Source organism: Myotis yumanensis, unplaced genomic scaffold (genome assembly GCF_028538775.1).
Source record: "Myotis yumanensis isolate MYYU_CA2020_CCGP unplaced genomic scaffold, mMyoYum1.0.hap1 SCAF_1, whole genome shotgun sequence".
NCBI lineage: Eukaryota > Metazoa > Chordata > Mammalia > Chiroptera > Vespertilionidae > Myotis > Myotis yumanensis.
This window is the reverse complement of record NW_027223752.1, coordinates 145303107-145591464: the sequence shown is the minus strand read 5'-3', so window position 1 is coordinate 145591464 and position 288358 is coordinate 145303107. Positions and strand designations below refer to the sequence as shown.

The 288358-nt window shown below is 41.3% G+C and overlaps 1 protein-coding gene, 2 non-coding genes and 1 pseudogene across 3 annotated transcripts; 3 read left to right on the top strand and 1 right to left on the bottom strand.

Moving 5' to 3' along the window:
- Positions 1-32515: 32515 nt before the first annotated feature.
- Positions 32516-32620, bottom strand: LOC139000354 (U6 spliceosomal RNA). Its single transcript, XR_011469562.1, has one exon. It is a non-coding gene; the product is annotated as a U6 spliceosomal RNA (small nuclear RNA).
- Positions 32621-97953: 65333 nt separating this feature from the next.
- LOC139001436 (small nucleolar RNA SNORA48) lies at positions 97954-98098 on the top strand (annotated as a pseudogene).
- A 6713-nt stretch (positions 98099-104811) lies between these two features.
- On the top strand, positions 104812-262916 carry PIP4K2A (phosphatidylinositol-5-phosphate 4-kinase type 2 alpha). Its single transcript, XM_070432798.1, has 10 exons — positions 104812-105129; positions 198803-198900; positions 201128-201224; positions 218167-218319; positions 229107-229253; positions 233116-233154; positions 247870-247983; positions 256356-256599; positions 258305-258408; positions 260600-262916. The coding sequence occupies exons 1-10, from the start codon at positions 104986-104988 to the stop codon at positions 260678-260680; spliced, it is 1221 nt and encodes a 406-aa protein (XP_070288899.1). The 5' UTR covers positions 104812-104985; the 3' UTR covers positions 260681-262916.
- A 24180-nt stretch (positions 262917-287096) lies between these two features.
- Positions 287097-287227, top strand: LOC139001481 (U6atac minor spliceosomal RNA). The gene has a single exon (XR_011470048.1). It is a non-coding gene; the product is annotated as a U6atac minor spliceosomal RNA (small nuclear RNA).
- The last annotated feature ends 1131 nt before the right edge of the window (positions 287228-288358 follow it).

The window sequence follows — 288358 nt, the reverse complement described above, 5'->3', positions numbered from 1 at the left end:
ACACTTCCCATTGTTTCCACAGTCAAGGGGATTCATCTAATAGTAATAGCCACAGGCAAAGCTGGCGGCTACCACAGTGTAAACACATCCTTTATAGCTTCTCATGGGGGAAATGCAAGAAATAGATAACATAAGCACATTGTCACAAATTATTATGGGTGCTTGAGATGTAGGTAGTACTTTCCAGAAAACTAGAATCAAATAAAATAGGTCCTTCTCCTCAAGAGCCTAAAATTTATGCTGCTAAAGCATGTATTTATTTAGTCTCGTTCTACACTGCCCGTTCATAGTGTGTTTCGACACACCCAGGAACGCCAAGCTTCCTCAGTCCCCGAGGAGAGACAAAAGCCTATTCTAAAACCCTTCGTGGCTTGAGAGCAGCTCCAACACCACTTTCCTTCACGCTGCTTTCTAATTCTCCCCGTCCTATCTCCTACTAGTACTCCTTCATCAAGGGGTTGGAAGTGGGATGTAACTTCTTTTCTCCTTCAGTTAATCACTTGATTAGACTGGTGGGACTGGGGGGATGCTCTGGGAGAAATCATACACAGAGTCCCTGCCTGTCCAGAGTCATAGGCACTGAATCAACCAAATCTGACTTGACTAACTGAAAAGAAATGACCTCTTCAGTGTTCATGAGAGCACAAAATCAATGCAGTCAATTGTTGAAATCATTACCATTCGGTAGGCCCAATCATAATTAGGCTTCAATTCTCTATACCCATTCCCCAAAGAAAAACAAGAAAAAGAGGCCCAGGTTGAATTTTGGCATCGCATTCTTTACCTGCCAGGTTCTAAACTGTTCTTTCACCTGCCTGCTGCTGTTCGCCCACAGAGCTTGGCCAGCACAACTTAACTCAATGGGAGGACAGACTCAGACTTAAGCAACGATGGTGTGCCTAAGAAAGGGACAATTGTGTTCAGTTTTGTTTGTTTTTTTGTTTGTTTTCTACAGTTATTTTTTTTCCTCCAGATTGTCAGAGCAATATATGCTCAGTTTAGAAAATCCAAAAAGTATAGATAATTATAAAGAAACAAAATAATGGAGACAAACAACTGGTTTACCTATTAGAATGGTTTTTCCTGGTTCAGAAGTTTACCAACAAAGAGAATGGCCAGTAAATCCTCACAAAGCCACTGTTATTTACCTGTTTTCACTCTAGCAGCACTGGAATTTAGTGGTATTTCTTACACTATATTATTGTAGCTGCCTATTTACTTGTTTGTCATGCCTTGTCCTTAAGGGAGTGTCTATCACAGAGTAGTTGCTCAATAAACATGTCTTACCTGAAGTAGATTAAATCAACCTAATTAGCCAGCAGTGGACCTCTAGGCAGAATTGGATGGCCAGAATCAAATGTTTAGTTTTGATTCACAGCTGTAGCCAAGAACAAGTCAAGTTTTATCTGCTGAGAGTATATAGTTTTCTTTTAAAATAAAACGTCTACCATGTTACTTTAATTAGTTTGATGGAATTTTCTGATGATTCTGATATTTCATAAATATCCAGAGAGAGGAAGAGAAAAAACAAGTCACAGAATGGTCAGTATTTAACAATTTTTAATTAGAGTATTTTTCATAGTTAGCACACATATTTTCACACCTTGTTCATAACTCTGGGGAAAAAATCAAAAAGCAGCATGGTATATGATCAAGAGATCAGGTCTGCAGGCAGAGGATGTGGGTTTAAAATTTAGTTCTGACATTTTTTCCCCCATGACTTTACTCAAGATACTAAACCATCCAAAATTAAGAAATCACCCTTGGTTTTCTCTTTCTTTCTTTCTTTCTTTCTTGCTTGCTTTCTTTCTTTCTTTCTTTTTTCAGATTTCAACACTTTCTCTGCTAACATTTTATTTCATTTTATTGTTCCAATCCATGACCCCAAATCACATTTGGTCTTTAACTCTGAAATCATCCTTGGTCAGATCTAGATAACAGGATCCTCCCAGAGTATCTCTCCAGTCCATCTGAGGTCATGAGGACTAGACTGGGACCTAGAAAGTGCTTGTTTGAGGCCTGGCTCTTCCTTAATGAAACCCTAGGCCTGTCAAGAGGATGGTTGTGGGGAGCAAACACCCTAAAAATTATAAAGCACTACCCTGCAGCAAGATCATTTATTCATCCATCAAGCATTCAGAAAAACTTCCAGAGAGCCTGCCATATCTTAGGCACCGTGTTAGGCACAGGGCCACAGGGCATGTGGCTCCTGTTCATCGCTTGCTGACATTTCTGGTCTTATAAGTCTGATCATTAAGTATTTAAATTTTTTAAATTTCTTGTTGTTGACACTCTTAGAGATGTCCCCATCTCCCTCCCCTTTGCCCACCTCCACCCAACTCCCACCCTCCTTTCTCTCTGGCCATCACCTCACTGTTATCTGTGTCTATGGGTTATGCATATACGCTCTTTGGCTGATCTCTTCACCTTCTTTCATCTTGTCCGTCCCACCCCCTCCCCTCTGACAGATGTCAGTTTGTTCCATGCTTCCATGTCTAGTTTTATTTTGTTCATCAGTTAACTTTGTTCATTAGATTCCACACATAAGTGAGATCATATGGTGCTTATCTTTCTCTGACTGGCTTATTTCATTTAGCATGATCTTCAGGTCCATCCATGCTGTCTCAAAGGGTAAGATTTTCTTCTTTTTTACAGCTGCATAATATTCCATTGTGTAGATGTACCACAGCTTTTTTATTCACTCATCTACTGATGGGCACTTGGGCTGGCTCCAAATCATAGCGCTGCTATGAACATAGGCTGTATCTATTCTTTCTGATTGGTGTTTCTGGATTCTTAGGATATATTCCCAGAAGTGGGATTGCTAGATCAAATGGCAGTTCCATTTTTAATTTTTTTACTCTTTTCCACAGTGGCTGCACCAGTCTGCATTCCCACCAACAGTGTACAAGGGTTCCCTTTCTCCACATCCTCACCGGGACTTGTAATGTTCCAATTATCTATAGAAACGTATTCACAGGTGACCCAGAGCGCCTCATTTGGATATACCAATACAGACGTCAAAGGGTACTTACTATCAATTAATATGGCCGAGCTTAACCAAAAGCTAAGAAGAGAGAAGACACAGGAGATAAACAATGCAAGAAATCACACAGGTTTATTTACCAGAGAGCTGATGGGTTTCAGTCCTTGGCAGGCCACCCAGAGACACTCGCTGACAGAGACACACGGAGGTCGTCAAAATACGCCGCGGCAAAGAGCTCGGTCTCTTGACTCGAAGAGAGGCCTCTAACAGTTTGGGCTCAGGCAGAGCAGGAACAGCAGTTTCCAGGGGGGAGGAGAGCGTCTTGTCTGTAGGTCAGACAGACGTCTGTCTGCTGCTGTGAGAGTCCTTCTTTTATGCCTGATGTGACGGGCTTCTTCAGTGTCTCATACCAGTGTGCTCTGGTGGCCTTCTGGGCTTATCAGGATATACAAGCAGGGGGTTACAAGGTACTTATCAGGAGCGCACACGCAGGGAGTTGTTGGTCAGGAGTTACAAGTTATTTGTCAGGAGTTAACATGCAGGGTGTTACAAGTTACTTATCAGGGTCTCACACACACACACACACAAATTAAGTCCCTCTTCTAAGTAAAGTTTAAAATTCACTCTAATAAAAAATATGAAATTTGATTATACTATCTTATACTAACTAAACTTACTACTATAACATGTTATTTGTTGATTTTTTAATGATAGCCATTCTGACAATTGGGAGGTGATATCTCATTGTGCTTTTAATTTTCATCTATCTGATGATTAGTGACATTGAGCATCTTTGCATATGTCTATTGGCCTTCTGTATGTCCTCTTCAGAGAAGTGTCTATTCAGGTCCTTTGCCCATTTTTTCATTGAATTGTTTGTTTTCCTGGCATTGAGTTGTATGAGTTATTTATATATTTTGGAAATTAACCCCTTATCAGATGCATTATTGGCAAATATGTTCTCCCACACAGTGGGTTCCCTTTTCATTTTGTTGATGGTTTCCTTTGCTGAGCAGAGGCATCCTTAGTTTCTTCATTGACTGTGGGGAAGCACGGGACTTGGTTGGAAAGTCTGTAAGGAGGATTCTCCGAAAGGTCGGAGGCCTCTGGGGGCACCTTGCTGAAGGCGGCAGCCCCTACCCTGACTTTTCCAAATAAGTCTGATCCCCCAGGGTGTTTTGCTAAAATCTGTTTAGTCTTTTAGACCCGAACTTGTAGAAGCATGTGCTTTCTCAAGGACACTGACCCTACTGATTATATTTAATAGTTAATTTTAGTCAAGCTGTTGTTCGAATAAAAGCCAAAGGAGGCAGGCGAACAGGGCTACTTGGCGACGATAGTCAAGTAGTGCCTTAGCCCTCTCTTTCACAGACGTGTGTTAGAGTAATCATTCATCCATGTTCAGGGTCTGCCGGTCAGCCCCAGCAATTGAGGAAGTGTAGATAATGTCCACTTCACACTGTTTTTTTAGGACTAAGTGAAATAACAGGCAAATATACCTGGCAGACACCTGAATACATGTAGGTGCTCAAAAAGTGTTTGTTAAGTCCAGGAAATCATTTTCTTTTACCTTGTTCTCAGGTGGTACTTCTCTTCCTGAGATTATTCACAACATGGCACAAAATAACTTACATATAATGAGTTGTTTAGGTAATTATTACCCCCTTCATGTTATAAATGGAACAATATTCAGGGTTGTGTCTACTTGAGACAATTATGCTAATCGTGTAGCATAACTTGGGTAGAAACGTCTTTTTTTTTTTAATACACTTTACAGGGAATTTATGTGAGGGATGATTGTCGTCTTACTTAAACAGCTGATTGGGTCACATATCCTTGCTGAGATGCATCAGTGAAGACACGCAACTGCCATTCTGAGATCTAAGATGTTGAAATGAAAGTTTTAAACAGAAGTGAGCAGTCACATGTGGGTGTCTCCTGAGGGAAGGACAGCTGACTGACCACCCACATGACACTTGTTGCAATTCACCATTGTCCAGGACACAACCCACCGCCCTGCACCTCACCAACCCATTCCTGTCACAGCGGGTATTGACTGGGCTCCAGGGCTGGCTCACTCTGACAGCATCCCAAGGGGTGAAGTTAATAAACCATCTGGCCAGTTGGTTCATTTATAATGAAAGCTACAGTGGGTGGGTAAAGCAGGCACTGCCTTTTCCCCACCCACCCCAGATGACCCCACATCCCAGACAACCCCACACCCTAGATGACCCCACACCCCAGACAACCCCACACCCCATATGTGAGCTACATGGAAAACAATCTGTAAGAACTTGGTTTTGTAAGTCTAGAATCAGAACAGGAGAAGTTAGTTGTACAATTCAAATGTTCACATGGCTTTGATCTTTGGATTCTGTCCATTTTAATTAATTCTTTTGTTGCCTTCCAACGTCCCAGGTTAAAGGAAACCCTTTCAGGCATTGTTACCGATAGCGATCTGGCTGGGTGAAACGTGATGTTTCAGTCAGGATTTTAGTGCCTGAAGTGGTCAGACCAGTTAACAAGACTTCTCAGAAATATTCAGCTTCTGGGCTACATTCCTTGAGGGTTTTTTTGGTTTGTTTTTTTTTAATGTTGTTTAATTAAAATAGAGGGGAGGAGGGGCGGAAAGTATAGTGATCCAAATAATGCCACTAATTGTCGTGGTCCTTAAATACACACAATCTAGCTGCCTGCAGCCAGGTAGGGTGAGGTACTAGCAGTTGCCCACCTTCAGTCTCTTGTCCACACCTGTGGCTAGAGAGACGGGCCTGATGAAGGAGGTGGAGGAGGGAAAGAGAAAAGGCAAGTGGCACAAACACGACCAGGTGGGCCTGGGAACACTGTGAGTAAAGATGGCCCCTTTGTATTACTTGGTAAGGAAGCCAAATGTTGCCGATTGTTCAGTTTCACTTAGTTTTTTTAGTTTCCATTCTCTCTTGTTTACTTCTTACTTTCTAACAAAATCTTTAGTAGGAGCACCTTAAAGAGCCATTTTTAAATAATATGCAAAATCTGCCAGCATGGGCCTTCTAGATGACAGGGTTCATCTTTTGAAGGATGGTGACATTTCCTTACTCTATAGACATTTTATAATAGAGCCCTCAACTGAGTTTGTTGTCAGTTTTTAACTACATCATTTAACAGTTTCTTTCTTCCTCCCTCCCTTCCTCCTTCCCTCCTTTCTTCCTTCCCTCCCTCTTTTCTTTCTTTCTCTCTTCCTCACTATTTCTTTCTTTCTTTTTCTTTCTTTCTTTCTTTCTTTCTTTCTTTCTTTCTTTCTTTCTTTCTTTCTTTCTTTCTTCCTTCCTTCCTTCCTTCCTTCCTTCCTTCCTTCCTTCCTTCCTTCCTTTCTTTCTTTCTTCTCCATTTCTGAAATCCTCACTTACCATTCTGTTGTGTTTATGGTGTTTGGGGCTGCAAGGTGAGTCCCAATGTTAGCTCCCTCCCGTGCAGCCTGCTGGGGCACAGAGGCTCTATCCCCGTGTGAATCCTGAAAAGCAACAACATGGCACTTATTAATGCATTTTGTTCACTGATAAAAGGAAGTCGTTCTCAAACTATGTTCTCAAAGAATATTGATATTTTTTTTGCACAGAACTAACTACCCTGCTCCCTAAAAATTAAACAGTGATGCCTTTTTCACAACTTGAAGAGAAACTTAAGTTAATAGTGTTTTCTCTATTTTATACAGTTCCTTTCTTAAATTTTTTGACCCGTGCTATAAATTGTATAGTCATTATTTGTCTATAAGAGATAGTATTTGATTTAGCACGAAAGTCTACATTTAGTTCCAGCATATTTGCCCTATCAATATTTCATAAATATTCTATAAAAAGGCTTATGACTCCCAGATGCTCTGCCAAATGAAAATATTTGAGAATTACTGGTATTAATTAACAAAAAAGCAATTGATTGGGCTCTGATTTCTATTTATAAGAAAATAATATATATTTTAGAGCAAAGCACAAACTAATATACATCAATACATGTCTGCAGGTTTCCTTAATCTATATTACTGTTATCTAACAAGCCCTTTCTTTTTTGTTTGTTTGTTTATTATTTTTAATTACTACTGACTATGTAGTTTCTTTCCTATTGAGGTTGATGAACGTCTGTTACAATTTAGATTTCAATTGCTCCCTGAAGAACATATTTGTCATTTCTCCCAGAAAAAGCCACATTTTGCCTTTCCGGTAACATCTTGTCTCCCAGCATGCTTGAATGACTTGTTCAGTGTCTGGCCTTCCCTCTGAGCAGGCAGTGATCTGCATAGGAGAGAGATCTGGCTCCATCTCCATGATTCTCAAACTTGGCTGACATTAGAATCACCTGGGAAGCTCTTAAAAATCCAGGTTTCCAGGCAACGCCTTTGACCAATTAAATCAGAATTTCAGAATGAGATCCAGGTAGAATTGTTTTTAAAAGCTCTGCAGGTGATTCTGGAGGGCAGCCACAATTATAAACCACTGCTTTAGACAGGGATCTTACCTACATAAGATAACCTGCCTTCCATGGATTTCTCTGGTGTACCATGAGTCAAGGATATAAGTTTTCTTCACTCAGCCTTCTAAACAAAAATCTAAGTAAATAGCACAAAGCAGCTATTCAGACAGAGTTCATGTGATTTCTTAGTGCTCATTCCCCACATTTTTCTTTTAAGAGTCAGATCTTAAGTCAGTTAAAAAAAAAAAATGCAGTGAATGATCCCTACTATTTTATCTCATGGCCTTTCCCATTATTTCCTAATGTTAGTTTTGCATATTTTGTGACCAAGGGTATCGTAAAAGTCCCTTTTTTATGAGAATTAGTGCTATGCAGTTGTGGTTCTTCATTCAACTTCCTTTGACCTGAACCAAAAGTTCTATGTATTACCTGAAATCTAAATTAAAACTTTTATTGTTTATCCATCCAAGGCAGTGTAGACTGTAAAGTTCTCATAAACAGTGATTACCCTTATTCATTCGTGTATCTCCGTGCCAAGTAGAATACCTAACTCAGATCCATGGCCGTTAAATGAATCAATTAATAAATAATTAATAAACAAATGGACACATGCTGGGATGTGAAGAGCTAAGCACTTATTGAAATCAAATCAGAGAGAAGTTCACAGATAAAGGCAGGTGGTGCATACGTCCTGCGTGAGCACAGTTATCAGGGAAGAAATCAAAATAAGTGCAGGCAAAATGTCCAAAATTCTTAGTCAATTGTCAGTGGAGGTGATTATGAAGAGATAGACATGAAAATAGTTAACTAACCATAACAGGCTTAGAGTAATAAAAAGTCAAAGTGAGTGACATGCATAATAAATTGAATTATATAATTTCCTAGAAGATGGAGATAACTAACTTAAAGCCACTGAGAAAAGCTCCCAAGGACTCAGGATAGACCTTTAAACACAGGCAGGATTTAGAAATGGTCAGAGAAGAAAGCATTCAAGACAGGAGAATGGCAGAGGCTGAGGAATGGAGATGGGAATGAAGGGCAGCAACTACTAACTGGGTCAGAAGCTTGACCAGCCAAGCTGGACCAGAAGCTTCCTTGTGGAAAAAATGATATTTAGATTTTATAATCTTTAGAAGGTGTGTGGGGGGGTGGGCCAGGGGGGTGTTTAATAGTATGCTAATATTTGAGTTTCAGAATAATTTATCTGGTTGAAAGTATGTAAGCAAAGAACCAGAAATAAGAGCTAATTTATTACTACAATAGCCTAAGTAATGAGGATGTGGTAATGAGTGTATGTAATAAGAATTAAAAAGAAAATGTATGACAGCAAGAAGCCTTTAAGGCAAAGAACCTATAGGATTTCAGGACTAGTGTTCTCTAGGAGACAAACGAAAGGGGGAAGCAAAGATGATTCCAAGGTTTACAATCTAAGTGACACTCACCAAATTAGTAAGGAGACTGAGGGAAAACACAGATCTCTCAACATTACCAGACAGCACCTAAAATCCTCTTGTTAGGATTGTAATGGCAATCTTAGGTACACAAACAGGAAATAAGGGTCTGTTCCTTTCAATGATCAAGTCTTAAGAGGATATGTCAATTACTAAGATATATTTAAGCAGACGGTTGATATAATTTACTTTCAGAAGCATGAATCTATATTATTTTCAATACAATTTGCTTCTAACTGAAAATACCTATTCTGATGGCTGGTAAGCATTCTAATTTTATTGAGAGAAAGCATTTCAGTCAGGCAGTCATGTATACAACACATTCTGACAATTTATATCATCCTCGAATTTAGAGGCCAAAGTCCATTTTTAAGTGATCCAAATAAAACACAATCAGAAGGTGAGAGATAAGTAATACATGTCTGTATCAAAAGCACATTCTGAATAAATTGCATTTAACTCTTTCAGATAATAAAATTGATAGAACCATCAGTATTCTTTGGTGGTGCAATCCGAGAGAAGATATTCTTTTTAAACACGCCTAACAATGTTTCCAATTTAATATCACAGCCATCATGAATGACAACTACTTGCATCACCAGTAATTTTGGTAGGCACTGCCAACACCCTCTGAATAAAAAAAAAATGAGCTGAAGTCACTAGAGTGGAGTCATATTTTCCCTTATCCGGACCTTTATTCATTGTGGCATTTCACCAGAATGCTTCTCTATGTGGTTAACTATCCACAGCTACCCACACTCAAGGTTCTGCTCAAATCACACTTCCCAGGTGCTGAAATTCTATCACATGTGCTGTCTTTAGCAATAGAATTTCCATTGCTGAAGTCCATTCGGACTGCTAAAACAAAGCCACAAACTGACTGTCTTATAAGCAACAGAAATAGAGTTCTCAGTTCTGGAGGCTGGAAGTCTAAGAAGATCAGGGTACCAGCATACTTGGGTGAGGGCCCCCTTCCGGGTTGCAGACTTATGGTTGTGTCCTCATGTGGTGGGAGAGGGCAGGGGAGCTCTCTTGGGTTTCTTTTATATGGGCATTAATCCCATGACAGAGACCTGAACACACCCCACAGGCCTCACAGCCTAATAACATCACCTTCGGGTTAGGGTTCAATATATGAAATTTGTGTGGACACATTCATACCTTAGCACACTTCATTTAGACTTGTCATTTTCTATGCTTATTTTACTAGTGAGTATGGAAAAATCCTCCCTGCAGAATGGAGGAACAAGCTAACTGGTAGCTCTTCTTGGAAGTAGCAGATAGATCCAGGAGTTGGGACATTCTGCGGTTCAACTAGCCTTGTCTCTTTAATAAGACAGTGCCATGAAAAAAGAGGTGAATGGAATAGTATCTATGATACGTAACAATCAGGTGCATTTTATGGGTTTGAGTTAGAAGCTGGTGTGGGCACACTAGTTATAAAGGACATTTTGAGGAAAATTGGGGAAATTGTAATACAAATAGGATGTTAGATGAGAAAAAAAAACTGATGGATATGAAAAGTTGGAGATTGTTAACTGAAAAAGAAAAAAAGCAACTAACAAGCCAACACTAATAGTATCATCTCCTAGAAGAAGATTTGGAAGAATATATACAAAGAATTTAATAGCGGGCAATGGAATTGAATCTTTTTCCTATCTTATTTTTGGCTTCTCTGTATTTTCTAATTTTCTGCAATGTACATATACTGCTGTTTAATAGTAAGATCTTTACTTTTGAGAGAGAGGAAAATCTCCCTGTATTCCCAACTAATCAGTCCCTGCCTCATATTTGCCTCTGCTCCCTTATTACAATTAATTGCATTAAGATCCCTCCCAGGAGCCCAGCCGAGACCTGGGAGAAATGCCAGGCATCTCACTTTCCCTCACCCATCTAAGCATTCTGCAGCCTGTCCATCTCTCTCCTCTTCTGCCATTGACTTTGATCCAAGCCTGATCTCCTTTTACCAATCTCCTTGTCTCTGGTCAGGTTCTCTTCTCCATCAGCCCCCAGAGTGAGCTCTCTGAAATGCAGTATCCTTCTCTTGCTTAAAGTCCTCCAGTGCTTCTGTGTCCACTGTAGGATATAGTCCAAGCTCTTAGTATGGAGTGGAGATCACTTCAGGATCTGGCCCTCGGGGATGTCCCTCCTCATCCCTTGCCTCACATTGACCTAAGTTCCAGCATTAACAGGCCGCACGTAGTTCCCTGCAACATTCTGCCCTTTCGTGCCTCGCTCCTTTTCCTCAGGCTTTTCCTCTCTGTTCTGAACGTCCTTCTCTTCATGTCTTTACCCCCACACATGGTGAATTCCTTCAAATATTGAATAATCCTTCAAATATTCTTCCTCCATAAACCCTTCCCTGCGAGGCCCTGGACTCAGTGCCCCTTTTTCTACATCCAGGGCACTGTGCGTACTGTTACACTCACCACTTGCACCCACCACCTACCCCTCTGTGCTGACATTATCTGTCTATGTGTCTGCATCTCCCACTAAACTAGAGGCTGTTCCTGAGGAGGCACTGGGAAGCATCTTATTCATAGACGTGACAGGTGTGCAGTCCGTATTTGAAAAGCTGATGTGAATGGTGCATGGTCAGTCCGCTGCTTCAGTGGCAGGTTTCCTCATTGTCTCTCTAGCTGCCTCCTCTCCCCACAGCAGGCCCGAGGAGCAGCCCCAGAACTGCAGCCTGGAAGCCTGCCCTCAGAAAGAATAACGCCAGCAAGGGCAGATAGTGGCCACCTCTATGCTTGACTTGGTTGGGAAGTTATTGGAAAGCCATCAGCCTCCCAGGTTCCAAAAGCCCTCCTAAGCCAACTCTGGGATGTGGTTCTTTCCATCTGCCTTCCTGCCTTCTAGACTTTAGTTTTGTTCTGGCCACAGATAGACACAGTCTCAATGGCCTTTCAAAAGTAGCTTTTCCAAAACTTAACTGCCTTTATTCACCCTTCCTACTTTAGTCCCTGAGATGGGCTCCTGGGCAGCACAGACCCTGCTGACCAGTTGCTCCCTGGTCATCGCCTAAGCCTCACTGAGACAGTAGCCTTGTCTTTCCAGCTACATCATAAGCTCCCCAAGAACAGGGCCAATACGTCTATATGTCCTTGTGTCCTAATCACGCCTAGCTCAGTGCGACGTGTAATAAGTTTCAGCCCATCTTTGTGGATTCACTTATTTCTTGAATATTGTCTTTCAAGCCACTCATCATTTTGTGCTCTATTTGCTAACACTATTTTTTAACATTTCACGAACAGCCCTTAATCTAAACATTGGTTTTATCTTTAACCATATCTCTATCTTCAAGTGATCTTAAAGTCTACTACTCTCTGTCCTTTCCATCTACACATTCCCCATTAGTTCTTTTCTTCTCTGATTTGCCTCTTAAAAATTTTGAGTACATTTTAAAGCACCTTTTGCTAAAATCACACTGGAATCATCAATATTCTGGAAACATGCCCATTTGAATTTTTCAATTGCCTTCAATTGGTTTATTAAATTCTTTTTTTTTCCTTTCCAAGTTCTGTAGATGCTACTCCATTATCCCCTATATTCCACTGCTGGAGAGAAGTCTTGGGCTAAACTGGCTTTAGTTCTTGGGAAGTAGCATCTTTCCAAGCCTTCCTTTCTCCCACCCCATGGAATGATGGGCTATCAGGATGTCAGCCACACAGCCAGGCTGGGGCCAGGACTTCCCTGGCTAGAGTCCTCTGAGGTCCAGTAGACCATTCAGCTGCTGAGAAGAGATGATGTGAGAGCCTGACGGACAATGCGGAGACCAAGGCAGGGCTTTGGGCGCCAGATACCTTGGGGTTGAGACTAGGAGAGCAAGTGAAAGCAGGACAGAATCTGAACAGATCATGGAAGATTCCAGTTTCTCATTTTGAAGCCAGAGGTATGTGATGTAAGAGATTAGTCAGCCTAGGCTCAAGGGCTAGGGCTGGAATGATAAGATATTTTCTGGATTTAAACATTTACCTACAGCCGAAACTGGTTTGGCTCCAGTGGATAGAGCGTCGGCTTGCGGACTGAAGGGTCCCGGGTTCGATTCCGGTCGAGGGCACGTACCTGGGTTGCGGGCACATCCCCAGTGGGGGGTGTGCGGGAGGCAGCTGATTGATGTTTCTCTCTCATCGATGTTTCTAACTCTCTATCCCTCTGTCCCTTCCTCTCTGTAAAAAATCAATAAAATATATTTTAAAAAAAACAAAACATTTAACTACAATATGTACTTTGTTTTCTCATTGTCTTTGAAACATGGGTGGTATACCTTCTCTCTTTCTGTTCCCTACTTCTACCTTGTCCATGATCACCCATCTCAAGTCTTATTCTTAGATTTGTTTTCTAAGATATTAAATACTAAATATTTCTAAATTTATAAAAGATTTTTCTATTCATTCTTTACTATTTCTGATTCCTTTTGCTCTACTTATTTTTTTCAAAACAAAGTGTATAGATTGGCAGCTTGCTCTACCTGACTCTTTATTCAAATTATTTACTTCCGAAGAAGAAACCTTGGAGTTAGGCAAATTCCTTAGATGGGGCATAAAAGGCATAAATTACAAAAGAAGTTGATAAATTGAACTCCTTCAAAATCAATAATGTATGCATCTTATAAAACACTATTAAAAATAAAGAGGTGAGCTACAGACAGAAAATATTTATAAAACGTATTTCTGACTAAGGACTTCTATCCAGAATATGAAAAGAAATCTTAAAACTCAATAATAATTGAGCATAGCGGTTGGAGTCAATTTCTGGGTTCTCTATTCTATTCCATTGATCTGTATGTCTGTTCTTGTGCCAGTACCAGGCAGTTTTGAGAACAGTGGCTTTGTGATACAGCTTGATATCTGATATTGAGATCCCTCCTACTATGTTCTTCTTTCTCAGGATTGCTGCAGCTATTTGGGATCTTTTTTTATTCCAGATGAATTTTTGGAGAGTTCATTCTAGGTCTGTGAAATATACCTCGTGCACTGCTGATGGGAATGCAGACTGGTGCAGCCACTGTGGAGAACAGTATAGAGCAGTGATGGCGAACCTTTTGAGCTCGGCATGTCAGCATTTTGAAAAACCCTAACTTAACTCTGGTGCTATGTCACATATAGAAATTTTTTTATATTTTCAACCATAGTAAAACAAAGATTTATATTTTTGATATTTATTTTATATATTTAAATGCCATGTAACAAAGAAAAATCAACCAAAAAAATGAGTTCGCGTGTCACCTCTGACACACGTGTCATAGGTTCGCCATCACTGGTATAGAGTTTCCTCAAAAAAACTAAAAATGGAACACCCATTTGACCCAGTGATCCCACTTCTAGGAATATATCCCAAGAAACTAGAAACACCAATCAGAAAAGATATATGCACCCCTATGTTCATAGCAGCACAATTTACCATAGCTAAGATTTGGAAGCAGCCTAAGTGCCCATCAGCAGATGAGTGGATTAAAAAACTGTGGTATATCTACACAATGGAATACTATGTTGCGGTAAAAAAGAAGGTATTCTTACCATTTGCAACAACATGGATGGAACTGGAGAGCATTATGCTAAACGAAATAAGCCAGTCAGAGAAAGATAAATATCACATGATCTCATTCATTTGTGGAATGTAATGAACAACATAAACTGTTGAACAAAAACAGATCCAGAGACAGAAAAGCATCAATCAGACCATCAAACCTCAGAGGGAAAGGAGGGGAGAGTGGGGGTAAGGGGGAGAGATCAACCAAAGGATTTGTATACATGCATATAAGCCTAACCAATGGACACAGACACCAGTGGGGTGAGAGCATGAGTGGGGGGAGGGGCAATGGGGGGATAAGGACACATATGTAATACCTTAATCAATAAAGAAAAAAATTTAAAAAAATTAAATAAAAATTTAAAAACTCAATAATAAGACAAATGATCCAATGGGAAAAAGGACACTAAAGTTAGACTAGACATTTACAAAAGAAAAATATGTTAATGGCCAACAGACAGATGGAAAGATGCTTAACACCATTGGTCAGTAAGGAAATACAAATTCACCTCGTAATGAGATGCCACTCCACATTCTCTAGAATGGCTAAAATTAAATGACCTATAATACTGAGAATGTGGTGCAACTGGGACCTCATATATGGTTAATAAAATGTAAAATAGTACAACCTCTTTGAAAACAGTTTGACAGTTTCTTTAAAAGTTAAGCATACATTTACCATATGTGTGTATCAGCCTACCAACATATATACCAACATTTTCATTCCTAGGTACCTACCTAAGAAAAATGAAAACATATGTCCATAGGAATATTTCTACATGAATGGTCATAGTAGCATTATTCATAATAAATCCCCAAAATGAAAACCACTCAAATGTTTATCTCTGGATAGATAAAAGGTGATATGCCCATAAAATGGACCCATTCAATGAACTATTAAAATGAACAACAACATGAATGAACCTCAAAAACATCATGCTAAGTGAAAGAGCCAAACACAAGAGCATCTACTACATGATTCCACTGATAACATTTCTATAGAACATGAAACTGGAATAACAGAAAGTTGACCAGTGGTTTCCTTGGACTAGGGGCTGAGTACTGGGGGGAGGGGGGGGGTCTTGAGTGGAAAGGGGCACAAGGAAGGTCTTGGGGTGATGAAAGTGCTCTAAAACTTGATTATGGTTGTTCACTGTGCACATTTATCAGAACCCAGCCAACTGCACACCTACAGTGGACAAATATTGTGTGTAAATTATACCTCAATGATGCTGTAAAAAAGTTTTCTTCACATTCTGAATCATTTTCTTAAGCTAGTCATCCACAAGATTCCATTTTCCACTGTTAGGTGGAATAGTACTTTTCATTGCTTTCAATTAAAGTTTTGCTTTGGTTCGTGTGTGTGTGTGTGTGTGTGTGTGTGTGTTCCTAAGACCCTCTTTTATTGACAACTAAAGAAATATTAACTATGTTTTTCTTCTGTCTCATGAGTAAATCTATTTCACCAGGGGCGGGGGGGGGGGGGGGGGGGGGGGGGGGGGGGGGGGGGGGCGGGGTGAATTTTTCTTTAAGCGTTTACAAATTTTCTGGTGAATTTGTTCACCATTCCATTTGTTTTCTACTTCCTCATTTTACAGTGTGATTTGTTGCACTTTGATGAATATGTTGGGAAGCCTGAAAGGCTGAATTGGAGGCTCAGGGTACATGAAGGAGAGTGTCTGTGGAGTGGGGTGGGGGCTTTGCACTTTGAACAGCACCACCACCACCGCCACCGCCTGCCCCCAAAGGTGGACAGCAGGAATTTGAATTGTGGCCCAAAAACAGGCAAGGAGGGCAGTACTGCCCAAGCCCCGATCTCCGGACTTAGAGAGTGGGCACTGGTGCTGGCTAAAGGACTCAGGCCGGGGGGGGGGGGGGGGGGGGGCGGGGGGAGGCTAGCAATGTGCCAGGTCTGTGGGAGCTGCCACTGATCTTCCCAGGAGGGCAGAGACTTGGAGAAATGCCTACAGAATCCGGGACGGTTTCAGCGCTTCCGATTCTCACAGTGGCTCCTGGAAGTTCTCTCCTTTCCGAATGGGCATCCGGGAGGCTGGGAGGAGAGGCTCAGTGCGCTCATGGCCTCACTATGCTCCGCCAGGTCCTCCCTGGGCAGCATTCCTTCATGAGCCCTCAAAACGCAAATGCGCTTAAGGAACTTTATTTTCAAACAGAAAGACAATGGGGAAGTCTCTTTAGGTTTCTAAAGAAAACATGCCTTTGGTTCTCTTTGGGTGGACAATATATTCCTAACAGATAGATAATGAAATAATTTTCCAGATTGTACCTTAAGAGTAACTGCTATTAGGAAAGGCTCATGAAAACCCAATTCTTCTCTTCTAAATCCGGTCCTCACCCTGCCTCCTGCCTCGTTTCTCATTCCTTACACCAAATAATTGCTCAGAGCACCCCAGTCCCGACCTGTCCGGGGAGGCGTTCCCTCTCTGCAGCTCTGAGCCTGCTACGGCCTCTAGGACTGCCTGGCGCCCGGGAACTGGGCGATTGTTCAGTGACACTTAATTGAGCTGGAATAACCATTTGGGAGAGGCAGCAGGATGATGAGAATGCAGAAGGCTCTCAAAGGACCTTCAAAGTGTAGGTGGCAAAGGAGAGATATGAATGTATTGGAGGATAATTCCAAAAAGTAGGAGGGAACAAAGGACTTGAAGAACAAATAGGCTCTGCGAGAGTCTTGTGAAAGAAGCAGCATCTGCTGATGACTGCAGAAAGGAAAGACTGTGATTATCTGAAGACTCAACAAGACTGGCGTATTGGTCTGGCCTGGTGCCAGGTGCACGAGCTATCAGGCGAGGATTATCAGAGCTCCTCTGTGAAAGCATGGGTCACATGTGTGCTGAAAATGTGCTCTTTATCCCGGATCGAGGTGACAGACGGCCCCATCACATGCCACCCCTCTTCCCACCCGCTTTCAGCCCGCCAATGCACCCAGTCCTCACCCAGCCTGTCTCCACCGTGTGCTTTCCCCAGCCAGCCGAACAAAATATTTTCAGAATGTGGCATGTAAACAAGGTTCCTGCTGTTAGCAATTCTGTGTCATTTACTGGTGGTTTATTTTCTTTTACTTTAAGTCACATTTAAATTCAAAAGGTTGCCAGCCTGCATGATGCATGTACACAAATCAGACATATAGATTAGAGTTGCAACTGATTAGTTAGCTGTGAAAGCGCCTGTATAAATGGAAGAAGGGGGAAAAATCTATTATGCTCCTGGGATATCGCTTCTCCACGGGAAATTCAATTGTGAAAAAAGGCTTTAAAAGCAATGACTATAGTCGTCTGTGTTTCCTACACACTGGTTTCAGGAAATGCTAATAGAATACCTGGGCAGAGCCTCTGCAGTGCTCACGTGGCACCCACCGCCCCACAGCGAGAACAGGGAGCGCTTCCGAGAGGAGAAAAAAGCCCTACAAATATGAGTTAGTACACGGTGATCACAATATGTGTGCCTCTCACGTTCTTGAAGATGTTTCTCAAGAAAACACCATTTTCCAGGCCCATTATTTCTGGTCGTTTGAAAGTTCATGTGTGCCGCCGTGCATAAAGGTTGTGCAGACCTCTGGTTCTCACTAAGAATCGAAATCAAGACTTGGTCTTCGTTTGTAAATTTCCTCTGAAACATATTCTGTCTTCTGAATCAATAGGGAGCTAAATGAGGCATAACAATTTCATTATTTATCCACCGGCCTATATGATCAATGTTCTCCTGGCTCAGTGTCATGAGCTATATATACAGTTGCTAAAATTTTGTTGACACTTTAGAATTGCCTTACCCACATTTTTAAATATTATTTGAAAGCTGGTACGCTAACATGAAAATTAGCTAAGTTATGTATTTCTTTGAATTTGTCATGGTTATCTTCTGAATTTCAATCAAGGTGCAATCCTGGGGTCACAGATGGGTCAGGCAGCAGGGGCAGTCCCCCTGGGGGCCCCCACATTCCATTTTCTGTGGTTTCTTCCTCTTTCGCTGGAAAGTAATTGGTTTCCAGCTCACCCAATTATTCTCATCACACTTTCTCAAGTGATACCAGCTGTATCATGACTCACACCAGAGTCGTCCTCAGAACAAAGCCTCGTGGACTAAACATTGTGTGCCCTACAAGATTAAGCACCTGGAGGATTTCAGGAACAATCACCTTAAGCCACAAATTATTTTGGATCATTTGGCAAAAGGAAAAGCCACTTCCTCTAACAGGTGAAATTTGAAAAAAGTTTTCATCTGAGAAGGAGAAATGGATAGCTCAGGAATAAGGATTTAAAATAAGCTGGGAGATATGGAAAAGGATAATCCATGTTTTGAGTCAAATGACTGAAAGGATAGATTTTTGCTCCCACAGCTGAGCATACTGACAAACAAGTGAAACTTTGTTGTTATCAAGAAAAGCCCTGAAACCAAGTAGAATTCCTCCGGTGTGACAGGGGGAAGTTTAATCTTCCTGTACATTCTAGGTTCTTTTATAAACATAAATTTCAACTCTATCTCTCATTCATTTATTCTGAAAATAAACCATTCCTGATCAACTATGGAATAATTATTGTCAGTCTTGTAGGATTACTGTGCTATATACTTTTCTATATTTTCTATATCCAGGATGTCTTCTTTTTCCATTACGTTTGCCTTTTAATTCCATACAGTACATGCATGAACAATATGGGAATCTGACTTTAATTAGGCATCCACTTGAAAGCCACATCTTGAGCATTTCAGTGAGAACTGTTTTCATTGTGAATAATTCTTACCAAGAGAAGTCTCTCTTGATCTAAGTTGAATCTCCTTGATCTGAATTAAAACCATGCTTGCCCATTTTATTATGAGGAGAAATATTTATTTCTCCTACTCATAATTCCAATTATCTCATGAAGAAGGGGCCATCTATCTACACCCCATCAAGAGGCATTGGGGGAAGACATGAGCTTGACATCCATTAAGCCCATTTCACCCATACGAAGAGTCACTATGTTCTGTCCGGCCCAAACCCTCCCCTCCTAGACAGATGAGAAGAACCAATGCTCTTCTCTGCTTCCTGTCGTGGATGACCCTGTGTGCACTAAAACCACCCCCTCTCCCCAAGAGTATTCTAGAGCCTGGAAATCTTCAAAGAGAGGAGCCAGGAGTCCTACTTTAGCCCAAGACAGGAATCACATTCTCTCGCACAATTTCCTGCATTGGGGGTGGGAAAGTAGGGGAGGAGAGTGGCTGATCTGATAGTTTTAGAAAGTGTGTCTATTGGTTCCCATTAGGTAGGTCTTCATTGAGTGCATCTGCCCAAAGCTAGAGGAGATAGAGGTCTTAGGCTCTGCTATGGTCTGAATTTATATGTTGAAATTCTAATGTTTGATATGATGATATCCTACTGAGGTCTTTGGAAGAAGTTAGGCAATGAGGGTGGAGCTCTTGTGAAATGGCATTAGTGCTCTTATAAAAGAAACCCCACAGAGCTCCTTAGCCCCTTCCATCAAGTGAGGATACGTGAGGAGTTTGTGACCTGGAAGAGGCCCTTGCCGACATTGTTGGCGCCCTAATCTGGAACTTTCACTCTCCAGAACTCTGAGAAATAAATTCCTATTGATTATAAGCCACCTAATATGTGGTATTTTTGTTTTAGCATCCTCAATGAACTAAGACTCCAACAACTACTAGTAAGGGCTATATATTGTCCGGAGAGATTATTGTTCTTCTATATAACTGTTTGACATGCAAAATAAGGCTGTTGACAGTTCTGAACAAGGCATTCGGAGGGTCCAAAACAGAACAAGCCCTACCCGTCTCTAATCCTCAAGAAGTTTCCAGTTTTATCTCTGTTGATTAAACAATTCAAGGGACCTTCCCATTTCCCTTAGGCCTTGTTTTCTAAGGTACTAATAATTGTATAGCTTTCCTTCTGGACATTTCTAGTTTCTAACCTGTGATTCTGAGAGCGCACAGAGTATTCTCCTAAGGTCCCATTAATGTGAAATACTACTTCCTGATCTCGCAGAGTCAAAGCTTTGCGTTTGTGTTAAGCTTTAAAAATAGCATCTTTGTCTAAACAATGGGCACCACGTTGGCTGTTCATGCAGCATCTGCGGAGTGAGCTGAGTGTGACGTGTTCTCTGCCATTCTCACACTTCTGCTGTAATCCAGCTGGGAGCAGCGCTCCCTGACTCAAACACATATGTGTCATGCATGTCAGCACTCAGCCATCCATTCTTGCTATTTAGTTAAAGAATAGCACACAGGTCAGGGAGGCAAATTACTCAAGAACTTAAATGTCCTTGGCTGGTTTAAACCTTAGAGCCATACAGAATTTAGCCTATTATAATATCTCCAGATTTCCCCCCAGTTTTTGGTAAAAATGGCTTGAAGTTATGTTGACAGCACATTGTGATACTACCCTGTTCCAGGTTCCTGAAGCCTTTTTAAAATTTTTGATTTATTTTTTTAGTTTATCCTTGGGTAGTGTTTGTTCAGGCTGAACTAATAGTGTTTAGGATGGCTGTAAGAAAATTATTTTTCTCTGTCAAAGGCAATTGGCATTCCTCAAAAATCCACTAAGGGACTCATAAATAAAATTCAAGATATTTTTTGTTTGAAAGGAAACACATACTGTTCACATAATATTTAAATTGAAAACATAACATTCTATTCAATAAAAACAACAAGTAATAAAAATGTATACATTGGTTCTATATTATGGGCCAATTAGAAGACCCAGAGAAAAAAAGAAGAAATGTAAATAGGAAAAGAAAAAATTAAGAGGTGAGACCAGATGGAGACAAAGATTCAGGAAAAACCACACAAACACGGAAAAGTGAGGGAGAAAAGCTCAGACAAGTAGAGAGGATAAGCTTTAAAGAGTCACCACAAACCATGTGTTTTAACCTGTTGCCATTAAACAATTAGAGCAGTGATGGCGAACTTATGACACGCGTGTCAGAGGTGACAAAAAATTGCATAATTCAAATATTTGTCTCTCGCAACGGCCAGAGTTGGGCATCACTCGAGTAATATTATTACTCACGTTACTCATGATCAATAATGCAATTCTAAAACCGGATGTAAACATGTACATCGTGTTGGGGTCCAGCCCCAGCAGGTCCAGGGGTTCCCAAAGGTGTGGATGGAGTCGGCGAAGAAGGATTGAAGGACACAGAGGCAGCGTTCAGTTGATCAGCATAGGGAGGTTCTCTAGCCAGGTTCTCCAGCTAAGTTCTGTGTTTTATTGTCTTGTTACATCTGTATTGATACCAGTTGATTTTAATCCTATCAATTTCTATTCCAAAGGTTAGGGCGTTTCTTATCTCCATTCCAGGGAGTAAAGATTATGTAGCTTAAGCGTGATTGTTTGTAGTTAAAGTGATTAATTACCTGCCTGGCACTTAGTTAAGGGGTTTTATTCCCTCCCTAACTTCAGGGAAAAATCCCCACCTGGGGAAACAACCTTTCTCAGAGAGGTGACCTTGGTTAAAACACATAGCTCCAAGAAGGGGAGCAAACATATTAAGAACAGTATGCCATATACGCCAGGTCCCTTGAAACATATGCTGTGCAGATGTTTCTTCCCTGCAGTGACTGTGTCAAGCAGCAAGGATGGACCGGCTTCCGGCAACATCGGTGTTGCGTAGCAAAGATACATAGTGAAAACATCCAAGATACATTGTTCCAATATTGACATTAATATAAAAAGGTTAAGAATTGCACTATAAAGAGATTAATCTTTACTCATGACATTTTATTTTTACTCGAGTGACAAAATGCCCAATTCTGGAAACGGCCTCATTATTGTCAACATGTGCCTCGGGTAAGCTTCCCGTGCGTTCGGGTGCATTCGGCAGATGGACATACTTGATTGCCATGTTCATTAGGAGACAGGAATGGGAGGGTTAGAAGAAAAAGATAAACAGTGCAACAGTGCTCGACAAGACATTCTGCGTGTCGGATAATTGATTACAGCACCATATATTTGTTGGTTATACATACTATCTTTGAATTGTTTTGCACCAGGAGTCAGTGCAACAACACTGCAAAAAGTTAATAGGTAAGAAACCTATCAACCTTTTATAAAAAATGCCGTGATTTATATTTATTTATTTTTGTAGCCTTGTGATGGAGAATCAAAAAAATAAAAAAGCAAGATTGAATGATAAAGGAAGTGGAAGTAGCAGTAGCCGACCCTTTCAAGACATATGAACCGAGATGTACGGGATTGTCGACAAAAACAACAGATCATTGTGCATACTGTGTAATGAAGTGGTAGTAAGCAGAACATGGAGTGTAAAGAGACATTTTGAGCCCCAACCGGTTTGGCTCAGTGGATAGAGCGACGGCCTGCGGACTGAAGGGTCCCAGGTTCGATTCCAGTCAAGGGCATGTACCTTGGTTTCGGGCACATCCCCAGTACAGGGTGTGCAGGAGGCAGCTGATCGATGTTTCTAACTCTCTGTTCCTCTCCCTTCCTCTCTGTAAAATATCAATAAAATATATATATTTTTAAAAAGAGACATTTTGAAACTAATCATTGTCAGCTCTTGAAAAAAAGTATCGATGAAAGGAAGGAATACATTTCTAGGCAGCTACACCTCTATAAAAGTCAATCAAATTCCAACATTAAATTTGTAAGATGCTCTACAAATTTAACATCAGCAGATTACTGTATTGCTCACTCCATAGCTCAGCATGGGAAAGCCCTCAGTGACGGAGAATTTATTAAGGAAACATTTCTAAGATGTGCACCAGCTCTATTTCACGATATGAAAAATAAAGATATTATTAAAAGAATTTCTGAGTTACCACTCAGTAGAAATACTATCAAAGACAGAATAATAGATCTTAACAAAAACGTACAACATCAATTAAAAAAAGACGTAAATAGTTGTAAATATTTTTTTATTTCTCTTGGTGAAACTACTGATGTCACATCAAATGCTCGGTTGGCCATTATTGCTAGATATTCTGATGGTCTCACAATGAGAGAAGAGTTGATAAAGTTAGAATCAGCGCCAATAAGCACATCAGGAAATGAAATATGTAAGGTTGTTATAAAAACATTCAGTGACCTAAACATTGTTGTCTCTAAAATTGTGTCAGTCACGACAGATGGGGCACCAAATACGGTGCTGAAAAATGTGGGATTCCTGAAATTGTTTATGGAAGCTATTAGACATCCACTTGTACCTTTTCATTGCATTATCCATTAGGAGGTGTTGTGTGCCAAATTGGGATTCTCAGAATTGAATGATTTAATGTCAGTTGTAACAAAAATTGTGAATTGTATAGCTTCTCGACCCCTTCACAAGCGAGAATTTTCTGCACTTTTATAGGAAGTTGATTCAACCTACAGTGGACTAGTGATGTTCAATAATGTGGGATGGCTGAGTCAAGGTAAAGTACTTGAGCGATTTGTGGAGTGCTTTGAAGAAATTACAGTATTTATTGAGAATAAGGATCTGGCAAACTTTCCTCGGAACAATGATCATAAGTGGATCAGCAATTTGATGTTTTTTACAGATCTCTCTGTTCATATGAATGAACTGAACTTAAAATTACAAGGTTTTGGCAAAAGTATTGATGTTATGTTTGGATACATCAAATCTTTTGAAAGTAAACTTAAAATTTGCAAGCGAGATATTGAAACTAAAACTTATAAGTATTTTCCTTGGATAAAAAAGTATTTTCAGAAGGCCACTACAACGAGTGTAAAGGAGTCCATACTTATGTACCAGAATATAGTAAACTCGTTATTTGAACAGTTCAGCGAAAGATTCGACCAATTTAGAAGCCTAGAACAGACCATTAAAATAATTAAGTATCCGGATGTAGCTGTTTACAGTACTTTGGAATTAAGGGATTTCCAATAGATGCAAATTGACGATTTAGAGATGCAACTTGCAGATTTTCAAGGTAGCATTTGGACTCATGTGTTTGTCGACTTAAGGTCGAAACTTGAAAATCTGGAACGAAATCGTTTGAATAATGAAGAAGAGTGCAACTACAAACAAGAAATTTTGAGTGCTTGGAACAGAGTACCTGATACTTTTAGCGACATAAAAAATCTAGCGATGGCTTTGCTAACAATTTTTTCATCAACATATTTTTGTGAAACTTTGTTCTCAGCATTAAATAATATTAAAACAAACAAAAGAAACCAGCTAACAGATGAAGTTAGTGGGGCTTGCTTGGCCTTGAAGTGCACCAAGTATGAACCTGCAATCGAAGAATTAGCAGACAAACTTCAGCACCAAAAAAGTCACTAATTTCTAGTTTTCGTACCATTTGATTATCATTGTTTTTATTATTATTTTTTCCTAAATGTACATTGTTTTTCTGTTTTTGTTCATTTTATACATATTTTTTGGTTGATTTTTCTTTGTTAAATGGCATTTAAATATATAAAATAAATATCAAAAATATAAATCTTTTTTTTACTATGGTTGCAAATACCAAAAAAAAAAATATATATATATATATGAATATTTCTATATGTGACAGGGCACCAGAGTTAAGTTAGGGTTTTTCAAAATTTTGACACACCCAGCTCAAAAGGTTCACCATCACTGCAGTAGAGCGTACATGGGCTCATTTCAAATAGGAGTTTGAAAGGGAAAAAGAGTGTGTCTTTAAGGTGGGTTTCTACACAGCATATAACAGCACTTCCCATAAACCATAGATCATGGGAAAGTGAGAGGAAACCCTCAATGGAACACAGTGATTCTGGCTGAGCCAGGCCCTCCCCGTCCAGCAGCCCCTCCCACTTCTCCCAGCTTCTGGGGGGAGGGTGTTCCAGGAGCCCAGTCCCTCCCCTCTGCAGATGTCAGTGCAGCTGTGGGAGGTAAGGCAGCTCATACTGACTTGCTGGAACCAATTAAATTTGCAGAAATTCTGCAAACCAGTTGCTAAACACAACCATTATTTAAATTTAACTGACATCAATGCACAATTAAATAAATTATATTAAAGTCCCTGGTAATAGAGACTCGAAATGCAACATTTCCTAGTTATTTTCCTACCTTTCATTTGACCTATGCTCTTATGTGTATTCACATTTTTTGTGCCTGTACGCTGGGAGTATTACAACGGTGCTCACGTCTCTTTCTTGCATGAAGGGATCGTGTTGGGAGGTTGAAATCAGCCATGTGGGAGTACTCATGACATGAAACCACCAAATGCTGCAAATCGGGGCTTGTTGTTTCTCAGAGGACTTGATGTTGAACATTTACCAGCACTCCCCTGGAGCGAGGGGAGAGTCAAATGCTATTGTCAGACTTCTCAGATAAAAATGAAGTCCCGTAATCACTGGAATGCAATGGAATGGTCAAATGTATATTTGAACAACTACTGAGTTATGGGCATAAATGTTTTACTCTGTCACAAATGTAAATGTTGCTATTTGTATAAAGATAAAACTAAAGAGTAAAAGGAAAAGACCGGAGTTATCTGTCCCAGGTGTGCATTGATGGCTTTTCCACGGCCGGTTGCATCATGTTGGCTGCTGTCTCTTTGGTCAGAATAAGCCACGTTGCCAACCAACCCCAGAGTGAGCACAGGTTAGATGGGAACACGTTGGGACTATTTTGAAAATAAACCCACCACCAAATCAAACCAGAAGTACTAACATCTTGGTGTTTCTTCTATAGCATTTCTCCAGTACCCTCCATCTGTGGAATGATAAAGCTGTAAACTTTAAAAAGATCTCAGAAGTGGGTGGGGGCAGAAAAAGGTTAACCAAAAAAATTATATGGTATACATGCATTTCCCAAGGACACAGACAATAGTGAGGTGAAGGCCTGGAGTGGGGTGGAGCCTGGTGGAGGGGGGCAAAGCGGAGGGGAAAATAGGGGAAATCTGTAATACTCTCAATGATAAAAAGTAATTTTTTAAAAAAAGCAAACCAACAGTAGAAATCAATGTGGGGCTCTTGTGTGTGTTAGAGAGATGATTTCTGAAAATAAGAAAACTACAAAGAATGTCAATTAAAAACAGGCACTACAAGTGCGCCAGCTGGTGGCTCAGTTGGTTGGAGTATTCTCCTGTGCACCAAAGGGTTGCTGGTTTAATCCCCGATACAGGCATGTACAGGAGGCAACCAATCGATGTCTCTCTCTCTCTCTCTCTCTCTCTCCCTCTCTCTCTCTCTCTCTCTCTCTCAACTTTGGATGAAGATATTTTTTTAAAGGCACTACAAGATAATTAGGCACATTTTGTCAGCTACATACAGAGTGTCCCCCAAAAATGTATGCACACCTTAACAGCTGAGAACTCAACTTTGCAAATGAAATGTATTGTGATGAGCCTTGCCTTTATAATTATTCAAAGTGTATGTATATATTTGCGTGGGGGGACACCTTATATAGTAGCCATTCTACTTTTTAGGCACATACTATCTTACCATTCAATTTTTCTCCTTTCTTACTTACTACCTAAGTATATCTCTGTAAAATTACCATTGACTAGATAGACAAAGGGATAATTGGTTGTTTTCCTGACATATAAAATATTGTTACTCACTTTATTTTTATAGGATCTAAACAAACTCTCAAAGAGTATTTTTCTTTCTTAAAAACTAAACACTTAAAAACACTTAACCCATTAGTTTTGTACAAATGTACCTCATAAGACTTGGGCCTATGAGAAAGCAACCACCAGCCTTTATGATGTAATTTAAGGGGTAGCAGGAAAAGCCCTTTGCTGCCCCAATACTCCCACACTTCCCTGAAGCACGGGGTACATGTTTAACCATTTTAAGTGTACCTTTTATGAATGAGGATTTTGCTGCTTAATATCTATCTTAGCTAAATTCAAACCCAACAAAATGTACAAGCTATGCACTTGGAATGGGGCAAAAAGATAAGTAGCAGAAGCAGAGAGAAAAACTTTGAAAAGGGATATAAAGAAATTTTTTTTGTAAAGCAACCTTTGATTATTTTAAAATTTAGCTGAAGTTAAGTTAATAATTATCTGCCTAGTCTGTTGAGTGATGAGAATTTTCCTGGGTGTAGCTTGAAGCCTGTGTTACCTCCGTGTGCCCTGTGGATGACTCCCCCAGGGGGGCTGCCAGAAAGCATGCTTTGGTTCTCAAGCGGCTGCAGTTTGGTCTCGTTGTGTTTTAAGGCACTGCAAGGGCATGGTGGGGGTTTTCCCTTTATGCTTTGGGCGTTGCAAGAAGAGCCGGTATTTATTGCATTCTCAGTGGAGGGGCTGAAGGGAGTAGCCGCAGCTCCTACTTCCAGGATTGCCTCTGTGCCACCAACCCCTCTAGCCCCACCCCAGCACTCCTTTCAAAATAAATATTACAAGTTGGGGACTATATTTCGTTTTCTCTACATTCCTGAATTCTCTTCTGATTTCTCAAAATCTAAATATAATGATCCTACCCTACCTTTAGTCAATTTCCCAAAGGTCGATCATTTAAAAGAACTACTTTAAATGCAGTTAGAGAGCCTGCCACGCAGCTAAATTGTGGGTGGATTACCGGTCAAGGGCACGTTTGTGGGTTGCAGGTTGACCTCCCACCCCTTAGTTCGGGTGCATGTGGGAGGCAACCAATAGATGTTTTCATTGTTGTTGTTTTGTTAATCTTCACCTAAGGATATTTTTTCCATTGATTTTTAAAGAGAGTGGAAGGGAGGGGGCAGAGGGAGAGAGAGACACACACACATGATGTGAGAGCACATGGCCTTGACAGGTCCACTGAGACCCTTCAGTGTGCGGGTGGGCAGTCTAAATGCTGAGCCACGCCAGCCAGGGCCCAACTGATGTGTTTCACCTCTATCTATCTATCTATCTATCTATCTATCTCTCACTTTCTCTCTCTCTCTCCATCTCTCCCACCCCCCTCTCTCCTTCTCCTGCTCCTTCCCTTCCACTCTCTAAAAATCAATGATAAAAATATCCTCTGGGGCCGAAACCGGTTTGGCTCAGTGGATAGAGCGTCGGCCTGCGGACTGAAAGGTCCCAGGTTCGATTCCGGTCAAGGGCATGTACCTGGGTTGCGGGCACATCCCCAGTGGGAGATGTGCAGGAGGCAGCTGGTCGATGTTTCTCTCCCATCGATGTTTCTAACTCTCTATCTCTCTCCCTTCCTCTCTGTAAAAAATCAATAAAATATATATATAAAAAAAAATATATCCTCTGGTGAGGATTAATAAATAAATAAATATAAGAAAATAAAAGAACTACTTTATTCCACAAACTAATTGCATTTTCTGCTTTCCCATCAGAAAGAATGAAATCTTAGGTTTCTGATGCAACTGATCTTTATTTTTAAAGACTAAGGCTAAAAAGTCCTTTCCTTAATAATGTCATCTATGTCATTTCACTCCCTAGTAAGACAGGAAACAATTTTCTGGGTCATTATAATTAAACAAGGAATAATCTGACTTATCCTTTAACTACTTGTGAGGAAGGGCTGCTCATAAGTAAAAAATGAGCAAGAATTACAAAGACAATAACTGGCCTACCTAAGATAAGAACTTTCAGGAACTTTATGAGCAAACATTTGGTTATAATTAATATAAAAATATAAATACATCACTGATGGGAATGGAAAATGATACAAGTGCTTTGGCAAACAGTTTGGCAGTTTCATAAAAACTTAAACATACACTCACCATATAACCCAGCCATTTCCCTCCTAGGTGTCCACCCAACAGAAATGAAAACATATGTCTGTTCAGAGACTTGCACACTAATACCCATAGCCGTATTATTCATGGAAAGCAAAAAGCTGGAAACACTCCAAAAGTCCATCAGCTAGAGAATGGACAAATTGTGGTACATCCATACAATATACCAATAAAAAGGGGAGAACTGCTGATTCATTCCATAGCACCAGTGAACCTCAAAAGCATTTGTGCTTAGTGACAGAAACCAGACACATAAGACTACATAGTATGTAATTCCATTAATGTGAAATTTATAGAAGGACTAAAACGATAGAGACAGAACACAGATCAGAGGCTGCCGGGGGCCAAGATGGGAGTGGGGATGGGTAATCTGCAGACGGGCATGAAAGAAGCTTTAGGGGTGATGGCCGTGTCCTAAAACTGGATTACGGTGATGTTTGCACAACTGTACAAATTTACTAAAACTCACCTAGCTTCCACTTAAAATATGTGAATTTATACGACATAAAATACCCGTGAATAATGCTGTTTTTTAAAAGAACATATGGAATAGCAGGAAAGAAATCTCTGATGATGTATTTATCTTTACAAAAAGAGACACGGGAAGAATCAACCAGAAACCTTAACGGTGATTACCTGTGAGAGGAATGTGGCAGTAAGGTTTGGGAGGGAGGGGCAACTGTGTGAATATAAAATGGAGAACAAAGTGAAACAAATCAGTCCAAATGAACTGTAGAACAACATAAACGGACAATAGAATAAGAAAGACCTAATCTGAACACTGTGTGAGTACAGTGTTTGACATTATAAGCCCCCAATCTGTGGTGCAGTGACGGGACACGGAGGAGATTACAAACAAATCCTGAACGCATCTCGACAGGTTTGTTTGGTGTGGAGGCAATCATGAAGCAATTCTGAAACCATTGTAGATGTGTTATGCCATTGAACAAATAAATAAATGTATTGTTTGAGGATCTAAGTTTTTCACTGATAAACACACACACACACACACACACACGCACGCAGGCAAAAAGAAACACACATGAAATATGGAATAGGAGAAGGCAAGAAAAAAATCCCTGTGGGGGTGGATGGAAATTGAAATGATTGCTGTGAATTCATGATGTCTAAAATATGTTCACATGTATATGTATTTATCTATGTCTATGCTTATATGTCTATGCATATTTGTATGTATATGTATAAATAGCCATTGATTCTCTAGTTCACACAACTGAAAGGTACGAGAAGTAAAGATGCCCCAGGAGCAATGAACATACCTCATACCCAGATCCTGATTTTAATACCTTTCCCCATTATAACGGCTGAACTTAGGTCTGGCGTTGGTAGGTACGAGAAAAGCCTGGAAAACCTTTTGATGCCAGATGTTAAGGAAGTGCTCAGTGTGACAGACAGGGAGAGTCACATATCACAGGGACACCGGAGCCAGCTTGTAGGGGCTCCACTGGCCAAATCTGGGACAAGTTGAACACCAAAATAATTAAACACAGTAGTGAATTTTAAATAACTGAAAAAAAATAGATATTCATGTGTCCATAGCTAATGGACAAATATATTAGCAAATGGGAGGAATAGGAAGAGTTCCGGTTTAAAATAAAATACTAAGTGCCAAATGGTGAGTGTGAGGGGGTCCTAGCGTGGGAAAATAACCATTTGCAACCATCATAGTAAAGATCAGTTCAGCAGAAATCACCAAAGGACGCTGAATCCGGCTGGAAATTTTGATCAGGAGCAAGATATTTGCATGGACTTAAACTGTCTCCCCACAGATTGTATATCGGTTTGTACAGCAAGTATATTGAAGTTATGTAATATATATCATAACAAGAGATTAAGCAATTGGGTAAAATGTTTACAGTAGGTGAATCTGGGTAAACAGTTTAGAGATATTCTTAGTTACACTCTTATTTATGTGGGTTTTCTATGTTTGGAATAATTTCCAAATAAAAAAGTTTAAAAATTGAAAAACCATAAGACGGGAAACCATAAAAATCCTACAAGACTCCGTAGGAAGCAAAATAGCAGACATATGTTGTAGCCATATTTTTACTGACACAGCCCCCAGGGCAATGGAGACTAAGGAGAAAATAAGCAAATGGGACTACATCAAAATAAAAAGCTGCACAGCAAAAGAAACCATCAACAACACAACAAGAAAACCCACTGCATGGGAGAACATATTTGCCATGCTATTCCAGATAAGGGTTTAATCTCCAACATTTACAGAGAACTCATACAACTTAACAAAAGGAAGATAAACGATCCAATCAAAAAATGGGCAAAGGACCTAAGTAGACACTTTTCGAAAGAGGACATACAGAAGGCCGAGAGACATATGAAAATATGCTCAAAGTCACTAATTATCCAAGAGATGAGGTAACATCTCACACCTGGCTATCAGAATGGCTATCATCAACAAATCAACAAATGACAAGTGCTGATGAGGATGTGGAGAAAAAGGAACCCTCGTGCACTGCTGGTGGGAATGCAGACTGGTGAAGCCACTGTGGAAAACAGTATGGAGTTAGAAACACCAATCAGAAAGGATATATGCACCCCTATGTTCATAGCAGCACAATTCACCATAGCTAAGATTTGGAAACAACCTAAGTGCCCATCAGCAGATTAGTGGATTAAAAAACTGCGGTATATCTACACAGTGGAATACTATGCTACTATGAAAAAGAAGGAACTTTTACCATTTGCAACAGCATGGATGGAACTGGAGAGCATTATGCTAAGCGAAATAAGCCAGTCAGAGAAAGATAAATATCACATGATCTCACTCATATGTGGGATATAATGATCAACATAATTTAGTGAACAAAAATAGATCCAGAGATAAATGGCAGGGGAGGTAGGGGCAGTTAGAGAGCAAGCAAAGGACTTGTATGCATGCATATTAGCATAACCAATGGACACAGACACTGGGGCATGGGGGCTTGCCTGGGGTGGGAATGGCTGTGGGTGGGGGGTCAATCGGGGAAAAAGGAGACATATGTAAAACTCTAGACAATAAAAAAATTATGAGAAAAAAAATTGAAGAAACAGCCGGGCCAGTGTGGCTCAGTGGTTGAACATCAACCTATGAACCAGGAGGGTGCAGTTCAATTTCCGGTCAGGGCACATGCCTGGGTTTCTGGCCCCATCCCCAGTGCAGGGAGTGCAGGAGTCAGCAGATCAATGATTCTCTCTCATCATTGATGTTTCTATCTCTCTCTCCCTCTCCCTTCCTTTCTGAAATCAATACGAATATTTTTAAAAATAAAAATTGAAGAAACAATAACTTGAAAGCAGCCCTTCACCCTTAACTCCTCTTCTCAGGAATAGGTCAATGTTAACAGTTTTGTGTGTATATTTCTGGATGATTTCTATGCATTTTTTATTGTGGTCAAATATATATAACATAAAATTTACTATTTCAACCATTTTTAAGTGTCCAGTTCAGTGCATTAAGTACATAAAAAGTGGGATGCTTCTGCGTTTCATGTTGTCCTTGTGCAGGGACCATGCCAATCTTTTCTGCATCATTCCAATTGCAGTAGATGTGCTGCCACAGCAGGCACTCAATAAATTTTTAAAAGTACATATTCCAATAATATAAATATAATCATACAGTATCAAAAAAGGAAAAGAAAAAAATGAAGGTGAAAGATGGACTTCCCTCGTCAAACAAAGACAAAAGGATCTGTGTGACCAATAGAACTGCAGGCATGTTTAAGAAAGCTCTTCGAGCCAAAGGAAAATAATAACAGATGGAAATTTTAATCTACACAAAGAAATAGAAAACACCAGAAAGGGTAATTTCTTTAGAAGACATTTGATTATTTAAAGTGAACATAATAAATTATGTGGGGTTTATAACATATGTAGAAGTAAAATATATGACAATAATTACACAAAGGAAAAGAGGAGAAAAATGAAAGTGCACTGTTGTAAGGTTCTTACATGTCACATGAAATTATATGAAATTATTTAAAAGCAAACTATGATCAGTTATGATTAGTTAAATATTGTAAATATTTTACAAAGTATAGTTAGTAAGCTAATAGTGGAGATAAAATGGAATCATAAAAAGATTAGATTACTAATCTTGAATAAATGAACAAACAGAAAATAGAACAAAGAATAGATTGGGGCCAATGAAAAACAAATGCCAAAATGGTAAACTTAAACCCAACTAGATCAGTAATTAACATTGAACATAAATAATCTAAATACTCCATTATTCCAAGAAAATTTTCTTGATCTGATAGAAGAAATCCACCAAAAACCTACTGCTAACACCATATTTAATCATTTAAAACTATAGGTATTTCTCCCTAAGATTGGGAAAGAAGCAAGAAGTTCCCTCTTGCCAATTCCAACAGGAGTTCCTAGTCAATTTTATAAGACAAGAAACCAAAATAAAAGCCATGTAGTTGGGAAAGGAAGAAATAAAACTGTCATTATTCACTGGCTATGTGGTTGTATGTATAGAAAATCCTAAGGAATCTACCTAAAAGCAATTACAAGTAAGAAGTAAATTTCACAAGGTCACAGGATACAAGGTCAACATACAAAAGGAATCATTTCTATATGCTAGCAACAAACAATTGGAGATTGAAAAATTTTAAATATATCTTTTTCTAAAATATGTTTTTATTGATTTCCGAGAGGAAGAGAGAGGGAGAGAGAGATAGAAACATCAATGATAAGAGATAATCATTAATCAATTGCCTCCTGCACACCCCACACTGGGATCAACCCCACAACCTGGGCATGTGTCCTGACCGGGAATTGAACTGTGACTTCCTAGTTCATAGGTTGACGCTCAACCACTGAATTACACCAGCCAGGCTTCAATATACCTTTACAATAGCATCACAAAGCATAAATATTTAGGGATAAATTTAACAAAATATGTGATGATATGTACATTGAACCTCTAAAATTTTTCTGAGATAAATTTTAAAAGATCTAAATAAATAGTGAGACATAACATGCTTATAGTTCAAGTGACTCAATATTGTTAGGATGACAATTGCTCTTAAATTGATCTATTGGTTCAGTACAATTTTATCAAAATTCCAGCAGGATTTTTTGTAAAAATTTATATAGAAATGCAAAAACCTAGAATAGCCAAAACAACTTTGGAAAAGAAGAACACTCACTATTTGATTTCAATTCTTACTATAAAGCTAAAATGATCAAGACAATGCTATATTATCATAAGGATAGAAAGATAGAGCCATGAAACTAAACTGAAAGTTCAGAAATAGGCCCACACATAAATGGCCAATTGATTTTCAATAAAGGTGCCAAGAAGATATCAACAAGGAAAAGATGGACTTTTTAACAATTATTTGAAATCAATTTGGAAAAGTCTCGTTAGCAAGTGATTCTAGAAAAAGTTAACTTTTCATATTAAAAAAAAACAACAGCTCTAACCTTTATCTCATTCCACATAAGAAAATTAGTTTTAAAGTGTGCTAGGCCTAAATGGAAAACCTAAAATCATTAAACTTTCTAAAACAAAACAGGAGAAATACCTTCGTGATTTGGGGCTAGACAAAAATACCTTAGGACACACAGGCACAAACCATGAATAAAAATTAATAAAGTGAAGATGCCATCAAAATGTAAAACTTTTGCTTATCAAAATATACTGTTCAGAAAGTGAAAAGGCAAGTCACAGATTGGAAGAAAATATTGGCAAAATGTATGTCTATTGATAAAGAGACTTGTGTACCGAATTTTGTAAAGCATTCACAAAACTCAACAATAGGACAACCAGATATTTTTTAATGGTCAAATGATTAGAACAGACACTTCACCAAGAAGATATACCAATGACAAATAAACATGTGAAAAAAATCAGCATTATTAATTACTTGGAAAATGTGAATAAAACCCCCCTACACCTTCCATAATGACTAAAATTTTAAAACGGGCAATATCAAATATTGACAAGGATTAAAGCAACTGATACCCTCATACACAGCTGCTAGGAATGCAAAATGGTCCAGCCACTTGGGAAAAGTTTGTCAGTTTCTCATGAAATTAAATATCACTTACCATATGACCCCACAATTCCATTTCTGGAGATGAACCCAAGAGAAATGAAAATGTATGTTCACACAAAGACAGAAATATTTATAACAGCTTTGTCATAATAGTCCAAAACTGGAAACACAACAAATCTCATCAACAAGTGAATGAAAAAACAACTACAGAACAGTACCTGGCAATATAAAGGAACAAACTTCCGAGATATCGAGATCTGCAACACACCACACTGACATTATTGTGCTTGTTCTTGTTCTTTTGCTCCTTCAACTGCCCGCAATCAACACACACACACACACACACACACACACACACACACAACCACACACACCTCTGTCACTATAAATTCCTTGAGATCAGGAGCTGTTTCCTCTTTTTCATCATATTCCCAGTGCCTAGCACAGTGCCTGACATACAGTGAGTGACCAGTAATTATTTGTTGAATAAAAGACTGTTAATGCTTTTCAATGTTCATATGGTCCTTACTCTGCCACATCAGCTTGTATAATCTGAGGCCCTGGGCTTTGGTCTCATGCACTGTTGTGGTGAAGAGCAGGTTTCATTTTGAATTCTGGGTGACTGGTGGGCAGTTTACAAGGATGTAATGAAAGCTCCTGCACTCCTGCTCTATTCTTCTCTTGATCCTTGAGAGGTTTGAGCTGAAGTTTCTTCCATCCCTACTTGGGGCTCAGGCACAGCCCCAGCCCCAGCCCCAGCCCCAGTGTTTGAATTATATGCTCCTCCGGCCAAGCTTTAGGGGTCAACTTGCAATTTGGCTGTTGCAATGCGTTCTGGCTCCTTCCAGTGTGGTTTGGCTCATTGATATTCATGAGCTTGCAAAGAGGAGGCTGACTCCCCTGGGAGCCTGGGCAGTGGCAGAAGGGCCCTTTCCTGGTCTCACTGTGGCCAGGCTGCTGTCTCCCCTGAGAACCGCCTGGAGGCTTCTTGAGCAATTCACTGGGTTCCCTTCCAGATGGAACAGACTTTTCAACCTTGAGCTCTGGGTGTTTCGGCCTCCATAGGTGAGTCCAAGAAAGCCCAGGCCACCATGAAAGACACTGAGGAAATTTTCACCCCTTGGGGGCCGTGATGTGTTTTTCATTCAGTTAAAAATGTGTTCCCGGGCCCAGCATCCCACAGCAGCCAAGAAGGAACGCCGGAGCAGAGGGCAATGTCCGCAGTGGCAGAGGCTGCTGCAGTTCGTGGGCCAGCAGCCAAGGAGACTGCTTTTTCTTGGAATAGATTACTATTTCTGCTTATTCTTCCTTCTGGTTGGGTCATGGAGTCATAATAGAAGCATGCCTTTGCTTTGCTTAATTCAATTAATTCCTTTTCCAGGATAAACACTCTTAGCTCCTTGTTTGATTTCATTAACTGGTTGGGGGGTGGGGTGAACAATATAGGGGTTTAACCTATATGTGCCTCACCTTCAGGGAGTGCCAGCATGTACCGGCCTCCTTCTAGCTATAGTAAAATGGTTATGCTGTCTGCCGGGCACTGCGCAAAATACCTTCAAGGTTTATCTCCTCAGTCCTTACGATGATTGTGTGAGGTGGGCCAGTATTAGCTCCACTGCACAGACAAGGGAGCTGAGGCTTATCAAGGCCAAGTAATGTTCCCAGAGGCACACCTCTAGGGGCTGCGGAGCTGGCTTTCAACCTCAGCAATGTGACTTCAGAGCTATGCTTTTTGTCTTCACATATTGTGATTGATGAGTTAACCCTTAGAATAAAATAATCAAATAGAGTACAATGTTCACCTCTAATTTCATATTGTTGTTGGTGAATGGGCCACATACTCCTCAAAGGTGAAGGTCCGCCGGTCTGGACTCTGACTTACAGCAGGAGTGACTCTTGGTGTTTCTCAAACATGCTCTAATAACCTAGACCAGTGGTTCTCAACCTTCCTAATGCCTCGACCCTTTCATACAGTTCCTCATGTTGTGGTGACCCCCAATTTCATTGTTACAAATTGAACATAATTAAAGCATAGTGATTAATCACAAAAACAATATGTAATTATATATGTGTTTTCCAATGATCTTAGGCGACCCCTGTGAAAGGGTCGTTCGACCCCCAAAGGTGTTGCGACCCACAGGTTGAGAACCGCTTACCTAGACCCACAGGAACTTGACTGAGGTTCCTTCGTGATGGAAAGAGTGGTAGTGAGTTTCTAGGAGCCTGTATAGAACTGAAACTTGGTGGGAAAAGGGTCCTCCCCCACTCCTGAGAGAGCACTGGTGGGAGCTATTTCTTCATTTGTTCATCAAATATTTTAAGCACTTTTGCGGGGCGGGGCGGGGGGGGGGGGCAGAAAGGTAGCAACAAAGAGCTCACAGTCTGGCAGAAAAGAGGACAATTAAGTGAGCAATTACAGTAAGGTGCCATGAGAGAAATTCGAGAGGAGGTGCTGGGTGTGATGGAAGCGTGGGGCCCTGGGAGGATGCTCTCCCCTGGAAAAGATGGGGAGGCACAGAGGCAAACACGGGTCAGCCCAACAGGAGCAGCAGACAGATTAAGACCTCAGCAGGGGGAGGGGGGCTGACGAGACTCTCACATGCTCCTCTATAGCTGCCCCACCGCATTTTTAATGTCCGTCAAAGAAACAGTGTGAGCTCTCTGAGGCCCTCAGAGCAAAAGACGTGAGGTTTCGGTTTTCTGGTCTCTGCTCAGGCACGCAGAGCCAAAACATTTCTTATTCTCATTGCTAATGTCAACCACACTGCTAACTGGCTTTGATCTGTAGAAGGTTGATTACATCCAGCCATTACTAGAAGAAGTTTCTTCCCCCCCCCCCCCCCCCCCAAATATATATATTTTTTTCATTTATTGGAGCTTCCATCCTCCCAGGGAGAGTCATTTATTTTCCAAAGTTGATTATTCTAAGAAGTAAATTCCTCTTGACTTTGAGACTACCACAAGGTGACATGGCAACGTCTGGGGACAAAGGCAATAATTAAAGAGAAAACTTCCAGGCTCCTCCAACACTCCAGCAAGCGCCCCCACAACAGAAGAGAGGGAAACCCGGCCGCCACGAGCGCTCCTAAATATCTTTGAAGTTTTTTCATTTATTTTATAAGGTGATATGAATATTAATGAATTTTGCATTAACTCTGTAATATATCAGAGGTTACTTTCATATGAAAACAGTGTATTGCTTCCAAATCTTTGCATAGTTGATGCTCTGTGTAATGAGCAGACTGCACACCCCAGAGTTAGAAAACCCTTTTCATTTTATTTTGCCTTTTTGAACCGTAAAAACCACCAGGAAGTACATAAAATTTATAGTAAGATTTAAAACTATTCCACAACACTTAGCAATGGTTTCCTCCCTCCTTTGGGGTAGTGATCCCAAATCTAAGCCAGGAAGCTAGGGTTTACACTAGATCTCTTTGAATCTCTGTTTTTGTTTATAATTTGTAAAATGGGGACAGTAGTATTTATCGCATAGGGATGTTATAAAGACTCAGAGGGAGTTAATATGTGTAAAGTTTTAGGCAATAATGGATACTCCATAAACGTTTCTTTCCAATAGATGAATTCAGTTCAATTTAGACAGACTGCAAAGAAAAAAAATCAGCATTCTAAATCAAGACAGAATTCTTCATAAAATTATCTGAAAGTCAAAATAGTTAAAGTTTAAAAAAAATCATTAAGGTTCTGGAACTTTAACTTCTATTTTCACCTTTCTGCTGATTCACTAATTCTTTCTAGTATCTAAAGGTTGCCTCAGTAATACTGACTTCTTGTGGCAATAAATGTGAGGAAAGAAAGACACTGTAAACATGCATCAGTGACTGCTCTATGTACCATCCTTGACTGTGGTTTTCTAAGTATATTTCAGAAGTTTGATGAGCACCATTCTGATAGAATAAAAATCTCTCTTCTCCTAAGAACAGATGAGAAATTTGAGAGAAAAGAGATGAGCAGACCTGCCCATGGTGATGTGAATGTTAATGTCCATTTATACAATGGAATACTACTCAGCCATTAAAGAAAAAGAGATGAAATACTTCCGTTTGCAGCAGTATCATGCTAAGTGAAACCAGTCAGACGGAAAAGGATAAGAACTATATGATCTCACTAATATGTGTGATATAGAACAGAAAGCAACAAACAAGTACAGACAGCAGTACGGTGGCCCCCAGAGGCGACGGTGGAGGGAGAATGAAGAGGGTAAATATGTGGTGACAGAAGGACACTAGGCTTTGGGTGGTGAGCACACAGTGCAACATACAGATGATGCATTATAGAGTGCACACTTGAAACTTATATAATATTATTCATCAATGTCACCCCAACAAACTTTATTTTTTAAAAAGAGGGGATAAAAGAATGTTAATGTTTCTCACTTCCACACATTACAGAGACCAGCACATCTATGACATTATTTGGCTACCCAATGCTAGGCTGATAATTTGGAACATGCCATCACAGACTCCCTGATTGCTTTGTTTTGTTTTTAACTATTGCACAAGAATATTGAAGAACAGAAAGGAAAATGTACCATTGGCCCTCAAATCTGTAATGTTTTTAAAGTCACAATAAGGGATTCTGTATCCTCAAATGAAAAGTAAATGGAGAATCATTGGTCATACACTTAAAATAAATAAATATATATTCTATTTTTTTTAAAAGCACAGTGGAAACTAAAGTGAGAATACAAATAAATGAATTAATTAGAAATATGAATGAGATAAATCTTCAAATTAAAATTTTGCTTATAAATTGCAATGTGTCATTATTTTCTTATGAACAACAAAAGAATTGTTAAATGTTTAGGTATAAGTCACTAAGAATTATTTTACAGCCATATTTCTTTAAAAGGAAATTTGCTAACTTTAACCACTTTAAATAAAGGAACGTTGCTAATGATGTGTTAGTCTGCACTAAAGAAAATGAAGCCCTACTACTAATTCAAAATTCTCCTCCTCGCCTTGATAAAGAAAGCAAAATAATGCATCCCCTAAAGCAGCGGTTCTCAACCTGTGGGTCGCGACCCTTTTGGGGGTCGAACGACCCTTTCACAGGGGTCGCCTAAGACCATTGGAAAACACATATATAATTACATATTGTTTTTGTGATTAATCACTATGCTTTAATTATGTTCAATTTATAACAATGAAAATACATCCTGCATATCAGATATTTACATTACGATTCATAACAGTAGCAAAATTACAGTTATGAAGTAGCAACGAAAATTTTATGGTTGGGGGTCACCACAACATGGGGAACTGTATTAAAGGGTCGTGGTATTAGGAAGGTTGAGAACCACTGCCCTAAAGTTATTACACGTCTGTGATAAACATGGGCAGAAGGAACTGGGAGAGGCAATGATAAGCTAAATATACAGGGTAACATTTTATTGTGCACATAGGATTCTCATTAGCTATGTGTAAGATGTGTTTATATCATACAACTGTCATTGCATTTTCCTTAATCTACTTTGCTCATTTACTCCTTCATAATAACCATAGTGCCCTGCAAGTACCGTCTCACAAATGTCATCTTTCCCGATTAGATTGCATCTTCATATTTATGGGGCTATTTAGGGGGGAAAGAAAAAACAGGGGAAAACCTTGATGCCAGATTGTCATATGAAATTAAATCCAGGTCCTTAAAAATGAAAGTGCAGTCAGCACACGGCTGTGCTCTTGGGGCATTAGATCTGGTACGTTGTCTCTGGTTTTACACGTTGCTAAGAACTATTTCTCGCTGAATGGAAAATTTCTTTTTTGAAATCATCTGTGCAACATTTCATTTAAATTGCAAGATAGGGTAATCTGCATTTTGCTAACACTTCCAGAACACTGTGTAAATAGACACATCAGCCTAAAGACAGAACCCTATGTAATAGAGACACAAATAGAAAAAGCACTATATTTCTGTATTGCGTTCTATGGCTGGTGCTAATTATGAGTATAATATTTTGCTTTGATGTGAGTTTTAACACTTGAAATTTTTTTTCCTGAAATTGGCTTCTTGTTATGAATATCAGGGGATATGAATTTTAAATAGACATGGAGGAAACACAATCATTTTAATTTCTTTAGAGTTATAGTTAGCGTTTCCTCCTCTCTGTATATATTATGTTTGTTGATATTAACACGAAATAATGTTAGTAAGAACAATAATGACATGAATTCGTTGTGTGGCCTCTCCATGCCAGGTATTGTGCTCAGTACTTTATGCAGCTTACCTCCTTTAATCCTCAAAAAACTCTGTGAAGAAAAAATTCTTGGCGGGAAGATGGCGGCGATATAGGCAGACGCGTCCCAGGTCTTGTCCCGGAGCAAACGGAGTAAGCAGCTGAAACTAATAACACCCACCCCGAATTGGCAAATTTACTCAGCTGGTGAGACGGCTTGCAGCCTGGAAGGGCAGACCTCCCCTGGAAAGGTTAAAAACCAGGGATCTGGGCAGGAAAGTTTGCCAGACCTGAGCCCAGAGGGTCGGAGGGAGACCGCATGGCAGACAGCCGCGTCTCTTGGGACAGACACAGACCCTGACCAGGGTAAGGAGTTCCGCGGGTTTGCTGGCGCCAGGAGATTTGAGATTTGGATTTTGTGATTGCGGAGAACTGAGACTAAAGGGGGCATCCTGAGGAACTGATCAGACCATGCAGTGCCCATAAGAGAGGAGCGTTTCCCAGACCGCAGATCCAAGCAACAGCAGCCCCCTGAGCACCGCAGCCTCCTGATCACCACAGCCTCCTGATCACCACACCCTCTGTCTGTGGAACAGCAACTGTACTTGAAGCCTCCCCCTACCAGCCAGAAGAGCCAACACAGCTGTGAACAACACCCACCAGAGGAGCTGCTGCCAACTGGAAAGCAGCTGCTACCGCAACCATCTGAGCAGCAACCACAACCCAAGGAGCCCCTGCCACCCAGGGAGCAGCCACTGAACATCTCAACATCTACATATGTCAGCGAGATCAAACATGGGTAGGCAAAGAAACCCCCAAAGGAAAGAAAAGGAGGACTCCCCAGAAAAGCAGCTAAGTGAGACAGAGATATGCAACATGACGGAAAAAGAATTCAGAATAAGGTTCCTAGAGTACATGCACCACATGTTCAAGAAGCAAGAAGAAACAGATGAAAAACTCAACTACTTATGCAAGAAGCTAGAAGAAACAGATGAAAAAATCAACAACTTAAGTAAGTCCCAAGAAGAAATGAAGAGTGACATAGCTTCAATAAAAAACTCCATTGAAAGTATCAACAGTAGACTGGGAGAAGCGGAGGACCGAATTAGTGAATTAGAAGACAAGGAAGCAAAACACACTCAAACTGTACGGCAAATGGAGAAAAAAATTAAAAGACAGGAGGAGAGCCTAAGGGAGCTTTGGGACAACATGAAACGAAACAACATACGAATAATAGGGGTGCCAGAACAACAGAAAGACGAACATGGATTAGAAAACCTATTCGAAGAAATAATATCAGAAAACTTCCCTGAGGTGGGGAAGAAAAAAGTCACACAAGCCCAGAGAGTTCCAAACAAGGTGAACCCGAAAAGACCCACACCAAGACACATCATAATTACCATGGCAAATGTTCAGGATAAAGAGAGAATCTTACAGGCTGCAAGAGAGAGACGGAAAGTAACATACAAGGGATCTCCCATTAGATTATCAAATGATTTCTCAACAGAAACACATCAGGCCAGAAAAGAATGGACGGAAATCTACAAAGTGATGCAAAGCAAAGGACTGAATCCAAGAATACTCTATCCAGCAAGGCTATCATTCAAAATTGAAGGGGAAATAAGAAGCTTCACAGACAAAAAAGGGCTAAGGGAGTTTATCACCACCAAGCCAGCCATGCAAGAAATGCTAAAGGGACTGGTGTAAAAAGAAGAAATATCAAGCTCAGAAAGAAAACAGCCACATACACACACACAAAAAAGAAATGGCTACAAACAAATACCTTTCAATAATAACTTTAAATGTAAATGGACTAAATGCTCCAACCAAAAGACATCGAGTGGCTGAATGGATAAAAAAACATGACCCATACATCTGCTGTCTACAAGAGACCCACCTCATTAGAAGGGACTCACACAGACTGAAAGTGAAGGGATGGAAAAATATCTTTCACGCAAATGGAAAGGAAAAGAAAGCTGGGGTAGCAATACTTATATCTGACAAAATACATCTCAAAGTGAAGGCCATAACCAGAGATAAGGAAGGCCACTTCATAATACTAAAGGGATCAATACAACAAGAAGATATAACCCTGGTAAACATATATGCACCCAATGCAGGAGCACCCACATACATAAGAAAACTTATGGAAGATATCAGGGGAGAGATCGACAACAATACAATCATAGTAGGGGACTTTAATACACCACTGACATCACTGGATAAATCCACTAGACAAAAACTCAGCAAAGAAACAGCAATCCTAAATGACTCACTAGATCAGATGGACTTAATTGACATCTTCAGAACACTTCACCCCACAGCTGCGGAATATACATTCCTCTCAGGTGCTCATGGGACATATTCAAAAATAGACCACATATTGGGTCACAAGCAAAGTCTCCACAAATTCAAGAAGATTGAAATCATAAAAAGCTTCTTCTCAGACCACGATGGCATAATGTTAGAAATAAACTACAATAAAACCAACCCAAAATACTCAAACACTTGGAAGCTGAATAGCATGTTATTAAATATTGATTGGGTTACCGATGACATCAAAGAAGAAATTAAAAACATCCTGGACACTAATGACAATGAAAACACAACAATCCAAAACCTCTGGGACACAATGAAAGCAGTCCTGAGAGGAAAGTTTATAGCTCTACAGGCCTATCTCAAAAAACAAGAAAAAATGGTAGTCAATCATCTAACTCTACAACTCAAAGAATTAGAAAGAGAGCAACAAGAAAACCCCAGAGTGAGCAGAAGGAAGGAGATAATAAAGATTAGAGCAGAAATCAATGAAATAGAGACCAAAAAAACAATACAGAAAATCAATGAAACCAAGAGCTGGTTCTTTGAAAGGATAAACAAGATTGACAAACCCCTAGCCAGGCTCACCAAGAAGCAAAGAGAGAGGTCCCAAATAAACCAAATCAGAAATGATAGAGGCGAAATAACAACAGACCCCACAGAAATACAAATGATTGTTAAACAATACTACGAGCAACTCTACTCCAACAAACTGGACAACCTGGAGGAAATGGACAAATTCCTAGAAAAATACAACATTCCAAAACTCAATCAGGAAGAATCTAAAAACCTCAATAGGCCAATAACTATGGAAGAAATTGAAGCAGTCATCAGAAAGCTTCCAGCAAACAAAAGCCCAGGGCCAGACGGCTTCACAGGGGAGTTCTACCAAACATTCAAGGAAGAACTAAAACCTACCCTCCTCAGACTACTACAAAAAATTCAAGAGGAAGGAACGCTTCCAAGCTCATTCTATGAAGCCAGCATCACCCTAATACCAAAACCAGGTAAAGACATCACAATGAAAGAGAATTACAGGCCAATATCCCTCATGAACATAGATGCCAAAATCCTCAACAAAATCTTAGCAAATCGGATCCAGCAGTACATCAGAAGGATCATACACCATGACCAAGTAGGATTCATCCCAGAGATGCAAGGATGGTACAACATCCGTAAATCAATAAATGTGATACATCACATAAACAAATTGAAAGAAAAAAACCACATGGTCATATCAATTGATGCAGAAAAAGCATTCGACAAAATCCAACACCCATTTTTGATAAAAACTCTCAGAAAGGTGGGAATAGAAGGATCATACCTCAACATAATAAAAGCCATATATGACAGGCCCACAGCCAACATCATACTCAATGGACAAAAACTAACACCATTTCCCCTAAGAACAGGAACAAGACAGGGATGCCCACTCTCACCACTCCTGTTCAACATAGTACTGGAAGTATTAGCCATTGCAATTCGGCAAGAAGAAGGAATAAAAGGCATCCAAATTGGAAAAGAGGAAGTAAAACTGTCCTTATTTGCAGATGACATGATATTATACATACAAAACCCTAGAGACTCCATCAAAAAGCTACTAGACTTAATACATGAATTTGGCAATGTAGCAGGATACAAAATTAACCCCAAGAAATCTGAGGCATTTCTATACACCAATAGTGAACTTTCAGAAAGGGAGATCAGAAAAACAATCCCATTTACCATCGCACCAAAAAAATTAAGATACCTAGGAATAAACTTAACTAAAGAGGTTAAAAACCTCTACTCAGAAAACTACAGGACGTTGAAAAAAGAGATAGAGGAAGACATAAACAGATGGAAGAACATACCATGTTCTTGGATTGGTAGAATCAACATCATTAAAATGTCCATACTACCCAAAGCAATCTATACATTCAACGCACTTCCCATTAAAATACCAATGGCCTTCTTCACAGATCTAGAACGAACTCTCCAAAAATTCATCTGGAATAAAAAAAGACCCAGAATAGCTGCAACGATCCTGAGAAAGAACAAAGTAGGTGGGATCTCAATGCCAGATATCAAGCTGTATTACAAAGCCACTGTTCTCAAAACTGCCTGGTACTGGCACAAGAACAGGCATATAGATCAGTGGAATAGAATAGAGAGTCCAGAAATTAGCCCGAACCAATATGCTCAATTAATTTTTGACAAAGGAGGCATGAACATACAATGGAGCCAAGATAGTCTCTTCAATAAATGGTGTTGGGAAAATTGGACAGACATATGCAAGAAAATGAAACTAGACCACCAACTTACACCATACACAAGAATAAACTCAAAATGGATAAAGGACTTAAATGTACGACAGGAAACCATAAAAATTCTAGAAGAATACAAAGGCAACAAAATCTCAGACATATGCCAAAACAATTTCTTCACTGATACAGCTCCTAGGGCAGTTGAAACTAAAGAGAAACTGAACAAATGGGACTACATCAAAATAAAAAGCTTCTGCACAGCAAAAGAAACCATCAACAAAACAACAAGAAAACCCACCTCGTGGGAAAACATATTTGCCAACGTCATATCTGATAAGGGCTTAATCTCCAAAATTTATAGGGAACTCATACAACTTAACAAAAAGAAGATAAACAATCCAATCAAAAAATGGGCAAAGGATCTAAATAGACACCTTTCAAAAGAGGACATTCAGAAAGCCAAGAGACATATGAAAACATGCTCAAAGTCACTAATCATCCGAGAGATGCAAATCAAAACAACAATGAGGTACCATCTCACACCTGTCAGAATGGCCATCATCAACAAATCAACAAACGACAAGTGCTGGAGAGGATGTGGAGAAAAAGGAACACTTGTGCACTGCTGGTGGGAATGCAGACTGGTGCAGCCACTATGGAAGGCAGTATGGAGGTTCCTCAAAAAATTGGAAATGGAACTCCCATTTGACCCTGTGATCCCACTCCTAGGAATATATCCCAAGAAACCAGAAACACCAATCAGAAAGGATATATGCACCCAGATGTTCATAGCAGCACAATTCACCATAGCTAAGATCTGGAAACAGCCTAAGTGCCCATCAGTAGATGAATGGATTAGAAAACTGTGGTACATCTACACGATGGAATACTATGCTGCTGTTAAAAAGAAGGAACTCCTACCATTTGCAACATCATGGATGGAACTGGAGAGCATTATGCTAAGTGAAACAAGCCAGTCAATGAAGGAAAAATACCACATGATCTCACTCATTCATGGATAATAAAGACCATTACAAACTTTTGAACAATAATAGATACAGAGGCAGAGCTGCCTCAAACTGATTGTCAAACTGCAGTGGGAAGGCCAGAGAGAGTTGGGGGACAGGAGGGAGGGGAGTAAGAGATCAACCGAAGGACTTGTATGCATGCATATAAGCATAACTAATGGACATAAGACACTGGGGGGTAAGGGAGGGTAGGGGTTTGTCAAGGGGGGGGGGAAAGGATACTGATGTAATACCCTTTGTAATACTTTAAGCGAAAAAAAAAATAAAAAAAAATAAAAAAAAAATAAATAAATAAAAAAAAAAAAAAAAAAGAAAAAATTCTTATTCAATAACTTTCCCAATGTTGTACAGTCAGTTAAATGGTAAAAACAGAGACTTGAAATGAAACATTTTGACTCTAGATCTCATATTCAACCTACAATTCTACCTCAAAAAGAATTTAAGGTAATTTTAAAAGACACATATCAAAAGGACATAAATTAGGAGCATGTGAGAGAAAGAGAATATGAATGGAAATGGGACCAGGAATGGGGACAGGACATGAAATATAGGGTATTTGCTTAGGTTGAAGCACAGAGTCACTCTAAGCTTTCCAGCAGTCTTAGCGAAGACCAAACACAAGACGTGTCCACACCATAAAACTGAACCACTTGGTCCAGAGAAGCAGAACTGTTCTTTATATGAAGACTATACACACAGTCCCCTAAGGATTCACATAAACAGAACAAAATGCAGTGCAATGAAGTTCATTCAGCAATCTCTTTTCAGTAAATATGATGATGAATTTCACAGGGCTGTTTCTTGCTAACTCACCAACAAACCACACAATTTGGGGACAGCGATTCTCCAGGAGACCACAGCAACGTGGTGCTATGCTCCTTGCCTAGACATGGGCCATAAGCAAGACTGAAGGCATTCATGAAGCCGAGCAATTTGCTTTTGAAACCGATAGCTGAACAAAACACAAATAATAAATATGCTACATAATTTCCCCTCACTTCTGTCTGTAGTGGTGATATACGTATAATATTTTTCAAGAGGTAAAAGTAATACAACATAGAAGTTTACCTCAAGAGTTTATATCTTGCCCTAGCCGGTTTGGCTCAGTGGATAGAGCTCCGGCCTGTGGACTGAAGGGTCCCAGGTTCGATTCCGGTTAGGGGCACATGCCTGGGTTGCAGGCTCTCTCCTCAGGAGAGGGCATGCAAGAGGCAGCCGATCAGTGATTCTCACTCATCATTGATGTTTCTATCTCTCTCTCCCTCTCCCTTCCTCCCTGAAATAAAAATATTTAAAAAAAAAAAAGAGTTTATATCTTAAGCAAGAAGGAATTAAAATAACTTGACTACCTTTACAGGTATCAGTGACTTAGAAACACCCGATTTTCATATCTACTGCTACACACTTTCCTTCCCCTTTTTCATCTCTTCCATGCTCTCATGACAAGGAACATTATGGGGAAAACATGTGTAGCCTGTACAATACCCGAAGGTACAGAATTAGACACATACACCAAAAGGAGTTTTAAAAATCAGTACTAAGAGACCATATCATAAGGTCAGATTTCAAGACAACATTGGCCTTTTTTATAACCTTTGCCCCCAAATTATCCTGCCACCCACTTTCTGAAGCAGCTCACTTCACTTTGTTAGACTGCATGGCTCAGTGGTTGAGCCTCAAACTACAAACCAGGAGGTCATGTTTCGATTCCTGGTCGGGGCACATGCCCGGGTTGCAGGCTCGATCCTCAGTGGGGGGCATACAAGAGGTAGCTGGTCAATGATTCTTTCTCATCATTGATGTTTCTATCTCTCTTTCCCTCTCCCTGCCTCTCTGAAATCAATAAAAATATCTATAATAATAAAAGCATAATATGCTAATTAGGCCAGACGACCTTCCGGATGAAGCCGGGGCTGCAAGGGAAGCTCGGGTCCCAGGTGCCAGAGGGAAGCCGGTGCTGGCAGCCAGGGGAAGGAAGGCCTACTCTTGCACAAATTTCGTGCATTGGGCCTCTAGTGTTTAATAAAAAATAAATAAAAAATAAAACACCCATAAGAAACAGTTTGGTGCTAGTAAGCATCTTCTTTTTAAAACTGCAGCAGCTTCTGGCAGAGTTAAAGATCTTTCAATCATTCATACCTAAGTACGAATTAGCTTAATCAACCCCAGTGTGTACTTAAGTTTTCCAGGGAGATAAGTTTACATTACATAAGTCAGATGATAGAATGAGAAAGCACATGAATATTCACATTGGAGGATATATTTGGATTCATTTTATTGGAAAAATTGTTTCCTTTATGAGTTTCCTTTATTTATACATATATATACTAGTATATAAATGTAACCATTTTAAAAATGGCATGCTTTTATGTCTAAGTTCCTTCAGTGCTTGTAAGAATTCTTGGAATGTTACTTGATATTAAAAAATACATAGATGGAGTTGATTATTCATGATTTTGTGTGTGTGACTGTTAATTTTTGTTTGTTTACTTCATAGAGGGAAGAGATTACTTTGATCAAAACCGCTACTTCCTTTCTTGACGAGACTGCTGGGGACAGAGGTATTTTCTATATGTGTCCTATCTCAGGAGCCTGCAGAGTAGAAAGAAATTGAAAGGACTTTGTAGAACTAAAGAAAGAGAAATGAAGATAAGTACTTCGACAGAAAATTCTGAAAATAATATATAGAAACAAATTAGAGATAAGGAGAAATACTCCGTTTGTGAGTTGAAAAAGGTAAAGCCTTAACATGAGAGGGGGGAAGTCAAGGATAGGGAAGAATAGGTGAGACTAGAAGGAGGCCTTGTATTGCAAGGCTGGGTGTGGCTGGAGGGAGGAGGGAGGAGGAAGGAGGGAGGAGGGAGGGACATGATCACTTTCCCTGAGCTCTTCCTCAGAAGCACAACGCCTTCTCCACAAATCAGAAGGCAGTCAGTGGCTTGACTGTTAAAAGTTTGATGAGAAGGTGCCAGAGGAAGAGGTGTGACCATAAGCTGACCATGAGAAGAGAGTCCAAGAGGGTACTCTGCTTGCTCGTCTCTCCAGTGACCAGCAGCTGGACCTGCTCAGCCCCAACCTCACTCCCACAGGGATACAGATACAGGGGGACACACACAGGCCGCCAGATTACAGCAGAGAAGCTAAACAGAAAAATTCAGCACTCTCCTAGCTGTAATTTGTGTTTTTTATACGTCCTGGAAGACCAACTGGGAAAATTAAGAGAGCATTGTCTAAGAACGAGCACATGAGAGAAAAAACAATTGTATCCTAAAAGAGTGAAATTGGAGTGCCTACTAGGATTTTGTCCTTTTTAAGTGATGTCCTCATCTTTAAAAAAAAAAATTGTTGTTTAATGTCCCAGAAAGTTTTTTGAAACAATCAGTTTGTTCCCTTTTTCTAAGCACAAGGCCAAAAATAGGAGTTATTTGGCTTTCTCCTCCGAGGCAGATCTGTGTAAACGTAGCCTCAGAAAACCCTCCTTGCCTATCATGAGGGAGCCGCCGTAAAGGAACTCTGGTTTTCTGACATGCATTATACACAGATCATCTAAATGGGAAACACAGCTTGACCTGGTTCTCTTCAGAACCAGACCATGCTTCCTTTCTGCTGCTCTCTTGAAAGGTGAGGGGAGAAAACAGCTTCGAACCAACATTGCCATCCTCTCCTAAAGGCTCTGTCAACAGAGTCACCAAAAGGAAGCTGTTCAGCTGTTATAGTAATCTCATTTTATAGGTATTTTGCCTCTAGCTAGAGTAAAAACACAAAGCTTATCAACACTTTCTGCTACGAACTAACCTTTGCTCCTGGTTTCCATGCGAAGCACTTGACATGCTATCTCATTTAACCTTCACATCCCTATGATGAAGTGCTATACCCCATTTTACTAGTACAAGTGGCTAAACGAGGCCAAGAGAAGTTGAATAATGTGGTTACACAGTTAGTGGCAAACCCAATATTAAACTCAGGAAATAGGACTGGAGCCATCATTCTTGACCATCTGGCTCTAAACATACAATTCGGTTATGGAGACAGAAGGGGAGCTTACCAATATTTAATAACCACAGTTAGCATATGCTTTATGCCAAAGACATGAAATAAACCATAAGCACAGAGTAAGAACGCTCTCCGTGCACAGGAGGCAGGATGGGAGGGAAGACTGGCTGATGCTTCCATGGCCTCCACAGAGCAGCAGGACATCGTTAAAACCATCGTCAGCAGCTGAGAAAAAAGTCATTTCAGTTCTTATCTACTTGTGAAGCCAGCTCTATAAACCCAGGAGAAGTACGCAGAGGAGCCCCTCAGTTTGCAGTTAAAATCTCTTTAATCCTCTCCCTTCTCACCTTCCAGCAGGGTGGGTGTGTAGATTTGTGGGTTTCAAACCCCTTTCACCAAGGACACAAGTGTCCCTTGCTGTCAGTTTCTAGAGAAGGAAAGCCCAGAATAAATTTGATTGATTATAAGCCCTCATCTTAAACAGAAAGAGGAAAATCTCTTTTCTTTTTTAATCCCCTTAAAATTGTAAAGTCCTCTTTGCAGTTTTTGGCAGCTGTTTCAGGAAGTATTAAGTTAAACTGAAAATTCAGAGATCCCAGCTACTTTAAATCAGCTAAAATATTGCCTTTGACCTGGTGGCTTTGTCGGTTGGAGCATCGTCTGGTACATCAAAAGGTTGTGAGCTTGATCCCAGGTCAGTGCATGTACTGGAGGGCAACAGATCAATGTTTCTTTCTCTCCCTCTCTCCCCTCTTCTCTCTCTAAAATCAATAAAAACAGCCCTAACCAGTTTGGCTCAGTGGGGAGAGCGTCGGCCTGCGGCTTGAAAGGTCCCAGGTTCGATTCCGGTCAAGGGCATGTACCTTGGTTGTGGGCACATCCCCAGTAGGAGGTGTGCAGGAGGCAGCTGATCGATGTTCCTCTCTCATCGATGTTTCTAACTCTCTATCCCTCTCCCTTCCTCTCTGTGAAAAATCAATAAAATATATATTTTTTAAATCAATAAAAACATATCCTCGGATGAGAATTGTTTATTTGTTTTTTAAAAGCGGTCTTTGAAAACCAGCTAGCATATTATGAATACAGTCAAAATTACTGAAACATCGATTCTACTTATTTTAGCAAAGACAGCAGCTGCCCAGAATCAGGATTGAGAATAATCATCAACTGAGAAAAAAAAGCTAACTTTTTATGAAGAATAAAATGTCTTATGTGATAGATATATTTCAAGAGCTGTGAAACACTTCACTTCTCACTAACATTGACTTAAAAGGAGAATTACAACGTTAAAATGTAATGTTCTTCCTCCTTGGCATCCTACACAGAATATAGGCCTTAACTCCATTACTGTGGCACACACACACACACACACACACACACACACACACACACAGCAACGTTTACCATTTAACACAGTGACTGGCTGAGCAACAAATACATGCTTCCTCTTGGGGTGCACAGTTAGTTAGCCTGTCTTCGGAAGACAGATTTGGAACAAAAGAAAAGGAAGTGGAGAAGAATTTCTTCTTCAGATGTAGCAACCAACAGTGTGTGACCAAAATGGGAATTTCAGGGGTCTTGTATTTTACACAATATGTTGCCCTTTGCTTTTTTGGTCCTCTGTTACCTTCATGCAAATATAGCAAGATGTCAAAACTGCAGACACTTTATGTGCCAGGAAAATTCTCTCTTACCTAAATTCATGCCTATGCAAATTGTACGCGTCTCATTAATCTCGCCATTGACTCGAACCTTTGCAAGCCACTAAACTGTGACAAAATGTGTACTTTACAGAAATAACATGTAAATCTTTCATAAATGAATCTCAAATATTCCTGAACTATTTTTATACATAGTATTTATGAAACTATTAAAAACTCATTGCTCTTGCCGTCTCTTCCAGGAGTTGAAAAGTAAGCACAGGTTATTTATATCATCGCCCTAGAGACACTGGTAATTTTGGTCTGGAAGACATTTGCATTGAAGATACATCATGCAACTGGCCTCAGTTTATTTTTTTAATGTTATGTTTATACACTCACCTACTGGTAGCAATTCTAGTTAGTTCTTTTAAAGAGCTGTGCAGAGGAAATAAGTCATGTCTTTTTTTCCCCTTTTTCATTAATATGTGAAGAATCTTATGCCTGGAAGTGAAAACAGAGCAGACCCTGGGGAAATCTGAGTGGGCATTTATTTTTCTCCATTAACCGGAACCAGAAGGAAAACAGGACCCTAAGACAAAAATTATCCTGAATTATTTCCCTTCTAGAGTCTTCCCATTCCATGTGGAATAGACAGAGATCATGTTAGAACTGACATATATGCACATTAGAGAGAAACATTCTTCTGCATCAAAAGACCCCTTGAGTGTGAGAATATCAACACCTACTACTAAGTGTTTGTGCTGGTTAACTCCAAATGACACACCTTCTGTGTGTGTGTGTGTGTGTGTGTGTGTGTGTGTGAGATGTACTCCACTTGTCAGGCTTGTTCTTTAGTGGGGTTGAATGAGGCTAGTTTCAGGCATAGGTCAACTCTTTCATTTTTCAGAAGCAGTTGCCGAGGTAAAGTTTGGGCAGAGCCCTGAAGATGCGAAGGGCTGGCACACTGACAAGTGGACACCCGTTTTGAAGCAGTCCAGGGCAAGTCAGACAGGGCTCGGCAGAGTTGGTCAGACCCCCTGCCTTGTAAGCCTGTGTCCCTGTTTCTGGTGTCCTCCCTGTTTTTCTTGATTCCTGATCCTCAAAACCCAACTCCGGCCTGTCCTGGGTCATTGACTGAAGCCATTGTCTTGGACTTCCTTAGGCGTATTTGTCTGTGATACTGTTCTGATTTCCTAAGTAGCTCAAAACTGGCAATCACAGAGCAAATCCTAAATTACCAAAACTTAATTATACAAATGACCCAAGACCCCTTCCTTTCCTTGCCTGTCACATCCTCTCATTCTACTTCCTAACCTGCCCTGTGGGCTCTATTCTCACCATGAGCTCACCTTAGGACCTAATGACTCCTCTTCTGGATAACTGCAGAGGGCCCTCTGGCCTTCTCCAGGTGTGCGCCCTCCCCCTCTGGCCCCTCCTCCCCCTCCGGCCCCTCCTCCCCCGAATGCCGAGGAAAAGACTCTCACATAAAAATGAAGCTATAGCCCCGCCAGCTTGGCTCAGCGGTTGAGCGTCCACCAATGAACCAGGATGTCACGGTTTGATTCCCAGTCAGGGGACATACCTGGGTTGCAGGCTTGATCCCTAATAGGGGGCATGCAGGAGGCAGTGGATCAATAATTCTCTCTCATCATTGATGTTTCTATCTCTATCTCCCTCTCCTTTCCTCTCTGAAATACATATATGCCTAAGCGACCATTACTACTGAACGACTAGGACGACCGGTGACACTCACTGACCACCAGGGGGCAGATGCTCAACACAGGATCAGCCCCCTGGTGGTCGGTGCACTACCACAGTGGGAGCACCACTCGGCTGTCCGGGATGAGCAGCTGCTCCCTTGCGAACCCAGGGCTGACAGGCAGGAACCCGGCTGCAATCGTCGCCTCCTCGCCCCAGGCTCCTCCTCCTCACTCCCTGCTGCCTCCTCCAGATGCCCACAGGCCACGCAGCCCCGCTACCAGGCTCACATATATTTATACTAGAGGCCTGGTGCACGGGATTTGTGCACTGGTTGTGGGTGTGGCCTGTGGGGATTGGCCCGCTTTGGGAGCGTTGTTCATCCGGGTCTGTTGAGCAGCTGTGGACCCGCCCCCTGAGCAGCTGCTCCCTGGTCTGGCATCTTCTGTGGAGCCGGAGCACTCGCCTTTCCAGGGGACTCAGTCGGGGCTGGGCCCAGGGACATGAGAGGTGGCAGAGTAGGCCTCAGTCCCGCAACAGCAATGAACCCGCCTCCCAGCCTCCAGGGTCAGCTCTGCAAGCCCCGCTACCCCCTGGATAGGATGCAGAACCCTTCCTTGGTCACCATGGCATTGAGAAGAAAACTAAAGCAGCTTGCTGTGCACAACAGGCCCGTCCCCAACATCCTCTTTCCAGTATCTCAGGCCCCTTTTTGCCATGTCACCCCAGAGTCACCACCACAACCACACAGAGCACTTCATGCCCCTGCCCACACACCTCTGAACTTAGTTGCTGTTGTCCTTTGGGCACTTATTCTCCTGTACTTGGCACCCCCTGTGCCTCGGGACCTTTGTCCCCTTCTCCCAGCCAGCCGCTTCTGCCTCTTGGGCCTCGCCTGTCAGGCAGCCCCCAGAGCACGCATTGCACTGTGGAAAATCAAGAAATGGAAAAACTGGGGGTATATGCATCGCTGATATAACCGTCAGAAATTCTGAGGATAAGAAACACACCACCAAAATCTAATTGGACAAAAGTGCTGTTATTGTTTAAAGCAAGTAAAAGAGTAAAAGGAACTTTTCAAAGAACAGGAATTCTAAGCCTCAAAAATATTTTTTCTACTCAAACAAATGATTCTTATATTATATTTCTGGCTACTTCTCTCTCCCCAAAGCCTCTCTATAAGCCCCTAATGACCACGAGTTAACAATTTTTTAAAATTTTTTTACCCTGTCCTCAATCAGCCTGGGTTTTATGCATACAGCTAGGGCACCATCACAGCTTTCATATGGACAAAGCGAATTCAAAATGGATAGGCGTTCTCCCCAGATATACAAAGAACTGATGTTCATACGACTAATTAGATTAAAGGGCAAAAGAAAAGCAAGTGTGAAGTTAAGAAGCATTTTGAGGAAATGTCTACTTGACAAGTAGGGAAGACAGATACCAGTAGATGCCCTGGCATTTTCATCTCTCCCTCTCTAAGGCAGTGGTTCTCAACCTTCCTAATGCCGCGTCCCTTTAATACAGTTCCTCGTGTTGTGGTAACCCCCAACCATAAAATTATTTTCGTTGCTATTTCATAACTGTAATTTTGATACCGTTATGAATCGTAATGTAAATATCTGATATGCAGGATGTATTTCATTGTTACAAATTGAACATAGTTAAAGCATAGTGATTAATCACAAAAACAATGTGTAATTAAATATGTGTTTTCCGATGGTCTTAGGCGACCCCTGTGAAAGGGTCATTCGACCCCCAAAGGGGTCGCGACCCACAGGTTGAGAACCGCTGCTCTAAGGTTTTGATTGCAATTCCTCCTCTGCCCTCATCCCAGTCTCTCAATTGAGACAGAAACAATGAAGATATGGAAAGATCAAACAAATGGAGCTTTGTGAAATCACAAAGAGGGAACAAAGAGGTACAGTGGGGTCCGGAGGGAGGAGTGGGACGGAGACTGCCTCTGGCTTGCATTCCTCGCTCAGGGGATTGGGGGAGAAGAGGGTGGCCCCTCACAGGTGCTGGAGGGGGGCTGCCTGCCTCCTCCCATCATCCCCTAATCCCAGCCTCTGGTGATGGGCTGCTCATTAGGTACAAGAAAGTTCAATTTAGAGAAACTTCTGCTGACATTGCAGAATCATTCTGAAGCCAGTATGGACCCTGGCACCTCCACCTACCTGCTACTAGACCCTGGGCAAGTTTGTTAACCTCCCCATGCCTCACTCTCCTTGTCTTTAAAATGGAGACAAAGTCATGCCAACTTCCCAGGATTCCTCTGAAGATCATGTGAATTAAGATAAATATGAAGGATGCAGAAGATGGTCTCAGTAAACGTTAGTTATTATTATGTTAAGCAAGTAACTTAATTATTTCATGCCTTGGTGTGTTTTTTACCAGTAAAACTGAATTTATTTTTACCAATTAGTCATTAAAAAATTAAGAGGACATCATGAACTAGCATATTAACTTGGGAGACTTTTAAAAAGCCTTCCTAGTCACCACAGCGTTTAAGAAACAAGAAAAAAAATAACTCTGTCCACACTTAATCTTACTTCTTTCAAACACATCCTCCTAGAGACAGCATTAACCCTGGCGGCCGTCCACAGCAGCAGGCGGCGAGAAAACAACCATCTGCCTGGAGGAGATAAAACATGGCGTTTCCTCACTGACCCTCCCGTGAACACAGTCCAGAGGAGAGGCTGGGTGTACGTTCATTTGGGCAGGCTGCCTGACAGTTTAGAAGTCAATAATTAGCTGGAACTTTTTAAATACATACTACCTGCCAGATCGTGCATTAGATAGGTTATGTGCCTACTGACAAGAGCCTTGTGGGTAGAACTATTGCTATCCCATCCTACAGAAGAGAAGGCTGAGTCTGTCTGACTCTAGACCCTGTTGGCTCAACCACTCTCATACACTGCCTCTAACATGTGACATTACTAATGTTGACATATTTTTCAGTTGTCAAATCTATATTCTAAGATACGTGTTCAGACTTCATAAATGTCCTTCCCTGGAAAGACCTGTCGTTCTGAGATGACATCTTTCCCACATTTGTAATTAAAATGCCCTTCTTAAAATAAAATAATGATCTGCCTTAATTTGGGCTGTGCAATAATCTGAGTGATTACACCCCCCTCACCCAAATTCATGTTGAAATATTAATGCCCAAGGTGATAATATTAGGAGGTAAGGACTTTGGGATGATTAGGTCATGTGGGTGAGGTCCTCATATATAGGATTAGTGCCCTTATCAAAGAGGCCACCCATCACCTTGCAGGTTAGGTTTCAACATGAATGTTCAGAGGACACAAACATTTAGTCCCTAACATTGTTAGGAGATGGTAAATTTTCCTTCTGTTTATACAGCAAAACAAAACTCCAAAAAAAACCTTTTATGGACCTTGCCGATTATTTCTTTTAGTTGCTGGACTAAGAAATTCCAACTAAGAACGGTGCAGCACACCTTGTAGAGTCCTCACTAGTTATCTAAACAGAAAACCTCATCTCCATCGCTGCTCTATTTTCTGGAATAATAAGGACTTGCCTAATCAGCCATCTTGTTAAAATGCAGGCTCACAATTTGATTTGAGCGAATCAAATGAAGAAATATTTTTAAGGCACTTAGGGAATTTAATTATGGACTGACTCATACTATCAAGGAATTATTGTGACTTTAGAAGGTCTGATAGTGACATCATTGTTATTTTTTCAAGTCCATGTTTTTTAAAGACAGACACTGACATCTGTGGGGTAAAATGACAGGTCTGGGGTGCTGCTTCAAAATTCTTCAGCAACTCGAAAAAGAAAAAGGAGAGATGAAACAAATATGTCAGTCTTGATAATTTTTTTAATCTGGGTGATGCAGACATGGATGTACTACATTTATAATTATTTTCAAATTTTTATAATAAAGATACATAATCATATGTAATATTCACATCCTGTCATCAAGTGTGGCTACGTTTTCCCAATACTGATTATGTGGACTAACTATAAAAATGAGGTGAGGCTATCTAATTTGCAGATTTCTTTTGGGCAGGGGGGAATGAGATGTTCAGTCCCCAAGATATATTCAATCAATGTTACTTCTCTTCCCTCTACCTTTTCTCTCCCTCTTCTCACTATATACAAATTTAGAATCATAGAATGATATTTAGGTAGCAGCCCAAGGAGATACCATGGAGTCTCAAAAATTACAAATTTCTCTAGTGTAATTGTCTGATTCAATTTACAAAAACTAATCATAAGAACAACTCTTCAGAAACATAAATTGTGCAAGTGAGATATAGTTGGAGCAGGAAATAATGGTCATTTGATATGGTGGTTATACAAATGTTACAAATTGATGAATTCTGGATCCTTTCAAAGTTCTTTGAAGTTTTTAAACTATATTATTCATGAATGTTTATGAATCTAAAGTATAGCTTATTATATAGCACTGGCAAAATCCTTTAGCCTACATAACAATTAAGTTGTTCAAATTTCCTCTTAATTTAATACAATTTGATGGAACTCTTTTGAAATTTGGCTATTCTTCTGCAGAAAAAAAAAACACATAGGTTCCTCTATTACTATACCTAATTATTAATAATTTTCTTAGGCATATTCATTCATTTTATTAGTATAGTATGTTAAGGTTCTTAATGAAATACAAAAGAATTATGTCTAAATTAGAGGAAAATTTTTAGAAGGTTTGACGAATCAAAGCTGCAAGAGATAGTTGAAGAAGAATACTGATCCAGAAGGCATGTTCTTCCCTGGCTTATTTCTCAAGTCCTCCTTTTGTCAATTATCGAATGTAAATGTGGCACTAGAGAAAGTACTCATTTTGTGAAACTTTTACAAAGGAGCGAATGTATTTACTATGCTTTGCCATATGGATATTTAAAATTTTCAATTAAAAACTAACATTCATCATTTTCACTGGCATGCTCATGTGCCCAGGCCCGTTAAAGGGCATTGGAACAATTTCGTAAGTTAAATCCTGTCAAATGCAGCCTATCAAGAAGATGACTAAAGGAACCCTTGCTTTGAAGTTTGAAAAAAAATTGCCTTTCACTGTGAAACACTGTCTGTCTTTAGGATCCTTTTCATGTTTCTTCAAACGTTTCATGTCAACCTTTCCCCAGAGCAAAATTTGAGATGAAGTTGTGTAATTTATTGTCATGCTTTAAACATATTATATTTTTTCTCCCCTTTGATACTCTTTTTCTCTGAGGTCCTTGGAAACATTGAGATCACAATGAATTGACTCCTCCTGTGCATACTGGGGAAGGTGGCAGGATTAGCAGAAAGTGAGAAGGCGACAGAATGCAAGGGGGAAGATCAAGAATGGGGAGAGAGGAAGGTAAAATTTTGCTGGTTTGATGGCTGTAGTCTAAATGACTTGCCTTCTGGGCCTAAAAATAGGTCAACCTACAGGTAAATATCACAAATATCAATGAGGATATGGTCCTTGCATTAGTGTAACTTCACTAAATCAAACCAAGTCCAACAGTCTGTTTCATACTAGAGAAGGGAGGAGAAGTCATCTTTAGTGGATGTCTCTCAGGTGTCATGAACTGTGGTCGGTAGGTTCTTGACATGTTTATCTTATGTCATCCTCACGGCAACTCCATGAAACAGATGCCCCTTTCTCAATATACAGATCAGAGACTGAGACTCAAAGAAATTATAAAATAGATCTTAAGTGATGATTATGGCATGGCTGAACTCCAATTTATTATGCTTATGAGTCTCACAAAACAGAAATCATCTTGCTATAACATCAGAGTCCTACTCTCTGGGTGGCCTGCCTTTTACCCAATTGTGATTGCAACTCAATCAACAACATATAAAGGAAACTGATGTAAAAAAAAAAAAAATCCTGTGAATAGAAGTCTTTTAAGGCATAAATTAAAGAAAATCAATTAGGAAATGCATCCAAAAGGGACAGAGACAAAAATCAATAAATTTGGTGAGATGGTTTTACCTTTGTTTGGATCATGGGACCCTTTAAGATTCTGATAAAAGGTTATTTGCACAACCTTTTAGAGGGCTTAAGGACCACCACTAATAAACCCTATTCTCTATTATGTGGAGTGTAAAATCTACTTAAATATGAAAACGTTAAGTGTATAAGTCAAGGACTTTCCAGATACCTGAATATACTCTGTAATATAAATTCCCTAAGCTTGACCATTGGTTATCAAATCACTTTTGAATGGACCATTGGTAATTTGCATAATTCTGACCCATCAATGTCCAAGGTTACCTGGGGCCTTGGATCATAAACCTATCCATTTTAAAGGAAAACACATGGAAGTGGGCCATATAGGAAAGTTGTTGTTGGCATGTAAAATCAGTGTCACACCCCTCAAAGTTGGGGGGGGGGGGGGATATAGCCAAAGGTAAATGCAAATTCCATTGTTAATTTAACTTTCACCTGCTAGATAAAATATCTTAACTATTTCACGTAAATTGTTATGTGACAGGGCAGGCCAGAACCCTAGAGTCCAAAGCATGACAGCCCTCGGGCATTGAAGACACTAGTTGGTCTCTTCCTGAAAGAGAAGGAGATTAAGAGGAATGGTGAGTTCACCAACCACCACCACCTCCTCTCTTCCCCAGAAAGTGAAGGGCAGCAGAAAAGGCCCAAGAGAAAAGTGAGGCTGCAGACTGAGGCAGCAAGACAGCCACCAAAATAATTTAAAAAGGGAGAGAGGAGGGGATGGTGGTGAATATGGTGGAGCTTGTTAAGCAGCTCAACAGGCATTTGTACACATTCTCGGGTCGGGAAAACTTTACCAAAAATGGGTTTAAACACACAGCACTTTAGGAAAGTGAAACCGGCGAGTTAACTAAGGTTACTTTTGCCTGTGGCTATTACTTATCTTCTCCTGTTTTTCTGCAAAGCACTCTTATGTAATATCACCACCAGCAAGGTGGGGCTCGCCACTAATGTGCTCTGAAAACCCAAGGCCGGCTCTGTTCTGGGACACGGCCCGCACCTGAAGGGACCTAGCAGGACTTCACGTTTTCCTGATGTTCTCAGAGTCTGCAATGCTCTGCAGATACATATGGAAAGTTTTCCAGTGGCACAACAAAAGCAGGAAATAGGAAACTTCTGCACTAATTAAGATGAGGATTAGCGCCGCCCCTCCCTGCCTGAAGTAAGGGGATAAGTAGAAATCTGTCTGCCAGGAGGGAAAGAATTGCATGTTTGAATGGATCACTTTTTTCCCTTCTAAACTAAAAATTAAAGCCTTGAGACATGGCCAGATAGAGACAAACTCTCAAAGTAGACAGTTTATTCCTGGCACCACTCTACTCTCTGCTTTTCTGTCCCAACTTTGGAACCTGAAGACGGTGTCTTCCTCCAGACCCCCGGCCTCCCTGAAAGAAGTCCGGCTGCGACTTTGCCTGGGCGCTCGGCATCCCAATCGCCTCAAAATTCCGCAGCCTCCTTTTCAGGTGCTTTAAGAAAAGCAACCTTATTGAGCCAATTTACACTAAGATGTGAATGACTAAGAAACCATTAACATCCCAAAGGCATTTGCATTTTTAAACAGAGAGAGAGAGAGAGAGAGAGAGAGAGAGAGAGAGAGAGAGAGCTTTTTAAATGGGTTGGAGAAAGTAAAATGAGCTTTAAAAAGAAAAAAAGCCTTTAGTTTGAGAGATGCCTGAGCACATGGAGGCACCAAATCTGCTGAAGTCGGATTTGTATACCTGCTCTGCACAACCCCTTTCCTTCCTCTTTTCCGAATCTGGGGAAACTCTGAAAGCGTCTTCCTGACCCCTCCCTGCCAGCATGACAGCTTTTATGGGAATAGCTGAGGTTCCAAGCAGTAGAGATAAGGGATAAACATTTGTAACTGTCTGCTATTTATAAGCCAGGAACTGTTTGTATTTATGAGTTCTAAAATTCCACTTCTAAAATTGGGACTAGTAACTCTTTCCTCAAATATCAAGTTAATGTTTAAAAAGCAAAACAAGAAATGCAAAGCATCAACCACTTTGCTCTTACATTGTCTCTGCTCGTCTAAGAAAGTTCTAAGGGAAGGGGAGGAAGCAAGAATTAAAAGAAGCCAAAACCGGTTTGGCTCAGTGGATAGAGCGTCAGCCTGCGGACTGAAGGGTCCCAGGTTCGATTCCAGTCAAAGGCATGTACCTGGGTTGTGGGCACATCCCCAGTAGGGGGTGCGCAGGAGGCAGCTGATCGATGTTTCTCTCTCATCGATGTTTCTGGCTCTCTATCTCTCTCCCTTCCTCTCTGTAAAAAAAATTAATAAAAAATGTATTTAAAAAAAAAAGAATTAAAAGAAATTCCTAATACCTGTGTAGTTAAGAATTGACAAGCACACAATCTGGGAAATCATCCATACTGTAATGTTTCTATGTCCCTTTGAACTTTTTAAAAAGCCATTTGAAAGTAATGAAAACAGGATCTGCAATTTTCTAAAAATTGTTCAATGTTGAAAAGTTATACATAAACATGAACATATATACACACATATATGGAAAGTATATATGTATGTGTGAATACATTTATATTGTGTATATGCATACATATATAGATTTTATTCTAAATCTATATACTTTATCATCAATTTACCCACTCTTACATTAACTGATAAGACCAGTTATCAGTTAATGTAATCCCTTGCATTAGGATACTAACATTTTTTATTCTATTGGTCACAGAAGATCAAAAACAACAAATATGTTTAGCACTGTGCTGAAATTGGAAGTTACAGCTTCATCCTATACCATACAGGGTTTTTAAACTATTATGTAAATAACCATCAACAGAAATAAAATATACAATTGCTGTTTCTCATGACCAGATTTGAGATGTGTTTTAACAAAAGTTATTTCTGAGATGGCTCACAGGAGCAATAAGCAAAATACCAAATACATATATTGTTTCTGAATATTTAGAATTATCCTTATCTGAACTACTAAAGGGTCCTTCTTTACTGGATCCACAAAAGGTCAAGTTGCTAGACAGGAAACTGTTTAGGTGGTTGAGACCTCAACAAAAACTTGAAAGAAGACAATATAACATTTTCCTGATAATCTTTTTTTTTTTTTTTCGGTAGGACCTCATCTTCAATAATGGAAGCTACTTTAAGGAGATTTAGGCAATTATTAATACTAAGGCAAAATATATAAAAGGGGAAAGAAAAGTAGAAAAGGTCCCAAGGCTTCCATTTGTCTGTGAAAAGCTGCTTTTCTCTTGTGATGTAACCCTCCCCTTGGCATTGAGCTAGATAACCATTTAGTAAACACAGTCTTCTCTCCAAGAGAACCACATGCTCGGTCAGCACCAAGAAGACACACATGGTCCAAATACAGGTTGAATACAGGGAGACAGAGTTGGGTAGTAAAAAGAGTCCATAGCTGAATTCCTCTCTCACTTTTGCAATTCATTAGCAGGGTGATCAAGGGCACTTTTCTGGGCCTCAGTTTTCTCATCTGGGTAATGGAGATAATAGAGCCTATTTCATAGGTGTTGGTGCTGTGGGGGTTCAAAACAAGCCACCCTAAGATGTGCCTCAATGGTATGCAGAATATTTTGAGCTACAGGCACTGTTAGCTTCAGGCTCAAGAGAAACTTCTACCCCTCCCTTTAACTACCTAGAAAAAGCTGAATTAGGGCCCTTACCCTTATCAGCAATCCATCTGTATGGCAGGACAAACTTCTGTCTACTAAACATCTGCTCTTTGTGTCCTGCAGTGACCCTTTGAAGACCCCAAGGCACCTGGCCTTATCCTTCACTGAAGATGTCTTCTATACCCATTTTCTCTTTCTATATCTGACTCTCTCATGTATGTGGGGGTCTCTGACTCTCTCATGTATGTGGAGTTCCCATACATATGTAGATATTAAACTTGGTAATTTTCTCTTGCTAATCTGTCTCATGTCTATTTGATTATTAAAACAGCCAGAAGAACCTTGAAGGCACAAGAAAGTTTGTTCTTCCTCATCGTGTGTCAATGTTCGTGATGCACCTCGCATATAGCAGTAAGGGTGGCCGTGTTTCTGTTAGAACGGTCGTGACATAATGACCCAGGAGCTCTAATCTACCCTAGTCTGTAATCTGAGGATTTCATGGGTTCTGTGCATAGGACTATTCTTCTGGTAAAGTGTCATATGATGGAACAAGTGAGGTGCCCGTATAGTCTCTTCAAACAAGTAGCATTCCGAGTAGAAATGGGACAATGCAATTTTGGGTTTGAACTTTATTTAATAAGTTAATATTTTTCTATGTTTGCAAAGTGGTGTTTTGAAAAGAATATGGACTTTTCTCTCTCTTAATTGTCTCCCATTAGAAGACCTGGGTTGAAGTACAGTTCCAGTTATTAGTTGGGTGACCCTGAACAAGTTCACTTACAATTTGAAGCTTGTTTTGTCAGTAAAAATATTTTACTTATATTTCAGGGCTGTTATGAACATTAAAATAACCTAATTACTATAAAAGTGGTGTAAACTGTACAATTGTAGACAAATATAATTATATTTGTTACAAAAATTAAATAGCCATCAGCAGTGATATTCAAATCTTGCTATAAAATTACACTCTAATCACAGCATTTAATATAAGACAGATCTTACTGAGAACTCATCAAAGATGATTTATGTAAACAAATATATCATTGACATCATTTTAAATAGATGTGGAACATGGATGAGGACCACTGGATAGGAAGGTGCCAGGGTTCTTACTTACCGTGCCAGGATACAAGTCTTTTCCATGTTTGCATTTTATTTTATTTTTAAAAATATATTTTATTGACTTTTTTACAGAGAGGAAGAGAGAGGGATAGAGAATCAGAAACATTGATGAGAGAGAAACATCGATTCAGCTGCCTCCTGCATACTACCTACTGGGGATGTGCCTGCAACCAAGGTACATGCCCTTGACTGGAAGCGAACCTGGGATCCTTCAGTTCGCAGGCCGATGTTCTATCCACTGAGCAAAACCAGTTAGGGCCCATGTTTGCATTTTAAAAATAATTACTACAAACCCAATAATGAACTCACTGAGTATCATTGTTTGTTAACATAACTGCCTTTTTAAAAATTACTTTTTGTTCTTTTTAAAAAGATGTATATACGTATACTGTATGTATTCACACACATATATACATACATATATATGTATATTTTATATATATGTTTATGAAAAAAACTTCACAAACTACAATAAGCAAGAACAAAATAAAAGTCACTTGGAATCTCACCTAGAAATAACCATTATTAATATTTTAGGTTACCGCCTCATGTTTTTTAATATATATAAATATATAGAGAGAAATAGAAATATAGATATCAATTATAAAGTTTAAAAAATTGTATCTGAAATTTATTGTTTCATAATATGTCTTTTTTTCAATAATACAGCCCCAATATTTCCATGCCGTTGCAGTAACATTTATGGCTTTGTAACATTCCATTGAGGACACTTCCCATAGTTATCTAACCTCGCCTTTACTGAGATGTTTTGTTTATCTTCATTTCCTTCTGTGTGAAGCAATGTCATGGACGTTCTTGCAGCTACTTTTTTTTTTTTCTTTGCATATTACTGATTATTTCCTTAGAATAAGTATGTGGAAAGGGAATTACTATTTCAAAGGGTATGTGAAATAATATGGCTTCTGATAAGTATTGGTAAATTCCCCTTCAGAGGGGATATTCCAACCGATGCTTATTATTTAAAGTACCTATTTCTTTCTATTGTTTTTTTTTTACAATTATTGTACTTTTTCTTAGAACATACTGATTGAAGTATGCTCAAAAAGCATAAGCAAACAGAAAAAAAATTTTCCCATAATCTCACTAGATAATTAACCATTGTTAACAGTTTGCTTTATATCTTTTTAGTTTTTATAAATATTTGTATGTACATTTGTATTTTAATTTGTATGTTTTTATCTTTCGTGTATTTATCTTTCTGAATAATTTGTAAAAGCTCTTTTACAGCCGTGACCGGTTTGGCTCAGTGGATGGAGCGTCGGCCTGAGGACTGAAAGGTCCCGGGTTCGATTCCGGTCAAGGGCATGTACCTGGGTTTCGGACACATCTCCAGTAGGGAGTGTGCAGGAGGCAGCTGATCGATGTTTCTCTCTCATCGATGTTTCTAGCTCTCTATCTCTCTCCCTTCCTCTCTGTGGGAAATCAATAAAATATATTAAAAAAAAAAAACTTTCATTAAAAAAAAACAAAACTCTTTTACAAAAACCATGTTGTAAAGTTTTTTCTGTTTTTTTAATCCTTTAAATTGTGTTCAAGTTGTAGTTTGATGTGCATTAAGTTTTTATTTTTATTACTTAAATCTATCCTTTTAGACTTTTACATTTTGTGTCATACTTAAAAGGGCCTTCCGCATCTGATGCAATTTTCTTTTTTGCTATTTTCTTTTTACAGTTAGCTCCTTAACCCACCTGGAATCAATTTGGCATCTAGTGTGAGACTCAGAATTCTTTTTTTTTTTTTTTAAATAGCTAGCCAGTTGCATATTGATTTTTTAAAAATTATCCTTTTGTGGTCAGTGGAAAGATCTTCATTTTCCTTGGATTTCTATGCAATCTTATTCTGCTTAATTTAGCTTTCTGGTAGTATGGTACCTGGTTAAATTAGTTTAACTTCATCATAAAATTTCATATAGGAGCACAGCAAGTTCAGCCTTGTTACTCTTTCTTTGGAATTTCTTTTGGGCTTTGCTAGAATATTACCAAAATAATGATTGCCTTTAAAAATACTTTTTAAATTTATCTCTATTATTGCAAGTATTACAGATGCGCGCCCCTCCCCCCCGCCCCCCAGACCTCCTTCACTTTAACCACACTATTGTCTGTATCCATGGGTTATGCATATATGCATATGAATTCTTTGGTTAATCTCTACCCTCCCCACCTCCACCATTTTCTCTGACATTCTTTTAAAAATATTTTGACAGCATGTTTAGGCCTTTATTATGTCATGCTAAAAAGAAATCATTTTTTTTTTATTAGAAATAAGCATGCGATTGCTCCCTCCTCTATCCTCTTCCTGTGTCCTGCACACCACGCTATGGGCACCTAGGTCTTTCATTTACAGCAGTTTCTTGACACCTGTGTCTCCATTATACCACCCTCTTGGGGGAAGAGATTTTGTTTTGTTTCTTATTATGATTGGCCCACCACCTGGCACTTCTCACATTGTAGGCAATCAAAACACAATGTTAAAGTGTGTAGAAGAAATGAATGTCTAATTATAAAACATCACTTTAAATATTTAATTACTTTCTAAGAGCTCTAGACTTTTATTTTAAACTGTATTTCTTTCCTTTTGAAGTATAGAGGTGTTCTCTCTTTCTCTCTCTCTCTCTCACACACACACACACACACACACACACACACGCACACAAGACAAGGAATAAAGCCATAAGACAAAGGACACAGCATCTGCTCTCCCTCTGGGGAGCTGCCCCCACCCTTCCTTTTTCCCTCTTCTTCCCACACAGGCTTACATCTCCTAAGCCAGCGGTTCTCAACCTGCGGGTCGCGACCCCTTTGGCGGTCGAACAACCCTTTCACAGTGGTCACCTAAGACCATCCTGCATATCAGATATTTACATTATGATTCATAACAGTAGCAACATTACAGTGATGAAGTAGCAACGAAAATAATTTTATGGTTGGGTCACAACATGAGGAACTGTATTTAAAGGGCCAGAAGGTTGAGAACCACTGTTAAGCTCTAAAAACCCCAGGAGACTTGCAACCTGGAGAGCTAGTGCAGTGGCAGCTTGTCCCAGGCTATCCTTGAACCTGTTCCTTAGGCTCCCTTTTCTGTGACTTCCCAGAGAGCTAGAGCAGCCCAGTCTAGGCTCTCCTGTTGCTTCTTCTATGCCAAGCCTTTCTTGTGTTACTGTCTCCAGCTTTAATAAATGTTCCCTCATAGTCACCTGGACTCATGAAATTTTTCCTGCACGAAGTCAAGAATCCACACAGTACTGCTGGTCCTACCCAGACCCACCAAAGGCCAGGTCCCCTTTTCAGTAACAAGAGTACAAAAGGGTTTCTGAAACTCACAGTTTTTACAAGCTTTGGAGGTTGAGTTTTTATGTTTGGAATACAACATTGTAAATAAAACCAGCACTTAGTGTTTGCCACGTGCCAAGAATGTTCGAAGCGCTCTTCTTGTTTTACCCTCAGTGTAAGTGCTAAGATTAAGTCCTAAGATGCATGTACTATTATTATCCCCATTTTGCAGATGAGGAAATTGAAGCACAGAGATGGTAAGTGACCTACCTAAGGGCACACAGCCAATAAGCACAGAGCTGGGGTTAAAACCTATGCAGCCCAGTTCCAGCATCCACACTCCTAACCATGGCACTGTTGATCAGTTTTGGCTTTAAGATAGAGAAAAATTCAGAGACCATGAAAGCAGTGAATTTTATTTGAAATTACTGCAATGTTGGTGTGAAGATAGTGATGAAGCATGACATAAATTTGGAGATGAGAGTACCTGAAACTCAGAGTTGAAATTGTTTAATATATTTTGAAACAGTGTTTTACTACAAATAAAATTAGTAAGTAATAGGCTGGAGATTTGAAAATAATGAAGCAAGTAAAATATACGTGCATGTTGAAATGTAGGAATTTTTGAAATAAAATATTTGGAATAATACAAACAGAAATATTGCAGTGCACTGTCAATGAACTCAGTGTTCCCGAGCTTACTCAAAGAAATGTGACGAGACAAGGAATGGCAGAATGGAAGAACAGCCGTCGCCTATGTAATACACACCCACAAAATATCCCAGGCCACATTCAACAAAGCTGGGCCCTTAGATGCACCATAATGTGGCTGCCTCACAGGACTTGAACTCATCCCTAGAGCAAATCAAACTTGATTTGAATTACCACAGAGGGCCAGCCTAATGAAGGCCAATTACCAACAGGAGAGAATATTTTAAAAATTAGATGAAAGGAAAAGCCAAAAACTTTATTTTATTTTTTATATTTTTATTGATTTTAGAGAGGAAGAGAGAGGGAGAGAGAGATAGAAACATCAATGATGAGAGAGAATCATTAATCGGCTGCCTTCTGCGCTCCCCCGACTCGGGATCGAGCCAGCATCCCAGGCATGGACCCTGACTGGGAATCAAACCACAACCTCCTGGTTCATAGGTCGACACTCAACCACTGAGCCACACCAGCTGGGCAAAGAGCCAAGAATTTTAAATAAACATTGTCAAGCACACACTTTGAATCTAATAATGAAAAGGATTTGTGAGACTGTGTTAAAACTTAAAAATACTGTCAATATTACTAATTCTATATATAACAATATTCGCTCACCTGAAAAAAAATTACCAAATTTTAAAAATAATTATATGTGGAATTTGGGAACATATTTTGCTATTTGATTTTGCAAAAACATATCAGACACCATGCTATTATATTTTATTACCTGTGATTGAGAAGTTTCTGGAGAGTCTTAAAATACTAGGAACTGTCATGCAGTTCTTCACACAGGTGTGTGGTGAATCTAGTGGTTTGCTGATAATTACCTTCCAGATTTGAATTTATACTTTGTTTCCAATTTTCTATTAAGTGCTAATGTTATAGAAATTCTTTCTAAAGAACTCAAAAATAAAAACAGACTTTTTGTCTTCTAAACCTAAAGCAGTATTTTGTAAATGATGAATATTTTTAAATCATTTGAAACAGAACAGATGAATAATGCCAAAATCCTCTTGAAAATTTTCAAAGTAAAAAACAAACTTATTTTCAAAGGAAAAGAATTTAAAGAAAAAATAGGTAATGGCTATTTGTATAAAACATGTTCTTTATTTAATAAGAAAATGAAATAAAATGAATAATTGTAACTAAGAACTGAACATTATAGTATGGAATTTAAATATTTTTAGAGAGCAATTATAGCAACATGAGACAAATTCTAGGTTCACTATTTCAATGGAATGAGCCATGAAATATAGCAATAACCAAACATGTATAATCACTTTATAAACACGAGACAAATGCAATCCTAGAATTTTAATTTCAACACAAGCCACCAAAAGCTCAATTTCAGCCAACATTATATCATGCTAAGTGACTCTACCTATTTATTTAACACGATCTTTCTGGCACTGCTTTTGTGCCTGCTCAGAGCTACTACTTATTGCTTTCCCCCACTATAAACCTCACTGTACAATCAAGAAATGAAAGCAGTTCTATAAGGCTAGAAGTAGATTTGGGCAGAGTTGGTGAATCAGTGGCAAGACGCAAGGTTGGAAAAGCTCATATCTATAAGCCAGAGAGCTTTTGAAAGCTGTCCCCAGGAGTTTGCACTTTTTCCTGAGATTACTTTAGGATAGTGATATGGTCAGTTTGACTTTTTAGAAAAAGCAACGTAGCATCTGCCAAAAATAATGTATTGGGGGAAAATAAAACTAAGAAGCAAATGAGGAGACTAGAAATTGACCAAGAAAAATATGATGAGGAAATGGATGTATCCAACAGAAGTGCAACTATTAGGATCTATGACACTGGATTGGATATTTAAACGGAAGAAATAATTCCTGAGTGTTTAAGTGAATTATTGAAAGGAAAGGCACAAAATTGTTGTGGTGTAACCCAGACTCCCACTTAGGTGAATAACATTCAGTCTGGTGGTTTCAAAAAACAGTACCCATTTTTATTGTTTCTTTGATATTAAATAATATACAAAGGAGATAGTGGCTCACCATGGGTCAAAAAGAAGAGATGATGTGTGAGCCTCACATTCAGAAATAATTCCTGGGAACAATAGGCCCAAGAGCTCAGTGGCCATCTCTGACGGCATTTAGGAACTTTGAACCAGAAACTTAAACCTGCTGAGGTTCTCTCTTGATGATATGTCTTCCAAGCCTTTCGACACCATATACACAGATGACTCAAAAATAGACCTCTCATCTGAGCTCCAGCCCCATCTACCCAACTGCTTACTGCTATCCTCTCTGAAATCTCAAAGGTACTTCAAAATCAACATGTCTAAATGCAAACTTATGCTCATTCTCTTTAAATCTAATCTTCTTCGTTGTTCTCTATCTCAATGATCAGTACCATTCATTAGGAGTCACCCTTGACATGTCCCTAAAAACCTGCCATTTGCAATGTCTTGTCAATCACCAATACCTGTTACCTTTCGCACTATATATTTTTTAAATTGATTTTTAGAGAAAGGAGGGGAAAGAGAGAGAGAGAGAGACATCAACTTTGTTTTCCACTTAATGATGCATTCATTGGTTGTTTATGGTATGTGCCCTGACCAGGGATTGAACCCACAACCTTGGCGTATTGGGACTACACTCTACGCAACTGAGCTACCTGGCCAAAGCCCCTCACTATCTCTTGAATCCATTCAATTCTCTCCACTCCTGCTTCCAAGGATTGCATTGCACAAATCCATGGACAGCCACTCCCCGAAACTACAGAGTGAATAGCAGAGCTTCCTGAAGTTGGGCAAAGCCTGGCTGGTCTTGGATGGCCTCACTCACATGTCTGGTAGTTAGGTAGTTAGTGAAGGTGTCAGGGGCAACTTGTCCGTGTGTCTCTTATCATCTAATGGACTAGCCCAGCTTGTTCATATAATAGTGTCAGGATTTTCAGAGAGTGTATTGCCGGGAGCCGGTCCATCCTTGCTGCAGAGAAGAAACATCTGCACAGCATATGTTTCGAGGTACCTGACGTATATGGCATACTGTTCTTAATGTTTGCTCTCCTTAGTGCCATGTGTTTTGACCAAGGTCACCTCTCCGAGAAAGGTTGTTTCCCCAGGTGGGGATCTTTCCCTGAGGTTAGGGAGGGGATACAACCCCTTAATTAAGTGCCAGGCGGGTAGTTAAGCTACATAATCTTTACTCCCTGGAATGGAGATAAGAAACGCCCTAACCTTTGTAATAGAAATTGACAGGATTAAAATCGGCTGGTATAAATACGGATGTAACAAGACAATAAACAACACAACCTGATCAGATCCTCATCAGATCCTCATCAGCTCCTCATCAGATCTTCATCCGATCCTAACCAGAACCTAGCCAGAGAACATGGCAAAAGATCCTGGACAGAACCTGGCTACAGAACTTCACTGGAGAACCTAGACAGAACATGGCAGGAGAACCTGGATAGAACCTGGCCAGAGAACCTTGCTACAGAACCTGGCGACTGAACCTTGCTGGAGAACCTGGAGAACCTAGCTGGAGAACCTAGCAAGAGAACATGGCACCAGAACTTGGTTGGAGATCCTGACCAGAACTTGGTTGGAGTTCCTAACCAGAACTTCGCTAGAGATCCTGGAGGGAGAACCTCGCTATGCTGATGAACTGAAACCAGTTTCCATGTCATTCATTCTTCGTCGACTCCGTCCACACCTTTGGGGATCCCTGGACCCGTTGGGGTTGGACCCCAGCAGTGTATGGTCATGTACAAAGCCTCTTAAGGCCTATGTTCAGAATTGACTTAACATCACTTATTTCACAGTCTGTTGGCCAAGGTAAGTCACAAAGTCAGCTCAAATCAAAAGGATCATAAAATAGATTCTCTTGATGGGAGGAATTGCAAAGTCACCTTGTAAAGGGACAGAAATAATTGGGACAATTTTGAGTTCAATCTACCACATCATCTTTGAGATATTGGCCCTGGAGAAGCTTCCTCAGAGGAAGGCTGTCATCAGGCTCCCTGCCTAGACAAAATCACACTATTATAAACTTGCTCTAGAAGCCACTTATTTATTGCAATTGGAATTTCCCATGTATTTGTGTGATTTTTTGCTTATGGTCTATTTCTCCCCTCCTCACACCCCTTCTTCCCAGACTTGGAGGTCAATCAGAAGCCAGTGCCCATTTGTTCTCACTGTGCCGTTCCCAGCATCTGGTACAGAGTTGGTGCTCAGTAAACATTTGTTTAATGAGTTATTTTATTTCCCATTGTGTTATTTTCTGAATATATTCCCTGTTTCCTAATAAAATGTTTTTTAAAAAGTAACCTTTGTTTATTTGGGGGAGGCAGCAAGAAATCTTGAGTCCTGTCCATGGCAAAACCCCCAAGTGCTAAGGAGACCATCAACTTGGGACATGTGACAAAGAAAGAAAGAATTGCATGGGGAGCCACTGGGACCTGGAAAATAGCTTTAGTTCTTAATATATAAAGATTCAGGTGAAGTCTTTTCATTAACTGAGGAAGCACTCACACACACACACACACACACACACGCACACGCACACGCACACACCCTAGCTGACAGTGGTTCTCAACCTGTGGGTCGCGACCCCTTTGGTGGTCGAATGACCCTTTCACAGGGGTCACCTAAGACCATCCTGCATATCAGATATTTACATTATGATTCATAACAGTAGCAACATTACAGTTATGAAGTAGCAACGAAAATAATTTTATGGTTGGGTCACAACATGAGGAACTGTATTTAAAGGGCCAGAAGGTTGAGAACCACTGCGCCTAGCAGGTTATTGGGGAAAGATGAAGATCATGGGTCCTATGGTAGACGTGTTGAATTTCAGGTCCTTGAGAACATCCCTGAATCTAACACTTGAGAGATATCGGAAAAGGAGATTTGGGAGTTAACAATGATAGTAATTTCAGCCATAGAAATAGATGAGAGTGGGCAGGAAAAGAAGAGAAAGCTGAGGATAGAAGCCAAGGACAATAATATTTAAGAGGCAAGGGGAACAAGTGAGGTGAGGTGCAGTGAGGAATGCTCACAGAAACGAAAGCAGAAGCAGTCCGCCTCAGACATTAAACGAGGAAAGAGGGTCAGGAAGGAGGAAGTGGCTGACAGCACCAAATGCAGCTGAGATGAGACTTCAGTCAGATAAGGCACAAAAAAGACATTTCGAAATGGCATATGCTGTTACTGTTATAAATTTTTCCCTTCAAAGGATTATTTCTATTGATGTGTATATTCTAAAAGTCTTAAATTTAATATTGCCTAAATTGCAAGGAGGCAACATACAAGTACTGCAATCCACATGTTGCCCGTCTTGGGAATGAACTTCTATTTGAATGATGAGAAAAGCCTGTTCAAATTCCTGTTCCCTCCCCCCTCCACCCCCTCCCACCCCCGTGTGCTGTTTGAACTCTCATTTATATGCATATGTGAAAATAGTTATTTGGGGCATTTTTCACTGCCACTCATATCAGTAAAAACATACCAGTGTAACTTAAGTATAATTTACTCCACTTAACTCAATTAAATGTCATTGTGTCAAAATACCTCCAAGGGAAAAAAAAACTTCTTACAAAGTAAGACAATCTAATAAAGCAAATAGGATATGTTGAATTTATTTTACCAAGTGAGGATGCTGCTGCCAAACCTGGTACGGCTTAATTCATTTCTTAAATAAAGGTTGACTATTAAGCTACCAACTGAAAAGTGTATAGAATTTTCTCTGGGTTCTATCTTTTGAGAGAATATTAAAGTACAATAAAATTATAGGAACAATGAACAATGATAAAATATTGAATAAGAAATACTGCACGTACCAACTGTTAAGGAGGCTCGTGTCTCCCTTTACAGTTTTCTAATGTTGAGATATTCACAAGCACAATTGTTCAGCAATTTCTAAAGGCTTTAAAAATGTTTTATTAAAAAGCTTCAAGTCTATTATTTTATTATATAATATTTTCATATAGAATTGAATTATAAGAAACTATAAGATATATAGTAAAAGAGAATAATCTGACTTCTACCCATAATAAGGAAGCTACATAGGCAATTTTGCCAATAATTGAAACTGTGACTACAGACTTGGACATTTCAATTCTTATATATACCTGGGTTTGGTTTTGTTTTTGCCATAAATATATTCCTAAAAAGAGAATCCATAATTTTTTAAAAATATATTTTATTGATTTTTTTACAGAGAGGAAGGGAGAGGAATAGAGCGTTAGAAACATCGATGAGAGAGAAACATCGATCAGCTGCCTCCTGCACACCCCCTACTGGGGATATGCCTGCAACCAAGGTACATGCCCTTGACCGGAATCGGACCTGGGACCTTTCAGTCCGCAGGCCGACGCTCTATCCACTGAGCCAAACCGGCCAGGGCAGAATCCATAATTTCACCGCTGATACGAAACAGAGATTTTGTTCTCCATGCCATTATATAAATGAGCCTTCAAGAGATTAAGTGATTAATTACAAAGGATTAGAGGCAAAACTGAGACTAGCTCTCTTCTTCTATCCCATTTTTCCTACCACACCACATAAATATGTACAATAATATGAATTTAATAAATTGATAGGATAACATTATCTAAGAAGAATAACTTTTAAAACAAAGAAACCTTTATAATGTTAGTAGTTGTCATTTTGAGGTTGTTTGTTGTTTATTTGTTTTAACTAGGCACATTAGTAAAAGATTACTAATAGTATTTGTATTTCCAAGGAGTTCATTAGAAGAAAATTTGATATTTGTACTCAACCAGAAATTCTGATAGAATAATTTAACAATGAGATGTTAATGAGAGCAGCACTGGATGAATATATGCTTTGAAACTGAATTAATATTCCTTTCACCACGTCCTATATTAACAAACAAGGTGCACTATTATGGTCCCTGGATGAGAAGTTGAACCTTTCAAGGTGAGAGATCCAATGTCCTAGATGGAAGTGGTTCCAGAGGTGCACCAAGCTCAGAGGAAGTGAGCACATCAAGCAAAAGGGAAGGAGCCCTGAGTGACCGTAAGGGTGATGGATTTGAGAATTGCATTAGGAATAATCCTCACAACTGAGTTCCTCCCTTACAGCCTTCTTATTTTTCTTAGCAATGGGCAACATTGCTTTAAGCTTAGGTTAAAGCAGAGAATGTGTGTTGGGCCTGAGCGAAAAGCAGCACCGGAAGATAAATGGTAATGCTCAGGAGAAACAGGGAATAGCTACACGCATATGGCAAGCTGGCTGCTGGCACACTTCACACATCATCCCACTGTCCTTTCCCACCAGCACCAGGGATAAGCTCCTATAAGCACAACTGGCATCTACAGGTGAATGTGAGTAATCAGTTCCAAAGGGAGGGAGCTGGGAGACCCAGTGCTCCAACCTCACTGTCCTTCCTTCTTGCCAAACCCAAGCAAGAAGCCCACTGCTGGGGTCCAGATAGATCAACCTCTCAGGGAAGAGTCCAGTGGATAAGGGTGAAGAGCAGATGTGGATAGAGCAAATGAATCAAATGCATAGGTTATGACTTCATGAGACTAATTTCCAAACCACTATAACCAAAAAATAAAACAAAGCACACACTTGATCAATCCAACATTATGGTACATTGTCTTCAACGATGGCGAAAGAGTTACTCAAAGCCTATTCACATAACCCTTTACAGCAGTGGTTCTCAACCTTCCTAATGCCGCGACCCTTTAATACAGTTCCTCATGCTGTGGTGACCCCCAACCATAAAATTATTTTCGTTGCTACTTCATAACTGTAAATTTGCTACTGTTATGAATCGTAATGTAAATATCTGATATGCAAGATGTATTTTCATTGTTACAAATTGAACATAATTAAAGCATAGTGATTAATCACAAAAACAATATGTAATTATATATGTGTTTTCCAATGGTCTTAGGCGACCCCTGTGAAAGGGTCGTTCGACCCCCAAGGAGGTCTCTACCCACAGGTTGAGAACCGCTGCTTTATAGTGATATTTTGCCATTCCTCCCATCAAGCAGTGGCATTTCCTTCTCTACCCTCCAAATCCAGGCTGGTCTTGTGCCTGGCTTTCACCAGCAGAATAATGAAGCAATGTTATGGGTCTTCTGGGCTTAGTCCTCAAGCCGCTTTGTGGCTTTCCCCATCCTCATCCTAGAACACTGCTGTTGGCGAGGAGGCCCAGGTTCTCAATGCCTTGAAGATAAGAGGCCATGTGAAGAGAGAGGGCCATGTGAAGAGAGAGTCAGCACATGTGACTGAGCTGGACATGGGACTGAGGTCCCCATGGAGCCACTGCACCTGGTGTCTCAGGCAGGACCAGCAGAAGAAAGTCCCAGCTGAGCTCAGCCTGAGGTGCTGACCCACTGAATATTAAACAAATAAAATGGCAGTTGTTTGGAGTTTTGCAGTGGTTTCTCATACTGCAGCATATAAGTAATGACTAAACTAAAAGTACATTTGAATGGTAAGCAGAAAACAAATCCAGCATTGCTGTTTGAAAATAAAGGGATAAGAAACAACATGCTATTCAAAAAGTAATGTTAAGAGCAAAAACATAGGAGAGGAAAAAACTATTTTTAAAATAATGGATATTTCACACTGATAAATGTAATCTTATCTGAAATATCAGAAGCCATGAACCTTTATACATCTAATGATGTAATTTCAAAACATATAAAGAACTGCTTTAAAGAAAAATGGATGAAACAACTTACAAATAAATAGATTAAAAATAAGTAAAAACAGACTTGTCCCCAGCAGCCGGCTGCAGGCAAATTGGGCTTTGGGGGAAGAGGAAGAAAAGTCGGATTACAAGAACAACCACCACCAACAACAATAAAAACCACCAGGATATTTTTTTGAAAATTTCTGACGGCTTTAAATTCATGAAGCATTTGTCCCCCTTTGCAATCAGCATTTGGATCTCAGAACGAGCAAGGAAAGACCCAAGAGGAATATCATTCAGAAGAAATACATCAAGGAACAGCAGCCTCCTGATCACCACACCCTCTGTCTGAGGAACAGCAGCTGTGTGTGAAGCCTCCCCCCACCAGCAAGAGGAGCCACCACAGCAGTGAACAGCACCCACCACAGGAGCTGCTGCCAACTGAGGAGCAGCTGCTGCCACAACCGCCCAAGGAGCAACCGCAGCCTGAGGAGCCACTGCCACCCAGGAAGCAGCCACTTGAACGACTCAACATCTAGATATGTCCATGAGATCAAACATGGGTAGACAAAGAAACCCCCACAGAAAAGAAAAGGAGGACTCGCCAGAAAAGCAGCTAAGTGAAACAGAGGCATGCAGCATGACAGAAAAAGAATTCAGAATAAGGGTCCTAGAATGCATAAACCGGATGGAGGAAAAAATCAACAACTTATGCAAGAAGCATGAAGAAACAGATGAAAAAAATCAATAAATTATGTAAGAACCAAGAAGAAATGAAGAGTGATATAGCTGTAATAAAAAACACCATTGAAAGTTTCAACAGTAGACTAGGAGAAGCGGAGGACTGAATTAGCAAATTAGAAGACAGGGAAACAAAACACACCCAAACTGAACAGCAATTGGAGAAAAAAATTAAAAGACAGGAGGAGAGCCTAAGGGAGCTATGGGACAACATGAAACGAAACAACATATGAATAATAGGGGTGCCAGAACAACAGAAAGAGGAACAAGACTTAGAAAACCTATTGGAAGAAATAATATCAGAAAACTTCCCTGAGGTGGGGAAGAAAAAAGTCACACAAGCACAGAGAATCCCAAACAAGGCGAACCCGAAAAGACCCACACCAAGACACATCATAATTACTATGGCAAATGTTCAGGACAAAGAGAGAATCTTAGAGGCTGCAAGAGAGAGACGGAAAGTTACATACAAGGGATCTCCCATTAGATTATCAAATGATTTCTCAACAGAAACACATCAGGCCAGAAAAGAATGGATGGAAATTTACAAAGTGATGCAAAGCAAAGGACTGAATCAAAGAATACTCTATCCAGCAAGGCTATCATTCAAAATTGAAAGGGAAATAAGAAGCTTCACAGACAAAAAAAAGGCTAAGGGAGTTTATCACCACCAAGCCAGCAACGCAAGAAATGCTGAAGGGACTGGTGTAAAAAGAAGAAATAAAAAGCTCAGAAAGAAAACAGCCACAAAAAATAGAAATGGCTACAAATAAGTACCTTCTAATAATAACTTTAAATGTAAATGGACTAAATGCTTCAACCAAAAGACATCGAGTGGCTGAATGGATAAAAAAACATGACCCATACATTTGCTGTCTACAAAAGACCCACCTCAGAAGAAGGGACTCACACAGACTGAAAGTGAAGGGATGGAAAAATATCTTTCAGGCAAATGGAAAGGAAAAGAAAGCTGGGGTAGCAATACTTATATAGGACAAAATAGACCTCAAAGTGAAGGCCATATCCAGAGATAAGGAAGGCCACTTCATAATACTAAAGGGATCAATACAACAAGAAGATATAACCCTGGTAAACATATATGCACCCAATGCAGGAGCACCCAAATACATAAAAAAAAACTTCTGGAAGATATCAGGGGAGAGATCGACAACAATACAATCATAGTAGGGGACTTTAATACACCACTGACATCACTGGATAAATCCTCTAGACAAACAATCAGCAAAGAAACAGCAATCTTAAATCACTCACTAGATCAGATGGACTTAATTGACATCTTCAGAACACTTCACCCCAAAGCCACGGAATATACATTCTTCTCAAGGGCTCATGGGACATATTCAAAAAATAGACCACATAATGGGTCACAAACAAAGTCTCCCCAAATTCAAGAAGATTGAAATCATACCAAGCATCTTCTCAGACCACAAGGGTATAATATTAGAAATAAACTACAATAAAAACAACCCAAAATACTCAAACACTTGGAAGCTGAGTAGCATGTTATTAAATAATGATTGGGTTACCAATGAGATCAAAGAAGAAATTAAAAACATCCTGGAAACTAATGACAATGAAAACACAACAATCCAAAACTTATGGGACACAATGAAAGCACTCCTGAGAGGGAAGTTTATAGCTCTACAGGCCTATCTCAAAAAAACAAGAAAAAATGGTAGTAAATCATCTAACTCTACATCTCAAAGCATTAGAAAGAGAGCAACAAAAAAACCCCAGAGTGAGCAGAAGGAAGGAGATAATAAAGATTAGAGCAGAAATAAATGACATAGAGACCAAAAAAACAATATAGAAAATCAATGAAACCGAGAGCTGTCTTTGAAGGATAAACAAGATTGATGAACCTCTAGCCAGGCTCACCAAGAAGCAGAGAGAGAGGACCCAAATAAACAAAATCAGAAATGATAGAAGCGAAATAACAACAGACCCCATAGAAATACAAATGATTGTTAAAAAATACTATGGACAACTCTACTCCAACAAACTAGACAACCTGGAGGAAATGGACAAATTCCTAGAAAAATACAACATTCCAAAACTCAATCAGGAAGAATCTAAGAATCTCAATAGGCCAATAACTATGGAAGAAATTGAAGCAGTCATCAAAAAGCTTCCAGCAAACAAAAGCCCAGGACCAGATGGCTTCACAGGGGAGTTTTACCAAACATTCAAGGAAGAACTAAAACCTATCCTCCTCAGACTACTACAGAAAATTCAAGAGGAAGGAGCACTTCCAAGCTCATTCTATGAAGCCAGCATCACCCTAATACCAAAACCAGGTAAAGACAACACAATGAAAGAGGATTACAGGCCAATATCCCTCATGAACATAGATGCCAAAATCCTCAACAAAATCTTAGCAAATCGGATCCAGCAGTACATCAGAAAGATCATACACCATGACCAAGTAGGATATATCCTAGGGATGCAAGGATGGTACAATATCCGCAAATCAATAAACGTGATACATCACATAAACAAATTGAAAGAAAAAAACCACATAGTCATATCAATTGATGCAGAAAAAGCATTTGACAAAATCCAACACCCATTTTTGATAAAAACTCTCGCAAGGTGGGAATAGAAGGATCATACCTCAACATAATAAAAGCCATATATGACAAGCCCACAGCCAACATCATACTCAATGGACAAAACTAACACCATTTCCCCTAAGAACAAGAACAAGACAGAGATGCCCACTCTCACCACTCCTGTTCAACATAGTCCTGGAAGTATTAGCCATTGCAATTAGGCAAGAAGAAATAAAAGGCATCCAAATTGGAAAAGAGGAAGTAAAACTGTCCTTATTTGCAGATGACATGATATTATACATTAAAAAAACCCTAAAGACTCCATCAAAAAACTACTAGACTTAATACATGAATTTGGCAATGTAGCAGGATACAAAATTAACCCCAAGAAATCTAAGGCATATCTATACGCCAATAGTGAACTTTCAGAAAGAGAGACTAAAAAAACAATCCCATTTACCATCTCACCAAAAAAATTAAGCTACCTAGGAATAAACTTAACTAAAGAGGTAAAAGACCTGTACTCAGAAAACTACAGGATGTTGAAAAAAGAGATAGAGGAAGACATAAACAGATGGAAGAACATACCATGTTCATGGATTGGTAGAATCAACATCATTAAAATGTCCATACTACCCAAAGCAATCTATACATTCAACGCACTTCCCATTAAAATACCAACGGCATACTTCACAAATCTAGAACGAACTCTCCAAAAATTCATCTGGAATAAAAAAAGACCCCAAATAGCTGCAGTGATCCTGAGAAAGAACAAAGTAGGAGGGATCTCAATACCAGATATCAAGCTGCATTACAAAGCCACTGTTCTCAAAACTGCCTGGTACTGGCACAAGAACAGACATATAGATCAGTGGAATAGAATTGAGAGCCCAGAAATTGACCGGAACCAATATGCTCAATTAATATTTGACAAAGGAGGAAAGAACATACAATGGAGCCAAGATAGTCTCTTTAATAAATGGTGTTGGGAAAATTGGATAGATACATGCAAGAAAATGAAACTAGACCACCAACTTACACCATACACAAAAATAAACTGAAAATGGATAAGGGACTTAAATGTACGACGGGAAACCATAAAAATTCTAGAAGAATCCAAAGGCAACAAAATCTCAGGCATATGCCAAAGCAATTTCTTCACTGATACAGCTCCTAGGGCAGTTGAAACTAAAGAGAAAATGAACAAATGGGACTACATCAAAATAAAAAGCTTCTACACAGCAAAAGAAACCATCAACAAAACAACAAGAAAGCCCATTGCATGGGAAAACATATTTGCCAACGTCATATCTGATAAGGGCCTAATCTCCAAAATTTATAGGGAACTCATACAACTTAACAAAAGGAAGATAAACAATCCAATCAAAAAATGGGCAAAGGATCTAAATAGACACCTTTCAAAAGAGGACATTCAGAAAGCCAAGAGACATATGAAAACATGCTCAAAGTCACTAATCATCTGAGAGATGCAAATCAAAACAACAATGAGGTACCATCTCACACCTGTCAGAATGGCTATCATCAACAAATCAACAAACGACAAGTGCTGGGGAGGATGTGGAGAAAAAGGAACACTTGTGCACCGCTGGTGGGAATGCAGACTGGTGCAGCCACTATGGAAGACAGTATGGAATTTCCTCAAAAAGTTAAAAATGGAACTCCCATTTGACCCAGTGATCCCACTTCTAGGAATATATCCCAAGAAACTAGAAACACCAATCAGAAAGGATATATGCACCCATATGTTCATAGCAGCACAATTCACCATAGCTAAGATCTGGAAACAGCCTAAGTGTCCATCAGTAGATGAATGGATTAGAAAACTGTGTACATCTACACGATGGAATACTATGCTGCTGTTAAAAAGAAGGAACTCTTACCATTTGCAACGGCATGGATGGAACTGGAGAGCATTATGCTAAGTGAAATAAGCCAGTCAATGAAGGAAAAATACCACATGATCTCACTCATTCATGGATAATAAAGACCATTATAAACTTATGAACAACAATAGATACAGAGGCAGAGCTACCTCAAACAGATTGTCAAACTGCAGCGGGAAGGCCGGGGAGGGTTGGGGGGCAGGAAAGAGGTGGGTAAGAGATCAACCGAAGGACTTGTATGCATGCATATAAGCATAATCAATGGACATAAGATACTGGGGGGTAGGGGAGGCCAGGGGATTGTCAAGGGCAGGGGAGAAAAGGAGACATATGTAATACTCTTTGTAATACTTTAAGCAATAAAACAATAAAAAAAAATAAGTAAAAACAGTCCTGGCTGGTTTGGTTCAGTAGATAGAGCATCGGCTCATGAACTGAAGGGTCCCAGGTTCGATTTTAGTCAAGGGCATGTACCTAGGTTGCAGGCTCAATCCCTGATCCCTGGCCCATGTCTCTCTGTCTCTCCCCTTCCCTTCACTCTCTCTAAAAAAAAAAATAAAATAAAATAAAAATCAATGGAAAAATATCCTTGAGTGAAGATGAACAAAAAACAAAACAACAACAACAAAGCTGTTTTTAAAAAAGTAAAAACATACATAATTAATCAATTTTATTGAAGAGTTATATTTTAAGGAAATCTGTACCAAACATGGGGAAATGCATTAAATAGTTGTATTTTTCCTCATTTTTACCTATTATTTCCACATAGAAAGTATAAAGAATAATATAACAGCATGTACCTGCCAGTGTCATTTTTTTGAAGGTTAACTTGTAAATGTATTTGTTTAGATGTATTTATTTCTAAGAAATAAAATGCCAGAGAACAGCAATCTCCGCTTATCCTGTCAGCTCTGTCCCTCCACAGAGACAATGATTATCCTAACTAAAATGATGAATCTTCCCCTTTGTTTCTATACTTTTATCATGTATATATGTCTCCATAAATAATATATGGGATTGTTTTATGTATTTTTAATGATACACTGTAGGGAAGGAAAAAACTTTTCATCTATCCTCCCAGGTTCTGTGCTTGAGGCCCTGGAAATTAAACTGACAAAAGACAGATTAACAAGAGAAATACAGTTTCTTAACACACATGGTGGAAACCAGTGATGAGTAACTCAAAGGGCAGTTGGAACTCGGGGCTCATATGGTATCTTAACAATGAATTTGTAGAGAAGTGACAAGTCAAAGGAAAGGGGGTGCAGGCTTTCAGAGTGGTGTGCTGTGGGAAGGTAAATAAGTGGAAGATTAGGGCTGTTTAGTAAGATTTGTCATGTAGATTTCTCTCTCTAGAGTCACTGTAGTGAGTGAGTAAGTCCCAGTGATTAGGTGATTAAGAGTTGTTCTCATAGTGTGAAAAATTTGCCTGGTGGCAGATGATTTCTGGACTTAGTGAGGTGATTATATTGTAAGGTATGTAAGTGTTGAGTCACTATGCTGTACACCCGAAACCCACACAATATTATATGTCAATTATATCTCAAGAAAGCTGGGGGGAAATTTTAAAAAAATAAACCAACAGCAACAAAAAAGTGTTATTCTCCTCTTCCTGGTAAAGAAGGAAGAGACCTGTCTTTATAAATGAAAATGTGTGCCCTATTTTTAGCCAGATTAGAGAGGGAATGAAGTTTTCTTTTCTTTCTTTTCTTTCTTTCTTTCTTTCTTTCTTTCTTTCTTTCTTTCTTTCTTTCTTTCTTTCTTTCTCTCTTTCCTTCTTTTTCTGTATTTACTGTTTCTTAATTCATCTAAATGTATATCTTTCTATGATATTTTTTAAATTCAGAATAAAGTAGCCAAGCTATATCTACTTATTTTTCATCTTTAAAGGTATATTTGGCATAATGTACATATTGTATCCATTTAAAATCATTAGATCGAGAACAAGTTCATTTATTTTGGATGCTATGATGGACGAAAGAGGCCACATGCTAACCTGACATGCTCAGGGAAGGCCTGCAGTCTTGCAAACTCGAAGACTTAAAGCAACCACAAAGGATGTGTTGTCACGTACCCCGCAAATCACAGAAGGACGCCTCAAGAAGTGGAATTAAAGAGTCATATTTATTGCAATCCGGGACTATGAGGGGGCATCTTGCTCTCCCAAATCTCATAGTGATAAGATGGTCCCAAAACCAGACTTACATAGGCAAAGATCACAAAGGTATTGATTACATCCCAGGGTTTGGAATGAGGAACCTGGTTCGCAAAAAACCAGTTTACAGAAGCAGAAGCAGCATGTTATCTAAATTATAGTTTTGGGTCTCCAGATCACTGAATTGACAGAAACACGTTATCTAGAGCCCTTGGCTCTGGAATGAGGAACCTGGTCAGACTTAAGTATGTTATCTAAATTACAGTTTTGGGGTCTCTGGAACACTGAGTTAACAGGGATACGTTAACTGGAGCCCTCTGACCTTGGGATAATCATGCTGTCCTTCCCAGGTAAAGGAAAATATGCTTTCTAAGACCAGTATGACCACAACCAATGGGATATTCATAGTACAATCAATAGGGTATTCAATCGAATGGGATGATTTATATAATTCAGAAAATCAAAATAACTTTTCTATTATTTTAGCAAACAAATAAGTACAGAAACCAAACAGCAGGGTTAAAGTTAAACTATAGTTTCTACCTGAGGTGATCGCTACCATACTTCAGATGGTTTGAGATTAAACTTTAACTAAGAGCAGTTATGGTGGGTAGTCACCTCCTAGGCCAGTATCTTCCCTAATAAGGTCAACCTTTACCTTAACTGAGCCTATCTGTCTTTTTGCATCTATGATAACATATCCTTGAAATGTCAGGGTAACTTGTAACTTCCCTTTTTTCCATACCTCTCAGGCCACAACCAAATTCCGTGGGCACCAGGACAGGAGACCATAAATTCCTTCATTGTAATTGTTATCATGTTAATTTTTGACTGTTGACTTTCCTGCACCCACTTAAGTCTATCATTTTACTTCTTATCCAATCCCAGAGGTTTCTCCGCTTTGCTTTCTCCCACCTCTCTAATCTATCACCAATGGATTTCATGTAACCCACCTGCGTCTCCCGTCTCCTCCTTTGATTTCAATGTATAAAAATAGATGAAAAACTGCCATTCTCCGGAGCATTATCCCAATACATTGAGATTCTGCTTCCCAGCAATTGTTGACAGTTTGGCTCAAATAAACTCATAAAAATTCTTTACAGGTTTGAATATTTTCACGTTAACACTATCAAGCCTTCAAGTCTGTGATCATTCTCTTCTTGTTGAATATTTAGGTTGCTTCTCATTTTCTGCCACTGCAACAATTCTGCAATGGATACTTTTGTATACACTCTTGTCTATATATGTAAAAGCATTTCCCAGAGAAGTGGATTGCTGAGTCATAGGAAATCTACACCTTTTCTTTTCTTTTTTCTTTTTTTTTTCAGGGAATTGCCACATCGTGCTAAGAAATTGCACCAATTTACATTCCACCAGCAGAAGCTGAGATTTCTGTTTCTCACATCTTGACCAATACTTCGTATAGTTAGATTTTTTTTAATCTGTGCAATCTAATGGGAGAGGTGTAGTATAGTTTAATTCAGAATCAATTCCTAGGTTGATAGTGGCTTTCCCTCAGTAGCCCATTACCATATGACATCTAACGTTGCAAATGAAACATATGCTATCAGTGTAACTGTTATTCTTTGTAGGTGACTTATTTCTCTATCTGTAATGTTTTTTTTCTTTTGTCTTTGACATTATACAGTTTACTGTAATGTGATTCGGTGTTGATATTTTAGTTCATTCTGTGCTAGATTAAGTATCCTTAAATTAAAGCCTTTAGAACTTTCTAAAAAATTCTCAGTCGTTGCCTTTTACAGCATTGTCTACAGACTCCGTTTCAGCAATTTGGTAAATTTGGTATACCTGTGCAGGTACAAAACCATTTTTAAATGGTGGATAAAAATAGGAAAAATATATCTCAGAAATACGTTTCTCAGCTTTTGAGAAAGTAAGGGAAAACAATCAGAGGCCACTAAACACTAGAAAGTATAATTCACAATCACTCAAACCAGTATTTAACTTGAGGGCATTTGCAGATAGCGCAGAATGTGAAGGACAGGGTCAGACTAGATCAGTGATGGCGAACCTTTTGAGCTCGGTGTGTCAGCATTTTGAAAAACCCTAACTTAATTCTGGTGCAGTGTCACATATAGAAATTTTTTGATATTTGAAACCATAGTAAAACAAAGATTTATATTTTTGATATTTATTTTATATATTTAAATGCCATTTAACAAAGAAAAATCAACCAAAAAAATGAGTTCGTGTGTCACCTCTGACACACGTGTCATGGGTTCGCCATCACTGGACTAGATGATGCCCACAAAAGCCACAACATTGCCCTAAAGATGATATGTGGTGAACTAGGAAAGGTACACCTTGAAAAAAATATATTTGCCTGTTTTGTTCTTGTCTCAGGGTAGAGTAGCAAGAGGGTTAAAGTCTCCTGAGTATTTGTAGCCAAGTATTCACTCACCCAGCTTGGGGGCCCAGATTCACACTGTTCCTATGGCAAAGAAGCCCAAGCTGGAACCTCCTCTAGAGGAACATACTTTAAGTACCGAACTCAAAGAACGTCAAAATAGAAAGCTTCAAGCACAGCGCTCTCTTCATATCATGAGTTTAGCCCTCTGAAATCCATTTCAGATTTCTGACTCCAAGAACTATAAAATGGTAAATTTATGTTGTTTTAAGCCACTATTTCTCTCTCTCTCTCACACACACACACACACACACACACACACACAAATTCTCATGCCAAACCCCTCACTTGATCTAATAAAAGGAGAAGACCGTGACATGCCACAGTGTTCTGTCAAATTTACTACAATTTGTAATAGCATTAAAAGGAAATGAATTGTCTGGCAAAAATGCTTCCTTTTTCCTCATGGACTTCGATTTGCAGGAGGTAGCTTATGGGGTAAGTGGCATTTCGTTGCCCTTTCACCAAGCAAATAGGCAGAGTTCTGTTATTGTTTTCATGGGTGGCAGGCTTTGAGGTCAGGCTTTATGCACATAGTTCAGATCCAGCTTTCAAATCTGTGTAGACCCAACACCCCTGGGCTTTAAAAGCCTTGGCAGACTGCCCCTCGGCCTTTTTAACATCCGCTATAGGAAACATGGCAAACCTGGCATCAATCTCACTTATAGCATTTCATTCCGTTTTTTCTGGCTTCTAGAGACTGCTTTTTCATTTTGGCTGAGCTATTTACTAAAAATATTTTGTCTTTTATTTCCAAACTAGAGGCCCAATGCATGAAATTTGTACAAAGGGTTCAGCCCTCGAAGCTCGGGCTGCCTCGTGGCCCCTCGGCCCCACCCCCCACCCACTGGTAGTTCTAGAAGGTCATTCTGGAAGGTCGTTCCACCATCCTGTCTAATTAGCATATTAGCTTGTTATTATATAGGATAACTGTTAGGTTCAAAACAACATTCAAAATAAAATTATAAACTACGTAGAAAAGAGCAAAAATAAAAAAAATTAAAGCTGTGAGAGGCAAGCAAAGTGGTTAGTAATCAGAAAAATGTATAGACTTAAAAGCATAATTAGAAAAAAATGGGAGAGTAAAAATAAGTAAATAAGTAAGTAAGTAAATAAATAAATAAATCATCCAATCATTCTACTCACAAATCTAGAAAAATAAGAAAATAATCCAAGGAAATGAATTTAAAAATTTAATTTAAAAAATTTAAATATATTTTTATTGATTTCAGAGGAAGGGAGAGGGAGAGAGAGATGGAAACATCAATGATGAGAAAGAATCATTGATTGTCTGCCTCCTGCACACCCTACACTGGGGATCGAGCCGGCAATCTGGGCATGTGCCTGAGCAGGAATCGAACTGTGACCTCCTGGTTCATAGGTTGACACTTAACTACTGAGCCACACTGGCTGGCAGGAATTAAGAAATTTAAAAGCTGAAATTGGAGATATAAAAAAAAAAGCAGAAGAACTAATTTAATCAATAAAAACAAAACTTTTCTTGAAAGGAAGAATAAAACAGCTAGAATTTTGTCAAATACGATCAAGAAAAAAACAGCAGAGAAAATACAATTTGAAAATGTATGTAACCTATAGGTATAAAAGATATTAATTTACTGAATATTATGTAGAAATGTATACCAATAATTTATAAACCTAAGTAGTTCCTAGAAACATGTATGTTCTCAAAATTGAGTCAAAAAGATAGAACACCGAACAGATAAATAATCACCCCCAAAACCCGAAGCATGCTGAGAGGTGTATGAGGGAGTTCCTTTAATGAACAAATGAATCATGTTTTATTTAAATATGATAGAAAAAAACATGTAAAGTTTTCAAACTTACCAAAACTATGAAAATTGTATTAATAAAAATCTCATTACAAACCAATCTCACTATGAACAGATACAATAAAATGCTAGTAACCAAATTAGTACTGCATAATAGATCTATACATATATGTTCTTAGATGAGAAGTCTCAATGCTCTAAAGTTACAATATTTCAATTTAGTCTGTAAATTTAATGCAATCTCAATGAGACAAGTTCATAAAGAAGAAAAAATAATTACATATAGTAAAAAAACTTTTAAAAAATTGAGTCATGATGGAAGATATAACTAATAAGATATAACCAAAATATAACCAAAATATAAAAATACAGTGATTTTAAAATGAGGTATTAAAAGAAAAATAGGTAATAGATCACTAGAATTGCAGAGTTAAAAATTTTCCTATCTAAATAAAAATTTAAATTCTAATATGCATACCCTTTTACCTCTATCTATAGAGAATACTCTATTAAATATATGTTGCTTGGACACTACCTCTTACCATGAACAAATAAACTTCGAAGGAATTGAAAAACTAGACATTAAAAAAAAGAAGCATAGCTTGGCCTGTGTGGCTCAGTGGTTGAGTGTCAACCCATGCACCAAGACGTCACCAGTTGGATTCCTGGTCAGGGCACATGCCCTGGTTGCAGGTTCAATCCCCTGTAGGGGGCCTGCAGAGGCAACCAATCCATGTTGATTTTCTCCATGGATGTTTCTATTTCTCTATCCCTCTCCCTTCCTCTTTCTCTAAAAATTCAATAAAAACATATCTTAAGAAAGAAGCATACAAGTATTCAAAGAAAATATAAAATTTATTTTTTAACCTTAGAGAAATAGACAAATTTGATAATCAAAAAAACGCAATAGGTCTTTAAAATAAATGACCCTTTAATGATGTTGAAAACACCAGCGATAGACTGAGATAAAATATTTGCAACACATATCATGTAAAAATGATTAATACCCAGAATAAAGCATCACTACAAATTAATAAGAAAACAGAAAGACTATGAACAGGCAATTCACAAATTAACAAACAGTGTGATGCATGCTGTGCTGTGCTCCAGTCCTGAAGGACTTATCCCCCCAGCTGCTGAGAGGGTTGCTGACTGCCCTCAGCTGTCAGCCCTCTCTGGGAGTTACTCAGTGGAAAAGAGTCACCTCACCCAGGGACATGCACATCCCCAGGGCAGCTCTCATCCAATGACTTTGGGAAGCAAGGGTATAAGGGCCTGGCTACCTCGCCTGAACTCAGGACAATTCCAAAGGCCAGCATAACTCCAGAGAACTATGTGTTAATCAAAAGAGCATTCCCTAATAATTTCCTGCATCCTAATCTCTATCTCGGCACCTGCAATAGTCACTGAACATAAAAAGATGCCTTACCCCAGTCCTAATTAGGGAAATACAATTTTAAAAAATCAAAGGTTCCCTTTTGTTCATTGGGTTGGCAACATTTTTAAAGCCTGATAGCATCCAGGGTTGATGAGGGCGTGGGAAAATAGGATTTTCATACAGTGTCAAAATGTAAATTGGTAAAGCATTTTTGGAAAGCAATTTGCCATAACCTATCAATTCCACGTCTATGTACCTGCCTTTGAAAAATAGTAGGACATTTGTATAAAATATATATATAAAGCAGTTCACTGAAATGTTTTTAATGTGGAAAAACTGCAAACAACAGTACATATAGTGTCTTGGAATCTGCTTCCCTTCCCTTGGGGAATCACCTCTTTCCATCTCTGCCCATGTGGGGCTGTCAATCACAGTTACCCTGAGATGGTTAATTTTCTGTGTCAATTTGACTGGACTAAGGGATGGCCAGTTAGCTGGGAAAACATTATTTCCTGGGCTGTCTGTGAGGGTGTTTCCAGAAGACATTAGCATTTGAATCAATAGACTGAATAAAGAAGATTACCTCACCAATGTGGGTAGGCATCCTGAATAAAGCAAAAAGGCTGAGGAAGGGCGAATTTGTTCTCTGCTTGAGCTAGGACAACCATCTTCTCCTACCTGCCCTTGGACATCAGTGCTCCTGGTTCACAGGCCTTCAGACTCACACTGGGAGTTAAACCAATGGTGTCTGGGTTCTCAGGCCTGCTGCCTTAGCCTGGAACTACACCACCAGCTTTCCTGGGCTGGTCATGAGACTCCTCAGTCTCCATAATCTCATGGCCAACCCCTCAAAACAAATGTTTCTATATTTGTCTATGTATTAGAGACCTGCCATAGAAGTGATACACATAGATAGACACTGGTATATGGAAGGGGCTAGAGTTAGTGGAATAAAACCAAAACACATACAAAAGCTGATCAAGAAATGAAAATATTGATCTGTGAAGCAATCATTCAGTCTCCACATCCAGCTAGGCCTGAATATTCCACTTCAAAAAGCCATTAATTTCCCTTATTTTGCTACAACTAGTTTAAAACAAATTTGTAAATCTTGCAACCAAAATAATTGATAATAATAAAAGTATAATATGCTAATTAGACAAGATGTCTTTCTGGACGACCTTCCAGACATCCTTCCGGACAACCTTCCAGATGAAGCCAGGACTGCAGGGGCCAAGGCAGAAGCAGCCACCGTGGTGGGCGGGGGCCGAGCCCCTTGCATGAATTTTGTGCATTGGGCCTCTAGTCTATACTAATAAAAGCCTAGGTGACCATCACACCCTCATGTCATCACACGATGGCCACGCCCACGTCATCACAAGATGGCTGCCACAAAAGATGGCTGCCCCTATGTAGTTATAAGATGGCCACCCTGACAATGTCACAAGATGGCCACCACAAGATGGCTGGCAGGGGAGGGCAGTTGTGGGTGATCAGGCCAGCAGGGGAGCAGTTAAGCGTCAATCAGGCCGGCAGGGGAATGGTTAGGGGGTGATCAGGCTGGCAGGAAGAAGTGGTTAGGAGCAATCAGGCTGGCAGGCAGGCGAGTGGATAGGAGCCAGCAGTCCTGGATTGTGAGAGGGATGTCCCACTGCCGGTTTAGGTCCGATCTCTACAGGATCGGGTCTAAACCGGCAGTTGGACATCCCTCGAGGGGTCCCAGATGGAAGCGGGTGCAGGCTGGGCTGAGGGACTGCCCCCCAGTGCACAAATTTTGTGCACCGGGCCTCTAGTATAACATAATTTGGTGAGCATAGGGGACTAGTTGAATAAGCAATAATACCTCTGTACCAGGAGTCAGCAAACATTTTTCAGTAAAGAGTCAGATAGTAGTTATTTTAGGTTCTGTAGGTCGTACGGTATAGCTATTTGACTTTGCTGTTGTGGCATTAAGCAGCCATAGACAACATGTAATTGATGAGTATGGGTGTGTTTCCATGAAACTTTATTCTCAAAAACAGGTGGCCAGCCATACTTGTCCCTAAGGAAATAGTTTGCCAACCAGTAATATACCATGGATTCTCTTTTCAAATATATTTTTGTATTGACTTCAGAGAGAAATGAAGAGGGTGAGAGAGATAGAAACATCAGTGATGAGAGACGGTCATTGATAGGCTGCCTCCTGCATGCCCCACATTGGGGATCGAGCCTACAACCTAGGCATATGCCCCAACCAGGAATTGAACAGTGACCTCCTGGTTCATAGGTGACGCTCAACCACTGAGCCACATCAGCCAGGCTATACCATGGAATCTTGAAGCAGTTAAAAAGTGATGTTCTATAGATAAGTTGTGGGGTAATATTTTATAACATAACCCTGTTACTGGCATTAAGATCTTGGGTTCCCCAAGGTAGAAATCAAAAGGAAACCCCAGAGAAATTTTCAGACAGATTTTATGAAGCGTATGCTTGAGCACAGGGGAGGCAGCACAGAGTAAAGGAAGGTCCTCTGACCTGGCTCTGGGGCTGACTCAGCTTGGCTGCTTTCATAAGCTGGAGACAAAGCCGTCTTATGGGAAAAGGTGGGCTTGTGAAGAGTGCGGGAGTGGAATTTTCCATGCCAGTCTTAGGTTACTTCCTCCTCTGTCAGGTTGCTTGGCAACTCTTTCCATGCCTTTGCTGTGGGGGCACGATGGCAGCGTGTCTCAATAGGAGCACCGCAGGAAGGTTGTATAGCACATGCAGAACAGTTGTTTTGACATCTGCTAGAAAGTGGCTAGAAGGGAGATAAGATATTTTTCATAGGAAGTGGAGGGGTATTTGCATTCTTGTGGTTGACTTATCAGTGTTTTTTTTCTGGCCACCTAGTATTCCGTCAGGGGGAAGGGTGTGGCAAGGTGGCCCAGCTCTGTGGTTTCTCTTATCCACTATCCCGGGCCTAGGTCTCTATGCTGTCTCAATCCCATTGCTTTCCAATCTCAGTAATTCCTTTCAACCTTCTGCATTGGAGACTGTGTACTTGCCTAGAATACTCTTCCTACAGTTACCTGCCTTGCAGGTTCCCTTCCTCCTTCAGGCTAATACTCAAATGTCTCCCAGTGAGGTTTTCTTTGGTCATACTATCTAACATTGCCAGTTCTCTCCAACACTACCTTTCCCCCTTCCTGCATTATGTTTCTCCTTTGTTTTTCCCCCCACATCTAACATGCTTTATATTTTTGTACTTTGAAATCTCCACAAGGACAGGTATTTTAATCTGTTTTATTCATTTATCCTGGGTCTGTCACATAGTAGTTGCTCAATAAAAATTTGTTAAATAAATGACTAATAATAGTAACATTTATTGAGCATGTACTATGTGCACTACAACTACTATTGGGCATTATAGAAAGCACCACAATGTATTATGTGTTTTAATTATATTAATCTTCACAACAACCATTTAGAGTGGGTTCCACTATGATCTCTGCTTGATATATGTCTTGTCAAAGACAATGCTGATGCCAATTGCTCAGAGAAAGGCCAAACGACAGAAAATGTAAAGCGAAAATCTTTGGCTTTTGCTTCCAAAAAAAAAGGTCCTTGAAAACCATTGTGAAGATAACAATCTTGAAAGCCAAGGCATTTGCTTTCAAGAACTAAATTGAAAAAAAAAAAAGTGTAAGAAGGTTTTTGTGTAGCCAAAAGCCAGGTACCCAATGGATTTGAGCATAAAGTTTATCCCTTAAATAATAGTTTGGGATGAACACATGTCTTTTAGAAGATGATGTAACTGGGAGACTTTCTCAGACTAGGAGAGCTTCAGAATAGGCCCCTGGTGTGGGTCGGGAGGTGTCCCAGATCAGAAAGATCTCGGCTTCAGTTATCAGGTGTGTCCCTGAAATCCTCACAGAAAAGAACCAGGCGGGACCAGGGCATGGAGTAGTACTGACTGACTAAGGTTCCAGATGGCAGGACTGGGGCAGCCCAAAGCCCCTGGGGACACTTAGGGAGGCAGAGGGGGTTGGGGGGCGGGGCAAGAGCAGATCTGAAGGGAATGGGAGTTGGGCTGAGAAGTTTCTAGAGCCTGGGGCTCCACTAGAAGAGACCGTGGAGTAATGGAGGTCATCTCAGTGCATCCCAGGAGATGAGGATGCCCACAATCCTTCAATAATCTCCATCCCCAAGCCACAATGTGCAAACCTCCTGCCCCAGCCCTGGTTACCCCTAGGGAGAGGAGAATTTACTTTCACTGAGTATTTACCTATCAGAAACTGAGGGGAAAAACCTCAGAATTGACTGTGTTTATCAAGGAAGGACTCAAGTTCTCTACTATTCAGCTAAGAACGGAGCTCAGCGCTAAATGAAGTGCAGGATGAATTGAGAAAATGGCAGTTTTATATACTCGAGATTTGTAATAGTGAAGTCAGTCCTGCTGCTCTAGTATGGAAAGATCGCCAATGCAAAGCAGAAGGAAGCAAGTCAGACAACGATGTGTACAGCATATTCCCATCTATGCAAATGAGAGCAGAGAGGAACGGGAGGGCAGACTTTCCCTTTTCGGTCCATGCCCTTCTTGGTTGAAATTTTTATAGGAATACATTTGACTTTTTGTGTAAATATAACAATGACATTAAAAGATGCTGTGATCACACCGCATAAACTTTTTTTTTAACTCAAGCACCATCATTGCAGGACCACGCTCCCCTCACAGGCTGAGTGGGTGGTCTTCCTCCATGCACCCCTATAGTCTTGCTGTAGCATGTGCACTATATAATGTTGAAGATGACTGGCTCGGGGTTTTGACTTCTCCACTAAACTGAGTTCCTCAAGGGTAAGGAATCTGTCTTATCCACCTTTGTGCCCAGAATCTTCTCAAAACATATGTGATAAATGAATGAGGAAAAAATGATAATAAACCTGCTTCAGATTTCAGACTCATCCTTAAGCTCTATTGTATCAAGTTTTAAAATTGCACTATTATGACCTATTTCAAATTTGAATATGAAAGCTAAATCAGAAAGAGCCCAAATTAACAAAGGAAAAGCAGGATTACTTATTAAAAGTTTTTTTTTCTACTCTCTAAGAAAGAACCAGGTCATATTTAAGATGAAAGCACAAACAAAGGGCATGAATATTATGGATGATCAACAGCCTCCTTCCTATCTTTAAAATTCAGGCCCCAAATTTTATGTAACAATTATTTCATTGATAGCTTCCTTTTAGTGCAACATTTGAATGTTAGCTGCCACTAAAAATACATAAGGGAATTTAAGGGTACTCCTCTAAGTCTAAGTAACCCATGAAGTCCACCTCCGCCCCCTCAAGTTTAAGAGCCTTGAGAAAGTGACTAAGGGATGTCTGGGGTGACAGAATGGACACCAGATCATTATGACTGAAAGTAAGCAGCACCCAAACTCCAACCTGAGAGAAAACTCCGGCAGAGGGCTTTGAGGTCTTTGTACAAAAGACATGGAAAGTTCAGTGGATTTGCAGGTTTCTATATTACTCTCTGGGGTAAAATCAGGATGCTAAAGTGGAGGCCCCCAGGTTTGGGAGGAGGGGATTGAGGAACACAGACATGTCTGAGGGATGCCATTACTGCACACCTCCTGATCCATCGCGCTGGGGCTACTTCTGCTTACACAGGATGCCGACACCCCCCATTTCAGGAACTGAGAGAGGTGTGGAGGAAGTAGAAGCAGCCTGGGTAGAAATGGGATGCTCTCTGGGACCCCTTGTTCCTCTTCCACTTCAATTCTTCCCCCAGGCAGACGGACTGGGGTTAACCAGCTCAGACGCTGGTTAGGACCAGGATACAAAGCCTTTGTCCTTTGTGAACTCTCAAGGTTATTGTTTGTTTTTTTAGGGCAGTGGAGACCATCAGAAGCATCCCTTCTCTGGCTCTCAGACACAGCCTTATGCTGTGATCATTTTCCTTATGCTGACCTCAAGTTACATTTCTTTGGATGTGTCTCAAATATACACATCAGTTATTTCCCCAGCTCTTTACTGTAGCATCAATGAAGCATACACTATATTTTAGAATGAAAACACCTCCATTAAAGCATATTTTGGGGGACAGTTCTCTTTAGATGCCTTCTCATTGAGAGCAACAGGGTGCCCCTTGATTACAGGAATGTTAAAAAGGACAAATGAAGAGTGACTGAGAACTTCCACTCTGTGCCCCTTTAGCCATGAGGCCGAGTTGGCCCTTTCTCCACTCCCATCTACATTAAAACATTACTGCTCCTTAAAGATGAATTACGCCCCCCCCCCCTTGTCTTTATTATCAAGACTGTAGTTGAAGCCGCCATCATGTCTTACCTGGATTCCTGTAAACATTTCTTTGTCTTCCCAACGTTGGCAGTTCTGTTCCTCTGATCTACTCCTACAATTCACATAGGAGCCACTGAGATTTTTTATAAGCAAATTTTCAGCATCCAAGTTTCCCATTGCACTTAGAATAAAATTCAGATCCTTTCAGGGTCTCGGTGACCTGGCCTCCGCCTGTTTTACCAATGCGGGCTTCCTCTGAGTTCCAGAACCGATGTTCTCACGCTGGATCGGCCCTCCTTCCAGGTCACTGTTGGCCCCATTCTTTTCTTGGCTGCTGCTTCCCATTTTGCGGCCTTATGTGTCTCCTCCTTGGAGAGGTTTTTTTCTCACACTCTGAGTATTTTCTATTACTGCACTGAGTTTATTATTCTTCAGATCCCTTCCCACACTCTGTAATTATAGGAGTATCTGTTTACACTCTTCCACTCTATATCTTCTCAGACTGTGAGCTCTCTGAGGGCAGAAATCTATCCTAGAAATCCAGTACCTAGCATGTTACTAATATTTGGCACATAGTAGGTGCAAGCAATAAGTAGTGGCATGAATGCATCTTTTCTAAAGTGTCAGTGAAAACAAATACCTGAGGAAACTACAAACCCCTTTAACAATAGCCAGACTTAACTCGCACAGCAGCCATAAGGGTTTGGGGCAAATTGGCAGGCATCTCTCTGGGTTTCCTCCCAGAGGATCCTCCCCAGCCTCCACATAGCTGTGGCCCCCTGGCTTCCTGCTCAGGACATCTTGCTTTCTTCCTTTGCCAGGACAAAAAGGCTCAGGCTAACATCTTCTGGTTCATCTGGTCTTCTCATTCAGCTTTGCCTTCTGAAGGTCACAGTGATTTGTATGGACATTGTTTACCAACAAAGAATAAAACCTCCCTTCTTCCTCAGCATTTGAAAGACTCCCTTCAGCGCTGGGCATCTGAGTGTTGGAGGCTCCATCCCCCTCATCGTGCCACACATATTAAAAGGAATTCAGAACCTACATTTAATACAACACTCTTGCTGTAAATTAGAAAAGATTTCTGTATGATTTTGCTGTTGGAATTTTTGTCTATGACGAATATTTAATTTTTGATTGGCTATTATCTTTTTATCAATCATTATGTATACTTGCAAAATAAGAAAAGTTAACTTACCCCCTGGCAATGGGCAAGGAGACACCTGATTGGTGGTGTTGCTCTTATATCAGTCAGGGGCAAAGCAGATGTACAGTCCTTAGTTCATCCTAGCTTGATGCCTGTGTCGGTGGTCAGAGCTGTTTCATGCCTGAGGCACATAAAAAAAGAAAAAGAAAAGAAAAAAAAAAAAGTTAACTTGCTCTAGCTGGTTTGACTCAGCGGAAAGAGTGTCCACCTGGGGGCTGAAGGGTCCTGGGTTCAATTGCTGTCAAGAGCACGTACCTAGGTTGCAGGGTTGATCCCCAGCCCTTGTTGGGGCATGTGTGAAGGCAATCAACCAATGTATCTCTCTCACATCAGAGTTTCTCTCCCTGTCTCTCTCCCGCCCACGCTCTCTAAAAACCAATGGAAAAATATCCTCAGGTAAGGATTTAAAAAAAGCGAACTAAAATTGCTTGTGAATGAAATGAAATTTTTGATACTATATTTAAATTAAGTAAACCTGACAGTATTATGTTATCTTTTATAGACATTTAATAAAATGTTAATATTAATTTTGCAGTTTTCTTTTGCATTTTTTTTGTTTTTCTGATCTCAACTTTTTTCCTAAACAAAACAAAACAAACAAAGGAAGAAGAAATCATAGGCCCTACGCATTCGGGATATGATGCCTACTAGATAGAACAACACTACTCCAATTTTCTTCATATTTGTAGCCTTCCTTTTATTTAAGGATGCTGTGAACTTGGGGAGCTGCCAACATAGTTCGATAGTAACTATAATAAACAGCAAGAAGCAACTTAAAAGGCTATTCTTTCATAGGAACCTGGCTAGTGTGCAAGTGCCATTACAGTGCTAATATTTAAGCAGGGAAAATGGCTACATTTAAAAAATTATTATGAAAGTAATGAAAATGCAAAAATATATATTTTAAATATCATCCATAATCCAAAGTGCACCCCTGTTATATCCCAATTAAAAGTATGATGTATTTTCCTTTAGTCTTTTACATGCATATATACAAACACATCCTATATAATAAAAGGGTAATATGCAAATCAACCAAACAGGAGAACGACCGGACATTATGACACATACTGACCACCAGGGGGCAGATGCTCAATGCAGAAGCTGCCCCCCTGGTGGTCAGTGTGCTCCCACAGGGGGAGTGCCACTCAGCCAGAAGCCCAGAAGCCAGGCTCATGGCTGGCAAGCACAGTGGCGGTGGCAGGAGCCTCTTCTGCCTTCACGGCAACACTAAGGATGTCCGACTGCCTGTTTAAGCCCACTCCCATGGCCTGACTTGGGGAGATCAGACTGGGAGAAGAATGGGAGTAAAGGAGCTCACACAGGGGGAGTGGGACTAAGCCGTCAGTTGGACATCCCCCAAGGGCTCCCAAACTGCGAGAGGGCACAGGCTGGGCTGAGGAACCCCCCTGAGTGCACAAATCTTGTGCACCGGGCCTCTAGTTTTACATAAAACCATATCTGTATACAATTTGGTATCCTTTTTTTAAATTTTATATTAACATTATGATCATTTTGTCATTACATTTTTTGTGTGAAAATACCATTTTTTATTGGTCACACTATAACTCTGCCACATGGATCTACTATCATTCATTTCATTGCTCTCCCAACGTTGGAACTTTCTATTTCTATTATAAAGGCATATGTATAAAGATATGATGCCATGGAGATTGACTCCTGTTGTCTTCTAAGGGAGCTGCTAATGTTCTCATCCTCTGCTTGGGGAGTGGAGGGGAAGGCAAGGCAGGCTGGGGCATGGTCACCCTGTGTGAGCTCCTTTTCTCCCATTGTTTTCCCAGTCTGATCTCTCCAAGTCAGGCCAACAAAATAGTTGCCAACTAAGTGGTAGGTTCTTGGATTGCTGCCACTGGAGGTCCCAGCCAGTTGCAGAAGCCAAAAGAATGATTATCAATGTTTCAGATGGGTGGACAATCCCTACCAGCCTGTCCAGGAGGGGTTTGGACAGCACAGACCCTCAGAACTCCCAGATGGCAAGCTGTGCTCCAGCATGTCTACAAAGTCCACTGCCCCCCAAAAGTAACTCACATGTCACAATTGGAATTCTTGGACCCCATTTATTGCATTTTGACTGGGTCTGACTGTATAGCTACACTAATAAAAGAGAAAGATGCAAACTGACCGTACCTTCACAATGCCCACCAGCCAATCAGGAGTGAGTATGCAAATTAACCCAACAAAGATGGCGGGTTAATTTGCATACACAGGCGCCGAGTGCCTGGGGGTGTTCCGCACCACCCCTGGTGCTCCGGGCCTCTGGGTGGCATGGGAAGGTGGAAAGGCAGCTCCTGGCCTGAACAAAGGCAGAAAGGCTGCTCCAGCCAGAGCGAAGGCGGTGCAGGCAGCCAGTGGAAGGAAGGCCCATTCTTGCATGAATCTTCGTGCATCGGGCCTCTGGTACACTTTAATATTAGTCTTCTACAATAATACCATTTTCAAGGCAAGGCTCTGGAAATACTACAAAAGACTGAATGTCCCACATCTTGCTCAGATCTCCTCACAGAGCAATGAAAAGCATAAGAGCTTCCAAACAGCACTAAGAACATTACTGAATTCCTCTTCTCAAGGAAGGATTCTAATTGGAATTATTCAATTGAAGAAGTATATTTTTGATGGAAAACAAAACAAAACAGGGAATCCACCCTATTTTAACATCCCTTTCTGGTACTGCATACCTTAGTCAACATAACACTTTTACCATATCCTTCTAGGATAGTAAATAAAGTTCATTACAGTAAAATAAAGTTTAAAAAAGTGACCTCAAACAGAAACATATCAGTATTGGAAACCTTTCAATCTTGCCAACATTTCCTTCTTCCTTTCTCGTGAACTTGGCAGTGGGGGCATTCCCTGCAGCTGAGATGGCTCTCTGACACCTGGATGAACGCCCCACTGGCTGGATGAAAGGGACGGGCGTAGCACCCTCCTTGCCTGCCATGATTACTTGCTCATCCTGAAATGGAACTTCCTTGCTTTTCTTCCTCCAGCCAGGCCTCTGGTCACAACCTTTGTTGAATGCTGGTGGTTGGAGTGCCTCAACCATTGACAACATAAGCTGCCTGAATCAGGCACTGAACTAAGGACATGTGCATTGTTTTATTATCATACAAACTCAAAGGAAAATAGTGATCAAACTGCTAGGTTGCTAAATCCACATAGTATTTAACCCTCAAGTTTAAATATGACGTCTAACCTAACTTAATTTCTCAGCATAGCATTTCTTTTTTGTGTGTGTGTGTGTGTTTGTTTTTTTAATTTATTTTTATTTGCTGAGGTCCAATCCCAGCGGGTCTAGGGGTCCCCAAAGGTGTGGACGGAGTCGGCGAAGAAGGAATGACACGAAGACAGCCTTCAGTTGATCAGCAGCCTAGTCAGGATCTCCAGCCAAAGTTCTGGTCGGAGTTCTGGTTAGGAGCTGATCTCAGCATAGCATTTCTGATGGAAGCTTGCACAAGCATGTCCCGGTGTGGAATCTTTATTTGTAACTTTCTTGTGAGAGAGGAAAATTCCCTTTTTTCTTTCTTTCTTTTAAAAAAAAGTCTTGTGGTTTTATTTTTATTTCTAAAAATTTATTTTTAGAAAGAGAGAGGAGAGGAGGGAGTGGGGGGGGAGAGAGAGAGACATCAATTTGCTGTTCCACTTATTTATGCATTCATTGGTTGACTCTTGTATGTGCCCTGACAGGGGATGGAACCTGAAATCTTGGTGTATCCTGACAATGCTCCAACCAATTGAGCTATGTGACCGGGGCCTCCTTTTTTATTTCATTTATCAAAACTTTTTTTTTTTAATATATTTTATTGATTTTTTACAGAGAGGAAAGGAGAGAGATAGAGAGTTAGAAACATCGATGAGAGAGAAACATCGATCAGCTGCCTCCTGCACACCCCCCACTGGGAACGTGCCCGCAACCCAGGTACATGCCCTTGACCGGAATCGAACCTGGGACCCCTCAGTCCGCAGGCCGACGCTCTATCCACTGAGCCAAACCGGTTTGGCTCATTTATCAAAACTGTGCCACAGGTGCTATGGGAAAGGGAGTATGACAGGTTCATGGGCAGGACGGAGCGTAAGTACAAAATGGATCCTGCCTTCTAAGAGTCTGTCTCCCAACAAGTCAGGAAATCACTTACATTTCTCTAGATCTCAGTTGTCTTATGTATATAATTTGAGAACTGGATTAGGTACTGTCTGAGATCATTTTTGTGACGCTAGCAGTCCTGCATCATACACACCCTGTGCAGAATACAAAGTTAGTGTGAAAGGTAATTAGCAAAATCATTTAATGACCTATTATATTAAATGTCATTCAAAACAGGTGAAACCACCAAAAATTCTGTTCCTTAACCATACTGTATTATATTCTTGAAAGTTGCTAACAGAGTAAATCTTAAATGTTCTCATTACACAGGAACACACACACACACACACACACACACACACACACAAATGGGAATTATGTGTGATGGAGGTGTTAACTAACCTTATTGTGGTAATCATTTCACACTATAGACTTCATCAAATAATCAAGTTGTACACCTTAAACTTACCCAAACTTAAATGTCAATTATATTTCAATACTGCTGGGGGGAAAGTCTATCCTTTAAAAGCCACATGTCTCTGCAACTGAAATATCACATGGATTTTCATCTTCATGCCTACGCCTCTGTCTACTCCAAACAGATGTGACACTTGTGCAACCATCCATAGCTTGCTGCTCTCCTACATGAAACCTCATCTGACAGTCCATCTCCCTTTCCTGGAGGTTCAGTCAACACTTTGTCATCGCTAAATTCAGGTTTTTACCATTCACAGCAAGCCCACTGTCTTGCATTATTAACATACAATTAAGTACAATAGAAGCATTATTAACATACAATTAAGTACAATAGAACTGTTATAGAACAAATAAAGTGCTATGGAAACACTGAAGTGAACGGATCAATTTCAACCAGGAGGCCTGCGAAAGCACCAGGGAAGAGGTAATATTCGAGCACAATTGTTTTCAAGGGCGGGACCTGGTAGAGGGGTTCGTGTGGAGTGATAAGGAGAGGCATAATTAATGATGATTCAAAATTTTTAGGCCTGGGTCTATGAAAATTTGTTAGATAAATGAACTTCTGGTTGAGGTAGCTGAGTGATATGAATGCCATTTCTAAGATAATAGAGAAAAATAAAGCAACATGGGGTGGAGAAGGATTTTGAACTTGATTTTAGACACTTTAAAGGTGCTTTGTTAACAACTGCAGACATATTAAACCAGGGACTTCTCAGGGGAGAGTGTATGGTTACCTACAAGTACTCACATTTTATCTGGTATGTAAGTAGCGCTGTATTCCTTATAAAGGGCTTCTCATAGCCATTGTCTACTGATAACTTTGATTCTAACAAACATCCTATAAGGTAGGCAGGGCAGAATTATAATGACCAGCCCAGAGTAGTCCCTACAGTGACATCAGTGTCTGACTGTCCCTGCTGTTAAAACCTGCAGCTCAGAGTTTAACTGATTTGTTCAAAGAAATGGGAGAACTGTCCAACCCCATTTTCTCACTACAAATATAGGCTTTGTTATTTTTTTTAACTTCTAAGAGTGGTGATGGTTGAAGCTGGGGGGAGCAGACATCATTTTGGACAATACTATGGACGGGGAAAGAACAAAAGGACTTTGGGGCAACCCTTTTGTTTTAACAAAGAAAAAAAGAGGAGCAAATGAAGGTGACCACATGACCTTTGACTCCCTACCCCCATGAGAATAAGGTCCTTAAGGGATAAGGGTCTGTCATCTCTTGTCTCCCTGACAGAACTAAGCAGGTTATCAAACACGCAGTAGGTCTCCACTATATTTGGATGGAGTAATAATGATAATAGGTAACATGCCTGCCCAGTGGGCTGTCAGGGTAAGTACATAGAACAGGATCACTTTGGCAGCTTTCCTGAGATGGGCCAAGCATTGCCAGCATTAAGAAGGGCTAAGTTAAGGTGTACGCGGATGAAGACAATAAACAGATTTCTGTGGAAGAAGGTGCATGGAATGGAAAAAAGGAAGGGATGTAAGGAACCCGGTGGAGGATGTGAAGTAGAAGGTGCAGGTTAGGGTATGCACCAAAGAATCCAGGGTCCTGTCTCGGGAGGGAGTGGTGGTGGGATGACAGCTCAGACTGTGAGGTGAGAGTCTCCCTTCAGCATGAATTGGAAAGCGTGGGAAGGCCCAAGTCCAGGGCCCAAAAGGCCGGATGGTTAAAGGCACAAAGGGATTAAGAAGTTCATTTCAGGGCCACTTAGGGAGGTAGCCAACGACGTTGCCAGGTCCCTTCCCTGCGCTAGGAAAGCGCTGGTCTGCATGCAGCATTTCAGCTCTCACTAGCTCTCCTGAGTCCTGGCACCGGTAAGCGGCGGTTCTCTGAGCCTCCTTCCTTCTGACCTCCGCCTCTGGGGCCTCCTCTCTTCCGACGCCCCCATACTCCCCATCTTTCCCTCTTTTCTCCCTGGGGAGCTAAAAGGAATGCCTTGCGGGAGTCCTCCCGCCCCCCCTGTCCCTCCCCCCACACCCCTCGCCCCGCGCTGCACGCCGACCCCGCGGCCTCCCCGCGCTCGGTGGCGCGCAGGGGCCAGGCCGTGCAGAGGAACCGGAGCGGGAGGGCTCAGCTTAACGGTCCCGCGGCCGCACCCCGAGCCCCGCGCCCCGCCCGGCGGCGCCGCAGCTGCTGCCGGCCCGCCCCCTGCGTCATGACGCGGGCGCCCAACGCGGAAGCCCTCGCGGCGCGCCTGGTCCAGCCGCGGGCTGAGCGCGGAGCCGCGGGCGCAAGATCCCCGCCGGGCGCGAGCGGAGCGCAGCCTCCTATCCAGCTACGCCGAGCGGGCCGAGCGGGCGGACGGGCCGAGCGGGGCACGGCGCGCAGGGGCACCGCGGTGGGATGCGGCTGCCTCCCCGGGCCGGCGAGTAGAGAGGGCGGGTCCCCGGCCTGGGAGCGCGACGGTGGAGGGGACAGAGGCGGCGGCCATGGCGACCCCCGGCAACCTGGGGTCCTCCGTGCTGGCGAGCAAGACCAAGACGAAGAAGAAGCACTTCGTAGCGCAGAAAGTGAAGCTGTTTCGGGCCAGCGATCCGCTGCTCAGCGTCCTGATGTGGGGGGTAAACCACTCGGTAAGAGCTCGGGCTGCGGCAGCGGTCTCTTTCCTCCTCCTCCTCCTCTTCCTCCTCGCTCCCTCCTACTGCAGCTGCTGCCGGGCGTGGAGCTCGAGCGGGGCCCTGGCCCTCCGGGTGCTTGCCCTCCGGAGCTGCCCTCCTGCCGCGGCGCCTCGACGCCCCCATCCTCGGGCACACGCCCGCTCCACCGGGCCGCCCGCGCGCCCCGTGGACCTCCCTTGGACCTGGGTCCGGATGCAGGACGGGGGAATCCCTTCTGCATTTGAGCTCTGCGGACGGTACCGGTGTCATCCCCGTCCTGTCTCCGCAGCCTGGGAACTGGGAAGTTTGTGCGGGCGCGGCTCGCGGGGCTGTCAGCCTCGGCGGGGCTGCTGGGGCCGGGGTCCAGGCTGCCGCGCTCTCCTGCGGAGCTCTCTCCTGCGGAGCGCGGCGGGGACGCGCGGTGCTCCGCCGGCCGGCAGGTGTACCTGTCCGAGGCAGGAGCGTCCGGAGCCTCCCCGCGGGGCAATGGGGTGAGAACACTGGAGGTCGGGGGATCTGGACAGCAGCTTTAGTGCTTAGGTCCTTCCCCCCCACCCCCCCTTGGAAACTATATTGGAGATAGCACCCTTTTTTTGACAAAGGAAAAGCCAATGTAAATATGGCCCAGGTGGTTAGCGTCTCTCCCGCATCGCCCTGCCGCGGTGCCGCGGTGCGGGCTGAGGTGTGCTCCGCGGGGAGGCATCCTCCCCACCCTCCCCCACCTTGGGAACCAGGCCGGAGTCACCCACTGCGCAAGGGCGGCCTGGGGATGACCGCAGGAGGGAGTCTCGGCGGGCGCCAGGGAAGGCTGGCTTGAGTGGAACGCGCCCGTTTTGGGGTTTCTTTGAAAGGCTGTAGGGGAGCGCCTGGAAAGGTTAGCTTAACGGACAGCCGGAGGTGGTGGGAGATGCGCCGCTGCGGGCTCTGCGGACTGCGGGTTGAGGGTTTGAAATAGCCTCCTGCTGATCTCAATAGCGAGAAACTCCTGCCGTTTTAATCTCCTTAGGATCAGGAAACATGATAGGAGCTGTTGGCTGAGCCATGAAAGTTTAAATGAGCCTGTGAATTTTGACCATGACCTTACCCTTTGCGGTCAGTTAGCATCTGGGGGAAAGTGTAAGCTTGCTTTCCTTACGTTTGATTTCGATGTATGTCTGTGTGCCCTTTTCAGCATAATAGAAATGACAAAAAACGGTGCTGATTTTTTAAAAGAAAATTCTGAATTTAATGAAGTTGTTTAAAATGGCTCAAAGCATTGCATTATTATTTTCCAAGTTGGGGAAAAGTTGAAAGAGTGTCAGATTGACTGTGTTTGCATGGAGCGACTGTTTTTAAGAAGGCTGAGAAATGATTACTTCTATCAGCCTAATGCCTGGTCCATTGAAGTTCATTTTAACTTCCGGAGAACTTTTTTTTTTTTAAAAAAAAGCAATTAGAAATGTAAGCTTTCACAACAGCATGCATTACTGCACCAAGACTCTTAAGTTTTATTACAGTAAATAAAATGAAATTTTTTCTATGTCTGCAACTTAGAGTTAGGTTTAATTCTGTTAGTAATTTTAAAATTATTTATGTTAGTTTCTTTTTTAAAAAAATGTTAGTTCCATATTTATGGGTGGCTTTTATCTCCTTCACAGTTCTGATACTTTGTTTAGGAGTATGCCTATGTCTGAGGGTTTAATCTAGTAAATTAGTGTCAACAATATGCTGTTAAAACAGAGTGTGACCTCTGGAAATTAGTCTGAATTCCAGTTTACTTTAGAAAATCTTAAATTGTGCATGTTTTACTGTAACCACTTATGTTGCTACTTTATATTTATGAACTGCTACATTTGTTTTAGTTTTTTCTAATTGGAAATACTTTGAAACTACTTAAGGTTTATAAAAGTACGATTTGCAGATAGTGCATTTTGTGTTATTTAATTATTTTTTTGCTTTCAAGAAAAGTTAGCAATTCTGTTTAGTCATCCAGAGAGTCAAGTTTCCATAGCATGTAATGCAACCATGTTATTCATTCAGCAAATGCGTATTAGGAATAAAAAAACACCAACCACTGTGCAAAGATTGCTAAAAATGCCACTCATATTTTTGTCCAAGTATTTTTGAGAGCATTGAGCTGACATAAGAAAAGTTTATTTCACAGTCTTCTTTTTCGAAATATCTATTTTCTTTGTTGTTTTTGAACAAAAAGAAATGAAGTGTATATAAAAATGAAATCTAAGCATTTAGATGCCATGTGTTTCTGGTTGATTTTAGTTTAGGCAACAAAGTTTAACATTAGGTAAATACTTTTATATGACCTTGTGTAGGCCAAAGTCCATATTATAATATGAGAACAAATAGGTCAGAGTTATTAAGGAGCAAGCACAGTGTTGTATATGAATGTGATATTTGAGAAAGAAAGCACAGCTGAGAAGGAACAGATCATTCAAATCCAGGGTCTTTTCCTACATTTCTAATGTGATCAGAGTAACAGGAAAGGATTGCCAGCAATAGAGCAATATTATGCTTTTAAAATTCATTTGGACTTGTCTTAAGGACAGTTAGAAATAACCATACTTTTGGAACAGTAAAGGGGAACCGAATATGTATTTTATCATGCATGCATCTTCTTAGGAGTTGAGAACTTCTGCATACAATGGTAATATGCTAATTGGATCTGTGTACTACTTCTCTAATTCTGTTGACCTTGGGCATGTTGACTAGTTTTTGCATCAATGTTTGCATCTGTGAAGTAAGGTGATTGGGCTGGATGATTTCCAAGTTTTTTTCCTACCTTCAAGATTCAACTATTTTTAGAGTCTACTAGGTTTAAAGCATTATATATTAGGATGCACAGACTAGGGGTAATAATAGTATTTAATACAAGAGTCATTGCTATTATAACCTTGCAACAGCATTCAGGGAATTTTCAAGGCCATGACTAGAGGGAAGGAAATTGATAGTGACTGGGAGAGATGTGTGAATTAAGAGCTTATTGGATTGACTGTAGTTGGACTACATTGCAGTCTATTAAGTCAAAGTCTACTTGATTGAAATGTAAAAATTTGCAACCAAGGCAGGAATTTTCAAATCCATTGTGGCTATAATTCTCAATCAGAATAATACTGACTTTGTGTGGTTAATTTGATATGTTACTGCTTTCCAATTTAAAATACCCATCAGTGAATGGATCACTGCCAATTTTTAAGCATTTTAAGCAGAGAGTATAATTGAATACATAGAGGAAAAGACAATTTAAGAAGGCAATTTTGTCTTATTATATTTGGAATTAAACTAAAAATGATCAGACAGCTTCTTAAAATTATATTTTAATAGTGTGTGGAGCATGAAGAATGATCTGAGCTAAGACTTGTTTTAAACATACTCGAAAAGATATTTATGCAGAGTGAAATGTGAGCCTTTTAGATTATATTTAAAAACCTATTTAAATATCTAGAGGAAGACATTATCCGTATAGAAAAATTTTGAAGGATATAAAATTTGTTTAAAACAAATGTAGTATTTAGAAGTAGCCATTATTAATATTAGAGTCTCTTGGCTGCAAGCCATAGAAACACAAATGAATTTAGGCAAAAATTTAAAATATTCAGGAGTTTTGGAGGTCTATATGGGGAGGTGAGGGTTAGTAACCAAACCAGGAGAAGGACAGGAATGGTGCTGGGCTTCCAGAACCATGGGAACCAGTGCTTGAGTGCTGCTGGGACTTTTCTGTCTTTTTTTTTTTTTAAGAAATGGGAAGAGAGAGAGAGAACATGAAGTTTTGTTGTTCCACTTGTTTATGCACTCATTAGTTGGCTCTTGTATGTGCCTGCATGCCTGACTGGGGATCGAACCCATAACCTTGACTTATCGCCCCGATGCTCTAACCAACTGAGCTACCCAGCTCAGTTTTTGGCTTAATTCTTTCTCATAGCTGACAGGGCAGGGAACTAATGGTTCCTGACTTACATTTTGTACTTTCTGCCCCCAAAAGGGACTTTCTGTCTGTGGTTCCGTTATAAAAATCCCATGGAAGGATTTCGACTGGGTTGACTTCGGTCATTCTCAGCCACCCCCAGGAACTGAGTAGTGGTAAAAAGGGGGCAGCTTCTGCCTGGTGGAGTTGGGGGAAGAACAGTTCCCCAAAGAAGGGAGAGGGCCTGCACAGGCAGTGTCAGGCAGGTGTCTGTCCCATGTCAGAGTGGGGTTGTTTATCTTGGTGCTGTGTGCCACATTCTGTGTGTTCTGGTGAATATGTGGTTTTCTGGGTAGAATATTCACAGCTTTCGTTATATTCTCAATGAGTCTGGGACTCGAAATAGGTACATAACTGCATTGGAGAAACAGTCCTTTAGGTTTGTGGGCTTATATCTGAGCACTGGAAAAGGCAAAAGAAAACCAGATTTTAAAATGAAATATATGACTGTGAAATACTAACGGAATAGAACACAATAAGGCAATTAAAATAATAATTAGCTGGACATCAGATGAAACTCATTGAATAAATGGGACCCAACTAATCATTCACTCAAGAACAATCTCACACTATTTTCCTTCCCCTTTTAGAGGAGAGAAGAATGCCCAGCAGACATACACCAAGTTTATGGTCAGGGAAATCGTTTCAGAACCCCTAAAATATGGGGTAATGGCCTGAGAACAGAATACATTTCTTCTCAAATACCTCAGAGTGAACCTGAGTATTTCGAATGATGCACATGGCAGGGCAATGATTTCTCTTTCTACAGCGGGATTGTCTGCTATGCCTTTCAAAAGATTTTTCGGCAAGAATTGTGATAAATAAACAAAATCTACCTTAAGTTGATTAAAAAATGCAGTCAACCAGAGTAATTAACTCTGCCAACATACCCTTTGAAATGTAAATTTTGGAACTGAAGGGAATTGGTGTAGTTTGACAAAATGGTTTGTGGTCAGAACAGATTAGGTTCAAATCCTGCCCTCTGGGTGCTTTGAGCAGATAGATGATTTCTCCATTTGAGCCCCAGTGTACTCATTCTGAAAATGGAGATGATGGTGGTTGCCTCACAGATTATTTTGAGGGTCAAGTAAGATTATATATTTAAACCCTGGCACTGGCCCAGCTGCCGTTGCTCAGTGGTTGAGCGTTGACCTGTGAACTAGGAGATCACGGTTTGATTCTCTGTCATAACACCTGTCCCAGCTGTGGGCTCGATCCCCAGTGTGGGGCGTGCAGGAGGCAGCCGACCAATGATTCACTCTCATCATTGATGTTTCTATCTCTCTCTCCTTCTCCCTTTCTCTCTGAAATCAATAAAATAGAATAAAATAAAATAAAACCTGGCCTGTAATGAGCACACTTTTGGGATTTAGTAATTGACACCTAGAAATTATCAATTTCAGATGCATTTAGGCTGGTAGCATATTAATAGGCACTAGACATGTGTTTCTCAAAATATAATGTGTGTATTCATCCCTTGGGGACACTAAAGAAATGCAGATTCTGACTTACATCTGGGGTTAAGTCCTGTTCTTGGGTGATTTTTATCATGTTCTTAGGTGATACTGATGCTGCTGGACCACGAGCCATACTTGAAGTAGCGAGACAAAAGAAATCATGTTAAAATGAGGAGAAATATTCAAGCTTCGTCCCCTGATTGCATGTGATGAATCCTTGGAACAAAGGTGTCCCATATTAGAGTTACAAAAGTTAGGAGAAGGAATTGTGTGTTGAAAAAGGATAAAAAAAATTGTTTTTGACTTAAGAAATGTTGAATTACAGGTGATGTTGAGTGGATATTATAGTGACAGTGCCCACCCGTGGGGTGTTGGAAGGTGGCATTGGAACTCAGGAGCAAGGGTGGGGTGGGGATGGAGGGCTGAGAATTGTCCAAGGGGGTGAATGGGTCTCTGAGGGAGAAGCTGGAGCCCGGGAACACTGGCTTTGAGGGAAGGAACGAGGAGGAAGAAACAGAACCCAAGAGAGAACTCAGCAAGAAGGCCGGCAGAATCGGATGCTCCAGAGATCACGGCGTTCGTTCATGGATGTGCTTTTTGAGATAGTGGTTTAGAGTGTGTGTGTGTGTGTGTGTGTGTGTGTGTGTGTGTGTGTGTGTGGTAGGTGAAAGATGCGGTTTTATTTGGGAATACCTAGATATTTTCCTTGACTCCACTTCCTCCTTTCCATTGTCACCTCTGCCAATCCTAACCAGATTTATTTCCCTCTTTCTGTAAAAATGTCTCTAGCGTATTTCCCTGTTTCTCACCCACATTTCCTTTTTTGCCGTGGACCCCTGCGACAGTCTGGCGAAGGCTATGGGCCCCTTCTTAAATAATGCTTTTGAATGAATAAATGAACATAGTACATAGGACATGTACTATCAAGTTCACAGATCTCCTGAGCTCTATCCAGGGACCAGTGAAGAATCAGGAGGGGTGTTATGGGGTGGGAAATGGGGGAGAGCACGCAGTAGCCGGGAAGGATACTACATAGTAGGAACGTGACACAGGCTGAATTAATTGCCTGCTGAGACCACAGTGCTAGTAAGTAGGTGGTGTGATTCAAACTTAAACCCTTAACCATTGAGCGGTGCTGCCTGGGCATGCCTGTGAATTACTCATTTCTTTGAGAGCTTTTCTTTCCTTAGTCTTAAAAACTTTGACCGACAGGGTACAGTGGTCCCCCGTCTCCACAAGAAATATATTTCAAGACCTCTGAGGATGCCTGAAGCCATGGATATTACCAAGCCCCCAAAGTACCGTTTAATTTATAAATCAGTCAGACTAAGAGATTAACAACAGTAACTAATAATAAAACAGAACAATGATAACAATATACTGTAATAAAAGTTACATGAATGCGGTCTTTCTCCCTCTGTCTCTGTCCCTCTCTCTCCGTGTCTCTGTCTCTTTCTCTCCTGACCTGATAACTGAGGTGGGTATAAAGTGACGAACTAGGGTAGTGAATATGCTTGTCAAAGGGATGATTCACATCCTGGGCGGGATCGAGCAGGAAGGTCTTTATTTCTGGGCTGCTGTTGGCCACAGGTAGTGAAACTGGGGAAAGCAGAACCAAATAGTGGCTACTCTATTAGCTATTAATATGGAGAAAAACTATTTGAAAACACCTTTTCCTTTACAGAAAGTCATTGCTTATGTTCAGAGCATGTAGGAAGTGTGTGTGTGTGTGTGTGTGTGTGTGTGTGTAATATATTCATGAAAAGTGTTGTAGGGAGTTTTAAAACAGTAACTTACCTAAAGATAAGGCTTTACATTCAAAGTAAGTCTTTGTAGCCACACTGGCCAGGGCCACTTTTAAAAATTTTTTTTAATAAAAGGAGATAATAATAGTACCTATTATAGAGGGTTGATATTGTGGATTAAATAAGTTAATACTTGTGAAATATCTAAAGAGTTGCTGGCATATTCTAAGTTCTTAGTAAACGTTAGCTGTCATTATTATTTAAAAATAGTTTAAATGATAAAACATGTTAAATTAATTGTTATCTTGAGCTGGTTCATATATGTGAAGTCACCATTGCACTTGACATTCTTGTGCATCTTTAAGTCATATATTAATCATTTTAGAATTACCTTTGTGCCCTTGCTTCAGTTTCTGCATCTGTTTTGTTAAAATGTTCTTTCTTATATTTTTAATGATTCTACTAGTGATCAGGTTGTGTGAGGTGTTTAGATTCATTTAATTTAGTTCAGATTCCTTAGTTACACGTTATGTCAGCTATTGATTTGATAGTTTACTTTTTTTAAACATAAAAGATGCTGTGCAAGATGCTTGGGCTGGAAAATAAATCGATTATAGACCCTGCCCTCAAGTTGCTTATAAGTGCAGAGGAAATAGGTATATGTACTGGGCGGCACAAAAGCATGTTAACTGTTGTTCATATGAAAAATAATATAATAATAAAAATAATACAAGAATAAATCCTGTGTTTTGTGTACTCACCACCCACACTGTATAAACAACAGGAGCGATGGGGGTACTGAAGAGTCAGAGGATAAGCCTCACAAAGGAGACATTTGCGTAGGGGAGGAATGGAGATGAGGGCGCTGGGACCGCTGGTGGAAAGGCCCTGAGGCCGGTGCTGGTGTTGGCTGGTGTGTTTAGGGAACTGCAGGGAAGCCTGTGTAGCTGGAGCAGAGTGAGAAATGGGGAGAGGGGTGGGAGATGGAGGCCGGGACTGGGTTATGATTACTTCTCCCAGGACTCTTGGAGAAGGGCTCAGGAAGTTGGCGTATAATCTTCCAGTTGAAGAAGCCAAAGAAAGGCATATGTGGCCAAGGGGTCCACACTGGCGGAAGTAAGCAGGCTGAGTGGAAGATGTAGGTGGTCTGGTATGGCTATTCACTCAGCGTTACTCACAGAACGGTGGCTTCCACTATTGCCTGGAGCCCATTAGAAAGGCAGGGTGGTGGACCCTGCACACAGTCTGGAGCAGGATGTTCATTTTAACAAGACAGGTAATTTGTAAACATTCTAGTTTTGAGAAGCACTGGCTAGGGTAAATCTTTGGTTTCAAACCCTGGGGTTTCTTGGAGGTGCCTAAGAGGCTTGTGTGCAGGGGGCTGAGCTGATGGGGGAATTGAGCCTCTACCTCAGCTTCATCCAGAGCAGCTCCTTTTGCCCTCCCCTCCTCCTCCCTCTCCTCCCCCTCCTCCTCTTCCTCTTCTCCTTCTCCTCTTCCTCTTCTCCTCCTCCTCCTCCTCTTCCCCCTTTTCTTCCTTTTCCTCTCTCCCTTCCCCTTCCCCTTCCCCTCCTCCTGGATCCCCTCTTCCTCCTCCTCCTCCTCCTCCTCCTCCTCCTCTTCTTCCTACCCCTTCTTCCTGCTTCCTTTTCTCACTGAATACATACTGTTTTATATCCAGGGGGAATATGTACAGGGGCAAAAAGTTTCTGCAACCAAGAAGAAAACCACAGAGATAAATTCTGGGAAATGTTAGAAGATGGTTGAGAAGGTGTTTTGAGGCCAGATTTCAAAGGGCCCATAACTGATGTTTGCCAGAGAAAAACATAAAAATAGTTTTGACAAGGGCCCCTTTAAGATGTACCATAACTCTCAAGTGGTACTCAGCCCTGAAATTTTTACTATTCCCACTGGCATGTTCTGTGCTCTTTGAAACTATTTCTTACTCCCCGCTCCCCCGCCCCCCAAGCTTCGATCTAGCGTTTTGTGTCTTCGCCCTCCCACAGCTGGTAATCTTTAGAAAACATTGACCAGAGAAGCCACCCACTTCCGTTCTTCTATCGCCCAGTCTGCTGACTTCTGCACAGCGGAGTCCCTCAGCCTACAGACAGGCTGGAGGGCTCCACTGTGGTTTGGGAGCTTCTAGTCACACATGGCTATTTAAATCTCATTTAATTAAAATTAAACCGTAAGATTCAGTCTCATATCAAGTGCTCAGCAGGGTAATGAGGGCGACGGCTGCTGTATCAGATGTGTGGATAGACTCTCCATCTTTACAGCACTCTGTTGGACGGCACTTGCTGCTCGGAGCCTCCCATCTCGGAAACAAAACCAACAGCCACAGCAGCAAAAAATGTGCCTTTGATGTCACATCTCTCACCGTAGCCTTGTCCATTCTGTTTCTGTGTTCCTTTTTGTAGCCAACATTGAGAAGCCTCGTTCAAAGCTGTCGCCTCTTGTGTCTATGGTTGCTGTCCCCCTTCACCGGACACTGTATCTGTATCCTCCTCACCACTGCCAGGAAACTGCTCTTGTCAGTATCACCAGCTCCGTTGGTGTTCGTGTTTTTAAATCCAGGAGTGGCGCTGTATTTATTGTCTTCTCTCCTTTTCCTTCTGCCTCATCAGCCACTCTGTCTTAGATGCCTATCAGGTTTCTCTCCTTTATACAATTCGGAATGTTGGAATGCCCCAGGATTCTGGCCAGGGTCTTCTTCTGTCATGTATACGTTTTATCTGCCTGGCCTTACTCTTCTGTAGTCGCATAGCTTTATGCTGATGGTTGAGACATTTTTGTCTTCTTGCCACTCTGACTTCCCTGACAGGCCCCATAGTCACTTTCTCACCACATATCTTCACTTGAATACCTAATAGGCCTCTCAAATGTGTGTCCCAAACAGGACTCTCAACCCGCCTCCTGTCCTGCCCTAAACCAGTTTCTTCCCCATCTCCAGTAAATAGCCAGAAACCTGGGAACCAACCTTCATGCCTCCCTTTTCGCCAGCACTGTTATTTTTGAGCTCCAAATGTTCAGACTCCTCTCATTTAAATTCTCTTTCTCTAGAACTCAGCAGTAGCCTGCAGGTCTCCCTGTGTTCACCCTTGCCCTGTTTCAATCCAAATCCTCTACAGCGGCAGCAGAATGATCTTTCTGAAATGCAAATATCATGTCACTTCAGTGAACCTTCCAGAGGCTTCACGTTCCACTGCCAGTATGGCTTGCAAGGTCTTACTGGCCTGGCCTCTGTTTCCCTCTTTGCCCTCAGCCCTTACCACTCTCTTCGTGACTTCTTCTTTTTCTGTTCCTTAAACAAGCCACGCTCAGAGCAGCCACAGAGCTTCTGCCTTTATTTTCCTCTTTGTCTGGAGTGGTTGGCCCCTGCTTGTCATTTTAGTCTCTCGGCTAAAAGGGTTGCCTTTTATGGCCTTTCTGACCTCCTCATCTAAAATAGTCCCTTCACTGTCCTATTATTCTTTTATTTTCTCTGTGTTACTCAATACTCGGAAACTGAGTTGTTTGCATGTTTGTTGATCTCCCCAGCGAGGGTGTTGCGTTCCACAGCAGCCGACACTGTCTTATTTGCTGCCTCATCCTTGCACTTAGGACGGTACATATATGTAGTAGGCGCCCAGTCAGTGTTGAATGAGTCAATGGACCTGGGGTGCTCTGAACTATAGGCCATGAGTGCTCAACTGGTAGACCCTGAGCCCCCCCCGTCATCACCATGTGAAACTCATTTTTGCTAAGAGTGAGCTGAGGATTTAAGAGCATTTTGCTGCGCAGCTTGTGCAATGCATTGGAGTGGGGGAAACGGTGCTGCAAGTTGGTGATAAGAGGTGTGGGGTAACTGGGAGCTGACATCAGAGAAAGAGCTATGTTTACAGCAGCATGCGAGACCTTTGCCTTGTGAGTATAGCAGAGAAGGGTCAGAGAGGAAACAGCTTGTCGTAGAGAGTCACCAAGTAAATCATGTGAAGACTATGGACTCCCTTCTAAAGAGTCAGAGACATTACATAGGAGAGTGTGCTGCAGTGTCGTTTCTGATTTATTCCACATAGTATGGACTTTTTAATGGCTTTGTTATACCTCTACAAATTCTAGTATTCAGAAGTTAAATTTCAGATGTTTTAAACATTGTAAGAATAGTGATAATTCCAGTGTCTCAAATCTGTATGGGTCTCTTTCTACCGTGTTATGTTTTTGCTGGTTCTTATGTGATGGGCATGCACGCTTAGCGTCATATAGTGAAATGGGTATAGATATGTAACCTTTAACTGACATAAAGAAAATTTTGTAACTTCTTTGTACTCTATGTATCTTGATGTCAAAGAGTAGGTAGTTTCCACTGGATTGTTCAAAGAATGGGTTGTGGTTAAAAGCTCCAGCCAGGTGTGACACCGCACTGGCCGCCGTGGAGCTTGTGACACCCTTTAAAAAGGCTATTAGAGAAAGGCTTGGGGCTGCAGCAGGGTGGGGCTCCCTGTGGAGGACCTGTTGCAGTCGCTGGCCAGCTTTCAATAAATCCTCGCTTGCTGCTAAGACCTGATTGGAGTCGGTGGTCTCATTCTCGCGAACACACTTAAATGGGGCCTCATTTCTATACTTACTTGGTAATTTTTGGCTGAGAGCTGCTCATTTCCCTTGGACAATTATTTGGGGAGGATTCTTTGAGTCTGAAGGTGAAAGTGTGTTTCTCTAGAGAGGACTGTTCGTTGTCAGGTGGCTAGGGCTGCTATATACCAAGGCCTTTTTAAACTAAACTTGCAGCTTGAAATTTTTTTGAACCTCCTGGGAATATAAATTTGAGCAGCAGTTTCCTGGGGGTGGAGTGGTTTATATTTGGTCTGCCCTTACCCTGAAGGTGTGACCATCCTGGGTCCTACCCTTATGGGGAAAGGGTTTCCTGTTAACAGTCCTGCAGCATTTTCAGGGAGCCAGCCGATCTTTCTTCAGGTGCCAATATGCTTCCCCTCTTGTATTTTTACGGTTATATGTGTACTTCTCTTGCAGATATTCCTATTGAAATTGCTTCTGTTTGCTTTATTTCTGTAGGCTTGGTTATTTAGGATTAGAATCATATCTGCAAGCTGAGACATCCAAACATGCAGAGCTTACTGTTATTTATCATTGTAATAAACATACGTTGGTTTTGTTGGTCACCCTCAACTTTGAGAAAGGTATTCTATACTAATCAACTCAAGAATGACCTCTGTAACATGCCATACCACATAACCTGCACAAAGGTGCTGGGAGGAGAGGTGGGTGGGTACTGAAATCAGTATTGCCGCCTGCACACTATGGAGACGGTTGCGTTAGCCAGAAACGTGGATCCTATTTGTCATTTGCCTGCACAGAGGGAGCTCATTTTAAGATGTGCATAGGGGTGCCTTCTGTACTAGCAGCCACCCTGCTTTGTGCTCTGCATCCAGAATTTCTCACTTCAGATTCCTAAACGTTGGTATCCTTAAGGAAGCTTTTAGGTGGTGTTTAGGTTGGATAAAAGGAAAAAATCGTGGTTTATAAAGTCCCCTTACAAATTTGAATCTGCTCTAGAAATTGCATGATTATGTTGTCTTTTCTGCTACATGCATGCTTCTATAATGCAAATTAGTTTACACAAGATTGGTAAATAGGGACTGATGATATATGATGTGGAAATTGGTCCAGGCACAATTTTCCTTAAACATGTCACTAAACAGGTAACAGCAGCTGGATATACTAGTACAGTACACAACATGGCCACAGGCAGCAGACCAGGTTGGACAAAAGGTCTGTAACTTGCTCACTCATCTTGGTTCTTCCTCTTGACTCAGGGGGCCGAGTGCTTGGTCTTGGAAGTACTAATTTCATGGTCTCTCCAATCTGTGTGTTTTGTCCTAGTCGGTATAACTTGGGAGCTCAGTCATTTCTTACAATAATTCCTTTCCATTGAGTGATCTTCACAATGTATGTTTAAAGATAAAGTTCATTTTGCATTTATTAGGAATTACATAATTTTAAAGACTGAAATATGTATTTTTAATATTTTTTAAGTGTTGTTCCATGGGTTTTGAGTAGTCTGCTTGAAATCTGTTTTTAGTATGTATTCAGAACTTAGTTTACATATAATATTATAAATAGAAACATTTGTATTCACAGTTTATTTTGCATAACTATATGGAATTCCCCAACTCACCCCAAAACACACAGTCATTGTCATTGCTTTGTTTCCAGGGGTAACCAGGTATAAATGTGATAGAAGCCTTGCTGACTGAGACATCCATACTCCTAAAAAATTTGAAGACATTGATCTACTGGTAAACAAGCAGAAACTTAATTTCTTTATGGGCCTCTTGAATTTCTTTAGTAACCCTCCTGCTACCTGACCATGCTGCCCCCGCCCCACCTCACACTCTCAGGTGTCTGGTTTGCTCATATATCTTTCACAAGTTGGTCCAGACTTCTTAAGTTTCCATGCTCCCAAATTACCTGTCTCACTGCGCTACTAATCGGCTTTATCTTTTCGAAAATTTGCTCTAGCTTCCTTCTATGCCCAGAAACCTGAGAAAAAATCTTCTTTTCAATTGACCTCTCTCTCATAGAACCCAACTTGGAATGTTTCCCCATAGAAACTAGCCAATTTACAAATGAACATGTGGAACACAACCTGTTCATAAATTAGATTCTGCTTGCACATAGGTGAAAAGTTCAAATGCTTTGGCATGGAAAGAATTGTCCAGAAACAATTATGATAAGCCCATAAAGCACTTTTTTTTTTTTTTTTTTTGCATATGAGCCAAAGTAGGAGGGCAGGAGCAAAGTTAAGAGATATTTTAATAATAGTAATAATAATAATAGTAATAAAGATGAGAAAAAGCTAGTGTATCCCTTTGTCTTACTTTTCTTTTTTATCTTGCAGTTTTGACATCAGATATTCATAAATTTAAAACATGACAATGAAGATTTGACCCAGTAGTTAGCTCATAGTGAATATTTTTATTCTGTGTTATATGAAACGTCTTTCTTATGTTTATTTAGATGAACTAGAAACATTCATGGTTTTAGTGAAATTTAAATTCTAAGTACAGAGGAGAGATGTGTATATGTATATGTTTGTTTATGTGTGTGTGTGTGTGTGTGTGTGTGTGCATAGTAAATTTCCTGTATGAAAAACTTGAAAAGTAGTGACAAATACATGAAAAATCACCATAATCATTCTATTTAGGAACAATATGTATTAATATTTTGCCAATATTTTTTTAAAAGTCTTTCTGAGATTATAATATCTATAATTTCCCCATCTCTGTATATTTCCTCATATCCTGTATTCTTCATAATGATAATTTTTAAATACTGTGCAGTAGTCTAGGGAAGTTTTAATAACCTCTGAGTCTATATGGTTCCAGGTTTTTGCTACTGTAAATAATGCTGCTAGCAACATTTCCCTGTATAAAAAAATTTTTTTATTTGGGGAATTACGTGGCTCTTGGTACATGTTGCCGGGTTGATTGCTAATCAAGAATGAGCAGTTGGTTATACAGTCTTACCACTTCTCATTTGACTTGACCTACTGTTCAGAAAATGTAATGTGACATCCACCGGAGTCACAGGCTGAGTTCCCGCACCCTCTGTAGTTCTGTCGTGGACTTGGAGCTTGATTCTGCCTGCTGTCCACTCTGCTCTGCACTATCTGCTGTAAACATGCCAGTCACCTGTGCTGACTTTACAGACATTCTGCAGCCTGGCAGGGCCAGGTAGAAAGGTGGTAGCCAGGTAGGGGAGGAGGTAACTGTGACGAACTGGCTCCTTTCTATTTGGATAACTGGTATTCAAAAAGGAGAAAGCCATGTAATTTTACTTTCAGCAGAAGTGAGTGAGTATATTGCGTATTTTCATAATATAATAAAAATCCCCCCTGTTTTAATATTTAACTTACATATGTATTAAAAATTAACATTTTTCTTTTGCTGAAGAAAAACTCCTGAGAACATTGAAGACACGTGAAAGGACAAAGGCAGACCTTATGAAGCAGAGCCATCCAGACAGTTGTTTCACCCACGTGGATGTCTTTTGTTGTGACAGGGGGAACTACAGTTGCCAATTTTCAGGAGACCTAAATTACTATTTCAGATGGATGCAGGTTTTAAATTGGCCCCTGGATAGTACATTTCTTTTAAAATAATTGATTTTTATTTTTTAAAGCTTGAATTAAGTAGAAAATTAAGGGCTTTTTATAATTAAAGATGGTAATATATATTTAACTTGGATGATTACCTAATAGAGAATTATTGATACCCTATTATTATTTTTAAATATTTAATGTTTGCCACAAAAAGCAGAAAATATTCTGTCTTGTTGATGAACTCTCTTTAATTCATATTTTATAAGTCACAGACCATTCTGAACAGGTTTGGGAAGTTAGTGAAAACATAGCCAGTACGATTTGTTAGCATTAACAAAATATATGCAGTTTTTTATTCATTTCTAAATTGGAATTTTTAGAATTATGAATATAAATATGCTCTTTCTGTTTTGAAGAAAGTACCTTATTTCCTTATGTGAAAAATTTATGCAAGAGTTCAAAAAAGCTCCAGGATAGAGTAATATTTTGAATGGAATTAATTGTTTTTCACTTAACCAGAGTGGGCAAATACTATTTCAGCACAGATTTGGTCCCATTTCTGGACTTCCAAAACAAGAGACTATTTACGAATTCATTTCAGTTTGGGTATTTATAAGAAGAAAAGACTGTTCTGATGGCTGTGGAGTAGTCCTAAACACTGAGGTAAGCCATCGTGACTGACATATCTGTTGGATACACCAGCTGAAGACAGTCCATTTTATCCTGTGTTTCCATAAGAAACAAAAACCCAAATACAGATCTTTTATAATAATAAACAAATTGGAAATAATATAAATATCCGTTAGTGTAATATTTGGACTAAATAAAATTCAGTGTATTTGTATACTGAAGTACTTTGTGGCCATGAAACATGTTTATGCAGTTGATGTTCTGTGGAGAAGTGACTGTGATATGTAGCTGTGTGTTTTAAAAATAGTACATGTCTCTCTGAGGATTATAGATGATTTTTTACTTTCTATTTCTATCTTTTTACAGTTTTTTAAAATATTGAGCATGCAGTATACTTCTATAACTAGGAAAACAAGGCATGTTCTTATGTGTGACGGTTGGGAAGAAATCTTGCACATGTTGAATTGATGAGGCAGAAATAACTTGTAAATTTCTGCTTGTAAACTAGTTATAGTTGCTAGATATACGGGATTATTTTTCTTTGGGTAGCCATCCAGGAAATCCTTTGATTTAAAAACATTATTGATTATATTGGAAGCAGTGATTAAATAAAAAATGATTATAAAAGCTGTTACTTTTTGCAGGCTTGGGAAAAATACGAAGATAAACTGCAGTGATTACCACTGATTTACTTATAGGTATCCAAGTTCTTATTGAGCATATGCCCTCCATACATTAATTTTTATTTAAATAGATCATGCATGTACTATGTGTAGATGAATTTGTATCATCATTTAAAAAAAATCTTGCTGAACACTTGGGGATAAAGCACTTTGAAAGACTGGTCCTAGCCCAAGCCGGTTTGGCTCAGTGGATAGAGCATCATTTTGAGGACCAGAGGGTCCTGGGTTTGATTCTAGTCAAGGGCATGCACCTTGGTTGCTGGTTGGGGCTTGTGCTGGAGGCAACCAGTCAATGTGTTTCACATCGATGTTTTTCTCTGTCTTTCCCTCTCTCTTCCACTCTCCCTAAAAATCAATGGAAAAATATCCTCAGGTGAGGATTAACAACAACAACAAAAAAGAAAGCCTGGTCCTACATTCATTTATTTTGCTATTTGGCTTTATATTTCAAAATAGCTAAAAAAAAAAAAAATAGTTACCTCACAAAGATATATTGATCTGAATGACTAAAAGTACATTATTGACTAAATTTATTAACTAGCAATTCCCATTTCAAAACGTCTACCAGTTATACAAAAATATTGATTAAAATTTCTGGTAAATGCCTGTTCCCTGATATTGTTAAGTTCTCAGAAAATGTGTTACACAGTAATTTTAAATAGATTAGAAAGTTATTTCTAAGTTCTCTGTAATTACAAAAGGACAATAGCTTTCTCCATAATATGAGCTTCTTTCCAAAAAGCAGTTATTTTCTTGCACTTCTTAAAACCTCATCTTTACCTTAAAGGGCCTGAGTAAGTAAGCTTATTAAAAAAAAAAAAATCTGCCAGGTAACATATTACTAGCAGCCACTTGTGATCACAGGTCAGGAAATTTAGAACAAATAGTATGTATATAAAAGGAAAATGTTTTAATCATCCTTAAGGCAATTATTCTATGTATTCTGCCATGACATAACTAACGCCTCTGTATGGTGCAAAATACTTTTGTGGTCACTTCCCACCTCACTAATGAAAGGTTTTGTTTTTTATACCACATTGATGACATTCTACTATAAATAAACTGAACGCATGACAGAGGGGTCATTTAACTTGTGAGCCCAAATGAGGGTGCTGGTGTTGACATAAGTTACACTTCTTACCTCTTAAGGTAAAAATAACTGTAAATGGACATTCTGATAGTTTCCTCTTGCTCCCAGCAGACTGTCTTGCTTTCTCTTCCCTCTTACATACCCCGTAGGAGATTCTGTAAGTATATGTGGATGAAGGAGTGACTCTAGACTGGCACCTCTTTCATTTCTTAGGTTCCATCTCAGAATCATAAAATATTAGATCCAGATAGTATTTGTCCCCCCCCCTCCCCCCGCCACATGCCTTTATTTTACAGATGAGAAAACAGACACAGAGAAATAAAGAGACAGCACTCAGAGGAAGAGCAGGACTAGAATTCCTGTTTCCTCTCAGCACCAGGCACCTCCTCTGCAGGTCATTTCTGGACAGTGTGTAGATGACCAGCAGCGCCCATATGCAGACTAGTGGGGGTCTGTGGAAGACCGACTTCCTAAAGACTGATTTTCTTCTCAAATCTTTCTGCTCTGTTCTTTTTCTTTAAGAATATGGCCTTGAAGAATCATCTTTATTTTTCTCCTTTCCTTCCTTTTTGTCATAGACATGTGCTTTCTCTACATACAAGGGTGGGCAAAAGTAGGTTTACAGTTGTTCATGTGAAAAAAACACTCCATAATCAATAAATAATAATACAAGAACAGACTGTTTTGTGTACTCACAACTGTAAGCCTACTTTTGCCCACCCCTGCATTATTGAAATGTGAAGGGTGCTTACTCTTGGAGTCTCGTGTCCTGATGAATCAAGAATTGGTGCAGATTATTTTTGGACTCTTTTTAGTGATGAAGATGAAATCTGTATAATGGGTCTTTTCTCCAATAGCCTTGGAGACTTTTAACAATGAAAACCTTAGTAAAAATAACATAGGTAAAATGAAACAAAAACAAAAATGGTATAAATATTAAGTTGTAAAGGAAAGGGAAATATATATTTACCAAAAATTTTGCACAGTTCTAGTTAAAGACGCTACAGTGTTTGAACTTGAGACTTAGGTCTGAATTTCACGGAAACCATGACAAAGCTGTGATGTAACTGTTACCAGTGAGACGACACAAACTCGGTTCTTGTCTTCTTGAGGGAAAGATGGCAGTCAAGAGACAAAGTGCAGCAAAGCAAGCATTTACTGGCTGCAGCAACACACACTCAGGGCAGTGAAACGAGGAAGGGCATAAAGGTGCACAGGAGAGCCTAGGCTGGGCTGCCTTGGCTCGCTGGGAAGTCCGAGAAAAGGGGGCCTTGGAGACAGGTTCAGGGGGTGAGCCCCGGATGAGCTGCTGCTGCCCATTGCTCCTCTGATTGCAAGTTTTCTGGGGCCCCTGAGAGAAGAAGGGGGGAAGGGAATAGCAAGGGCATGCTTCCCTGGGGGAGAGTGAGAGCTGGGACCTTTGCCTTGGGGATACTTACCTCTCTCCCACAGGTGGAAACCTTAGGGGAGGTCTAGGGGAGGGCCTCAGTAGAATATTCATCAACTTTGCAAGGGTGCCCCTTTCAGGGTATGGTCTCCACTGATTGGTGGGTGCCAGGCCAGAGGGTCCTGAGGCAGCCACAGCATCACTTGTCTGGTTTGCTACCTTTCTGGGCCTGGAGCTGAAATATCACTGAGGCCTAGATGCTATACTTAGGAAGGAAAAGGGCAGGGGGTCTAACTGAGTGATACGCTAGGGGAAGGAAGGTACTCTTGGGGCAAGGTCTTTGTTTTCCCAGTTTTGCCCCTTGCTGGGCACCTGGGGCTTTCCACCCTGGCGACCTGTATCTGGCCCGATATGCTTGCTCTGCTCATGTCTGTCTAATGATAGCCTATTACATAACTATCTTTGTCTCATGGGAAGACAAATACTAGTCTATTTTCACCCCCCTGGTTCTGAGGGAAATTTGCTGTGAAGGGGATTAAACACATTAAAATGGTAAATAACCTTTTTTTTAAAATGGTAAATAATCTTAAAGAAATCAGTGGAGTTAAATGATTTCCAAAGGGGGGGAACCCTATGATTTTAATGTGACCTGATGCTGCGTTGAAGATTTTTGAGAGGCAGTAAGCATAGTGCCCAAGAGTTCAGACTTAGGAGCCAGATGACTGGGTTCAAATCCTGCCCTCACCACTTAATAGCTGTGTGATCTTGGGAATGTTAATTAACCTCTCTGTGCCTGAATTTCTTCATTTGTACAATGGGTTAGTTTGAGCACCTGGCTCATAGAGTTACCCCCTCACCCCTCCCATAGGGTAGTTTTAATGATTAAATGTGTTAATACACATAAAACATCCAGGAGAGTATCTGGCCCTGTTAACTGCTATTATATTAGTGTTATGATTCTAATGCTGCTGTTGATGTAATGCTAATAAGGTCAAGATGGATGCAAGTTTATAGAAACAATTACAATAAAATATTTTCTTGAGGTCAGCAATTACAAGACTTTTTTTTTTTCTTTCTGCAGGGCTCAGCTGTTTGAAAAGAGTAATAAATAAATTCTGGCTTTATTCAGTGATGTACTTGGAGTAATCTGTCTTTTTTTTTGACATGAGAGTGTCGCTAAAGAAAAGCTTGAGCAGTTGAAGAGACTGCAGAATAATGTACCAGCACCCAACTGCTTGTTTGGTGGCTCTTGTTTGGTTCCACTTTTTTCCAATGCTATATGCATAGTTTGCATTTCCAAATTGAACATATCTGTGCTTTTAGTGCTGTTCATAGAGAGATGCAAGGATCTGTTTCCTCTGAGGGAGTAGTGACCCTGCAGAGCAGTTTGTTAGTATTTTTAGATGTGGGGCCTTCACTGACTGAAGGCTCAGTGTGTGATACAATCATGTGAAAGGGGCAGCCTGGAGGGGAGGAAGGAAAAGAAGGGAAGGAGTCAAGGAAGGCTGAGGGCTCAAGGCTGGGCCTGGCCCCAGGAGCTCCCGGAGAGATTCCAGTTTTGTGAAACTTCTCAGAAGAAACACCTGCTAAGAAAGAAGAAAAAGAGGGACAGTGCCTTTAAAGTTATAGACAGACAGATGTATCTTTAAGTGATTCCTTTCTTTTTTAAAATACTTTCAGAGAGGAGGGGAGCAGGAGAGAGAGACAGAAACATCAGTGATGACAAGGAATCATTGATTGGCTGCCTCCTGCATGCCCCACACTGGGGATCGAGCCCCACAACCCAGGTATGTGTCCTAACTGGGAATTGAACTGTGACCTCCTGGTGCATAGGTGGACGCTCACCCCTGAGCCACACTAGCTGGGTGTGATTCCTTTCTTGAATTTAATTTTTGATTACAGTGTATTACTTTGACATATGTGATCAATTATAACAAGCCCAGGTCTTTTGCTGTTGGTGAGGAACTTAATGGGAATAGGAATGCCTCAACTTTTGTGAATAAAAAGTGTCATGCTTTCAGAGACTGTAATTTTCCCACCATGCCATCACTACTACTCAAGAAATAGATGTTAATTCTATATAGGTGGTTCTTAACATTATGTTTCATATCTGAGACTCTGCATAGGTTTATTAGATAATATCCTTCATTTTAAGTCTGTTTAGAAACCTGTTCTCTACTGATACTGTATTTTAATGATTTTTGTGTTATCAATTTCAAAGTTTTCCATTCATTTTGTTTTCTTGATGTATTCAGAAAATTTTCTTTTAAAAAATTGTTTCAAATTATTTTTATTTTGGTGGGCCTTTTACCCATCTTTAATAAAATATGAACTGTATTCATTTGCAAATTTAAAATATTCCAATGTTACTAACCAAGTTGTTACCATATTCTCCTTTATTCATACATTAAAAAAGAAAGAACAGCTTGTTTTCTTCATTATCCATTGGCTCCTCAACCTGGGAAAAAAACAGGGTTTTTTCACACCTACTGATAATACTTTTCAGGTCTCTGAAAGGAACCCAGGGGTTCAGAGTCCTCTCCCTCAGTTCATTTGTGGGGTTTAATTAAGATGTAATACGTGGAAACAGTTGGGAGATTAGATTTCCTTTGGTAGATAAGAACAGCTCTCCAGGAGTTCAGGTTGTCCAAGGATGCAGTTGGCTGCCTTTGGGAATAATGAGTTTACTGTCCCTGGAATTACCCGAGTATGTGCTGGGTCAGCGTGTTTCAAAGCTTTTTTCCACAGTGGTAGACGAGGTGGATGAACATTCACGAGCCGTGCACACTCCCATGGGCAGAGCGGGGTTTGGGCAGCATTCCTGACACGCCACCCCTCCCCCGCACTCAAGAATGCATATTGAAACCAGAGGGAAAGGGATACTAAGGCGTCGAATCTACCCACAGTCATATATTAGAAAACACACACACTGTAATTGTGATTGGTATGAAGTGACCAAGAACACAGTTGCTAACTGAGTATTGCCTGGTTACCAGTGTGGGTGACCAGTTGTGCAGGGATGCCAGCACCAGGCGGGTGATAGGATTAGGCAGCTTTTAACTTTCTTAACCCTGAGACGATGATTCTGTGCCATGACCAGAATTTCACAGAGAAAATGTTCTTTTTAATGATTCATCTTTCTTCTGAAATTTGTTACAATTGATGATTATGGTTCAGAGAAGTAGAGACTTTGATTCTGATGTCCTAGCCCAGTGGTCGGCAAACTCATTAGTCAACAGAGCCAAATATCAACAGTACAATGATTGAAATTTCTTTTGAGAGCCAAATTTTTTAAACTTAAACTATATAGGTAGGTACATTGTTATTAACTTAATTAGGGTACTCCTAAGGCTTAGGAAGAGCCACACTCAAGGGGCCAAAGAGCTGCATGTGGCTCACGAGCCGCAGTTTGCCAACCACTGTGCCTAGTCTGCTTATTTAGTATCAAGTGCTTGACCTCATACTAAATATGAAAAACATTGGTTAAAAAAAGTAAAGCAGTTGAAGAGTATGCACAGGTACATAGTTAATAAACTCCTTTTAAACATTATATGCGTATAATCTCTTATACTATGTAATTGTATGTTACAGTTTTCATTCCAGAATTTTAAACTCAAATCAAAGCAGAACCACTTTGAGAATCAAAATTCTATTGAAAACGTAAGCCTTAGAATTCTTGAAGAAATACACATGGCCTATCTGCCGTAGTTGACATTCAGTGACAAGATTGTCACCAATAATGAGGTTTCTTTCTTTGCATCTGTTTCACAAGCATGAAAATAATCCTCACTAAGCCACTGTTTGACGAGGCTGGACACTTGCCGAAATAGCCGACAATACAAAACATTAAGCAGCTGTGCGTGGTGAGCTGAAGAGGGACAGCTGCGAGCAAGATGGGCATAAGAAATGCTATAGGGACACAGCACAGCACAACTTGAGATGGTTTGGGGGGTGGTGAAATGCTGGGAAGCAGCAGTCATAGCCTGGGCATTTTCCCAGAAGTTGCAGAAAAACTCACGGGTATTTTGTAAATGCTCACTTTGTCACATGCTGCGGCATGGTAACAGTTTTTAGTAGGGACCCAGCTTCCAGGAGGAGACTGGCGTCCTGTAGACCAGGGATCCTTTGGATAACGGAGCCTGTGCTGACACTGTAAATTGGGAGGGAGCTCCAGGTTTTCTGGTAGACATAAATTATGTTTCATTCATATAGTTGTTATTTTTTAAATAGTATTTACGAGGACAAGGAGAGCCAGTGGGTACAGTTTCTGTTATGAATATGTCATATGTACACAAAAGAGTATAATGTCAAACAATTACAGTTAAAAGAATAATGATAGAACACACTGGATGGAAGCTTTGGGGGTGGGGGACACAGAAGCTTGAAAAGTTTTTGACATTTTCCTTTGGCAAAAATTAGAGGGACTGGCTGTGGGAGAACAAGGGGTAGGGATAGAGCAGTGGTTCCCAAACTTATTTGGCCTACCGCCCCCTTTCCAGAAAAAATATTACTCAGCGCCCCCTGGAAATTAATTTTTTAAAAATTTTAATAGCAATTAAACAGAAAGATATATGTATTAATGTTTCTACCTTTTTCGTAAAATATAGTAAAGAAAGGTGTAAATTAGAAACATTGAAGTTTGAAATTATGAAACTATTTATTGAACTCAGAATAGAAAGGTAATACAAAAAAAGTTAAAACAAATGCACCTGTGGCCATCACCGCCCCCCCCTGGATCGCTGCAGCGCCCACCAGGGGGCGGTAGCGCCCACTTTGGGAATCACTGGGATAGAGGATAGTTACTGTTGACTGATCGTACCACAGCTGTCAATGGTGGTTTTTTATTTTATTTTATTTTTTTAGTTAAAAATGAAGTCAGTAATATCTTTGAGGTTGCCTAAATTTACATTTTAGTATTAAGCATTTATAGATACTTGAATAGGAAACCCATGAGGAAAGTAAACAGAGATGATTGGTCACAGATTGGGAACTGCAGGAGTGAGGAGTCAGCTTACTAAATTTTGTACAAAAAAAAGTAAGGCAATGCATTTGGAACAACAGAAAAGAGTCTATGTATGAAAAATATCTGGCTTTAAACTTCTTGTTAGTACTTCAGAACAGGACCAATCAGACTGTTTCCAGTGGATGTTGGGCTGTTGTGCTGCCTGTTGTAGCCAGTGATGACTAGGAAATGCTGAGCAGCTCCATGAGAGGGATAAAGAAAACACTTCAAGCCAGGCCCGGCATGGCTTGGTGTTGAGTGTCAACTTATGAGCCAGGATGTTTCTGTCTCCCTCTCCCTTCGCCTCTGAAATCAATTAAAAAGTTTATATTAAAAAAAAGAAGAAGAAAATACTTCAAGATCTTACACTTTGAATCCTGTGTGTGTTTTCATTCACTGTATGGTATGAAAACTATCAGGGAGCTGGTAGGGCTAAGACAACTAAAAGAGGTACCAAACTTGGAGAAGAAGTTAAAATAAAAAGGACTCTTTAGTCTTGAAAAATGAAGCTGTGATTTAAGTATATGTATATATATATATTAAACGGACTTCTTTATTACACCCTGCAAAACTAAACAAAAGATGGTTGTTGGTACTTGAGGAGGAAGGTTTATGATAAAAGAAAGTAACTTGTTTTAACGTTCACAAAGCAGTTGCACCTTTTGTCATTCGAATGACCTTTACTCAAGTGAGAGGAGAAGATGCCCCTTATTTGCATCTGACAGATGAGAAAGCAGTTCAGAGAGTAAGTGACTGGGCTAAGTTGACACTGTAAGGGGTGTGTATGGAAAACTCAGGAACAAGATGCACTGGTGTGTTAAGACTGTCTGACTTAAAATGTGACGGCAAACTATGTAATGAAGTAAAGATGTAAAATGTGAATGCTATTGAGATCTTAAAGGAAAGCCTGACTCTATGCAGCAGTAGCATAACTTTATTTTAAAGACTTGAGATCATAGAGTGCAATCTATCATCTCATAGTTCCCCTTATTAGAGGCTGAGGGTTGACCAATATAAGTTTATTGACTTGATCCAATGTCAAGTTTCCTCATTTTTATTTGTTGTGTAAACTGAGGGTTTTTGTGTGTGTTTGTTTTTTGTTTGTTTGTTTTGTATCAGAGATAGCCTCTGCTAGGCAAAAGCAGAAGGATCCAAAAGATCAGTCTTGTGTGAAAAAAGGACCGCAGGTAATGTGGTGGACGACTGCGCATTGTTCGTTTCCTGGGTCGTCGGTAATGACAGGATTTTCAGACTCAGATGATGCATATTGAAAGATTATCGGGCCATCTGTGTCTCTTCAGCTGCCTGCTGAGAAAAGCAAGTGCTCCCAACAAGGGTTAATGTGATCTGTTGACCCCAGCTGACAACAGGTCATGGCTATCCCTCCTGATGGAGACTCTGGGAGCCAAACTCAAATCTGGAGGAATTCACAGATTCGACAGATTTAATGTAAGAACAGGGCTTCTCCGTGTTTTGGACGTCACTGAAGGCCCTGCAGCAGTACCTGTGCTTTTCTGGCTGCCACCGCCACTGCCACCGCCAACAGCGGTGTTTGTTCCTTTTGCATGTTGGCTAAACTGAGAAGTGTCTAGTACTTTTTTTAGGTTCATGGACACTTGATGTGATTCCCCAACCATTTTTTAAATCAAAAGCTAAGTAAAACACTACACTAGGACTAAATGATCTGAATAGGGCCGTTTTCTAATTTTTAGGAATTTTCTAGTAAATGAAGGCGAAATGTTCTCACTGAGGTTTGAAGGCTAAATTGTGTCCTGACAAAGGAAGTAAACAGTTTTCAGTAACAAAACACGTTAAAGTAACAGTTGAAGTAATGAGAAAAGTTGAATTCAAGGTAAAAGTTGAATTAACCTTCAGTAGCTAAAGGTTATTTTACACAGGGAGCGTGTGTAATGTGTGTATAAGGTACTCAGGAGAGTATTTCCTGTATGGCATTTTTATTATCTCTTTTGAATTAACTGTAGCACAGGAAGTGGCAAACTGCGGCCTGTGAGCCAAATCTGGCCCCACCGCCTGTTTTGTGTGGCCTTTGAGCTGAGCATGGTTCTTGCATTCATATATCAGAATAGCTAAGAAAAATTAAAAGAATGTTTTATGACATGTGAAAAGTATATGACATCCAAATTTCAGTGTCCATAAATAACCTTTCTAGGAACTCAGCCATGCTTGTTTGAGTATAGCCGATAGCTGCTTTTATGCTACAGTTAGGCGGAGCTGTCTAGTTCAGAGACCGTACAGCCCCAAAGACTAGAATAATTACTGTATATCCCTGCTCTAGCAAAATATTACTAATGTCACAAATTAGAGTTTTCCTGTGATTTCTTCTTTTTTTTTTTTAATGTAAAATTTAGGCAAATGGAATGTGATTTGTTTCTTTTATCAAATGAAATGGCTAACATTTTCAGTAGAGTGGTAGAGCGCATCTCTCATTTTATAAGGACAGTGGAAAATAGGGGCCAAACATAAAGTTTCTCTATTGTGTATCTGAAGGGCCAAGGGCTCACTCTCCTGGAAATTGGTTTCCTCTGGGTCTGTGTCTCCAGATGGTCGGCAGAAGGCTCCCAGCAGCTCCCCCCTGTGTGCACATGCCACTTCTCCTGAAGAGGTCGGTCCCGAGTTCAGGCTGGCCTCCCACTTACTTCGGCCCATAGAATATGTTGATTGTGATACTGTGTGACTTCCAGGTATTGGCCTTTAGAAGTTTTGCAGCTTCGGTTTCGTCTTCTTGGCAACCAGCCACCCGGTAAAAGAGGCTCCAGCTCGACTCGCAAAGGATGACAGGTGACGTGGAGAAGGAAGGCAGGACAGCTGGCAGTCATCATCATGGCCAGAAGTAACGGGGGAGTCATCCCGGATAGCTGAGCTGACACAGGGCTAAGCCCTACTAGAATTCTTTTTTAAAAAATTTTATTTTTCAATTACAGTTGACATGCATTAGTTTATATTAGTTTCAGGTGTACAGCATAGTGGTTCGATAATTACCTACTCAAATTCTTAACCCTCAGAATTATAAGCCAATGAAATGGTGGTGGTTTTAAGTCACTAAGTTTTGGAGTACTTTGTTATGTAGTATTACCTAACTAAAAGGTTTAGGGAGACATGTGATTTTTTATTATGAAAGATGAAAAATATCTGACTTAGGATGTTAGAGAACTGAAGTCAAATAAATACTACAGTCACATGCTTGAGTTCCTGGGACATATGGTTCATCTGAAAAATTTCATACTTATTTTTATGATTATAAAGCACAATGTATGCTTGTGGAGAAAATGTAGAAAAGGATAGAAAATTCTAACGCATAATATTTAAATTACTCACAATTCTGCCATTTAGAGAAGAATCACTGTTCTAGCCTTTTCTTTACATACATTTTTTACTTTATAAAATTATAAACATATATAGTTTTGTACTCTGCTTCATTTTGATAATATTATACTATTAAGTATATTTCAAAACAATAATTTTTACTGACCACAGAGGCCTATTTAAGTGAGTTATAATACATTCACATAATTCAAAGGTCTTCATTTTCTATTTCCAGGTTTGCTAGTTAGAGAATTTTTTAAAAGCAAAGCTTTTTTGAAAAAACACCTTTAATGAGCTATAATTCACTTACCATACAAATACACAATTTAAAGTGTGCAATTCAGGAGATTAAAAATGGTGGCAGAAAAGAAAACAAAAAAAATAATAAAGTGTGCAATTCATTTTTTTAGTCTATTCACAGGATTCTATACGATTGTCACTATCTAATTTTAGAAGATATTTGTCCCCTCTAAAAGAAACCAAACTTCATCTTCCTCCCAACCCCAGCCCCTGCTCTAGGCAACCACGAATCTACTTCCCGTCTCTCTAGATTTGTATATGGTATTCCGTGACTGGCTTTTTTCGCTTAGCATAATGGTTTCAAGTTTCATCTGGGTTGTAGCATGTAGTAATACTTCATTCCTTTCGATGGTTAAATATTTTTTATTTAACCATATTTTATTTATCCATTCATCAATTGATAGATATTTGGGTTGTTTCTACTTTTTGGCTCTTACGAATGATACTGCTACGAACATTCATGTACAAGCTTTTCTGTAGACATATGTCTTCATTTTTCTTGGATATATACCTAAGAATAAAATTCTTGAGTCACGTGGTAACTATGTCTAACTTTCTGAGGAATTTCCAAACTGTTTTCCTAAGCAGTTGTGTAATTTTGCATTCCTACCACCAATGTACGTAGTTTCTAATATCACTACATCCTTGCCAACACTTGTTAGCATCTTCCTGATTATAGCCATCCTAGTGGGCGTGGAGCAGTATCTCATTGTGGTTTTGATTCACATTTTCCTAATGGCTAATGATGTGGGGCATCTTTTCATATGCTTATTGGACATTTTTATATCTTTTCGGGAGAAATATATTCAAATATTTTGCCCATTTTTTTAGTTAAGTTATCTTTTTATTACTGAGTTGTAAGAATCTTTTAGGATATAAGTCCCTTATTAGAGATGTTATTTGCAAATCTTGCCTCCCATTTTGTGGGTTTTTTCCCCACCTCCTTGATAGTGTTGTCTGCAGCATTGATATTTTCATTTTGATGTAGTCCAGTTTATCTATTATTTTTGTGTCACTTTGGTGTCATATCTAAGAAACAATGGTCTAAACCAAGCTAACAAAGATTTTAGAGAATTATTAAGTATGTCATTTTATTTATTTATTTATTTATTTATATCAGTTTTGTGTGGTTTTTTTAAGAAGTGCAGACCCTTTCAAGACAATACATGTGTTTAAAGGGCTGCATAACACTCAATGGTATAAATATATCCTAATTTATTCAACTACTATCTATTGATAGACATAGCCTTATTTCCAGGTTTTGTTTGTTTGTTTGTTTTGTGTGTGAGGGGTGTTTTTTTTTTTTTTTTTGGCCACAAACAAGACTGTAAAATATTTACTATTTTGTTCTGGTGCCTTTATTCCTGCAGGATACATCACCTAGGATGGGATGGGATGATGCTTCCTTCAGAATCTGAGTTGCTAAGATTTGTCCTGCATTGGAATTTGAACACTCCAGTCAGCTGGTTAGGAAACAAGATTATGAATGCGCTGTCAAGGAGCTTTTTGTAAAAGAGCAAATTCATTTCAGAAAACTGGGCCGACCTCATGATCCATTGCTCTTTAGACAGCTTTCTTTACCCTCTTTAAGGTGGGAGCAGAGACTGCTTTCCATAGAGCAGCAGAGGGAACGAAATGCAGGAAGGTTTGGAAATAGTCACGAAGGAAAACAGGCCAGGATGCCTTGCATTTTATGTTTGTGGGCTTTGTTTTTGTTTTGCCATACACTGCTGAAATAGAATTTAGGGACCACATAAGACACACACACACACACACACACTTAGCATGTCGCTGTGTAAACTGATGGAATCACTCTGGGGAAAGTGGAGCTTGTGCCAGCTCTTTGCTGAAGTCCTGTAAGTGGTATTTAAATGCTTACAGATTGTTGAAAGGGGGATTGGGCAAGCCTAAAAACCCATATTTACTGGCACTTTTAACAAAATAAAGACATTTTTAAAAGAAAAGTGAACTGCCCACTGGCGAGGCTCAGTGGTTGAGCGTTGACCTATGAACCAGGAGGTCATGGTTCAATTACTGGTCAGGGCACATGCCCTGGTTGCGGGCTCAATTCCCAGTGTGGGGCATGCAATGACTCTCTCTTATTGATTTTTCTATTTCTCTTTCCCTCTTCCTTCCTCTCTAAAATCAATAAATAGATATAAGATAAATAAATAAAAGTGAACAAGTACATAAATGTATCAAAGTAGTACACTGCATACCTTAAACTTACACAATGTTACATGTCAAATCTATAATAAAAGCTTAATATGCTAATTAGACCGGACATCCTTCCGGATGACCTTCCTGAGGAAGCTGGGTCCTGGGTGACTGCTGGCCGCCGGAGGGAAGCTGGGGTCCTGGGTGCCTGCCGGCGGCCAGAGGGAATCCAGTGCCAGCAGCCGGGGGAAGGAAGGCCTACTCTTGCATGAATATTGTGCATAGGGCCTCTAGTTTATTCAATAAAAAAATTAAAAAATAAAGTTGAATATAATTTTTATATCATTTATTCCTATTGGTTTAAAAGGAGTGAAAAACTTATAGGAGCTTTAACTGATGTCTTGGCCTCATAACATCTGTATTAACATAATTAATGGCCAGCTTCACGACCATCGGAAAACACATATAGCATATCAGATATTTACATTAAGATTCATAACAGTAGCAAATTACAGTTATGAAGTAGCAACGAAAATAATTTTATGGTTGGGGGTCACCACAACATGAGGAACTGTATTAAAGGGCCGTGGCATTAGGAAGGTTGAGAGCCACTGATTTAGAAGAACCAGAGTAGCAGATGAGTATTTTAGTGTTTTTGAGTCCTTTAAGAGCTCTTAGTGACCTATCATATTGACTCTTCATTGGACCTTACTGGACCTCCTTTTAATAAACCTTCAAATTGTTGCTGTTATCTAGAAATTCAGCTAGAGGGCCACTTTAGTGCCTTAATGACTGAGTAAGGTTCTAAGTTATATTTTAGATGCATTAACTTTTTTTTCTGATGGTTTTAGGATCTGTCATTTCTTGGTATGAGTTAATCTAAGCAAATTGTTTGTAGAAAACTGACAACTAGATATGCTTTTGAGGGTATACATTTCTTTTAACTTTTTATTAATGGAAACTTTAATAAATTTCAAGTCAAGAGAATAGTGTACTGAGCAACCATGAACCATAGTGACTCATCTTCAGCATTTATATCATCTCAGAGCCAGTTCTGTCTCGGCGTTCTCTGCGGTCCCGCATGGCAGCCACAGGGCTGTGGCTAGGGGACACTTGAACTGTGGCCAGTCCAAATTGAGATGTGCCCCAAGTATAAAATGTTACGTCACAGCCTTTGGGGACATTCTGCTCTCCCTCCTGGGACTCCTCCCAGAATTCTTCCGTGACCCTCATATTTAAACTAACCTTCCCCCACCCCTATTCTCTGTAAACTCCTTGTTTGTCTCTTTTATAACATTTTTACAACTGATAGTTATTTAATTATTTGACTTGCCTGTTAAGTTTCGGTGTGACCCCCTGCACTGTAACCTCGGGAGGGGGCGCAGCATGGACTCCCTGTGAATGAACACACCCCGGCAGGAATACGCAACCCCCTCGGGCCCAATACTTCCTCTTCCACAGTACATGTGTTGTGGCCTTCTTTACTATCTTGATGTGAAACTTGTAGAATACCAGAAATTATTTATAATTACAATTTTCTTTAAATGAAGATAATGCCCTAATTATAATATCAAAGAGAAATACAGGGAATTTGCAATAAAATAATGTGCTCTTTTTTTTTTTTCCTGTTTCTTGGTATTGGCAGTGTGACTTGTATCAGATTAACCTCCTGCCATATATAGTTCTAAACTCTGGCAGGGGAGGGCAGTTAGGGGTGACCAGGCTGGCAAGGGAAGGAAGTTAGGGGTGACTGAGCCAGCAGAGGAGGGCAGTTGGGAGCGATTGGGCTAGCAGGGGAGCAGTTAGGTGTCGATCAGGCTCGCAGGGGAGTGGTTAGGGGGTGATCAGGCTGGCAGGCAGAAGCAGTTAGGGGCAATCAGGCAGGCAGGCAGGCAGGCGAGTGGTTGGGAGCCAGCAGTCCTGGATTGTGAGAGGGATGTCCGACTGCTCGTTTAGGCCTGATTCCACTGGGATCGGGCCTAAACGGGCAGTCGGACATCCCTTGAGGGGTCCCAGATTGGAGAGGGTGCAGGCTGGGCTGAGGGACACCCCCCTACCCCCGTGCACGAATTTCGTGCACCCAGCCTCTAGTACATACATGAAATAAATGCCACTTTGTTCAGGTGGAGAGGCAGGAAGCTGAGAGGTGATCAATTTGAAGGACAAACAGTAGAGTCTGATCTAGGAGTGACTGGAACTTAACCTCCTGGAGCATCTTGGAGCGGACACATGGCCGGCTGGGATGGTGGTGCTAATTCCTAAAAGGAGGGAATATAATTTGGTTAATTTAGATGAAGTCTTAACTTTATTTGCTATTTAATGCAACTTGGTAAAGAGTTCTATCAAGTAGAAGAAACTTTGGGGAAATGAAAGCACATATTATCTGGACCAGTGGAATAGTACATTTTAAAAAATACTCTACATTGCACCTTAGGAGGAGACCAAAGGAGGAGAGGCATGAGGAAGAGCAGGAGCTGTGCAGCAGACTGCCACTGTAGCGCACGGAGGTGGAGTTTGCTCATTTACCCACAAATGGTGCTTGGGAATTGCCATCAGTATCCATAGAGCATTTAAGTAATAGATCATCATGTACAATAAGTTGTTCTCTTACCAAAATGTAAATCAGTTTTCTTTGTCCAAGTTGGGGAATATCAAAGAAATAGCATTCAAAGATGATGCCTGAGGGTTAGTGAGGCTTTAACACTTCCTGGCCTTGTTTCTCTTCTCTTCACCATGTAAAGTGGACATGACAGCCCACTTGTAATTCTCATCTCATAAGGAATGTACTACAGTGATCACGTAAGGGAATCATCCTGTTTGTTAAGGAGACGTTTTTCCTAACTTATAATGGCTTGTTTAGTGACCTTTTTTTATTTCCTGTTATTCTAATGGTGGCTATGATGGGAGAATTTCATTTGCTTGTTACTTTCTCCACTCTCGTATTAATACAAATGGTGCCTTGCCCAGCTGGCGTGGCTCAGTGGTTGAACGTTAACCTATGAACCAGGAGTTCCCAGTTTGATTCCCAGTCAGGGCACATGTCCGGGTTGTGGGCTTGATTCCCACTGTGGAGTGTGCAGGAGGCTGCAGATCAATGATTCTCACTCATCATTGATGTTTCTATCTCTCTCCTTTCCTCTCTGAAATAAAAAAATATATATTTAAAATAATTTTTTAAATGTTGCAAATAATCAGTGTACTAATCAATGTTATTTGAATAACAAACAGTGTAAATTGTAAGAAGGAAGGACCCAAAAGTTGGCACATACAGTGATGACCACCCTGAGCTATGGTCTCCTAAAGCTTAAGTAAATACATTTTCTTTGAATAATGGTTACCTTGGCTACCTTTTAACTGCCAAAGTAAACTATAGTTGGAAATCTCTTAATACAACAAAACTGGCTAGTAGTTCAAATAAAAATGTTTAATACTATACGGAATCTATATGAAATTCATTTTCAGAAAATATTTCCAGCAGGAGCTAAGAGTATAGAACTGTACCTAGCTTAGTGCCCGGCATAAAGTAGATGCACAATTAACATTTGGTTAAATGCATACCGTAACTGGATGTTGAAGGAACAAAAGTTGAGTAGTAAAAACAGCAAACCTCTCCTTTGCTCCCAAGTGTCTTCCTTCCTCTCTCTCTAATCACTGCAGCATGATTTTAGGAGTAGAGGTGTTGGATAAGTGTGGAAACTGGCCTTTCACCTGAAGAAAGTGTTGTAAGACAAAAGGGATTATTAGTGGAGAATAGTGTCGATACAGTGTATGTAGTTAATAGTGTCAGTGTAGTTAATGTTTTGTAAATACATTCCATGTGCAAGACAGTGTCTACTAGTTGCTCTAAGTCCACGATGTTAAGGAAAGTGAAAGTTTGTGTCCCTGTGGTTAACTGTTTGGTTGTCAGCCTGCACGAAGCAGATTTGACACCATATTAGAAACAGGAAGAAGCAGAAGAAAAACAAAGGCTCTGTGTAGAACCAAGAGGGTGGAGGCAACACGCCTTGCTTGCACAGCACATTTCTGCATAAAATAAGTTCATCTTTCAGTTGATGAAATGACTTTTGATTTGGCTGCAATATCCTGGGATGGCTCTATGAATCCAATAAAACAAGTTAAAGAAAAACCTGTTGGCGGGAATATATAATTAACCCATAGAAATTAGTGCCATCCAGTATATTGCTCAGGAAGAGGATTAAATACCGGTATGAATAAAAATAGTATCTATTATTGTTCTCCCTGGGATAAAATTATAAGGACTGTCAGTCATCCTGCTAAGGGCCTAGGTTATTATGGGTTGTATTGGGGACAGTGCTTGCTCTCTTTTTATTGTGTAATAGTCCACGATTAGATGAATAGTGGGATTCTTTTTGCTTAGAATGGTCTGGTACAGTTACAGTTGGTTTGGAACTGTGTTTGATATATGCTTAAGTGCTGTTAAAATGATTTGTATACCATTAAAAATTTATTTCTGGTTTTTGCATGCTACGTTGAGCTTAATATGCCCTTGACTTGAAACTAGACCCCTGAACCAGAAATGGGCTACCTGGTTCTAGTTCTAGATCTACCTTTGACTGTTGTGATCACTTAAATTAATTCATAAACATTGGTTGCATTTTCCTGCATTAAGTTCTGGAAAAACAAAAAGGAATAAACCCCAGGTCTTGCCCTTAAGAAGTCAGTATAGTTGGAAGTTTTTCCATATAAGCTTAATGATAATGTGTTTGTGACATAGGGAAGGAACCCAAACCACCTCTGGTGGGGAGCACGCCCCGGAGGAGGAGGTAAGAGCTGAACTCCGTAGAAGTTGCCACCTGGGCGATCAGGGCTTTGTAGGGCATTCAGGCCGGAGCCAGTGGCACAGCAGTCTGGTAGTACTAGTGTGCTCAGTGCTCAGAGGATTGGGACAGTGCTTACTCTCTTGGTCCTGGACTGGGAGGGAGGCAGGAGGTGAGGCTGCAGGAATGTGATCTGTGGACTGGTTCCCTCCCCTGAAAATGAGACTGTTAATATTAGAAGGCTTCTATGGAGCTCACTCATTTTCTTGTAAAATTTCATATTGCTACTCTAGGGGAGGAAAAACTCATCTTTTTAGGTTCATTGGCTGGGGCCCTGTAAATTAAACTGACAAAAGACAGATTAACAAGAGAAAAGCACAAGTTTATTAACATGTGCATGGCCCAGGCTCGGTGAGGGGTCCTTGGAATTTGGTGGCTGTATACCTAATTTATTAGGGAAAGGGAGGGAGAGAGGGGACTTTCGGAAAAGCAAATGACTTTTTGGAAAGACACAGGGGCCCTTAGGAGACTGGATGGGAGGTATGATATTTTGTGACAAAATCTATCTGGCTGTGGTATTGACCTCTCCTTTCAAGAGTCGGTCCCAGTGACAGCATTTGTGATATTTGAGTTCTTCTGAGAAGTTCTGCTTTTAGGCAAATAGTCGGTTTCAGGAACTCAAATGCCTTTAGCTCAAAATAATTTTTAAGTCAAAGTGGCATGTTTTGGGGTGTCCTGTCCTGATCCCCTTTGCTACTTCTTAGTTAATAACAAATCAGCCTCCAGCCCACGTTTTGGGGACTTGAGGGCTGGAATTAGCTGTCTGGAGTTTGCTAACGTTTTGAACAAGGCTGTCCTAAGTCAAGGTTGGCATGACTCATGTTCTGAATTACCAGGCTCTTCCATATGCTTCCCTATTTCGGTGTCTCTCTTGTTGTGTAGGCCTCTGTGTCTCTCCTTCTGCCCCTTCTTAATCTGCCCTGGAATTTTTCTCTGCGTCTGTCTCCTCTGGACTTGAGTGTTCATTTCTGTTTTTCTGGCTCTTCCATCCCCACCCTCCTTAAAGTGTAGACATCCTACACATTTGGCTGGACTTGTCGCTGTACATATTCTCAGGTGCACCTTTGACAGACATGCTTTGTATTTCCAAGTATTTGTGTTAGTGAGAATTACGCATATGTAAGACACTGAAGTGGTTATATTTTTTTAACAATATATTTTATTGATTTTTTACAGAGAGGAAGGGAGAGGGATAGAGAGTTAGAAACATCAATGAGAGAGAAACATCGATCAGCTGCCTCCTGCACACCTCCTTCTGGAGATGTGCCAGCAACCACGGTACATGCCCTTGACCGGAACCGAACCTGGGACCTTTCAGTCCACAGGCTGACGCTCTATCCACTGAGCCAAACTAGTTAGGGCTGAGGTGGTTATATTTTAAGGTTAAATCACTATGGATAAGGAATTTCTTTATCCATTTTTCTCTGGAAGAAATGAATCAGATAGAACTTGAAGAATAAGTATACAATCTTTTTTAGTTGCCAAAAGAAGTTTAAATTACATGTGTTGTTATAATTACTCTGTTAAAAGACTGCAGTTGATGGAAGCACTAAGAGATAGCGTAGGTGATTGGAACGTGGGACAGTAATTTGTATCTGGATGACTGCCCGTGCCCCAGGACACAGCACTGAGATGAAGTGCTCTGCTTCTGTGGCCGCCAGGCCTCCTTTCTGTAACCGGCTCAGTGAGCAGATCAAAACAGGGTGGGGCAAAGGTAGTTTTCATATGGAAAAAAAATACAATAATTAATAAGTAATAACAAGAGTAAACTCCTTTTTGTGTATTCACAACTGTAAGCCTACTTTTGCCCCGTCCTGTATTCATTCATGTACACCGAGCTTACAAATAAACAGGTGTGCCAATTAGCTATTCATATTGTCTGAGAGTGATGATTATTCTTAAAAGATAAGTGTTCTGGATTCACTAAGACCACCCTGCCCGGTACTTGCCCCTGGAGCTTTGGGGGCTGAGAGCCCTCCTGCATCTTTGTGTTCTCTGGGTGGGAGCTGCTGTCCCAGGCGCCCCAGCCACCCCAGGTCTGAGCTGCCGGGTCCGCAGCTCTGCTCTCCTTGACACACAGGTTACTCTCTTCTCTCGCTGGAGGTGACTCATGTAACCAGTTGTCCTTCTTCCTTCTTCCTTCTTCCTCTTTCTTTCTTAACTTAATTTCCACTTCAGGCAAGGTGTTGGTTTGTTTGTTGTTGTTTCACTTATACACACATATCTTTTCTGACCTCTCTTTTGATCTTCAGCCTCTTATTTTCTTCGTTCTCTTTGTGTGTGTGTGTGTGTGTGTGTGTATAAAACCTCCCCTGATTTTTCTTGGAAAACATATGGTCGGCACTTGGAACATTTACCTATCAAATATTTCAGACCCATACATTTTGAAGTGGAATAAAGCTTAAGAACAATGTCTTCAGTCTCCAGAGCTCCCTGAAAGCTCTGGGAACGTACAAGTGACCTTTCTCTCCAGTTAAACATGCTTGTCCTAAACAAATTTACACTGATAGTTTTCTATATAATGAGTGTGTTATTATCAAGTAGCAATAAAAGAACAGGTATTGAAACCATGGGTGTTCTATTCAAAATGAAACAAATGAAACATAACAGTTAACAGAAGCCAGACATGAGGATGCATCCCCAGACTTTGTGAGTAAATTATCTCATTTGTTTTTTCCAAAAACAGTCCAAACTGTGTTTTGCTTCAAGGGCCAGTCTTCAAGAGAAGTAAATATTTTTCTGTATAATTTCCATTAGTAGTTTGTTTTTTGTTTAATGGTTAATGTTGATTACCTTCTGGTATTTTCTGCATTAAAACACATGCAGTGGTATTTCATTTACAGTTGGGTAATACAGAATTTTGTGGGCTAGTTTAGAAAACGAACTCCTATCTGTAACATTAAATTCTAGAGAAAATACATTCTGAGTTGGGAGCTGCCTAACTAACTTGTAAATCAACAAAGGGCTTTTTACTTTGTACCATATTGAAATGCAATCCAAAGCATCTTGTTCATCCAGCATCCAAGAAAAGAAGAAATTTTTTTTTATAACTAGACAAGAAAAGCCTTACTTTTGCTTTGAATTCAACCCATTGTCTTATAGTTAGTGATGGTCAGTGATGAAAACACTTGAGAAACTTTTAGGGAATCTTTTAAGATTTTACTGCAGAAAATTTTAAAGACCAATTAAAAATATCACTATAAGTTCACTGAAAACTTCAGGATTTTCCATGGCTAAGAGTCATAACAATCATGAAAGCATAACCTATTTCTCAAATATTTTGGAGGGGTTTAACAACTGCTGTTCAAAGTTATTATTTAATGTTCTTTTACAGGTACTAGTCTCTAAGGAAAACTGCCTGAAAGACAAACGTTTTCTAGTCAAGAAATAGCAGTAAAGGATTTACTTTCTAAGAGAATTTCAATTTTATAATCTCCCATATTAAAGTTTTGGTGTGAAAAGTTATGTCCATGGAAAGTAATATGAAAAAATATTTAATTTGTTAGGTGTTGTTTTTATGACCATTCATTTTACAAATGATCCTTTGTTTGTTGAAGAATTATTAAAACCACATAGATGTCTTTCCCACTCTAAACTCTGGGATGAAAGCCAAGGAGTTTATAGTAGGATCTTAAGGTACTTGCTGCCATAATTATAACTGGTATTGTACGAAATAATTGTGTAGTATTTCAAGAATCGTAGACTATATTTGAGTACACACATCAAAATTTGCTGGTTTCTTTTTCCTACATGAGATATTAATTTAAGACTATTTATGGGATATAATTGAATACTAGTTATTTTAATTTCCTTGCTACTTGATCAAGATCTTGCTCTTTTAACCATTATATGAGGTCATTGGTACCCACTCTTACATGGTGAAATAAGGTATTTTACAGATTGTGGAAAATATTATTCTGAAGCTGATGAACAATTTCTGTGCTAGTGAACACACTATTATTTTTACAAGATTACAGTCTATGGGTTAAAACATGAGTATCTTTTTCTTTTGATTTTATTTGGTATACTTGTCAGTATTGTATTTTACTCAAGTAGTTTTACCAAAGCAAGTACAGTGGATGGATTCCCCCTGCCCTTTATACATACAGCCTATAGAATGGCATCAGCCAGGGATTCACTTACTTGCAGAAATGCAAATGCTGGTTATTCTGATGGTCTCCTGGCATATTACTCTTATCACCATAAAATTATTAAAGACTTTTTACAAATATAATCAGAAAATGTGTATATGGAAGCAAGGGGGAGGGCTCATCCAATGCAGCAATGCTTGTCTGTTTCAGACGGGGCCTGTAGAAGAGTAGGCGCCCAGAAACAGTGCAGTGAGTGCTGGCCAAGGAGAAGAGCCTCCGTGGGTTTGTGCAGGCTGCAGCAGGCGTTTGCTGATAAGCCGACTGCACGATGCTGACAGTGTGGCTCTGTTCACCTTGGGGCTTGCAGTTGCCTTCTCAGTAGAGTTTTAGAGTTTTTCCTTGGTTCTTCCTAAATACTTGGTTATATCTTTTGGGACTGATAAATTTTCAAAACAGACTTCCTAAATTCATGCCTTTCTGCTGCATAAGAAGCTGTCCTTTGGTAAATTAGGGAAAGAGGCGTTGAAAGGTTTCTCTGGAGACTTTTGTACATCCCTAGTTCCCCCCCGCCCCCCACCCTCTTTAGTTTATATGGCCAACCTAAAAACTGTGGTTGATAGGTTATTTGATATGTTTTAAAGTCATTATACCTCAAAAATTGATAAGACACATATAGAGGCAATTGTTTATGTACACATAGGCATGTGTACGTATGTATATGTGTATCTCTATGAATGTATTAAATATATACATAAAGATATATATGTGTATATATATAAAAATGTTCAAAATAGTAATTATGGTTATTTTAGGTATCAGTATTACAGAATGTTTTTATGTTTTTTCCTAATTTTCATCTATATTAATTTTTCCCCCAAGAACCCCACATCTATATTTTGTGAACAAAAATGAAACTTCATATATTGGGAAACAAAAGAACATTGATGTCTAATATTTAATTTTGTGTTTTTAGAATTCCAATTTAAACCTCAAACCTTTAATGAAATGTGCTACCTACACACAAATACGTTATTTTAGTTTACAAATGCAAGTATTTGTAGCTCTGGGATAGTAATTTGTATTAATATCATAAAGCTGTTTCTTATGTGTTAAAGCTGTTTAAAATTTATTAGTATTAAAAAGTAAAGAGTAAAACATTTCAAAAATTGTAGATATTTTGTTTATAAAACAAGTGAACATCAAACTTAAAACCTAAAGGGAAAGACTGACAGATTTAACCACATAAAACTGAAAACTTCTTATTGTCAATCTTATCATAAGTAAAATCAAAAGAAAAACATGAAGAAATCCTGGCAACTCTAAAGGCATGTGTGTATAATGAAGAAAAATCAATTTAGTAGAAAATGGGTAAAAAACATGAACAAGAAAAACCACAGATAAATATAAATGATCAATAAATAGGAAAATGTTCAACCACAATAGTAATCAATGTAAATTAAAACAACAGTTATACATTGTTGATAAGAATATAATCAAGTCTTTCTGGACAAGAATTTGGTACATTTTTCAATTCACAAATGTAATATGTAACAGGTTCACTCTTTTACCTTTATAATTAGAAAAAGTGACTATTAACTTGATACATTAAGAAAAAGCCAAACAGAAAACCACATGGAAAATACACACAAAGCGTTTCTTAAAAGTTAGAGGGGCCCTCGCTGGTTTGGCTCAGTGGATAGAGTAGACTGCAGACTGAAGGATCCCAGGTTCAATTCTGGTCAAGGGCACATGCCCGGGGTGCGGGCTCGATCCTCAGTAGGGGTCGTGCAGGAGGCAACCAATCAATTATTCTCCCTCATTGATGCTTCTGTCTCCCTCTCCCTCTCCTTTCTTCTCTGAAATCAATAAAAAAATAAAATGTAAAAAAAAAGTTAAAGGGGAAGCAAAGGGTCAAAGTAGTGAATATTTATAAATCACCAATTATGTGCCAATTCTTTGCATACGTTATTTTAGTTAAGTCTTTAGTTACTAATTTAGCAAATACATATTAAACACCTACGGTTGTTACAGATACACAGAAAAGGAAATAGGCTCCCAGATATGTCCTTTCAGATCACACAGACAGTTGATTGGGAGCCAGAACTTGAAATCCAGCTGGAATTGCGAGGATCTTCTCAATTTATTGCTAATACCAAGCTCGAATGGTTGATCTGCTAATGGTCACAGACTGTTGGTAGGATTAGCAGACTATGCCTTTTCTCATCTTCTCCTGGGTGAGAAAATTTCTCCATTTCCTGGTGGCGCCCTTGCTTTTCTCAGTGGTCCTCAGGCTAATGGTTCCTTTTACATCACTTTGCATCTTGTCCACTGAGCTTTTTTAATCTAGCTCCGGAGTGTATTCCCCCTTCTCCAGGCAAACAATGATGTGCCTTGCATATTCATGGGCAGACTGAAGGGTCCCAGGTTCAATTCTGGTCAAGAGCTCAATACTGAAGGCAAGAACCCTTAAGTACCAATCGAATCTATAGCATGCTGACAAATATCAAATTGAGGTTGCCTTTTGTAAACCTCATAGCATAACATTTCAGAAATCCTCTTCAGCAGTCAGCAGAATCTCACTGGAATGTTGGACTCAAACCAGAGAGAAGTCTCTTCTGATCTTATAAAAGGCTCTTGGTTCTTTGAATTATATTTAGCAAAGGGGAAAAGGAGAAGGTTTGGAGTGTGGGAAGATAGGAGCTAGACTGATGGAAGAATGCAGTCTGCTAGAACAATGGAGATGCTAGGTTAATGAAATTTAGTCCATTTTTAAAAGTGAAAAAGTAGTGGAATAGGAAAGTGGAGAATGTCCTGCGTGAGGAGTAGTGCCAGACCCTACATTGAAAGGAGAGACTGGAGACAGAGCTTGTCTTTGCTACTTCCTGCAGTGTAAGTGGTGGCCACCGGCTTGTGTTTTCCTCTTGTCATGCCTACACCCGACTTGCCAGATTTGGCTTCATAATAAATTGCAAGGCGATCATTTCTAGTGGCTAAGGAATTTTTACTCTTGCACATTGTTAGTTCATCTGGCCCCTGACGGAATTCACAGGGTTCTTTCCACATGCCATTCCCTTTCCTCATCTTCCCCGGTATTTGTGCTTTTCCGCCTATATCTGGTTTTCTCATTTTCAGCCTCTTCTCTCTGGTCCTCAGCCCTAGAATCTGCCTTAGATATCTATAACTCTGTGCTTCAAAACACTGAAAATAATGTATTCATTCACCGATTGATCGTTCAGACGGCATTTGTTGAGTACTTACTACATATACCAGGTATCACGGAAGGAGAAGGACATCAGTAAAAGGCAGCTTCCTTGCCCTCGAGGAGCTTATGGTTTAAATTAAAAGCTCACACTGACTTAGACCACAGAATTGGAATGAGGTGATTAGAAAGGGCTGCAGAATACAAGGCAGTGGGCTCACTGCTTTCGAGCCAGGAGGGAGCAGAGCTCAGCTGGAAGAGGGAAAGGGCTGAGTGGCTCCAGGGCTTCTGTGAGCCCAGAGCTGCTGTCCAACAATGATCTCATTATCCGGTGATCTCATTGGCTTGTGGTAGGATTTCCCAGGTCTGGCAAGGAGTCCCTTTGCTGTCCAGGTACACTGCTTTCCTGCTTCCTCCTTTATGTTGTCTGCCCTGCTCTTCTGGAATTAGGAAACATCGTTCCCATAGTCTGTCCCCTCTTTCCTTTCCCTTCAAACTTGCTTTAAGATGCCTCCCTCCTTTGAAACCTTCTGGATTGGCCCCAGCTTGGGGACAGGACATTGAGTGAGGAGGGTATCTTTGACAGGGTTCCATGGCCTGTCTTTGTTCTCATACAGCAAAAACATTCATACAGATAGGTAGAGTGTAATCTACGCAAGCTTCAATTTAAAACAAGATGAGTTTGGAGGATAAATACCTTATCTTTTAAGGGAAAATACCATCTGATTCATTTTAGACTCTTGCAGATAACAAATGATTTTGTCATGTTATGGTTTGCAACTGTAAGGCTAGATAAATGGTCTAAGTTAAAACACTCAAGTCTTGAAAGCATAGATTAACTAAGATGGTGATCATGTTTGATGACATACATTTTTGCTTTAAAAAAATATCCTGCAAATTTTCTTGAGTTATAGAGGCTCTATCATGTATTTAAGTACTTATTTATTTTAAAAGATTTTCACTGATTTTGAGAGAGAGAAAGAGAGAGAGACAGAAAGAGAGACATGTCCCCTCTCAGGCGTCAAGCTCGAAACCTGGACATGTGCCCTGACCAGGTATCAAACCGGCAACCTTTCGCTGCACAGGAAAACATCTAACCAACTGAGCCACACCAGCAAGGGCTTAAGTATCATTGTTGTCAGAGATGGGGGATATATAGATTATTATAGAAAACTCCAAGGAAGTACCACATCTTAAATTAAGGTTAAGATCCTAGGAAATTATGAATAAATGTATAAATCTCCTTACCTTTCAGGAATAGATTTTTTATGCAAAATGAGAGTCCTGTCCTTAGTAGGGGCTTAATGGGATCCTGTTAATCATAAAGTATACAGATCACCTAGATTCTTTTCTCTCATCTGCCTGCCTTTTTTAAAAAAAGATAATATTCAAGTAAACATTTATTGAACACTTGCTACTTTGCCCAGTGTGGTAGCAAGGACTAGGTGCTGGGGATACAGGGATAAGGTTGTGTCTTGCCCTCAAGGAGCTCACATCTAGCTAGGCAGAGTCATGGAAACGATCATCAGAGCCTGCGCAGTGTGTTAGGGACACAGTTTCTGAAGCTTGCAGCCGGGAGGACTGAGAGTTCCACTGTGGGAGGGAAGTATGTGGGCTGACAGGGAAGCTACATCATAAGATGTTACATTGAAGCTGCACTACTAGTAAAGATAGCCAGCTCTACCACAGCCTTATTGCCCTGAAAATGGCTCTAGAAAGAGATTGCCTAGTTGATCCAATCCTTAAGGCTATTATCCAGAGAGTCCTCAGGGTAATTGAGTCATTTTGTGGCTAAAAAGGCTATAGTAATATATGTATTATGAACTGTTGGGTGGCATATGCTTGAGAAAAGAGAGAGATAATCATTGAAACCTGGTTAAAGCTCATTTTTCAAATGAATTCAACTGTTAGAACCAGAAGGAACCAGGACCACCTAGTCCAGCTTCCTCATGAGGTGAGGCCAGGGTGGTGGTGGTGAGTCTGGTCATGTGGGAGCCAGGACCAACTCCAGAGCTCTTGGCTCCTGGTTGGCGCTGTGTGGTCCCACGTAGCCTGGAGGTCTTATTGGCCTTACAGAGATCCTATCAAAAGGATGAGAAAAGCTGCGGGTTTTGTTGTGGAATTAAGCATGACCTTGTGATCTTGGGCAAGTTATTGAATTTTTCTGAATGAAGTTCTCTCTTCTTTAAAATGGAGATAACATTTAAATATAATGGAATTGTTTGGCAGACTTTAAAATGCCTCGGATTTTACTGGGTTCAGAGCTAATTAAAAAAGAGGGCCTTTCTGCCTAGTTGGTATGGCTCAGTGGTTGAGCATTGACCCATGAACCAAGAGGTTTGATTCCTGGTCAGGTTACTTGCCCGGGTTGCAGGCTCAATCCCCAGTAGAGGGTTTGCAGAAGACAGCCATTGGATGTTTCTATCTCTCTCAAAAATCAATACGAAAAAAGAGGGCATTTCTTGTAGCAATATTTTTTCTGATATATTTCCTCAGGTAAGGGAAACAAAAGAAAATAAACAAGTGGGACTACATCAAACTAAAAAGTTTGTGCACAGCAAAGGAAACCATCAACGAAATGAAAAGACAGCCCACTGAATGGAAGAATATTTGCCAATGATACATCTGATAAAGTGTTAATATCCAAAATTTATAAAGAACTTATACAACTCATCACCAGAAAAACAAACAATACAATTAAACCATGGGCAAGGGACCTGAATAGACACTTCTCCAAAGAGGACATACAGGTGACCAATAGACATATGCAAAGATTCTCAACATCACTAATCATCAGAGAGATGCAAATTAAAACCATAATGAAATACCACCTCACACCTTCCAGAATGGCTATCATCAATAAATGAACAAACAACAAGCGTTGGTAAGGATGTAGAGAAAAGGGAACCCTTGTGCACTGTTGTGGGAATTGCAGATTGGTGCCACAACTGTGGAAAGCAGTGTGGAGTTTCCTCAAAAAATTAAAAATGGAATTGCCTTATGACCCAGTAACTCCATTTCTAGGAATATATCCAAAGGAACCAAAATACTGATTCAAAAGAATATATACACCCCTATGTTTATTGCAGTGTTATTTATAATAGCCAAGATCTGGAAACAGGCCAAGAACATATTAGTAGATGAGTAGATAAAAAAACTGTGGTACATTTATGCAAGGAAATACTATTCAGCAGTAAAAAAAGAAAGACATCTTACCTTTTGTGACAGTGTGGATGGACCTGGAGAGTATTACACTAAGTGAAATAAGCCAGTCGTAGAAAGACAAGTACCATATGATTTCACTTATATGTGGCATCTAATTTACAAAATAAACTAACAAAATAGAAACAGAGTCATAGATACAGAGAATAGACTGACAGCTGTCAGAGGGGAGAGGGGTTTTGGGGCTTGGCAAAACTCATAGACACAGACCAGAAGGAAAGGTAGAAGGTTGGGGTGTAGAAGGTAAAGGTATAAATGGTGATGGAGACTTGACTTACGTGCTGAACACACAATACAGTGTACAGATGATGTATTATAGAATTGTACACCTGAAACCTCTAATTTCATTAACCAATATCTTCTTAGTAAATTTAATGAAAATAAAAAATAAAATAAATAAAAAGTGGGAGTCCTCATTCTCATTCCTATGGGATCTTTTGCTACGTAGCAACTACATAATCCCACTGGGTTGATAAAGTAGAGGAGATTTGGTAAAAATCTAGTTGAAAAAGTTTCTCAATTATTTTTTTTTTCTTATTTTAGTGGGTAGGTATGGAATTTCTCTAAGAATTATGGTTCTTACATTTGAATTCATTTTCACTGTCACTATATTTTGTCTTTTTGGTACTTTAAACCTAATATCATTCTTGTTTTTCTTTTTAATATATTTGCATTAGCTTAACATGCATTTTTTTAAAGTTTTATATATCATGAATGTGCCATGGTGATTTCTCCACCAGTGCCTGTCCTTCAAGTGTTAAAGATGCTATTATATTGCAAAGTATTGCAATTCTTTTCAGGAATAAATCTCTTCTATTGCAGTTTCTGAGGCATTCAACACTTTGAGTCATTTTTTATAACATGTTTTCTAATTGGCAATATTTTTCTAAAATGATTTATATTGTGGCCTGACATTTTGCTGCCACACATTCAAGAGTACACACAGCCTTGAAAGTCTAATTCTGAAAAGGTCAACAAAAGTTTTTCAAAAACAATTTCTCTCTGGGGTGAGTAAAGTATTTTTGTATCTTATTCATAGCTGATTGCTTAGAAAAAATTACACGTTTCTTTTCCTGTCTGTACTTCTGGCACCACATATTTCTGTAGTAGTGACCTCAGTAGGGTTTGTAGCCCCTGAAAATAGGTAGGTCCCATTTGTCAGCCCAGTTGAAAATGATTTCGCAATAGTGCTAGCCTATATCTGTCACACACAAAAAGATAACTGGATCTGAAATTTAGCATGATGGCATCTATTTCAAAAGCCATAGCGTTAATAACAATATTCCCATCTATTCTCTCTCACCCCTGCCTGGGCTTTTTTGATGGACAGGCCAGGTATCCTCTATGCCTTCCAAAGAGTCACGTGGTAGACAACACATTTCCAAATTTTGAGCTGTCATCAGGTCTTTGGGGTATTTTTGGTGTGTGTTTTTCTATTTGTTTGTTTGTTTATGTTTTCTGTGGGCATATGCTTTTAGCAGACATTATATTAAAAGCAAAGAACAAGATGATTTAGTTCCAGAGAGCTGCTGTACAACACTCTGCCTATAGTTAACAATATTGTATTGTACTATTAAAAAGGGGTTAAGAGGGCTCTTTCCGCATGTTAAGTGTTCTTTCCACAATTAAAAAAAAAAAAAAGAATAAAGACACAGCATTTGCCACTGTGGCATAGTTTTGGTTTTTTTAAATGTAGTCTTTCTTTCGATGAAACAGGTCTTTTTCTTTGCTTTGGAGTGGGGAGATGAAAGGCATTCTTTTTGAAGATTCTTCAGGTGAAGAGAAAAGTGTGACATTGCTCTTGGAGGAATGGCTATAGATCCACAAAAGTAAAAAGTAAAACTTAAGATGTTACTTGAAAAGGCAAATATTAGATCCCTGACATTTGGAGGTGTTGACAGAAGACTGTCAACTGTGTTCCTAAAAGTCATTTGTTGCCCTAAGTGCTTGGGGTTATTCCCAGCTGTTCTCCCCGGATGCCCAGAGGTGAATGCATTTCCTGTGCCCAGCACAGGAAGGCCTGCCTTGCTAGTGACTGCCTTCCCCAGCAGGGGAGATGGGATTGGTGCTTATGAGAGTGTTTAATTCTAGTTGGAAGCGAGCTTTGAGAAGGAACAAGTAGATGTGTGCCATGTCCTTCACAGTATTAGGTGTTGGGACCGAGACAAAGCAAAATAAAACATGGCCCTGGACCCAAGGTGTACATGAGACATCAAGCACAATTCTGAGTGCTGTCGGGAACCAGAGGAAGCTAATGTCAGGCTCAAAAGAGCTCAAAATCTAATTGGCAAGTCATGTAGGATTCTGTTTTTCTCACTGATTTTGCAAGCGACAGAAAATAACTCATGCTGGCTCAATCACGAAGAGACTTACTGACCTATGTATAAAGAATTTCAGAAGTAGTTTGGTCTAGAGAGGCTCCAAGAATTTACCTGGACCTGATTCTTTCTTTATATCTCAACTCCACTTTCTTCATGTTTGCTTCATCTTTGCCCTTGTGTTAGTAAGATGGCCTCAATAGTCTCCGTCCTACATTTTTCACCTTAGAGTCCAGTCGGAAAGTGCCTTCCCTTAATGAGTAAAAGTCTTGGGCCTGTCATTGATCTGTGTTGCACTGTGTGCCTGTCCCTGAAGCAGTCACCATATACAGGGGAACGGAAAGTGCTCATTTCTTGGGCACAGGTCACATGTTCCACTCCTAGAAATGGGCTGGGAGTCAGAGAGAGCCTGGTGCCAGAGGAGCTGAATAGATGCCGACAGCAAGAACAGCTGGTGTCCATTGCAGGGAGGATAAGAGAAAAAACCCAGGAGAAAAAAATGACATCAAACAGTGAGAGGGTGATTATATAATTATTTCATTAAATGTGCTGTAGGAGTTGAGAGAAGGACATAAGCAAAGACGAGAGTCGATGGATATGAAGGTGGCCTTTAAGGATGGAGCGGATTTTGGGTTTGACTCTCCCAAGAGGCTAATGAGGCTGATGACAGCGAAGTTTATGTTGTCTGAACTGAAGGGTCCACTCCAGCCCTTCATGGTTCTTCAGTGGAACAGTGCAGTGCTCGTAGACCCAGCCCTTAGCCTGATGCAGAACCGAGAAACTATTCTCGACCTGAACAAATCCTGGCTGTGATGAAATCCCAGGGTCTAGTTCAACAACATTAAAAAAGCAAAGATGAATTATGGTACAGAGGCATGTTTGAGTAATTTCTAGCCATTTAATCACGTTTTCATAAATAGTTATTGAGCACCTACTCGTTAAGGTATTTTGAAGAATGCTTAAGTGGGAAAAGCCAGGCTACGGGATGGTTACTGTATAAGCTTAGCCATCTGCAAACTACTAAGAACCCAAAAGCCTCAAAGGAAACACACCAAAATGATATGTGGTTGCCTCTGTTCTTTAGACGTAACTGTATTTTCAAAACAAAATTCTAAAAAACACACAGTTGTGAACTGGCTAAATAAAAACATCTGAAACATGGGACATCAGGCTTCAGCAAAAGGCAGAACATGAAACACCACAGTTCTGAGAGTCACAGCAGCAGCCAGAGACAGAGGCCTTCAACTCCTGCAAATGGCTTCGGCCCAGAAGATGTCCACGTCGCAGACACAGGAGGGGTGATGGTGGCACTTTCCACGTTGCGTAGCTCATTGGTTTAAGATTTCACCTTTTCTGCCCAGTGGGGTGTGGCTCAGCAGTTGAATGTCGACCGAGGAACCAAGAGGTCACCCGTTCAATTCCCTGTCAGGGCACATGCCCAGGTTGGGGGTTCAATCCCCAGTAGGAGGCGTGCAGGAGGCAGCTTATCAATGATTCTTATCATTGATGTTTCTATTTCTCCCTCTCCCTTCCTCTCTGAAATCAATAAAAATATATTTTGCAAAAAGAATTATAGATTAAAAGAAAAGACTCACCTGTTCTTAGAAAGCTACAGAACTCTCCCTGCTTGGGGTTGGGTCAGATCATCATTCTTACACCAAGTGGTCCAGGACCTCTGTCAACTTCTCTCACATGCACCCCATCACCTCCTTCTCATGAGACACTATTTCCTTTGTTCACTCACTTCTTTCCCCTGCATTTTCCTCTATCGAAACTCCAGGCCCCGTGTTTACCATAGCTTTTCTCTTGGTCCTTCTTTAGTTTGAAATTTCACAGACATAACCTCTCACAGTTTTCGAAGCACAGACATATCTCACCTGACACCTTGTGGTGTAGCCGGATGAGGTTATAACCCCTAGTTCAGGGAGCCAGGAGAGGGTTCAGAGGTATTGACTCGCCTGGAATGACATCACTAGGCCTCGTGGCTCCAGAGCAGTTTGCTTTCTGTGGCACTTGGTTGCCCCAGACATTAGAGGGCTGGACCCTGCCCGGTCCTTCTGGGAATTACACAGATGACCGGCCACCCTTGCATCTTTTTAAAACTTACCTTCCTTTGAAGACTTTGCTTCTCAGAGACAACTAAGCTAACACTGTTCAGTCTAGTTAACCACCTTCCCTCCCACCTCCTTTTTAAAATTCTGATATCTATGTTCATAGATGTAGTTATTAATAGGATTCTCTAATTTATAATCTTTCTATACGTGGTGATTTGAATCGTGTGTCAGTTGTAAGTACCTGTGTTTCTCCTTCTGTTTTCTCTCTTCACATGGGAAATTCTTGGAAAGTGAGAGCTGTGTTTCACATTTCCTTAGTAGTTGACTTTTCTCCTGGGGGGAAGTTCCATAGTGCTGAGTGATTGACCGGCTGACCTGGAGGAAACAGAATCATTCATCCTTCAGGAATGGTTTCATAGCATTTCTGGAAGTAATTATGAGATTAAATTTTCCCGAGAAATTTACTGAAACAACTGTTTTCCAAAATTAAATTGGAAATATGAATGGCCTTGGGCATCTGTACCAGCGGAAAGTCATTTACTGTCCCGGAACCCGCAGGCACGGGGGCTCCTTTCTTCCACAGCATTAAACTGGTACCCGCAGCAAGCAGGGACACAGCTACATTCATCAAAAACCAGCTACAGCTGTTTGGTCTTGGCATTCACACTGACCTACAGCTTGCCGGTTATTCAGATTGCAGACCTTTACCACGCCTCCACTCACCTTCGGAGTGTTGAATTGAGGGTGCATTATGGAAACTCCCTGAGGGCCATCTCACCCCATGATTCTTTAAGCCCCGAAGAGGCCGTGTAGCTGCACCTCTGTGTATCTGCTGAGCTGAGTCAGAGGAAGATGCAGATGAGTGGATGGAGGCTGTTAGCCGATGATACTAACAGTTCACTTCCCTGGTGAAACTGGCCTGTGCAGAGAAGATGAGGATTTAAAAACTTGAGAGTAAGTTTGTTTGGGTTCTTAGGGGCTCCCTTAACGTGACTGGGTGGGGAGAACAGGGTAAATGCTTTGCAAAAGGGATCACTTCACAAAATAGCACATTTCAGTGGTTTATAAGACATATGCTAAAGAGGATGGTTTAACAATGTCATGTGTGTAGGTTATAAATGTGCTCATGAATATTAAGTGGTCATTCAACTCATATTGGGCACTGTATCAGTCAGGGTTCAATTACAGAAAACAGAAGCTACTGGAGCTGATTTACATAATAAGGAATTAATGTATCAGTGGGTAATACGAATGGCTTGAAGAATCTTTGCAAACACTACAGATGCAGTTCTAGGTTGACCTGGAAGGTGGCGTTGTGATGTTAGCCAGATGGCCACTGCTGAGGAAGTTTGAGAAATGTAATTTTAGCCCCCCAGGCTCAGCAGTACAGGAAGGAGGCAGGAAGGGGGAATGAATGCTCCCCGGCTCTCTGCTCCCCTGTGCTTGTCACTGAGCTGACTCCAGGGGAGCACCAAGCACAGCCGTCCTGGTCAGCTCTCATGGGGTTTGCTGTCCACACTAAACACATCACACACACAGCAATAATGACAATCGCGATGAAGCTGAAAAGGACAAGTACACGATGCTTAGAAATAAATAACAGGGAGACTTATTCTAAACTGGGATGGTTGGCGGGGTGCTAGGAAGGCCTCTTAAAGAAGATGAGGCATTTAAATGGAGGCTTGCAGGTGGGGTGGGGGTTGCAGGTGAAGCAGGAGGCGGGGATAAGAGAATTCCCCGCAAAGGAAGCACAGGGTGAGGCCCGAGTCTCACTGAAGAAGGAGAGGAGGTCAGTGTGAGAAAGTGAGAGGTGATGAGCTGCAGATTGGGTTGGGTCCGATCAGGGCTTTGAGGTCACAAGAAGGATTTCCCCTAAAAGCAATCAGAAGTCATCTTTTGAGTATAAAGGGGAAGCAGAGTATGTTTAATGGTCTCAGCAGCTACAGTTTGGAGAGTGGCCTGAAGGAGTGAGGGGGTGAAAGCCAGGGGACAGTGGGCCCTGGATAGGCCAGGTGAGGTGTGGGTGGCCGTGGAGAGGGTGAGAGATAGGTTTGGACACATACTTGGGGGATGGGCTCCAAGACTCAGGGGGTGGGAGTAAGAGTGACAGAGTGAAGAGCACAGTTTCCTGGTTTCTGGCATGATTAGCTGGGTAGAGAGTGCTTCATGGAGATGCAGAGAGGCTTGGAATGGAGAGTCTGGAGTCAGAGGAAGGTTTGAGCTGCGGTTACGACCCGGGAGCCATCACATCTAGATGAGATGCGCAGCCATGCAGTGGAAGAGGGGGGCTTGGGAGAGGGCCAGGCCCTGGCGACTCTGATAGGTAGAGGGCCACTGGAGCAGGGCCAGCCAGTAAAAGGAAAATGAAAAATTCAAGTAAAATCTGCATGTTTCCAAAAAGAGGAAACTTCCCATCAAGGTTAGTGGGGAATATTTTTACTTTTGAAAATAGGCCACTTCTAAACACTGTCTCCATTAGCTGTTTTCATTATATTGATTTCTCTATTTACTGTCTCGACATGTCATGTGTGGTACCTAAATGACAAGCTATACTTTTGAGGCCAGAAATCCAGATTATCAACAAAATCTAGGTAAAATCTGACCACATTTATGTAATCCTATTAGAGGGTGCCCTGGAGTTTTAGTCAAGTATGTGGGACAAATGTTACTTGCATTTGATAGCTGAGAAAACTGGGGCCAAAAACCAGGCAGTGATTTGATAGCAAAGCATGTATACCCACTAATACGTTCCTTCATGGGGTTGTCTGATCACCTGTCACCTAAGGGCAGAGGACAGGTTACTTTAATGGGGGAAAAATTGGGGGCACATTTTGGCAGCTTGTTGGTTGAACAAATGTTTATTGAACCAAATCTCGTGGGTGGGCGCTGAGGTGAAAATGAGCCTGTGTCCCCAATGAGCTTATAGACTAGTGGAGGACAGAGGAGGGATAAGAACAGATGACATGTTAACAGTGGGTTTATGGGTGCTCTCGCCTGTCTCCTACAGCAGACAGGGACCTTCTGTATGAATAACCATAAGGGAAATACAGAAGAGAAGGAAGGCTGGTGGTAGTTTGCTGAAGAATAAATCGACTTGAGCATTTTGCCGAGGCCAGCCTTCCTCACGCCCTGTGCCTGCACCATGGGGTCTGCTGTGGTCAGGTTTTGTTCATTCGTCTATTACCTCAGGCAGCCTTGGCCCCGGTTCCTGGTATTACTACCGCTCATGCATGTTCACACTCCAGAGGGGAGTAGGTCAGTGTTCTCGGGTTAACCATTAGCCCGTGCACATTCTATATGGTCCCTTCCTTGCTTTCAAATTTCTTGCTTCCTTGTATGTGTAGTGTCACCTGTCTAGTCACTTTGTCAACTCCTGGAGGAAGGGAGCATGTTTCATCGTAATACCGAGGCCAGACGTGTTTCATGTTACTGGATGCTACATAGCATTTACTTAGAAAAGAAGTGGCAATTTGACATGTATTTTGGCCCAGGGTGTTCTCTCACATTCAACAGGAACTCCAGTCACTCTGCCCTTTTTACATGGGAGGTGATTCATTTGATAGCCAAGTAAAAAGGTGAACTTTTTTTTAAATAGAAGAATTATAGTCACAGGAGAAAGAAACTTAGAGATATTATAGACCCATCCGCTAGTGGGATATGGGAAAACGTTAAATAATTCATAAGTTGCTTGGTAACTGGTGAATAAATGCATGATGGAAGTTCAGAATTTGCCAAAGCCTTCTGGAGAATCTATTAAACAAATGCACATACAATCTTACAGTATCTGCAAGAATTTCTGGAGAAATTTTTATTCTGAAAAATTGAATGACATGTAGCTACTAAATTCCAATTAGAACTGTGAATGAAAATATTCCAGTGCCTGCATTAGTGAGTTGTTTTTATCAGGGCTGTCTGACTTGTAAAATTGAGATTTTGAGGGAAATCAGAGGATTAATTCTTGAAGGTAAGATACTGATTTGTGCTTATTGCCCTCAAGCAAATGTCTTTGGGCTGTGTTCAGATGATCACAAAAACATCTCCCTTTCTTATTTCAGGGATATATGTAGTCTCCAGCCTTTGTTGGCCAAATTGATCTCTCAGACATGTGGTCTGGCAAAACCCCTTCTTGCTTGTTAGGCTTGGAGTATGTTTTGAATAATTACACATTTAATTGTATTTGTTGCCTTGAAGCATGTGGAGAAAATGTGCCTGTTTCAGACCATAATAACAAGGGAATATTATTATGTTTGATTGTGTTTAATCAGTTTTCTGTTCTTTCTGGAGATAAGCTGTCTTAAAAAAGATCAAGTGTTTCAGGGTTCCTCCCATAAAATCAGCGAGATGTGGGAAATGACAGGAAATAATTAAATATTAATGAGTGTTTTTCAGTCTAAGGAAAAATACTTAGAAGAGGCAGAAAACTCATTGTCTGGAACAGGGTTAAAGGTTTTCAGATATTCATAAAAATTTGACTAAGAGGAATAATGAAAAGAAGCTGTTCCATGGAATAAATTTCCTTTACATAACATTTCCTCTTCCTTGATGCAGTAATAAGCTGAGGGCCATTTAAGGCTAGCTAACAGAATATTAACAGAATGGCTGCATTATGCAGATTTGCAGAATTCACTGCCACCTCTTTTTAAATGAGTGATAGTATTTTAGTTGCCTGAATACTTTCTATACATAATGTCACTCATTCTATGGTACGTATTTATTTTTATTTTTATTTTTCTACTATATTCTAGGATACAACATTTGCAGGAATAGAGAGAGAAAACAATGCATATAAACACCCTGGATAGTCTGTTTGTTAAATGTCCTCCAGAGGCCCAGAGAGTGGAAGGAGGATCAGTCTGGGCTGGAATATTCCAGGATGGCTCTGAGGAGGAAAGAGATAAAATTTGAACAACCTAAAGGATAGGTAGATGTAGGAAGGGATTCAGGAGGGGTTTTAGATAATACGTCTGAGATGTTCTTTTAATATTTTATTTTTATCTTCTAAATGCTTTTCTTGGGACATAATTCTTGTATCTTTTCACACATTGTTTTTGTTTTGTTGTTCTCAGCGCTCTGCTTCCAGGGCCAAGACTGAATTCTCCTGCAGGTTCCTGGAGATTTTATTGGCTAAAATCCTAAAGAGTCACCTTGCAGATACATATTGTCAGTAGCATATTTTCCTTGGGTCATTGACTGTGGCTTAACTTGCCATCTGAAGTCTCCATGATCCTGTCCTCTGTGGCCTTTCAGGGACAACTCCCTTGTTACTTGGGACAAAGGTGAGGTGGCCAGTTGTGGGAAGAAGTGTTCCCAGGCATCCATCTCACCAGTCCCTTTGTTTTTTCCATGCAGTTGAAGGCACACTGAATTATTATCATTTTCTGTTATTGTCTCCCAGGTTCTGTCTCCCAGGTTCTATGGACCAGATGGGTCTCAGATGGGCTTTAAGATGGGATGAGTTTAGCCAGCAAATCCCAGGAGTGCATGTTTGTCTGTCACTCCTGCCTCCGAGTGTTCCTTTCATTTTCTTATCTGTGTCCCTGTCTCTACCTCTGTCCCCAAGTCCTCCCAAAAAATAATGACACATCTATGGTAAGACAAAGTAGGAAAACACCAACACACACACACACGCACACACACACACACACATACACAGCATTTAGATGCCGAGGTATCTGGAAAGGCTTAGAATGTTATACCCCTTCCCTGTGAATATTTTCTATACATAATGTCACTCGTTATATGGTACCTATTTTTTTTCTTTTTACTTTTCTCAGTATATTCTAGGATACAGCATTTGCATGTGGGCAAACCTCCTCTTATTTGGTTCCTCAGAGCTCAGGAAACGGCGGGAAGAGCAATGATGCCAGGAGTGAGGAGGCCTGGTATTTCCTAGTAGGCTTTTGCTGCAGAGCAGTAAAGCCTCTTTTAGAAAGTGGTTCCAATCCTTGTTTGAAAAAACTTTGTAGTGTACGTAAACAATATTGTTTATTTATTTTAAGAAGAAAAACATCCGTGTGTCGGCTGAGTTTAGAGCCTAGTCAGCTTTCATCCTGCTTTTGTTTTTTTCTTCTGCTGATTCTTTTCTGTAAGAATAGTGGGAGCTCTATTCAATCTATGTACAAAGAACACAGTAAGTAAAAAGAATATATCAGCCGGCTTCTCTCAAGAGTGATCTAACTAGATAATCTTTGTCTTTATTAGTGTGCTTGACACTTTGGCTCAGCGCTAGCTCTCCTACTCTGCAGGGGGGTATAAAGCAGAGCGCGCTCCTCACTGGAGATTCCGGAGGGACCACCTGGGCTCCCTACCCCTGCTTGGGTTCAAAAGGGGAGAAAAGGTGTCCCTCATAAGTTAGAAACTCAGTGCATATACCGTAGCTGTTACTCTCTGGTAAACAGATGGCACTTTAAACAGTTATTCTCAGCAGAAGTAAGGGTGGTCTTGATTTTTTGCCCTCTGAACTCATCTGCTTCCTGTCTCAAGGCTGCTTGTAGAAAAATGTGTGTACTTAAAACTGGTGGGGGCAGTGTTATGGTTTGGAGCATGTTTTCCTGGCATGATTTGGGCCCTTTAATTCGTGTGGATCAGCAAACCTAAGTATCGTTGCTGATCAAGTTCATCCTATCATGTTGATGGCATATCCCAATAGAGATGGCTTCTTCCAACAAGACAATGCGCCATGCCACGGTGCTCGTATTGTGCAGGAGAGGTTTCAAGAACATGAGGGAGACTGTACCTTACTTAGGTGGCCCCCACAATCACCATATCTCAATCCAATTGAGCATCTGTGGGACGAAGTTAAAAGAGCCATCAGGCAGCTGGTTCCACAACCATCAAATCTCACAGAACTGGACAGTGCTATTCATCAGGAATGGTGTCAGATTCCTCGATCACCTTACAACATCTCGTGGAGTCAATGCCAAGAAGAATCTCCACAGTATTGAAGGCAAAAGGTGGCCCAACAAAGTACTGATGGGGTGGTCATAATAATCTGGCCACTCAGTGTATGTCCAATCTTTTTCTTGGTTTTTAGAACTTTGCATTTTTTTGCTTTATAATTTCCCCTAGATCTCAATATCCCCTAGATAATTTCCTTGCTACACGTTTATATAGAACTAGAGGCTCGGTGCATGAAATTTGTGCACTGGGGGTGGGGTACCTCAGCCTGGCCTGTGCCCTCTCGCAATCCGGGACCCCTCAGACATCCCACTTGCAGTCTGGGGCTCTTGCAGTCTGGGACCCCTTGTTCCTTACCACCCGCCTGCAGCGGAGGTGGGAGAGGCTCCCGCCACCGCAGCTGCGCTCACCAGCTGTGAGCCTGGCTTCTGGCTGAGTGGCGCTCCCCCTATGGGAGTGCACTGACCACCAGAGGGCAACTCCTGGGTTGAGCGTCTGCCCCCTGGTGGTCAGTGCACATCATAGTGACCAGTTGTTCTGCTGTTCAGTCAATTTGCATAGTAGGGTTTTATTATATAGGATATTAAATATTATTCTCTTCCATCAAACTGCAACTGCTTCTCTCGTTCACTTGCACGTTGTATTCAATTTGCATTAGGAAATACAAAACTGAGCCATGTTTAAGCAACTCTGTGTCAATCACTTGAGTCTAGATTCCATTTTTTCCAAAGGATGAGCAGCTAAATAATTGGATCTAGCAAGGAGCTTGACAATTAGGATGTACCAGCTCCTTTTTTTGTCTTTTTCAATTGAACTTCATGAAGAGGGCAGGCAAATCCTGGAGGGCAGTGGCCAGGTCACTGGGAGCCCCACCTTTTACACAGTGTCAGCATAATCCACTCCCTGGAGCCTTTGTTGGGCAGTGGATCTGAGCAGGCTAGTCGATTCTGCTGCTCCTTAAACTCTTTCATGTAATACATCATTCCCATGGAAAATGTATTTACCTTGTATTAGTAAACAGGCTGATGTAGCTAGGATGTCTCATTTCTTACGCCACCCCAACCCATAACTGGGAGTCCTTTTCTGTAGAAAAACATTGATTGTTGCTAAGGTTTCTTTTGGTTCTAAAATACCTGATGCTATGAAGGGAGATACTGGAGGACTGACTTTCCCAGATGTAATTCTGTAACCATTCTCCTGTGATTTATGAGTCTTTATTATGCTAAGCTAAACAAACATTTTCTTTCAATATTCTAGAGCTAATAAAAATCCAGTGAGCTTCATGTAAAGGATTGTGTTTTAATAAAAGTGGTAATTCAAAACACCTGTTTAACGCTGGCTTTCATTCTAATCAAGGCTCTGTTAATCCTTTGCTTGAGACATCCTGATTTTCCCTTTGCATTTTCTTTTTTAAAAAATGACACACCCATTTGATTGAAATTTGATTCCTCTTAGTAAAACTGCCAATTTTAATTAAGTTTGAAAATTGAAATATGCCTGGGAGTTGGATGAAATTCAATATAATAATTTCCTTTACGTGTTCTGAGGAAGGGATTGTAAATTTGTGTAGATGAAGACATACATGTTCCTTCTTCTGTAAATGAAATACAACTTTTTAGTTTTGTTGGTGTTCATAAAAAATGCTTTTATGCCGATTGAAGGGAAGAGGTCTCTAAAAAAGATGTTCAATTTCAAGCTATGGCTACTTCTTTTTATTAGCTTTAGCAACTAGTCCATTGTGGGGTTTTAATTAGGAAAATTAGAGGCATTTTGTGTTATGAAAAATTGTGCTTTAATTTGAAAAAAATTTTAGAGGGGATTATTCTTCTGGGGTGTGTATGCTCAGTGTTTTCACCAGTTTATATTCTTGGGTGTATCATCCACTTTTTCCCTCTAATCATTTCCAAGTCAATTTGGACCTCATAAAAGTTCAGGATGTACGTACATTATTTTTTTTAAAGCTCTTAATCCTGACTCTGGAATGGAGAAATCAAGAGAAATAAATTTATTTTGTGTATCTCAACTAATTAAAATGTTATTTTTTAAAACTTCCTTTGATATCTCCTCTGTATAAAGATCAGCAGGGAACCTAGAGAAGGTTTTCGGCAAGTTGAGCTCTGGTTTCTGTGAGCACTTTTTGGTTTGCTTACTTTCATGAGAAAGATTGATAGTTATCTAAATGTGTATCAAGTATTCATTCTTGTCTTCAATGGATTATCTGTATTGGCCTTTTATTGACAAATGTACATGCTTTACATTTTTTTCTTTGATGTCTTTGATTTGGTGGATGCCCTGCATTGAGGATTTCCCCCCTTCTCCTGACTGTGTGTTTGACCATGAGTAATTGTTTTTCCTATCAGTATTATCAAAGTAATTTGATTTTGCTGCCACAGTTGAAAATAATGCTTCAGGCTCTTGCCTCAGGAATATACCTTCCAGCTTAGTCACAGCACACCCTCAGGGTAGTATTAACAAACATGTTTTTACTTACTTTTAAACAAGTGCTGGAGTTCTGTGAAGATTAAAGAATGTGGATAGTTAGGAGAAAGACGGGTGTACTACTTCTAATCTTTTAGAAAAACTATAATAACCATTTCAGGGCACCTCGATTTTTAGACTTCCTTCACTGAACTTCCGTGTCTGGCAGAATTTTTTAAAACAAAAGCAATAATAATAATAATCAGAATTTTTTTGTGATTGAACCTAGAATAACAGTAGAAAAGTGGGTTTTTCCCCCCTTTCCTTTAAATAATTGATCCCTGTTCACTAGGCAAATGGTAAGAGACAATTTCTAGATAAAATGTTTATTTTGAAAAATGTTTTGTGAGATCAAGAGAAGCAGAAAACAAGGGAAGGAAGTGTAAGTAAACCAAAATTCCCAAAGAGGTGCTGAAAGGAGAGACTTTATTCAGGTGAAACAGTTTGGAAACCTCTGAAATACAGCACCAGCAGAAACTGAAAGTGCACTGCACCTAGACAAAGGGAGGCTGCTTTTTATAGAGAAAGTTCCCAATTGGTCCAATATTATGCAAATAAGGTTTCCAGATTCTTACAGCTCTAATTGGTTTGAATCATGCAGTTCTCATTGGTTGGTATTGTGCTTGTTTGTTTTTTATATGTGTAGTAGAGGCGTGGTGCATGAAAATTCATGCAGTCTGGGGGGGTCCCTCAGCCCAGCCTGTGCCCTCTCGCAGTTCGGGAACCCTTGGGTGATGTCTGGGGAGCGGGCCTAAGCTGGCAGTCAGACATCCCTCTGGCAGCCCGGGAGCCCTCGGGGGATGCCAAATCAACTGGTCAGGCCCGCCTAAGCTGTTAGACGTCCTTAGCGCTGCCGTGGAAAGGCTCCCGCCACTGCCACTGTGCTGGCCAGCCATGAGCTGGCTTCTGGCTAAGTGGTGCTCCCCCTGTGGAAGCACACTGACCACCAGGGGGCATCTCTTGCATTGAGTGTCTGCCCCCTGGTGGTCAGTGCACATCATAGCAACCGGTCGTTACTGGTCGTTTTGCTGTTAGGGTCAATTTGCATATTATCCTTTTTTTTATATAGGATTTTATTGATTTCTGAGAGGAAGGGAGAGGGAGAGAGAGATAGAAACATCAATGATGAGAGAGAATCATTGACCAGCTGCCTCCTGTACGCCCCCTACTGGGGAATATATGCCCCGACTGGGAATCGAACTTCCACCTCCTGGTTTATAGGTCAATGCTCAACCACTGAGCCATGCCAGCTGGGCAGTATGATGGCTTTTAATGTCCCAACCCCTAATTTTATATCATACAGGGGTGCTTTTTAAAATCACCTAAAACCTAATTTTAATTATGTTCATTTATTCTTACAATGGAAGAATATAGAAAGATGATGAATGAAACCTGCTTCAAAATGCAGGGTATTATTCAAAGTGCAGGTTTCCTGGAGCCCCATTGGAGATCATTACTGCACATTTCAGTGTAGGGCCTTGGTCCCAGGGACTGTTCATGAGGAGAGTGATGAGAGAATAGCCCACCAAATTGCAGAATGCTGGGTCTCCAAAGGGCAAAGCTTCCAGAGATGAAACATCTGTTAGAAAATGCACTTGTGAGACCCTGTCTTCCGTGGTGAACCAACGCTGTACATCCTGAGGCTTGATGTGCATCAAGGCTCAATGTTGAATGAATATGTTTTGTGGGGTTCTGTGGTAGCATGCTCTTTGTTCCGACAGTCCCTTTGGTGGTGATGGCCTGAATTCTGGTTTTGTTTCAGCAGCATGGCTACTGGACCTTGGAGCCAGTGCAGGTCATGCTGCTCACCTTGCTCTGTGTTGCTTCTTTGAATACCAGCTGGACTTTTCATCCAACCATTGAGCCTGACTGCACAAAGAAGAGACCATGTACCCCATGAGTACTAGGGCATGAAAAGGCCTGCTCTCCTGTGGACAGCGAGTCTGTGAACAGAATCTACACAGGCTAAATTAGGCAGAATGTGTGGTTATGACTGGGCAGGTTTGTTCAGCCAAGAGCACATCATGCTGAGTCGTAGCAGCTCTGGATTCTGGTTTTGCTGCTAAAAGTGTTAGGATCATCGAAGGAGGAATGCCTGAGGCCAAAGTGGGAAGGGATTATAAATTTATTAGGTCATCTGGAGACCAGCTGGGCTGAGCCCCCAAATGGCACCAGCACCCAGTGACGGGGAGTCAGAAATTTTAAAGGACTCCAGGCGGATTTTTTCAGTAGGGAACTCTCTGGGAGCGTTAGATCCTGGGCAAGTCCAGAGGGGAAATGGGTTTAGCAAGCGGAATGTGGTCTTAGCAAATGGAATGTGGTCTAAGTGAACGGTAATATCAGTTATGAAGTGGTCTAAAGGTCAGTTCCCAAGGGAGGGGGTATTCGATTCAATTATTTGATCAGACCTAACAAAAATTAAGTAATTCATGGTGTTTTAGGAATGAGTCACTTCTTTGGTTTTAATTTGCTCATCTTTTGGTCATTTCTAGGTCCTTTCTGCTCTTAGATTCTGAAATCTGTATTTGTAGATGATTATGAATGGAATCAACAGGTGAGAATATGGCAGTTTAAAAAGAGATGTCTGTAAAAGATGGTTAGTTAGCACCAGTGGAACCAATCCAGGTTTCCAATCGTGAGGCCATTTTTAATCTACTGTGGATGGATGGATGGATGGATGGATGGATGGATGGATGGATGGATAGGTAGGCAGGTAGATAGATAGATAGATAGATAGATAGAGATAGATATTCTTCCATTCTAAATCTAAAACTTCTTCCACATCTCCCCACATATATGTGCTTTGCCTCCACCTTTAAAATATTCTGCAGTAGAGTTATTATTGTACAATAAACACCCCATGACTTAAGTGGCTTAAAAACAACTCTTTATTTGCTCATGATTCTGCAATTTGGAAGTAGGCTCTTGAGCAGTTCTTCTGGTCTCTCTCACATGGCTTCAGTCACCTGCTGACACCCTGATGGCCCCCCTCAAGTGTCTGGTGTCCAGCTGAGGCTGTCACAGCAGCAGCCTCCTAGAAGGGAAAGCCCAAGGCACAGGCACTTATTTGGCTTGTGATGTTCCATGGCCAGGACAAGCCTCATGGCCAAGTCCAGAGTCAATGGATATGGGGAGATGTGATTCACTGGGGACCATTCATATGCAGTCTACCACCTGTTTATACCCCGAACTTGTATTTTGGAAGTCTGTATTCCCGATCCTAGATTGTAAACATACACAGAGCAACATTTCAGTTTTTGCTTAACAGTGTATGTCCTGCCATGGAAGGGTTTGGGGCACAAGAAATTATTTGTGATGATAGAAGTAATTGTCTATACTTCCCTGAGTGTGATCCAGAGGGAGCGTTGCCTGTTCCCGTCTGGTTCTTCTAAATACTCTTTTTCAGGCTCCTTTGCCACGTCTTCTTTGTGAAGATTCTGGCCATTTTCTGTTTTTATCTGAATGAATGCCTTAGCGACATTATCAATTCCTATAGCTGCATCTCTTCTTAAAGCTTTAATTAGTATCTCTTTTGCAGATGACTTCTGAATATTTTTGGCCTCAGAACCACACGTGTTAGATATCTTCATATGAATAATCTGCACACCCAAAATAATTCATCTTCTACATACCCTAAATTTACTTCTCTTTCTGTATTTCCTGCTTTCGGTATTGGCTTCACTGTTCTAGTTTCAAAGGCTCAAAACCTTTTGTGCATTCTTAGCCCCTCCTTTCCCCCTTCCTCTGCCCTTCCTCTCCTGTGTCCCAGCCACTACATCTGTGCCTTGGCTCATTGCCCAGGGCCTGCCCTATGATTCCTGGCCTCCAGGTTTCATTCTTACTCCAAATTACATTCCACAAAGTGGGGAGCTAAATCCTTAGACTGTCCTCGTTTTGTAACTCCCAGGCTCAAAACCTTCCTTGACTCCTTCCTGCCCACAGAACAGAAACCAGCCTTCTCCGCCTGACCTGGGAAGTTCTGTCAGTTTGGTCCCTTGAAGTCCTTCACTGTCTTTTCCGTGTTGGTGACACGCTCCCTTCTTCAAACCTGAGTCCTTTCCCTCCTTCAAGAGCTGACGCCAGTATTTCCTCCGTCAAACTCAATGAGTGACAGTCTCTTCCTGTTACAGCATTTTATGCCGCTGACACTTTTTTAAAAAATTGGATAGACTATATTTTAGAGAAGTTTTAGGTTCACAACAAAATTAAGGGAAAAGTGCAGAGTTCCCACATATCCCAGCCTCCCCCAGCATCAGCCTACTGCACCAGGAGGTGCATTTGTTACAGTCACTGAATCAACATGGACACCTCATTGCCAGCCCGAGTTCATAGCTTGCATTGGGGTTCCCTCTGTGTTGTACATTTTATGGGCTTAGTCAAATGTATAATAACATGTGCACCATTATAGAACCACACATGGTGCTTTCACTGCCTTAAAATTTATCTGAGCTCCACGTATTCATCCCTCTCTCCCCCCAAAGCTGCTCACACTTTTCACTCATCTCACACGTGTCTGTTTCTGTCGCTTGGTTTTGAACACCCCTCATCCTAGCCTCCCTTCCATACATAGTTCTCTAAAAAATGTGAATATATAGATTACATCTTTATAATCTCAAGCAAAGAGCAGTAATTATCGCCTATGGATGGCCCAAGTTTTTCACAAATTGGAAATTTTGGGGGATACACCACCAGTTTAGAGGTTGCTTTTGTAAGAGAGCAATGGAACTTGATGGTTCAGGGAGATATTCTTCAGCTTGGGACAGGTCAGGAGTATTTGGGGAAATTAAAGGTGATTTTTACTATGTAATAGTTGTGTGCATGCCTTCCTAATCTATAGATTTTAAAAATCTATGCTTCCTAAAAAACTTTCTACTCTGCTAAATTGAGAAACAGAGGTAGAGAATTGGGCCTTGGAGATGAAGATTTCAGTGAATCTCTCTTTAAAGCAATCTCCTTTTATAACAGAAATTACCACCTCTTAATTAGTTTTCTGAATTCGGACTTTTTAAAGATGCTATTGAACTAAAATAAATAAGGAAGTAAATTTCAAACAGGTTAACAGTAATGCATGCAGGATATGGAACTGCTGCAAAGAGCTGAACAAAAAAGTGTACAGACTTGTCAAGTTGTTAAGCGGCACTGTCAGCGAGGGTCTGAATGTTCCCTGGATCTGCAGGCACCAGGAGAACGAGTGTGAACAGGGAACAAGAAGGACTAGGGGAAAGGAAGGTGATGCACCAGAGGAAGACATTACAGTTTCTCAGAACAAAGGTGTGAGCTGTGCTCGTCTTAGATTTGCTGATGGCAGTGAAGGGAAGCAGGCACACCACTTCCGGAACAAAACCCCGTGTTGGTGTTTGCTTCTCCCCGTCTTCACTGGCTGAGTCCTTCGGTCTGTGCTGTGACTGTGGGCAGACATTGTACAGGGACTCGGGTCGCATGGGCTCCACGGACTGTCAGCTGCTTTTCTCACCGTAGTCACAGGCTCATCAATGACTCCAATCCAAATAATCATATTTTGATTTAACCACATTCTGTTTTAAATGAAAGTCAGTAAACATTTACCAAGGGCCTAGTTTTGGAGCAGCAGGTGGGGATATTGATGACATGACAGTGAGGCATGCTCATCAAGTGGCAGGCGAGGTTGTAGACTCAGGTTGTCCTCACAGGGACCTCAGGGCACCTGGGCTTGAAACTACATTCCTGACACTGCATCCAAGGTGCCTTGAAAAGACTCACTCCCTTTGTCTACATGTGAACTCTCACTTCCTTACGCCCAGTGGCCCCCATACCGGGGCAAGGATTTGAGAAAACAAAACTACACTGACATGTTTCATATTTGTCATCTCCCTTCTTTGGTGATGAGTGTTATGAAGTGTTTTTCGCGCATAAAATTATGAACAGCTTTTTGGGTGTGGCATCAAGGAATGACAGTTAGGAAGGAATCAGCACCTACCATGCAGGACGCCTTCTGAGAGAGGAGAGAGAGAGAGAGAGAGAGAGAGAGAGAGAGAGAGAGAGAGAGAGAGAGAGAGAATATGAGAGAGAGAGAATATGAGAGAGAGAGAATGAGGGAGAATGCACTGAGCCACACCAGGCAGGGAGATAACATTCATTTTAACCTCCTTTTATTAGTAGATGAGGCAAAGCTGGAATCTTTTCAGGAGGAATTTTTACTGTGGGTGTCTGGGTAAAATGAAAAGAGCAAAAAGTTTCAGACTCTTAAATAGAACAGATAGAGTGTATTTTATTCAGAGCCTTTGTGTTTGTTTTATTCAGTTGCCATCTACCCTGAAGCAGTTTTCCTCTGGTTACTTTAAGTAATTAAACAGGTGTTTTGTTTTTTTTCTTTTTAAACTTTATGCCCTTTTTATTTATTTATGTGTATATAAGATAAGGCATTTGAGTGCTGTGGCCGAGAGCCCAGGTTCTGGAGTTGCACAGACCAGGTGATCAGATCAGACCAAATAGTGAAGAGGTCGTCATGACCTTAAGCCAGTCACTTAATTGCTCTTAGCTCCCAGGTGCTTATCTGTAAAGGGGTGGGAGTATAATAGTTCTATCTCTTTCACACTGTTGTTAAGATGATGACATAAGAAAGACGATAAAGCAGTTCGAAGATACCAGACACGTGGTGAGCCCTAAGTAAATGTTCGCCTTGAGGAAGGATGTGGTGTTCCTGTTAATTTTTAGAAATGGTGAATGCTGAGGATGGGAGGGTGCTGCACAAAAAGAAAACCAAAGAACATAAAACAAAAATGAAAACTACTTTCCAAAATCAGGCTTCTTTTTTCCCTTCTTATCCTTGTGTTACTTGATACTGTAACACAATTAAGAATATTCAATGTCCTATTCCCTTACCTTTTCATCATAATTTTTATTTTTAAAAAATAAGCCTCAAGGACTTCTTTATTCCCTTATTCATTCAACACTGAGCTGGTTGCTTGGCATGTAAGTGCATACTTTACCCGTGAGCAACGTGCTTCTTGTTCGGCGAGTAGAACAGATAATACGCTTATCCCAATGGGATATGAGAGAAATGTTCCAGTTAATACCATGTAAGATGCATATGTGGCTTAAGAACTGAAAATTGAGGTAAGACCAGTTGTTAATTTCAGTAAGCAGGTGCAGACTATTAGAGAGAGACACAAAGGTGGAGGTACTAGCCTAAAAGCACAGTCGGTATTAATGCTTTTTTTTTAACTTTTCATTTTGAGATAATTTCAGACATATAAAAATGAGGCAAAAAATAGTACAAAGAATTTCCATATGCCCTTCCTCCAGATGTTAACATTTTACATAATCAAGAGTAGTACCACTAATGAAGATCAGAAAATTAATAGAATATTGTTATGTAAACGACAGACCTTAGTCACATTTCCCCGGTTGTCTCATTGTTGTGTCCTCTCTGGTCCAGGATCACGAGCTGCATTTGGTTGTCCTGACTCCTTATCTCCTCTAACCTGGAGGAGTTCCAACGTGTCTCTCTGGATCTCTAGACGTTTGATGAAGGATATGGAGCAGTTATGTGGTAGAATGGATTTCCATTAGGGTTTATTTCCTAATGATCTGGTTCAGATTCTGCAGTTTTCATCAGAATACTAGATTATTGATTTTTCATTCATTTCAGTGGCTCATATCAAAAGATGCTTGATGTTGATTTGATCTCCTTACTGATGCTGTTAACTTTGCTCTCTTGGTTATAGTGGTATCAGCTTTCTCCATTGTAAAATGACTATTTTTCTCATTGTTCTCAATGAGTATTTTGTGGAGAGTTACCTGAAGACTATGTAAGCACCCTATTTCTCACTGTACATTTTCTCATTAATTTTAACATTCATTGACGATTCTTACCGGAAGCAGTTATTGCTATAGTATTTGCCAGTTAGTGATTTTAAAATTTGTATCATTTCTTCTACACTTATTAGTTGGAATTCTACTGTAAAGAATAGCTTCTTGCCCTGGCCAGTGTGGCTCAGTTAGTTGGGCATCGTCCTGTGCATTGAAAGGTTGCTGGTTCAGTTCCCTGTCAGGGCACATGCCCGGATTGAGCTTGATCCCCAGTAGAGGTTGGGTAGGATGCAGCCAGTCAATGTTCTGCTCTCACATCAATGTTTCTCTCTCTCTCCGTTCCTCTCTCTCTCAAAAGCCAATAATTTTTTTTTTTTCAAAATAAGGAATAGCTTCTCATCTTTCTCTTTACCTATCTATCTTAGCATGAACTCATAGGTTCTTATTCTGTGGGTTACAGTCTATTATTATAGTTTACTAAAAGGTTATATAAAAATATTTGGAGGAGGGATTATTACTAAGCAAAGAAACTATTTATTGACTATCAATACCAAGTGCAAGTGCATGTCATTAATGCAGTGGTATGCTATGATCTGACTGTGCTGCTTTCTGGGCAGCGTATGTGACTTGACTTATGACCCATGAGAGGTTGTCATCTTGGTTCCTATCAACCCCTGTCTCCATCTTATTATTTCCTCTTGTAATAATAATAATAATAATAATAATATGAAGAGAATTGATGTGTCAAACTGCCTGAGTCTCCTAGCTTAGTTGGGATGGGTGACAAAGGAAGGTGAGAGGATTTTGAACCCAGATACATTGCAGTAATTGATAGATGAGTCAGACCTGAAATTTGCACATCCTGTCTGAGCTTTAGGTGGGTGTTGTGGTTCTTTAAACCAAGCTTCTATAACCTGAGTTGTTTTTTTTTTTTTTTTGCTGTTTTGGGGTTTTTTGCTATCCTGTGGCTCACTCTAACGTTTTGCTGATCATCTTACACTTGGTCATATCTAAAAACAGAACAAATAGCAACTGTTCTAGAAGCTGCTGACTTGGTGGACACACACTTACAGGTAAAGCAGTTTCCATTGCCAAATTTCCATTTCATATGTGATGAAGATCATTTTTATCCAGTTATATTCTTAACAGTCATTTGGTAATTCTGCACTTTAATACCTAAGTAGCAACATATATTCCGAATAGCCACCAAGTAGGCCATGGAAACAAGCTTTATGGCATCATAATATATAATAAACACCGCCAGGGCTCTCAGTGTTAGTGTTCTGCATCAGAGGTTTAGAGGAAAGAATAAACACATAACTAAACTGTTATCCGATAATCGGGGCACTGTAAGTCCTTGTTAAAATTAGCAAGTTGGGTCAAGGAAAAGGCATGGTATCGTTAACAGCTTCACGTTAAACAAAAAGGCAGTCTGTCCTATATGCTCTAGTCATGCTGTGGCCTGTGGTTGGAAACCTATCTAGTGGGCAAGCTTTCTTAGTCAGATGGACCCTGCTTACCAAGTACGGGGCATCACATAACAGTCTAGTCACCGGAAGGGTCTGTCTTAGTCTATGTGGGTTGCTACATCAGAACACCACAGACTGGGTGGCTTATAAACGGCTGTTCTGGAGGCTGGAGGTCCAAGATCAAGGTACCAGCACGGTCATGTTTTGCTGAGGGTCCTCTTCCTGCTTCATAGGTGGCGCCTTCTCTCCGTGTCCTCATGTGGTAGAAGAGTCTAAGGATCTCTGGGGACACTACTGATCCCTGTTCATGAGCTCCACCCTTTTGCCCTAAGCACCTCCTAAAGACCTCACTGCTTAACATCGCCATCTTTGGGGTTTAAGATTTCAACATACGAATTTTGGGGGACATAAATATTCAGACTGTATAGCAACATCTAATACCTCTTCCTGTTTTCCGATCACTTAGTGAAGGTAAAATATCTTTTTTCTTAATTCCATTTTGAAAGAAATCTTAGGTTTTTCCCCTCAGTAGAATTTAGCACATTTATTGCTATTGTAATGACAAGCTCTGTTATCTTTGTTGTGAAGTAATACTTTCCATAAGAAGTGTATTTCCTCTAAAACAGTAGTTCTCAACCTTCCTAATGCCGAAACCCTTTAATACAGTTCCTCATGTTGTGGTGACCCCCAATTTCATTGTTACAAATTGAACATAATTAAAGCATAGTGATTAATCACAAAAACAATATGTAATTAAATATGTGTTTTCCGATGGTCATAGGTGACCCCTGTGAAAGGGTCGTTTGACCCCCAAAGGGGTCTCGACCCACAGGTTGAGAACCGCTGCTCTAGAGCGTTAAGAAAGATAGGAGAAAAGTAGTGAGATTGGGTTAACAAATGAACAAAGTAGGAAAATGACATTTCCTAAGGCTTCTCTGAGGTTAGGCCTACCCCCTCAGTGAAAATGGTAAACCACCTGACATTTTACATTTGGATACGTTATTATTTGTACTTTAACTTTAGTGTTTTTTATATGTTATCTAAAAGTCACTCTTGATTTTTGAAATCTAATATAGGATTTTTTTAAAGGACAGCCCGTTTTATTCACTCAGTTGATATATTGCTTTCCTTGAAATGAACATTGTCATCCCCTCTAGCTTTCTGTGCTAGTGGAGTTATTCCCGATTTTAGAGTAAGTCTAGATTTTAGAGTAAGTCTAGGTCTAGGGAGCCCTTTATGCATCCATACTTTTGAAGAATGCAAACAGGTAACATTTAAACCACATGTAAGTAAAATATGAAGTAAAACATGCTTATAATAGGTGGTTTCTTTTCCCCCTTCTCTTTTCAGGCTTTCAATAGTGTTGTTTAGAGATGGTGAGTTTAAAGGTGTTTAATGAATACATCCTTAAATATATTGACCTAAGTCTCCCATAAATGTTCTGTTCTTTTTGATTAGCCATCAATTAATTTAATGGGAGTGAGGGAGCAACTTGTTTATTGCTGTTGTTTTGTTTTTGTATCACTTTAACGCATTTAGGGTACCATTTTTCCCCTACGATTTCTGGGCCTTTGGATGATGAAAAAGGTTCATATATGTTATAAATATGTTTTCGATAATGGACATGAACATTCTTTGTAAATTTACAAATACTATGCAAATATACAAACACTGTTTTCCTCAAGGATGGCTCAGCTGGTAGAAGTGAATAGTGTTTGGAAAATATTTTATTTCATTGATCTTATGCCAGTAAAATTATCTTTTAGTAAGTCACATTGCATTCTGTCAGTCCAAACTTTGGTGACTTGATAAACAGGAACTTAATACTTGGCATTGTAGCTTTTGGTTTTTGGAGAGATAGATAAAAGTATCAGGATTTGTCTTTGTTAGATGTAATAGTAAAGTCACTTTTAAAGTGTACACATGAAGGATTTAATTTAAAATTTGTTCAGCAGCCCAGCTGAAGAGGCTCAGTTGGTTGGGTGTCATCCTGTGCACTGAAAGGTTGCCAGTTCAGTTCCCGGTCCTGGCTCATACTTGGGTTTGGGGTTTGATCTTTGGTTGGGGCATGTATGGGAGGCAACTGATTGATGTTTCCCTCTCACAGTGATGTCTCTTTCTCTCTCCCCCTTCCCCTTCTTCTCTCTACATCTCTTCAGATGGGTATTAAAAAATAAAAATAAAATTTGTTTAACAACTGTATCTTGCAGTTGGTCCCTAGGGTGGGCAGGAATGTACAAAGATGAGTAAAAGCTAGTTCCCACTTCCATAAAGTGCTTATAATCTAGTAGGGAAAAAAAAAAAGAGGACTACTGGCCAACTTTTCTCTCATATGAGAAATTTTGTGTTATCCTGCCATTAGGCAAATGCTTATATTTCTTATTCTCCTGTCTTTACACAAGGAATCAGTAGGGTTCTCAAATCATTGCTATCACTGAGTATCATGGGGATTCTTAAATTCAACAATGAAAGACTTTGCACATAGACAAAGCCCTTGTGTGGTTAAATAGCAGCAGTGAAATCATAATATGCCATATATCACAGCAAGGTTTTAACTGACTTATCTTTCTTTACATATTAGATTTTGGTTTAATAAATGCAGGTTTATTTCAAATATTTCTTAGATGTCACATGCTGATGTGCAGAAAAGGGCGATGTAGTAGCTTTTGACTGCTTTCCTGTTTATGTTCTATACAAAGAGTTTTGTTTCTATTTTGAGTTGGAATCAGCGAGCATTGGTAAAGCTCTCATTCTTTCTTTCTTCTTCTTTTTTTTTTTTTTATTCCTCACCCAGGGATATTTTTTCCACTGATTTTTAGAGAGAGAGGAAGGGACGGAGGAAGGGGATAGAGAGATAGAGAGAGAGAAACATCAACTGGTTGCCTCCTTCCAAGGCCAGGGATCGAACCCACAACTGAGGTACGTGCCGTTGATCAGGATTAAACCTGTGGCCCTTCAAGTCCCAGGGCTGATGCTCTAACCACTGAGGACCAGCCAGGGCAAAGCTCTTTCTTCACTTTCAAAGGTCTGAGTGGATCCTGCTTGTCGTCAGGGGACATTTCCATCAAGCAGCAGTGACTTGGCATGGGCAAAGGGTCCTTTCCCACTGCTGAGGGACACAGATAAATTCTAGTCCTCTGGCATTTCCTGAGACGTATGTGATAACGTGACAAAGGAGAAAAACAGCATAAGAAAAATTCACAATTAACAATTGTTAAATAACAAAAATTCAACTGAGCAAATTTTAAAGATCTTATTGGCTTTGTAGTTTCATGAAGAGGGCAGCACCCCATCTAGCAAGGAGAAAGGAGCTCCAAGGAGCTGTAAAACGTAAGGCAGAGGAGGCGGGGCAAGGAGAGAGCAGATGACCCCATCTTCTTTTGGGGGATGGAAGGCCTATGTGGCAGATGACCTCATTGGTGCTGTCCAGAAAATTCCAGACTGACCACTTAAGACTACATTCCCAGGAAAGCATGGAACTGCAGTTAGGTTAGCTCTTAAGTCTTGGTTTGGTAATGTGGGACTTAGCAAAATGCCTCCTTTTTGGTTGTTTCTCTTCAATACATTGAAACAAGAAAATTTTGATTTTCCTCTGTTAGGATTAAAATTTAAAAAGCATGATTCCCATGGAATTCCATACAGCAATCCCTTGATTTTACTGTAAATAGATTTAGAGGCAAAAAAAAATAAATAAATAAGTTAGCAGGAATTAACTTATTCAGAGTTGACAAAACATGAATTTGGAGTTATCTAAATCACATATCTAACTGAGTATGACTGATAAGCTTTGTTAGGTTCTTTAAACCATATTTTCCAAAGGCAAGCAAACTTAAGACTCTGAACTATAAGATCAAAGAGGAAAATACGGCTGAATGCAAAATTGACTCCTGAATAAAAAAAGACATTTGTGAAAAATTTTAAAGAAATTATGCACTATTTAAGATCTGTATCATAATACCGCAGATCTGACTTTGGAGAGACAATTTTAGAGTAGTCCTATGTTCCTGGGCATATGATATTTGTAGTGCTGGGGTGGGAGTAAGTCATATATTCACCTGCAATCTGCTCTTTATTTTAAGGAAAACTGTTAGCCACAAATGATTCAGAAGAAAGATAATTGAAATATAAGAATGAAAGAAAAAAATTGAGTTTTTATAAAAGCTAAGAGTACAGTTCCCTGTCCGACCTTCTAGAAGTTTCCAGATTTAAAATCCAGTGAGAACTGCGTAGATTAAATCTGGTGTGTGGATCCTTAATTCATGATCATAGCATATGGAAAATGAGAAATTAATGTCAGTTGATCTAATTAGGAAGTAAGGTTCTTTGTTATCTAATTCTCTGGGGAGTTTTTGCTTATTTATTTTTTATTTTTATTTATTTATTTATTTTTTAAAATATATTTTATTGATTTTTTACAGAGAGGAAGGGAGAGAGATAGAGAGCCAGAAACATCGATGAGAGAGAAACATCGATCAGCTGCCTCCTGCACATCCCCTACTGGGGATGTGCCCGCAACCCAGGTACGTGCCCTTGACCGGAATCGAACCTGGGACCCTTGAGTCCACAGGCCGATGCTCTCTCCACTGAGCCAAACCGGTTTTGGCAGCTTATTTATTTTTTAATATGCTTTTATTTACTTTAGAGAGAGAGGAGGGGAGAGAGAGAGAGAGAGAAACATCAATGAGAGAAACATCATCAATTGGCTGCCTCCTGCATGCAACCCAGGCATGCTCCCTGACCAGGAATCCAACTGCTGACCTCTTTGGTGCAGGGGTCAACACTCAACCACTGAGCCACCCCGGCTGGGTGTATCTATTTTTATAGTTGGTAGAATAAATACCTAGAATGTGGTGGGAGGAGGTGGGAAAAGGAGAGAATTATTTATGCAAAACTCATGTGGTTTGCAAGTGCTTTTTCCTAAAATAATGAAAATGGTAGAATTTTTGTTCTTTTGCCATTTTTTTTGAATTAGGAGTATTTGTGGATAGAAGATATATAATTCAGTTTTGAAAAGTCATGAATCATGCAATGATGACAGTTTACTTTTTTAATGACCAAGTTTTCAAAAAAGTGCTCGTTATTTTTATTATTTGTAAAACACTTGAACACATTTGTGGGTATATATGCATCAAAGGAAAGGGATAAAAACATCCTGTTTTCAGCCATGAAAAAAATATTAGCTGAGCTAATGATTATTTTTTGAAACCACATCACTGTGCTTTACATTAAAATATAAAGTAAATTCAGATCTATACGAAAAAGTGATGGAAGACCTAAACCGAAATCTAAATTGAGCTTATCCTCAACTTTCGGAAACATTTTCTGGACACAAGAAAATTATGTAAGAAATGTAGCCTGGTATGTCTGAGAAACAATCTCCTCTTGTTCTGAATAAAATAGCTTTAGACTATTGTTTGCTCAACAATTATTTCTTTTTTAGACAAAACTTAAGTTGCCTGTTGGGTTTCACTTATTAGAAAAATGCACTTACACATGTTTGAAATAGTCTTTTAGGCTAAAGAATGTAAGTCCCCAGGAAAACATGACTAATTCAGCATAATGGATAGAGAAGCTCTGAGCTCGGAAGCAAGTTATTCTGAAGTTTTGAACAGAATGTATTTTTAGAAATGAGGGTGAGTAGAAACTAACTTACAAGAAGGCAGTTTAAATAGTTAGATACCAAAAGTGCTGATAATCCCTTGCAATCATTTGATATAAATTTATATGCCAAACTTTCAAAGTTTTTGCAAATTCCTGGCATACTTTACCTGTGATTACCAGGGGCATCATCCCACAAACCCACAGAGGGGACTCCGCTGGACCCCGGCTTCCTCGGAAGGTACAGGACCACAGCGTTGGCTGTAATGTCATCTCTTTCTGTGGGGCACCATGTCCAGGACTTGAGGGTCCAGTGTCAGAAATGTGTACTGAGGTCGACATCAGCATAGGGCTTACCATAGAGGGATCTAATTGTACCTTTTCCTTCCCATGATCCAAAGGAGGCCAATTCCCCTCTCTTCTGAGTTATTTTACTGTATTTCTCGTCTATTCAATGAGAATAATCCGAAATCATCATCTTGAGGGGAAAAGCAGCTAGTACATATGGAAGTTTTGGGGACTGTTTTACAATGAGATGTGCCGATGGCTGTGTGAATGCTGCCTAGCGAGCCTGCCCCTGGCCAGCGTGGATGTAAAGAGGACTGAGTTTCTATCTCAGCCGCGCTTTACTCTCAGAGCGTGCAGAGGGTTCTGCCAAAAATACCCGGGGCTGTTTATTCCCCCAAACACACAGCTGAATGTCCTGTACTCTGAACCCTCCCACCCCCCATAGAACAATAGACTCCAAATATTTTTATCACATACCATGTGTGTGAAATCTAAGCATGCAAATGCGTACTTATTTATATATTATATTCATGTGCAAAATTAATGTTATCTACATCTTACAGCATCCCAACAACTAAAAATTATAAGACTAAATATTTTAAAATAATTTTAACACTATAAAAATCTCTTGCCCTCATTATAATAATCATTTTTTAGTGAAAACAGTATAATTAATTTGTGGAGATTTTTTAATGAAAATTTTATTTTAATGTTGATTTTTTTAAGCCTACATCGAAGGTACTGTATATTTTAATTCTTGCTTTTAATAGCTTTTGTTGCTGAAAAAAACATACACAAAGATTTATAAATACAAATGGAAGAACTGTATCACTGGCCAACTATCTTGCTCCTTCCTTGTCTCAGCCCATCCTGAGAGTTTTAGTTCACTTGACAAAGCTTCTAGTTGACTTCCAACTGTTAAATTTCATTTTTCCTGAAAACAACTGAAGTTATTGGAAGGTATCATTGTTTATAGGGCATGAACAAATGGGTTCAAAGCCCATTAACAGATAGGCTTAAAACTCTGCAAGATTTCTAATAAGCTAGAATATTCTGTTTCCAAGTTTTTGCCTTTTCATAGGTGACGCGGTTACATTGTTTTTGGCCACAAGATCACAAAATAGTGGAAGCATGTCCAAACATCTGTTTTTAGAATTCTCTCTTTTCAAAGCTTTAGTTTCTCTTGAAAAGCAGTTACTTTCTTAGTTGATGCTGAGTCTTCTCTTTACTTTGAAAGGAAACTTAGTGTGTTTATTTCCTTGCTGTGGAAGAGCACACTACTGGCAGGCACCTCTGAGCCGGGCAGAGGGTCACAGATTTGGAGCACTGTCCTTTCGCAAAGGAAACATGCATGACTCATCTTTCAAATTTCACTACTTTTTTTTAATATAAATTTTTTTCTTTATTGATTAAGGTATTACATACGTGTCCTTATCCCCCCTTGCCCACTCCCGCACTCATGCCCTCACCCCCCTGGTGTCTGTGTCCATTGGTTAGGCTTATATACATGCATACAAGTCCTTTGGTTAATCTCTCCCCCTTACCCCCACCCTCCCCTCCCTTCCCTCTGAGATTTGACGGTCTGATCGATGCTTCTCTGTCTCTGGATCTGTTTTTGTTCATCACTTTATGTTGTTCATTATATTGCTCACTCTGCTTTCCTCTCAACCATACAGAGTAGATACGGTAGTTCTTTTGTTTGGTGTGGTTTTTTTTTTAAAAAATTATTTTTCATTGTAGTTGACATGTTGCAGGAGGAATTAGTGGGCCAGATTCCCAGACACGAGTGGGAATGAGGTTGTTGGGATGCCACTGAAATAAGAATTTTCAGAAGCCCCCACGGAGGATGGGCTGTATTGGCGTGAAGTTACATTCCTCGGGTTCCAAAGTCCCCTGCCCCTTAAGCCAGACCTGAAAAGGAGCAGCTGTGGGTTCAGCCCAAAGCACGGCCAGCGTCCAGAGCTTCCTTTCCATGTTGCAGCCGGGTGTAGTTCAGCATCCAAGCTGATTAAAGTCCATTAGTCCATGTGTGGAGCCCCACAAAGCCGTGAGCTACGTGGGTGCAGGGGAGCGTGCCCCTGTCACAGAGGTCATGGGAGCCTGGGCCCTGGAGCTAAGAGAGCGTGGCTCCTTTGCTTGGAAGTGTATATATCAGATTTCACATGCTGGCAGGGGCCACACCTATTCTGGCAACTGACTCACTTTCATGTGTGATTGACGAGCAAGCACCTTCCCAGGTGACTCAGACATTACTGGGCAAGTATCTGTCTGGACTTTCCTTTTCTCCTTTCCTGTTAAATAATAACTAGGTTATTATAATGGCATCAGACAGACAACATACAATATTATATTAGTTTCAACATAGTGATTCAACATTTGCCTACCTTATAAAGAGATCACCACATAAGTCTAATAACCACTGTACATAGTTATGATATTATTGACTTATAGTCTATGCTATACATGACTTATTTTGTAAATGGAAGTTTGTACTTAATTCCCTTCCCCTTTTCTGCACAACTCCCACCCAGGAGAAAAATGTTGTCACTTAGATGCAACTATAAAGCAAATTTCAGAGGCTGTGCAATGTCTTCTAAACCTTGAGTCCTCAAATATTGAACAGTATTTTTTATGTATCTGCCAGTAGTATTTGCTGACAAAGGAATTTATTGAATTTGGTGTCATAATGGTTTTCATATACTTTTGGCATTTTTGCCTTGGTAGGAATAATGAGTGGTATGTGATTTTTAGTCTTTTGCTTTTAAAGGAACCTGGAAAGATGTTTCTGTACACTATTCATTCAATTAGTAAAATTTGATGGTATGTTAAGTTTTGTAGTTTACTATTACGTGATGTTAAAACATCATTGAAAAAGTTATAGATGTTTGTGTTCCAGTTGAGTGCTTAAAAGTTCTGTTTTGTTTTATAAATTTGTTTTTATTTTTTAGGGAGAGAGAAAGAGGAAGGAGGAGAGATAGAAGCATTGTTGAGAGAAACATCATTGATTGGCTGCCTCCTGCACGTCCCCTACTGGGGATCAAGCATGCAACCCGGCCATGTGCCCTGACCTGGAATTGAACCCATGACCTCTTGTTTCCTGGGTCGAAACTCAACCACTGAGCCACACCAGCCAGGGGAGTGCTTAGTTTTTAAGTGACTGGCCCACTTTGATAGCTCCATACTATCATCTACCAATATCTCAAGGCACAGCACACACGTAGGGAAATGCATTTATATCAGTTAACCAATATGGACAGGAGCCCACATTTCAAATAATCTCAATAACTTCAGTTGTTTTTGAACTGTTCTTGTCATTTTTTTATTAAATCATCAATGCTTTAACCTCATAATATGGTCAGTAGAGAGAACACACCAGGAGCCCAGCTCTGTGTTAGCTCGGCCGTATTCTTGTTAACGTGCTTATGTTTTTAGCATTAGCTTCATTCAGTGGTTTCTTTCAGGCATCCTTTGAAACACGTGTCTGTTTTGTGAGGGTTAATTAAGACCAGATGTTAAAACCAGATGGTATGTTCTGTAAATCCACTCAGTTGGGCACATGTAAGCTGCAATCCATTGCGATACACTGGACGTGGACAAAGGCATGGTGTTTGTCCATGGTTGGTTAACCACCAACCCCTCCAGGTTGTGGGATTCCTGCAGTTTCTTCAGGTTACCTCCCTTACAATACATAGCTCATGGCTTTGACATATGGACTGATGCGGCCGTATGTGAAGCTGTATAATAAATTGTGCAATGGCTAACGTTCTTAGATATAAACTAAATAGAAATAGAAATTCTCCTATCTCCTTGCTGGAGAGCATGTACCCATGTTGGGGACCATTGCTTTAGAGTTATGGGATGTCTCCCGAGTTCATTGCTTCATGAATGCTTTAATTTTTCTCTCTATTATTATTACGGAAATAACATGTGAGGAACTTCACACCCACCCCAGACTGGCAAACCTAGTCCTCCAGCTTTTATGTACTCTCTGCAAGTTTCATACACAAATATATGAAGGTACAATTTTTCTCTAAAACATAAATGGGAGCACATTTAACACTTTATACTATTTCTTGGAGAACTTTCCACATTAGCACACAAATATACAGTCATTTTGCCTGGTATTTACCCTATATTTCTAGGTAATACGCTTATACTGTTGTGAATGTCCATTGTTGGTATTACCTGTGCATTTTCTGCAGTGACAGGTGATGCTATAGCTCTCCTACTCCTTTTCGTTTCTCCTTTTATTCCTCCTCTTAGTTAAATAATACACAGCTTCTGGTTAAAGTAGTAGTCAGTATTGACCTTACTATGTCTCAAGGATTTTTAGTACTTGGTGAAGTATTGAATTTGGTAGCTTAGTATTGTGTGATATGAAATATCACAGTAAAAACCCCCGATAGATTTGTTTCAGTTCTTCTCCTTGGTATTAGGGGCTTCCCTCACGTGTCTAGCCGCTCATTGCTATCCATTCCATTTAACACAGTTCGCAAGTTCCGGGGACACGGAGAGGTGATGCTCGTTGACCCAGTGGGCTTCTACGTGAGGGTGGCTGGGGAGCGGACAGCTTCTCTAGTGTTGCCCACTGTGGAGTGTTTCTAGGGCCTTTTCTCCCGAGAGGAATCTGCCTGCGTCCCCTCAGGAAGTGGCCACAGGAGAGCCTGCAGCAGAGCAGAGGGCAAGTGCCAAGGTCCGGGGTGAGAGCAGAGACTTCCGCACCTCCCGTGGCCCAGCCCTGCCCTGCTCTGTGCCTGGTGTTCCCAGCTCGGAAGGCTTCGGGCTCAGCCCTGTGAAGAATCAGTTCCCTGCCTGCCGTGGGTGCAGTGGTTGGCGATAGGCTGCGTGCTTTTGGCTGCCTGAACTCCAGGTGCTTGTTCTGCGTCCATGAGAGCAAAGTGGCCACGGGCATTTGGGTGGCAGCTTTCTTGCCTCACATCCATTAACAATCTCTATTTTTTTCTCTTTTAAAAATTCTTTGAAATGTCTCCTCTTCTGTTGTCTGCTCACCAATTTTCTTTGCCATGTTGCCTTCTTCCATCTCTATCTCCCTTTACTGTCATTTTAGCAGAGTTTCTGGAAGGGAAGGAGATAAAAATGTGTGGCCCACTCACCACCTAAAACAGGTACCAGGAAAACTGCATGGGCTGCATAGCGGTAACCTTCCTCTTATTGTTCTCTCTTCTGCAGTAATACAAGCTGCCCCTCTGCCCTGTTCCTGGAAAGGAAAATAAAAGTCCAACCCTAACTACAGCAGGAATTCAGTGCGTCCCTTCTGGAATCCTAACATAGGTCTCAACTTTGACGTGTGCTGAAGAAACCTGTTTTATTTTTTAAATGCTGAACTATACGTGCCCATTCCCTTCTCCATCATGTTGTAGGTTTTGTCGACCATGTGTGAATGATTGGGCCTCTAAACTCGTGGCCTGTCCCTCCTCGCCTTTTCAGCAGATGTGGTCCCCGTCTGGGTGTGTCAGTGAGACAGCTTCTTTACATGCCAGCTCCACCTCGTCTTCTCCAGAGCCAGAGGGTGTGCGAGAATTGCTATCAGCCTGACACCTTCCAGTGCCTTCTGGGAGCTTCTCTTTCACAGTCCACTTGGGGCACTGTACTTTTAGGGTGTCCTTGTCACTGGATGAATGTACAGAAAGACATCAGGAAGTCTTAAATTACTTTGGCATGGTAGATATCTGAATATAAAAAGTAAACTATGTTCATTTGAAACTCTCAAGATCCTTTTCTTGGAGTGTGTGTCATTGTTAGCATTCCTGTCCCCCCTCCCTGCAGGTGAATAAAGTTCGTATTCATTCAACCTCCACTAAGTAGTTGAGTGTTATATTTGGATATCTTCCATTGCAAGTGTCAGAAACCTAACTTCCATTAGCTTAAAGCAGTGGTTCTCAACCTTCCTAATGCCGCGACCCTTTAATACAGTTCCTCATGTTGTAGTGACCCCCAATTTCATTGTTACAAATTGAACATAATTAAAGCATAGTGATTAATCACAAAAACAATATGTAATTGTATATGTGTTTTCCTATGGTCTTAGGCGACCCCTGTGAAAGGGTCGTTCGACCCCCAAAGGGGTCGCGACCCACAGGTTGAGAACCGCTGGCTTAAAGGGTCTATTGGTTTGTGTATCTGGGAAGGATGGCAGGAGACAGGCTGGCCTCAGGATCCAGTGGGTCCAGAGGCTCAAATGATGTCATCTCCCCCATGGCTCTTGTCTCTCTTCTCTTGACTTTCCTGTGTGCCAGCCTCAATGCCCTTCTGGAGACAGGCCTGGTTACAGGCAGCTGCAGGCATACCATCTCAGTTCAGCATCCCTGCCATGTCTATATGTTGATGTCAACAAAGGACCGAGATCATGCAATGTCCTTGATTATAATATTGGGGAACTGTAACTTCTTACCCTATTTTTGTGCAAGCCCTACACCCATTTAAACAAAGCACTTCATGAGATCATTTATTTCTTCTAAAATGTAGAGAACTCTGTGGAAAGTTGTTTTGCAATTCATTGGTATCTGTGAGACCGCCTCCCATGTGCCAGGCCCTGGAGCCCGGTGGTGGCTGAAACCCTGGGATGAGGCAAGTCATCCAGGCCAAAGGTTCTAGGAGTGGTGGGACCTGTGCCCAACTAGAGGGTGCATTCCCGCTGCTGCTCAGCACCAGATGAGTGGTTCCAGGCTAGATGCCAGATCGTCCTGCTTTTCAAAGAAGCCAGAAATCCCAATCTGTATGTAAATTTTCTCAAGGCTGAAAAAATTTGGTAATTAATTCAAGCATTTTCTAAATCACTGTCTGGGCCAAACAGTACATCACTTGCAATCTCTTGTCTTCTCGAACTCATTCGAAGAAGCAAGAGAGCTGAGCAATGTGTTCAGGGTGATGCAGGTGATGAAGTGGCAGGACCACGTTGGTCTCCTGACTCCAAGCCTGGCGGCCTTATGCGTGGACCATACTCACATTGTAAGATCTTGTTTTCATTGGCAAAATTTTTCTTGAATTTTTAAAAGCCTGTATTACCTCTGTTAGAGCCTGTAAATTGTTGGCCGCATTTCAAGTTTAATATCAGATGCTTTGGTTCATGAAAGGTAAAATGTTAACATGACTTCATTCTTTCGGATGAGGTTGGCAGAGAGCCAGCCAGTGAGGAACACCCACCAGAAGTCTGATTGAGCGTGCAGATACCACGTTGACAGATGGTCTATGGTAGGGTGTGTGTGTGTCATAAATTAGAGATTCTTAGCAAGAGTTTAAATATTTCTGATGACATTTTAATTTTAGTCAAGTAGCCATTAATCAAAAGATTGACTTAATGATCCTTGTTCAACAGAAAAATCCCCTTAAGTGTAATAATTCGGGCTTTTTAGTTTAGTAGATGCTGGCATGACAGGCCTCTGTGCCTGATTGATTCACAGCTCTGCTTTGCTACCAGAACAGTTTTATTTGGCTCACTGAAATAAAGCATTGTTTTTCTAGACATTTGAAGGTAGCTCACATTTCAAAAGAAGGCTTTAATTAAAATAAACTTGCATCTTTGATTTTGTCTTATCTGCAAATGCAAAGACATGAACTCTTTTAAAAAGGGTCTTAGAAAATGAATTGTGTTGGAGCAGCTGTAGAAAATTGAGCCTCCTGCCTGAAGACAAATAAAAATACATTTCACAAACATTTTCAGCTGCCTGTTTCTCCTACCTCTATAATTGACTCTAATTTGCTCTGCCTGCCCCTCTGAAACCTCAGAACTTTTAAACTGCTACTCAATTAGCAGTCTACTAGTAAGTTGTAATGAGAGCCACACCATTCCAAGTGCGGGCTGCAAGCTTGAGTCATAGTGAGTGAGACTTGAATTTTTAAAATTATTTCAACCTATATTTGGCACACTACTATACATTTCTAAATGAGAACTTATGATCAAGGTAATTTTTAAAAAATATAGAATAAGAAATTGCAAATAGTTATCAAATACATGGTAGAAATCAGATCAAAAATTTTAGATAATCTTCCCCACTGCTTTAAATTTGCTAAGGAAATTAGTAGAAAAAAGAGAAAATGTTGCCTTTATGATATTCTTTGTTCTAAGGACATTGTGGTTACTATTGCCACATAACGTATGAACTTTGGTATATAAATCAGTGGTGCTATCCCCATTTTACAAACAATGGTATTGCAAGAATGTTGTAGAAGTCTGCTCCCAGGCATTTGGAAGGGGTGGTTATAGGTATTGCACCCAATTTGGACAATTCTGTGTACACCAGCAGTCTAACTAATTTGTTAAAGTTTCTTAAAATTATTATGTCTGTTTCCCTGCTCCCGCTCCCCACCCCCTCCCGAAATAGTGTACATGAATCTGGAGAAAACCCCGGGGACGGACATGTACAATCTTGACTTGTCTCAGTCACACCATGGAAAATATTTTCTTAGAAATGCACCTGAGGTCATTGTATACCTCTGAGGAGAATCAGGGAAAGTTTAATTCACATTCAAATGGCCCCTGCTGTTTGTGCCACAGGGACTGATGGTGCCAGGGCTCCCAGCTGATATGTCTCAGTAGCTCTGGAATGCCCTCAACTCTCAGGTCTAGTAGTACTTTTAGTTTTCTACTCATTCACTTCCTAAATCCAACGAACTAGAGCAGAAATGTTCAAAGTAAACGGTTTGGTGGGAGGAATCCTTCTATGCTTATCAACCATGGAATCCACAAAGGAATTTTGCTTTTTAGGATGATTCCAATAAGTGTTCTTTTTAGATACTGATATGATGAAGGGATATGGAGGAGGGGTTGGGGGGGGGGGTATCTTCAACATTAATGGTGAATTTATATCACTTTTTTGTTATCAATTAAAGTCAGGATCCTTTCATGGAAGCCAGAAGCGATTGAAAAACTTGTAAAGTCTGGGGAATCTGATATGGCATTTATTATTTGATTTCCCTAAGACATTAATTAAAGTTAAAGTAGTGCCCAAAATAGTAGACATGTCGAGTTATGCATTACAATCTCCACCCCCCTCCCCCCCCCAAAGGTCTTGAATCCTTTGTGCTAATCTTGCCTGGATTTATAACTCCATAATCCTCCTACTTTTTTTTTTATTGAATTGTGTTTTAAAATGTACACTCATTTTAAGTGGTAGGAATGTTGTTTGGGAGATAAAATAAGCCCTCTTCAATCTGCTTCTTGAGATACTGAGGAGGGGTAAGTGGGCCTTTTAAGATAATTCCCACTCTTGCCATCTCCTGTTCTACCCCCACCTCAAATGGACAAGCTGCCAGGAAACCAGTTCCTCCCCCTCTCTCATTCAGCCTTTCTACCCAGCAGCACACCCTGCTGGATGCCTCCTATTTCTTCTCAGTATGCCATGATTTGTAGGGAGTTGTCTATTCTAATTAGATTAACTGTCTCTGACTACTACATTTGAGAATTTTCTTTTTCCCTGTTTTTTTTTAAGCATTTTTTTTTTTTGCTCTTTTTTGTGTATGCTTGGACGAATGAAAACCAGTTACTAATTATGTGTTAGTCTGGAACTGTGGTATTTAGGGTGAATATATCTGAATTAATCAAGCACCATTAATAATGTCTCACAATTTATGAACATATTCTTGACTTAAAATTATATACACTAGTGAATTTATTTTTTAAATGTCTCAGTGTGAAATGGCTTTGTGGGTATACCTCTGTATGTCTTAATTTCAGAACCATTACCAGCTGGCTCTCACTTAATTATTCCTTGTCCAGTAGCTATTTATTATGCCCTTTTTTGCAGCTTAATTGCAAACTTTGTTTTCTTGCCAGTGTGAATTCAGTATTACATCTGCAGGAATGACACTCATTCCAATCAGCAGATCTGGAGAGAACACACACACACACACACACACACCACACACACCACACACACCACACACACACCACACACACACACACACACCACACCACACACACACACACACACCACACACACACACACCACACACACACACACACACCACACACACACACACCACACACACCACACACACACACACACACACACACACACACACCACACACACACACACACACACACCACCTACATTTTACAGTGTTGGAGATAACTTGAGTGGGATAGGAATTTGAATGTTTTGCTGAAGAGAGAAACCAAGACACTTTTTCTGAGTTGGGCCATTTAGCATTTTAAAAGGAGAAGTCCACATAAATTTTACTGTGCTGTGTGTGAATCATAATTTTCATAAAGGAAAACTCAGACAATTTGCTTTAATAAATAATTGTTTGGAAATTGATTTGTATCCTTCAAGTGTTCTGTTTGCGATTCATTAAGATTTAATGGACCTTTGAGGAATATTTATTTTCCCTTTTTTGAAATGACAAGGAATGTCAGAGAAATGACAACTTTCCAGTGATAAGGTCTTCACCGCTGAGATAATGGCAGTAGGTCATGGTGCATATTCGGTTAAACTTGTTTTTAATCATTTATCCTAAGCATATAGTTAATTATTCCTCTTTTAAAGTAGGAATCCTGTAGAGGTTTTTGAATGCAATGGATCCTTATATTTCAGGTGTATGTCTTATGAAGTTGCTGTGTTTCTTACCTCACAGGCTTTCAGCAGCTCCAAATGATCTTTGGTCAGCCAGTCCCGCCCCCTGAATTTTATATTTAAGGAAACTCAAGTGAGTTGCCTGACTGAGGAAGACTTAGCCTGGATTAGTTCACCTAATCTCACCAAGCCTCGATTTCCTTATCTGGAAAATGGGGATGATAGTCCCTACTCCCGTTTGCTTATAAAGATCAGATCAGATACTGTGTCCAAAGTGTTCAGTGTGTGCTTAGCAGGTGCTCACCAAGTATTGCAGTAAGACTAGTGGCAAGTATTAATGTGAGGGTAGGCCAAGCTGCACCCAGATCTCAATGGCCCTCCCCATCCTTCTCCCTTCACCACCCACAGGGTCAACTAATACTTTCCCCTCCACCTACACTCTCCCCCTATCCCTTTCCCCCCAACTCTTGAATTATAATACAACCAGGAACATTTGGGCAATTTACAATAAACCTTCTAGTCACCCTCCCAGCCCCCGTTGGCCATTGGGTCTATTGATGTTGACAACAAAGCTTCTTTTTTTATGTCTTATGTTGGGCCCCTGTGCTTCCACATTAACACCCAGTGACGAAGCAGAAAGGCACAGCTGGTTCACACTTGTCTGTTTTGGGGTGACTAGTGCCATACGACAGAAATAAGAGACCCTTCCCAGGGCACTAGAGACCCAGCCCACAGCCTCTCTGCATGGGGGTATTTAAAATGTACTTTTATGGTCATGAGCTCTCTAGTACTGTGAATACAACTGTCAGTACAAATAGAAAATGAAAAAATATTTGCCAAAGTGGTTTGACAGCTAGTACTTCATAAGTATAAAGTGGTATCGCACTTCTGTTGTGAGAGTTTATTAAACATTTGTCACCTGAATGAAGCTTAAATGTGGCCTTAATAATAGAACCTAGTGCTTTTAGTTTATTAACTAACCTAATAAAAGTTTAATAATCTCCAAAAGCATTTTCACCTTCGTAAATTAAAAACTAGTTGCATTTCATAATACATGCTTTATTTCTATGGGGTGAGTATGTTTTATTTTCCCCCTCAACATAGTAATGGTTAACACAAATTATTTTTTCTTATGAATATTATGTAGCATATATAAATATAATTATATATGTATTGTCTATGTAAGCATCTATAAGGAAATAAAAGTGTAAATGCTTTGTTAATATGATGACAAAGCATTATTAGTTTAGCCACCAATTTTGAGGTGGGCCACATAGAATGATTGTGCTAGGTAGACAGACTAATAAATTAAAATTTTCTTAAACTGAAGACTTTGAAACCCAAGAAATTTGTCCTGAAATTTGAAAGTTCACAACCCATAGCTCTATGTGGAATATAGAAATTAACAAATAGGATTAACTCACCTGTATTCAAGATTATAGGTCATTGTCATTGCCTGTATCACTAATGAATGTGAACGACAGACAAGGATTTCTGTGTGTGCGATGTCTAAGTAGTAGGCTACAGGAGAGAGTTACCCAGGAAGTTAAATGGCCTTTCAATTATTGGGCAGTGCTATAATTAAAGCATTTTGCTAAAACTGTTGACTGACTGGTTAGTCTTGAATACAAAAAGTTAAACATTTATAGAAAAAAAAATATAGGGACTCAGGGGTAAACTATTGAAAATATTGTTTACTAAATAAAAGCTCTTTTTAAGTGGTAAATCCTCTAGTTGGTGAAGTATTCTTTCATAGGTCATTAAGTCTAGCTACTCACCTGACCAGAGCTTTGGGGGGAAAGGAGAAACCCAAAGGAAATGTGAAGCAATCGTGAATGAAAGACACTCCAGAAGAAAGGTAAAATGCCCATGAAGTAGCTGATACTAGTATAATTTAGTGCCAAGCTACTGCTTGATGATAACGGGATGATATACCAGGATACATTGTAATCTGCAAAATGAGAGAGTAGACAGTAGAATCTCTAAGATTCTCTTAATTGCATCATTTTATGATTCTCCATAAACCAAAGTGGAAGTGTAATAATCTTTGATTCTTATCTCTTTTCTCCTCTAGTAACGAGGGCCAAACATTCTCTACTTTCTGGGACACTCTGATTTGTGACTGTGGACTCGCAGAAATAACTGACTGTGTGCATTTTCCAAACGTTTTTATGAAACACGGGTCACATCTCTTCATCTGTCAAAAGTCACAGCAGCTGCACCCTCCCGAAGCCCTTGCCCAGCCCTGCTGCAGTGGCTCCTTGCTGAGCTCCTGCGGCACTTACTGTCTGGGCGCCAGCACTTCTTCTCTGCTGCTTTGTATCTCACTGTTTGTGTATGCGCTGCCCCTTCAAGGGAAAACTCTCTATAGTCAGGGATAGTGCTTTATATTGATTTTCCATTTCTAACTGGTTATCCTGGAATTCATTCCATTGCTCTTTATGGCACATTTTGTGTCCTCGTTCTGGCACATTCAACCAGCAAAGACCTCATACCTGACCAACCACCCTCACCTCTGCACCTGCACCTGCACCCCGAGGCCGACCCTGTTGGAATGTTATTCCATGAGTTTGATTGGCTTCCTACAAATTGACCACTCATTCTTCCCCAAAGCCCAGCCCTATTTCTTCCAACTTGTTCTCCCACATTCTGTGGTCACTTTCTCTGTGTTCTCGCTAAGCCTCTGAACCCCCTAGCCTGCCTCCCACTCCCAGCACATGGCCACGGCTCCTACTTCCCAGAGAAAATTGGAGCCAGTGGCTGGGAACTACTGTCTTCCCTCAGCCAGATTCTGCCCCTTGTATACAACTCCCGTCCTGTTCTCTCTTGTTGATAGAGGACTTGCCTCCCAGAGCCATTTCTTTCATGTATGCTTGGATCCCCTCCCCTCCCACCTTCTCAGGAAGGGCCCTTCCTCCATCCCTCATCTTCTCCATCTCTCCCCTCTCCTTCACGTCCAGACTTCTTAAAAACTAGCCAGATTCAGTGTCCGCATCCTCTCACCAACTGACTCCAGGCTGGTTCCATTGCTCTGCTCCATCACACCCCTCACACCAAGGTCACCAAAGACTCCATGTTGTTCAGTCCAGCAGACATTTCCAGTCCTCATCCCATTTGACTTCTAAGAAGCATTCAACACTGTTCGTTCCATCTTGTTCTTGACTTACTCTCTCCTTCATGTCCATGAGGTGACTCTGCCACCTCAGTTCTTCTCTTTCTCCTCCTTTTCGAGCTGTTAACCATTGATGTTCAGGACGGCTTCCTGTCCTCTCATTGTGTCCACTCTCGGGATTATCTCATTCACTACTGAGGAAGAACAGTGTCTTAGACACAGAGGCATATATTTTTATCTCCGGGCCAGGCTTCCCCTGAGAACATCAGATCCATGTGTCCACCTGCCTCCTTGACATCAACACTTACCGTGTCTCACAAGCACATCAAATTTAACAAGTTCAAAACTGAACTCCTTTTAAAATACTCTGTCTCTAAATGGCATCACGATCTTTGCGGTCACTCAGCCTGTGTTTTACCACCTCGGTATCACTGGGATCTACTTCCCCCATTCAGCTGCCTCCGCCCTTTGCCAGACTACCATCCTCTTACAGTCCTCCTAGGCGTGCCGTCCAGCCCCATCCCATCACGTGCCCTCTCGATGCCTGCACTCCTGCCGCATTAACCTGTCATTTCTCCAGTTAACTGTGCCCCCTTTTGTCACTGCAACCCTACTTCCTGGCACCCCTCTCCTCCTGCCCTCTGCTCCAGTCCAGCGAGCCCCTCCTTCAGTGATCACCACCCTGGTCCATGCCTGTCAGCCTTGCTCACAGCCTGAAGTCCTGTCCCCGGACGCTTGTCATTGTTGAAGTGTTACATTTGTGCAATTCTTCAGTGAATGCATGTGCCCCTCTCGGCCGAAAGCACCATGGGGATGAGCACTGGTGTTTGGGCCCTGCCCAACCCAGAGTGGATGCTCACACATTATACTCATGAAAGGAATCGATATGGGAAATGCTCAAATTACACATTCCACCTTGGCTGAAAGCTTTTCATAATTTTTTCCACAAAACATTTTTCAGAGCAGGAACTATAAAGCAAAAAGTATTTCTTTTCCTACTTCCAAATTGGGTTTTGCTTTCTCAGTAATCACTTGAAGCATAGATGTGGTAAAAGAAGTCATTTATGTTCTCTCCAACTTTTTTTCTGTATAATTTAGTGAAAGCAATATGAAATGGATTACTCCTTAATTTTCCTGGCCATCCTGTAAACTTCCATTGTTTTTGTTTACACTTTTATTTCCACAAAATATTGAAAAATTGATTGGCATCAGCTTCATTCTGATTGTTCTTATTGTCACAAGACTTGGCCTTTAGTTCTGATTCTCTCTCTCTTTGTTTAAAACTTTGATATTCCAGTGCTAGTACAAAGATGTAAATTTAATTTTTTTATAAATATACTCTGAGAATCCTACATAATAAAAGACTAATATAATATATGCAAATTGACCGAACGGCAGAACAACTAGTCGCTATGACACGCACTGACCACCAGGGGCAGACGCTCAACATAGCAGCTGCCCCCTGGTGGTCAGTGTGCTCCCACAGAGGGAGTGCTGCTCAGCCAGAAGCCGGGCTCACCGCTGGCGAGCGCAGCAGCAGTCATGGGAGACTCTCCCGCCTCTGTGGCAGCGCTAAGGATGTCCGACTGCTGGCTTACAGCATCAGTCAGACATCCCCCAAGGGCTTCCGGACTGTGAGAGGTCGCAGGCTGGGCTGAGGCACCCCCCCGCCCCCCTGAGTGCACGAATTTTGTGCACTGGGCCTCTAGTTATTTAATATTGTAAGATACTTGAATCAACTGAATAGGAGAGATTATGTGATTTTAAATTAGTCTAGAGTTTTGTTAAGTGGCAGTTTCAGACATTTTTACTCACCACAAAATGAAGGAAATTTTAATTAATCTGAAAAAGCTAAATGTGATGTCTGGTTAAGTTATCACATTAATTTGATAGGAGAATTGTGAGTTGGCCTTATACAAATGCAGCTGGTACAGAGTTATCCCAAGAAAACCACTTGCATGAAAAGGTGATATGAATCAGTTTTTTGAGGTAAGGATTAACTAGTGGTTGTAATTAAGGTTGTTTGGGTCATTATAAAATGGCTATAGGTTATAATCTAATACAATGAATTTTAAGGTATTATTCTGATCATTTTATTCCATAATTAGATTGTATCATTTGCTGTTTTAAGCATCTGCTGCTATTTATATCTGTGCTTCCCAAACTGTGGGAAGTGCCCTAGGGCATTGCAGCAAATTCTGAGGCGTGCCACGGGATATTTTAAAATCTCAAGGGCAACATGGGCATACACAATATCTGTAGGACAGATGCAAACCACTAGCTGGAGGGAGTTCACAGTTTCAACTTAAATTGTGCTGCTTTCCTTCCAATGATGTGGTATCTTTGGGAAGTTGGATTCTCAGCAGATGTGTAAAAATGGGAAAGTCAGAGTGGATCAGGAAATGAGGGTGGTTTGATCATAAGGTTTGAGTATTTGTGCAGAGCCCAGTAGAACATAATTATATACTAATTAGTATATGTAGTCTATTGATTAAACGATTACTGTAATATTTATTAAAACATTAACATAATATTTTTTTTAGGAAATGCGGTGGCTTGCACACATGTTTTTTCTTTTCATCATAGTTTAAAAAAATTATTAAAGTACTTCATTTTCAGAACAGGTAATTCTTTAACATGATTTAAAAATCAAAAGCATAAAAATGAAGCCTGAGAAGTCCCCCGTCTGGGTTGATGGCAGCTCCCTCCTGATTGCTCAGGCCAAAGCCTCTGAGCAGGACTTGGCTCCTGTCTTTCTCACACACACATTCAGGACCACAGGAAATCAGGCTGGCTCTGCTTTCAAAATATGTGGTCACCCTAGTCAAATAGGCTATTGTTACGGTTACTCATAACTGGTCTTGCTACCTCTGCACTTGTGCTTCCCCCACCTCAAACCCTTCCCCCACCCAGTAATCTTCTGAAACCCTAAGTTGGTTAAGTGATATCATCACTCTACCACCCAGAACCCTGCATCTGCGTAGAATAAAAGCCAGAGTCCTTTCAGTGATCTCCAGAGTCCTATAGGCCCAGCTTCCCTTTACTTCTCTGATCTCAGTTCCTCCTATTCCACATGTAATCTGCCACAGCCAGGCTGGTCCCCTCTTCCCAAGCATACCAGGCACATCCCTGCCCCAGGGCCTTTACACTGGAATGCTGACTCCCTTGTCTCTTTCAAACCTTGGCCCACCCTAACCTACCCTATTTTTAATGTATCAGTGATCCCCATGTACTGATGGCCATATCCTAGCTCTTTTATCTTGCTCTTTTTTTCATAGCTTTCTAACATAGTAGATAATTTACTGCCCACATTGTAATTTACTAAGTTTATTGTTTTATTGTCTGACTCTCCCCACTACAATATAAGTTCGAGGAGGACAGGCACGTTAATGTGTTTTGTTCAACAGCCTATCCAAAGCAACTAGATGAACACTTGGCAGTAATAGGTGTGTAGCAAATACTGAATGAATAATGTTCAATTTAAATTTTTTTGACTGTTTGAACTATCAAAGCATATTTAAATCTTTCTCTTTAACGATGGATTGTCCATTCTCCCAGAGGTCTGAACTGTTTTTGCTCTATACTTTCAGGCTAATTAGGTACTTATAAAATATGAATCTTATCTTTTTGGCTAATTGAACATTTTATCATTATATACAGACCTTCTTTATTCTTAGCAATGCTTTTATCTTAAAGTTATAAGTTTATCTAATACCAGTAAAGGTAAACTAGCTTTCAATAATTTTAGTACTATTTAATATGTATTTTTTCTTCCTTAACTTTTAATCTTTTTGAGTTCTTATGTTTTAGTTATGTCCCTTGCATGTAGTTTGTAGTTGTTTTTACTTCATTTTAACCATCTTTATTTTAACTTCTAGCCTACTTTTGCCTATTGTGATTCTGTACAGATCCAGGTTTGTTTCTTTCATTTACTTTCTATTTGTCCTACTTTTACAGCGCTTATTTTTTCTTCTTGTGTTCTTTTTTTAAAATGAGTTTTATTTGTATTCTTACTGTTTGTTTTTTTCCACTAGCGTAGAGGTTATATACTCTGTTTCTATTCTTTTAATGTTTAGAATTTTACCTTCACTCTTTTTAAAAAATTTTTTTTCTTTATTGATTAAGGTACTACATATGTGTTCTATCCCCCCTTAGCCCCCCAACCTCCAACTCATGCCCTCACCCCCCTGGTGTCTGTGTCCATTAGTTTGGCTTATATGCATGCATACAGGTCCTTTGGTTGATCTCTCCCCCTTACCCCCATCCTCCCCTACCTTCCCTCTGAGGTTTGATGGTCTGATCGATGCTTTTCTGTCTCTGGATCTGTTTTTGTTCATCAACAGTTTATGTTGATCATTATATTCCATAAATGAGTGAGGTCATATGATATTTATCTTTCTCTGACTGGCTTATTTCACTTAGCATAATGCTCTCCAGTTCCATCCATGCTGTTGCAAATGGTAAGAATTCCTTCTTTTTTACCACAGTGTAGTATTCCATTATGTAGATGTACCATAGTTTTTTAATCCATTCATGGGCACTTAGGCTGTTTCCAAATCTTAGCTATTGTAAATTGTGCTGCTATGAACATAGGGGTGCATCCTTTCTGATTGGTGTTTCTAGTTTCTTGGGATATATTCCTAGAAGTGGGATCACTGGGTCAAATGGGAGTTCCATTTTTAGTTTTTTGAGGAAACTCCATACTGTTCTCCACAGTGGCTGCACCAGTCTGCATTCCCACCAGCTTCATTCTTAGTCTAAAGTTAATATCTTAACTCTCCTCCTGAACAACACAGGAGCACTGCAACTCCAACCACCCGCTTCCTGCTTCCACGCGTTGCTTTCCAGTGCTTATACCCGTCCTTTGTAACCCAGTGAATTAAGCATTACTGCTTCATATAGGCAATGTTTACTTATATTTATCCACGTATTTACCTTATTTATTTGCTTGCTATTCTTTTTGTATCTCAGATCTTCCACACACTTTTTTCCTGAAGTATATATCCTTAGACTCTAAATAATATGTTTCTAAATCTTACTAGTTTCTTTACATTCTGTTGTAGGTAACTTGTCAGTTTTTGTTTGTAAAGAAAAGGCTTTATTTTGCTTTTATTTTTTTTTTGAAAGATAGTTTTGATGGATACACCTACTATCTACGTATCCTTTTTTAAATTTTATTTTAGAAAGGGAGGGAAGACAAAGAGGAGAGAGAGAGAGAGAAACATCGATGTGAGAGAGATACATTGACCAGTTGTCTCCTGCATGGTCACTACCAGACATTGAACCTGCAACCTGGGTATGTGCCCTGACTGGATGAACCTGTGACCTTGCGGTGTACAGGACACGCTCCAACCAACTGAACCACAGTGGCCAGAGCTCTGTCTATCTTCTGTGTGTAATTTTTCTAACACCAGAAAGCAATGAACTTAATCCTGACGCTATCTACCTGGAGACAGCGTTAGATCCCCTGGGTTCAGGGCTCGCCCCATAGACTTCCCCCTTTTCAGAGGCCAATTGCAAGTGCAGGTTGTCACTTGTGCTCCTTACCGACTGGCTATAAATTGGATGTTCCCAAGATTGTCTCCTCAGGTTCAGTTTGCTAGAGCAGCTCATGGAGAACGTTTACTTACATTTACCAATTTATCATGAAGTACATTATAAAGAACCCAGATGAAGCAGTGCATGGGGCAAGCCCAAAAGGGTCCAGAGTACAGGCGCTTCTGTCCCCCGGCACTGGGCTGCACCAGCCTTCTGGCATGTGAATGCCTTCCCCAACCCGGGAGCTCCTCAGCTCTTGATGTTCAGGAGTTGTTACCGCGCTTAATCTGCTGCAGGACCCACCTCCCATCCAGTGGGTGAGCTGAAAGTTCCACGCACTTCCCACCTAGATTGTAGTAACCTGTGGAATTTATTTTATGTTTTTCTAGATCAATGAACTGAGCCATGTTCAAATCCCTGTTATGTTGATGCCAGATGACTTCAAAGCCTATTCAAAGATAAAGGTGGACAATCACCTTTTTAACAAGTAAGTACAAGTACAAACGTTTCTGGAACTAATGTCGCTGCCAGGAGTATGATTTCTGTGAATTTCTATAATCACATTTTTCAATGGGTGGGTGTAAAGTTTTTCTGATGAAGTTAATCCTGTGATAAACAGAACCATCTGTCATTTTCACAAAAGCAACAGCAGGCCTCTTGGGTAATATCCTTTTGCCATATGGCATATTGTTCTCTATGAATAGCTTATATGTTAAAAGTGATATTCTCATTACACTTCAGATGTTTCAAGCTGTAAATTGCTTGGATTTTTTAGCAGCTATGGACCTCAGCTATCTTACACAAAACTCTCATAATGATTACTTTATGAACAGAAATGACAACTTCATAGAACAATAAAGAATTAAGATGCATTTTTATAGACTATAATTGGACACCATGTTGGGTATTGAGACTCTTTCTCCTTCATTGGAATGTCATTTTATTTTATGTTATTTTTATTGTTTTAAATATATTTTTATTGATTTCAGAGAGGAAGGGAGAGGGAGAGAGAGATAGAAACATCAATGATGAGAGAGAATCATTGATCTGCTGCCGCATGCATGCCCCACACTGGGGATTGAGCCCACAACTTGGGCATGTGCCCTGACCAGGAATCAAACCATGACCTCCTGGTTCATAGGTCAATGCTCAACCACTGAGTCACACCGGCCAGGCGGGATGTCATTCTAGATGTCACTCTGGAGCCCCTTATATGTTAGGCAGTCCACAGAGGGCTGGGGATACAAGGATGTATAAGAAACAGCCCTGCCCTCAAGGGGCTCACAGTCAGGTGGGTGGTTGAAAACTGACATATATATAAATTACGTACTGTCAGTTGGTGTGCAAGGTACCACAACAAAAGAGTGTGTGTATGTGAACACAAAGAAAGAGGCAATTCTGAATGTGTAGTATAAACCTCAAATCCTGCTCAAAAGATTAGTTCTGACATTTCTTCCTGGGGCCCTTGTGCTACTGGCAAGCTCAGAGGTTAATTCTCCTCATAATACTATTTAGAGGCTAACCTTTGAGAGAATTTTCTATGTGAATTTAGGTTGTGGTATTTATATAAAACTAGAGGCCCAGTGCATGAAAATTTGTGCGGGGGAGGGGGTGGCGGACGTGTCCCTCAGCCCTGCCTGCACCCTCTCACAGTCCGGGACCCCTTGAGGGATGACCACCTGCCAGCTTAGGCCTGCTGCCCAGGGGATTGGGCCTAAGCCGTTAGTCGGACATCCTTAGTGCTGCTGTGGAGACGGGAGAGGCTCCCACCACCACCGCTGCACTGGCCAGCCATGAGCCAGTTTCTGACTGAGCAGTGCTCTCACTGTGGAAGTGCACTGACCACCAGGGGGCAGCTCCTGCGTTGAGTGTCTGCCCTCTGGTGGTCAGTGCGCATCATAGCGACCGGTTGTTCCCGCTTGTTACACCATTAGGGTCAATTTGCATATTACCCTTTTATTATATAGGATAGGTCATTCAGGGAGCGAGAGCAGTCTTGTTTTGTGAGCTTGCATCCACTACTGACTGAGGATGAGTGTGGCTCTCTCGATGCCCTTCTCTCTTGTCCACAATCTTGGCTTTCTCTTCACCATGTTCTGCAGGGTGGACCCTCCCCTTGGCAACCTCATCTTCCTTGAGAAAGCAGCTGTAGCATGTGGTCGGGATTAAAAGATCATATAGGCCAAGTGCTCCTAGGTGGTGAGAGGACACAAATGTTATCAGTCTGACCCTCTGTCCCCCGGGTCTTACTGTGGCTTGTACTGTTGACCCTTGAACAACAGGTCCACTTACATGTAGATTTAAAAAATAAATGTGTATCGTACTGTAAATGTATTTTCTCTTCCTTATAATCTTAATAACATCTTCTTTTCTCTGGCTTACTTTTTTGTAAAAATACACTATATAATAGACATAGCACATAAAATATGTGTGAATTGACTGACTGTGTTATCGGTAAGGCTCCTAGTCAGCAGGAAGGCTATTTGTTAAGTTTTGGGGGAGTCAAAAGTGACACATGACTTTTCAGCTGCATGGGGGGTCGGCACCCCTAACCCCCGTGTTGTTCAAGGGCCCCCTGTGGTGGTTCTGGGAAGTGCCTCTGTGGGAAGGGAACTCCAGGCACTTCCTTGGCTACTCATGGAACTAGCTGGTGGGAGATGCGAGTCTGGTTAACTCTGTGTATCTGAGCTTGCTTTCACAATATGCTGTTCCAGAGAAAACATGCCGAGCCATTTCAAGTTTAAGGAATACTGCCCGATGGTCTTCCGAAACCTGCGGGAGAGGTTTGGAATCGACGATCAGGATTTCCAGGTGAGTTGCTTTTGTAACGTTGCTTCAAACAGTCTTCATTGTTCCACGCTCTGTGCGACAGGACTGAGTTTTTATCATTACAAGTCATTGTATAATAGTACTTGTTAGTTTATATATTAATGTTCAATGATTTTTTTTCTGAAATAAGGGGCTCTTTCAGTTAGGAACCCCTCTATGCTATATTTTCAGTCGTCAGCAGGAAAAGGGATTATTCTTTGGGGAGAGAGCAGGCACGCAAGGGTCTTACACGTGCCCTCGTTTCCAGAGACAGAGGCTCTGCCAGCAGAAACCCCTTTTCATTCCTGCCCGCATATGTGTCACCAGCCTGGGCAAGCGTGTATGTGTGCGTGGAATTCGCATTTCCTACATTGGTAGAGGCCACTTGGGAATCTGAGAAATTTATTCTTGTTTGTGCTGACTTGCTGCTTTTCAGATTGGCCAATGCTGCCTCTGGCTCACAGCATTTTTGTGAGAGGCCACTCTTTGAGCACCACAGTACAGCATGGAACCGTGCCCGCACACTGCCCTCACCATCAGGAGCCCACCTGTCCCGGGCATGGCCCTGGGGAGCACGCCCTTCACTCTTCGTACCCCCACAGACAAAAGTGCACTGCTGCTTTTCTCCCCGTGTTTGCCTGGTTCTCATGGTGTTGTCATATCTGCTGACCCATGGTCATGTGTCCTAACGCTTAGCCAGCTAGATTCGGGAAAGCCACGGATTTCCTATAGGAGCAGAAGTCTACGTATGTTAGGAGATGCAAGGGTTACTTCCTGGCCTTTTGCGACAGTCTGTTCATTGTGCTGTGAGAGTACTGGCTTATTTAAATCCTTTAAGTCCAGCAATCACTTTCCCTCATTTGCCCTAAGTGGGAAAGCCTAATTTATCCTGCATTAAGTGCCATATTGCCACCCTGGGTGACCTCACACTTTAGCACAGCTTACCCTGTATTTTCCCTTGAAGAATCCGGCCTCTAAGGCAATTCAAACTGAGTTATTACACTTTCCTAAAGCCTTGTGGACCTCCCTGCCCTGCCCTGCCTTTTCTTCTCTCACTGCTCACTCAGGCATGAGGAGCCTCCAGCTGCCCTGCTTTGGGCTGCAGGTGGACCAGGCCTGGGTGTCTGCCGAGGCCCAGCTTCTGAGCAGAGGCTGGGTGCGCCCCGGAGGGCGGAGGGAAGTGTGACAGGGTGGATGTGGGCACTTGGTTGGCTTTGAAAAACTGCGGTGGAGCCAGCATCGCTCAGGTTTGACCTTCATGTGTTAAGAGGAAGAACTTAGATCAAACTTAGACTTGAAATGTACTGCTGAAAAAATAAGTCACTTTCAAAGAACAAATTTGGAATAGTAAAAAGGGTTTGCATGAAATAAAAAGGAACCATTCCACATTAGTTAAGAACTGTTGCTACATCTGAAGAAGCCACATGAAAATAAACTGAGCCCTTTAAAAAGGAGCAAACGGCTGGGAACTGAGGTCTCCGGTGGCTACTCTCCCGTGGGAAACGCAGGCGTGTTTCTCCCTTTGTCCCCTCCTCTTTTATAAAAAAAACAAAAACATTTATACTCGCATTTCGCAGAAACTAACTTTTGAGGGCCTAAGCAATAAGATCTTGTTAGATTCCTTAATTCATTACCAAAATGAAGTCTTTGTATTTCTTCTCCGAATCAGTCCTGTTAAATGAGAATCAAAATGGGCCCATTACATCCTGAGTTCTGACAGCAGCAGATAAAAGTAATTTTTAAAATTTCCTAAAGTGACCAATTTAGTTACTGAAATACTAAGGAATGAGCGATTTTCCTTCCCTTTCCCCCCCTAAAACCAAAAACCATGTAAGCTGGTAGTTAAGTAAATGCAAATTGCTGAGTACAAACTTTGAAGGCAAATTAGGCAAGTGGAGGGCGATTCACACTAACTAATTGGCAAGTCTGTGAAGCTCTTAGCATGAGAGCACGATAGAGGAGAGAGCCAGTGTGAGGATAATTAATCATTTGAACACCACTCCTTTCCCCAGCCATGCTTGGTGCTTTTGGCATTTAAATTGTCACTTTCTCTTTGGCAACTGTATTTTTATTAAGGAAAAAAACAACAACGGGGGGTGTTCAAAGTATCTTTGGTAAACCAGAGATATACTGGTTCCCTCCCCAATCCTGTGTTTCTTTCCCAGTATCTGCACCTCTTAAAAATTTGTCAGTAGTGGGACTCAACACACTTTGTTGGCTACTTGGTCTGGAAAAAGGGAAGAGGTTGTGCCAACACTGGCTGTGGCTGGGTGCCCGAGGGCCCTGCACGGTGTAGGGGTGAAGGCGACAGAGGGGCTAGGCTGTAACCAGAGGGGCCCATCATCCCAGCTGCTTGGCACTTGGACGCACTGTTGGCCAGGCATTTCATTTATCATGGCCAGAACTAGTAACAGGGACCAGCTGACACATGTAGGACCAAATTCCCAATCTGGTTTGGAAAGTAGCATCAGTGACCTGGGGTCTCCTCACCTATTGGAGGCACCGCTGATGGGGGCCAGGCTTTGGGCTGCCTTTGCCTTGCTGTGTTTATTTTTCTGAAGTGCTTGAATGTAGCAGCTTTATATAAATATGGCCACAAGGAGCTCCATTGTCTGGTTCATTTAATATTCAAACCTTCCTATTAAAGCCAATGAATAAATGTTCTTGACCTGCCTTGTGTGTGTGAATGCCTTTTTCCTGCACCTGAAAAAGTCATTATTGAGCACTCGGATAAAAGCAGAACGTAGTAATTAGCCTACCTCATTGACCTCTTATCAGTGAACTTAAAGTAATTAAAAATCATTCTTGCTGTCCCCATAAACATTTGTATCCTTCCTCTGGTTTTGATTTCTTTCCTGTCTTTTAAAAAGAAAACTTTGTTTTCTTGCTGTTAAAGACTAATTCAAGCAACAGTTCTAGAATATTCATCATTAATAACAGTATCACTTAACATATACATATATATATACCTGTGTGTGTGTGTGTGTGTGTGTGCATGTGCTCAGTGCTTCCAGATTCAGAACTTTGTTCAATTTATTAGTGCTTCACAAAATTATTTCATTGGTTTGTAATATGCTCAAAGTTGAATTGTGTTCTTCTGATCATTGTTGGGCCAATGTGACTCCCCTTTACCATACTTTTAAGATAAGATCTTTCAAAATGACTGTTCCCACGGAGGCCTCCACTGTTACTGCAGCTACAGTGCCACCTTAAGCTCTAGTCCCCTTAGGTAATTTCATGCACAATTATCAACTCAGTGTGTGTTTATTTGCGCGACCACATGTCAGGCTCTGCTAGACGTTGTAGGAAATGCAGAAGAGAAGAAAGGGTGAAGGAATTCCTTTTTCTTTTTTTGTTAACTCTTATATGCCAGATTCCGTATTAGATGCTAATAAGGTTGACAGAAACCCAGACATCCTGACTTTTAATGTTTTTCAAGAAAATCTGCTTTCTTGTCTCTCAGAGAATCAGACCCCCCTATAACAGTTCCAGGAAATTAAATGGAGGCTTCAGTTAAAGTTTCTGAACTATGGGAGAGAATTGCCCACCAGAACCCAAAAAGTTATACAGGATGGAGATGATGAATTAAACCTAAATGCATTGGAAACCGAGCCTTCTTGTTCTTTGTAGAGGATAATATCAGGTTTACTTTTCCCCTACAACATCTCCTGAGTTAGAATCCCTCATTACTGCCCTGGCTTGTGTGGCTCAGTTCGCTGTGGGTTCGATCCCCCATGGAAGTGTATGTGGGTAGTAACCAATCAGTGTCTCTCTCTCTCTCTCTCTCTCTCTCTCTCTCTCTCTCTCCCTCCTATTTCCCCTCTCTCTAAAAAAGATAAAATTAAAAATCAATAAACATATCCTTGGGTGAAGATTTTTAAAAAAGAGCCCCTCGTTATTCTCAATTGATGCATTTCTTTTTTTTATTTGTAACAGATAATTCTAATTTTAAAATAATTTTAAGAGGTAATGTTTTAGACTATTGATGCTCTTGTTTCGGGTTTAAAAATAAAATTCTAAAGTGTCAAGGCCTTCAGAATATACTAAACTTTGAAAAAAAAATCTATCAGTATCTCTATAACATAAAGTCTATCACCATGTTTTCAAATACAGCTTTCCCAAATATAATTTAAACTGTCTGAGGACAGGAATTGAGTCCAGCTGGTTTACTGGGCTGCAGGCCCAAAAGAAGTGGGTCTGGGCACTGGAGTAAGTGCTCTGGGCGGACCCGTAAGAAATGCTCATGGAAGAACGGGAGTGAGGGCGGGAGTGGGCTCACTAAGGGAAGCGAGCTTTCTGGGCCAAAACACAGAGGCCACGATGCTGGGGAAAATGAAGCAGCTGGATGGGGGTGGATTGTGAGATAAGAGGGGACAGTAGAGAATGTGGGAACTGCAGACCTCAACCAGATTCTGAAGTGTGTGAGCAGTCCTGCGGGTTTCCACAGGGCAGGGATGTGATGTCATCTGGATTTTCTATAAAGGTCACTGTGGTGGCCCCGGCCGATGTGGCTCCGTTGGAGCATCCTCCCGTGCAGCAGAAAGTTAAGGGTTTGATTCCTAGTCAGGGCACATACCTAGATTGCCGGAGACAACTGACTGATGTATCTCTTTCACATCAATGTTTCTCTCTCTCTCTCTCTCTCCTGCCCTTCATCATTCTCTGAAATTAATAATGAAAATACATAATTGAGGTGGTTATATATAGAAGGGAGATACAGAAATTAGGAGGCTATGCGATACCCCAACAAGTGAAGGAGAGGCATGAAGCAGGACACTTAGCACTGACAGGGTCGAGCAGAGAGCATCTCCACAAGACAGGGAGAGAGTCAAGTGACAGGAGTGGTGGCTGATGGGCCACCAGAGCAAAGGGCAGGAGCCAGAGGTGTCAGCCTGAGACGTTGAGAGAGCAGGTCACTGGAGGAAGGAAGAATGGGGATGGGCAACCCAGGCAAGTGCCCTTGACCAGGAATCAAACCTGCAACCCTTTAGGTTGTAGGTGGACACTCTAACCACTGAGTCACCGGCCAAGGCTAGACAAGTCTCTTTTTTTAAAAATGTATTTTACTGATTTTTTACAGAGAGGAAGGGAGAGGGATAGAGAGTTAGAAACATCGATGAGAGAGTAACATTGATCAGCTGCCTCCTGCACATCCCCCACTAGGGATGTGCCCGAAACCAAGGTACATGCCCTTGGCCGGAATCAAACCTAGGACCCTTCAGTCCGCAGGCTGGCGCTCTATCCATTGAGCCAAATTGGTTAGGGCTAGACAAGTCTCTTAATAGACCTTTGGGAAAATGCTTTCACAACCCACCAGCGCTATCAGGTTTTTTTCTTTTTCTGCTTTTTTATTTTTTAATCCTCACTTGAGAATATGTTTTCATTGATATTTTTATGGAGAGAGGAAGAGGGAGAAAGAGGGAGAGCAAGAGAGCGCACAAAACATCCATGTGAGAGAAATATCGATAGGTTGCCTCCTGTCCAGGCCCCTACCAGGGATCGAACCCACAACCTAGGTATGTGCCCTGACGGGGAATAGAACCCCAAACATTTTGGTATATGGGACAACACACAACCAACTGAGCCACCCAGTCAGGGCTTCTCCTTCTTATGAGTTGAACCAATGACTGTTCCCACCACAGACTGTCCCCCCTCCCACCCCACATGGAACTCAGACTCTCTGTTTGCCTGCATTTCCTGCCCCAGAACCCACTTTGGATTGTGACATGTGATTTTCAACAAAGAGCTAGCACAGGGAGCACCTGTCCAGGTTAGATGCCACATTTGTTCTTCATGAGCCTTACCCAGGTCTCTGGCATTGTAACCTTGAGATTTGTAAAGGTGGTCTCACGGTGCTCTGTGAAGTTCTTGCAGCTCTGCTTCTTGCTCTGCTGGTCACTGCCTCTCACTTTTGTGTTCTTCTTTCCTAGATTGTTCCATTATTAATAAGTGTTGAATTGCTGTGTCTTGCTCCCCTGCACGACGGAAGCCGTTCTACGCCTGGGGTCACAGCCCAGGCTTTCTCTGAATTTCCCCAAGAGCTTAACACAGGTCTTTGAACACAGTGGGCATTTAATAAATTCTTGATGATAATGTTCAAGTTAGCATGTTGGTCTTTACCTCTCTGACGGGGTCAGAGGACCATCTGTGCTCACTCAGATAAAGTATGTCCAACGCAAACCCAGAAAGCAGCCTTGTCTGGGCAGCTCGGCTCTTGGGCTGTGTGATGTGAGGCATGTAATCATAGTCCTGAGTAGTCAGCAGGGCAGCGATTGGCTTCCAGATTTCAAGTCCATGAAATAGGTGGCCGAGGTCAGGAAGAAGAACGTTTTCCTGGGAGTTGGGAGGCTGGTTTGTTTCCGGGATCTTCACACTTGGGTTGCGGGAAACGAGTTAAGTCGGCTCGCGTGAATTGCGCGTACTCCGAGGGAGCTGTCTTAAACTCGGTTCATATAGATTTGCGGTGGAGTGCGGGAAACGTGTAAACTCGGGCCGATTGTAACTGCGTATTACCAAATATTTCATTTCAATCGAACCCATACTTCAAAAGATATAGGCATTTTAACGCGCCATCTTATATTTTGGCGGGAAATTCACCCGCAACCCAAGTGTTCAGTGACTGATGCTGTGACTTAATTCAGTCACTTAGCCCTGGTAGGTCTCCATTTTCTCATCTGTGAGATGAGGGAGGCCCTCAGCTGTGAATCTCAGAATCTATTAAGTCACCTCGAGTAGATGCCTGCCGCTTAGGTTCTTGCACACAATATTGTCATGTTCCTTTGGAAGGCGGTGGCCTTTATACAGGCGAGCATGGCAGCATTGATTTTAAGTGGCCTTTCTGTTGACTAAAAATAAAAAGTTTTTTGTACATGATTTTTGGCAGATATACACATTCATATCAAAATGGGGAAAAAAAGAGAAAAATGTATATAAGAGTATATGAGTAGTTCGAGAGAAACATTCAAAATGCTTGCGTATTTAAAAAATGTACAGGGGACCATTATGGTTACTAAATTGTGACATTTTTATGAGCTACGGTAGGGAAGGTTGGTGATAAGAATGAGCTAATTAAATTGACCTTTAAATGTCCCACACCCTTCTGGGGGCCTCACTAATCCTGGATGCCCCACTGCAAAAACAAACACCTTCAGTACAGACTTTTAGAGGAGTGGGGAGGAAGGATAGCACCATTAATCCCTTTCTCAAGGGAAAGAACAATAAATCTCCAATTATAAACGTAGGAAGGCCATTGAAGAGTGAGCTTCATCTCTCATTATTTGCTTTATTTCCCATTGAGGGCTGACATGGCACCAGCATTCAAACAGAGCTGTTGAGATTTGAAAGAGGGTACAGTGGGGCCTTGACTTACGAGTTTAATTCGTTCCGTGACGGAGCTCGTAACTCAAATTACTCGTATGTCAAGTCAATTTGACAAATCAATTTGCTAGGCTGATGTTGTGGCATTCACTGTGACGTTCACTGCGCCAACTAGCGGTGGGGTATCTGAAGCTGGCTCGTAACCCGAATTTTAGCTCGCAACTCAAAGCAAAAAATCGGCCGAGAGATGGCTCGTATCTCGAAAAACTCGTTAGTCGGGACACTTGTAAGTCAAGGCCCCACTGTATATTGTAAGATCAGTAATGGGTTTGGCTGTAGAAGATGGAAGTGGTGAAAAATAAGTTTACTTACCAAGTGGCAGGATAGGCAAAAATGGACTAAATTGTCATGTTCTTACCTGCCCTTCATCTAATAGCTTGTCGACCAGTTTATTTTATCCCCAATGCCCCAGCAAGCCCAGGTGCATCGCTCAGAAGCTATATCGGGCCTATAATGTGTCCGCTGCACTGGACTGAGTAGAGAGCACCCACAATGTCACCACGCTCACCAGAGACACCTGCGATATCACAGATGTCACAGTGGGTCAAGGGACTTGCAAGAAGAATGTTTGGTCCAATCTCAAATACCTGTGTATTGTATGATTGCATTTATATGAAATGTCCAGAATAGGCCAATATATGTAAGACAGAAGGTAGTGACTCACGAGTTATAGGGCTGTGGGGAAGAATGGGAGTGACTGCTAACGGGTACAGTTTTTTTTTTATTCTCTTTTTTTTAATTGAAGTACTAGGGGTCCAGTGCACGAATTCGTGCACCTTGAAAGGAACTGTGGGCCGTGAGGCTGCAGTAGGCATAGGGGTGGGTCTTGGCCCATCCTCTGTGCCCCCGCCCAGCCCCTCCTGCCACAGCCCCCGATCCCCTGTCTGCTGGCAGCCCTGCTCCTGCAGCCACCACTCCTTGCGCTGACGGTGCCGGCCCCACTCAAACCTGCTAACGGCGCAGAGCAATTGGGGCCGGCACCATCAGTGGGTGGGAGCAGCAGCTGCTGCCCCAATCACCCCTCAGGAGCAGGGGGAGGTGGGGAAGCCCTCAGGGCCGGCAGCCGCCACTCACACCCGTTGATGGCGCTGAGTGATCGGGACTGGTGCCAGGCACTGGCAGTGGGTGTGAGCGGCAGCTCTGGTGCTGGCTGTGGGTGCGAGTGGGGCTGGCTCTGACAATGGGTGCAAGCCGTGGCTCCGGCCCCAGCAGCAGGTGTGAGCGCCGGGTGGGACCATGGCACGCAGGAGCAAAGAATTTTTAGTATCCACCAGAGGTTTGCCCCAATGACAGTGACCAGCACCCCGCCTTGGTCTGGCACCCCTGCTCACCTGCTCCACCATCCCGCTGTGGCCAACACCTGCCATGTTCTGCACATGCCCCCTGGTGGTCAGCGCACATCATAGTGACCAGTTGTTTGGTTGTTTCGGTTGTTCCGCCATTCAGTCTATTTGCATATTAGCCTTTTATTATATAGGACTAGAGGCCCGGTGCATGAAAATTCATGCACTGGAGGGGGGCTCCCTCAGCCTGGCCTGCCCCCTCTCACAGTCTGGGAGCCCTCAGGGGCAGGAGGCAACCCGGCGATCAGGGGAAGGCGACGCCCTCCATCACACCTCTGCTGCTGCCACTGCCAGCAGCACAAGCCTCGGCCAGCCCTGGTTACCTGAGCCTCGGTGGCCCTGGGCGGCTGGGAGGCTGAGGGGACTGGAGGACTCCGGAGGCAGGTGCACGGAGTGGCCGGGCCTGCCGCCAGGCGGGGCTGAGGGGACTGGGCGCCACCATCTTGTGGCTGTGGGCTCCACCATCTTTGAGGGCGGGGCAGTCAATTAGCATATTTCCTTCTTATTGGCTGTAGGCACTGCCATCTTTGAGGGCATGGTATTCAATTAGCATATTCCCTCCTTATTGGCTGAGGGCCCCACCATCTTTGAGGGTGGGGCAGTCAGTTAGCATATTCCCTTCTTATTGGCTGTGGGCACTGCCATCTTTGTGACAGTGTGAGGATCAATTAGCATATTCCCTCTTTATTAGATAGGATAGTTGACATGCAATATTATATTATTTTCAGGTGTACAACATAGTGATTTGACATTTGTATACCTTACAGTGTGATTACCCTGATAAGTCTAGTAACCATCTATCACTGTACAAAGTTATTACAATATTGACATATTCCCTGTACTGTACACTATATCCCTATAGCTTATATAGTTTATAACTGCAAGTTTGTACTTCTTACTACCTTTTCATCCATCCCCCAACCCTTTCCCCTTTGGCAACCATCAGTTTGCTCTCTGTTTCTATGCGGCCATTTCTGTGTTGTTTTGTTCATTTGTTTTGTTCATTTCTTTTCTGAGGTGATAAAATGTTCTAAAATTCACTGTGGTACTGGCTGTATAACTTTGTAAATATACTAAAAGTCGTTGATTTATACACTTTAAATGGGTGGGTTGTATGGTATAGGAATTATATCTCAGTAAAGCCTTTACGAAGAAGAATGCTTAGAGTTTAAGATTGATTTATGTTCAATATGAAACTTTCTTTTTCCTCCACCATTGACTTGGATACCTTTTTCTTGAGGGTACAGAGTTATGATAAAAGTTTTTCCATTTAGAACATGTGAATTTAAAGAATTGCATACTTTATAATATGAGACTATCAAATGTGTAGAAGAAAAGGGTAGCCAGTGAATAGAGCATGTTTTATTGCAGTGTTTACATTTATCATTACATTTTTTTCTTCAAACTAATAGCAAATCATTGTCCATTTCCTAAGTCTCTACAAACTGACAGCAATAACTATTCCTGAATGTTCGTCAGAGCAAGAAAGCTTAGAGACCATTATGTCCCACTGTCTTTGTTTGCAGATGATCAGATAACAGAGTAAGGGGTGGGGGCAGGGATCCTTGAGAGGCCTCATTTCCCTTGACTTGGCCTCTAACTCAACCTGTTTCTACCATGTATGCTGAGGTCCAAAATCCTGAAAAGACAAGAAAGGTGGTCAAGGCAGGCCACAAGTGACTATTGTGGGCAGTGGAGGCAACAAAACACTCTCAGATTTCCATTACATCTATAATTTAAAGGTTGATTAAAGCCTTTTAAGGCTCTGCACTGAAGGGATTATGGATTTTGTGGTAGCCCAACAGGTTAAACAAATGACTTAGACGATCATTCTCCAGGTGCTTTTCCAAAGCCCGGACTCTCTCCTTAAGCCCTCTGTCTCATTTAGCCCATGCCTGCTCCTGCTCACTGCCCCCCCCCCTCCCCCCACACACATTTAATTACTCTTTTTAAAATGTAAATGGTTATTATTGAGGGCTGTAGAAAATAGCCTGTAAAAGTATGTCAGTCTCAGTTTTCACTGGGTTCAGACTGAGGTTTGGCTGGGGTCGGGGAAAGGAACCCAGAGCTAATTGGAAGAACTCATTCTACAAGTTTTCCTTTATTTTTATCTTACCACTTGAAGAATAACTCATTAATATTGATCTGCATCTCTCATTACCTTCCAAGTTAAAATTTGCTTTTTATAATATTAGCTACAATTTATTGAATACTACTGTATTCCAGGCACTATTATAAAAACTTTGTATATTATCTCATTTAATCCCCAAACTTTTGATTATTATTATTATTATTATTATTCTCATTATTACTACCTTTCTACAGACGTGGAAACTTGAGGCACAAAGAGCTTAAATGACTTGCCCAAAGTCGCAGTCCTGATGTCTAAGTCTCCTATGCCTGATCCATGCTCTGGGTCTCTGTCTTCATCATCAGGACTCTGAAACTTGAAAGGTCACCAGGCCTCTGCTTAGGGCAATATGAGCCTGAGAACATATGAATGAACTAAATAGAAGTATGAATAAGCTACACTTCATGTGGCGAGGTGGTTCTGAAGTTCAGCACGATGTCCAGGACATGCTGATGAGTGTACACTTGGTGGGTTTGTGAATGTGTTCTCTTCTGAGGGCTTCTAGACTTGGGGAGGTATATCAGGACATTGCAGAAGGCCAGGAAGATTTCACACATTGAATAAGCCCTGGTTGCCTTTGTTGTGTTGTGACTTTGGCCCCAAATATCCACACAGCACATTCACACTTCTCAAACTGAGGACCCAGGTTTTACGTGTTTAAAATGTCACCATGGTACAGAACATAGAACTCTCTAAGCTTTGCCTCTGACAAGGAGTTTGTTTTCTAAAGAGAATAGACCTCTCCAAACCCCAGGTAGATTTCACTGGGTAATTTTACCTGGTAGCTTTCTCATAAAGACAGACAGGTAAGTAGGGGTAAGGGCTCTTGAAAATGAACATTAAAAAAACACATACACAAAACCCAAAAGTGAACATAGAGTTTGGAAATGGAATTATCTTGAAGATGACTAAACCAGTCCTTTAAATGTTGCCTTTTAGGCCCTTGGTTGGATCAGGTCTTCATCTCAGACTTAGGGTGGTTAAGATAATTTTTTTAAATGGTGCCTTGGGCCAGACCTTCTTTCTTCCATGCAGATCTTGTTCTAACTTGCAAATTTTGTCTTTTTTTTTATGTTGCTTCCCTTCCCCCTCTACCCCCCCCGCCCCCACACCCCCAACCACTTCAGCATTCCCAATATAAAAGATTACTCCTTTCAACCTTGGCATTCTTTGCCAAGAAAACCCACACAATCTAAACAAGGGAAAGACAGAAGATGGGAGAGTCTTCTACTAGTAAAGATAAAAGCCAGTGACCAAAAGAAAATGACAACCTCCAACTATTCGTAGGCATGTGAACTAATTAAACCAGACATGGTGAACTGTGCCCCGTGGTGGGAGAGATGAAGGATTTGTAGGATTGTCACCATGGGCACAGGATGCAGGAAATCCTGCGGATGAGGCATCTTTCAGCCCTGCCTTGTGCCCTGTGAATCGTCTGACTCTAGCCCTGAGCTCAGCAGCGCCTCGTTTTCCTGTTCTGAAGGCTTGCCCCTCAAAACACACATCTGCCTCAGCTCTTGTCTCAAGAGAAGGTGGCTCCTGACCCTGCTCGCCTCAGGTAAAGGCAGGTAATGAACAGTCCTAGACCCAGTCAAGGTAGATTTGTACACGTGGTAATAAAAGCGTAAATTAAGGACTCTGACTACATTAGCACCGAGGCTGTTCTTGATGGTATTTTTCACGTTTTAGTTGGCAAAATTGAAAACCTAAAGACAAGTTTGGCGGTTTTGCCAGCTGGCTCAGGCACTGAATTGTGATTAGAGGGTATTTGACTCCACACAGAAATCTATACCAACAATCCCATCATAATGCCCAGCACACTCTCGGGCCGGGCAGGGAGGCAGCGGTGGTGGGTGGGGGAGGCCGGCTGCTCTGTCCCACTCCACGCTAACAAACTCAGACGGCAAGTCATTTCCACTCCGGTTTCTGGTTTCTGAGCTGTAAATTGAGTGGTTTGGAATCATCTCCATGGTTGTTTTCAACTATTATGCTCTTTGATTATGAGATTTATTTACACATAGAGGGACCCCTTGGGGGCTCCCATAGATCACTCTCAAGCTCTCTTTCTTCTCAGGGCTTTCTCCTCCTGGCCTCCCAAACTTGTCCAACCTGTATGATGCTGTGGTTCATTTTTCCTTTGTGACAGAACAAAGCACACTGATGAGTTTCAATATTCAGTTTCACTAGATAGCGGACTGTTTTGAGGCCGCTCCGTGACTATTTTCATATATACCCTGACCCCCTTTCCTTAGCTCGTTTTCTCATTCTTGCCCTGAGTACATCTGGAATCTATGAAGTGTTATTTTCATGCTGCTCTGAGCACTGTTGTCATCCTCTCTTTAATCTTGGCCCAGATGTCCTGAACCATCATTATGCCCCGTGGAGAGGACGGTTGGGCTCTCTTCTGAGTGGACTTTCCTTGGGAAGCATCGAATCGCCTTCTGAGGTCTGCACTCCCCAGCAGCCCCAGAGCAGTGTGCTGTGTCTCCAAGGGGTTACATTTTTAGAGTGATAAAAAGCCTGAAGTAGAGATCTGATTTAGCCCACCTTCTCCCCTGGGCTTATTCCATCACGTTTCAAGCCCAGAAACTGAGGCTCAAGGAGACCATGACACATCCCAGAGGAGACGAGTGGCAAAGCATGTCCTAGGTGCCAGGCCGCACCCCACCATTACAGAGCACTGCCTTTAACACAAACAAGCCAACACTTCTGCCTTACTTCAAAGGCTACAAAAAGTCTATGATTATGATGTTACGTAATGGCAAAAGTTTAGTCTTGTCTTTATAAATTGCCCTCTTTGCTTACCTCAGAGAAAGCTTTAGGCAGGAGCCGTAGGCATATGATATGATTTGACTCCGCTATACTCCAGTTTCGTTACCTGCAAGTAGGAAAATGCACCTGGCTTTTTCTGTCTCACAGGAATGTGAAAATAAATGGGAAATAATGAGTTGCATTCTTCCAGGCCTTAGAATCATTCCAGGGATCATGCATTTTGTGTGCAACTGTGCTTACGCTTCTGATTTTCTGCTTGTCTGAGGCTTTCAGTAAGTTTGACTCATATATTTTTTTATTCATAGTGATTGTAAAACGTGCATTCTAAATTTAACAAAATATCTGTTCCTGACACTACAGATTATTTGACAACTAAAAGCCTTAAAACCATTCCTCCACACACTGGAAGTAGATATTGTGGGATGGGACTAATGTGATTATTGAAAAATTGAAGCAAAATCAAGATTAGCATTTATAAGTTGTTAATATCCCAAGATTAAGATATGGCCAATATCCATATGGAAAATCTGTAATAAATAATTATCAATGTCTTAGAAACTGAAAGGAAAGGCAAAGGATTTGGAAGAAGGTAGCAGGTAAGCTGAGGAATTGTGACATTATGTTAGTATGCATTCTGGCCCTTTTTAAATCCATGCGTTACCTTCAGCATAGTCAGTATAATTAGACATTTCTTTAGTGAATTAATACAATGAATTATTCTTTAAAGTTTCTCATTTTAATGAAACCAGAGTTAGGCAGGATATAATAGGAAAGGCGTTTATTCAGCTAAGTCTGTACTTATAGCACACTTAATGCAGAGACTGCACACGCTGCACCAGATGAAACACATCGCAGCCACAATTCAGGAACTCTTGGTTCTCACATGTGGTCCAAAGACACAGTCTGTCAGCGTCATCTGCTTCTTCAGATGCCCCACCCCATACCTGTTGGATCAGAATCTGCAATTTAACATGACCCCGGGTGATTTGGTTACTCATTAAAGTTTGAGACGCACTGATGGTGCAGCTTTCAATTTTATTCTATCCCATTGGTCCGTGACAGGACATTATACTTTCATATCTAATATGCCCAAGAAAGCCACCTATGCAACGGATGCTGCTGTAATTCTGTCCTTTGCTGAATGCAGTTACCCTGTACTGTTCCCACCCTCCCATAAGTTAGTTTACAGGTATTATCAATTGTATAAAATGTATAACCTGTTTGCTTGACTCTCATAAAGTTGATTGTTCCTGCTTTGATTTTATGCCTGAAAGTAATTTGTAATCTTACGATTCCTAGTGTTCTTGTTTCATCTGGAATACCTTTTGCAAATTAATGTTTGGGAGGAAAAAGTAAGGCTATTAGCCAAGAGCAATGATTGCTTGTTTCTAGTGTTAAAGGAACATTCACTTTGAATCTTAATCAGAGAAATTAGTATAAAGGAGGTTTTTTTTTTTTTTTTAGAAAAAGCAGCATAATTGATAAACTCCTGTTAATACAGCCATTTTCATCCTGAAAATTGTTTTCACCATCCTGTCTAATGAATTTTGTTATCTTAAGAATAATTTAACCCTGCCACATCCTGCTATTTAAAGTCATTGGGAGTTACACTGATTCTTTATTCTTCTAATAAGCTAAGGAAAGCAAATTCAGTGAAATTCACAGTATTGGCTCTGCAATTTATAGGTGTGCCTGCTTGCATTGGTCCAAGATGTACTATCTCAGGGAATAGTATCAGGCAGTACCAAGGCCCATCCTTGGAAATGAGAGCAAGCTCATGGCCAGCGTCCCTCGGCTCACAAAGGACCCACGTGCACAGCTGTGCCACTGCAATACAATCACACCTCATATGGCTGGATCCTGTTGGGTTTCATCTAGAAAGGAAGGTCAGGTGAAAGAGACAAAAAATACTATACAGAAAGGGAACTCTTTCATTGAAAACCCCTGATGCAGGGATATTGCAGCCTCTCTAAAGATGTCTGTGTCCCCTTAAGTAGATAGCATTTGGTTTACTGGGGCTTTTGCATGCCCACATTTAGAGAGGAAGCTGAAGAGAGAAGGAGTCTTTGCCTTTGAATCCCTCAAATGCAACCCAGCGGGGCCAGGCAGGGGAGGAGCGTCAGTTCTGAAGTGCACAGTCAGCAGAGAAGACCAGACTCCTCGGATACCAGGGCTTTGCTCATCCCAGTAGTCTGGGTAGTCAGTGCAAGAAGGCTGGGGAGGGCCTGGAGTCTATAAGAAAACAGGAGATTCAACCAGGAGAGTTACTTGGGAGGAAAGGGTAGACTTACTAGCTAGACCAGTGGTTCTCAACCTTCTAGCCCTTTAAATACAGTTCCTCATGTTGTGACCCAACCATAAAATTATTTTCGTTGCTACTTCATAACTGTAATGTTGCTACAGTTATGAATCGTAATGTAAATATCTGATATGCAGGATGGTCTTAGCGACCCCTGTGAAAGGGTCGTTCGACCGCCAAAGGTGTCGCGACCCACAGGTTGAGAACCGCTGAGCTAGAGTGTCCATAGCCTGAGCCATATACTAGGATGAAATGGTACTGGAAAAACCCCTGCTCACAGCCTCTCCTTGTCTACTCTTCAGAAGATAGTCATTCCCAAACATGGCCAGGGGTGGAAAATGGGCCAAATCAGAATCTTCTGAGGAGCTAATGTAGAATATTGCTGCCCGGCCTCCTCCCAGGGCACGTGGCAGGCAGCAGCGTATACTAATTGAGTTGTTTACTAGTTGAGAACGTGGGTTCTGAGCCAGTGCACTAGATGGAATCCTAGCTTTTCCCTTATTACCTCTGTGACCTTTGCCAAGTTGTTAAACCTTTCTGATCTCCATCTCCTCGTCTATAAAATGATGGTGATATTAATAGAAACCGTTTCATGGGGATGAGATCAGAATTGGGAGAAGTACTCTGTGCTTAATGTTTGGCAGAATCCCTGTCATTAAGGAAACGCTCAGTGATGTAAAATTTTCTTTCATGACTGGGACCTAATTTTATTCAGAAGAAAATTTGGGCTTTTGCCCAACTCACAAAATTGCAAGGTGAACAAAATAACTTTGATTGTAATTCTAGATGTTAGCCTATTTTAAGGACATTAGAATTATAATACAGACCCACCCTGTTTTCATTCCATTTGAAAGACTAGCATTTTAATTTATGATGCATATAAAATGTTGTCATCCTACTTACCAATTTCTTCCAAACACAAATGTTTTTGAAAATTTGTGATGACAACAGATTGTTTGGAAATCGGAAAGCCATGTTTTTAACTGGTTCTCTTTCCTCCTTCCCACTTATCCCAACGGGAAGAACTCCTTGACCAGGAGCGCACCCCTTCCCAACGATTCCCAGGCACGCAGCGGAGCCCGATTCCACACATCCTACGACAAAAGATACATCATCAAGACCATTACGAGTGAAGATGTGGCTGAAATGCACAACATCCTGAAAAAATACCACCAGGTAATTTTTCTTTGTATTTGAGACTCTGAAAAGGTTAACATTCATGACTTCTGATCATCAAGGCCAAAGATTTAAATATTAAATACGTCGTCAGGAAGTGATGAGAACACATTTGACATCAAAATTGCCTCTAGCTGGGCTTTTTATTTATTTTATTTTTAAAAAAATATTTTTGTTGATGTCAGTGAGGAAGGGAGAGGAGAAACAACCAATGATGAGAGAGAATCATTGATTGGCTGCCTCCTGCATGCCCCCTACTGGGGACCGAGCCTGAAACCCTGGTATGTGCCCTGACCAGGAATCAAACCATGACTTCCTGGTTCATAGGTTGGCGGTCAACCACTAAGCCGCGCAGGTCAGGCTAGCTGGGCTTTTTAAAAAGTACTGTGGCCAGATTACTGACAGTTAACATTTAGGAATGCTTATCCTCTGAAGATGATTAGTTATTAATATAATGCTTTTAATCTAAATACTCTCCTGTATAATAGTTTCGATGTTTGCCATCTTGATTTTAAAATCGCTCAGCTTAAGATTTGGCAGCAGTTCAAAAGTTTTTTGCACACTTTAGAAGTTAGGTGTTGACCTGTGCGTATTTATATCTCCAAATCCTATCCTGCTTTCACTAGTCTTTTTCTGCCTGGCCCCCAAAAGACCCACCCCCACTCACACTCTAGACAATTCTTTCATTTTCACCCTTCAGCATTAGTCCTTCATAATCACCTGGGGAAAGATTGAAACTACTCTTGGGAGCAGCAGTCCCTTCCTCCTTCCCACCCTGCCTCCCACCCTCCCTTCCTCCCTTCTATTCCCTCCCACTCAAGAATGAATAAATTGCACTGCAAGTTACCTGGTGGAGCACATGTTCCCAGGTCCTAGTAGAGGTGTGAGATGCCTTACTGACTATGTAGTAAGAGCATGAAGTCCAGTGTCAGACAAACCCAGGTTCAAATCCCAGCTCTGCCAGGTACTAACCATATGACTTCTGGTCTTTGCAGCCTCCGTGTTTCCATGTATGCAGTGGAGATAGTAACAACGAAAATGAGTCCTAAAGTTTAAACGGGGGCGGGGGGCTGACAGCATCTGCCATACACAAGGTGCTCAGTACATGGTGATGGTAGTTGTTACCGAGTCTTAAGACAATAACCAGTAACAACGATGTCATCTCGAGAAATTGCAGTCTTATGGCATGACTATGACCATCGCTTGCCACATGGCAGCAATCATCTCCAGAACTGGTGTTTGAACGCTCGCACATGCTTTTAGAGTCCTGCTTCGGTTTCTTTCTACCTAAACAGCTTCAAATCCCCCTCACAGAATAAAGACTGATTACCACAGAGGGCATTCAAAATAAAATGCTATGGGCCCTGAGTGTGTCCCGTGGTCGGCAAACTGCGGCTCTCGAGGCGCATGCGGCTCTTTGGCCCCTTGAGTGTGGCTCTTCCTAAGCCTTAGGAGTACCCTAATTAAGTTAATAACAAGGTACCTACCTATATAGTTTAAGTTTAAAAAATTTGGCTCTCAAAAGAAATTTCAATCATTGTACTGTTGATAGTTGGCTCTGTTGACTAATGAGTTTGCTGACCGCTGGTGTAAACCAGTGATTTTTCAATCTTTTTCACCTCATGGCACACATAAACTCATTACTAAAACTCTGTGGCACACCCGAAAACGTATTTTTTGCCAATCTGACAAAAAATAGGTATAATTTTGATCCATTCACACTGGATGGCTACTGTTGTGTTGGCTGTTGTTATTTTTGTTGTTGTTTTTAATCTGACAATCTGAGAAGAGGTCAGTGCTCCTGACTAAATAGTCAGGTACTGCATGTTTTAAAAATTCTTGTGGCACAGCAGTTGAAAATCACTGCTCTAACATCATGAGTATTTCTTGGCAGTTGCTTATTCTTCCAATCTTTGCAAATGTGATCAATTGCATTTTGCTTGCAGTAAAGTCTATAAATATCCTTGAGCTATATTTTGTTTCCGGAAACTTAGAGCCACCCCTAATTTGTCTTCTGAAAACATTAGTCAGCCTCTAAATTCATTTAACTCTAACAAATCATTTATAACATCTGCTCCTTTTGAAATTTGTTCTACGGCGCTCATGCTGTTGCCTATTATAAAGGAAGTTTTAAAGTGCCAGGATAGTACTTGTGAGGGAGAAAACGCTAGGGAACTAAATGGCTGCTGAGTAAGTTGAGTCACAGGATGCAGCTTTTAATCAGTGACCTTTTAAACTGTCCAGTGTTTCATTTCTCCTCCTCTGAAACATAGTGCATTATTTTTACACTTTTTAAAATTGTCTCAGAACTTTCAAAGCAAAGAGATACCTCAATGGCTGATGAAAACATATTCTGATAAATGCCTGATACCATTCTAATAACATGACACATAGCTTAAACAGCAACTTCTTGATGACAGCTTTGAATCAGAATTTTTTGACTTTACAGACATCACAATTTGAAACATTTTCTCTGGGATAGTTACTGTGAGCTCACACGTAGGTGTGACACATCGTAAGTGTTACTTGAAACACATTGGGGATCAAAATAAGTCTATTAACACGCTCCAGGGGCTTTCAAGTACTGAAGAGTTTCTTTCATTTCACTATGACAAAATAGTTATTTTCTTGATGTGTTCCTTAACCAGAATAGTCTGATTTATCTAACATTTACATTTTTCTTTCTTTTTATAAATATTATTTTATTTTTATTTTATTTTTTTTAATATATTTTATTGATTTTTTACAGAGAGGAAGGGAGAGAGATAGAGAGCTAGAAACATCGATGAGAGAGAAACATCGATCAGCTGCCTCCCGCACATCTCCCACTGGGGATGCGCCCGCAACCCAGGTACATGCCCTTGACCGGAATCGAACCCGGGACCCTTCAGTCCGCAGGCCGATGCTCTATCCACTGAGCCAAACCGGTTTCGGCTATAAATATTATTTTAAATATAGCTTAAAGGGTCTTAGTGATTGAAAAATCACCATCATGAATATAATTTATTTAAAGTATAGTAAGTTGAAAGTCAGGAGACACAGATCCTAACTTGTTATGAACTGGTTACTTAGGCCATCTCTGAACCTCAGTTTGCCCATCTACATTTCATTCATTCATTCATTTGTTGTGTATTTACTCTTGACTCAATTCCAGATAGGATATAAGGTGGCCTTCAAAAACTTTGAAATATAAGGAATAATAAAGAGAAAAAAAATAAAGATAGAGAAGGGAGGGAGAGGTTGAAGACACAGAATGGAGCCTGGCATGAGCCTGAAACTCATGCCACAATGACCAGCTTCCTACATTGAGGGCCACTCGTTTGACCCCAGTTTCCTTGAAGCCAAAGTGGAAAATGAAACTGCGTAAATCAGTTACACAGCTGCTGCGCCTGAAGATACAGAAGAATCAGGTATTGAGGACACCTATAAGTGCTCCTGGTACTAAGGTCAGACAGGGTTATTTCTAAGACATTCCCCACAGAGAGGACAGGTGACATGATACACATCATCCTTGCAGCCAGCCATGCAGCACACAGGAATGTCAGAGAGCTTTGAAAAAAGTCATCAGTGTAGGCTGCGGAACCCACACCAGCATGTAATTTACATTTAGTCAGCGCAGTTGTGCAGAGGGAGGGTGCAGCGCACACTGGCCCCCAGCGCCCTGCCAGCCTGTCCCGGGCGGGATCTGACTGTTCTTCAAGCTGCTCCGCTCCTGGGCCACTCTCGAACAAGGTGTTGATGAATATTCCGTGGGGTGAGCTCAGCTCCGGAGTAGCTGTTCCGTGCGATCAGACACAGGCCTCGCCGTCTGTCATCCAGGAGAAGTCCTTCCACGCTCTGTTCTCTGTTCTATTCGGTGATGCTCAGAGACATTTGAGATGGGGATGAGACCTTTTCTTGCTACTTTAAGTCAGCCTAGACTACTTTTAGGATTTATATTTAGTCACAGAAATTTTCTGTCTCTTGCTTCAGTGGTAACTGTCAATTCTTCTATTTCTTCTTGGTTTTTTGTTTGCTTTTACCTTCTAATTTGCTGTGCTTCTGAAGCGATCTGGACAGGTAATTAGGCGTGTTCAAAGTGCACGTCAGTAGAGGGGACCGGCTCCCAGCGAGGGTGTCTCCTGTGGGGCAAACTCTGGATACTCTATGGCCCTTCACTTCTCTTTTTTCTTCTCTTTTCTTTTCTTGTTTTTTGTTTTAATGAAATATACCCAGAGTTGCAGCTGTATTCTGGATGATTAAAACTACCATAAGGCCAGCTTCTGGAGGAGTAGAACATTACTAGATATTTAAATAAATTCTTCCTGGGATTAATTTTCTGACAAGCCATCCTCCCCAGCAATGAGGAGTGGGTGGCTCAGAGCGCAGACTCTGGAGCTGGCAACGCCTTCACGCCCGGCTTTGCCCCTAACTGGCTGCGTGACCTCTCTACACCTGCCTCTCTGTCTGTAAAAGTGGGTGATAATGCCTCCTTCATTTTGTGTTGTGCTGCTTAGGTGCATTGACAACTGTGACCTGCTTGATATGTGCAGTGCTATATAATGATTGAATAAGAGATTTAAATACCTACTCAGTTTCCCACAGCCTGGTGTCCAATGCTTTAACTCTTTCATTAATTCTTTAAGTCCACTAGGGGGCCTGGTTTCGGGTAGAGTGTGGCACTGCGGCACAATTAGAAGATTTGAACCACGAGGGGTTAGGTTTTTTCCCCCCTGAGCTCCAGCATCCTGCCTCAGTCTTTATCTGCTCCCAAATCCTATCCTAATTTCTATTCTAAGAAAGGACGGCATCGTTTCTGAGACCAATCAAAAATTTACATTAAGCAGAGCAGATTTTTATGTCTCTTTTCTTTTATTAGGTTTCCTCTTTTTTATACTTGGGAAAATAACTTAAAGTTCATGTGTAAATACCCATTTTTTCAAATTTCTGTCAGGCTAGAACAAACTCTGGTCTTATAAATGGTGATTTTTTCTTTCAACTGGTTAGTTAAGCAATGTCAGAAGAGCATTTAAAAAGGAAAAATTATTCAAGAACCTACTTGGATGTCTGATTTCTTCTAAACTGACTGATTTTTTTTTTTTCACTGACCTGAATTCATTGGGAGTTTTGGTGTGATGTAGCTTTTACTTTAATTAAAATTAAGAATCGCCGAACCGGTTTGGCTCAGTGGATAGAGCGTCGGCCTGCGGACTGAAGGGTCCCAGGTTCGATTCCAGTCAAGGGCATATACCTTGGTTGCGGGCACACCCCCACTGGGAGACGTGCAGGAGGCAGCTGATCGATGTTTCTCATCGATGTTTCTAACTCTCTATCCCTCTCCCTTCTTCTCTGTAAAAAATCAATAAAATATATTTTTTAAAAAATTAAGAATCAATGTCAATAATATTTTAGAAATTTTTATGGGCAGGAACAAATTACAGTGTAGATGATGAAAATATCATTAATAACTTTTAAGTTTTTGAAATGCAGTTAAATTTATTTGCTTCTTATCGTAAAATGATCAAATTGATAAATAACCTAAAAATCTTTTCTTATTCTTTGTATTTGGGAAACGATTAGTAACGAGCTGAATCTAGAAGTTTTGCCTAAAAAATCTGAACTCCTTATTAAATAAGCAAGCTAGTGCCTCAAACTTCAGTAAGGATTTTAGGGTGAGTGCTTGATTTTCTAACCCTCCTGGGAGTACATCTTTTTATCCTGCTATGAAGGACCATCATGTTGGCGTTATCATTAGCAGAAGTAGCCACAGATAGAGGAAAACTAAGGGAAAAGGCACCATCAAAGCCAAAAATTAAAATAAGAAATCTGGAGGTGTGACACTGAAAGAGAAAAAGTTACACTCTATATCAGAGCTTCTTAAATTGATCAAAGACAGAACACCACGCATTCTGTGAAAACCAGGTTCTGTGTCTGACACTCCCCGGTGACACTGATGAAGCTGCCAGAACGTGGCAAAGCCGTACCTGCTTTCTAGCACAGGAGAAACATCCTGGAGTTGCTCTGTAGCTTTTTAGTTCCCCACCTGAAGGAGAGGTCAACTGAAATGCCAAAAGTCCATTAACGCTTTAAGTCCTATAAACACCAAGAACTACGTGACCAAAGGCAGGCTCCCCGCAGAGCTGCTGGGCCATCCGACGCTGCAGGTGCCTTTCCTGCTTCCCTCTTGGAAATGCCGGGAAGATGTTTGCCATCTCAGGTCCCTGTGGCATAGGGAGTGCCCCTGGAAACTCCACTTTGCAGACCGGGAGTTGCTGCTGGCTAACAGAGGCAGTAGCAGCCCTCTGCTCCCAGGTCCTGCCTTTGGCTCCCGGGTTCCAGGGAGCGGAGCGGCCCGCACACTCATAGAATGCTCTTCTTGCAGCAGATTGTCTCCTGCTTCTGGAAATTCCGTCGTTCTTTTCTCTTCATCCATCACCAGGCTCCTTTATTCACTCCTCTGTCTCTTCAACAGCAATGTATTTGACATTCTCATTCTGGCCTCTGCATCTTTTAATTTTTCTTCCCCTTTTCCATCTCCAAACACCTCTGCCTATGCTGTATCAGCTATGCTGTCTCCCAGTCCCAATTCTCTCTTCAACTGTTCTCATTTGTTGTCTCACCTGTCCAGTGATTTTTTTTTTATTTCGATAATCATAATTTTGCCTCTAAATATTCCATTTTTGAAAATCTGCCAGTTCATTCCTAATAGTTTCTTGTTATATGCACCTCTCTGAAATCATATCCTTTATTTCTTTAAACATTTTATGCCTAACTGTTCAAATTCTATTCCTAAAAGTCCTAACCTATGAAATTCCTGGCCCTGAATTTGTTGCCTCTTGTGTCTGCTGACTCTCAGTCAGAGTGACTTGCCTAAGCAGAAGCCCACACGGAGTTTGGGGTCAAGACATTGATTAGGGATCAAAGCCTGTGTGGGGAAGAAGAGGGTTGGCCAGGTGGAGAAACCACACTGCCGGGTAGGCCCGGCCAGGCTGTAGCCAACGGCAGGGGGGGGCGGGGGGCACCCTGGAGTACTCCACCCGGAAGCTCCCATGCTGGGCAAAGTGACAGGAAGGAGCTCACTGCTCCAAAGCTGGGCAGCAGGCCCCTCGGAGCTCTTCACCGGGTTGATGTGGGAGCAGCCATTCTGCATTTCAATGTAGATAATGAGGAAATGCCATGCATACTTATGATGGAGTATCCTTTTACAAAGTCATTTCATCTTTAATGATGATGTTATTTATGGGTTTTCATTATAGTACTAGGGGCCCAGTGCACGAATTTGTGCACCTTGAAAGGAACTGTGAGCCGCAAGGCTTCCGTGGACACAGGGGCAGGTCTCGGCCCATCCTCTGCGCCCCCAGCCAGCCCCTCCCACCACGGCCCTGGTCTCCTGTCTTCCAGCAGACCTGTTCCCACCGCCGCCACTCCCACATGCTGACAGAGCCGGCCCCACTTGCACCCGCTGGTGGTGTGGAGCAATTGGGGCCGGTGCCAGCAGCAGGTGCAAGCTACGGCTGCTGCCCCGATCGCCCCTCAAGAACAGGGGGAGATAGAGAAGCTCTCAGGGGCAATTGGAGCCGGCAACCACCACTCACTCCCGCTGATGGCGCTAAGTGATCAGGGCTGGCACCGGGTGCTGGTGGCGGGTGCAAGCGGGCTGGCACCAGCAGCAGGTGAGAGTGCCCAGTGGGACCACAGTGCGCAGGAGCAAAGAATTTTCAGTAACCACCAGAGGCTCTCCCCAATAACAGCAACCGGTGCCCCACCGTGGTCTGGTGCCCTCACTCACCTGCTCCACCATCCCACCACGGCCGATGCCCACCATGTTCTATGCTCTCTGCCTGCTGCTAACGCCCGCCATGTTCTGCGTGCTCCCCCTGGTGGTCAGCACACGTCATAGTGACTGGTTGTTCAGTTGTTCTGCCGATTGGTCTATTTGTATATTAGGGTTTTATATATATAGACAACAAATAGAATTAGGGACATCAATGTTTACATTTTAGGTATATTCTGCATTATCTCAATATTAAGAATGTTTGTAAACACTGCAGAAGAATGCTTCTTTTAAGCCTAATTTTATTAAATTTAAGAAAAGCAGTAAAGTTTAGTATTTATGTCAGCTTACATGTAGTCATCTTTACCTCTTTTTTACTTTAAAACTATTTGAGGCCAAAATAAATTTTACTAACTGACTAGAGGCCCGATGCACGAAGATTAATGCAAGAATAGGCCTTCCTTCCCCTGGCTGCTGGCACCGCCTTGGCTCCGGCCAGAGCCACCTTTCTGCCTTCGCTCCAGCCCAGAGCTGCCCGGCCCGGCCGCCTCCATCTTTGTCATGTCAATTTGCATATTCCCTCCTTATTGGCTGTGGGCGCTGCCATCTTTGTCATGAAGTGATGGTCAATTTGCATAGTCCATTTTTATTGGATAGAATACTTATTGACCATTATCCCAAAATATCAATTCAAAGAAAATTTGGGTTATTTATTTATTTGGTCATTCTAAAACAAAGCAATCCTTAATTTCAGGCTAGTTGACTTGCTTTTTCTCTCTTTCCTTCATTTTTTTCTTTCTTCCTTTCTTTCTTTATTTCATGTAAAGCATGTTGTAGTGATCTATAAACATAGCCAGAGACACAATAAGGATTAGAGATTAACCTTTCAAAAACACTTAAGTGAAACAAGACTTTACATTGAAGTATTAATTCAATGCTATATTAAATTGTCACTTAAAGCCCCTTAAAAAAAAAATGAGTGAAACGTGATAATAACAGCAATTTCCAAAAGCCAGAGCCCAGGTTCACACTGTCATGCGGAGATATAAATATTTATCTGATGCAGTACATCACTTAGAGTCCTCTCCGCTGAAATCTTCAGTCAGCTGTGAATCCTTTAATGGCATTTCATTTTGCATGAGAAGAGCAACAAATTGGGGATTCATAATATTTGTTATTCTTGTTCAGTGCCTACAAAGGCACTGAACAGATCTTGTGGCTGTTGTATTTTTATGTTTTTTTAATTCTGATTTCACCACATCCATTTATCATTGCATTACAGTTCTCTGATAAGCCATGGTTATACAGGAAAAAGTACTCAGGACGATTCATGAAGAGATTGAATTTGCATTTATTGATGACATCATGGAATCATTTATACGTAGAGTTTTGAAAAGACAGAAGTAAAAATTGTTAGTGTTGGAACACAGGTTACAGACAAAACATTGCCAACATTGAGAACACTTTTAACAAAACAGAAGCCATCTATATATATAAAAGCCTAAGTGACCGTCCGACTGTTCGACCAGTAGCTGTGATGTGCACTGACCACCAGGGGGCAGATGCTCAACACACAGGCATGGAACAAGCTGATGAATCTCAGAGGGAAGGAAGAGATTAACCAAAGATCTTATATACATACTAGAGGTTTGACATCCCCCGAGGAGTCCAGGATTGCAAGAGTGCACAGGCCAGGCTGAGGGACCCCACTGGTGCACGAATCCATGCACTGGGCCTCTAGTTACATGATAAATAACAGAGTGAGGTGGTGTGAGGTTTCCAGCTACAAAGAATGCCAGAGCTAAAAGTAATGAAAACAATATTTTAAAATGCAAACGTAGGTAATTCATGAGCTTAACACTGAGAATATGGACACTGACCCCAAGAATAATTGTGACTGATTTAACCCCATATAGTAAGCATAAGAAGTGAGGGTTATCAAGTTCACTTTTTAAAAATTTGGGAGTAAATATTCAGTGCCTATTCAGATGAAAGCTCAGTGACATCTCTGAATTGCAAGCTTCTGGAAGCCCAGGTACCAGACAGAGCTGCTCCGTTTGAGGTGAGAGAAGAATGTGGCTGCAGGTCATCTAGAGAGCCCAGAGGGGTGGACATATCGGCCTCGCTGTGCCACAGATAGGAACGCGTTGGGGAAAATGCCACCTTTTGAGGGGTCACTGAGAGGACCACTTTTTAGAATTGTATATACTCAGCCTATGCTCTCGCAAATGAACTATCTGTCTTGTCTGATGTGGGCTCAGTTTCTCAGCCACACATGGATGACCAGAGTTGAGTTTGTTCCACTTGTGGCCATATCTCCCTTGGGACCTCAGACTCATCTGACTTCTAGAAAGCAGTCTGGCAGGACACACTGGAGCACTGCACCTGTTGAGTCTGTGAACAGACATTAATATAGCAGATGGCGGGCACCATTCACACTCGTGTTAATTGTGTCCCTTGCCAGTGGGGAAGCACTGCCTTGTGGCCACATCAAGGCAGTGTTTGAAAGTGAAAGAAATACGTTTACCTTTCTTAAAGAGTGACCTTTGGGATTAAGTGGTTAGTTCTCCATTCTTGCAGTCTGGAAATGAGGCATGCAGAAGGGAGGAGGCAGAGAGTCCTTAGATTGTCTTGGGATCAAATGAAAAATGTTACAAAGAAATCAATAGATGCTGAGGATGTTTTGTAACTCTCCAAAAAAGAAGATGCTTGTACCAAATTATTATTTTAAGAAGGCACGATATTGTAGTGCCCCCAATTCCACCTTTTCTTATTATTTTTGAAGCATTTATTTACAAGTTAATTAATTTGCTAATAGTGTTTTAAGTTATTGACGGGAAAGTGCTCAGAGTTTTGATCCTAAAAGCAACAAGAGTGAGAAATGTAATTTTTCAATGTTTTTATTATATTTACAAAAGATTGCCTCACTTGTCACTTTGTATAAACACCAGAGGCAGAAGAGTTACATTTTACATCTGAAAGAGCACCTTTTGATTGGATAATTTTTTTTCCTTTTTCTTTCTCTCCTATGCAGTATATAGTGGAATGTCATGGGATTACTCTTCTTCCCCAATTCTTGGGCATGTACCGGCTTAATGTTGATGGAGTTGAAATATATGTGATTGTTACAAGAAATGTGTTCAGCCACCGTTTATCTGTATATAGGAAATACGACTTAAAGGTGAGATTAATTTTATTAATTCTTCTTAAGTAATTAAGCTGACTCATCCACATTGTAAATGTTGTAAATGATCATACTAAACACGGGGGTGGGGAACCTTTTTTCTGCCCAGGGCCATTTGTATATCTATAACATCATTCTCCGGTCATACAAAATTATCAACTTAAAAATTAGCCTGCTATAGTTGGTCAAACACTTAATTAACTCACCCCTAATGCCTTGGCAGGGCCAGACCAGATGATTTCTCAGGTCTTTTATGGCTCCTACCCGTGTAGGAGCTCAGAGCTCAAAGCCACCAGGCAACTAGCAGTGTACTCCTTCATGTTAACCAAGGATCACTATCTGGGTTTAAGACACTGTACATATTAGAGATACCATTTATTCAACAAATATTTACTGAACACCAGCCACATACCAGGCACTGTTTTTAGATGCTAGGAATAGTGTGGTGAAAACCTTCACTCAAGGAGCTGACTTTCTGGTGGGTAAAGACCAGGGGTCCTCAAACTACGGCCCGCGGGCCACATGCAAATACAAATATTGTATTTGTTCCCGTTTTGTTTTTTTACTTCAAAATAAGATATGTGCAGTGTGCATAGGAATTTGTTCATAATATTTTTTTAAACTATAGTCTGGCCCTCCAACGGTCTGAGGGACAGTGAACTGGCCCCCTGTTTAAAAAGTTTGAGGACCCCTGGTAAAGACAGACAAAAAGTGAAAGTAGTGAGTAAATCACATAGTATATTAGCAAGTAGTAAGGGCTATGGATAGAAGTAAAGACCAGGGAAAGAGGGGAGGGAGGCAGTTCTAAATAGGGTGTCAGGCACGGTTTCACTGAGAAGCTGCTATGGAGCAGACCTGAAGGAGACGAGGGAATGAGCTGAGGGAGAACATTCCTGGCAGAGGAAACAACCCTGACACAAGCTACTTCAAAGACATTGAGTGAGTGGCGACCACTGGAAATTGTGAGGGGAGTAAGATGATCTGACTTCTCAGATCCTGACTTAGAGGCAGAATGTCCAAGTTAGGGTTTGGCCACTGTGACCTGCCTGCATGGCAAATCCAACTTGGCCGTTTTTGTAAACAAAAATCCACTGCTGGATTTGTCCTAAGCTGCCAGCAGTTTCACCCACCATTGGTTTTGCAATATTCACACAAATATCAAGACAGTGAACAAGGCAAATAACATCTCATTATTATTATAAAGGTAGTTTTGACTTTACAGACCCCCGAGAGGGTCTTGGGACCCCAGGGTGCTGAACCACACACTTTGAGAAATTGTCTAGGTTTATCTCCTACCTTCTGGAGTTCAAATGAACTGTCCAGGCTTTCCAAATACAGCCTTGGTCTGTCCTGTCTTCAAGTCAAGCCACTTTGTTCACTGCAATTGCCCCTGGTGGAAATTCCAGCCGCCACACAGGGCTCTTGGACACCAGCTCTGTCACAAAGCTCTGTTCACTGGTCTGACTCTCCCATGTGAGATGCCAGAGTGACCTCTAAAGCCACATGTCCTGGTTTTATCACTTGTCTGCTGTGTGTAAGTTGTTGAACCTTTGTAAGCCTCAGTTTCTTCATCTTTAAAATGGGGATAGTTTTACCTACCTTTGATGGGTTGTTGTGAGGATTAAATGAAATATGTACATGTCAAGTGCAGCATAATGTATAGCATATAGAATTGGCCAATGAATTTTGGTTATCTATCCATTCTGCTAGTCAGTAAGTGCCTTAAATTTTTTGTCCTATTTACTTTTTTATCCCCCTTTATGTCAAGATAGTGTATCTAGTAAATATATCTTGATGTAAATTATACTTGTAAACTGGATATTGTAGTTTTAACTTGCTTTGGGCTTTATAGTTTCATCTCCCTTTTTAGCTTATAGAATAAATGGTTGTTTTGCCAGTACTTTCAGTTGTGATGGAACCTGGACAAATGGCACCATTTCATGGATCTAACTCTTGACCTTAACTTACTGACCTTACTTTTCTATTTTTTGTTTTAGTTTTTTTTTATTCTGAGTTAATTTAAACTTGGATAAGTTTTTTACAGGCTAATGATCTGCATTTACACAGAGATGAAGCCTTACGGAGAATCCTAGACAGGGATATGCTGTAGGAAGAAAAAGAAAAAACACTGACCAAAAACTTGGTTAAAGATACAAAAAGGAATAAATTCTTTTTCCTCTACCCAGTAGCATAAGCAGTTCTCCCCACCCCCCCCCCGCCCCTCCCCCTTTTTTCATTTGGGGACATTCTTTGTTAGAAATCAGTGAACAAAGGAAGATATTTGTGGCCCATGTTCAAGGATCCCTAAAGGAACGAATACAGACCATTGTTAAGTGAGGGCTGCTGGACTCCGCCGTGCGGACAGCCTGTGCTGCCGTGTGGAACAGGCCACAGGCTTTCCTTCATGAACGATTCACACTGCCCATCTTCATTTGGTGGGTCAGTGCCCCCCTGACATATCCCCAAGACACTTCGAGCACTTTCGCTGGGCTGGCAGCAGGGTCTCTCAGACCTACCAGGCCCGGGAGTGCTGAGCACCAGGGTGATGGAGTGTGGACAGGGGGAGACTCCGGCCTGGTCTCAGCTCCCTTCCCCAATAGGGCGTCTCCTCAGTCTGCATCTCCCCATCTGTGCATTACGCACATCCTCATCAGTGACTAAGCTGCTTAAATGGAGATGGTCATGGAGTAAAAATTCTGATTTTTTTTAAAGAACAGCCCATCTAGAAGCTACTTTAATTCCCCTCCACCCCCAGTCACATGTAAGTTCTGTAATAATTGGCTAATGCCAGTATTCCAGGGCAATACGTGGCTGTGTAGGAAGGAGGTAGTCAGGTCAACGCATCGCTCCCTGACCCCGTGTAGTTCGGGTGTCCAGTGCTGAGGGGAGGGAGAGAGGGAATTGGTCTGTGATCCTTCTCCAGCCATTTATCTGGTGAACGCCGAGCATTACTGTGTGAGGCACCGCAGTGGTCACTGGGGAGCACAAAGCATAAGCAGTTCTTGTGCTGACATAGTTAGGAATTCACTGGTCATTTGTTTCCCAACCTTTCTTTCACTTTAAAATCTTCCACAAACAAAGGAAAATTTCTCTGCTGGAACTCCACCCAATGCCCCCTGAGAGCATCTGAGATGGACTCGGTCCTCAGGGACCACCCCAAGCCCTGAGGCATTGTTTTGGAAAGCAGTGCAGTCGGGGGGAAATCGCTGAGATCAAGCACTGTGTTTTCTCCCTCTTTATAGCTCTGTGCTCACCCCTGGCCCCTGGCCCAGAAGGGGTGCCTGTAAATGTGTAGTGATGGGATCTCCCAGGAGAAGGGAGACAGAAAGCACCACGGGGGTCCCACTCACAGTAACTGAGGAGAACGTGATCATCAGTAACTAAAACGGGAGCGAGGCAGTCAGAGGGCGAGGACGGGCCGCATCTGGAAGACATGATGTGGGATAAGAGGCATTTGATGCCCCAGTGGTCACTGCGGCCAGCAGGTGGCCCGCTTCACCTTTGAATATCATAACACCAACCATTTCTGGCCATTGATGCAAAAAAAGAGAGTGTGGTTCTGATCTAGTGTGTAGTAAGTGACTGTCCCAGTGATGGCCTGATTTCCAACAGGGAGGCAAGGACCAGGGAGAAGACAGCACAGGTGACGTGACAGGGAGAGGCTCGGAGGGAGTGGACAGGAACGCCTGCAGACCAGGCAGAGTAGTGACCAGGAGGGGACAGAGCTCACGCAGGACGAGCTCCAAAGCAGAGGTGGTGCCCATTTATAGTCGTGCTCTGCACTGGGACGTTTGCACATTTTAAGCATGAAATGCAGGGCCTCTCACGTGCAAGCTCTTATTATTTCTTTGTGTTTCAGGGCTCTACAGTGGCTAGAGAAGCTAGTGACAAAGAAAAGGTAAGTGCCTGACATACCCCTCACCGTGATCCTATGGGCATGCTCGAGCAGCACCTCTTATTTCATCCTTCCTTCTGACTCCCGCCGCTGCGATTTCTCCTGTGTGCACCAGAGAAGCACATTTTTGAACTGGAGTGTCTCACTGTACCTCTCTTCCTCAGAGCAGCTGTCCATACCTCCTGGCTGAATAATGAGGTGGTTATTAGTTTAAGTGCAGTTGGAAGAAACAGTTCACTGCAATGTGGTCTTGAAAACGCAGGCGCCTGCGCAGTAACTTATGACCAACACTGGCAGGTACAGCACAGCAGCAGGGCCCTAACCCTACACTTGACCACTAACTAGCCAGGTGTGACCTAGCGAGTTTCTCTGCCTCTGTGCGCCCCAGTTTCTCACCGGTAAAATGTTGACTTGCATGAGCTTTACACTCTTTTCCAACTATAAAATGTTAAGATTTGATTCGAGTATTTTTTACTTAAAGAATTAGGCAGGAGACTTTGTCTTTTTATGCTGTCCTGAGTCACTGGACAGTAGGAAATTTAAACTACATTTAGTTTATTATGCAAGATTATAGACAGATTCAGTGTCAGTCAATCTGATTAAGAATTTGGGAAGTGGGAAGTGCTTTGACTGAAATTGGCATTGCTTATATGATAGGCATCTCTATACTCTCAGTCATTATTCCTCACCTTGAGAAGTGTCTCTTTTTTTTTTTAATAAACCATCTGAAAGCTGGGGCTCAGGTTTTTGTTTTTGTTTTTGAAATTAAATTCTTTCAGGATGATATAATTCAGTTCTGGTTTGAGTTTTATGGATCTGGTAATCTAGTTCATTTAGAAGGGTTTGTGAATGTCTCTATGGTTACTATCCTAGCTTCAGGGGCTAAAATAATGAACCATGCAGATACATCTAGCAGGAGATACCGACATTAATAGGAAGTAACAGTGTCATGTGATAAGTATTTCCATAGGAAGGAATCACGCAGCAAGAGCGCCTGACTCCAGCTTGGAGGCTTTCTGGAGGAAGTGGTGTGTGGAAACTTGAAGGATAAGTAGGAATTAGCCAGGGGAAAAGCCATCAGAGCAGCATGTGCATGAGGACAGAGGGGGTGTGCTTGGTGCTTTAGCTGGAGGGTGAGATGGAGCCAGGAAGCTGGACCAGTGGAGAGGCTGTTGAAATAACCCAGATGAGATGTTGACCTGGGCTAGGACACTGGAATATGACAGATTTCAGAGTGATTTAGGAAAAGAACCCACAGAACCCAGAGATTGAATGTGAGAGGGAGCGTGTGTGGAGGGAGGGCGGGATTGAGGGTGACTCCCAAGTGTCTGGTTTGGATAGTTGGGTGTTGAATTCACTGTCGGAGAGGGAGCAGAGTGGAAGGAGTAGTTTGAGAGGTCATGTGGCATCAGAACAGAGGTGCCCAATAGGCAGTAGAGGCTACAGAGAGTTTTGACTGGAAGAAATGGCCTGGGAAACCTCATGGGAGGGATGATCAGCAAAGACAGGGAAGTCGATGAGGCCACTCAGGTTGAGTGTAAGGAGCAGGAGGAGGAGCCTGTCTGGAGCCAGCTCAGAGGGACGTCGTCATTTATGGCTGACGGATACTAGTCAAGGAAGAGAGACTTGCAAAAGATCAGCCAAAGACATAGGAGATGACCCAGGAAAGACTGGATCATTTTCCGAGTATTTATTAAACATCTGTAATGAGCAAGCATTTTGCCAAGCATTATGAGAAGTGCCTCAGTGAAAAATGCCCCCACTCTCATGAAATTTGCACTCTAATATTGTCCCAGAAACCAGAGGGAGAGAACTTTCCCAGTATCGGATGCTTCTGCAAGGTTAGATAGGATGAGGACTGAGTAATTTATTATCCATTGGACTTGTCAACAGGGAACTCACTGGCAACCTTCCTTGTCAGTGACGATGGGTGGGTGTAGCAGAAGCCAGATAGCAGTGGGTTAAGAAGAGAGAAGAGAAAAATGAAATGGTAGGTCCTTCTTTGACCACTTGTATGTTTATTGTACACGAGTGAATATATTTTTACACTTCTAACCTCCAAGTAAGTCACTCTGAAGGCACCGGCTTTGGCCAAAGAAGCAGAAACAGTGGACTGTCAACTTCCATGATGCTATGACTAAACATTTCTTCCAGGTGTCAAAGAACTCAAGTAGGTATTTAAGTTTTAGTCCATGAGAAACTCAGGGGTTTCATATGATTGGGGTTTTCTCCTAGGAGCAAATAGCTGGACTATTTAAAGAGCCACCCAGATTTTTCAGCATCATAGCATGAAGCCAGCCCCTGAGTAAGAACTGTGCATGTGATGGCATCCAGCATTCCTTGTTGGTTGCTGTTTTCACTTCGTTCCCAAGTCCCTTGAGACTGCTGCTTGGCAGCCTGTTTCCTCTGTTTGCATCATGTGGATGTCTTGCAGACACATCACCAAGGACTTGGTCTGCTTTGACAATAACCAATGCTGAGAAAGACAGCTACAGCTCATGGAATGGCTGTTGCTGAAGCCTAAGTTATAAAGCAAGGACCTGCATGAAGGAAAGCCACAGTATTTGATGTCCTCATAGCTGTAATATTTCGTCAGGAGCAGAACTTTCATTTACCTGTCTTTCCCTCCACGCCCAAATACTGTGGCCCAACCTGTGGGACCCCATACTTTCCAGAAACCCATGGCATTCACCACAGTTCCGCTGCCTGCCTCACCAAAAATGTTTAGTGAGGTTGGCATAGGTTTCTGTGAAAAAACGTGAGGATATATGACTTCTTTAAGAGAAACCCTTTTCTGAGAATTACGTAGGGTGCTTTTATCCATATGTGCCAATTATTCCTCAAAACATCTCTTTGGAGGTGAGTTTGGAAAGGCAGAGACAGGAGGGGCCTTGAGTGATCAGAGTCCAGTCCCCGCCCCCCCCCCCCGCCCCGCCCCCCCCAACCTGGGACAGATTGGAGAGGGAAAACTGAGCTCCCATGCTGTTTCACACAATTAGTGGCAGAAGAGAAACTTTATCTTAATCTTGGGCTTATTTTTAAATGTTAATCTTAATATATTGGGAAGTATAAAGGTAAGTAATAATAACTGACATCTGTTAAGTGCATTCCAAGTGCCAAACACTTTTAATTTTTACGTGAATTTGGTTATGTGATCCTTACAACCACCTTGTGAGGTGGGTGCTATTATTACTTCCTTTGCATAAATGAAGTTATTTATCTGGTTGAGTGACTTGTCCAAGGTCCCACAGTTACGATGTGACAGAGCCGGGGTTCCAGCCCAGAGCGCTCCTTTCTAACTGCTACATGTGCTACTCTAAATGTCTGGGAGTTCTCTCTCCTTTTTTTAAAGAACATATTATCAAAAATGCATATGAACCCAGCCAGCATGGCATATGCCCGGGTTGCGGGCTCGATCCCTAGTGTGAGGTGCGCAGGAGGCAGCCGATCAATGATTCTCATCATTGGTATTTCTATGTCTCCCTCTCCCTTCCTCTCTGAAATCAATATACACACACACACACACACACACACACACACATGAATCCTATAAATCATGAAGATGAAGAAGGAAACATTCACTACACTGGCAAAAACATTATTTCGGAGTTAAATATGGTACGAAAGCAGTTCATCTGAGTCTTGATTTAAAAATAAAAAAAAGTAGTGAAATAAATTATTTGGTTTTATACTGTGTTGGCAAAACAGCCCATTCCTATTTCCTCCCTTTGTGGAAAGCAGGCATTTTCGTAGCTACATCCATGTCACTGTAGCTTACACTGTGTACACAGTCGCCTGAGGAAGAATTGTGCTTTACTTTCTGGGCTTAGAATTCATGAAAGCTCTTCTTCCAGAAGAGGTGCCCCAAACTACCCCCTGTCCTAAGTTATAAGTGCTCCCTGGGAAGGAGCAAGAGATAATCTCTTGAAGATATGGAATGTAAGAGTAATTAAAATCGGTAATTGATGGAGGAGAGTGTGCCCGAAATAGGAGATGAGGTCTCTTGGAGATGGCAGCCACAATGAGGTAACATTGACTCAACTATAACACACAAAAACAAATGTATTAATGGAGCTGCACTCATAAACCCATTGGGTTTTTAAGTCCCCCCAAAATTTCTGCACTTATTTTTTGCACCAATGATCAGGTTTTCTCTCCATGATCAGTTAATATTTTTCACTTGTCCAGAAAGCATGCTATTTTTTGTCTTCACAAATAAAACTATAAATGTCATCACTGTTACCTTAGTTAGAAATATTTGGAAGATGGCTAAAAATATTTGTTTTCTACATGAAACCAAATGATTTGTACGAATATTATTTCCATTGCTCTCACTGTGTAACCACGTTCTCTACAAAATGATTATCCTGGTGTAGAGAACAATTTTCATAGAGAATCTCCATCAGCATCGCTTAACTCATAATCTGGTTCTTTGTTTTTCTTCATTTGACTCATTGTAACTGCTTTAATTCCCCATACTTTTAACTTGGTGACAAGTTTTAAAACTGTCATTTCAAATATTTAGTGATATAGTGCAGACAAGCCCCTTCCCTTCGATTTCAGCTTGACATGTAATTAGTGTGATTTGCATTAGCATAATAATGAAGGTGAAACTGAAGGAAATAAAGAAGTTATATTCCAACAAAAAATGGGATCACTTTCATGGCAACAAGTATCAGAACATGCAAGTACAGATGTCTTGAATTAAAAAAAAAAAAGAGAGAGAGAGAACGGTGCTTTTCTTTTTTTTTTTTTTAAACCGTTTTCAAATTCTGACAGCTGCTATGACTTGTTTTATTCTTTAATTCTTTCCTTTCTAATGGAAGGGCATCTTCCATTCATGGCTCCAGCAGTTTAGCCTCCTCTAAATGAGACAGAGAAATGCGAATCTCCCTGGTGGTCGATCTTTTCACAGCTGCGCTGCAATTCCAGTGTGACATCAAATTAGTAATTATAGCTGAGCGAACTGCTTTTTACCAAATGACAGCCTTTGCATGCTGCCAGCAAGCAAGCTACTCAGCAGGGAATCCGGGGAAGTAAAAGAAAACATAACTGGACTCACTTGATTTCTGAGGGATTTGACCTGACTCTTTAAAAAGCCCATGTTCTCGAGAACGCGAGTCCTGGGGATTTACACAAATATGCATTTTGTTCATCATTCTGCACAGTTCTTCTCAAAACTCATGTCTGATTTTATTAGGTAAAGGTAAGGCTGTGTAGTGGAGTCAGAGGGTCCCAATAAGAAGATTCCTTTTAACATATAACCTTCTCCCTGGAACCCATTTGAAAGAAAACAGCTGCCCTGCAATTGGCATTTGTATAACTATATTGGCAATAATCATTGTTGACACTTTGATAATGGGCTACAACAAGCCGCCTTGTCGATTCTTAGGCATTGTGAATTGCACTGGCAATTAAGTGACTGTCACCCTCGCTGACATTTTACCTAGTACTGACTGAAGGTTCAGGAGAATTAATTGTTAATACCCTTACATCGAAAAATGCTTTCCTAAAGCAGTTCTCAGCATTTCTTTTGTGATTTTTAAATTGTAACACATTATAATTAATTACTACCTCTATCTGGTTCTCCAGGCTGCAGTTAAAAGTAACCTAACGACAGGGCCAGCTCGGAGCCTGGGGCACAAAAGCACAGCCGCCTGTCCCTCTGGGAGTGTTTCTTCGGCTCTCAGTTAAAAGTGCTTCCTTTCCCCCCGTTTGCGGATGGTCATTTAAAGGGGGATTGCCAAGGTTTTTAGGCCTGACCCAGTGGATGCTTTAGCCTTCTGTAAAATTTCTTTTCTTCCAAAGTAGAAGTGAATCGCTTCCGCTTGCCAGGCACTGTGAGGAACACCTCCCCAACACCCACAGTGCAGGGGAAAGCTCCCCTCAGAGCAGAAGCAGGGCTTGTTCCTCAGGCCTCACATTAAAGGCAGTGCTGGTACCATCTGCCCTGTGGCCCAGAGATGCTTTATGAAAAGGGGCTTTGGGAGAAAGACCCCAAACATAGTGTTAGGGACACTGAGTCCCCGGCCCTGCTCTGCCATTAATGGAAGTTTGGGGTTTGGGGATAAATCATTTGACTTTGTCCTCACTTGTAAAATTAAAAAGGATTTGATCGTATCATTGGTCCTCATACTTTCGTGTTTATAAGGCTCTCTGGTTTCAAATGAAACGATCCCCTCCTCCCTAGGTGCGCTTCAGCTGCAGACTGGACTTGGAGAAGTCCTGGAGTTGGCAGCCACCAAAACCCTGTCTGTTTTAGGTATAGGCCAAGGCGATTGCTGTTATTAATGGAAAAAATGTTCTGAACCATCATACTGTGTCAGCAGATGTCTGAGCAAGCCTTCTGAGCCCTATGATGTAAACCATAGGGGTTATTCTGGGAGTTTTTAAAACTCAATGCATTTGGAATTTCTCCCAACTGGAAAGAGCGTGTGTGAAAAAGAAAGATCACATGCACACGACTGGTGAGCATCTTCCTGATGACAGCGATAAACCCCTCAAGCCAGTCTGTGTAAAATCTCAATTGCCTTAGATTAATTTTTTCACTTGAATGAACTCAACTTAGAGATCCCAAGCACACATGGAGCAGTGCTGTTAGATGTGAGATTTTTTTTTTAAGCTGACAACTCTTATCCCGGTAGTTCCAGAAAGACTTGGAGTAGAGAGAAGACTTCCAAAATTTAGTGCGTTGCCTGAATTTAAGCCACACTGCTGCAGATGTATAATTGTTGAACTAATAAAATTATGATGTTCGCTGGATTAGTGTTAAACTAGAAACTATAGGACTTAGCAAACTTAAGTTTTCAGGTTCTAAGATTTTTTAGATTATCACTATCGATGTCCATGCAATAGAATCTTTCAATCAGATTGTAACAATCTATTTTGTGAATTTTGTATGCAGCTTAACTGTTTTAGCACAGCCTGTGGAGGAAAACCAAACTGCCACCTTTGACATGGCCACTTAAAGAGCCATTATATTCTGAAAAGTATGACAATATTAGAAGAGGAATCAATTATCACTTTTTTAATGTTAGCTTGAAAATTTTAGGGGCAATAAATAACCAGCAGCTGTGTTCTGCCTTAACAGTTCCAAATTGCAAAATTAGGATAGGGCTCGCCCAGTTTTGTGCTTCTTAACTGTAGCACTGTTTCACAAGTATGTTGAGGTATTTTCACATGTATGTTGAGGTATGTTCTCTTTTTATATTTACATATAAACAAACACATTCAAAATAAGAACTCATATTCAGGTGCCAGTCACAAATGTACACATTGTCCTTGTGGAAATTATAAGTTATCATTGAACTGTTGGATCATTTCCCAAGCCATAAACTTGTATAGACCATTCTGCTGTCATTGTTAAGAGAGGTTGTTATATGTGCCTTTGTGAGAAAACACCTGTTACCCCTACTATTTCTGTATGTATTTTTACCCATGTTTCACAAATTTGCCTTTTCATGTATCAAATTTGTGGCTTGAATATTTTTGAGAAGCAGAACTGATTTTATTATAAATCTCTAACATCTCTTATTACCCCAGAATTGGTACCACGTATATTCAATCAAATCATCGTTATCCCTGCTCCAGTGTCAGGATTACCTAGAATTCTCTCCCCTACAGGAATATTTCCGGAGTGTATTTTCAGCCCCACAGACTTTTATGAAGTTTTTTTGGCAAGCGTGGTGAAAAGGGATTTAGTCTTTTTTGCAAGTTTATTTTCATTTAGGTAAGCTTGTAGCAACAAGTAAATCAGTTCCTAACATGAGACAGTAATTAGTACATATTTTTTATGTTGTGTATTCAGTTCCAAGTGTCACAACACGACCCATCAAAGGGACACCAGGCAGCAATCTTTGACATCAAGGCTTACAATTAGACTTCTTTTAACTGGGTTGCCAAATGAGCACATCGAACAAAAATTCGTTTCTTTCTGAAATACAAGTCCTTTAATCACAGGGTACTATGCTGTGTATTATCCTTTGCATTGAAACCTTCTGGTACCAAAATCCTGTTTGTGTTAAACACTCAAGTGTGACAGGAGTACAGTTTATCTTCCTGCTAAGGTTTCCATCCACGCTAAAAAAAAAAACTTGGTTCTGTAGGCTCTAGATTTTGGCTCTGTGCACTTCAAATACATGTGTTTTTCCCCCCTATTGTTAATGGCCATTTAAAATGCAATATTTTTTGTATAATTTAATGTAATTAAATTTACTGTAATTGTAGAATGATGATAAAAATTCAGTCTCATTTTAGTTTGAATTCTGTGTATTTAAAGTTATGTTTTTGAATGTGAATACAGGTTTCAAATATCTGTGATTTTTTTAAAAAAATGTTTGAGTCATCTAAAAGTTAATTAGATTTTAACATCTCAGTAAAATAAAATTTCTGTATAATTTCTGGCTTTACTAACTTTTAAAATATCCAATATTACTAAACTTTGTGAATATGACAGCATTCAGACGTCAACACACAGGACCTAATGAAATAAGTAAACAAACAGATTAATTTCCATTTGAAACAAATAGAAAATGTAATTCCTTTTGATAAGCATTTATTTTGTGTGTGTGTGTGTGGTTTGTTTTCAGAGAATCTGCAAAATTTTCAGTGATTTGGAATTTAAAGTGGTTGTTAAAAGTGCTAAATATTTTTATATTAGAAGGGAGATTCCAGTGCCTTGTTCTTATCTCCTCTCCACCTTTCTTTTGGGAAGAGTGGAGTTCCGTGCCTCCGTGGCCTCCTGGAATCCGCAGCTGCTCTCCGCCTTCACTCCTGGGTCTTTGTCTGCTGAGCTGGCCACAGAAGCACATGTTCTTTTCTAAAAATTAGAGCTCTAAACTTTGTAGCTGTTAGTTCTGCATATTTCTGTTTTATCTTAAATCCTGGCCAAATCTGTCCTTTCAGATCATTTAGATCTTTTATTGAGCACGGGGGAGTAAGTAACTATTTATATCCGGAAGCATTTATACATTTAAAATATTATCTTCAGACGTTGGGTATCTTCAAGCTCTGATGCAGTTGTGTAAATCTTGACTCTGTCGTCATCAATGTTCATTCACGTCTTAGTGACATATAAGTCATTTTGACCACGACCAGTATTGTTACATAATGTGCTTCCTTCTATTGAAGAATGTAGACTTGCTGAGGAACAGCCAATAATACTGTGTTTTCAAAGAAACCAAAAACTTTTCACCCAATAATGTAGTTACAGAAAGGGAGAAACATGTTATACTGAAACAGTTTTCTTTTTACCCCTCCTAGCAAGTTATGTTCCCAGTGAGTTTATTACACTATAGTACTTTAGTTAATGTTTTCTGGCTACAGGATTTCAGTTAGTGAATGTTTGCTTTAGGTCAGCAAAATAGCATTCACTAAATTACCCACTCTTATGATGTACTCACTGAGGAAAACTAACCCATAGAAAATTAAGGTAAGACAAAAGTCAGCAAATTTCTGTCTTTGGCCATATATTTAAAAGTACTAAATTTTATTCCATATTATTAAATAGAAATTTAGATGTTTTATTACTCTAAGAAGTTAATTTACCCACTTTTTATTATTATATAGCAACATTTTACTCTCATTAGACTTCTAACGAGGGCATTTTCAGTGAGGTTTTCTGATTTGGAGGCTTTTGCAGTGGATCACAGAGGTTTCTCTAGCCAGGACAGTTCACAGTGAGGTTCAGAGAGCAAGGATGGAGCAGCGCGGCAGGCGATCAGAGCCTCTGGCCAGTGTTGCCTTTAATGCACCTAATGTACCTCTATGTTCCCATGTCTGATGCAGGGAAATGAAATAATAACCTTGCACTTGTGTGTGGCAGGTTTGTGTGCAGCAAGGAAAGAAAGTATCTTCAAAATGTAAAGACAATATGTAGAAAATTTATGTGAGATGTTTGTGACTAACAATAAAACCTGAAAACAAAGGAAATGGTAAATATGGTCTAGGTTACTGGTATCCCAAGTTTAAAGAGCTTATTTCTTTAAAAAAGCAGGAAGGATAAAAAAGGATAAGTCTATTCTTCACTAGTAAGAAACACACTATTGTAACTATATTGGTTATGGCTTATGTGTAACTAAGACACGAGCTAATATAGAGCGAGTTCTTATTGCCAAGCACTATGTTTTGTTTCATTTAGTTCAAACACTAGCCCTATTAGGTAGGTATTATTAACTTCCCATTATATAGATAAGGAAACTGAGGTTTGGGCACATTAAGCAGCTGGTTCAGTATATCACTAGTTCCATATGCCAACATCTTTTTGTGTGCTTTTTTTTAATCTTGCTCTGGATTTAGCACTGATGAGCTTAACTCTAGATACTGCAAGCCGCACTTGGGAACATGACCAGCAAATAGCAAGAATAACCCTCCATGTGGAAGGCACTGCCCTAAGCTTTTTACATATATGAACTTGTGTAATCCTCACAGCAGTGCTGATTGCTAATCCCCAATTAAAGATGAGGCACCTGAGAGGTTAAGTAAGTTGTTCAAGCTCACACAGCTAATAACTGGAGGAGCTGAGATACAACCCAGGTGGCTGATCTAATCTGTGCTCATATCCTCAGGCTTCAGTCCATGTCCTAAGTAGAAACCTGGACCGTGGTCTGGCATCACCCAGCAGGAAAGTTTGAGGGATATTCATCTGCTAACGTTACCCAAACAGTGGGAGCAGGATAGCTAAGTGGCAGGAGGAACGGTGTCTCTCTGCTTATGCTTGTAGCTGTATTTGTGCATTTTCACGTCACATTGATAGAGATGGATGCCATTTGAGGCCCACCCGACCCCAGTGGAATGACCTCATGCAAAAGGGAGAGTCACTTTGCCTCGTGAACCTTGGGCTGTGCTGAACTCCACAGCCTCATTCTGCCAGCCAGGCCTGGGAGCAGCTCCCGGGGCCCCAGGCGTAGCTGCAGCCCAGGGCTGCCGAGGTGGCACAACAGGTCCCGCCATGCCTCGTCCTCCTTGGCATGTGCCGTGCACGGTACTCCGCAAGTCCCCCCTCACACTTGGAGGTTCCCAGTCTACATGGAACTGGCAGAAGAACTTAATTCAGAGTGAATACTAGTAAATAAAGACTTAACCTGCTATTACTTTAGAAAGGTTGCTGACTGCTGGCTGGACGCCAGCCTTGGGGAGTCCACAGTTAAGAAGTGTTTCTGACCTGATGTCTTTAGCTCCAGTGCTTTCTTCCACCTTCCGGCTGGCTCTGCTTTGAACTAGAAAGAGTATGAAAGACGCCCATTAAATAACCAGACCCAGTGACTTTGAGGCTTTCAAAACACTCCTAAGTGCAAATAATGCGGTGCTGCAAAGCAAAGGGCAGACGCCAGGGCTGCCCACAGTGGTTTCTGGGCTGCTTTGCAGGCATCGCCTTTGCCACCTTTGTGGGCAGTGTGACACCGAAGATTTAAGTCTATTAATTCACAGCATAATAATTATCATCTCTTTTTGTAAATGGTGTGTGTTTAGAGTTTTTAATATAAATGTTGCTCACTATCAGAGAGCTTGAAATTTTTGAAAAGGTAAGCAGTAAAGTTTTCTTTTATCTGTGTCATCTAGTTCTTAGTAGAAAAGAATGGCTGATTTAAAGTTCTTTTTAAAAGAAAATGTCTGCACTATCAATCTTTAATACCAGTTTTGTTTTTGTTTTGTTTTGGGGTTTTTTATTGATTTTAGAGAGAGGATGGTGAAGAGGGAGAGAGAAACATCAATGTAAGAGAGAAACATCGATCAGTTGCCTCCCACACCTGCCCTAACTGGAGATTGAACCTGAATCCGGGGTATGTGCCCTGACCGGGAATAGTGTGCAGGACAGCGCTCCAACCAACTGAGTCACATTGGCCAAGGCAATACCAGTTTTAAATCCATACAATTTATTGAATGCTTATAGAGATGGTGATGACGCTGATGGTGATAATAAGTGCCACTCACTATTTACATTTGTCACTTGGGTTTTGGTTGAGTTTTCAGAACAATTCCACTTTAGCCCAGTGACTAAGCGTCAGACAGCCTGGGTTCCCATCTCAGCATACCTGGCTGACCAGGCTCACCTTCTGGGCTGTGAGACCTTGTTAAGTTGCATCATTTATCTAAGCTCAGCTTCCTCGTCTTGTACAATGAGCTTCAGAATGATAGTTAAGGTGGTTGCAGAGAGTAAATGAGATGAAGCACCTTAAGTAAACTGAGGCATGTTAGGTGCTCATTAGCACGGGCCTAAGGTTGCTGCTGCTGTTGCTGTCCCCATTCTGCATATAGGGCAACTGTCTAAAGAGATCCAAAAACCCAGCCCTGGTTCCTGGCAAGTAAGGGGTGGAACCAGGATTGGAACCTCAGGATTTAGGTCTCCAAATCCCTGGTGCTGCTAAGTGCTCTGTCATCCCACAGACACATGGGCTGGGTGTTTTTAGGCCAGTGTTGGATTCTGAGGACCTACCTTTGCCTCTTGAGTCTTTCAATCATATCAGCCCTTACGTCCTTCCATCAGTCTGGTTGCCCTTTTTAAACTTGATCCAATGAAGTACGTCCGTAGTGCCACAAGTTCACTTAGCAGGGTGGTCCTGGGCATCCAGAGTTTGGCCTTGCTGGTCACAGGAGGCCATGCTGCTGGGGTGAAGCTGGGATGCGTTACCTGCATGAATGCGCCTGCTATTGCAGCACCTACCGAGGTGCCGTGTATTGCCTTCGGTTTCTCTCTCATACAACAAAGGCCCTCTCCCCTTCTTTGTTACACATATGAAATGAGTTGTAGAGTTAAGACAGGTGTCTGATGTTTAACACCCCCCACCACCACCACGTACACACCCCAAAACATAGTAATGCTCAGGTTGTCTACTTGGAGAATCACAATCATTCTCCATCTCAGTTTTTGTGCATCACTCTGTCTTCAACCCCTTTTCCTAAGGCCCTTCCAGTTTTGTATTTGTGGCAGGCCTCACTGCCCCCTGAATGAGCTTGTTAAACTTCGGATCCTGCATTTTTCTTCGTGGTGTAACTTCATTGTGTTTATAGTTCTAATGGAAGAAGAACGAAGGATCCAACATGATGGCATCAAACATTTAACATGAATGTGCTCTCTTTGAGTTTAGGGTTTTCTTTTACATTTATTACTTTATTTCTTAATTATTAATGACGAATTTAGGGGATTTAGCCCCTCTTGTGTTTTTGTGGAGAATGGAGCTGTGTTTTCATTTCCTTGAGACTCTATGTCTCGCCATAAAAGTATTTGCAAGTCTCCTCCCCACTCTCCCCATTTCCCTGTACATTTTATGTACTTATGCTGCCCAGTCTTCAGCCCACTTGCTTTAGTGCCTTTAGACTAGAAATGTTGACCTGCTCATCTTTGCATTCTTATACATGACAGTCGTTCAGTAACTGCTTATTGAATTGGATCTTTGGATTTCTGAGCTTTGCTATACCTGTTTTGTAAGAGTAATTATTTTGGCAGTAGCTATATCAAATTCAAAATCACAAAACTGTTCAAATTTTCTCAATGTTAGCAAAACTACCAATTTGGATTTACACACTATATGTGCATATATGTGTGTGTACACATAGATGTGAGTAGTTTACACACGCGTGTATACCTTATAAAATAGGGGGGACATGAGCAGAGCAGGCGTTTGAAAGATGGTAGTAATGCCCAGTGAGTTTTCTTTTATTGTTCTGAATAAGGGGGGTGAAGGGATGGGGACCAGAAAGGAGAATATGTTCTTTTCTTGGATTTTTTTACATATAGTTCACACTTATGGAAAAGAGAACCATTCAGGCATTCATTAGTATATTAAAGAATATATTATGTTGGATTCATTTCAACTGGAAGTAAGCTAGGTTAGCTAAAAAGGAGTGGGGAGGAGTTTTGAATGGTCTTAAACTCTCACAAAATGCAGGTTGCACAAAGTTAAATAGAATTATCCACACTATTTTAAATTTATATGCCTGTAGTATCCTATAGTACAAGCTAGCATTTTCTTCCTGCTTGTGACCCATGTTTTGATAGCCACCATTATTTTGTGTTGTATAACCTAAGTCCAGTTTAGTTGCCAGCTCACCACCCTCTTGTTTATTTGTAAAGAGTAGAACTTCATATCTAAATGTTTTATGCTAAAATAATACACTTTCCTTTGACATTGTACAAATGAAAACAGAATTTCCTTCTACATGGGAGTAGGCAGGCTTGGGAGGGCAGATGGCTAATCTCTGGCTGCATATTTTCCCCAACTCAAAAATTAGATACGATTATGGATGGTGTTTTTCTGAGACAAGATAACATGTTATTTGTAACCTGACCCCAGCAAAGGCTACCCAGAAAGTGTGGGGGATGTACAGTTGGGTTGTACCAGTAAGAAAATTGAGGGTTCCTGACAATTCCAAGAATACAAATTCTATACTTAGAAGACTTCCTGTAAGAAAGTGAATCTAAGAAAGCAGTCAGGTTCATTCCTAAGAAAACCGTGAGATCTGTTACAAAAGCTTTATAATATGGTGTATATCTCACCCTCCATTCCTAGTGGGAATGCTTCCAGCAGCCACAGCTCACTAGTGCCCCCTTGCGGTACACAAGCCACCTCACATTTGTGCCTTGGGTAAGACCCCTGTAGTAACAGGGCACACTCTATTTCCAGGGGCAGAAACTTAACCTCCAGGATTAGAAGGTGTAGGTGTTCTCTAGAATAGATTTCACTCAAGCTTCTTTCTCATTCTTTTGTTCATTTGTTTTAGGCCAAAGAACTGCCAACTTTAAAGGATAATGATTTCATTAATGAGGGCCAAAAGATTTACATTGATGACGACAACAAAAAGGTGTTCCTGGAGAAACTGAAAAAGGATGTTGAGGTAAGGAAAATCAATATAGTGGACAGTCCCATTGTCTACATGTCAACATTGTTGGGTTTTAGGAGCTTTTTAAACCATCTATCTAAATCCACAACCAAGGCAAAAATATATATTGTATATTATCAAAATCAGATATAAACAAGTTTATTTCATATGTGATATGGTTTGAAAAGAAGTGTGCTGGTTCAGCAACTCCCTCTTTTAGGTGACAAACAAAAGAAAGTACCTGCTGTCTTCTGCTGATATCTCCACCCTCTGGTTCCCATGCTCTTTGTTGGTGGGGGTAGCCTGTGTGGGTGGGGGTAGCCTGTGTGGGTGGGGATAGCCTGTGTGGGTGGGGGTAGCCTGTGTTGGTGGGGGTAGCCTGCGTGGGTGGGGATAGCCTGTGTTGGTGGGGATAGCCTGTGTGGATGGGGATAGCCTGTGTTGGTGGGGGTAGCCTGTGTGGGTGGGGATAGCCTGTGTTGGTGGGGGTAGCCTGTGTGGGTGGGGGTAGCCTGTGTGGGTGGGGGTAGCCTGTGTTGGTGGGGGTAGCCTGTGTGGGTGGGGGTAGCCTGAGTGGGTGGGGGTAGCCTGTGTGGGTGGGGGTAGCCTGTGTGGGTGGGGATAGCCTGTGTGAATGGGGGTGGCCTGTGTGGGTGGGGGTAGCCTATGTGGGTAGGGGTAGCCTGTGCAAGCGGGAATAGCCTGGTGTAGTTAGAGCCCATTCAGATTGTGACTGCCCATGGCCACTGAGTTGGGGGGAGGGGAATGACTGCATTCTGTCAAGCAGCAGAGCATTTCAAAAACAAATGTTTAATAACCATTTGAATTTGGGGTTTTCTTCATCAAAACCACATCTCAGTATTAGTAAACATAGCCTTGGTCCCTTGATGCCTTAATATTTTCACCAGCCTTTCTGGAACCAGTGCCATTAGGCCCATGAAGCCAGCTGTACACATTCCAGGAACAGCTCAAAGGCAGTTTGGACACCAGGTCATGGGGGATGGTTGTGAAAAATAAAATGTTATGGGGAAATGGGCTTTAAGTCTAGGATGGAGTTTTCTTTTTAATTATTGTCTTAAGAATTAAAAATACTATATCTTTTCCTTTCCTTCTGTTTATTGTAAAGGCATTGCAGTTCCCCAATTGGACTTTCTTATTAAGTTTTCTAGAAATAAATTCAGGAAAAAAGTTATTTCCTTGAAATGGGTTAGGTTATAAGACAGTTACTAAGTTTTTCTGATCTGTTCCTTTTGTCCAGATGTATGTGTATATGCTTTTTTTTTTTCTACTTTGAAATACAGTTCCCCTCATACCAGGACAAATTTGCTACTCAAAGGTTTTGTGGAAAGATTTCCTTTTTCATGTCATTAAACAAAAACAATTGAAATGAGTTGAGCCACAGAATGAATGTCATGCATTAGATCACAATTCCCCATGAAGGCAGGAGCAGTATTACAATTTCCTTTTCATCTTCTAACATCTCTCCCATTACAAGACACTCAGGCTGACCAAGTTAGTTTATAATTATTTTTAGGTCATATATATTTTAATTTAAAAATTTACATTATTTTAACCTACATGGTGTATATGCTTCTTTTAGAACCTAAATATTGGTGATTTGTGAAAGATACAAGTGTCTACTTTTAAAAAGTAGATGAAAGTGTTTGTTTTCATCTCATATATCATTTTTTCCTCCAGTCTTTCATTAATAAGCATTTATTGAGCAGGGTTGAGGAAAAGGGGACATCTGTAATAAATTTAAAAATAAATAAATAAAATGTCAAAGAGTAAGCATTTATTTTTTTCTTCAGTTGTCAGTGGTTATTATTAAAATGCATACTAGTTAAGCATTTCCCCCTTCCTTTGGGGTCAACTTGATCTAATTGATAACTAAGTACCATAGGTAGACATACACTCTTGGGTTTTTATTCATTAATCAGCAAATCTTTGATCTTGAGAATAATATTGTTCTAGCAATTATGTATGGTAAATTGCCCTTAGGGTTATCTGTGATCTGCCAAAAAAAAATTGTCTTCTTTTGTTCTGTTGGCTGTATATCACTATATGATAGATTCCAGAAATAATGTAACTGAAGCAGTTCAGATTTCGAGTTGAATTACATAAGGATCCTCTTAGTCCTTTTGTTGTCTCTAATAATGTCGCTGATTAGAGGATTTAGATAGTTTACATGGCTCTCACACTTAGCTGTTTTGTTGAAATGGAGGCAGGGCATAAAGCGTTCTTTCATTTAAAAAAATTCTCAATGGTTGATAACAGTGTCTTTCGTTTTCAAATTCATGCTGAAGCATCATTAAATTTTTAAGCAGGTAATTATGGTGAAGTAGCTTGACATCTGATCTTGACAATGAGGCTAGAATTTAATCTGGCTTATTTTTTTCATCAGTTCCATGCTTTCTAATTGAGCTGACTGCCCTGTTAGTTTGAGTTCGGTTTTTTAGAGGCCAGCAAATGGGGTGTTTTTGGTTTTACCTAATTGCTTAAAGTAAAAGATGAATATATTATAGCTCAACAATCTAGTGTTGTTGAAAAAAGTAAAGAAGTGTCATTTAAGACCTTCGCTGCTTTTTTTTTTTTTTTTCACTTGAAATCCTGTTTATTCATATGCCCTAAAAAGTACTTCAGGTCAGATAGCTTTGCACATAATTAAATGTATGTGAGCCTTTTGCTCAAAAAAAAAAAAAAATTTGCTCTACAGAGAGTGAAAATCACTTTTGCCTTCTGACTGGCTTGTGGCCAACTCCGATCATGCCGGTGAAGAGCCAGAGCTGGTCTCTCCTCTCATTGGCTCACACTGGGATCCAAATGTCACAGAGTGCAAAACTGTGCTCTCCCCATGGGGTCTGCGAAGGCCTATCACAGGACCTCTCAATCTTGCAGTGGTGGGAGGGAGAGGTGGCAGCCAACGTTTATGGAGCGTGGAGAGCCTAAGTCTTTCGAATGAGGTCATTATCTCTTTTCACTCTTATAACAACAACTTGAGGGCGAGTGCTGCTATTATCCCAGTTTATGGATGAGAAATCTGAGTCCAAAAACACTGTATATTTGCTCAAGCACAGGCAGCTACTAAATCCAGTCTAGGATTTGAGGCTGACAGAGGCCACACTCCTAAACTGCTCTGATATAAAATGCAAATTAAAAGTGTTTGTGAGCACAGTTGAGACTTTGTTTTCTGATAAATGCTCCAAAGGAGGATTATTATAACTTTTAACAAGTAATAAAATATAACTCTTAAATACAGCTGGTTGGAACTTGAATTCTATTTCATAGATGTGCACAGGTAATTCAGTAAAGCAAATGTGTTCATGAAGTTAACAAATTAAGTGAATTTAAATCCACTGTGAAGGGAAGTTTAGTAATGGCTCTTTGCCACGTGGGTTTTTAAGAGAGTTTGTGATTGGGCTAGTAAAGATCTGAGGAAGATACTAGTTCAAAGATGAGGCATAATGGGGAAATAATTATGAAGAAATCAGATTAGATGGGATATTCTGAGGGAAAAGGAGGAGGATCAAAGATCTTGAGGTAATTATTAAGAAACTAGAGGCCTGGTGCACAAAAATTTGTGCACTTCGGGGGAAGGGGTCCCTCAGCCAGGCCTGCGCCCATTCACAGTCCAGGACCCCTTGGGGGATGTCCACCTGTCGACTTAGGTCCACTCCCCGGGGGATCAGGCCTAAGCTTGCAGTCAGACATCCTTCTGGCAGCCAGGGAGCCCTCAGGGGATGTCCAACTAAAGGCTTAGGCCCCCAAGGGATTGGGTCTAAACCGTTTGTTGGACATTCTTAGTGCTGCCATGGAGGTGGGAGAGGCTCCTGCCACCACCACTGTGCTGGCCAGCCATGAGCCAGCTTCTGGCTGAGTGGCACTCCCCATATGGAAGTGCACTGTCCACCAGGGGGCAGCTCCTGCATTGAGTGTCTGCCTCCTGGTGGCCAGTGCGCATCATAGCAACCGGTCATTCTGCCGTTCAGTCAATGTGCATATTAGCCTTTTATTATTATTATATAGGATTAGAAAGGAGGAAAAGCAGGGGATTTAATGATTATAAAGATTTAAAAATCTTCATGCTTTGAAATCTTATGTACTTTTAAAAAATCAATAAATTTGGGGCAAAGCATAAAGGGAGGAACAGAAACAGAGCAAATATGTGTTAAGTTCCTTATGTTAGTTGAAGGCAAACCCCAGCAGTGGAGCCCTTGACCCCTTTTCTATCCTCTCAACCTGCTCCCTTCCAGTCCACAGGAGTTCTGTAATGCCCCACAGGAATGCCTTCCTAATAAGAATCTCGTATTTATTTCCACATTTCACTTCACTCTACTTCAGAACACATTTAAAATAAAATTTGTGATGATAAGAGCTAGTGAATGAACAGGCGTTTCCACATTTCTCCTGCTGGCCCACCTAACTTGTGGTTTAAATTGTGCATACTTGATGAAAAAAAAGGCCTTTCACCATAATGATAACAACATGGACAATTATAATAACAACTTCCGTGGTTACATGTTTCATTGCCTCAGCTACTTTATCTCTTGGTGATCCTTTCCACACCCTGTAAGTTGAGTGGTATTGTCCCTTTTTATAGTTAGAATAACTGAGGCTCAGAGAGGTGCACTCATTATCAAGGCACTGAGATAGTAAGTGAGAGAAATAAGATCTAATCTCCTATCTGACTCCAAAATCTATACGCTCTTAGTTTTTATTTTTAAGAATATCTCATACTGTAATTAACCCTTTGCACTCCGCTGTCCCCTCTCAGGGGACATTGCAGTTTATTAGTGATTACGGGGAATTGAGTTATTTCAATGCAACTTTTGAGACGTGCATGTTTCCCTGAAGTTTTATCTTGAAATGGCACAAGAAATTAAATCAAAATATCGTAAAATTACTAAGATATATACAGCGGGTTTTGTGTCGGACGAGAACGTGAGATGCGTGCTCACGACGGTCCGAGCACTTCGAGACGCCATTTGAAAAGAGCGATAAGGGGAGTTTGTAGAAGAAAGGTCGGTTTTCGAACATAGCACGCACTGTATAGTGAGATATATAATTACAAATAATCAAGTCTACATCTGGAGGAAAAGATTTTCAAAGCTGAGCTCATTTTGGTTTGAAGCTTGGAGCAGTGCACATAGATCTAACGAGGAGAAAATCGGAAAAGTGATTCTTTTCTTAGTGAATAAATTGTTTGGTGAAAGCTATTTTGGTAAATATCATCTTGTCAGTTAGTAATAACAATTAGAAATTTTCAACCCATGCATTTATTCATATTTTTTATTAGAACAATGGCAAAGCGTCCAACCACGAATGAGTCTCATGACACAAGTAGTAGTGAAGATGAGCTCCAGATAGACCTCTATACAGACACGTTAGAAAGACTAACTGTAGAACAAAACGACAGCAGTGATAGTGATATCGTTCAACCTAGAAGGCGACGAATTGTTCGCATAGATAGCGAAAGCGATAATAGTAGTACAGAAGAAAACACACGGCAACATAACAACGTATCGTCAAGTGAAGAGTGGGAAGATGTTACCGAATCGGACGTTCCTCCAGCCACGATAAATTTTGATTTACACAAAGAAATAGCTGGACCACAAGTCCCGAGTAACATAAAGAGCCCATAGACTATTTCACATTATATTTTACTGAAGAATTAGTAGACAGCATAATAAAAGAGACAAACAATTATGCCAAAGAAGAAATTGGAAAGAAACAGTTGCATACAGAAAGAATAATACTACGCTTCTTGTGTGGAAAGATAAAAGAATTATTACCACGCTCACCAATTATTATAACACAAACCTACAATCTACCCAGAGAACATTATGCGGTGGACATATCGTAACAGTCAGTAAGCCTGAAATGGTGATAGAATATACGGCAAATATGGGTGGTGCGGATCGTGCGGATCAATACACTTCAACGTATTGTTTCCTCCGTAAATCGCTCAAATGGTGGAGGAAGTTATTTTTTGGGGGGTTGGGAATGTGTGTGATAAACTCATACATAATGTATCGCATCGAAAAGCAAACAAGTAATGAAACGCCAATGACACACCACAAGTTTGTCAAGACACTCGTTGACCAATTAAAGGGCGATTTTCGTGTATCGAGAACGCGTCCATCCACATCTTCTGCGGACAATAGATTAAACAATAAACTACATATTCCCGATGTGGGACAAAGAAAACGGGACTGCATTGTGTGTTCTAACAGGAAAACACCTGGTGGCAGGCGTCAAACCACTTATTACTGTCAAACATGCACTAATCAGCCTGCAATGCATATTGGGGAGTGTTACAAAACTTATCATACTGTACAAAATTATAAACAATAAAATATTGGTTTTTTTTGCAAATATACATTCCTCGATGTCACCCAATTCATATAAGTCCAATATCATTATAATACGTTACTTGGTTCCAAAATTATACTAAATAATACGAGGGTCTGTAAATGCACGTTTCCGCCGCAAAGTAGCGTCGAGTAGCTGGTAGCCAATGTCCAGAATGGTTCGGAGTGCAAAGGGTTAAAGAAGAATCAGTGAGTGTCCCTTATCAGAGAAACCTATACTCCTAAGACCTGTGCTGTTCCTGGTCTTTGCCCTTTCTGCCTCAGCTCACAGACTTGAAAACGTACCTCATATCCATTTAGGTCTGCAGTTGGTTTCCTTGATCCTCCTGGGAATGTGAGAACAGCTTCTCATCTAGAGATGCATTTTTCACTTCACTGGTGGTTTAGTGGCTGGTGCTGGGAGCTAACTTCACTGTTAAATACAGCTGTTTCCTTCCTGGACGAGGAGCCTCCCCAGTGGTCTGACCACAGACGGCGGCCCAGGAAAGGAGTGCAGGACCTGCTGAGCAGCACAGATGCAAGGGGAAGGCGGGGCTTGGAGACCCCCCACCTGGGGCAGCAGTCCAGCCCCAGGTGGCACCCCTCCCTGTCCGAACCTTAGCAGGTTAATTATAGCAGCCCCTTACTTTTGTGCATAAAGCACACTTGAAAGTGTATTTGAAAGTCAACTGTCTGAAGATCAAACAGTAGACCCACATGTTAAACAGAGATTCTGTTCTGCAAAAATAAATTGTAAATGGTCTCCTTTTGCTTCTGAGAGGTGCTACCTCTTAGAGTCTCGAGCAAAGGTTTCTGTTGTTGCTTTGTTCTCTTTTATTTGGTTGGGTGATTATTTTGTGGAGAAGGGTTAGGAGAGGTTCGGGAGAGTTAAGGACAGGGAAAGAAGAAGCTGGCATCTCACTCACTTGTTCAATGGGTCCTGAGCACTTACCATCCCTCCCTGGGAGGCAGGAACGCAGTGAGGGCAGGAACAGCCGGAGCCCCTGCCTCGTGGGCTGCGTGTTTGAGAAAGACAGAAGTTACTCAAGTCATCTGACCAGACCAATGTGCAGCTGAGCCACGTCATCAGGGGAACGTGTGCAATGCTCTATGCATGCCCAGGCTTTGGGATGTGGCCTGGGTGGGATCAGGAAAGGCTTCCTGAGCCAGTGCCCTGACCCTGCAGCTGAGACCCGAAGGTTTAGTGGGAGGCAACTGGGGGCAGACAAGGACAGGGTTCAGGTCAACCTGAGAGGTGATGGGGCCAAACTAGCCAGGTTCCCGGGGCCACGAGTGAGCATTCTGCCCTTCATACTTCCTGGGAATTAAAGGATATTTTCTTTTTTTAAATATGTTTTTATTGGTTTCAGAGAGAGAAAGGGAGAGGGAGGGACCGGGAACCTGGGCCTGTGCTGCCTCACGGAGAGCGAACCCCCTCGGCATCTCCGGCCTCCCTGCTTCCATCAGAAGGAGACGAGCAGAGCAGGAGGGGCTGCCTCAGTCACAGGGTGTTGACACGGCTTTGCGGCTGATTGGGACATTTGGGCTTTCAGTTATTTGTGATGGACAGCATAACAACCTCCTCAGGGAGTGTGCTGAATTCCAAGTGCTCTCCCAAACTGTTCTGAGAGACTGCTGGGAGCCACTTGGGAGGTCCGGGATTTTCCCCATTAGCTGTGCTAATTGCTGAGAGAAATGTTCTCTTCACTTCGTCGGTGTCTTTTTCTGCCATTCATGCTCTCTGCTCTTTGGCATAATCCAGTCTAGATGTGATAAGTGCATTCCGCTCAGCATTCCACTTGGCATTTCTGGGGGAATAGTACCAGCACTGAGCCAGCCTGAAGTGCGAGGCTACATTTTTGCCCAGAGAAACGGCCTGGGACTCAGAACCCATAAGGAGGCTCCTGGCCACCCCTGGGGAGACCCTCCTCACCATCCTTCACCCGGCTCCCCCATATGCATTTTTCTGAGCTTGTTGTCTTTAAGCCCAGGGTTTTGTTTAAGGCCTAACTGACCCTGTCGCCTCTTACCCTCCAGTTTCTTGCCCAGTTAAAGCTCATGGACTACAGCCTGCTGGTGGGAATCCACGATGTGGAGAGAGCCGAACAGGAGGAGGTGGAGTGTGAAGAGAACGACGGGGACGAGGAGGGGGAAAGCGATGGCACCCACCCCATTGGAACCCCTCCGGACAGTCCTGGAAACACCCTCAACAGCTCCCCGCCCTTGGCTCCAGGGGAGTTTGATCCAAACATTGATGTTTATGGAATTAAATGCCATGAAAGTAAGCTCAGTACTATCAACTCTTCTTTACATGTGAAGTGGTTTGATTTGTGTATTATTTGCCGGTAATTACAACCCAGTTAAAATCATGCTGCCCTGCAAGCTTTGTTCTCCAGAGGCCCAACCCATTGATTGGAGCACAAGAATAGGTTAAAGGTAACTGTAATCTCTAGTTTTGAAAAGTGTAATGTGATGAGGTCCTTGAGTTTCGTGATGTTGAGGAAATAGAGTAAAATCACAAACTATCCTATATAATAAAAGGCTAATATGCAAATTGACCAAACAGCAGAACGACCAGTCCCTATGATGTGCACTGACCACCAAGGGGCAGACGCTCAATGCAGGAGCTGCACCCTGGTGATCAGTGCACTCCCACAGGGCGGGTGCTCTTAGCCAGAAGCCGGGCTTATGGCTGGTTAGCGCAGCAGCGGTGGCAGGAGGCCTCTCCCGCCTCTTCGGCAGCGCTAAGGATGTCCAACTGCCAGGCCTAAGCCGTCAGTCGGACATCCCCCAAGGGCTCCTGGACTGCAAGAGTGCACAAGCTGGGCTAAGGGACACCCCCGAGTGCACGGTTTTCATGCACTGGGCCTCTAGTGTTAAATATACAACACACATACTTAAATAAATACAGATTGCATATATAAGAAATGATTTAAAATATTTTTATTCTGAACTGTTTCTCTTTTATGTGAGTCTAAGGTGTCACAAATCTATCCTGAGTTGGAACATACATGGTCCACTCTGAACCTCACAGGGACATCCTGTAGGGCAGATGTCTCCCCTCTGGCCATTTTTTCCCTTCTTAGGTGTGAAGAGCCAGCCCAGGATATGGGATGAACATCTCCGATTTGGTGCTGTGTCTGTACTCTGCTCCCCTCTCTCCCATTTAGGAGTCCATGGCCCTCTTTTCTAGAGTGGAATCAATCTTAATGCTCAATATCTGAGTAATTGGATATTTGAAGGAATATTGCATTCTATCATAGCTACATATACATGGAGAAAAACAACAATATTTTAGAGAAATAATAAAAGCAGGCCTTTTGTGAGTAATAAAAATTATGATTCATCATTGTTTTTAAAAAAATCTCATATAGTACATCAGCCAAGTGAGTTTGAGTTGTATTTTTATTTTGCTCACCAAAATTAAGTACAGTCAAATGTACTTTTCTTATTCTTCATAATTGAAACTATCTTATTTGTGGACATATGCAGAAAATAGGTATTGTCCTTGATATATAACTTTATCCAGTTCTGATATTAAATCCAATGAGAATTAGTAATTAGCATCTAATTAGGAATTAGCATATAATGGCAGAAAAGGGTTAAATAGCATAATTGCTTCTACTTGTTTTATAGAGTATTTTAAAAATAGAATGCTTCTTTACACCAGAGCAATGCACAATCATTAAGGAAAATGCAGATTAACAAAAAATAAGAACACTTACTCTTGCCTTTGGCCCTCCACTGTTAATATCCTGGGGCTATGTTTTGTTGTGTTTTTACTTTGTGAGCTGAGAGGGAAGAGGGTGTGGAGAGTTAGCTGTTTAATGGGGACATGCAGGAGTTACAGGGACTCTTTGAAAGCCTCTGTTGCCTTTGTGCCTGGACTCCCCACTCCCTGCCCCTGAACCCGTCACCCTTCATCTGCAGCTTGTGCCTTTCCCCATGTTACCATTTGTACCCAACTCTGCTCTCATCCTTTGCAGACTCACCCAGGAAAGAGGTGTACTTTATGGCAATTATTGACATTCTGACCCATTATGACGCAAAAAAGAAAGCTGCCCACGCTGCGAAAACAGTTAAACATGGCGTAAGTATCTCGTTTTGTTTCTTTCCCTGCTCCTGGGCCCTTGAGTCCTCCAGGCTGCTCGTTTTGTTGGTTTGTTTTAAAATATATTATTATTTATTTCAGAGAGGAAGGAAGAAGGAGAGAGGGATAGAAACATCAATGATGAGAGAGAATCATTGATCAGCTGCCTCCTGCACACCCCCTACTGGGGATAGAGCCTGCAACCCGGGCAGGTGCCCTGATCAGGAATCGAACCCTGACCTCCTGGTTCATAGGTTGACACTCAACCACTCAGCCATGCCAGCCAGGCCAGGCTGCTCCTATTCAACTGTGATGCTCAAAGTCCTTCGGTGGTTCTTGTTTACTGAAGAGGGTCTGAGTGCACCACCATGCTAAAGCTGTTTCCTCACCGCCAGGCTTGGGGCAGGTCACTTGAACTTAGTGTAACTCTTACATATGGGGGATCTCAATAGACACATGCATCTCTAGGATGCTATACAAATTCTTTTTTGTTTGAAAGATGTTTCAAAGATAAAAGTGCTGAAGATAGTTACGTGTTTTAATATGAAATATTCAGAACTGAAGCACTAGTCTCTGCTTTAGTCGTTTCCAGAATAGGAAGTATATATTTTTCCCCCACAGTGAATTGTATTTTTTCTATTACAGAAATCTTTCTAGTGCAAGGTCAATGTTTAATTTTCTGAATTCCTTACCTTTGTTGTGCTTGCTCAGAATTATCACTATTCCGGGCATGTGTTAACTTGTTAATCCCCATGACAAGCCTAGGAGGGGACTGGTGTACCTTGCTTAGCATTTGGAGAAACTGAGGGAGAGAACTGAAATGGTAACTTGCCAGGCTCACATCACTAGAGAGTGGCAGAGATGGGACTGCTCCCAGGACCTGGCCCAGCCCCCTGCTCTGTGGTAGTCCCATCCCCCTATCCCACCAGTGAACCCCATCTGCCTGGCTGAAGTTCAAAAGTCGTCGGTATCCATTATGCTACGGATCCACGGTGCACTAAGTAAGTCATAGGCCTGGGTTGAATCCCTAGTTCACCTTTCTCTGTTGTGACCTTGAGGACACACTTTGGAGCTTTAGTTCCCCCAGTGGATAAAGGGGTCCTAACACCTTGCTGATTGGATTTTGTTGGGGGAGGAGGGATATAGGAGATGAGCAGGCTGAACACTGGGGAGATTCTCTGTGCTTGTGCCCATCCCTCCCCAGATCTGCTCTACTATGCTATTCCAGGTGGAATTGGAAATGTACCACAGCAAACATGGCTCCATTCATCTCCCCTGTAAGTCACCAGCTCAGCCCCATAATAGACCACATGGCCTAAAATCGTGTGCAGTTTGCAGAAACAAGACATCACTCTTAGTAAAGGAACGTTGGGTTGAGCTGCGGCTGGGAACGATTCTCTGCCTTTGATGCCTGGGCTCCTCTGTGGCGATCCCATGGCCCAGGCCAGACATGGAAATAACACTCCCCACTGTGCTTGGATGTCTAAAAACAGCACCTGGGGACTCAGGGGAACTCCGGTTTTCCCCTTTGCAGCTCAGGAAACTGGCCAGTGACTACCTTGGGTCTGCTGCCTCTGAAATAGGAAACCCCCCGCCCAGGTGCTGCAAGGGCCCAGCATCCTTGCTCCAAGCAGGTCTCTGAAGGGGAGCGATGGCACTCTGTGCCATGTGCTGAGGGCAGCCAGCCCGCCCTCTAGGGGACACCAGTCGGCCATGCTGTCTTTCCCAGTTAGGGTTCGAGGAAAGAGCAAGGGCTGCCGCCACTCTTGTTTTCAAGCACTCAGCTGCTTACATGATCCAGAAAAATGAACGCAATGCTTACATCATGGTCATTGGAGTTTTTCTTTAGCCAAATGTTGATGTTTCTGTCATTCTCAACGTATCTACAGTCTGCTATCTCAAAAGCCAAAAATACTGTCCTCATGACTTCTGATGTGGGCCAAATAGATTCCAGTGTTTGGCAGAAACATCCCAAATGTGGCTAGTTGTGTTTTTTTTTTAAGTCAGCAATCACAGTGTATGTGATAATAGCTTCTGTTGTTCCTGCCACTCTGCCTCATTTTCACACACAGACTCCTAAGAGCCTGCACAGGTTCGAAAATTATTAGCTTTATATTCAGCTGCAATCGGAAATTTCCGTAGCTACTGAGTAGTAATTATATCAATATTCCTCTCCTCTGAAACTGCCCAGGCTGGTGCGGAGATCTCAACCGTGAACCCAGAACAGTATTCCAAGCGCTTTTTGGACTTTATTGGCCACATCTTGACGTAACCTCCTGCACGGTCTCAGACGGACACGCGCGTGGGAAGGACAGAGGTGGCTCTGGTGTAGGAAAAATGAAAACCAAACTCAGTGAAGCACACCTCCTCGTTTACATCTTCAGGCCAAGATGACTGATTTGGGAGCTACTTGCTTTAACAGCTACCTGATATTTCCCAGCATCATTCTAGCTATTTCGGACTTGTGTGTGTGCGTGCGCGCGCGTGTGTGTATGTGTGTGTGCGTGTGCATCTTCAGAATTAATTAATGAATTAATGAAAACCAGATCAGCTTCAGTCAGAGTGTGTTTGGGCAACAACCTTCTGATTCCAGCTGTAGATGAATGAATGAATGAATGAATGAGCTTATTCGGGGGGAGGGGAAAAGGAAATGCATGTCAGACCAACCATGTTGGCATCACACGATAAACTGTGGATCAGTTTACTTTTCGGAGTTGAAATATGTGAGACAGTATTCATAATAATAATGAAGATAATAATAATGGTAATAATAATGATGGTGATTAAAGAAAAAAAACTTAACCGCAAATGTTACACTCCTACCACGCACGCTGACACTCCTTAACAGTTGACCCCAAGCCCCTGACCCTGGACAGAGGAGTGCTGGCATCTCCTGCGTGTCCTGGATCAGGGCTCTGCTCCGCACGGTGTCAGGACTTCCGACGTCCTGGGACAAACACCCCTCCTCCAGCAAGAAGCTGATGCCTCTAGTGATTCTATCTGTACATTTTCACTCAGTAAATACATCCAGGAAAACAGCTTACTTTTTTTTTTTTTTTTTTTTTTTTTGCCTGGAGCTTCTCACTGTTACACTTACGTTGCAACATAGGAATTAATGCTACAAAATAAAAATAAAGCTTACCTGAAAAGTGCATAGTTTGGGGCAATGGTATCTACATCTACCATGGTGGGACAGTGAGCAAAACATTAGAACTCTCAATTCTCCTTTTCTGATTACAAATCTGAATTATAAGATATTTATGTTTGGCCATTGTTTAAACAATGGTATTTTGTTATGAATTATCCCTTTAACTGAAACCCTCAATATTACTGTTTACATTATTAGGAAAACAGGGATATTTTTGAATCTAAAAATTTAATGTACAGCATGTGATTTTTGAAGTTTACATGTAAAGTCATTTTACAGTGTTGGTGAAATAATGTTTGTCATATTTTGAAGTGTATCCTGCTGTCATATTTTGGGGTGAATGTTTTATTCAAAGTATATGGTAGGCAGTCTTTTACAATGAAAGGAAAAGGGTTGTTTTGTTTCTTCCAGATGTACATTTATCAACCTAATGATTTTTTTTAATGCTTAATCCAAATCTGGTCATGTAAGTTCATTGCCCTAAACTGTGCTGATTGTGTTTAATCAAGTTATACATTCCCAACATCGATCATGTATATACCAACTTTCCAGCATTTTCTGAAAGGCGTCAAGCTAAAATACTGGCCTTGCTTAGAATAGGTTATCAACTTATACACTGTGCTAAAGCTGTGCCTTTGAAATTCTTTGTTTGAAACATGAAATGATTTTTGTAGGCAGTTTCAGAAAAGGAAAAAATCCACCCTTCAAGAATTACTTATAACTCAACAAACACCCCCTTTCATACTGCCTCTTCCAGTAACTTTACTTCAGGGCTTATCAGGATGGTAACTGCGCCCAGTGTATTGGGTTTACTTCAGAAAACACAGGTGGTAGCAAATCAGTGTCTCTGGAACCCACGGCAGCACCATCCTGCTGCTACCTACTGACTTCATGTAGATTATTATCCTCAGCAGATGATGTTAACACTGCTGTGACGTGGTTGTCTAAATCTATATTCCATGCATTTAAATTAATTGAGGCTGTGACCTGGTCCCCAAACCCTCCCCTCTCTCCCCTATCCCACCCCCACACTTTTCATTCTGGAGTCTAGTCACTTTCAGCGTTCTGAAGTTATGCTGTAGTTTCTTTGGCCCAAAACTACAAAAGTGAGACCCTGAAGTAAGGATAAGGTACACACACATTATTTGAGTAACTATTTCTTTTGTGGCCAATCTGTGTATGCTTTTAGAAGTTTACCAAATGCTTTATTTTTGTCTGTAACTGTCTCTGTCATTCATTTCTGTTGATAAACTATTTGGACTGAGTGAGAAAGTTTGCCTTGTATCTCCTAGTGCTAACAATACACTCGTCATGAGCCGGGCTTTACAGAATAAAGCACTTTGATGACTTACAAGGTGGATCCTTTGTTCCTCTTTCTTGATTGTGTTTCTCTCCCTTGCAAACAAGTTTTAAATACTGAGTACTAAGATTATCTTTAGCTGGTCCTGGAAGAAATAAAGGTGAAATTGAATTGTCTCACTAACTAGACTTTTGCCTTCTACTGGTATACTATTTTATTAGTAAACTAGAGGCCCGGTGCACGAATACATGCATGGGTGGGGTCCCTAGGCCTGATGGGCGATCAGGGCTAGGCCGATCAGGCCCAAAGGCCCTAGCAGGGTTGGGAGAGGAGGTGACTTTTGCCGGGCCGGACATGGAAGGAACAGACACCAGATGCCGACACTGCCTTTGGCACCCCACCACCCCACGGTTCCCCGCCTCCCCCGCTCCTCCTTCCCTCAGTGAGTGCCACCACCAGGGGCCTGCTAGCTGGGGGAGGGAGGGGGGGGAGGGAAGGGCCAGGGGAGGTTTCAATCCCCAGTTTGGAACGTGCAGAAGGCAGCCAATCAATGATTCTCTATCATTATTGATGTTTCTATCTGTAGTTCCCTCTCCGAAATCAATCAAATAGATATTTTTAAAATGCAAGGTTTTTAGAGGAAGAAAGGTAGGGCAAGGGAGCTATTGACGGGGGCATTTGAGATTTTGCTCACATTTCAGATAGGATAGCATAAGGTGGTCCTCAGGGGGTGACAGGTGAGGAGTGACAGTGGGTTGAGCAGGGCACTGCGGGCTGAGGAACGGGCTGTAATGACTGGGAATGTCTGTGACAGTGACACCAAGCTTGTGTTGGGGCCATTGCTGGGATCATTCATCCCCAAGAGGTTTTGATTCTGGACGGGAGGAGAAACACGGAGATCAGCAGGCCTTTCTTAGCCTAGAAGGTGAGGCAGGCAGCAAAAGTGGGCGGCCCTGCTTTCCTATAAATGTAAACACACAGTGTAACTGCACATGGACGTCAGTCAGCGGCCAAAGCAATGCCCAGCCAGCCCTGGTAGCTGTGTGCTGCCACTCTCTGGCTGTGCTGTGGTGCTATTGGCTAGGGAGGCCAAAGCCACGCCCCCAAGCACATGTAGTAGTCGAAGGGGCGGGCAGGAAGCCAGAAGCTGGAAGTCGGAGCTGAGGCGGCCTGGCAGCACTGCACCCTCCATGGAGCTGGATGGGGAGCAGCTGTTGCAACCGGCTTTGGAGTCCGGGAAGCTGTGCTTCCTGCACGTCACCGGTGAGTCCTCATGAGCCCGTGGTGCGACAGCTGGGCTGGGCGGGGCCTGAGGAGGCCTTTCCTTCCTGGAGCCATTCTTCCCAGGGTGGTGGTGTTGGGCCCCCTTTTTCTTTATTTTTTTTTATTGGAAAGCAAGCTCTGGGCTTGTGGTTCCTGGGATTCCTGGGCCATAGCACGTGCCTCCAGGCCTCACTGTGCCCCCCTGCCCCTCCTCCTACATTGAGCATCTGGCCCATGGTGGTCAGTGTGCATCATAGCGACTGGTTGACCAGTCATTCTGGTTGTTCCACCGCAATGGTCGCTGGGCTTTTATTATATAGACTAGAGGCCCAGTACATGAAATTCGTGCACTGGGCAGGGTGGGGGTGTCCCTCAACCCAGCCTGCACCCTCTCCAATCTGGGATATCCCTCTCACAATCTAGGACTGCTGGCTCCCAACCACTCACCTGCCTGCCTGCCTGATTACCCCTAACTGTTCCCCTGCCAGCCCAATTGATGCCTAACTGCTCCCGTGCCGGCCCGATTGCCCCCAACTGCCCTCCTCTGCCAGCCTGGTCGCCCCCAACTGCCCTCCCCTGCTGGCCCGGTCACCCCTAACTACCCTCCTCTGCTGTCCCAGTTGCCCCTAACTACCCTCTCCTGCTGGCCTGGTCCCCCACAACTACCCTCCCCTGTGGCCTGATCACCCACAACTGCCCTCCCCTGCTGGCCATCTTGTGGCTGTGGGCATTGCTATCTTTGAGGGCATGGCAGTCAATTAACATATTCCCTCTTTATTGGCTGTGGATGCTGCCATCTTTGAGGGCAGGGCAGTCAATTAGCATATTCACTCCTTATTGGCTGTGGGTGCTGCCATCTTTGTGATGACATGAGGGTCAATTAGCATATTCCCTCTTTATTAGATAGGACTAGAGGCCCAGTGCACAAAAATTTGTGCACTCGGGGGGGAAGGGGGATGTCCCTCAGCCCGGCCTATGCCCTCTCACAGTCTGGGACCCCTCAGGGGATGACCACCTGCTGGCTTAGGCCCGCTCCCCGGGGGAATGGGCCTAAGATGGCAGTCAGACATCCCTCTGGCAGCCCGGCAGCCTGGCAGCCCTCGGGGGATGTCCACTTGCCAGCGGGGAGCAGGCCTAAACTGCAGTCGGACATCTTTAGCGCTGCTGAGGAGGCAGGAGAGGCTCCCACCACCACCACTGTACTGGCAGCCATCAGCCTGGCTTGTGGCTGAGCAGAGCTCCTCCCATGTGAGAGCGCCCTGACCACCAGAGGGCAGCTCCTGCATTGAGCGTCTGCCCCCTGGTGGTCAGTGTGTGTCATAGTGACCAGTCATTCCCAGTCCTTCTGCTGTTAGGGTCAGTTTGCATATTAGCCTTTTACTATATAGGATAGAGGCCTGGTGCATGGGTGGGGGCCGGCTGGTTTGCCCTGAAGGGTGTCCCGGATCAGGGTGGGGGTCCCGTTTGGGTGCCTGGCCAGCTTGGATGAGGGGCTGATGGCTGTTTGCAGCTGGTCACACCCCCTTCATGGTGGGGGTCCCCAGTGGGGTGCCTGGCCAACCTGGATGAGGGGCTGATGGCTGTTTGCAGCTGGTCACACCCCCTCCAGGGTGGGGGTCCCCACTGGAGTGCCTGGCCAGTCTGGGTGAGGGGCTGAGGGCTGTTTTCAGGCTGGCGGATGACTGAAGCTCCCAACCTCTCCTTTTTTTCTTTTTTTTTTATTCTGGGATTTATTTACCTTCTATGGCTGTCACTGGAACTGAGAGCCGGCTTTAGCTCTGAGGCTCAGCTCCAGCTCTGAGACCTTGGCTGCTGAAAGCAGGTATCTGGGTTTGTTTGGCTTCTATAATTGAAACACTGTTGCAGCTCCAGCTCTGAGGCCCGGCTGGCTGAAAGCAGGTTTCTGGGGTTTGTTTAGCTTCTATAATTGCAACATTGTTTCTTAGAGTGCAGCTCAGAGGCCGGCAGCGGCAGGCAGGGAACCTTGGCTTCCTCCATCACTGGAGCAAGCAAGCCTCCTGTTCACTTCAGCTGCCTGGCTGCCGGCCGCCATCTTGGTTGGCAGTTAATTTGCATATCGCCCTGATTAGCCAATGGGAAGCATGTCAGAGGTACGGTTAATTACCATGTTTGTCTATTATTAGATAGGATAATAGAAATTTCCAGGACAAAATTGACTTGCTACAAGTTGGACAAGCAGAGAAAAGAAATCTCTTCAATGAATACCCTATGAAGTACATTATTTTATTTTTAATTTTTACCAATCATAGTTCTGTGTCAGCATTTTTTGAAACTTCATTGGGACACTATTGATGTATGAAGGCTTTTTAAAAATAGCTTCACATTGCCACTGGTGACAGGCTAGCACACAGTTGAGCTGTAGCACTTGTTTGAAAATGTGCATATATTCCAATGCAATTGGTCTATGAGGGAATGGTTTGAGCATAAACACTTTTCCCATTTACTGGTGTGCATTTTGGTCCACAAGGAAGATGAGATGAACACAGAAGGCTGCAGCCACCTGCACTGTGCTGCATAGAAAGACTCCCACCCCTCAAACATTTACCAGCTACCTCAGCCCAACACAAGCTAGAAGTCACTCTGGTCCATATCTGGAGTTACAGCTTTCCATCTGACAGCAAGTCACTCTCCTGCCTCTACTGCACAATAACAAAGGGCCGCAGCCCTTCTGACTCCCACTACCACACGAACCCTCAGGTCTTTTCTTTAAGATAACCTGTCACATTTATTGTGGTATCTATGTATCTCCTGACAATTTAACATGTTTATAACTGCTACTGTTTTTATGTTCCTATTTTTTTAATGTATCACTGATAGTGTTGGGGTGTTGTGCCCGTAGTGCTGTTATTCCCATAAGCTCTGGTTTTTATTGTGTGGTTTTTAGGAACATATATGTCTCATTACAGCAGAGCCGACTGTAGTCATCAGTGACTTTAATTCGGTTTTCTTTGTGGGCAGTAGGAACATAGACATTCATTTTCATTTTGGTTATTTAATTTCCTGGATTCACATTAGTCTCAGAAAATTGGTTACTGCTAATTTATAGAAAGATGAAAGTTGGTCTAAAGCATTAATCTTTAATGCAACACTTTTGGAAATAGTGGTTAAGGGTTAAATGCAAGAGATTGGGAACTATATATAATGAAGTAGTAATGTACATAATGTCTAAATGTATAGAATGAAGTAAGACAGTGAAGTAAAGGCAAGGCCAAGAGGTTGAACATGGAGTTAAACTCTGGAGTTCTTACATCAGTGGACTCAGAAGGTCCCCAGCACCACTGCACATGGCCTTTCTAGGAGTTTTAAATTAGCACACCCATTAGGATAGATATAGTGCAAAAGACATACAATAGCAAATGTTGGTGAAGATGTGGAGGAATTAAGACCCTCAAACACTGTTGGTGGAAATGTAATATGGTGCAGTCACATTGGAAAATAGTCTGGCAGTTCCTCAAAGGGTTACACATAGGTTACCATGACTCAGCTGCATTCCTGGAAGCCCGAGGAGAATCTATTTCCTGCCTTTCCCAGAATTTGGAGGTGCCTTCATTGTGAGCTTTTGGCTTGTTTCATCCTCAAAGCCAGAGTCTTCCATCTTCAAATATCTCTCTCCTTCTCTCTGACTCTGCTCCTCTCCTTGATTAAATTAGCTAGTGGTCTATTTTGTACATTTTTTTCCAGAGAACCAGAATTTTGATTAATGGATTTGATCTACCATTTTTCTGTTTTCAATTTTATTAAGCTCCACATTTATCTTTGTTATATTTGTGTGCTTTCCTTTGGGTATATTTTATTATTATTTTTTCTAGGTTGAATTGGGAATCTAATTCATTTATGCTTCTTTATAATTTTACTTAATAAAAGTGTGTAGGGCCATGATTTTTTTTTCTGATCATTGCTTCTTATACATAGAAGTAATATGCTCTTTTTAAATATGTTTTTTATTTATATTAGAGAAAGAGGAAGGGAGAGGAATAGAGAGATAGAAACATCTGTGAGAGAAAGACATCTCTCCTGCATGCCCCTCACTGGGGATTGAGCCTGCAACCTGGGCATGTGCGCACCAGAAATCAAATTGGGGACCTCTTGGTTCATGGGTTTGATGCTCAGCCACTGAACCACACCAGCCAGGCAATATCTTCTTAATTTATAGCCTTTTCATGATCATTTTTCAAAAATTCTCTAATTTTTATTTATATGTCCCTTTTAACCCAAGAGTTATTTTTGTTTTTTAAAATTTCTAGGTGGGAGTGCCTTTTTGTTTTTAGTTTTCTTTTTAATTTCTAGCTTTATTGTATTGTGTGTAGAAACTGTTGGTAAAATTCACTTTTATGAAACCTATCAATATTTTCTTTGTGTCCTAATATATGATCACTTTTCTGGAATGTTCATATGTAATTAAAACGAAGGTATATTCTATATTATCAGGGAACAGGGTTTGATATACAGGGCCAGGCAAAAGTAGATTTATGGTTATAATACAAATAATACAATAATTAATAAGTAATAACACAAGAATAAACTCTGTGTTTCGCGTCCTCACAACTGTAAACCAACTTTTGCCCACCCTTAGATATCAGAGGAGCCTAGGAACGAGTTTGCACCATTCACTCTAATGATGGCGCCTACTGAGTGAACTGGGATCCACAATAACTGCACTCCCCAGTTTTTGTTTCTTTGTTCAAGTTTGTATACACTTGCACATGGGCAAGAGACCCCACCGCCTGCACATGCTACCACTCAACTCTCAGCTTCACTCCCGGGTTACTCCACTGTCAGATCAAAGGCAAAGTTTTCACTCCCCTACTTCGGATGACGTACAATCCGAATTTTCTTATAGTCATTAGCATCATAAATCTGGCCAGTGTGTGTGATCTCCTGGGTTGGGGAAGTCAACTTGACTATATCACGGGGTACCCAGATATTTAGCTAACCATTATTTCTAGGTGTGTCTGTGAGGGTGTTTCTGGATGCAATTAGTATTTGAATCAGCGTACTCAGTAAAGGAACTTGTCCTCTCCAATGTAGGTGAGCACTTTCCAATCCAATCTATTGAGGCTCTGATCAGAACAAAAAGACAAAAAAAAAAAAAGGAAGAATTCAGCCCTTGCTGCCTGATTGCTTGAGCAGGGACATTGTTCTTCTCCTGCCCTAGGCACTCTTGGTTCTCAGTCCTTTGACCTCAGAATGAACCACACCACTGGGTTTCCAGCTTGCAAACAGCAGGTAATGGGACTTCTCAACCTTCATAATTGTGTGAGCCAATTTCTTACAATAAATCTCTTCTCTATATCTATCCTATTGGTTCCATTTCTCTGGAATATCCTGACCAATACACCTGCTTTAATAGATTCCATAGGAAAAGCACCTGTGTATGCTAGTCCATACTTGGAGTTCTTGCACACTTGGGGTTATTTATCCATAGGCTTGATACTCGAAGGATAACTTGGCTGAGTAATTTTCCTGGTTCATATTTTCTTTCCTTAAATTTCTTGAGATTACTGTCCTACTGTTGCCACTGAAATTATTTCACCTTTTTGCCTGGAGGTCCTGAAGATTTCTTCTTTATCTTTATTTTTTTTTAAAATATATTTTATTGATTTTTTACAGAGAGGAAGGGAGAGAGATAGAGAGTTAGAAACATCGATGAGAGAGAAACATCGATCAGCTGCCTCTTGCACGCCCCCTACTGGGGATGTGCCCGCAACCAAGGTACATGCCCCTGACCGGAATCGAACCTGGGACCCTTCAGTCCGCAGGCTGACGCTCTATCCACTGGGCCAAACCGGTTAGGGCTCTTCCTTATCTTTAAAGTCTCATGTTACTAGATCCCCTCCTGATATTCATGACTTGGTTTGATCCCCCACCCTCAAGTGTAGGTTGGAACAGTGATTTCCTTCTAACAAATAGAATATGACAAAAATGATGAGATGTCACTTCTAAGATTAGGTCACAAAAAGACTCTGGCTTTCATCTTCCTCACCCTCTCATACATGCCGATGGAATCCAGCTGTCATGTTGTGAGCTGACCTATGTGGAGCCCACTTGGTGAGGAACTATATCGCTCACCAACAGAACCTTTAGCCCGCCCCAAACCATGTGAGTTTCTGCCTTAGTTGAGCCTTGAGGTGGGACCCAGCGCTGACAACTTAATTGCAGCTTCATGAGAAACCCTTAGGCAGAGGCACCCAGCAAAGCTGCTCCTGGATTCCTGACCCACAGAAACGGAGATAATTGTTTGCTATTTTAAGCTGCTAAATTTGGGGCTAATTTGTTACACAACCATAGATAGCAAATACACCAGGATATCTCAGAGGTGATCATCCCAAGTTTATTTTGAGCATGCCTAGTTGTTCCTTTAAAAAAAATTGTGTGCCCTAGCCGGTGTTTCTAAGTGGTTAGTGCATAAGCCAGAAGAGTCCTTGATTCGATTCCCACTCAAGAGCACGTGCCTGCGTTTCCGGTTCACTCCCCGTTCCCTGGTTGGGATGCATGTGGGAGGCAACCATTTGATGTGTCTTTCTCACATTGATGTTTCTCTCTCTCTCTCTCTCTCTCTCTCTCTCTCTCTCTCTGTTCCTCTTTCCCTCCCTCCCCTCCACTCTCTCTGAAAAGCAATGGGGAAAATATCCTCTGGTGAGAATTAAAAAAAATTGTGGTAAAACACACATAACAAAAAATTTACTGTCTTAACCATTTTTAACCATACAGTTCAGTACTATTAAGTACATTCACACTGTTATGCAACCAATCTTCTTTAATTTTACAAAACTGAAACTGTTTATCTATTAAACAACTCCCATATTCCATCTTCCTCAGCCCCTCACAATATCCATTTCACTTTTTGTCCCTATGAACATGACTACTCTGGGTTCTTCATATATGTGGAATCATAAGTATTTGTGTGTGTGTGTGTGTGTGTGTGTGTGTGTGTGTGTCTGGCTTATTTCACTTAGCATAATGTCCTCATGTTCATTTCTTCCCAACCTCAGTTCCATCACCCCTTCCCCACACCCAATAATATCCTTTCCAAATTCTTCCTCCTAAATGTCCTTCAAATTCATCCACTTCTTTTTATGTCCACCACCTTTTTTAAGCTCCCAGCATCCATTCAGTTACTCAGGACAGAAATCTGGGAACTTCCATTATTTCTTTCCTTCCCACCACATTCAATCAACCTACAGATTCTCCTGGCTCTTCTTTTTTTAAAAAAAAATTCTCATCTGAGGATATGTTTTTGTTGATTTTAGAAAGAGAGGCAGGGAGAGAGGAAGAGGGAGAGGGGGGAAGGAGAGAGAGAGAGAGAGAGAAACATTGATCAGTTGCCTCCCATCTGGGATAGGACCTGGAACCTGGGTATGTGCCCCGACCAGGAATCAAACCTTCAACCTTGCGGTGCAGGGATGACATTCCATTCAATTGAGCCACACCAGCCAGGGCTCTCCTGGCTCTTCTTCCATCAATCTCATTCCATCAGTCCTCTCTTTCCACTGCTACCGTTCTGATTCAAGCCACCATCGTCTCTCGCTGAATGCCCTCTTGCTACAAGATAGATTCTCCCCTTCCTAAAAGGTAAATCAAAACATGTCACTCGCATATATGAAACCATCAATGGCTCCTGATGGTACTTAGAATAATATCCAAACTCTTCACCTGGCCTGCCAGGCCTAAACTATCTTGCCTCTGCCTGTTTCTTAAATCTTACCTGCCCCTCTTCCAGTAGCTTCCTCCTCTCCAGCTATACCTGATTTTTATTTATGTTTTAATTGAGGCCGGGCACGTGAGGCTGCATCAAATAAAATAAAATGCGTTCACATGCCCGAAGACGACTGGGTTCAAGGAGGAAGGGCTCGAGTTTCGTTTCTCACACCCAGCTGGAAGGACTCCCTGGCGCTCCGCTCCAGCCGGGAGCTCCGAAGGGAGGCAGAGCGAAGTGCTTTCCCTCCGGGACCCCCTCTCCCTGGGAGTCCGGCGCCCCGGGGCGACTGCGCAGCAGCCAGGCCTGGTGAGCTGCGAGAGGGCGACCTACCCGGAGGCCACGCAGCTGCCATAATTGAAGTCGTCCTGGATGGAGGACGGGGTAGTGGTGATCGGAGTCAGCCATGTCAGCAATGGAACCCCAGCTCCCCGCAAATGACTAAAGCACACGGACTTCAACAGCCCTCAGTCACTTCCTGAGCAGCCCGGACCGGGGATCAAACCCAAAACCCAAGTAGGTGCCCTGACAGAATGGAACCCAAACCTTTGCTGTGGCAGAGGAGCTCCGGCCCACAGCAGGGGCCAGGGCACCCAGAGGGGTTTTGTTGAGGCGCCCTGACAGGCAGTCAGCGCAGTGGGTTAGAACCTCCTCCAGATATAGCAAGGTTGCGGGTTGGATCCCTGGTCAGGGCACAGACAAGAGCAACCAAAAAGAGCATAATAAGTGGAACAGCACACTGGTGTTTCTCTAGCTCCCTTCCTCTCTCTAAAATAATCAATAAAATTTAAAATAAAAAATAAACCCTCTGGTCCTAACCGGTTTGGCTCAGTGGATAGAGCGTCCACCTGTGGACTGAGGGGTCCCGGGTTCAAGTCCGGTCAAGGGCATGTACCTTTGTTGCGGGCACATCCCCAGTAGGGGGTGTGCAGGAGGCAGCTGATTGATGTTTCTCTCTCATCGATGTTTCTAACTCTCTAACCCTCTCCCTTCCTCTCTGTAAAAAATCAATAAAATATATTTTAAAAAATAAAAACAAACCCTCTGGCTTGCAGAGTTGCTAAAAACAGTTAGAAAGCAAAGTACCATCCCTTCCCGTTCATTCAACAAATACTTCATATGCTCCTTCAATAATCACACTGGGAATTGGGTGTTTGTTTGTTTGTTTGTTTTAGTTAATCCTCACCTGAGGACATTTTTGCATTGATTTTTTTTTTTTTTTTTTACAGAGTGGAAGGGAGGGAGAAAGACAGAAACTAATGTGAGAGACATCAATTGGTTGCCTCTTACAGAATCCCCGACCAGGGCCCTGGATTAAGCCGGCAACCCAGGTACGTGCCCTTGATCAGAATCCAACCTGGTACCCTTCAGTCCGCCTGCAGAAGCACTATCCACTGAACCAAACCAGCATTTTTTTTCTTTTAAGTCCTCCTCTAAGGATATGTTCTTTTCATTGATTCTAGAAAGAGAGGAAGGGAGAGGGAAAGAGAAAGAGAAACATTGATCAGTTGCCCAAGCAATCCGACAGGGATGGAACCCACAAGCTGTGTATGTGCCCTCACCTGGAATCGAACCCATGACCCTTTGGTGCGTGGGAGGACACTCTAACTACTGATCCACACTGACCAGGGCCTGAAGGCACATTAAAAAAAATTTTTTTTAGATCTGCCCTGGCTAGGTGGCTCAATTGGTTGGAGTCTCAACCTGTACACCAAAGGATTTCCTGTTGGATTCTAGGTTAGGGTACATACTTAGGTTTAGGTTAGATCCCGCTGGGCCAGCAGGTGCAGAGGCAGCCTACTGATATTTCTGTCACATGGATGTTTCTCTCTAAAAATCAATTTTAAAAACATCCTCAGTGAGAATTAAAATATGTATATATTAAAAAATTTTCAGCTCTAAAATTTTTTTTAATATATTTTATTGATTTTTTACAAAGAGGAAGGGAGAGAGATAGAGAGTTAGAAACATCGATGAGAGAGAAACATCGATCAGCTGCCTCCTGCACATCTCCGACTGGGGATGTGCCTGCAACCCAGGTACATGCCCTTGACCGGAATCGGACCTGGGACCCTTCAGTCCGCAAGCCGACGCTCTATCCACTGAGCCAAACCGGTTTAGGCTCAGCTCTAAAATTTTATTTGGTTCTTTTTTAAATTTTATTTTTCATTTACAGTTCACATTCAATATCCTATCCTATATAATAAAACCCTAATATGCAAATCGACCGAACAGTGGAATGACTGGCCACTATGAACTGACCACCAGGGGGCAGATGCTCAACGTAAGAGTTGCCCCCTCTTGGTCAGTGCACTCCCATAGGGGGAGCGCTGCTCAGCCAGAAGCTGGGCTCATGGCTGGCGAGTGCAATGGAGGTGGTGGGAACCTCTGTGGCAGCACTAAGGAGCAGCGAGCAGAGCAGTAGGGAGTAGCAAGCAGGCAGGCGGTAAGGAGCGAGGGATTCCAGATTGTGAGAGGACACAGGCCGGACTGAGGGACCTCCACCAACCCCCAGTGCACGGATTTTGTGCACCAGACCTCTAGTTAGTTAATAAAATTGTATAAGTTTCAGGTGTACAAGTCTATAATACAACATCTGTATATTGTATTGTGTGTTCACCACTCATTTGTTTTTTGTGTTGTTTTGTGTGTTTTTTTCCTCAAAGAAGCCAAATTCTTCCCTTTGGGGCCTTTGCCCTTGCTCTTCCCACATCCTGAAATGCTCTTCCATGAGCTCTTTATATGACTCTTTCCTTCTACTGAACATCCTATGAAATGGAGGTTCTTCCATTATTCTCTATGATAATGCTCTGTTTATTTTTGTTATAATCCCTCTCACAATCTGTACTTTTTTATGTGTTACCTGCTAATTTATGTTTTGTTCTCTGAATCTTCTCTGGTATGTGGAGAAAGCACAGGTGCTGTGGGTACACACAGGAAAGCCATAGGAATGCCATCTCTTGAGGAGACAGAAAGCTGCCAAGAAGTGGTGCTATCTAGTTTGAAATCCAAAGGTTCATGTGCCAAAAAGGAGGACAGAATGCTGATTGAGAAGGAACTGTTCTGAGAGAATCCTACATAATAAAAGCCTAATACGCTAATGATATGCTAAGGCAGCTCAACTGCTATGGTGAGCATTGACCACCAGGGGGCAGACGCTCCAACCGGTAGGTTACCTTGCTGCTAGGGTCTGACCAATCGGGACTGAGTGAGATGGGCAGACACACCCTGGAGTACTCCCGCAGTCCCTCCCCGGCTGGCCAACCTCTTGAGTCTTTCCCCAGCCCAGATCATGCACCGATGGGGTCCCTCGGCAGGCCTGTGCCCTCTTGCAATCTGGGACCCCTCAGGGGATGTTGGTGAGCCAATCATGCAGGCCAGGCTGAGGGACCCCATTGGTACACGAATTCATGCAACAGGCTTCTAGTAGTAGATAAAGAGGAGGGAGACAACACAGTACATTCAAGTGATTTTGTGTGGCCAGGGTGTAGATTTAGAGGCCAAGAATAAACATGAGGCTGGTTAAGGTGGGTAGCACCCACTTTATACCTATATCTTAGAGTGATGGTATTTAGAACTTACTCCTTCAACATACCAATCCTTGTGATAGGAATTTATCCTACATAAATAGTGAAAGTCATGTGAAAGAATTCTGCACATTCACTGAAGTTTGTAGTGGCAAAAATTGAAAATTTAAATGTCAGGTAGAAAGGGAAGGTAAATAAATAAGAGTTTATCTTAAAAATAAGTCATGGTGCCCAACAGTACATAGAGGATAATTCCGTTTGTGAGATATATATCCTCGCTTGTAGATATATAGAGAATCTTTAGGAGAAAACACAAGAAACCAGTTTCAGTGATTGCCTCTGGGAGGGGAAGTACATGACTTTGAGACAGAGGTGGGAGAGACACTTCCTCTAGATTATATACCCTGTTATATCTTTTGCAAATACAAAACAAATTCTAACTTTTTAAAAGAATGATGGCCTTGAAATTGAGGGAAAGACTTTTGACTTTCAACATTTTCTTTGTTGTATCTTAGACAACTTATTTACTATCTCTTACTCTGGGAATTCATTCCCTTTACAAAAAAAAAAAGAGGTTTCTTGGAGTGAGGCTCCAAGGCAGGGAAGCTGGGAAGTTGGCTGGTTGGCCACTTCCGCCTGAGTTCACTACAACCCCTCCCAAGGTGGGTATAGACAACTTGTTCTCAAGGTTTAAGGTTTGATTTCTTTGGGCCTCCTCTGGTGTGGGTAAGTAGACAAACGTTTGCACTCCAAAGAGCACTCACAGAAAATAATGGGACAGATGTCCACAAAGTGGTCTAAGCACAAAATTTATTCTTCTTTCTCATGGTAGCTGGGCTCCTAGATATTGCCACCTGCAGAGTAAGCAGGTAGGGTAATGCCTGGCAGCTTTTAAAGCCTTGCATTTATGGAGAAAGCTGTAGGTTCACCTGTAGTTGAATTTTTACTTCTGCATTTTCAACACCACTGAGCAGATTTCTTAAGTCTGGTGACACTGGGTCTGATTGGGTGGGCCTTCTCCTGGCTGAATTAAATCACAATTGCCAGTGATCGTGCCAGATGTAGATTCACTTTCTCATTGGGTGAATGTCAATTCAGCATTTATAACTTTATTTGTAAAAAATAGCATGTCGAAGTTTTTTGTCCCTCCACTTTTTTGTCATTTTTATTTCCTCACTTATTTGTATTTATTCATTGTTCCCAGCCAGAATTCTCACCCAGGCAAAATCAATTGAAACATGTGAATCAGATGTCAATAGCAGCCCTGATATTGGTGCAGGGAGCAGCCATAACCATGAGCGAAGGAAGGGAGAGGGCTGCATGGGCAGTGGAGGCTGTCAGAGTAGGTGTCCTAGATGCCTATAAACCCAGCCTGAGACAGAAATGCTGCCAAGAAACAAGATCTCTAGATAAGTGGAAAAGGCAGACCTCTAGGATTTGATTATACAGAATCTGCAACATAATCTCTCATTTAAAGGATTGTCTTGAGCTCCTGTGTGTGAAGCTTTGTGTGAGCCACTGATGGTGTAAAAAAAAAAGAAAAAATGAACTAAAGGGGTTTATGAGCTAGCATGAAAGATAATTGTAATATCATGCCAGAACCGAAGGACTGACAGCACGGAGGAGGCATGGCCTTCCCCTGGGGACCACTGTGCTAAAGGTCGGGGCCTCTATTCTCTGCTTGCTGCCTATAGGCAGATGCGTGTCTTCAGAGTACACACTGCACTTCTAAGTGGAAAGCTTCCAAGTTCTTCTTCCACTCCCCATCGTGAGAAGGGCACTGACTTTAAGATCATTTAGATCTGAGGTTGAATCGAAGCTCTGCAGCATCACCCTGGACAGCTTCTGAGATTTCATTTATAGAAAGTGGATAGGATAATATACATGGTTGTTTTAGTGATTAACTGAAATAACAATATGTTATGCACTGGTTTTAGGACTTAGCACATAGGAAGTGCATATGTTCCCCCAGATCATTCAGAACTGTGGGTATTCATCAGATAGTCCTAAATTATTAATTAGAGGGAATCATTAAATCCATTTCCATACAATAATCTAACATCACAGATGCTTTCAAACTTCCCTTCTTTTATGTTCACATGATGTCTCAGAGCAAGGTCAGCAATGTCTACTTTAATATGTCAGTGCAAGGTCAACCTTTTGGGGTTATAATTTGATTGTAGGTACAACAAGGTAGGTTCCAAGAAAGTAGGAACAAATGGGATCAGATGGTGCCCTAGATGAAGTAATACCTTTTCAGGCCATTATAGAAAGCAATAGAGTGAAGAGAACATTGTAATTGTATAGAACTGGTGGGCCTACCTCAGAAGTCCAGGCTCTGGGTTAAAGCAACAGGAAACACAGCAGGTAAAAAGTTCCAGCTGACTATTCGCCCCACACACCAACTTTCCAATGAGAATTTTCTCCCAGGAAGATGATATGCAGACTCTCACCTCCAGGAACAGAAAAACAGCTTTGCAGAACCTGGTGTGCCTATCTCTGATGGGTTTTCTGTTGGGACTAGAATTCCATCTGAAAGTGTCGTAACAACATGTCAGACATAGTTTTCCTTCACCTTCACCTTGCCTCCTTGCTCAATATCTTCCTAAAACCTTCCTCTCTGCCTAATGGCTTCCAGCCTGATTTCTCTTGACAGATAAACTGTTTGCAGACCCTCAGGCAAAGTATTCTTTGGAGGATCTTGGATGCAACTCAGGAAAAAAAAAAAAAAAGCTTTATTGGACCAGGAATTCAGGGAAAGCATGCTGATGAGTGTGTTCTCTGTCTGAAAGAGACAGGAATGGGGAAGTAAGAGAAAGTCATTCCCAGCTTCTTGGATATTGTGAATAAGTGATGTCTTACTAAATTAAAAACACACACATAATAATGGAAACTTCTTAAAAATGTGTTTAAAGAACAAAGAAAAAGTTTTGAAAGCATAATAAAAAAAAGATGTCTAACCCATCAACTTGTAAATATAATCAAGGTCAGAAAGGGAAATTCAACAACACAAATTCCAAAAACCTTAGTGTTTTTGCTTGTGGCTTGAATCAGCCAATTCTTCTCACTTCCAGAGGGTCCCTTTCTCCAAGCCCCCAGAAGCCCACTGAGTAGAATCCCACTTAGCAAAGGTCAAACCCATCAACAAAGGTCAACACTGTGATAGCCCCTACTGCAATATTCCCCTGTCAAATTTTCAAGCATAGATTAGATAATAGCATGTTTCATAATCTAAAAGCAAGGATTAAAAGGTAAGTAAGATAAATTCCTATTTTTAAAGAATAAAAGTTATCTGAAAACCAGAGTTCACAGAATGCTTTTGTTGAACCCTGCAATGACAAATGATCCCCAGGCACTGCAATATCCTAAAGGGCTTTATGACTCACCAAAGAATCACATAAATCATGGTTGGTTGGATTGGTCTGCGTGGTGTGAATGCTATTAAGGCCTTTGAACACTTTTTTGAAATTAAGTGGTTCATTTAGGGCATATTAATCAACTTAATCAGAATTTCCCCTTTCCCAATCATTGTGTGTGTGTGGGGGGGGGGGGGGGGGGGGATTAGCACAAGAAAAAAGCATTGACTGGCCTTTCTTTATGATCATAAAACCTTTCATTAGGTCCATCCAGTCAACCATCCAAACAACAAATCTTTACTGACGTCTGCATTATATATGGGAGCTCTGTGGTGCTTGCATGTCCTCTATTCAGCCAATACCTCCACTGACCACCTGTCCTTTTCTCCCCTCAGTTTCTAATCACCTTCTTGTCTAGTCATTTGTGACAGAAGTTCTGAAATAAAGACAGGTCCTGTTTCCTCCAAATTTCAGAAAGTTACACATTTACTTTTACATACTTGAGTGAGACATTTGCTCAAATGCACAACTTCCTATGAGAAATATTAAAGGCTTTGATGGAACAAAGTATCCATTTATGCCCTGCTTCTACAAAGTCATGTTTTTATGGTGATTTCATGTTGGGAACCAAGGGCAGACATCACCTCACTTGACTGTCCCATGGGTTTCACATTTCACCTTCTGGTACCTGCTCCTCAGTTGCTGTTGAGAGCTGACGAGTTACAACAACTGTCGAGGGCTTTTTAAAAAATCAGTTTACTAGAGAATCTCACTTTCTCTTCACAATTTCTCAAATTAAGAAAAAGAATTCATTATACATGAAATCTGAAATAATAATTACTTTCTAAGCAATTACTTAACCATTGTAACCCTATAGATGGCAAACACAGCCAAATGCCTCTTTTACATAGAACATTATTTTAACAAGGTGAAGTAAATTTCTTTTGATGAGTACACTTCAGTAGCACTTTCAAGTGCCTCTTTATTTGCAAAAGGTTAAGAGTAACCTGCATAGATATTCACCCAGTTGCAAATTTTGTCTTTACTTTTTTTTTTTCTTTTAACTAAAAAGTTTCTGGAGTCCCTAACAGCAGCAGTCTGGAGTCCCCTCAGACATTTTAATTTTTTTTTCTTTTGAAATCCAGCTCTCACTAAAAAAAAATGTATTCACATTCATCTTTGCTTGCTTTGCTAGTGACTGCATGGCACTTGTCAGCACACGCTTACTTCGTTTTGTGTCTTCCTCCCCTTATTCTTAGTACATGTGGACTTGGAGAAACTGGTCAAGTTATTTTCAGGCATTTAAAAAATGTAAATGTCAAAAAAAATGTAAATGTCATCACAGGGCAAATAAATAACAATGCTAAGTATGGAAAAGAGCAATTAAACTACAGCTAAACTTATGCTCTCTTGCTTGGGGGATGGCTGGAGGGGGCATGTGCTGGTGAGGCCACACCACTCCTTCAGGAAAATCACCTTCTTATTTCTGTATTTAGCTACAACAGAACTGTTTTTGCAGGAAACATGAACTTTTAAAAAAAAAAATTTTAGGTATATTTTTAATTATACTTAACATGCAATATTATATGAGTTTCAGGCATATAAAATAGTGATTCAACATTTATATACCTTACTAAGTGATCACCCACAGTAAGTCTAGTAACCATGCATCACCATACATAATTATTATGATATTAATGACTGTATCTCCTGTGTCATACATTACATCCCCATTTTCTGCCCATCTCCCACCCCCATTTAATAATGATTTTTATTTTGTTTTAAATATATTTTATTGATTTTTACAGAGAGGAAGGGAGAGGGATAGAGAGTTAGAAACATCGATGAGAGAGAAACATCGATCAGCTGCCTCCTGCACCCCCTACTAGGGATGTGCCTGCAACCAAGGTACATGCCTTTGACTGGAATCGAACCCAGGACCCTTCAGTCTGTAGGCCGACGCTCTATCCACTGAGCCAAACCAGTCAGGGCAATAATGATTTTTATTGATATGCACATCTCTGGATCTGACCTGACTCAGCCCATTGCACTGGGTGGGACTTAGAATAATCTGAAAGGAGTTCTGTGTGGGGAGCTGATAGGTCATGATATTACTTTAGACATTTCTTCTGACTTTTTTGTGAAAATCTTAATAAAGGCTCATAACATTCATGAAAAAGGCAGTTTTCTCTGATTTCCAGAGATAGCAAACAAGTCCCACAGAGGTGAAAGTTTTCTCTTGCATCACATAAGAATTCTGGGGCTGTGGTGAAGGTTAGAATTTGACATGTCTACTTCCTAGTTTTTAAATCTTGCTAGAGAACATGCTCCCTCCCTTTAGGCCAATAAGTCATATTAACCCAGGTATTGATGTTGCTATTTCAATCTAATCATAAAGGTCACTTTCAGTAATGATAAAAGGACACATTTGCATATATCAATCGCAGTCCATTGTCCTGTGAACACTGCCATGAGCTGAACAAAGGCTTCTTCCCTCAGCATAGTCACAGAAGACGTCAGAATTCTTATCTGTCTCAATGGTCCTGAATATATGGCCCATGTCACAGTATAAAAATATAAGCCAGCTCAGGACAAGTTTGTGTTACTGTAAATGCCACGGGAAGGGTGTGTGTGTGCGCGCATGTGTGTGTTTCATCAAAGCCATTACTATAAATAATCATTTTCCCATATGTTCCTCTCTAATTCCTCATTTTAAAAGGGGAGGGGAAAGAGGATGACTCGTGTTGGCAGAAATGTGTGGAATAAAGTGCAAATGTACATAGTAATTTTTATGAATTACAAGGTTTGATTCGGTTTTGCTTTTTAGCAGCTTCTCACTGTTGACAGAAAACAACTCCTGACAGATGAGCAGATAAACGTCACTGAAAGACACCAGGAGCTTCTGTGTCTGTTCAGCTTTAGCTGTGATGAATGGAAGCGTCTGATCCTTCCTCCGAAGCCTGGGACCACTGGACACTGAATGCATTCATCTTCCCTTCAAGCTTTCCTCACTCAGCATCTTTTCTGACACCTATTTCCTACCAGTCTCCAGGCCTTATGCTAACCTTCAGATTTGGGAAAGAACTGAATTGGCTGCTGCCACTGGAAACTTTTCTCCATGAAGGCTTTTTATATGGTTTTGGCAGGCACATATATGCCAGCAGAGAGAGAAATCCCCCTGGCGAGAGAAAATAAAACCTTAACATAACTGTAATGGCCTGAGTGGTGTTTTACATGCTATGCTTGCTCAAGATTTATGTTAAAATCAACCCTGCAAAAGAGGTTTGTAAAAAGCCTTCCAAGCTATCAAAATTTAAATAGGTAACCAGCCTGGTACAAACTGGCATCTTCCAGCAGTCAAAGGCCTCGCGGGCCTGGTCTAATTTCAACAAATAATTTTTCATTTACTTTATAAATATCTGAGTCCTCTTATCCATCTCTCTCCTCATTCCTCTCCTCTCCCCATGGGAATTGATACCAATTAATCTAAAGTCATTGAAATTAATATTTTAATTTGGAGACCACATTTGGAAATGCTCTGTCTTCGTCCTAAGGCTCCTCCCCTCAGACATTGCTGCCAGGCCTGAATGTTTTTGATAATCACTCCTGCATCACTAATTGCTGATGGTTTCTTCCTGAGTTAGCTAGATGTCACTTCTCCATGCACACCTGCTCCCCAGAGCAGCTCACCACTGCCAAGGCAGTTCTGCCTCAGGGGGAGGGTTAGGTCTCTTAAATGCAGCTTTTTCTGCTCCTACCTCCACTATCCAGGACTTATTGCACTCTGGAAAGAGGAAATACCTTTGCATCTGCATAACTAAGCAATATTTATATCTCCCTTACTTGGCTAATTGATTTACCTGGGAACTTGCATTTTTCAATCACTGAAGAAAAATTACTTTCCACACATGAAGCTCCTTCGTGTGGTTTAGAATACACTTAACTAGAATGAGAACTATATCTCTAATAATAAGCTGGTCTAACAACAAATCAGGAATTTTTTCCTTCTTTTTAATATATTCATCATGGAGAGGCCACCTGCTTCCAAGAAGGAGCTGAGGCAGTGGAACAAGATAGAAGCTTATGAGTTTTCATGCTGACACAGTACCTCAGCTGCCCAGTAAGTGACAAAGGGCTACAAGCTACGGAGGGAAAATGCAAAGGGCAGAATTCAGTAACCATTTGTAAGAAGGAAGGATGTTAGCCAGCTGTTTTCCATTCTGAGTGAGAACAGAGAGAAAGAAGCTGAGGTGGTGATTTGAAGAGAGAAGACGGGCTTATCAGGAAACATGGGTCCAGGCCCTGGCTGGTTTGGCTCAGTGGATGGAGCGTCAGCCTGAGGACTGGGAGGTCCCAGGTTCGATTCTGGTCAAGGGCATGTACCTTGGTTGCGGGCACATCCTCAGTGGAAGGTGTGCAGGAGGCAGCTGATCGATATTTCTCTCTCATCGATGTTTCTAACTCTCTATCCCTCTCCCTTTCTCTCTGTAAAAAGTCAATAAAAAAAATATTTTTTTTTAAAAAAGGAAACATGGGTCCAGGTCTGAGGCTGTACCACCTCCTTTGGGAGCCTCACCAGAGACTAACCAGTCCCCATCAGAAGGACTAGATGAGGCGGCTCCAGACCCAGGGTTCTGTGCAGGAACTCTGAATGCCTTGTGGGCTGGTACCCTCTTGAATTTATTTGAATTTATAGTGCTTTATATTTGCTCTAACAGCATATAAACAAAAAAGTGATGGTGATGACCATCAAAATAAGAGAACCACCAGGTTCTCCTGGCTGACAGGTCTGCATTCCTCACCCACACCAGCTGGATGCTGTTTCCAACCATCTGAAAAGCAATAAAGCCCACATTGCCTAAGGGGGATCCTCACAGAATATTCTGCACATGGGACCCTCTAGTGAGGATTTCCCAGTATAAGAGGTGAAGATGGTTATTTCCTGAAAATATGGTAGGTTCCAAGAGGAAGCCTGTGACCTTTGAGAAGAGATTAAAAATGGAGTGGGGCAGAGGACACCATTTAAGTTCCCAGTTGGAATGACCCCTGCCCCAGCCCCTGTGCCTAGTCACCAGTGTCTCGCCCCACTTCCAACAAGCAGAACTTTGTACGGGTCCTCCCCTTGAGCGCCTGGTGACCTGCTACAGAGAATAGTCTTGGGTGGTCATACACATACTTTTACAAGGTGCCTACTGAAAGTCACATTTCCAGCTATCTAGGACCTCCTAAGTGTACAGTAAATTCTAAATCACTTTGCCAATGTTAATTTTTCTTATCTGATGGATAACTAGTATGGTTAAATAAAACTACTGTAGACGTGTTCCACAATAGCTTTGCCTTCTTTGGTAATGGGGCTGGAAAGAGAGAGAGCCATCCCATTGGAAGACCATGTATCATCAGAAACAGACTTAGGGTATCAGCAAACATCCTGGGGAAACAGACTTGGGGAATGGAGACCAGGTCGGCTGCTAAAGTTGTGGAAGATTTCAGGGGGCGGGGGGGGGGGGGGGGGGGGTGGAACAGTTTCTAGGAGCCCAGAAAGCTGGTGCTGGTTAGCACAAACATTGAAGATGGCTTCTGGGCTGGCTCAGTCTCCCTGCCCTTTGCCTCAAATGGTTATCAGAATCTTTTCCTAAAATACTAACTTCATCATGTTACTTCCCTGTTAAAAATAAATACATGAGTCTGCCCCCACCTTTCCTCCAGCCCCTTGTTTGTAACAAAGAATTCAATCCCCTCCACTAAGCATTCTAGAGCTTCGCCCAATTGGCATGCACCCCTCAGATAACTGCTGCAGTTCTCACCAGGGACCCTCTGCTCTAACCAGGGCCAGACTAGACCCACCTTTCAGTTTTGTGAGCAGAAACTCTGTGACCAGGAATGCCTTTCCCCTAGCTCTCTCTCTGTCCAGTTATATTTGCTCCCCCACGGCTCTGCCTGAGTGTCCCACTCACATTCCCCCTTCCCTGGAGCCATTCTGCCATGGGAACCTCAGAACCCAGCCAAAGTGCCTGCACATGCTGACTGTCTAATAAACACTTTTTAAATGAGGAAATGGCTTCGATGGGCAGAGAAAGTAAAGTCAGAACTAATGCCCACTCCATGTTGCATCTCCTAGTCTGGGGCTGGATGTCTCACTGGCTTTCTTGCAAATGAAAGCAAGACACCCCTGGGAGGAAGATGTATACAAATGCATTCTTTAAAGGATGTCTTCTGAGTCATGTTTTGATGAAGGATGTGTCCTGTCAATTAGAAACATATTAAAGTCTAAAGATTATTTTGTTCATTCTTTCACTCAACAAATAATCTTTACTTGTGGAGAGCGGCTACAGCGTTTGGACAGGTTCAGGCCTCAGACTGACTTGTGGCAAAGCCACATACAAGTCCCAGCTTGGAAGGCAAAGCCCTCCCAGCACAATTATAACCAAAAGGCTATGGTTGTAAGCTTGACCTTATAGTCCGACCCTGCAGTCCTAGGTAGCTAAGGGATGTGGGCTGCAAGGGGTGCAGCAAGTGCTGCCTAAACAAAGCTTGATAGAGTTCAGAGAATGGCAACAATAGGAAAAAAGCAGATTTGAAATTCACAAGAACATTGTAAACATCTTGCCCTTGTTTTGCTTTGTGTGATCTGACTATAAAAGAAAACTTCAGCTTATAGGCAGGGTCACTGTTTCCTCATCCAGGCCCAGTGATCCACCTGGTCCCAACTGTATTCTCTTGTCTGTCTTCTTTAATCCTTCACCGCCCCTCCTCAAATTCACCCCTGGCCGTGCTGGACGCAGTTCATTTACTCTGTGGTAAACACTGGGTAAACTTCCCACTCTTCACTCTTGCACTGAACTTTGAGTTGAAAGAGGGCCAGGGGGAAAAACACAACAAACACAGAATGGGTAGATGTGCATAGGATACTGTGAGTGTTAGAGCTAGGACCCCTGTTCAACCTTAAGAAGGGCAGAGAGCTCCCATAGGAAAGCTGATCACTTGAGGGAGCAGCGTGAGAGAGCAACTGTAGTCAGCTAAATTGTATGACTGGAGCAGGAGGGGGCCACTGGAGGGTGGGCTTAAAAAGTTTGGGTAACCCACTAGAATGACTAAAATTAAAAGACGGACGATACCAGATGTTAGTGAGGATGTGGAACAACTGGAATCCTCAAATGCTAGTAAAAGGAACATAAAATAGTACAGCCATTGTAGAAAATAGCTTGAAGGATTGTTATAAAGCTGAACACACATTTAGCATGCAATGAAGCAACCCTGCTCCTAAGAATCTACCTGAGATATATGCATACACACATTCACACAAAGACATGTACACAAATGTTCCTAGCAGCTGCATTCAGTATAGGGAAACACTGGAAATAACCCAAATGCCCATCAACTGGTGAATGGATAAACTAATTGTGATATGTCCACCCAATGGAATGCTAGTCAACTGTTAAAAAGAACAAACTTCTGATACCCAAAACATTATGGATAAATATAAAAAGCATTATGATAACTGAAAAGAAGCCAGACATAAAAGACTACATTCTCTATGGTTCCTTTTATATAAAACTAGAGGCCCGGTAGGGTCTGTCGGCATGGCCTGTGGGGATTGGGCCAAAACTGGCAGTCCAACGCTGCCTGCCACTCCTGCCTGACGCTCCTGCTCATCCTAGCCCTGCTGCATCTGCCACTCCTGCCTCTCCACTGTGGTCTCTGTTTGGAACCCAACTGTCAGCTGAGCGGTGTTCCCACTGTGGGAGCACACTGACCACCCCAGGGCAGCTTCTATGTTGAGCGTCTGGCCCCTGGTGGCCAGTGCACCTCATAGCTACCAGCCAGTCGGCCAGTTGCTTAGGCTTTTATATATATAGAATCCTTTTTAAGGGCAAAACTAGAGTGACATGAAGCAGATAGATCGTTTCTATGGACAGAGATATGGGAAGGGGGCCGAATCAAAGAGACAAGAGGAAATTGTCTTATATCCTAATTGTAGTGGTGGTGGCTCCATGGAAAAACACACTTGTTAAGTTCATTGAAATGTATGTGTAACATCGGCGAATTTTATTGTATGTAAGTGATACCTCCATGAAGCTGAAAGAAAGGGAGAGAGAGAAAGAGAGAAAAGAAGAGGAGAGGAGAGGAGAGGAGAGGAGAGGAGAGGAGAGGAGAAGAGAAGAGAAGAGAAGAGAAGAGAAGAGAAGAGAAGAGAAGAGAAGAGAAGGAAGCGTGTGTGTCATGCTAAAAGGATGAACTTTATCTGGAAGGCTCAGGAAGTCAATGGGAATCAGCCTAAGCAGGGAAGTGACAGATGGGATTTGTGCCTTAGGAAGATGCTTTGACAACAACAGGGAGGATGGCTCACAACCAGGACTATAATGTCCAGCCCTAGACCTAGCTGTCTGAAGGAGACAAATTTGGCAGTCCCCTTGATTAGGAAGAAAGTACTCCCCATGGCTTCTAAGCCCACACACACCACATAAGTCATGGCTCCCACCTTGTGCTTTTTAAATGAGGTCTAAATGTTAACAGTGATTATTTCTACGTGGTAAGTCACAGATAATGTGCTTTCTCAATAATGTTTTGTGTTTCCAAATTATAATAAACATGCTTTACTTTTATAATCAGAAAACTTCTCTATCTTTTAAGCAAAAGTATTATTTATAAAAATTAAGCTAGCATCTAATTTCAAAAGAATTTTGGGAAATAGGACTAGCCCCTGCACTCGGCATCTAGAGAACATGGCTCTGGAACATCACTCCTAAGTCGTCTATGATGGCACCACTGAGCAGCACCTACCATACTGGTGGCAGCCTTGTACCCATCAGGCAACTTCCCCATGTGTTGTTTGAGCCTGCTGGTCCTCAGCTAACATGCTGGTCCTTTATATACTGGAGGTTTGACAACTATAGTAGCATGGGGAATGGGTAGTGAGAGTAAAATCAGAGATAGAGCAAAGATCCAAAAAACAGAAAACCAACTCTGCAAACTGAGTGTCAGGACAAACCAAAATTGAGTTTGGGGTGTGCAAGACTCAGAGGTAGTGACTGAGGGCTGAGTCAACACTGGACAACTCACCCCACTGAAGTACAAAGAACCTAAGGGTTATTGCAGAACTGAGGGTCAAAGCCAGCTTAGCACTCAGGGCAAGGGAAGACCCCAGGTACAGGAAAACCTTGATTTGGGCAAATCCTGTCTCAAGTGTGAAATCTTTTACACTCTTCGTGCTGTTGGAAGAAAATGAAACATTTGCTACAGAATACCTGACATATGAGGCAAGTCCTGATACCAAACTAGTCATTAGATGGATTCATTCATTCAACTTACTGCTACAAATTGAATGTTTGTGCCCCTCTCCCCCAAATGCATATGTTCAAATCTAATGCCCACTATGATGGTATTAGGAGGTGGGGGGTCCTTTGGGTGGTGATTAGATTATAAGGGTGGAGCCCACATGAATGGGATTAGTGCCCTCATAAAAGGGATCTCAGAGAGATCCTTTGGTACTTCCACCGTGAGGACACAGCAAGAAGATGGCCATCTATGAACAGGAAAGCAGGTACTCACCAGACACTGAAACTGCCAGCACTTTGATCTTGGACTTGCCAACCTCTGGAACTGTGACAAATACATTTTTCTTGTTTAAAAGCCACCCAG

Bases quoted from the DNA above. Each gene is read 5' to 3' on its own strand.
- PIP4K2A (XM_070432798.1), top strand. From the start codon at position 104,986: ATGGCGACCCCCGGCAACCTGGGGTCCTCCGTGCTGGCGAGCAAGACC. The intron at 201,225-218,166 runs GTGAGTTGCTTT...CCCAACGGGAAG, and splicing joins TCGACGATCAGGATTTCCAG to AACTCCTTGACCAGGAGCGC. The intron at 247,984-256,355 runs GTAAGGAAAATC...CTTACCCTCCAG, and splicing joins AACTGAAAAAGGATGTTGAG to TTTCTTGCCCAGTTAAAGCT.